We start from the raw sequence: 288,358 nt of genomic DNA, 5'->3' as shown, positions 1-288,358 counted from the left end.
CCTTCAGTTCAGAGCAATGCCTTTTGGCCTGGCAACGGCACCCAGAGTATTTACAAAGCTGTTAGTGGTTCCCGTGGTCAAACTCAGAGAGAGGGGATTCCAATTACATCCCTACTTGGACGATATCTTAATAAGATCCACCTCCCTGGAAACGTCAAGCAGGGAAACAGCAGAAGTCATTCGAACCTTGGAGAATCATGGCTTCCTTATCAATCGAGCCAAATGTTCCCTTCAGCCGACACAATGTCTGGAACACCTGGGTCTCATTATAGACACCAAGGAAGGTTGTATGTTTCTTCCGAGAGAGAAGAGAACAAAACTCATTCGAATGGCATCCAATATAATCAGACAACCATCATCATTACTAATGGACCTGTCCAAATTCATGGGTCTATTAGTGGCACACTTGGAAGCAATTTACTGGGGCAGATTCCATCTACGACCCCTGCAGGTTTTCCTACGTCCGTTCCAGTCTCAGATCACCCGCAAAACGATCCTCAAAGTGCAAGTTCCACTCCCGATCAAGGAAAGCCTGTGCTGGTGGACTGTCGAAATGAACTTGCTGCAGGGCAAGAGCTTCCTCACCCATCGTCTTATTCAAATATTCACCGATGCCAGCTTGAAAGGCTGGGGCGCAACACTAAAGGGCTTCCCGACGCAGGGAGAATGGTCAGCGAGAGAAAGGAGACTCCCGATCAATGTATTGGAGATGCGGGCAATCTTCCTAGCTCTGAAATTCTTCAGCAGCCAAATGACTCTCGATCACGTACTGATACGAACAGACAATGTTGCAGCAAAGTCCTATTTGAACAAACAAGGGGGAACAAGATCGTCCCGTCTACAACAAGAAGCCAACAAGATCGTCAGTTGGGCAGAACACAACCTCAAATCACTACAAGCAGAACACATCCGAGGAGTGCTCAATATCTAAGCAGATTGGCTGAGCAGAGAGTCCCTGCACCCGGGAGAGTGGACCTTGAAGAGAGAGATCTTCCAGATGCTGGTGAGACACTTCGGGAGCCCAGAGGTAGATCTGTTCGCATCTCACAGGAACAACCAACTCCTGAGATTCCTATCCAGGTATTTCCATCCACGAGCAGAGGGGACGGACGCCCTGCATGCGCAATGGCCAAAGGGCCTTCTGTACGCCTTTCCTCCTCTACCAACGATTCCCAAGCTGCTGAGAAAAATAAAAGAGCAGCGAGCGACAGTGATCCTGGTTGCTCCTTGGTGGCCAAGAAGGCCATGGTTTGCAACTCTGCACCGGATGTCAATAGCCTCTCCTCTCAGACTGCCAAGCCATCCAGAACTATTACAGCAGGGACCCATTTGGCATCCCCACCCAGAGTGGGGGGGTTTAACAGGCTGGAAATTGAGCGGGACCATCTCCGGCTAGAGGGTTACCCTCCAGACATAATAGCCACCCTGCTGGCCTCAAGAAAGGCGTCAACAGTCAGGATATACAACGCGGCCTGGAAAGCCTTTCATCGCTGGTGTAGACGCAAGCAAGTCGATCCTACTCAACCCACCAAAGCTTTGATACTGACTTTCTTGCAGGAGGGGCTAGACAGAGGTTTACACCCAGCAACGCTGAGGAAACAGGTGGCAGCCATTAGCACTGTTCTGCCAACATTAGATGGAGTGCCTCTTGCCTCACATCATCATGTACGAAGGTTCCTGAGGGGCGCTACCTTGTTGAAACCTCCAACGGTGCACAGGTTTCCTACTTGGTGTTTAAGCATCGTTCTCTCAGCATTAACAAAACCTCCATTCGAGCCCATTAAGGATGTGCAACTGAAATGGCTGAAGTTGAAGACAATCTTTCTTGTGACCATTACCTCGGCTCGACGTATTTCCGAGTTGAGCGCCCTTTCTGTCTGTCCAGACCTGTGCATTTTTCACAAGGACAAGGTTGTTCTTAGGACAGACCCTTCCTTCATGCCCAAGGCGTATTCCACCTTCCATAGGTCACAGGAAATCAATTTACCTTCATTCTGTCCAAGGCCGTCTCATCCGAAAGAAAAAGAGTGGCACAACCTTGACGTAAGGAGAGCCCTTAAGGCATATATGATAAGGACTGAATCGATCCGTCAATCGGATTCTCTTTTCATCAACACTTCACATCCCAGATTGGGGCAACGCATGTCATCTACTGCCATTGCGTACGGCATTAAGTCATGCATACAAGAGGCTTATAAAACTATGAAGCTGGAAGTTCCAGCAGGAATCACAGCACACTCGGCAAGGAGCGCGGCTACAAATGCAGCTCTCAGAAGGAATGCCTCTATAGAAGACATATGTAAAGCAGCTACCTGGTCATCATCATCCACTTTCATTAGGCACTACCATATCCACACTTATGCTTCAGCAGATGCAGCATTTGGACGCAGAGTTCTTCAACATATGATAGAGGACGAAGACTCCGTCCCACCCAGGACTTAGTAAACTGCTTTGGGAGCACCCAAGATGTCCTCCGCCTCAGAGGGAGAACGGCCCCTTGGATACTCACCGTGAAGGGTCCTTCTCCTCTGAGGACAGGAGGACATCTTGCCCTCCCTGGAGCTTCGTCCATCTTTCATTGTATTTTCCGTACATCACATTGTTTCCTCATGTCATTATACATGTTCCGGCTGTAAATCTCGTTATTGATGCCGGGTTTGTTCTGTGTTCGTTGTTGATGGCGTTGCACGTTGTTTTTTCTTCTTCTATTCTCAGATTACAGTTTTACGATAGTCATATAGATTTAGTAAGCACGAGACACTGCTGAGGGGAGTCACCTGAACTGAGGAAAGAGAGGGTGGTCCCATGTACCAAGGAAGAGGAAGAAAGATTCTACTTCCTGCCTCCCCAATTGGTTGGTGGGAAACACCCAAGATGTCCTCCTGTCCTCAGAGGAGAAGGACCCTTCACGGTGAGTATCCAAGGGGCCGTTTCCTGACCTTTTTGGTATTTTTCAAGTAGGTAGCCATAGTGGCTTGCAGTAGAACAGCAGGATTTGCTGTTAACAGAACAACAGTATGAGCACAAATCAATAAAATACTGTCATACTAAGAATTGTAATCCAAGAGCTAGTTTTTATCTGTAATTCTCCATTATGTTTTCTTAATGTGCCATATTTGTGATTGATGGTATCCTTCATATTTACTTCTTGTATAATTACCTTCTCTACCTAGGAAGAATATGTGACAACTGGTTTTCCTGTGTCTTTATGAAGCTTCTTCTACATCACTTTTTTTTGGCCTGAATTTGTCACTGTAATGGCTATAGCTACTTTCCAAATTTTCCATGAGACAGCCTTCCATTGAGTTCGCCAGTCCATAGAAGGGGCATAGGAAGGGAGTAGAAATAGCAGTTTGAAGACTGATCCTCTTTGTACAGCATCCTACTGTGATGAATAGGTCTGATTTCAGCTCCGCCTCTCACAGAGAACAGCCAGAGAGATCTGTGGAATGCTGGGGCTAGTGAGAGTTGGAATCCATTAAGGGAATTAGAGGGGGAGGGGGAAGATTTGCAGCAGCTGAAGAGAAGCAGCAGAAAAATAGCTGGCTGTTGACACCGGTTCGAGTACATTATAATCACTCCATGTTTAACTGCAATATATCTGTATTTTAAAATTATTCATTCCAGTGTTCTGTCTTGTAAATAAAAGTTATTCTTGTTTCTGGTTTAACCCTTGATGGCCTGAGGAGTTGCTGGCTGAGGGGAAGTAAAACACACACAAAACCCAAACATTCTAGTCATGACCAGTTTTTCTAATTTAATTAAATGGCAGTGTATATGGGAAGTTCCCTTTCCCCAATAGCTCTGGGCAGTAGCTGGGTGAGGGGAAGTGAATATAGGGAGCTGGCTGCCTGTCTGGTAGAGCCTGTAGGAAAAGGAGAGAGAGAGAGAGGACACTGTGGATTTGGGTCAGGGCTCTCTACCTGCTAAAGTAGAGCCTAGACAGGTGGCATGTTGTGAACTCTCTTAACTTCCTGTGAACCCCCCCCCCCCAAACCTGTGAAGGGACGTTTACAGTGGGTGGCAGGTTCACCATAGAAGTTCTGACAATTCATAGAAGGGGAACAGGAAGGGAGTAGGAATAGCAGCTTGAAGACTGAGCATCTCTGGGCAACATCCAAGTTTGTTTGTTCTGCTGCACACAACGTCTTTATCAGTATTAGTTTTCTTATGTTTCAGAAAACCTTTTTTCTGTTATTGTAGGCTTCATGTTAGTATATCCTCTCTATGATTACACTTTTAACAAAACGTATTTTTAATATATGATCTTTAATGTAGCTTTGACATACACAACTGTATGCCCAGTGGAATAAAAACTTTGGTCTCTGTTTATTTATGTCATTTATAGTCCACCTTTCTCCCTGAGACTCAAGGCGCATTACATAAAGTGATACTAGCACAGTCAATATCAAGGACATTTCGGTAAATAATACCATAGGATAAATAAATAAATGCAAGTTTACAAAGACGTAACATAGCAAAAATCCAATACAAAGTTGAAGAAATGCTGCAACAGAGCATACACAGTTCTAAGATTGACATTAGACAACATAGAACTATCAAGCAGGGTCATACTTAAAGCTACAGGTTGTACGTTGGAGTACATACTTAAAGCAATAGATAATACATACGGCAACATGGTGAAGTTTGTGGTGGTCTGCTAGCAGTCTGAAACTGCAGCTCCTCAAAGACTTCTTAATGTGACAATCTTTTACTCTTTATGCTATCCTAGTTTCATACTGCACCATCTTACACTGTTGTTTTTTGCACTGAGTAACTCCATGGTAAAAATAACTGCAACTGAGGGTATGCTTGTGGATATGAAGAGAATACATTGTGGAAGATACTCCAAATGCATGACAACTGCTTAGAAAATGATCCATGTGGTTTCATATGTGAATGAGGACATTGCTGAACATCAAATTCTTCTCCAACATGGTATTATAAATTATCTTTTCTTTTAAAACAATTTTAAACACAGCTTGAAAAGGTTCCAGTCCTAATGATAGGGTCCTGGAATTTATGGATACTAAACAGCATGCTACCTCTCAATTCCATGCTGTTTAGTATCCATAGTCATCCAGGAATAGTTATCATTCTTGAATATATCCACTTAGAATCCAAATCTTTGCTTGTTTTTTATTTAAAAAATTTTACATTGCTAAGAAAGACTTGAGATGCACCCCAGAATCTGGACAACAGGTACTTGTCTAGGTTCTAAGTTATCAGGTAGAGATAGCCCTGACCAGAATCCACAGTGTCCTCTCTCTCCTCTTCCTAGAGGCTCTACCAGACAGGCAGTGATTAAATTTTAAAGTTTCCCCATTTTCTCTCAAATGCTTTTTGTATTTAAACAGTGGGTTGCAAGTGAAATTTGATCTTGATTATGAAACTCACATTCTAGCATTTCCATTCCTAATAGCACCAGGGTGCACAACATATGGTTCATGAGGGGGTATGACCTGCAACCCATGCCTCTGGCACCCATCATCTGTCCCCTTCTCTGAGGCTCTTGGCTGGAACACCATGGGGACAGGGGTGATCAGTGCCTTGGCTCTGTTGAGAGGCACCGATTTTCTTTGAAATAGGTGTTTGTCAATGAAGCCAAGGTGTCTTTGTGAGATATTTCTCCTCTGCAGAGGTGGGGGGGGAGCAGTCAGAACACTCCCTCACAGCTAATAGAAAGGTAATATTCTGAAACACCCTACCTAGGAAACTTCTGTTGCATCTGTGGCAATTTAATGCATTATGCAGAGGCCAGCCCAATTTAGCTGTCAAACCTGCTTGAACCACCTTTCTCAATTCACCCTAGTCTTCTTTTCTTTTCTGGCTGGCCTCTCTATCTAGCTGTGAAAGAGTTGTGATGCACTCTTGGGTTCTGACCCACAATTTGAGAACCATTGTCTTGGACCTTAATCAGTTACTGATTATAAGGGCGTAGTTGTGGTTTGAGCTTTCTTAGCTGTTCTGCTCCCAGTGCTTAGATAATACATATTTATAATGCATTTGACAGTAAAATATTCTCAGAGAAAAATTGTTCTTTGTAGATTGCAAGTCTAATCTAACAGTCCAATCAGTTGCATCTGATTTATGGTGGGTGTAAAGAATAGAATTTGTAGTGGAATTTGTTGTCATACCCTTTGAACTCTACAGTCTTCAAAGTCTCCTGTTCTGACTGTAATTTAATGTACAATATTTAAAGTTGGCTTTTTATTATATATGTTAAGCGCCTGAAATTTATGTTGCTTTTCCAGAAGATGATGAATTTTTTCTCTTCCTCTGTTTCTATTTTAAAATGTTTAATGCAGTGACATCATGAGATGATAGGTATTCAGTACTGTGCTATCAAAGGGTAACCACTCAGGGTAGGAACAGTCTGAGGAAAAAAAATAAAGATTTTGTATTAGGGACACAGAATAATAAGAAGATAGCTTTAACTGGACCATACTGTTCATGATAGCCCAATGACAGATTTTGTTCTCCTTATATACAAAAGTTATGTCGCTGCATAATTTTGGGAATGGAGGCTCCAAGACTATTAGAGAGGGAAATCTGGTAGAAATGAAGGAAATATATAGACTTTAAGAGCAGGATAAATAATAACGAATCAAAGGAAGATTGCCAAGTGGTGAAGATTTGTGTCAACTTAAGACATTACCTGTTGGTCCAGGAGTTACCTTTCTAAAATAATGAAGTACCATCAAAGACAGTTACCATCCTGTTGCAGTATAACTGGTGTTGTCTGTTAGTAAAAGTAGCATTAACATAATCATCATTTCAGTCCCTTTTTTCATCTTGTCAGATGGCTTTGCAGATATGTCCAGATGTAACTCACTTTTCCTGTTGTAACCATACTCTTACAAAATGTACTTTTGAAGTGGTAGGGCAGCATTAAGCCTTGATTGTTTTCACTTAATGACAGAAAGACCTTTGATCAGTTCAGTTTTCCTGTGTCTTGTGTTTCAAACAAATCACTTTACTGGATAATAGCAAATGACTAGGATTGTGTGATACTATGGCTTTAGAAAGCAGTGGTAACTTGAACTCCATATCTAACATTTTGCATACTGAAATGAAAAATTGTGTGTATCCACTTAAAACTTCGCTTTTTATCACAGGAGTTTTGTTAGGCAGACACTAAGATCAGTTTTGAAGACAAATTTAGAGTCTTTTGCAGTCTTCAATTTCAAAGTACTCATCTATGGGGTAAACTACAATAGCCCTCCTAGACATCCAAATTATCTACACAAATAACTCTCTAAAGCATTCTAGATATTGAAAAGAGAGAATTCACTCTCAACAATCAAAACAGGGTTGTACTTATTTCAAACTGAAACAGTGTATTTCATTTTCATGCTGTAAAGATTAACTTGAACCATATTTTGATTGAATCCACTCTATTGGGGACTTTCCACACTAGTTGTACTTTTCCTGAGCATGACTCACGGGACTCCCAGGATTTTCCTTTTTAAGGTGTAGCAAAGAAAAAAGAATTTTCTTTGCTCAAACTTTAAAACAGGATAGCATGCCAGCTGCAGGTAAAGTCTTGGTGTGAAAACTGCCTGCAGTGATCCTTACAGGGAGCCTGTGCTTCCTGCTGTCTTCAGAATGATGGTGCTAAGCTCTGGCATTTTCCCCTCCCCTTTTTTGCTGTTTAACAGGGTGGATTTTTTAAAACAGTTCAGCTGTTAGAGAAAGGAGGGATTGCTGGAACATGGAGGTGCCTGGCAAGAGTCTCATCAGGCTAGCACTTCTGGGGAGGGGCAACACTCGCAGCAAACAGTGCAAGGATGGTGCATGTGGATGCTGACCCGGCACCCCTCTGTTCCACTTTACTGCTTCTGCAGGAGTGGTGGCCTTTCCAACCCTGTGACATATGAGCTGTCCAGATAACCCCAGTAGAAAAGAGCAAGAGTCCAGTAGCACCTATAAGACTAACAAAATGTGTGGTAGGGTATGAGCTTTCGTGAGTCACAGCTCACTTTCTTATAGGTGCTACCAGACTCTTGCTCTTCTCTACTGCTTCAGACAAACTAACATGGCTACCCATCTTGACCTGTCAACCCCAGGTTTGCACTCACTTCTTAATGCAGAATTTCAGCTATGTAAGTAGAGCTGTGCACATTGGATGTTTTGCTGCCACATAGATGCTTGCTAATGTTAGAGATGAGGCCAGTGCCCTAAGTATGTATGGTACACTCCCTACATACATAGATACCATCCAGACAATCCCGCAGTTGCTCCAAAATATAACCATAATTTCAGAGATGCAATTTCTGAAGGGCACATGTTCAGAGACAGCATCAAAAAGATCTTTCTCATGTATTGTAGTGTATTCTGTGGTAAGCTCAATGTTTTAACATGAATGGGAATCCTTGGTACAAATATGAAGCTCTCTATATGTAAATATAATCATGTGCTTTCTGTGTTATACAGAAAATGAATACAGTCCCCCACGCAGCTATAGTCATAGTAACTAGGTCATGTGCAACAAGTGATGATGACCCAAATAGGAATGTATATCACAGGATTTATTCTTCATTGTCTCTGAACAAAGGCACAAGAGCTTGTTTGGAGACTTCTACAGCTAGCTTTTAAAATGTGAAAAAAACTAACCCTCGGAGGTGGAGTCTTGACTGTGCATGGCTGATATGAGAGGAGTTGCATCTTCCCAGTTGATTGTCCTTTGTCCATCACAGCTGTGTTTGGGAACACTCTGAAGTATGATCTTCACCGTTGTCATGAATACGGGGGGCATGAACAAGCATCACTTCAGAGATTGAAATCCATAGCTAGCTGTAGATGTTTCCAAATTGAAGCTCTGCACAGGAAGAAATGCCTGTTATTGTTAATACAGAGATGATTATTTGAAGAACATTAATTAATAGGTAAGCAGCCTCTTTTTCTGGCAGTGCAAAAGTCCCTAATAAGCAGTGTGATTGAGATGAAGTTTTACAACCAGATAGTTATTGTGGTTCCCCTTTGCATGGCCTGATCCACCAAGGCACAGAAGCAGCCTTCAGGTCTGCATGCCAAGCTCTGCCCTTTGTGGCCCTTTCCCCACCTTTAGAGCTAAATGGGTAGCAACTAGAGACAGGGCCTTTTAAGTGGTGGTATCTCACCTGTGGAATGCTCTTCTATTTGAGGCTTATCTGGCACCTACTATAGTGTCTTTTAGGTATCAGGTCAAAATATTTCTTTTTATCCAGACTTTTAACTCTTTAAAAAAATTATTTTTAGCTGTTTTATGATCTGCTTGTGGTCTGGGGTCTGCATTAGGGTACTAAAAATACGGGGGCATATTTTTAGGGTGCTCAGTGGCTTTTGCCCAGTTTATGTTGCTGGCTTGCTTTGTAATGGCTTGTGTTGCTTTTATATTGGAAATTTTTGATGTAAGAAGTGCTTCCAGCAAATCCATACTTTCGAGATCTGATTTTTTTTCCACGTCTAGGAATTCCCTAAATGCCTGTCCAATGTTTATCTAGCAACAATGAGAGTCTGAAGGGATTCAGTAGGTTGTACATGTTGCTTATTTTGTTATTGTCAGTTTTTGTATTGAGCCGTTAGTAATGTTGACTCCATGCTGTACAATTATTATTAATAAATTAATAAATATTTTTTAAAAATCTCTTCATCTAAAAAATTAAAGAAGCAATTTATTCTTTTAAAAAGGGAAATTTTTGATGTAAGTAAATATAAACTTTTATAGTTTATGGTAGAAGTGGGAAGTCGAACCTGAGTCTCTAGCACTCTGTCCATTATGCCATGCCAGCTCTCATTGTGGTGGAGTGGTTAGATGGGGCTAGGCCCAGGAGACCTGGGTTCAAATCCCCACTCTGTCATGAAGCCCACAAGATGATCACAGGGTTGTTGTGAAGAAAAAATTGGTTGGGCTGGGAAGAGAAACCAGGTATGCCACCCTGAGTACCTTGAAGAAAAGATGGCTGAGAATATAATAAATATTTTCTTGGAAGCTTGTGGGCCTAAAGATTGTAAATTACGCTACATAACAATACATTCATGAGAATGACAAAAAGCTGCATTTTGTCTAACATGGCACCTTTGGGAAACTCAAAAAGATCAGTATGCCACAGAGTAACAGTGGGTTACTCATGAAAGAATAAAACTAGAATGACAGTGTGCAGCATCTTAATATAAAAAGAAGAAGAAGCAGTCCAAATACGTAGAATTAATCCTGCCCAAGTCTGTTGATTTCAGTGTACTATATTGTTAAGGGTATTCCAGTTTACTAACGATGAACATATGTCTGTGGCATGACAAAAATGAAGCTAGAAAAACATTACTGTTGAAATCTTGTGTTGTGAAATAACATAACACATCTTAAATCTCCAGAAAAAAACTAATTGCTTTTGATGAGTTCAAAAATAAAAGCAAGGATTTTCTTTGACCCACTTGGCTTGTGACTTTTTGCAAGATACCCTTCTCTAGCTTTAGTGCTTTTGACCAATTATCCTATGGAATTTGTTAATATATCAACCATGATAAGTGGAATAATTAAATTAGTTAAGTATCTCCTAAGTTTTCCAAGCTTTTATTTTATGTGCTACTTCATATTTAAGTATTACAGCTTTAGGATGAATTCACATGGTTGTCTGATCAGGTACATTCTGTGTACAAATTTGATTAATGCATCTAACTTTGGGGATGTGTTCTTGTGAAATTTGTTTAAAAATTTTTTATTCTGCATTTTTCAGTATCTTCCTGAGGCAGTTACCTATATCCAAATACAAGGAACAAGAAATATGTTAACTTAAAAGTTGTTAACATGGGAGATGTTTTATATAAAAAATAGCTATAAATTGCTAAATGTATAAAATATAAAATTTTTAAAAATTCATTTTTTGGATGGCAACTGCCAGACTGTACCACTCAGTTGAGGGTTCATGGACATTCAATTCCGTGAGCCCCCAAGACTCGCCACAGCAAAAACAACTGTTTGTGCTTCACAGTTCTATCATTCACTCCTACAACAATGGATAGGTGATTTTCCATAAAAAATGCATAAGTGAGTAAAAAGAGCTCTTCATGAGTTCTCCATGCTCCCTTGTTTGAAACACTTTTCTTTACATACTAACTTACATCATGTGCTGGCCATATTAGGACTCCTGAACTTGGAAAATGGGTAGGTGAGGTGTGAGAAGGCTCACATTCCTTATTTTTGTGCACTTGGTTGTAAAGATGTAGGCCTTCTCCTCTATTTGGTGGACATGTATCAATGTTCACTGATAAATGGATATGAATGGTGGACATATAAATGCAGACTGTAAATAAAGTAAGTAAATAAAGAAATTTGGATTGTCCTGTCATGTCCACTTTGGTCCATAATCTGGGCAAGGTGTGAGATGAACAGAAGGTAATCATATGTCTATAATTCTCCCTCTGAGGCGGAGGGCATCTTGATGGGTGATTCCCACCCTCTAGTCAGGGAGGCAGGAACAAGTTTTCTACTTCCTGTCTTCCTAGAGGGAGTCACCCTTTCTTTCAGTTTCATTCTTGCCTCAACAGGGAGAGCAGCTTCATCCGAGCGCTGCCTTGCCTTTCAACTGTTTTTCTTCCTTTCCTTCGCTTCTACTTTCCAGAACCTGATTCTTGCCTTGTTTACTCCTTTCTCCTTCCTTCCTTTGGCTGTGGTGGCCATTCTCCCTCTGAGGCGGAGGACATCTTGGGTGTTTCCCACCATCCAATCGGGGAGGCAGGAAGTAGAATCTTTCTTCCTCTTCCTTTGGTGTGTGGGACCACCCTCTCTCTCCTCAGTTCTTTTCCTGCCTCAGGGGAGAGCAGTGCTCAATAGGTTAGCTAGGCTACCCTTCTTGACTTGAATACCTTTTTTCAGTCTTTTCTCAGTCTAATTTTCTACTTGTTTTTTGTTGTCTATACTTTCCTTGTCTGCCCCATTCTCTCTCCAACCCCATCGTTACCTGATTGGTATCCTTTCTCCTTCTTCTAAACTTTTCTTTAAAAAAAAAAGGGGGGGGGAGAGAGAGAAATGGAGCAACAGAGGAGAGCGGAGGAGTCATCAGACTCAGACGAGTCCTTTTTGGAGAGGGCTGAGGGCTGTTCCCCGGGAACCGTCCTTCCGACGGTGGGGACAGACCCGGCCGGGTCCGACTCGCCTAGGAGGCTTGATCGGCCCCCCGGCAGAAGAGCGCACGCCGGCGCGGAGCAGCCCAACAAGAAACGGCCCCGTCTGTTGCAGACGGAGCCGGGGACAGCCGCATGCAGCCAACGGGCCGCAGAAGAGAGCGCGGCTGCGAGAGGCCCCTTTTCGGCGGGAAAAGACGCTGCGGCCGATTTCCCGCCAAGACGCATCGCCGAGGTTGCCAACCTCCCGGCGGGGGAGTCGAGGCAAATTCCTACAGATCCGGCGCAGGGCTCTCTCCACGGCATTCCGGATCATAATGTAAGTGATTCCAGCGTATCCCCCGAAATGCTTGCAGCCATTAGAAGGTCTCTTAGGGAAGAGCTAAGAGCCCTTTGCCAAACAGAAGGCTTAGGGAGCAGTTCCTCTTTCTCAGCTGAGCTTCCAGGAACATCCCAAACTCAGAGTGGTGTGCCCGCATCCTGGCCAACTAAAGCAGCTAGAAAGCAGCAAGGAAAGACCCCAAGATGGGATGAGGAGGACCATTCTCTTAGTGAGGTTTCTGATGAGGGGGAGTTCCTCTCAGAGGAGGAACAGGAAGCGATCTTGGTCACTCCAGAACAGTCAAACAGGCTGTTTCAGATGGAAGACTATACATATTTATTGGCCAAAACCCTTTCAGCCTTGGAGCTAAAGGAGTCTGAAAAGGGGGAGGAGGAGGAGATCCCCTCCCAGGGTTCAAAGGGGAGACCCAAAGGGAATAAGGAGTTCTTCCCTAGATCAGAGAGCAACCCCAGAGTATTTCCTTTTCCAGAGTACTTTGAGCGACAACTCAAGGCAGAATGGTCCAATCCAGCTGCCAATAAGCAGATTCCCAATGTGATGAAAAAGCTGTATGTGTTGCCTAACTATACTGCTCAGTTCCTGCAGGTTCCTGTGATTGACGCGCCAGTGGCCGCTCTCCAGTCCCAGGGACTTCTGTCTGAAGATGGGCAAGGGATGATAAAAGATGGCCTAGACAAAAAAGGCGAAGCGGTGCTAAAGAGGGCTCACGAGGCACTAGCTACGTCCATCAAGGCGTCTTCTATAGCCTCCATGGTGTCCAGGGCCGCAGTAGTGTGGACCAGGAGGTTAATTCAGCTTCTTCCGGAAAACAACAGGAGATTGCTGGAAGGAGCCAACAGGATACTGAAAGCATGCACCTTCACCGCGGATGCCACCTTAGATGCAATGACTATGGCATCCAGAGCGCTGGCATCCTCCTCATCAGCCAGATGACTCTTATGGCTTCGCGCCTGGCAAGAGGACCTACAGGCCAAGCTCATCTTGATGGCGTACCCTTTCCAGGGTGACAAGCTCTTTGGTGATCAACTAGAGAAGATTCTAGTGGAAACCAAGGATAAGAAAAAAGCACTTCCAAGATCCTTGAGAAAACAGGAGAGACGATCTTTCGGTTTTCAACCATTCAGATCGCACCATACCTTACCTAGACATCGCCAGGACCACAAACGCAATTGGACCGGGAACAGACCACAGTCTCGGAGAGGAACATTTCAGGCCAAATTCAACAGACAACAAGGTTTTCGCGGCAACAGGCACGACTCGGAGGATAAAAGCCAGAAGCCCTGACTCCCAAGATGCTTCGGTGGGGGGAAGACTGCTCATGTTCCATCACACATGGGCGGAGTCCAAGGCGGATGCCTGGGCATTGGAGATTGTATCAAAAGGTTATCTGATAGAATTTCATTCCTTTCCACCGGAGCGTTTCATAATCTCACCCCTCAAGAAAGACCCACACAAGCGTCACATCACCATTCAAGCAATGCAACATCTCCTACGGATAGGAGCAGTCGAATACGTCCCTGCAGACGAAAAGGGGCAGGGGGTGTACTCGATATTCTTCACAGTCCCCAAAAGGAACGGGGACTGGAGATCCATCCTGGACCTAAAGTATGTAAACAAATTCATCAAGCTGAAGCGGTTCAGGATGGAAACTCTTCGATCCATAGCAGAGGCCCTGCAACACGGCGAGTTCTTGACATCAATAGATCTTACCGAAGCGTACCTCCACGTACCCATCGCTCCAGCTCACCGGAAGTTTCTGAGATTCTGCGTACAAGACACACACCTACAATTCAGAGCAATGCCCTTCGGACTGGCAATGGCACCCAGGGTATTTACAAAGCTGCTAGTGATACCAGTGGTCAGACTCAGGGAGAGGGGATTCCAATTACATCCATACTTGGACGATGTCTTGATAAGATCTGCCTCCCGGGAAACGTCCATCAGGGAAACAATGGAGGTCATTCGGGTCCTGGAGGACCATGGCTTCCTCATCAACAGATCCAAATGTTCTCTTCAGCCGACTCAACGCCTGGAACACCTGGGCCTTACCATAGACACCAGGGAGGGCTACATGTTCTTTCCCAGAGAAAAGAGGATAAAACTCATTCGCTTGACTTCAGAGGTCATCAAACAATCCTCATCCTTACTAATGGAACTGTCAAAATTATTGGGCCTGATGGTGGCACACTCAGAGGCAATTTATTGGGGAAGATTCCATCTCCGACCCCTGCAGGGCTTGTTACATCCGTTCCAGCTTCAGATAGCCCGCAAAGCGACCCTCAAAGTGCAAGTTCCACTCTTGGTCAAGGAAAGCCTGCGTTGGTGGACAGTCGAGTCCAACCAACTCCAGGGCAAGAGCTTCCTCACTCCTCACTTCACTCAGATATTCACCGATGCCAGCTTAAAAGGTTGGGGAGCAACTCTAGAGGGCTCGCTTACACAGGGAGAATGGTCCCCGAAAGAACGCGAACTTCCAATCAACGTTTTGGAAATGAGGGCGATTCTGCTAGCCTTGAAGTTCTTCGGCAGTCAGGGGACACTCGAACACGTGCTGATCAGGACGGACAACATCGCAGCCAAAGCTTATCTAAACAAACAAGGGGGAACCAAGTCGTCCCGCCTGCAGCGAGAAGCCAACAAGATCATCAGCTGGGCAGAACGCAACCTCAAGTCTACAGGCAGAGCACATCCGAGGAGTACTCAATATCCAGGCAGATTGGCTGAGCAGAGAATCTCTGCATCCCGGAGAGTGGGCTCTGAAGAGAGAGATCTTCCAGATGCTGTCGGAACACTTCGGGAATCCGGAGGTAGATCTGTTCGCATCTCACCAGAACAATCAACTTCCAAGATTCCTGTCGCGGTATTTCCATCCACAAGCAGAGGGGACAGACGCACTTCATGCACAGTGGCCTCGGGGCCTTCTGTACGCATTCCCTCCTCTGCCGACTATTCCCAGACTCCTGAGAAAAATACAGGAGCAACATGCGACAGTGATCCTGGTTGCACCTTGGTGGCCAAGAAGACCATGGTTTGCTACACTGCATCGGATGTCGGTAGCTCCACCTCTCAGGCTCCCGAACCAACCGGACCTACTGCAGCAGGGTCCAATATGGCACCCCCGTCCAGAGTGGTGGGCTCTGACCGGCTGGAAATTGAGCGGGACCATCTCCGATTAGAGGGTTTCCCTCCAAATATTATAGCTACTCTTCTAGCGTCAAGAAAGGAGTCCACAGTCAGGATCTACAACGCAGCCTGGAAGGCATTCCACCGCTGGTGTAGACGAAAACAAATTGATCCTACAAAGCCCACTAAGTCTTCTATACTGTCATTCCTACAAGAGGGATTGGATAGAGGTTTACGTCCAGCTACGTTGAGAAAACAGGTAGCTGCTATTGGCACAGTACTACCAACGATAGAGGGAGTTCCTCTAGCTTCCCATTACCACGTAAAAAGGTTCCTGAGGGGGGCTACCCTACTAAAACCTCCGACGGTGCATAGGTTTCCAACTTGGCGCTTAAGCGTGGTTCTCTCGGCACTCACACGACCTCCGTTTGAACCAATCAAGGAGATACAACTGAAATGGCTGAAGCTAAAAACCATATTCCTCGTGGCTATTACTTCGGCTCGTCGTATTTCAGAGTTGAGTGCCTTGTCCGTTCGGCCAGACCTATGTATATTTCATAGAGACAAGGTTGTCCTTCGGACTGATCCGTCCTTCATGCCTAAGGCATGTTCCGTGTTTCATAGATCACAGGAAATATGTCTTCCTTCGTTCTGTCCAAGGCTGAGCCACCCGAAGGAACGGGAATGGCATAACCTCGACGTGAGGAGAGCTCTTAGGGCGTACTTGATAAGAACTGAATCGATATGCCTTTCGGATTCACTTTTTGTCAATGTTTCTCGTCCAAAACTGGGACAGCGAATGTCATCCACCGCCATAGCTTACAGCATCAAGTCGTGTATACAAGAAGCTTATAAAACGATGAAGATGGAGGTTCCATCAGGAATCACAGCACATTCGGCAAGGAGCGCAGCTACAAACGCTGCTCTCAGAAGGAATGCCTCCATAGAAGACATTTGTAAAGCGGCTACCTGGTCTTCATCATCTACATTTATTAGACACTATCATATGCACACTTATGCTTCTGCAGACGCTGCCTTCGGACGCAGAGTTCTTCAACACGTGGTTGAGGACGAAGGCTCCATCCCACCCAGGGCTTAGTACACTGCTTTGGGAGCACCCAAGATGTCCTCCGCCTCAGAGGGAGAACGGCCCCTTGGATACTCACCGAGAAGGGTCCTTCTCCTCTGAGGACAGGAGGACATCTTGCCCTCCCGTGAGCTTCGTCTGTGTTTTTTCCTTTTGTCTGAGTCCTGGATTGTTCTTTATATGTTCCGGCTATGCGATAGCCTTTACTGCCGGACTTTGTTACGTGCATGTGTTGAACAGTGTTGCACTTTGTTCTGTGTTCATGTGTTCTTTCTATAGATTACAGTTTAAGATAGTTCTATAAAAAAATAGAGAGTACAAGATACTGCTGAGGGGAGTCACCCGAACTGAGGAGAGAGAGGGTGGTCCCACACACCAAAGGAAGAGGAAGAAAGATTCTACTTCCTGCCTCCCCGATTGGATGGTGGGAAACACCCAAGATGTCCTCCTGTCCTCAGAGGAGAAGGACCCTTCTCGGTGAGTATCCAAGGGGCCGTTTCATGGCAAGACAGAGTCATGGACCAGCAGAACATGCTCTTCCATCACAATAGGATTCCTGTCTGAAGGAGTGTTGGAAGCCCCCCTCACCGCTGCTTCCTGGCAACAACCCCAGAGACAGTGGGGCAAACTGCGAGGAAGCCGCAGCTGCGGCCACTCATATCGTGAAGAGACCGGAAGCACAAAAGGCGCTATTCCTCCCTGGGCAAAGGAAACATGGCAGCCATTTCTGGCTTTGCAAATGAGCACAACATTGCCAACCAGCTGGGAGGTGGCTATGGAGTGGATTTCTCCACATCCTTAAGCCAGTCTAATGGCGTAAGACCCAGTGCAACGCAGCCAAGCCGGTCTGAGATTCAACAATCATTTGTGCCTCCAGAGCCCATGGTGAACGAAGGAGGGCTACTCATGAGTAATGTGATGGGATCGGGAGTCTTGGGACCCATTGTAGTACCTCAGGAATTCCTAAATGTCATTAGACAGATTTTTTTTTAAAAAAAGCTAGCTTATCTTACCTCAGAAAGCCATGGCAGACATTTCTGGCCTTGCCAGTGCTGGCAACCTTGCCAACAGACCAGGAGGTGGCTGTGGAGTGGTTTCCCACATCCAAAGCAATCAATAGGCGCAGGACCCAGCGAGAGCACCGAATAGCAATGGCCCCAGGGTCCAGTGCTGCTGATGACTTGTGAGTAAAGCAATTGGGTCAGGCACTGCAATGCTATTCCCAGATTTCCTAAACCTGATTACATAAATGGAGACTGCCAATTTTTGTCAGAGTGATGAGGGAAGAGACAGGCCTCCCTCTGGTCCTTCCTCTAGGCCTTCCACTCCCCAAACAGGGAACTGTGGAAGAGACCATTTCTTACAAAGGGAATCCTAGCAGGCTCTCTAAGGCAGCTAGAAAGGAAACCTATACCAGAAAAAGAAAGGGAAACTGAAACTTAAAAAGATAGTGAAGTTTTTTCTCCCTGTTGTTTCCATATATGCCTACATACCCTTTTTTCCTCCTGGGAATGGGGCCTGCTCTCCCAGGGTTCTCAATCTCTTTTAATCAGCACAGAGTAACTTTATTCTGGAGAAACAAAGAAAAGAGCACAAGGCCTAACAGGCCTTCAGAGGCCTAGCAGGCCTGCAGCCAGCACATGTAGACATGAGTAAACCCTGGACTGGAGTGGAACTGCTCCAGTTTTTAGTATCCTGGGACCAACATGAAACAGACTCCACAGCATTGCAATTGCCTGTGCTGAGAGAGTTCTTGCTGCAATTGTGTTCATCCTATCTCTGGAATCTTTCCTGTATGACACCATTTTTAACAAGAGACAGTTTGGTGTTATGGCTGGAGTGTTGGGCTGGGATCTAGGAGATCCAGATTCTCATGCCATTCTCCTTGGGAGATCTGCCTGTGGCCTTGGGCCTGTTGCATTCTCTAGGCCTGGCTTACCTTTGGGTTTGTTGTGTGGCTAGAATGGAAAGATATGAAATGTTGTATGCCCCTTGGAGCCCCCACTGGGGCTGAAAGCAGGGGTTTAGATAAACACAACCATCTTTATACTCAGAAAGGTGCCCCAAGGTAAGAAGTCCTTGATGAGCAAACTTTCATTGAATTGGCTACTGGCAGGGCCTCTGCTAGGGTTGCCAGCCTCCAGCTAGTGGCTGGAGATCTCCCGGAATTACAAATGGTCTCCAGGCCACAGAGATCAGTTCACCAGGATAAAATGGCTACTTTGGGGGGTAGACTCTGTGGAATTATGCCATGCCAAGGTCCTTTCCCTCCCCAAACCCCACTTTCTCCAGGTTTCACCCTCAAGATCTCCAGGAATTTCCCAACATGGAGCTGGCAACCCTAGCCTCTGCTATTACCCTTGCAAAATATATTCTTAGTTCCAGTGGTCATTATTGTTGTTGTTGAGAATCTACAGATTAAATCGCACCTCATCTCTATTTCACTCTCTGTAGAGAGCAAATGCTATAAATGATTAGTCTGTGTGAGAACAAGAATTCTCTGTTGCAATTTTTCCTTTAAGCTACTGATGAACTGGTCATTATGATCTCTCTGCCATCCCCTTGAAGGAAGTATGAAACGTGTTTAACCCTATCCTAGGGCATAAAGGGTATGGGCCAAAATGCTTTGAATTGGGGCCATTGATAATTTCTAATAGCAGATTGTATCCTTGTAGGAAAAGATAAAAGCCCGGTGGCTCCCTAAGAACTAACATTTATTTGCTATGTATTTTTGTGAGTTCAGTTTACCTTTTCAGATATCTGTGTTTCATAGTGACTGTTGCTGTGACTTTACAGAGACTCTGAATTCTTCGGTCCAAATAGACAGCACTCTTGTTACAGGTAAGTGCATCCCTCCTTTCTCATACCTCCACTCCCCCAGGACAAGAGGAAAAGGAGTGTACACCATATTCTTCACAGTGCCAAAAAGAATGGAGTTTGGAGGGTGATACTAGACTTAAAATATTCAGCAAGTTCATAAAACTTAAGCATCTCAGTTTGGAGACAGTGAAATCCATCACAGAATCCCTACTAATGGAGGGCCCATAGCACAGTGGCAGATCACCTGCCTTGCATACAGAAGGACCTAGGTTCTGACCCTGGTGTCATGGATCTCAGGGCCGACCTACACCAAAGGAGTACCTTACTGTACTAGATCTAATGGAAGCATATCTCCACATTCTGATCTTGTCCAGGCACCGAAGATTCCTCCATTTCTGTGTGACAGGGCTCCATCTATAGTTCAGAGTACTTCCATTTGGCCTCTCTAGGGCACCGAGGGCCTTCACAAAGAATTTGATCAACCCAATGTAAAGCTAAAGGAGGAAAATCATTAATCTACACACTTACCTGGATGACTTGCTGATCAGGTTAAGCTCTGTGTGCCTACAAGCTTACAGTTCATGAACAACTTACAGAGCAGTTCTTTATAATCCAAACAGTGACATTTGCAAAACTGATGGGTCTACTGATTCCGAGTATCGCTGCCATCCAGTGAGGTCAACTACATACAAGACCCTTACAGACTTCTGAGACCCTTCCAACTACAAATTATGAACAAGAAAAGTCTTTCCATTCTCTTCCCCCTCACAGTAAAAATAAAATAATAATATTTTTTTAAAAAGCCTCATATGGTGGACAACTATGACCAGCCTTCTGCAAGGAAAGCAACACTGCATTCCAGTAATGGAACAGGTTCCACAGACACCAGCCTGTCCGGATGGGGAGCTGCACTAGAAGATCCACCAGTGCAAGGTCGATAGTCCAGCAGTGAGATGAGACCCTCTGTCAACTTACTGGAGCTTTGGGCAATTTATCTAGCCCTACTATACTTCAGACCACAAATACTAGAAGAACACGTTCTAATCAGAACAGACAGCATGTCGACCAATTTCACCAGGTGCTTCCATCCCGAGGCCAAAGTAACCAATGCGTTGACATCAGTGGCCAAGCATTCTGCTGTTTGCCTTCCAACCACTCCAATTCTCCTGAAGCCAATCAGGAAGATAAGAGAGCAAACACAAACAAACAAACAAAGTAGAAATCATATTGGTAGCACCCTAGTGCCTTCAGCTCCCACAGCTCTCTGCTCTTCAACAGCTGTCAACACTTCCATCACTGACTTTTTCCAATATCTGGCAGGGCTCATTTCAAGGGGGAATATGCAGGAACGGAGTTCCGGTAGTTCCCCAAAGAGGTCACATGACAGGTGGCCCCGCCCATCTGTCAGCCATTTTGGGCCTGTTTCGGTCTGGATTGGGGCCGAAATGGCCCAGATCGGGCCTCTGATGGGTGGTGGATCACTCTCCCGCTCAGCAGTGGCCTGATCCAGACCATTTTGGGCCCCTTTTTGGCCATTTTCAGCCCCTTTTTGCCATTTTGGGCCCAATTTCAGCCCTGAATGGGCAGGATTGGGTCCAAAACAGCCAGGATAGGTGATGTCAGGGGGTGTGGCATATGCAAATCAGTTATGCTAATGACACTTCCGGGATGGCAAGGGGCCTGGCATATGCTAATGAGTTATGCTAATGAGTTCCTGCAGCTCTTTTTCTACGAAATGACCCCTGATCTCTGGATATGCTCCAGCGATGCCAAGTTCCACATCCGCACCTGCAATAGCTACATTTAACTGCATAGAGAGTGAGCAAGACTCTCTCGGCTAGGTTATTCTCAAGAAGTAACCAACATGCGACTGGCCTCTAGGAGACAGTCCACTAACATCATAAAAAGCCTTCACTGTAGATGCAAAAGAAAAAGGGGTTAATGTCATGAAACCCAAAACCAGATCCATTCTATACTTCCTAAAGGTTGGTCTTGCAAACGGTCTCAATCTTAAGATGTTAAGTCACTAACAACAGTACTGCCACAGTACTAGAGTCTGAGTCTATCCAGACACCTCACATATGTAGCTCCCTCTAGTGTGATACTCTGAAGGATCTGCCACAGGTTCACCTATTTCTGACTTGGAAAATGCATACAGTTCTGTATGCTGATACTGGACACCCCTTCGAGAGCCTGTCAAGGAAATTCCTCTTATGTGCTTGAGGACTTTGTTCCTCTCCGCAATTACATCTGCAAGAATCAGAATCGGGTACCCTGTTAATTAGCTTGAGCTACGTATCTTACACAAGGACAAAGTGGTCCTGAGAACAGATCCTACCTTCATACCAAAAGTGATCACTCCCACAGATCACTGGAATTATGTCTACTATCAGTTGACAAAATACTTTTCATCCCGAAGAAGAAATGTGGCATACTCTGGAAAAGACTTATTTTAAAAGCATTTCTTTATAGAACAGAGCACATCTGGAAAACAGTTTCCTTATTTATCTCTATATCCTCACCGAATAAAGAAAGGAGGATGTCTAAATCTGCCATTAGCAGTAACTTCAAGGCATGCATTATCGAAGCACACAAGATTCAAAAACTAGACATACCAGCTAGGATTACTACTCACTCAATGTGAAGTGCTGCACCAGCGCAGCATTTGCCAGACATGCTACAGTTAAGAGATTTGCAAGGCAGCTACTTGGTCGTCTGTATCTACCTTTATTAAACACTATAAGCTGAACACTTACGACTCAGCTAATGCAACATTTGGCAGAAGAGTACTACAACATATTTTATGACCAGATGACAATGACTCACCCAGAAAATAGGGACACTGCTCTGGGAGGTCCCATCAAGATGTCCTCCGCCTCAGAGGGAGAATGGACCATTGGATACTCACCTTGAAGGGTCCTTCTCCTCTGAGGAAAGGAGGACATCCTGCCCCTCCCGAAGTCATTGTCTTTTTCACTCCCTTCTGCCTGACAAATTTACTTCCTATCCTGATGTTTCCCCTTAACGTTTGTTCTCACCTTTCTCCTTGTTATTCAATTCTAGAGGGTGGGAATCACCCATCAAGATGTCCTCCGTTCCTCAGAGGAGAAGGACCCTTCACAGTGAGTATCCAATGGTCCGTTTTCATCTATTAACTTTAAAAAAATTATTCCATGCAGCACATATATTAGGACATCTTTTTAAAGTCTTATGAAAATGTTTGAATTCATAAGCAGGAGAGGAGGTTGTGGAGACTGGATTAAAGACTGTTTTATCCACAGATTAAAAATTTAGTTTGTGGCGGGTGGTGAAACCCTTGAGGTATGTAACTCCTGACAAAATAAATGAATTAATGTGATTTCATCTCAAATGTGTAGTTCATTCATGTCAGGCAAAGAGAAGAAATGCAGGGTTTTAAGTGTGCTAGTTTAAAACTTGCTATATCTGGACTACATGGACTTTTACTCAGTGAGCTTAGAAGTGTATTGCTGTGTTGATCAAGTACTGTTACTATACTCAGACAATACGTCACATTGTTATCTCTGGTTATCATGTTTATACTTTATCATGTTGCCTAACATTCCAGATCTTGAAAAAAAAAGTTGATGAATAGAGCTATAAACGGAGCTATTTGAGAGATGCAGATATTCTGTGCCCCGACCCAGCTGCTTGCTGAAACAAAGAGAAGCATTCTAAGTGGTACAATGAATATGCATTCTCTGTGTGTGATTCTGTTGTAGGCCAGACACAGGCCTGTACAGTAATGAATTTGGAAGACTGGGGTATGGCCCTGGGGATTTTTTAAAGTACATTTGTTTTATCTGTGGGTTACCTTGCCAATGGGATGATGTCAGTCTGGTTACCAAAGAATGTGGTCAGACAGAGAGAGACAAATGCACTGTGTGAAATAGTATTTTGTTTTGGTAGTCTGAGCTGTGGTTTTTCTTTCCCTTTATGAAACTCACCAACAGCAAAGAGTGAAAGACTTGAAAATTTGTGTGTGTGAGAGAACAGCTCTGTGAATTTGCTGGTGGTATTAATCACCCTTTTCTGCCTCTGGACACTGCCTATTCTTTCCGTTCTTCCATTCTCTCTCTCCAGGTTTTTAAGGGTATTGGCCGTTCAAAGTCTGCATTAATGAAGAAAGAAAGATACCTGAAGTCTGTGTGCTTTTGTAACTTGGGCATCTCATCACAGGAAGATTAGCAAGTTCCCACTTCACACATTGCACAGGAAGTCTGAACGGACACTCAAGTCATTCTGTCTAGTGTCATTTTTTTGTAATGCGTGTGAAGTTACCCTTAGTCTCTTTGCCTTGGGAGGAGTTTTCAGATATTTTCTCAAAATATCTATTCAAATGTGCTGTCACTTCCATGTTCAACTAGTAATGCTGGAAATGTTTATGGGGGCATTTGAGTAGACTATATCTGTATCTGCAACCTGTGCAAACTTACCTTTGAATGTTACTTAGAAATTCTGCTAGACAAATGCAGAAGTGGCCATATATTCAGCTAGCGGTTGTTTAGTAGAAAAATCCAAAGCAGCTTTGAGCTTTTTAGTGTTTAGCTCTTTGAATACAAATTCATACATTATTTTTTGGGATACATGTAGTAGATGTTAATAGGATTGATATACTGTGTGCATAACAGTTCAGCACAGCATAATATTTGACTGTCAAAGTGTGTGGCAAGAGGTTCTGTTCAATGGCACTAGACACTATTTAATTCCTGTTGAATAAAATGAAGCGGGGGGGGGGGGGTCTAAGTAGGATAAAAGGCATTCCTATTAGATTTTGTTTTTATTTAAGTATCAGAAGGCTTCAAAGGTGACCTTGAGCATAGTAGGATGAAAGTAATGTAGGAAGTATCAAACGGCTTCAAGTGACCAAGACTTCATCTTTTGAAGTTGGTGCCAGTTTGTCTCTCAAAGTATATAAAAAAGATTATAAAATTGAGGTAACAACCTCTTACCGTTTGGGAATAACAGATTGTGTCATATCTACCAAACTAAAAGCAATGTTCTTGTAATTTTATATTATGTTTGGAGGATGAGACATACATAATTTAAAAACCCTCTTTATTAAGCCCTCTTAATGTTTTGGGTAGGGTTATGTGAGATTTTGAATTGCTGAGAATTTCTCAGAACTTTACGAATGGTTTTGTGACTCTTACATTTGTATTTTCTGTACAACTCGATTTTCATATTTCTGTATTAATCTCAGGGAATAACTTCAACTGGAAAGCATTAAAGTCAGAAAAGAAAAAACAGCAGTGAATTCTATAGATTTGTAAACTTAAGCTTTATAAATATCCTTTCTTTACGCCTAAAGAAAGGGAGGAAGGTGAAGAAGTAGTTGAACATAATCTGAGTTAACCATAATTTGTAGGTTAACACAGCAGGATGTCTGAATGTTTGTCTTCAGAGTGCCTGGGTGATTTTGGAGCATACACTTTTTGCTTTTAGTGTTCAGATGGAAAGTTACAGTTTAGCTTTACTGCCAGGGTCCTCCTGAATAGAAGTCATGGCTTGTGGTGTGTTTATAGGCCACAGTATGTTTGCTAGTTTATATCTTGCCTACTAAATTAACAAATGTTTATTTTTTACTTGTAAACATAGTGGTGATGAGTCCCTGGTGGTTCCTTTCCCAACAAAATAGCATTTATTGCTTATAGTAAACAGATCTACTTTTTATGTAATATGTCAGCTAGCATATGAAAATTCACAGCAGTAGATTGCTTTCTTAGGTGTGATATGCTACTGATACACTGTTCTTGTGCATTTTCTCAGTTTCAAGTAATTAAAGGGGGGAGGGGGTAAACGAAACTCTCAAAATTTAAACCTCTGAAGAAAGATGTATGTTCTTCATGAAGCTTGGGTAAGGAAGGGTCTGGTTGATTACAGTTAGGTAAAAAGCATAGTTGCATAAGCAGCTTTGTACCCTTGCGAGTTTTATAGCCTAACTACATAAGAAGAACCCTGCTGGATCAGACCAGTAGTCCGTCTGGTTCAGAATCCTTTTCACACAGTGGCCAACTAATTGACCTGAAAGGTCAGCAAAGAGACCAAAGCCTTCCCCTGATGCTGACTCCTAGCACTGGGTTTCACAGGTTTTCTGCCTTTGTATATGACGTTTCCTTTTATTCACCATGGCCAGTAGCCATTGATGGACCTATTCTGCATGGTCTTAACTCCATTCTAAAGCCATCTACATTTGTGGCCATTACTACTTCCACTGGCAGGGAATTTCACAGTTTAATCGTTTGTTGAGCAATAAAGTATTTTCTTTTATCCATCCTGAATCTGTTGCCCATCAACTTAATTGGCTGTCCCTATGTTCTAGCATTTTGGGAGAGGGAAAGCTTCTTCCTGTGAATTTAGTTTGTGAGAGTTTTTGGAGACTTTCAGGTCTACATGTCTAAATCTGAAAGGAGTTAAGAGCAGTTCTTGCTTACTGGATTGGACAAAAGTAGTTTCTCCTGCTCTGGTGTAATTGTTTTGGAAAAGCTAATTAGGTGATCCAGTTTGGTTCTTAAGAATGGAATTTAGGGACTGGTGCTGGCTTGAAGTGTCCTATTACCTTACGTCAGAGTATTTTTACGAAGCCTGTCTAAAATTCTTGGTGTTGTTGCCACATACTATTTTATGTGCTCTGTTGAGCAGCATTGCATTTTACAGTTGAAGGAAACAGTGGTCTGGAGCAGGCTATTCTCTCTCACCAGAGCCTATCTCATGATGGTTGTGGAGAGGCTAAACTATTGCTTTGAAGTTCTTGAGAAACTGGGAATAATTTCAGGAAATAGTCATTTATGAGTAAATGCTATAATATGAGCTGATTACTGTTTGTGTGGTGGTGGAGAGTGCCATCAAGTCATAGTTAACTTATGGTGACCCTGGTGAGGTTTTCAAGGCAAGAGACTAACAGGTAGTTTGCTATTGCCTGCCTCTGCAACTCTGGTCTTTGTTGCAGGTCCCTGCTTATCTTCTGACATCTGATAAGATTGGATTTACCTGGGCTATCCAGGGCAGGGCTATTACTGTTTTAACTGATTTAAAGTTAACTCAAGAATGTAGTTTAATCATTCTTGTGTTTTATTTTTTGGTCATATAAGCTAAAAGTGAAGTTAGTAACACAAGTACATTTGTGGTCTGTCTGCATGCAGTATATTATGTAAGTTCTGGTTGGGCCCATATTTGAAAAGATAAAACAGAATTAGCAAAGATACAGAAAATTTTATTTGCTTCATTTATACCGTGCTTTCTCCCTTTTGGAGATAAAATTTAGCCTACATCCTGCTTCTCTCTCCCATGTTATTTTCACAACAATCTTGTGAGGTAGGTTAGACTGTGTCTGGCCCAAAGTTACCCAGCAAGCTTCCATGGCAGAGTGGGTATTCAAACGTAGGTCTCCTAGATCCTAGCTGGATAGTAACATATTGCATCAGGCACACATTAAAATTTAAGACTATCAAAGGAATTATCAACTTTTCCAGTTGGGCAAAGGATAGTTTTGGGACTTGTCTTAGATAGGGGTCTGTAAAATTAGAAGTACAGAGAAAATGTTCACATGATGATAAAATTGGTAGACAGTATGTCCAGTGAGATGGGAGAATGTATTTTTTCATATTCACTGCATAATTGGGAAATGGTGATAGCTTTAAATGACTCATTTTATGGAAGATAATTCTGTAAGAACTTTTAGACATGTTGCTAAATAGAATGTCCATGTTCAGAGCACAGTGCTTCTTGATAGCTGATGCTTGGAGCTTGAACTGGAAAACGTAGAATTTGAGTCTGGGACCTAGCTTAATAAACTATTGTGGACTCTGTGTATGAATATGAATATATAGGTCTCAGCGGCCTCTTTGTTGAGATGGAAATAGGGATGTAAACAACAGCTGTTATAACTTCCTAGTGATATGGAACCTTTGGATCCCAGAACTGGTACAAATTTGCAGAGCATGGCTTGCTTGCAGCTCAAGCCACTGTCTGTAGGGACTCTGAGGTAGAGGATACGCTTTTCCAGCTCTGGATACAAATATACCCACCCACGTGTAATCCTTGCCTGGCCCTGACAAGGCTGTGCAGATGACTTTGGCATCATCTCCAGCAGTAGTCAGCCTGGACTACATAAATATTTTACATTTTTCACATGGGGACATGCTTCTGTAGTTGACCATTGCTGCTGCAGCTGTAGATACAACAGTGGCAGCAGGGCTTCCACAAGGCAGTGCCCCTGCTAGAGTTTCTTTGCCCTCAGGCTTGGCAATGTTGAGCCCACCCATGGGACATTTTTTAGTTTTTTTTTACTTTGTCCTTTGACTATCATGATAACAATTTGTGCATACGGTTCTGAATTTCCAGCTTATTTTTAAAAGTAAATTTCTAGGCCCTTTTATTGAAGAGATACACCCTTTCCCCTTATAGCTTGTCAACAAAATGGAATACTTATTTTTTTAAAAATCAAAACTGAAAATTCAGAGAACCAGACAGTCAGATTGCTCTCTCTGTCTAGTACTGCTCATATGGCTATTGCTTTGAGCAGAAATTAAAATGGGAAGAATCTTACTTGGTATGTTTAAATATTGCTCCTATATATTTTGCCACAGAAAGAGTAATGGAATCATTTGTATCCAATAGTAGCAACTAGGGGTGTGTACCCGAAAAATATTCGGATTTCCTGCTTCAGGTTTACCCGAAGTGGGAAAAAGCTTCGGAAAACCCCCTGAAATCCGAAGCAGCATGCCGCTTCAGATTCGGGTTTCTAAGTTGCTTCAGTATGCTCCGTAAAGATTTGGAGCATAGTGAAGTGACGGGGGAGGGGGAAGGCCATCCCCACCCTTTAATCCCATCCCCCCACCCCACTTACCTGGTCAGGCTCGAGCCACAAATGCCGCGCTGGCCAGCAGAGGCCTTCCCTGCTGCCGCCACAGCCGGTGCAGCTGGCTGGCAGACAGGGCCTAAATATGGGACACTGTAATCATATGTTCAGTGGTTTCAATGTTATCATATGGACATCTGTATATTCTATTAGCACATGGTACTTTCTTATATCTACCCTCCAAAACTGCTGAGGGAAGGGCATTCAATCTTGTCAGTGTAAAAGCTCTTTTGAGCTTTGCTACTCTCAGATGATAAAAATACTTCAGCAGTTGCATCGGGAAGGCAATACCTAAGTAAAGAGTCGAACATACCCTCGGTGCCCAAACAGACATACTAGTAATGTCCAACTTCCTGACACACATTTTTATTTGCCTAATTATATCTTTGGTCTCTCTAGTCTTGACCATAATTGTTGGTTATTCCTAGGCATTTCATTTTTTTCCCCAATAGTTGATCCCATTGACTATTATATTTATCTGCCTGGATGAGTCTGAGTAGAGTGGGCCCTCCCTCAGATTTTAAAATCTTTACCTTAAAAATAAATGCTTTTATCCATGCTTTAGCTTCCATCGATATTTTGCCCAATTCAGCTCTCAGAGCTATTCCTGAATTAATTTAGTGAGTGCTCTATATTTTATAAGTTTTATAAATTTTAAGACTATTACCCTACTAGCAATTATTTTACGTATTGGGAATTAAATAGTTCGTGCTGATTTTTAATTGATTTCAGCTATCTAGTAAAATTAATCAAGCTGTAATAGATTGTGCTATATACAAGAATGGGAAGGAAAAGGGTCTGTGCCCCTGATGAAAGCTTACCCCCTTCTAAGCAGAACAAGATGGGAAAGTTTTTTACTATAAAAACCCACAGTAGGTCTTCTCCTTTTAGGAATAGGGTCATGACCCCCCCCCCCCAAGTCTCTTAGACATCTCTGATCCTCCTATTGGCTCTCCATCCCACTCAATTTTTGAAGTATTATAATAATATTCTGTTGCCAGTTTAAAAAGCAAGAAAGTGGCTGCCATCTGGGCAAAATTGAGAAAATCCAAATTTTCTCATCCACATAGCAGCTATTCAGGGTTTGCTGTAGTCATTTCCAAAACTTTGCAGAACAGCAAGTTTAGGAAAGGCCGTGGAAAACCCAGCAGGTGCCCAACTGCTCCAAAATGCTATGGGGAAGCAGGGAAAACCGTGCTTCCCAACAGCATTTGAACCATGGGTATATAACCTGGCATGGAAAAGGCTTTTGTCTGATAATGCAGATTTTTTCTTATATTGTGAAGGTGTTCATTTGCCACCTCTTGCAGTTTTGATTACTTTTTTTCAGAATTTACATTCCGTGTCAAAAACTGATCTGTCAATAAAATGTCCACTAGGACCAGTTCACATTATTGGCAGACACCTCTTATATAACTGTCTTGTATCACAATGCATAGAGGGGATGATTTGTCAGAATCTTTCTTTGTATGGAACACATGGAATACCACCACAGATTGTGCTTATACTGTTAAGTTTCTGGAAGTAAATGCGGAATGACCAAGATTGTTTTAACGTAGAGGGCGAAAAATGAGAATTGCATTTTTTAAACTTTTTTTTAATGTTTTCTTTCACATGCATTATTTGCTTGAGTTGAGAGAAAATGAACAAAAGCAGTTAGAAACCAGAACACATTAATTTGATCACTAAGTTACAGTTTGAAGCTGATGAAAAATGGAACGTTGCGAATAAAAATGCTTTTAAGATTATATGTTAGTTTAGTCCTTAAGGGCACCTGAGGTGAGTCAACTGTTCTTCCCCATCCCTTTCACTAGACTGCTGTTGTATTCCAACATTTGTATTTTAACAAGCATTTGGAGTTCTTATTTTAAGAAAATGAATGTTCTACTTCTAACCATATCTTGAAATGACTCAGGTAGGCACAACAAGACATCCTGTTGCTATTTTGGACCATTGTTTTAAGGATATATACTTCAAAGGATATATTTATATATTTTTGTTTCTATCCCAATTTAAAATGCATTTTACCTCTCCTACACCCTTTAGGTGAAGCTGCTCTAAGAGGGGAACCCAGGATGCAATCGCTTCCAGTATCCAGTGCTGTAACCAACCATAGGACAGGGCCACCCCCTATCAGTCCCTGCAAAAGGAAGTTCAGCATGGATCAAGGAGATGATGACCTAGACTGTGAAAATGAACATGTCTCAAAAATGAGTCGAATGTTCAGTCCCCATCTGTAAGTCATTTGTGTTCCTTTCAATGTTTTTGACTTTTGTGTCAGCTAATTGTTTGTATTTTAACAGTGTTTAATATATTTAATTTTATTCTTAAAGTTTTATTGAGATTTTAAATAAATAATCATTCACCATGTGTTGCAGATTTGTCATGTACTACAGGGTACTCTGCACATTATAGAAGACCTGAGAAAACCTACCAAAAACCTACCTTGTTGAATTCTCCCGCTTTAATATGTAGTTATGCTTATGCATTCTCTGTGTCCTTCTCTTGCCTTAACTTTCAGTGACATGGCAAGAATAAAATGTTCAGTGACATAATGGTGCATTACACTTGAATGCTACCCCAGATTAGTTGGGAGGAGGGTAACTCGACACATGGATTCTATTTTGAGTGGCAGCCCTGTGACTTCTGTAATGTCTGGTTGCATCATGTGACATATCAGGATATGTTTCCCATGAAAGTGAAACATATGAAAGTGGTTGTGTTACAACCACTTTTAGTTCACATTTTTATATGCTGAGTTGAAAATACGCATTCTTAAATCGTTCTACTTGGGATAGCCTCTGCTTCTTCCATTCTTCACAAAGGAAAGCTGTGTACCAAAAAAGAACATGATACTCATGTTTTCCTCTGCAGCCGGGCTTCTGTTGACAGGAAATACTTAGGTATATTTAAAAATATCATTCCTGTTCCCTTTAACTTTTCCCCCACAGTAATATCCTATGCTTTAAGTCTCTCTGCCCTGGGAGGAAAAAGTGCCTCACATTTTTTTTGAGGCCAGGAAATTTAGAAACAGCTGCTTAGCAAACTATATACTGGCAGCTGGTCAGGCTACAGACTCTAAACACTAGTTATGTGCTTTCATTTTCACTTGCCAACAGAATATTTTTGCTCTTCAGGTAAAATATGGGTTGCTGGAAAGGAGGAAAATGGTTTCCATCCATTTTGTGTTATCATTCTTAGGAATGCTGCTTTGGTTGGCATGAACAGAGAGAATTCCTTTCATTCCTTACTAGAGGAAGTGATTGCAGTGTTTCAGTCAGAGCCAGCTTGATAACTCTGTGCTGTTCCTTGCTGCCTCAGCTCAAGAAGCACTCCACATTCCACACATTCCACTCAGCTTTGGATTGTTCTGTTCAGTCATAAGACATGGACTGAGGCATTTTACCCTAAAATCTCAGCAGTGTTAGTCAGAAGCTTGCAGGCTGCAGTTCTGGAATTGATTACAAATAAGGGTTCTAGTAAAAGCAAAACGTGCCTTGAAGTTGCAAGCCACTAATGAGCAACCCCATGAAGGCTTATGAGCTTTTCAAGGCAAAGGATGAGCAGAGGTGGCTTACCATTGCCTTCTCCTGCATAGCATCCCCAGTCTTCCTTGGTGGTCTCCCATCTGAATACTGACCATGGTCAACCTTGCTGAGCTTCCAGGCTCTGATGAGATCAGGCTAGTCTGGTCAATTAGGGCTGGTCCTGGGGGTCCTAATACCAAAGCAGTAAACTCTCTCAAAACAGGGAAAGGTTGAATTGTGCATGTGGTTGTTTAGTTTTACGTACAGTGTTTACATTGAGTTAACCATTTCTAATCGCTCCATATACTGATAATTGTGATACTCGTGAGGAAAAAGACAAAGTACCAAGCAGCTACAGGACAAGCTGTCATAGGACAAGTATGAATTATTTTGGGGAGCAAAGAAAAATCATTACTTCACAATCCACAGAAATAATGCAAATATAATGAATTTTTAGCTAAAATTCAATTTTATGCAACATAGGCTCTAAAACTTTTGAAGTTTAAATTGTCAGAGTAGGATGAAAGTTTAAATTCCCTTTTCTGGAAACCATAATAGTTTCCATGATGATTCTCAAAAATGATATTTCAGCTTTGAGTTGTAGAAGTTTAAACAGATACGTGAAGTAGAAAAATATGTACAAAGACAGTGATACGTATTTTATCATGAATGGAATATGGAAAGATCCAAATGGAGGCAAAGGCTTGGTTTTTTGGTTTTTCTGGGATGTTTTGTACTGTTCTCTTTCCAAGTAATGTAGAGCTCTGGCAGACCATTGGTAAAAGCAAGTTTCTGTTAGTTAACAAAAATGTAAAAGCACAGTAAATGTGAGAAATAAAGTATTGTGCATAGAATTGTTTGGGCAGTGTCATGTTTGGATGCAGTTTAGCTGTATGCAGGGCTTTTTTCTGGAAAAAGGTGGTGGAACTCAGAACCACACAATGATGTCACTTTGGGTCAGCTGGAAAAAGGGAGGAGTTTTTTAAAAGTTTAAATTGCCCTTGGTGGAAATGGTCACATGGCCGGTGGCCCTGCCTCCTGATCTCCAGACAGAGGGGAATTTAGATTGCCCTCCGCGCCAGGCGCAATCTAAATTCCCCTCTGTCAGGAGATTAGGGGGTGGGGCCACCGGCCATGCGATCATTTTCAAGAGGTGCCAGAACTCCGTTCCACTGCGTTCCGGCTGAAAAAAAGCCCTGGCTGTATGTAATATTTATTTTTATGTTTCTTGGGTGATGTAGAAAAGTTGTAGGCTTTAATGACATTGCTGATAAAGTGGATGATTTTAAAGGATAAAAATAGTAATTCGTGTGTTTTTAAATTATAGTACTTAGCATAGGGACAGTCCATTATCAGAGATTTCCCACTAAGCAATTTAGTACAGTCCTTGCAGGGTCTGTGGAATATTAGTGGCTAACTCACTATATAAGGTAACTGTTCTTTTTTAATGGTTTATTTTAACTATTCTCTTTGCTGTGCTATTTCCATCACAGTTGGGAAAGGTTTGCTTTTTATTTTTTCCTTTTAAAACTGGATATTGTGTCTACTGGTTCGCTGCATGTAGTAGTATAGCACATCTATCTATTGGTTTGCTGGGAGTTTTGGCTTCATTTTGTATTATCATCTGATCACCGTTCTTTTGTTTATAGGAATTTTGCTAATTAAGCGTAACATTCACATTCCTGATGAAGTGGACTCTGGCTTGCAAAATCAATGATATATTTGTTAGTCTTTAAGATAATTTGTTGATTAGCTATCTAAAACATAAATCAGCTTTTTGAGTCTGCATACATAAGTTTTGTTAGTGTATTTGAAATTTGCGTTTTGTGGTAATTTTTCCACTTCAGGTGAAATACTTGTTCAGTTGAAGCTACCACCCTTTTCACTTACGTTAATATTTCAAACAATACAGAACTTTTGAAGACTCATTATTATTAGAACTCCTTGCTCCTGTGTACCTCTGTGTTTAATTCCGAGTTCAGGGGTGCATTGCAGACAGAGTGGTATTGTGTTAACCCTCTCTTACGCATATAAACATTGTTGAATAACCTGAATTCATGAACAAGATGAGTTGGATAAAAGTGTATTGGGATTCCATAATTCTTGCTTGAGGTGGTGAGAAAACAAATGTCCCAAACACAGTTTCTTCCAATATGGGACATGTTCATTAATCAGTATGAGACTCTGGTAATACCATTCCATTATCCGTTTGTGTCATTGTTTATGGAATTTGGTTTCAGTATCATATGAAGATGAAGATAGTTTGTTGAGCATTGCGGAGGACCTGTACAGCCACTGTTATCTTAATTGTGGGGATGGTTTTGTACACTTTAAAAGTTACAGTGGAGTAGCTTCTTTTTAAGGTTGAAAATGTCTGGATGTTACAGTGCAAATGTAACGCTAATGAAGAGTTGTCCCTTTAAACAGAGGTCTCAGGCCTGACCTATGTTGTATGGGCTTCTTGTTTGTCAGGCTGGAGGTATTTTCTCATTTTCACAGTTCAGCTGAAAACAAAGGCCTCCTTATCCTTGCAGGGAGCTCTTAAGAGCTGACATCAGCCTTTTCCCAGCAGGCATCATTTCTGCCTTAAGAGTCCTTGCACAGAGCTGAAAAGCTTGGTAATTTCTCCTTAGGTCGTTTTCTTTGCCAAGTAACAAATAAAAGGAGCAAGCTCAGAGTACCAAAGAGTTAAGAAAGTATGAAAAAAAGTACTAGCTTTCTTTTTGTTTTTTGAAGGCAGAGATATGGCTGGCTTTAATGCAGTGTTTTGTAAATTTTTAGAAGATCAGCGCTCAGAGTGTTTTGTATGTTCAGGAACTTTATGACTAAGTCAGTATGTTTGTGACAAGATTGGAGTATATACATGTTTGGAATTCTCCCTAATGGCTCTGATCTGTGGATACTTAAATCCAGAGATTGGAGCCATGAACGGAAAAGACAGAAAAATGCCCCAGGTTTGCAGAAAAATGTGAAATCTAAAAAAAAACAAAACGTGGTTAAAAAGCCCAAAATGATAAAAGGAGCACATGTAGCTTTAATTAGATGCTGTTGCTAGGCAACTATAACAGTTCAGCCATATTCCAGTCTTGCTTTCTTTCTGTAAAAGACAGAGGGAGGGGGCAGGACCCTATCCAGTGCTGTTTTGTCCTTTGAGGGAGGACACATTGGGGTCACGCCCAATAGCAACCACTGGGCAACTTGATACTACATGACTTGCATGACTCACCAAGGCCGGGCTACTTGCCACTGTTAGCATCTCTCCCCTCATAACATAAGCCAGTGCAGTATACTGGTTAAAGTTTCAGAGTAGGATGTGGGAGACCCAGGTTTGAATTGCCACTCTGCTGTGGAAGCTCACTGAGTGACTTTGATTCAGTCCACACTCTCTCAGCTTAACCTTCCTCTCAGGGTTGTTGTGAGGATAATATAGAGGCAAAGGGAATGATGTAAGCTGCTTTGGATCTCCATTGTGGAGAAAGGCAATATATAAATGAAATAAATGAAGAAATATATATGAAGATGTGGGACAAATAAAAGGTGTTTAGTGGGTTTGAAGGAGAGAAGGAAGTAGGTCAGCATATGGAGGTTCCCAGGAGAAGGGAAAGAGGAAACAGAGTGGGAAAAGAGATAGAGGGGAAAATGAAATACCCTCTGCAAGTCCTTGCAGGTTCCCCAGCATGTAACTGGGCCATAGCAGAGAGGCTGCCTGAGAAGGAAGGGGGAAAGGTGAAGACAGGGGCAGAACAACAGCATTCAATTTATATACCGCCCTTCAGGACGACTTAACACCCACTCAGAGAAGTTTACAAAGTATACTATTATTATCCCCACAACAACAAACACCCTGTGAGGTGGGTGGGGCTGAGAGAGCTCCAGAGAGCTGTGACTAGCCCAAGGTCACCCAGCTGGCTTCATGTGGTGGAGTGGGGAATCAAACCCAGCTCTCCAGATTAGAGTCCCGTGCTTTTAACCATTACCCCAAACTGGCTTGGCAGGTTGGCAGGAAGAAGAGAAGGAAGCAGGAAAAGGGGGAGAAGCTATAGGGGTCAGGGAAGGGAAAGAAGATATGGTAGGGAGGGGAAAATGAGATGCTCCCTGCAAGTCCTGGCAGGTACAGAACTTTTCAGAGCGACATTAGTGATTCATCAGGCAGAAGGTTCTGGAGTGGTCCAACCTTGACGGCATTCTGCAATGCATATTATTTTTTAATCAAAATTGTGAATAGAATGTAATGCCAGACCTTCAGATACTTTGTTTATGTGCTTGATGATTGTTTTAATAAGATGCCAGTGTTGCACTTATGTTAACAAGAATTAGTTTATGTAGGGGTATGCTGGAAATGAAATGAGCAAGGTTTGAGTCCAGTAGCAGCTTAAAGATCTTCAAGAGTCAACCTTGTTGGCCTTTAAGATGCTACTGGACTCACACCTTGTTCATCTACCACAGACCAACATGGCTACCCACTTGAAACTGTCTTCATGGAAATTAAATTAGAGGTTGTCCGGTAAAAATGTCAAGTTCCTCACCATATACTTAAGTCTGTCATTGTACAGGAAGGCAGCAAACCTAGGTTAACCGGCTTGTTTTTAAATTATTTCCTTGAATTAAGAGTCAAATTTTGAGTTGCTTTTGACAGTTCACATGAATTCATGCAGAACCTGTGTATTTTTGTCCCCAGGTACTTCCTTAAAGTAAAATGTTTATTGAATTTCTGGTTCGGGGCAGAGAAGACATTTTTTATCACAATGAAGAAAGCAAATGCAAAGTTAATGTCTGCTTCCGACTCTCATTTCTCTGTGCCTTGGGAACTGAAGAGTTCCAGATCCCTAGTGAAGCCTTAGTTGCTTCATCTGAATCGGACAAAAGTCACAATCCTGGTTTGCCTACAACCAGGATTAAACTCTCAACCTGTCTACAGCATCTGTGATGAAAAAATAGCATACTTGTACCAAGTGGAATGCCACCACTGTACTTGATTGTTGGTATACAGCCAGCAATAACTGAAGTCGGTGTCAATATATAAACCCATTTTATTAGCAGGGGTCCTTTACAGTCATATTCATACAGGATTTGAGGAAAAGTTATTTCTGTTTTATAGAACAGTTAAGATGGAGGAAGAGAATAAATGATTTGCTGAAGCTGACGAAGACTGGCTTAGTTGGAATAAAATCAAGTTTGCACCAGTTGACCAGCTTCCCATATAGTACAGTGGAGAACTTTCCTTCCTTCTTAAAAGTTCTGTAATGATGATACAACCAGGGCTATATGACATTCTGTAATTATTCTTTGTACCATACTGTGTCATTCTGTTGTGGAGTAAAGATTTTCTTCCTGTATGTGTGTCCTTGTGATGCTGCAATGTTTTGCCATGATTTCCTAGTTATTTATTTAGTGAAGCAGAAGGTTTATCGGGTGAAAAAGACAACCTGCTACAAGGTGACCCAAATGAAACAGTAGAACATCTCTGGTGGTCACATACAGCTTCAAGCCCAAACCACTTCAGTGCATCATTGACATGCAAGCTATGCTGTATGATGATATTCCTTGCTCACAAGCACTGGGAGGTAGATCTTTTCTCACCTGCAGATAGCCTCTTAATCTTAAACAGCATCTCATTACAATAAAGCATGCCTAACATGGACACACACTTTGGGAACAGGACATGTAGTAAACCAAGATGCCAACTTTGTCCCCATGTGCATTCTAAGAAAAGAGCAAGAGTCTAGTAGCACCTATAAGATTAACAAAATTTTTGGTCGGGTATGAGCTTTCATGAGTCAAAGCTAACTTCTTCAGATATCTTGATCTATCTAGCAACACGATCACTGGACCTATCACAAGTGGTCACACTATCTCAGGTTGATTCACTTGTTTATCTCCCAGTGTTATATATGCCATCAGTTCTAACAAATACCAGTCCCTAAGCAAAAGAATAAATGGATATAAATCTGAAATTAAAAACAACTTAATCTTTCAGGATATTCCATTACTGACCTAAGAGTGGCAGTTTTTGTTCAGAGAAGCTTCAAAAGAAGATTACATCACAGAATTGCTGTACTAGTATTCATTAACAAGTTCAGGACAATGAACCGCCCTTCCTAGGCTGAACACAGGATTCTTTTCTCATTAAAGATGCTAATTTTCTGCATTTCCCAACTCTGTATATGGTTCCTTTCCCTAATCAAGCTGATTATATTTTGTGTTATGTCTCTGCATTCTGACTTCAACTAACCGTTCTTTTAATACCCTTCCCATCTCCCAACCAGGGCATAAAGATTGATGGATTTTCATTCTCATATGTATTTAGCTGTAAACCAGGTTGTCCTTTTGAGCAGAAGGGCCAGACAAATTTACTAAATATTTATAGTATACAAATAATACAGCATCTTCATGGTACGTCACATGCACTTTCATGTATCTTGTTATGTGAATGTTTCACTGTATGCCTCACATGCTGGCTGTGATTGCAAGCAGCCAAGATACAAATGTTCTTCATGATTACATACAGGTTTCCTTCCATCAATGTAGGTAAATATTGTTGAAAGCATACTAGAGATCCAGCCAAGCAAGGGTGATTTCAGCTTATAAAGGATCAGTCTGTGCCTATCCATGCAGTATTTTAGTGACGCCTCTGTACATGTTAACTGCACAGGCCCACAGTCAAGGAAAATTCCGATCTCTGTAACATAGTATTCTCGATTGTACTGTGTAAGCCAATGGAGAAAGCTTTAAACTTGCTATTTTTTGTTCAACCATTTTCCCAGATGTTTCCTGCAGCTTGACAGATGTACCATTTACTAGAAAGTTGAACTCTTGAGAGTTAGAATGTTATGGACACGGTTGCTATAGACAATGGCTATAAAGTCAGGATTTGGAATAAAACCTTATGTTTACCTCTGGTTGAATAAGAATATTTTTCCCTAGACTCAAAATGATGGCCTTGACAATATCCTTTCATTTTCCCTTATACTGTAATCTGCTACCAGGAAAAGAAACAATTTTCCAAACTGGCATTAACTCTGTCTAAAACTGCCAAATGTTAACACTCACTCAGGAGGGGAATTCTGTAGTGCTAAAAGGTTGCACAAGATGTTTTGGCACTTTACTTGATTCTTCAAGCCAATTAAGATACTTGCATTCAATATTTGACAATTATTAATCTTTTTATCATTGCAACCACCTCTTTATTGCCCAGTCTGAAACTAGATCTGAAGAGGCTATAGGGAGGCAGATATACTGAAATATGAAAAGAAGATTGAGGTGGAAAGGGTCAGTTGGTAGGGTATTGTTAAAGTCCTTTGGTCTATCAGTGGGAAAAAATACCTTTTTAATCAAGTAGAAAAAGAGGGACTATGATTTTACTAAGCCTGTGTATTCAAAGTGTTTCCATGTGCACATGGTAGGAATTGCTAACTTTCTCTGCTGGTAGAAAAGATTGTCATGTGTAATTAATGTTGCTTCAGAGGTTTTCTGACTTTTGAGACCAGCTTTTTGAGGGGCATAAGGGGTTATGGCAGGACAGGCTGGCTGCATATGCTCTTATGTATGTGCAAAAGACTTTTATGTGGCCTTTAGAGTCCAAATAACATTTATGCAATATTGTTTAATACTGAAAGAAGATGACAGGTTTTTTTTTCACAACACTGTTAAATAATTTTATTTAGGAAACAATCTTTATGGCAGTATATGATTCATTCATCAAGAGAGAGGTCATTTTTTCCCTCAAATTCCTTCAGCGTTAAGCATTGTTTCACAAGGGTCAGAATGATTGCAGATCTAGACATTTGTACTCTGGTTTATTAATGGATTTGCTAGTAAGACAGATTAGTTTCAGCTGTTTTATTTGAGTTTTGTATTTTGGAACACATGTATTTAACTTGTAAAAGAAGGGATTATAGCATGATCCTTTTATTTTTATTTAGAAGCCCAAAGAAACCTTTGCAGTATACAATTATTAATACATTTCCTAATTGAAGTTTCTCTATAACTTTTAAAAAGTGACAATAATAATACTTGGGGGAAAGCACTATATGAATATTAAGGTCCAGTGTCACCTTAAAGACCAACAGAATTTTTCCATGGCATCTGAAGAAATCAACTTTGGCTCATAAAAGCTTTATACCCTAGAAAATATTGTTGGCCTTTAAGCTGCTACTGGACTTGAATTTTGTTCTTATAACACAGCTGCTGATCTGAAACTATATAATACTTGTTTTGATTGATTGATTCAGATCTATATCTCATCCACCTCTGTGGGTTCCAAAGAAGCATGTCAAATTCTGGGCAGGTATTACATGAAGGTACATGGAACTGAGCCTAAAAACTAATTGGTAGCCAGTGGTGTGATAAAGCATTGGCAAAACATGTTGAAACTGGCAGTCACTTTAAGGCAGATGTGTATATTGTGTTTGCCAACAAAAAGTTCTTTTCTTTGCCAGAGGTCCATCTGCTAGGAAGTAATTCTATAACAAAAATATGCTACTTGTCACTAAAATCCACTTTCCTTCCAGAGAATTGTAAGGTAGTAAATGCAATACCAATTTTTTAAAAATCCAGAAGAGATCCAGGAACTATAGCCCAGCTAGTTTAACATCTGTTCTAGAGAAATTGATGGAAACAAGTATTAAAGAGAGTTTTAATAAGCAGAGGACTGAGCCCTGCTAAGGAAGAATCCCATGGTTTCTGTCTTTGACAAGGTTAATAAACATAAGGAGAATGGTGATCTGGTAGACAGTATATACTTGAACTTCTAACAGTTTCTTCCCTCAAAGACTAATTGACTTGTGGGAATTAACTGTCCCAAGTTAGCAGTGATAGGATTTAAAGGATTTTGAACAAATGCATAGAGGAGAAGTCCATCAATGGCTATTGGCCATTGTGATTTAATGGAACCTTCATATTGAGAGGCAGCTAACTCTTTGAATACTAGTATTGATGGCCAACAATAAAGGCCTCTGTACCTTGCTTGTAGACCTTCCAAGGACCTCTGGTAGGCCACCACATGAAACAGAATGCTGAACAAAGGTTAACCATTTGTCTGATACAGCACTGTTGCTTTTATGCTATTAAATGTCTACTGCATGTATTTATTAAAGCATTTATGTTTGTGTATCAGTAACAGCTCCATCTAGAACTATGTTAATTATTTATAAAATTGTTACACTTTTTAAAAAATCCAACACGGTATGATGTGCAGGTATAACAGTGCTGCACATACTTAGACTGTTAATGCACAGGGAAGACTCTTCTTAAAATTTTAGTCTCCGTTATGTTGTAGGGAAGAGTTTTTCAGCAATAGCCATGCAAATTACCTCTCAAGTATTCTGTTCAACAACTTTGTAAGTCAGAATTATTTCCATGTTACAGCCTGGAGGACTAGGATAAGACAGAAGTTGAACCAGGGCGTTTCCAGCTTTATATCTTGCTTACTACTTAATCACTGTGCTATACAATTCTAGTTAATTAACACATATAACTGGAGATTCTGTGTAGTGGTTGTGCTGAACTAGAGTCTGGGAAACTTGGGTTGAAATGCTTACTTTGTCATGAAGCTTACTGGAGTGGTCTTGAGCCTCACCTATCTGGACGGACAGTTGTTAGGACAGAATGGAGAATTAGGGAAATATATATATTTCTCTCTCTCTCTCTCTCTCTCTCTCTCTCTCTCTCTCTCTCTCTCTCTCTCTCTCTCTCTCTCTCTCTCTCTCTCACACACACACACACACACACACACACACACACACACACACACACACACACACACACACACACACAGAGAGAGAGAGAGAGAGAGAGAGAGAGAGCTAGGATTGGAATCTTCAGGTCCAAGAAGCCGGCGGTTGCCTTGCATGTAAACTTGTAAAGCTGAATAATGTAGGGGCACTGGCTTATTCCTAGTGCAAAGATTGCCAAGATTTTTACTTCAAATTTTCCCGAGAGTGACCCCCAAGTTTTCCTTCTGAAGGTTCAGTCTTTTAGCAAGCATTGCAGCATTTTCTTATAGAGTTACTAACAGGAATAAAACCAGTGGTCTGGTTTGATTTTAGCTAGTAGAGATGCTTCTTTAAAAGCACTGGCTGAAGAACCCCAAAATGGTCAGGTGGCTGCCATAGGCAGTGTGCAGCAAATTGCAGTGTAAAGATCTTGCAGTTGTTACACGATTAGCAGTGCAACAGTTCAGTGAGCCAGGCACATGAGTCTCATTGGTTTATTACTTCCTTGTATGTGTTTCTGTCTCTGGGGCTTTTACGCAAGCTTTGGAATTTTTGCTTGCCTTTCTCCATTTCTTTTGAACTCTGAGCCACCACCTAATCTTCTCTGTCACCTTGAAAAGACTCAAACACATTTCTCTCTTTCTGGTGCTTTAAGAGAGATTCATTATGATCTTGAAAACCTTTCGCACTGGAGTGTATTTAACAGAAATGGTGTGTAATCAATGTAGAAGAAATCCTGGTTGCTTTTGAATACAGCTTTCCTAAGAGGAAGGACTCTTAATGTGACACAGCTTCTGCCTGCTGAGCTTTTTGAGCTGGAGAGTGCTTGCCAAGTTTGTGAGGCCCAAGGCTTTCTTGTGGGAGGACGCAGGGCTGTCTTCATGCTCTTTGGCAATGATTAAAGTGAGGTTAGTACAAAAAAAAAGGTGGGGGGAAGAGAAGAGCTTTCATTTGATTTCCTTATCCTTGCTTTTTCAAACCAGATGGCAAGCCTATATTCTCAGCTGTAATTAATTTAAACTTTGTAAGTGCAGAACAGAGAAAAGTATGAGTTGATCAGTAGCTGTGCTCTAGAGAGTTAGTAGTGATTTTCTTCCCAAGCATACATCAGTTTCATAGTACTAACACCTTAGTTCCCCCGCATCTCCACCCCACCCAAACACAGGAAAGAAAAGTCCAGGACAGTCTGTAACTGTTGCTCAACAGCCCACTCCATACTGTAGAAGTTAATCAAAGGTACTTTCCCCCCTAATTGTAAATGGATAGTGTTGGGTAGAAAAGAAATGCTGTTCTTGTGAGGTGACAGTCTACAAAATGTAATAGGTACTTTTAAAAGTTAGGATGAGGAGTTGTGTTTGAATTTCTATTAAACCATTCACATATGACTATTCCCTACATAGAGACCATCTCTGAAATTTAAGATTGGTGCCACTGCCCCCCTCCTTCATATGGATGCAGTACTTGGACTTCAAATGCAAGCAGCTGACCAATGCAAAATCTGCCTGAAACCTCCCCACAAACACACACACACCACCATACTGTACACACTACTGTGCATATGTGTTTTTCCTATATAGAGATTATCGTTGTGCAGTAAATATTGAATGTGTGAAGCAGCTCTTACTGGATAGCTTTGCTTCCCAAGAATGGGAGATGGAAAAGGCTGGTATAATTTTGCTTAATGTTTATCCTTAAATTGAAAGAGAATTTTTTAAAAGGACTTGCTACAGCTGAAGTTTCTGGTTTCATTTATTAGACCACTTCCTTTAGGGGGAATTTTGCTGGACTTTCAACTCTTTTGTAGTTTGTGCAGTACATAATATGTAGGAAAAATTGAGCTGTCACTTTAGATTTTCTGCTTTGTTGCCACACTTTGTGACCTCTGAACTGCATCCAATTTTTTTTTAAAAAAATCATGTATAAGCTGATTTATAAAAATGATTAAAATTAGCATATGTTCAAAAACTTCTTTATGACATACAGTATATATTTAAAAAACTTTTACATGGCTACAGTTGTTATGCTTGACTGGCTTTGTGCCAGATTATGCATGTACAGAAACTGATCTCGCATCTACTTTTTTCATCATGCAGCTGACTTGCCTGCTGTGGATACAGAGAGTTATATGTGATTAATTATAACCCCAGGAGGAAAGCAAGATGTGACCTCTGTTCTGAGTTTAACTTTTGCATCGTTTCTGAACTCTTGCTAGATATTCTCAGGGTTACAGATTAAAGAAAACAAAATTATAATACCCGAATATATGCAAATTTAGTTCCAGAGTCTACTAAACAGTGGTGGATTGTGTGTGTGCGTTCATGTGGGGGGGGGGCTGTGTGTCTTTCTGAGAAGAAAATAGGAATCTTCCCATCCCTTCCTGGTTCCAAAGCATCCTCCCAGGAACTGAATCAAATTGCAAGGTCCAGACAGTCTGGGGAAAAATGTAATGCCGTGTTTCCATGCTCAAGCTGGAGGTCCAGGCAGCGTTAGGGAATGACAGCACAATGATTCACTTTTACTTAACAGTGTTTTGTAGAAAGCGGTGGGGATGAGGGTCCTCTTCCTTCCTGCTTCTACAAGCCATTCTAGATTCAAAAGACTCAGGGCTGGAAAGTGATATTTTTCAGTACTGATATGAGCTTGGTAGGCTCTCCTGCTTATCTCCAGCCAAATACCTGCCTGAATAAACGCCTCTTGCATTGTAACAGTGATTCCATACAGTGATGTTTTGTTTCCCTACTTATTGGGCAGAAGGGGGAGGGACTGGTATAACAGGAGCGTCACTCATGCTTTACATTGCTTGTGTAATAGGGCTTTAAACATTGCCTTGCTTTTTCTGCTTTTTATTGATTATTTATTAAATTGCTTTAATAGTTGATAAGGGGATGTCTTTTGGGAGGTGCTTCATAAAGCTAGAGTGCTATTGCATGGTGATATGCAGTTAGTGGAGAAGAGCTTGCATGACAAGTATTGGGAGGGGAGGGGTGGTCCGCATTAAATGTATTTGTTACCTGCAGCACAGTAACTCCAAAAAGCTAACAATAAGCTTGCTAAGTTTAATCTTTCTGAGACAACATCACTTTGTCTAAATGTAATAGCTATGTGGGTCAAATTTCATATGAAGTTAACTCATTTAAAATAGGTTGGATCCAGCCAGCTTTTCAACTGGTGAAAAGGGAATGACCACAAAATGCTTAGCCGGGTTTATCAGACCGGCCTGGACAACAGGGATTGGGCAGGATTGAATGAAAAAGCTGGCAGGATCCTACCCTTTGATAGATACAAATTAGCGATTCCATGTAAGTTGTGTCCAGTGTTGCTTTGAGGGAACCCCTAAAAACATGGCAAGGATGTACAGAAATGGGAGGATATCCATCACTTCCTGAATGTAAATTTCATATTGCAACAATTCTAGCTGTTTCCATCCTGCTGAAAAAGTTGTGCTCTTCAAAGATGCGTTGCTTCTCATAGTGCATCTACTGTAAATGCTTAAATATCAATCTACTGTTAACATATTCTTCAAAATATCCTAAGTGTGTTTGTATCTAATCTTGACATAAAAAGGATACAATCAGTCACAGAGTTGGGATAAGTTCCTAAGTCAACAGCTGATACTCAGCAATTGCAAAAAATTATTGAAGTAAATTTAATTACATGCAAGTGTCTTTGGGAGAAGTTTATTAGTAAAGCTATCATTACTGAAGGTCACGTTAAATGTAAATTTGACAGTTTGCATAGAAGTCTGTCTGATGAAACAATCCGTGATATTTATCCATTCATGATGGGTTGCTGCTTTGATTGTAAGTTGTCTGATACTTTGGGAGCTGACTTGTGTCCATCAGCTATTTTTGCCCATTGAGCATTTTGGGAAAAGATGATCCTTGCTATCTGGATCTTGGAGAGAGCTATTTTTGTTAATATTGGAATGAAATTTTTGCTTTAAGCACACATGAAATAGCTGGAGAAAAGAATGCCTCTCCAGTTTAACTGCCAATCTTCTCCTTTCAGTTGTTTTGCTGGTTGCAGCTAACCAGGAAGTGACTGCAGTGTGTGTATGTCAATGTATATATGTATATGTGTACAGACACACACTCACTCATGTTTATTATTTATTTATTTGGAATATTTCTGTGCTGCCTCTCCAGAGAAACTGTCTGAGGTGACTTAAAAAATAAAATATGATAACATAAAACATCATAAATTATTAAAACATACAACTCAAACACAGCAGAACATAAAACATTAAACAATTTAAAATGCATCTTAAACATTCTTAGGCTAAAAATAGACTATAAAATGATAACACCCACTCCTTAGTTAAAAGCCTGGTTAAACCAAAATGTTTTGGCCTGGTGCCTAAAAGAAAGTAGTGTAGAGGCCAGGTGGACCTCAAGGAGAACAGCATTTCACAGGCCAGGTGCTTCCCCTGTAATAGCCGCCTGCCTCATATCTAAAGTCAGGGATACAATGAGAAGGGGTTGCGAAGAAGATCTTAACTGGCAGACTGGGCGAAATTGGAGGGATGATCCTTCAGGTATCCTGGCCTAAGCCAATTTAGGGCTTTAAAGGTAAGAACCAGCAGTTTGAATTGTGCTCAGAAACAAAGGGGCTGCCAGTGCATATCTTCCAGCACTGGGATGATATGATTCCTGTACTACTGATATTTTTATAAGCAGTACAAATATGGCCTCCTGCCCTGCTACTGGTGTTCTGTTGTCATTTCCAGAACCACCAAATCAGGAAGCCTGAAACTGATGCATGATTATGGCAAGACATCTTGAATATACCGTGGCATGTGTTCTTTTCTGGCACCCGTGAGGCATAGCAAGTACAATTTGAGCTGATACATCCTATAGGAGGTTCATTTCTGCTGGCCATCTACCACTTCACAGCCATGTTGTAAGTGGATTCAGCAAGCAGTTAAGCTTCTTCTTCTGTGCTAGTTGTGAAAGTATACTGATCTCATTCAACCCAATATAGCATTAAGATCCAGACTAAAGTTTCTACTAACAGAAGGGGAGGGGTGATTTCCAGCCATTCCCTACTGCAGCCCCTTGATTTACTTTGATGCTGTTCTTTAGGCTCCTCTGTTCCACTGGAGCTTGGTTTCACTGACAGATGTGCCTCTTACGAGCAGAAAATTGAGTCTTGATCCAACCCAATATTCCATTCAGATGAAGCAGGTTTGTTGTATAGTCTGATCTCTTTTCACATTTCAGTATATCTATGGAAATACTGAATAGGTTTGCCAGGAAAAGGAGCTCATAGGGGTTGCAAGACCTGTTCTCCCTCTGAGTCGGAGGACATCCTGGGTGTTTCCCACCGTCCAATCGGGGAGGCAGGAAAGTTGATCTTTCTTCCTCTTCCTGTGGATGTATGTGGGAACACCCCCTTTGCCTTCAGTTCCTTTCCTGCCTCAGGGGAGAGCAGTTCACCTTAGGCTAGCTCTTCACTGCCTTCCTAATTAAATCTATCTGCTATAATCTTCCCTTCCTATTTCTTCCTATTTCTTCCTCTTTCTTTCTTTCACCTTAATTTCCTATCTTCCACTGCTTTCTTCTCCTATACCTTCCTGTTTGGAACGTGTCAAGGAGAAGATTGAAGACTGAGAATGGCCTCGGCGGCCTCATCGGATTCCGAAGAGAGTTTTTTGGAGAGGGCGAGCCATCCCCCAGGAGCTGTCTTACCGATGGCGGGGATGTGCTCAGCCGGCGCCGGCTCTCCTTGCGAGGCTGAGCGGCTCCCCGGCGAGAAGATTCCTTTGGGAGAAGATCAGCCCTCTAAGAAAAGGCCTCGTCTCCAGCAGAGGGAGCCCCAGAGCTCGAGAAGTCTGAATCAAGAGGCCTTTAGCTGCAGCAACGGAGGGAGCTTTGTTTTGGCGGCAAACAACAGCGCGGCTAGCGTTTTCCCGCCAAGGCCAAATGACGCGCTTCCCAACCTCCCGGCGGGAGAAATGGGACTTAATCAGGATCCAAACGTTCAGGAGAATCAAGTAAGTGCCGCTTACCTTACTATGCCCCCAGAAGTGATGGGTTTTCTGCGACAGACCATGAGGGAGGAGATCCTGGCTCTTCATAAGGCTAAGCAGCTTCAACCCTCTCAACCTTCCTGCCCTAAGGGACATCGGGATGCCCAGGAGAGTTCTGCCATGCCTTGGCCCACCAAGGCAGCAAGAAAATCCAATGCTTACCCCAGGGGGGTTGGTAGAGACTGGCCTGCAGAGGCTCCCTCCCCCAGTGAAGATTCGGATGGTGGGGACTTCCTCTCTGAGGAAGATCAGGAGGAAGAATCCTCTAGCCATGAACACTCTAACAGACTGTTCCAGGCTGATGATTATCAATATCTCTTAGCTAAAACCCTTTCCGCTCTTGAGCTTCAGGAAACATCGAAGGGGGAGGAAGAGTCATCTACTGGGGACCCTAAGTCCAGACCTAAGGGGAATAAAGAGTTTTTCCCTAGATCAGAAGAGAAATCTAAGGTTTTTCCCTTTCCTGAATACTATGAAAAACAATTGATGGCTGAGTGGGCCACTCCAGCCTCTTGCAAGCATTTCTCTAATAATGTTAAAAAGTTATATTCTCTTCCCAAATTTGCCACTGAGCTCTTGCAGGTTCCCGCCGTGGATGCGCCAGTGATAGCCCTGCAATCCCATGGGCTTCTGTCTGAGGACGGCCAAGGGGCTATTAAGGACAGTCTGGACAAAAAGGGAGACATAGCCCTGAAGAGAACGCATGAAGCCCTCGCTATGGCAATTAAAGCTTCAGCCATCGCATCGACAGTCTCCCGTGCCTCGGTGGTCTGGGCCAGACGTCTTATAGAGTTATTGCCCGACAACAACAAACGTCTCTTGGAAGGGGCAAATAGGATGCTAAAAGCAAGTACCTTCACGGCCGATGCCACACTAGACGCGATGTCCTTCTGTGCCAGGGCCATGTCATCTACTACGGTCACCAGACGCATGTTGTGGCTTAGAGCCTGGCAAGCAGACATTCAATCTAAAGTCATATTGTCATCTTACCCGTTCCAAGGTAGAAAGCTGTTTGGTGAACAACTGGACAAGATACTAGTGGAGACGAAAGACAAGAAGAAAGCTCTACCTCGGTCGCTTAGAGGGAACGAAAGACGCACATTTCGCTTCCAGCCCTTCAGGACAAACCACACCTTGCCCAGACAGCGACAGGAGAACAAGAGAAACTGGTCTTTCCCGAGATCACAGTCACGAAGAGGTAACTTCTCGTCCAGACCTCACAAGTCCATGGGAGCCCGTGGCTTCAGGCCTGACGCAGAGGACAAGGGTCAGAAGCCCTGACTCGAGGGAAGCCCCGGTAGGAGGGAGACTACTTCTGTTTCGTCAGAGCTGGGCGGATTCCCAGGCGGACGCCTGGGCCATGGAAGTAGTATCGTTTGGCTACTCAATAGAATTCTTCTCTCTCCCACCGGAGCGTTTTCTATCATCCCCACTCAAGAAAGACCCAACCAGAAGTGCTATTACAATCAAGGCCGTGCGTCATCTGTTGGATATCAGAGCCGTGGAACCGGTTCCTCAGCACGAGAAGGGCACAGGAGTGTACTCCATCTTCTTCACCGTGCCCAAAAGGAACGGGGACTGGAGATCCATCCTGGATCTGAAGTTTGTCAACCGCTTCATAAAACTGAGACACTTCAGGATGGAGACCCTGCGCTCCATCGCGGAGGCCCTGCGCCAGGGAGAGTACTTGACATCAGTGGACCTGACGGAAGCCTATCTCCACGTGCCAGTGGCCCCTCCTCATCGACGTTTTCTAAGATTCTGTGTCAACGGCAAGCACTTCCAGTTTCGTGCCATGCCTTTCGGCCTTGCCACTGCTCCAAGGGTATTCACGAAACTGTTGGTCGTCCCGGTTGTCAAACTACGGGAGATGGGTCTGCACCTACATCCATACCTCGACGACATTTTGATACGGTCAAGTTCTCAGGAAGCATCGATCGAGGATACAGACTTAGTAATACGGGTGCTGGAGCAGCATGGCTTCCTGATCAACAGAACCAAATGCTCATTGCAACCATCGCAAGTCCTGGAACACCTGGGACTGTTAGTCAACACGCGATTATGTTCCTTCTTCCTTCCAGAAGAAAAGATCAAGAAGACCAAACAGAGGACAGCCGTCATCATCAAACAACGCAAGTCCTGTATCATGGAACTGACAAAATTGCTGGGCCTCCTCGTAGCCAATTCAGAAGCTATTTTCTGGGGACGTTTTCACACTCGATCTCTTCAAGCTCTTCTACGACCTTATCAGCACCACATTGCTCGAAAGAGATCTATCAGAATACAAGTTCCTCTATCAGTCAAAAGCAGCCTTCGTTGGTGGACCATCGACTCCAACCTCCGACAAGGCAAGGGATTCCTGACTCCACAGCCCATCCAGGTGTTCACGGATGCGAGCCTCTCGGGTTGGGGAGCATCGATGGACGGACGAATCGGACAGGGTCGATGGTCTCCAATCGAACAAAAGTTACCGATCAATGTGCTGGAACTGAGAGCGATCTATCTAGCTCTCATTCAGTTCCAGGATCAACTAGACTCACAGCACGTTCTCATCCGCACGGACAATGTAGCGGCGAAAGCCTATATCAACAGGCAAGGAGGGTCCAGGTCATCACGTCTTCAGAAGGAGGCACACAAGATCATCAGCTGGGCGGAGGACAACCTTCTTTCGCTACAGGCAGAACACATCAAGGGAGTACTCAATGTGGAAGCAGACTGGCTGAGCCGGGAGTCTCTTCACCCAGGGGAATGGTCTCTCAACAGGGAGACCTTCAACCTCCTCACAGAACACTTCGGCACTCCAACGGTGGATCTGTTCGCCTCTCCACGGAATCACCAAGTGCGGAGGTTCTTCACCAGATACTTCCACCCAGCAGCAGAGGGCACGGACGCCATGACATCGCTGTGGCCCAGAGGCCTGCTGTACGCCTTCCCTCCGCTTCCAGTGTTGCCCAGACTACTGAGACGAATCCAGGACCAGGCAGCAACACTGATTCTCGTAGCCCCATACTGGCCCAGAAGGCCTTGGTTCTCGACTCTGCTATCGCTGTCGACCCATCCCCCATTCCGCCTGCCAATACGCCCGGATCTACTGCTTCAGGGACCGTTCTGGCATCCTCACCCGGAGTGGTGGTCTTTGACCGGCTGGAGATTGAGCGGAGATCGCTACTTCAAGTAGGTTATCCGACAAAGGTCGTGGACACCATGCTAGCTTCAAGGAAAAGATCTACGAATAGGATCTACAATTCAACGTGGAAAGCCTTTGTTCGCTGGAGCAAACGTAAGAAAATAGACCCAATGTCCCCAACAATTCGAGACATCCTGGGTTTCCTACAAGAGGGGTTGGACAGAGGCCTGAAACCTCCTACCTTGAAGAAGCAAATGGCGGCTATCGGCTCAATAATTCCTAGAATAGGAACATCTTCATTGTCTACACATCCTCATATTAAAAGGTTTCTGCGGGGAGCCTCCCTATTGAAACCCTCGGTAGTGCATCGCTTCCCGACCTGGAGGCTACATATTGTGCTCAAGGCTCTCACTAAATCTCCTTTTGAGCCCTTGCGTGACATCTCTCTCAGATGGCTAAAATTAAAGACAATATTCTTAGTCGCGATTACATCAGCACGTCGGATATCTGAGCTGAGTGCACTGTCCATCAGGTCAGATCTATGCATTTTTCACAAAGAGAAGGTGGTACTCCGGATGGATCCTTCCTTCCTCCCCAAAGCCTATTCGACTTTTCATCGAGCACAGGAGATTGTCCTTCCATCGTTCTGTCCGGACCCTAAGCATCCCAGAGAACGAGACTGGCACACCCTTGACGTGCGCAGGGCGCTCAAGGCATATATTATCAGGACGGAAGCATTTCGCCAAACACAGTCGCTGTTCGTCAATATTTCCACTCCTAAGTTAGGACAGAGGATGTCTTCTTCTTCCATTGCCTATAGTATCAAGACCTGCATCAGCGAGGCATACAAGGCTCTCAGGTTGGAAGTTCCAGCTGGCATCACGGCGCATTCTACTAGGAGCGCAGCTACGAACGCGGCCTTCAGGAGGAATGCCTCCATAGAAGAGGTCTGCAAAGCGGCTACGTGGTCCTCAGTGTCAACATTCGTCAAACATTACCAATTACATACGTACTCGTCGGCGGACGCAGCATTTGGTAGAAGAGTTCTGCAACACGTCGTAGAGGACGAAGAACATCTCCCACCCGAATCATGAAGGGACTGCTCTGGGAGCACCCAGGATGTCCTCCGACTCAGAGGGAGAACGGCCCCTTGGATACTCACCGTGAAGGGTCCTTCTCCTCTGAGGTAAGGAGGACATCCTGCCCTCCCGAGCTCTTCGTCCTCTGTCTGAGTGTTTACTAATATGAACATTCTCTTCTACCTCTGCACTAATTAATTAACGGCTACAGTTTGTCTGTTTCTCTACCTTGTCTAGTAATGTAAAGTGATGACAGGGTTCATAGTTAGTAACAGTTGACACTGTTCTTTACTTACAAGTTCTTATCGTTTCAGTATTAAAGTTAGTAGAGTTATTTGCTGTATGGACTGCTGTGGGGAGACCTCCGGAACTGAAGGCAAAGGGGGTGTTCCCACATACATCCACAGGAAGAGGAAGAAAGATCAACTTTCCTGCCTCCCCGATTGGACGGTGGGAAACACCCAGGATGTCCTCCTTACCTCAGAGGAGAAGGACCCTTCACGGTGAGTATCCAAGGGGCCGTTTTTAGAAGATCAATTTGAAATCAATAGATTCCTGGCTTTCTTACAGATATAAAATTTTCAGAAATTTTGAAGGTAAGGAAAAAAAGTTTTTTCTACCCCATGAAAAAATATAAATTTTGGGGAAAATTGAAATATATGCAGTACTTACCTATCATTCCCCACTACTATGTATTGATGTGAAAGTTGGACAGTGAAGAAGGCTGACAGGAAGAAAATTAATTCATTTGAAATGTGGTGCTGGAGGAGAGTTTTGCGGATACCATGGACAGCCAAAAAGACAAATAAGTGGGTACAAGATCAAATCAAGCCTGAATTCTCCCTAGAAGTTAAAATGACGAAACTGAGGCTATCGTACTTTGGTCACATCATGAGAAGATAAGATTCTCTGGAAAACTCAGTAATACTAGGAAAAGTGGAAGGCAGTAGGAAAAGAGGAAGACCTGAAATGAGATGGCTTGCAGATCCAATTTGCAGGATCTGAGCAAGTCTGATAGGACATTTTGGAGGTCTTTCATTCATAGGATCACCTTAGGTCGGAGGCAACTTGACTACACATAATGCTCACACACACCTATCAAATGTAAAATATTTTTAACATTTAACATACCATGCAACATATATAACTTAGTATGTATATGTATAAGTATATGTGTGTGTGTGTGCATATATATATATATATATATATATATATATATATATATATATATATATATATATATATATATATATATATATATATATATTCATTTTCTTAAAAATCGCAAGTATACTTGAGAAAGAGTTGCAATCTGCTGCATCCTTGCTGTCATAGCATATCTGTTCCTGTCTGAGAGGTAGGAAAAAATAAGCATTGAAGGTAGAAGTCAAATTCTGTAGTAAACAAAACAAATTGTATTATTTGGACAAACTCTTGGAGTCATAATTGGTAGGACTACCAGCATGTCTGGATATTGGGACTAAACTTTGAGTCTCTCTGTACGAGACGCATCAGTGCGGATTCGTTAAATGTAGGGAGACGCTATGTTAGCCAGGAAGCATAGTTTAAAAAGACCGAGCCGGCGGAGATCACTCCTCGGAGGGTTTGTTAATTTCATTTTTGCATCCTCAAAGGCTCTGTCAATTTCACCTCTCCCATCTAAAACTGTGTGGGATCGCAACCAGAATGCAGCAAGGAATGGAAATGGGTTGAAGCTGCCTTCCAGAGCCGGGCTTGGACCTGGAGAGGGTCTGATGGGCTGAAGTTTCCCTTCTGGCATTTCACAGCCCCTTCACATAGCTCCAGTATATAACAAAGCCTTTGCTGTGCCACCAGCTCTGTCTTTTTAAACTACTCTTCCCAGCTAACGGTGCATCTCCGGATAGGTGTTCTTCATGTGTCGTGTAGAGAAACTCTTTATAACGTTAAAAACACTGAACTCTTTAGTAACATATTGCCATTAAATACAAGATGATTCCAACATTATTTATGTTTAAACAAAATCTTGAAAATGTTACATATATCTACAGTTTAAGAATCCCACCCCCAACAGTGCTTTCTCAAGTTTCCAATTCTCCCATTAAAAACATTGAGGCAGTCCTCAAATTTTTTCGTGCTGTTTGAGTGAAATGCTTTGCAAGACAAGGTTTTTCTCACTTACAAAGAAAAAAAAAACCCTATTTTTATCTTTGATTCTGTGGTGGGAGTTTGTTTACATGCAGTCTCAATTTTGCCTTAAATATACTTTGTGTTCTCAAATAAAAGCTTTTTAATATTTATATAAAAATACAGCATAAATAATATAGAATACAAAAGCAAAAGGAAGAAAAAAAGAAAATGCCAACCAGACAAATTGTACAAATTGTAACCTAACTTCTACTGCCAAAACTAAAAAAGGGGGTTTCCAGTCTATCATAAATAGCAGGTTTTTTCTGTCTCCTTAAGACTCACCATCTCTCTTCTCGGAGAGGTTAGTGATTTGCCATATTTTAGTTATCCTTCTTTTCATATTCAAATGTTCAGCAGATTCCCAATTATTGATCTCTTGTCACATAAATGTACCAGGTCTCATTGGTCCTAGATCAGTATGTTTTTGCATCATGGGGTGAAAATAATGAATCTCTCTGATCTGAGTAACATCAGCCCATTGGCTGCTATGTTCTGGTGGGCTCTCACACCCAGGATTCTACAGCCCAGATTGGCCCAGCACCTCTGAAAAGGAGCTGTTTGTTCTTTTCCCACCCGCTGACACACAGCCAGTGAGCTTCCTCCATACAGACACCTGTTTGCTCCAGTCCAGCAAGAGACATTGATACTGGAATAAAGTTTTATGGTGGTTAAGGAATTAAAAAGACTTCATTAGTTTCTACTTATGAACCTTGCCTTGTCTATGTGACCAGAAAGCCCAGTTTGATGTTCCTTCTGGCATCAAACCAGTGAAAGGCAGGTGACTCAGCAGCTACTCGAGAAGAACACACACACACACACCCTTAAGCTCTCTTGAGATGGGGAGCCATGAGAGATTCCCACAGGGAAAGTTGTGTTTCTCTGGGACAAAACAAATCTCCCCTAGCCTCTGGGCAAGGTTGCATTTACTTTATCTGCTCAATGGCTAGCGCTGAGAGGAGAGAATTCTGGGAGGGGATGGGGCAGAAAGTTACAATAGATAACCAGAGTTAGTTTTTAACCACAATTCTCAGTAATATAAGAAGGGAAAAGGGAGGAACAAGGGAAGCGAGCTGCAACAAGCCAAGTTTGTGCATATTTCCCCTTAACTGTGGTTAAATGTGACTGGTGAATGCAGAGATCTTGTGAAGTTTTCAGGTTTCTAAGTTTCAGTTAATATTCAGCATTTCTTAAACACAAACTGGAAGGTTCCATATTTAATCATAATAACAATAACAACATTAATGCCCACTCAGAGCGGTTTACAAAGTGTATTGTTATTATCTTCACAACAATAACCCTGTGAGGTTGGTGGGGCTGAGAGAGCTCAGAGAGAGAGAGCGGTTCACCCAGGTGGCTTCAAGTGGAGGAATGGGGAATCAAACTCAGTTCTCCGGATTGGTGTGTATAATTTGTGTATAATATAACTACCTATTTACAGAGAAAAGCTGCATGATGTAATGACATAAGGAAAGCTTATCAAGCAGGTGAGGAGGACCCTGAAGTTGCCTCATATAAGCCATTCAGGCTTACTATCCTGCCTGATCATACATACTTCAGCTTTTTGTGGGATATAAATGGAAGGAGAATGGAATCATCTGTTTTCCAGTTTACAAAAGTATCTTTCTTTTGTCTTGTGGAAGGAATTCTTTCTTGCATCAGCATATCAGGAGAGAGTGGCTGTCTACAAACTTGAGCTTAGAGACAGTTTGGTTGAAGTTTTGCATGATGCATCATGGCAGTACACCTGCTGTCTGGATGGAGACCTTTAGGGTTTGGTCTTTCTACTGTGCTGCATATTTCTTCTACAATAGCAAGGCTCCTCATGTATCCAACATATAACAACTATATAGCAATGTATAACAAACATAATCAAGGTATAATTTTTAAAAATACTTTTTAACCCTTTTACTTAAAAATACTTTCCCCAGGCTTTTTGGTCAGCTACACTTTAAATCTTGTACTTTTGGCTTCTGCTATAATGTGAAAAAACACTTCCATGTTTTTTTATTGGATGGGTCAATACAATCAGATTAAAACACATGTACAGTTCATTTTATTTCCCACATATATTTCCCCTCCCCCTCCCCCCTTTCCATATTGACTTCCAACAGCACTCCAACCCCCCATTATTATTATCACATTATTTCTATACTATAGTTGTTCTTATCTCGTTATTGGTAAAGATCTTTACTAAATCTTATCTTACTTAATATCTTTAAAACCCTTCGAAAGACCATAAATGTCCCTTAACATCCCATCTCTTTTCCATATATTTTTTAAATTTTTTCCAATCTTCCAAAAACATATTCAGATCTTGATCTTCCAAATTTCTTGTTAACTTGTCCATTTCAGCCATGTACAACAATTTCCTTGTCCATTCTTCAAATTCAGGTATTCTTTCTTCCACTATTGAGCATATAACATTCTTGCTGCTGTTATCATATAATATAACAATGTCTTATCATTTCTATTAACATCTTCTAAATGCAAAGATAATAACAACATTTCTGGATTTTTAACAACATTATACTGAAGTATCAAAGACATCTCAACACAAATTTTAGACCAAAAGTCTCTAGCCTTACGGCAAGTCCACCACATATGAAATAGAGAGCCTTCATGCTCCTTACATTTCCAACACTTATTAGATAGCTGTTTATTGACTATGGCTAATTTTTTCGGTGTTAAATACCATATATATAGCATTTTATAGCCATTCTCTCTTATACTGGTACATGTTGATATTTTTAACGTATTTTTCCAAAATTGTTCCCATGTTTCCATTGTTATTTCATTATTACAATTTATTGCCCACTTTACCATCTGTACCTTGACTGTTTCATCTTCTGTGAACCACTTCAATAACAATTTATACATTTTTGAAATCGCTTTAGTATTATCTCCCAACAAGAGTTCTTCAAATTCTGAGTTTTTAATTCTAAAACCTGTTTTCCTTTGGTCTGAGTCAAATAAATCTTTTATCTGTCTGTATTGTAACCAACCATACTTAAAAGACAACTCCTCATTTGGTTTGAGCTTCAGCTCTTTATCTGCTACTTCTGTTAAGTCCTTGAGGGTAAGCCATTCTTTTCCCTTATACTCTAAATTTGGGTTGATCACCTCAGCTGGTATAATCCACAGTGGTTTCTTGTCAATATATTTTTTGTACTTTAGCCAAGTCAACAATAGATTCCTTCTCAAATAGTGGTGCTGGAACATTGCATCCATTTTATACTTATCGTACCACATATATGCATGCCATCCAAAAAGCTTATTGTAGCCTTCCAAGGTTAACAAATTATGATTGGTTAAAGACACCCATTCTTTTAACCAGACTAGGCATATCACTTCGTGGTAAAGACAAAGATCAGGTAACTGCATTCCACCTCTTTCCTTCGCATCACAAAGTACTTTCATCTTTACTCTGGGTTTCTTTCCTGCTCACACAAACTCCGATATTTTCTTCTGCCATTTTTCCAATTGCTTTTTGTCTTTAATGATTGGTATTGTTTGCATTAGGAACATAATTCTGGGCAGCACATTCATTTTAACTGTGGTGATCCGACCAAGCCACGATAAGTTTAATTTATTCCATTTTATCATGTCTCTTTCAATTTGTGACCAGAGCTTTTCATAATTATTCTTAAATAAATCAATATTTTTAGCTTTCAGCTCTATTCCCAAATATTTAGTCTTGTGTACCACTTCACAGTTTGTAAGTTCCCACAATTCCTGTTGCTTCTTCTTGGTCATGTTCTTAGTTATTATTTTTGATTTCTTTTTATTTATAAAAAATCCTGCTAAGTCTCCAAATTCTTTAATTTTATCCAGTAATCTTGGGAAGGTTTGTATTGGGTCTTCTACTATAAACATCACATTATCTGCAAAAGCTCTTAACTTATAAGAAGATCCCTTTATTTTTATCCCTTTTATGTTGTCATCTTCTCTAATCTGCCTTAATAATATTTCTAAGATCATAACAAAAAGCAGTGGTGATAGTGGACATCCTTGTCTTGTACCTTTCCTTATTTCAATCTTTTCTGTCAGGTCGTCATTGACACCGATTGTCGCTCTTTGTTCTTTATATATTGTTCTCACTGCTTCTATAAATTCTTTACCTAAATCCATCTTTTCCATTGATGCGAACATAAAGTCCCAGTTCAAATTGTCAAAGGCCTTCTCTGCATCTGCAAAGAAAAAGCCAACTTCTTTATCTGGTCGTTTGTCAAAATATTCAATGGCATTTATAACCACTCTCAAGTCGTCGTTCAATTGTCTGTTTGGTAGGAATCCAGCCTGATCCTCTCCTATAAAATCCATTAGCCATATCTTTAGCCTGTCTGCTAATATTCTTGCCATTATTTTATAGTCATTGTTTATTAGTGAAATTGGTCTGTAGTTTTTCACATCTGACAAGTCTTGTGATTCTTTCGGGATCAAAGCAATGCTTTCTTCATTCCATGTGTTTGGAAGTCCTTTTCCTTGAAGTATATCATTCATTATATTTTTTAATATCGGTACAAGGTCCTCCTTCATTACTTTATAAAATTTAGCTGTGATCCCGTCCGGTCCTGGTGCTTTTCCAATCTTTGTTGCTTCTATTGCTTGTATAATTTCTTCCTCTGTTATTGGAGCATTTAGTCTCTGCTTCATGTTTTCTGATACCTTTAGTAAATCTGTTTTTTTGCATGTATTGATCTATTTCTTGCAAGTCTACTGCCTTCCTTTGGAATAGTTTCGCATAATATTTGTAAAAGGCACGTTTGATTGTTTGTTGATCTTTCAATTCTTTTCCTTCTTCTATTATTTTAGTAATAATTTTCTTCTCCTTTCTCTTCTTCAGTTGCCAGGCTAGGTACTTTCCTGGTTTGTTTGCTCCTTCAAATGACTTCTGCTTTAATACCTTTAATTTCCATTCTAATTCCTTGTTACTGATGGCTCTTAATTGTTCCTGCAGTATTTTTTTTAAATATTTTTTATTTTTATTTTATCTAACATAAAAAACTACAAAAGACTACAAAAATATAAAGGGGAGAGAGGGGAAAAAAAGGGAAGGGGGGACTGGGAAAAGGGGGAGAGCAACACATAAACAACAAACGCTACACTACATGTCTTGTAGTCCCTTCATGCTGTAATTTTTCTTAAAAGTTAACTTTCTAATATGCTATCAGATTGGTAGATCTTATACAACACAGACTATATTCAGGATCAGGGTTTCTCCCCCCCCCCCCCCCCGCGTCTTGGTCTCAGTTCTCTCTGCGCGGCTGGAGCAGCTGCGCCCGCTCTCTCCTCCCCCCCACTTTCCCCTTCAGATTTTGAACTTTCTTCCTGCTGAAACTCCTGATGGTTGAGCAAAAAGTCTGTCAGCTGCGCTTCTGATATAATCTTGTAAGTTTGATCCTTATATCTAAACCAGACGCCTTCTGGAAACAACCATTTATATTTTACATCACATTTCCTCAAGAAAGCCGCAAGTCCTTTATACTTGAATCTTCTTTTACGAGCCAAAAATGGAACATCCTTCAATATTTTAACCTTGTTGCCCAAATAATCCAATTCCACATTATACGAATTATATAAAATGGTGTCCCGAGTCTTCTTAGATGAAAAGTCAATAATGATCTCGCGAGGCAGCTGACGCTTCATTACATACTTTGAAGATGTCCGCCGGACTTCCAAAATATCGCTTTTTAACTCTTCTTTAGTTGCCTTTGCGAATGGCGCCAAAAGTCCAGACACCAGATCTTTCAAATTTTCACTTTGCTCCTCTTTTACATTCTGAAGACGCAATACCGTTTGGGCACGGTCCACTTGCAATCCTATTATTTGATTCTCCAAAAGCGTCACTTCCTTACTTGTTGCTTTCATGAGTACTGCGTTCTCGTGTGCAGACTACTCTGCTCCGGTCGCTGTTTCTTTAATGGTTTTCACTTCGCTTTCCACTGAATCAACCTTTTGCCCCATTTCAGTTAGTTTCGCTACAAAGGGCTGCACAGCATCAAAGACTGCTCGCCTCACCATCTCTTCCAAGGTTTCCCCCTTCCCCTGTAACGTCGCCATCACCGATTTACTTATTGCTGGGCTCTGCTTTCTCGTCGCCATCTTAGGGGGGGGGGGCGCCAACTAAGTTCCGAAACTCCGTGAAGGGGAAGAAATCCGCGCCTTCTTAGCTTCAACTCCCACCAATCCTTCGCATATGCTTAAAAGTCAGAAGGGATTCGCTTACTTACAGGTTTTCACCTTAAATCTGCTTATTGCCGTTCTCCATGGCCCGGCAGCACGCGAGGTGCTGCGCTAGTCTGCCGGCCTCCGTTGGAGCAAACGGGCAATTTACTCCCTGCATTGCTTTCAGGGGGTTCTTCCCGCCGCGCTCCGGACCCCGTCTCCCTCACTGGGAGTCCTGGGGGTTAACCCTCGCGGGTCAACCGCCCGGTCAGGCTGCTCGGACGTTTCCTCCCGGACCTGCGGAGAGGAGCGTCCGACATGGCCAGGAAAACGAAACCGAATCGCAATTGTTCCTGCAGTATTTTGATCTCTTGTCTTACTGATTTTTTCCCGGGTTTTTTCTTTAGTTCCTGTTCTTTTTTATACAATTTCTGCTGTATTTCATGCCATTTCTCTTGCTTTCTTTTCTTGTCTTTGTTATTTAATGAAATTAAATTTCCTCTTATTACTGCCTTATATGTATCCCATACCATCTGGATTGAAACTTCATTGTTATTATTTATTCAAAAAAATTGCTTTTCCTCTCTCAAATACTTCAAATTTTCTTGATTTTGTAATAGATCTTCGTTTATTCTCCATCTTACTTTTCTCCGGTCCATTATCGCTTTCCATAGTATTGGATTATGGTCTGAACTCACCCTTGGCAAAATTTCCACTTTTTTTGTCCATAGAGCTAGTTCTTTTGATGTCCAAATCATGTCTATTCTTGAAAATGATGAATGCCTCGCGGAGTAGTATGTAAAATCTTTGCCTTTAGGATTTTCTTTTCTCCACACATCCTCAAGTTGTTCTTGCTGGACTAATTCAAAAAATATTTTTGGTAACTTTCCAGATTTCTTGTTACCTCCCTTTATGTTTCTATCTATTTGTAAATCCACAACACCATTGAAGTCTCCAGCCATTATCATCTGGTCATATGAGTCTTTTGCACCATTGGGTGCATAAAGACCTATTATCAATGTTTTTTTGAGCATTTACATTAATTTCCACAACCACATACCTTCCATTTTGATCTTGAAAAATTAATTTAGTCTATAGCCTCTTTAATATAGATCACTACTCCTTTTTTCTTTTGGTTGGACGATGTTATATATTCTTTTCCTAATTGTTTATATTTGTTTTTTTAGCCAATGAAAAATTGTTTTGCTCTTTTGGGGTGAGTTTAGTCCATTTACATTCCACGATAGTAGTTTGTATTCCATTATGTTACATTCTTAATGGTCTGGGAAAGTCCTCCACATTTTCCTCAAAAAACTTTTCCATCTGCTCTCTTGTCTTGATAGTGACTCTTAAAGCTTTATAGTAGAAACTTAGTCCTTCTGGTATCTCCCATCTGTATCTAATGTCCTTTTCTCTTAGTTTCTGGGTCAACTATATTTTTTCCTTTCTTGGAGAATCCTTTTTGGCATCTCTTTCATTATCTTGATTCTGTTTCCCTCCACTGTTAAGGGATCTTCAAAGTGCCTTTTAATAATTTCCTCTTTCATTCTTTTTGTTACTAACGGCACAATAATATCTCTTGATATCTTCTTTTGTTGTGCATAAGCTGAATTAATTCTGTATACCAGATCCATATTTGCTGTTATTTCCTCTGTTTCTTTATCTAGGAATTCTGCCAAAATTTCTGTCATTTGTTCCTGTACAGTTTGTGTATCTGATTCCTGCATGCCCCGAAATCTTAGTTGCCTCTCCGTCGCCTTACATTCCATCAATGCCATTCTTTCTTGCATCACTTGATTTTCCTGATTTATATTCACTACTATATCCTTAGTCTTTTGCTCTACCTCTTCAACTTTGTTGTTAGTTGCTTGCAATTTCTTTTTTATTCCGTCAATATTTTTTGCCAGTCCCGCTACTTCCACCTTAATAGTATCTTTCATATCTTTTAGATCTTTTGCAAGCATTTCCTGCATTTTTTGCAGCAGCTCTTTGTGGTTCTCCGTGACTTTTTTTCCTAATCCTTCAATCGCTGCATCTACTGAGGCTTGCCATTCTTTATCTGCTTTTTTTCCAGCCATCGTGGGACTCGGCTTCGTGCCTCCCCATGTATCTGTTCTTTTCCTTAAATCTGTTTTGACTTCTTTTGTTTTTATCTTCTTTCAATATATTTAAATGTCTCTTATTTGGCAATTAAAAATAGTTTCTCTTAATTCCAAAATGTCGGGCATTTTTTCTCTATGGTTTCTCTACCACTTCTCTATGGTTACTGGCTTCGCTTCATACCTCACTTAAAATGGCGTGTTTCCTGTTCCTGTAATCCTTGTAGCCTCTCCAGTGTTTCCTTTGTTTTGCTTCCGGGTCCTCCTCCTTCCAGTCGGTCTTCTTGCTTCCTGCCCTCTGCTGTCCTCTCTAGGCATCAAGTTGTCTCCTCACCTGTTTACTTCCCGTCCCGCGATGTTTCCCCTAGTCCACACCTCCTCTCACGCTGGCTATCTCTCTTCTAACCGCAAGTATGTATAAACAATATTTCTTTTCGGTTTTTTAGTCCTTAAAACTTCACCAGCGCCCGAAATTTTTACTCAACAATTGTTCCTTGTCGTTTACTCTATTAAATTCTGTCCTTTTGAAATTTTTATCTTGGTCTTTTCACTGCCGTTTTAATTTGCAAAGTTCGATAATGATCTTTACCTTGCGACGATTCTGCGGGTTGTTTGTGCTGTTTCCTTCGCTTATAGTTGGTTAAAGCTGTTACTGAAGCTTGGTTTCTGACGATCTTAAGCCAATTGAATGACTCCTGAGGTACTGCAGAGATAGTAGCTCGCCCTTCTCCGAGGGGACCTACCCACCCCTCACCAAGATCGCACTCTCTCGGGGTTGCGTAGCGTTCAAGCCCAACTTCTCCCTGAAGTTGGGTCGGCAGCAGGCGTTTGAGCGACTCGCTTTCCAAAAAAACAGTGCCTCGGATAGCCCAGATTTCTAGGCTCCTTCAGATCGCCATTAATCCCAAACCGGAAGTCCCAAAAAAACACTTCCATGTTGTATGTGAAATTGGGCAATCTTGCAGACCTTTTGTTCTAAGAGCAAGAGTCCAGTAGCACCTATAAGACTAACAAAATTAGTGGTAGGGTATGAGCTTTCGTGAGCTTGTTCATATATCTGAAGAAGCGTGCTGTGTCTCACGAAAGCACATACCCTACTACTAATTTTGTTAGTTAGTTACGCATTTTGATCTATCTTTTGCTCTAAGTCTTTCAAGATATACTTGGGAATTCATTCATCAAAATGAAGAAAGAATGGCATGGATCTCAATCTCTGCAGTTATTCCCAAATAAATTTTGGTTTCAGACTACTACTTGGTTTTTAAGTGGGTAGCATCTTTCAGTACAATTAAGTTTGTGTATAAATTAATCAGCTACATCAATTTATTTCCTTATTTCTTGGCTTGTGTTACATTCTGAGAATACAAGGAGTACGCTACTCTTCGTTATTGCTGTTAAAACATTTATGAGCTAATATATAATATATATTATAATAAAATGCTGTATGATTGCAGTTTTAAATAAAACTTTAGGCTATGGTGCTATGTCAGCATAGTGGTGGTTGTGGCCCTCTCTGAGGTTTAGATCCTGTACCTTGTTTCCTCTTGTCCTCCCCCTCATGCACTGCAAGCACAGTCCTGTGCTAAGAAGGATGTTCTTTTCATGCTAGGCACTTCCTTGGAAGAAATTGGTCTTCCTTGAGTGGAAGATTCTAGCACCAGTGGAATGTACATTCCATAGCAGAAGACCTCAATAGACAAAAGAAGTATAAGTAGAAACAAGGTATAGGATCCAATCCTGAGTATTTTTTGCTGATTGAAGTTTTAGTCTTTCTTTAACCATTTAACAGTAAAATATAATCCTAGTAGCACTTATTTGGCAGCATCCATTGGCAGCATCCATAGAGATGTGACTCAATAACAGTCTTTTTTACACATTGCCACTTGTTCATAAGTAAACACAAGTGAGGGACTTGCAAGGATTTGCAGGAGACATCTTGTTTCCCCCTCCCCCACTGTTCTCTCTTTCCCTTCTCTAAAAGTCCCCAATAGCTTCTCCCCTTTTCCTGCTTCCTTCTTTCGTTCCCACCCACTAGCCAAACTGCTTTTATCTGTCACCCTGGTTGCAGCTTTCCCTCCTTCCCTAACAGCTTTTTCCCAGGAAAACTTTTGCCAAGTTCCATAGTGCCAGCTGAGCCCAGGCCAGTTGCATGTTGAGGAACCTGCAAGGACATGCAGGGGTACTTCACTTTGTCATGTATCCCTTCACTACTCTATTTCTTCTTCCTCACCACACTTTCCTCTTTTCCTTCTGGCAACCCCCATATCCTCACCTTTCCTTGATCCCTTCTCACTCACCAACCAACCTACCTTTTATCTGCCCCCTGCACCATCTTAAGCTGTCTTATATTTACTAATAACCAAGCGGCCCTGATCTGAGGATGCTTACATCCAGAGACTGAAGCCATGAACAGACAAGACGAATCTTCCTGTGCACCTGAAAAATGTTCCAGGTTTGCAGAAAAATCTTAAATCTAAAAAAAAATACATTTAAAAAAAACCCCACAAAATGATAAAAAGAGCATCTGTTGCTTTAACTAGATGCCCTCAGTGGCTGTTGATAGCAAACCATAGCAGTTTAGCCAGTATTCCAGGCCTGGTTTCTGTCAGTACAAGGTGGGGGATGGGAGGGCCCTTTCAAGGGCTACTTTGTCCTTTGAAGGGGAGGACTCATTGAGGCGAGGCCCAGAAGCAACCACTGGGCAACTTGATACCACATGACTTGCATGACTCACCCAGACCTGGTTCTTTGCAACAGTTAACAGCAGCACCCCCCTCCCCCCAAGAAAAACTCCAGTGTAGTGTAGTGGTTGGAGTTTCAGGGTAAGATGTGGGAGACCTGGGTTCAAATCACCATTCTGCGGTGGAAGCTCACTGGGTGACTTAGATCTAGTCATACACTCTTAGCTTAACCTTCCTCACAGGGTAGTTGAGATGATAATATAGAGGCAAAGAGAATGATAAAAGCTGCTTTGGATCCCCATTGTGGAGGAACATAGTATATAAATGAAGTAAACTAAGAAATATAGATGAAGATGGGGAGCAGGTAAAAGGTAAGTTGTTTAGTGGGTTTGAAGGAAAGAAGGGTGTGGGGAAGGGTGAGCTTGTGGAGGCTACCAGGAGGAGGGAAAGGGGAAATAATGTGGGAAAGGGGGTACAGAGAAAAGTGAAAGTACCCCCTGCAAGTCCTTTCAGGTTCCCCAGCATGCGACTGGGCCTAGCTCAGCCGGCCCTATGCAAATAGGGGAGAGGCTGCCTGGGGGGTAGGAGGAAATGTAAAGACAGAGAAGGAAACAGGAAATATCCATTTTCTCTGAGGACCCAAAGCAGCTTACATCATTCTCTTTTCTCAATTTTATCTTCTTTGCGACCCTGTGAGATATGGTAGGCTGTGTGTGGGTGACAGTACCAAAATCAGCCAGTGAACTTCCCCAGCAGAGTAGGGATTTGAAACTTGGTCTCCCTGATCCTAGTCTGAAGCTCTAACTAGGGATGTGTGATTTGGGTTTCCGATTCGGAAAAAATACCCAAATCTGACCCGATTCGCAAAGATTCGGGATTTCCGAAATGGCCCCAGCATGTTAGGTCCGTTTTGGAAATCCCGAATCAAAGATTCCCGAAGCTGTACAAATGGCTTTGGGAAGCTTTGGGTCAAGAAGTTTAAATGCCCGTTTCCCTGCCTCTCGCACAGGTGCAGCAGCCCGGCGGCACCTTCTCGATGTGAGAGGGCCCTGCCGCCTGCCAGCTGATAGTTTAAAGTGATCTTTAAAGGGCCAGGTAAGTGGGTTGGACGGGAGGGGGACTAAGTGGGAGGAGTTGGGAGTGGGGGGTGGGGTTGCTGGGAGATAACCCAGCCCCCTGAATCACTTTGGAATGCTCTGAATCTTTACAGAGCATTCTGAAGTGATTAAAACACCCGAATCGCTGCTTCGGATTTTGGTTATTTCCGAATGTTTTTCCTGATTTGGGTAAACCTGAAGCAGGAAACCCGAATATTTTCAGGGTGCACACCCCTAGCTCTAACCACTACACTGGCCTTTGTGAGGTGACTGATGTTGAACAGCAGCAAGCAGTGAGGCCTCTGTAAGTCATGAAAGTTGTTTGTTATCAAATTGTCCAAATTGTCCATGTCAAAGTATTGCCTTCAACAATACTTCAACAATAAATTGTCCATGGTTGCTACCAGGCCTGGTTCCTGTGAGTTCCTGGTTCCTCAAACACCAAAATGCCCCTGCCTTTCCTAAGAGGAATGTAGGCTTCAATACTGCTGTGGTTGCCTAGCAGTGGCCACTCAGAGCATCTGTTTCTTAAAGCTACAGACTCTCTTTTTATTATTGGCAACTTTTTCCTAGGAAAGGCAGTTGTATATGTTTGTGTATGAGTTCAGTTTTTCCCTCCTGCAAACCTGGTGTTTTTCTCAGGTTTGTAGAAATATCTGGCTTGCTGTTTCTGCAGCAGGGCCTTTGGTAGCTTGCCATAAATTTGTCTGACGTCAGAGTGGCTCACTGCCTCTGTAGCAGGATCTGAGGCAGTTTGCCAGCACCACACCCGGCCTCAGAGCAGCTTGCCACCCCTTCAACTGGCCCTTAGGCAACTCATTGCCACTGTGATGAGGCTTGGGTTTGTTTGTCAATGTCACATTTCTGCTGTGGATGGGGTGCATGCTCAGATCTCAAATAAGTGTTTGGGGGGGTTAAATCCCCCATTTTTTTAAATCTTTGGTTTCAGATTTTTCTGCATCCCTGAGGAATTCTCTAAGGCTGCTTAAGCATCAGCTTCGTTGCCAAGTGTCCCCAATCCCTAGGTTTAAGTATCCGCGAGGGGGCGGGGGCTTGGCTATTAGTGTATAGGATTAGGTACCAAGTGCAACAGTTTACAGTTTTCTGTCTGTAAACAGAAAAGCACCTGGAACAGTAAACAACCCTTAGAAAATAACTGATTTTGATGTTTTTTTAATCCAAATATGTTACATTGTTTGGCACAAAAAAGTCCCATTTTCCAAAGATTAACTGATCCTTGGGAAAAACAGAAGTGAAGTATTATATTTGTCTCCAGGTTAGCCCCCAAATGAGCTTTATTGGAGAGCATTTATGTCACCAATGATAGATGTGTGGTTTTAGCAGAAAAATTGTTTCACAAATACCAAAAATGCTAGTGATTCAGTAATGATCAGTGTTTGAAACAGGCTATGTGTATTGTGAAACACAGTGACTTATGCCACCACAAACACTTTGTTGTTGACATCTTACTTGCCAAGTTGCATTAGAATTTGGCTTAGGGTGAATAAACCCCAAATAAAATGTGTGTAGTTTATCCATGCTTCTCTTAAAGGGTTTTAATTACAAACATGTCATCTGAGGAGTATGGTAGATAAGATTTAAATTATTTTAGAGCAGTCTAGCAGGATGTAGTTAATATATCCTTTTATATGCAGGTTTTTTTTTTGAATACTGTGTGGATTTTGGTTTATGCTTAGGCAACTTTCAGTAGCTCTTTAAATAAATTTAACTTATGGAATTTAAATCCTGTTTGTTACAAAAACATTTCCTTGCATAAATGGGATACCCATCCAGAGATGATTCTAAATATTGGATGAGAAAGTATTGCTCATTGGCCTTACGTAGGCTTTGTATTATTTGGTGTCAAATTACTTTGAGAATGCATTAACTGGTAAAGGGATTATTCATTTCCTTCTTCAGAAATCCTCTATGTTAGAAATGAACAGTCTAATAAATGACTGCTTTTCCAAGCTTTTGAAGTCTCTGGATAAAGTCAGAAAAGAGGATTTCTATTTGATTTTAAACAAAAAAAAATATCTTGTCTCCAGAAGTTTCCTTTCCTGTATTCCATATTCAGATTCTGTTTGGCTTCATTCTTGTCTCTTATTAAGAATTTTGGACATTAAAGCTGTGCCATCTCCACATTTGAAACACATTTAGGGAAACATATTTGTCAGACAGGCTAACATCTTCAACACTTGAGTCTAAAAAAGTGTTGTTTAATTGACCATTGAATAAACTACTGGCTTGAAAACTTCAGGTGCCTTTATTAACCAGTGTTTTCAGTCTAAGGCTAAATATGAAAACACCTTGTATCTGCTTGTATCTTTATTAATGTGATTGGGTAAAAAACGAGATATTTTTGCCAGCCATAGTATGAAGTTACTGTTTGCCACAAGTTTGGTGGCAGTCCAGATGTATGTAGCATAGTGGTTAAGTGGTTGGGTTGTGAATCAGCATTCAAATCCCACTACTGCCAAGTGCTCAGTAGGTGGCCTTGGGCAAGCCACTCCTCTTAGCTCCTCAGCTGTATTGAGGGGATAATAACATCACTGACTTTGTTCACGTCTCTGAGTGGGGCATGAATCTGTCTAGAAGTGCAGTATCTAAGCACAGTTGCTATTATTGTGTGGTTTCGATAATAAAGAAGTAGAACCTGTTTGTTTGACAGCAAGAAAGGAGGAGGGGGTCATGCTTTTTTTGGGGGGGGGGATTGGGTGCCTTGTCAGAACAATTCTAACTTTAATTTCCTTACTACCTCCAGAACGCTTAATGATGGCTGCTAAAATTTATTTGTTCCCAGAACAATAAATTCTGTATGGAAGATATATTAACTGTGCATCTTACGCAGCGGTCACTGACAAAACAATTGGCTTGCTACAGACTTTTGAGAATAATTATTGAAATAAGTTTTATAGTAAAGTTGGGAATTGGGGGGAGAGTTTTGGCGGTATATGGAAGTAGTTACCACATCTCAAAAGAATGGTGTAGGGATGGGAAAGGTGCAGAAATGGACAACTAATATGATCAAGGTATTGGAGCACCTTCCATGTAATGATTTTAGGTGTTAGCCATGTTGGTCTTCTGTAGAACAGCAGGATTTAAGTCCAGTGGCACCTTAGAGACCAACAAGATTTTCAGAGTGTGATCTTGCCTGAAGAAGGGAGCTCTGACTCTCAAAAGCTCACACTCTGAAAATATTCTTGGTCTCGGAGGTGCCACTGGACTTAGATCCTGCTGTTCCATGTGATGAAAGGTTAAAGAGTTTGGGGCTTTGGGGGAAAAAAAATAAAGGGTCAGTGTAAATACAGAATTAATTATAAAACTTGCGTTCTCTAGGAGCACTGGGTAGCAGTACACATGCTCAGAGACGATAAAACCACATTTCCCACTCAGTTCATTTTTTACCACTGCAGCAGAAACACCATGAAGAACTTCACTCATAAGCTAGGCCTTTTCAAGAACCCTTTTTTGTAATAGAGGTTTATAAAATTATGCATCGTGTGAACAAAGTGGATAGAGAAGGTTTTCTCTCTATCGCTGTATTCTATACCATCTTGGGCCACCTTTAATGAAGTTGATGGGAGGTAGAATCAGGACGAAGAAAAGAATGTTTTTAATGCAATGCATAATTAAATAGTGGAATTCATGCTGTAAAATGTAATGAGAGCCACTTGCTTAAAGGGTCTTAGAAGGGGATTTAAAAGAGGATAGGGCTATTGGTGACTACTAGTCTTGGTGGCTAAATGGGACTGTTGCGTTGGATCTAACAAGCTTGTTCAGAAGGAAGGAAGTTTCCCATTTTGGCCACCATAAGGAGCCATGCTGGGGAATGTGACCACAGTGACTAAGTCATATGGGGGAGGAGGGTTCTGTAAGGGTCCGAGGGAGACAGAATGAAAAAGTTGGCAGGATCAAATTCTGTGTTTCAAAGCAGTAAACTTCTGGATGTTGGTTGTTTGGGGGGTGGTGAGGGGTTCCTGCTACCCATTTTCTGAGACATATGCTTGGCCATTGTGGGGAATGGTGTGTCACACTAAATGGACTCATTGGCCCAATCCAGCCAGGCTGCTTATTTGAAAATGGGCTACTGGAGTTGCCATAATTTTAAATTAAGAGTAATAGTTTCATCTGCTTAGTTAAAGTATAACTCAAATAAGTTTAAGATACACCTGGTAGTAAAGAGATGGGTAGAATCTGAGATGGTAGAATGGATGGCACAATTTCAGACAGCACTGCTTCAAAATTGCCTTTCTTGTGGTGTTGAACTAAATGAAGTATAGAGACCAGTTGAAATGTACATTGGGTCAACATTTATTAGCATAATTTATGCATGGTTGAACTTTGGTAGTCGTATTTAAGGTTTATTTTCATTTTCCTTGTACATTAACATTAATTATTGCTGCCTTCTTTGACTTTACATTTTATTTGGTTGCCTGTGTAATTATTTTAATCAAATAAAGTATATATCATATGCAAAGCTACAACGAACTTCATTTGGATTGAGGTAATCTGGTATAGTTTGTTTTTAGCAAGCTCTGCATGTTAGAGAAATATTAATATTATTACAAACTTGGAATCAGTCACCCAATCATGTTTGGTGAGTGAGAATAGTCTCCTGGCAACCAAGCTGTCAGTTTCTTCAAAGTCAGTCTTTCAAGTTCACTAATTGACCTAGTTCTGAAATTGTTAGAAGTGAAATGTTTCTTTAATAGCAGTTGTGTTTGTGTACTTTAATCTGACCAATCTTTATTGACACTTTATGCTAAAAAAGACTATTAGATGTTAGCTTTTTTCTCAGCAATACTTTTGGCTGCTGCTCTGTAAAGAGCTGCACATTGGAAATGATCATAAGGGAAAAGTCCCCTTTTCTGGGCCTCTCTCTCCTTTTCCTCTTTCCCCTTTTTCCTTAAACAGTTGGCGAAGTTTTCCTGTTTCCCTAAGATGGGTGTGAATTGCCCATTGCTCTGTTCCAGTAAACACAACAGCAGCATTAACAATGCAAGAACCACTTAAGGACAATGTGTCGTAATCACTACTTGAACCTTTTAATGTTCAGGCTCGGACTTTGCTTTCAGTTAAAAAAGATGAAAATCTGCTGCAGTTTAGTTCTAAAAGTCAGGATGTGTTGTGTGGTTTTGGTATGTCATCCATCTAAGCACATGATGCTTGGAGAAGCAGTGGAGCCTGTTATGATTCACTGGGGAGAATCATGGAAAACAATGTCTGTTTTAAGTGCAGGGAAAATAAAAGGTTTGAGCAATACAAGAGTGTGTGAACTTCAGCTGTTTTGTGCATAATAGTTCGTATGGGAACCTAGCACTTAAATTTCATCATTTAAAACAGGAAACTTATGCTTATAGCTATAATTGGTTTAGAATTACAAAAATCTGGTAATAAATTGATAATTTCTAACACATTTAGTAAATCAGTCAGTAATGTGGAACTTTTGGGGGAGACAAGTTGGAATAATAAATCCAAGTACTGAGAAACAACAGAAGAGATTTCAGTAAAGGTTTATTAGGACCTACCGATCTGTGAACTTTTAAGTTCATTGTCCTGTCTTCTATGCAATCCCACATGGGAACTATACATGAGCAGGCCAGCCGTGGATGTTCTAAAACTCCTAAAAGCATGTGCTAGCCTAGCCTTTTCAAGTGAATTTTTAAATCAGGAGCTTTCCTATGTATACCATGGTCTAGCAGAAGGACTGTCCCTTGTTGTTGGAGGCAAGTGTTATCAAGTTTATTAGTTTATTATTATGATCTAGGATCAGAATTTGAGTCAGAGGCAAATATATAAATGTTTACTAACTCGAAATAGACATATACAGGAATAATGATGAATGTAATGACCAAAACACATACAACAACACCCATACAACATCAACAAGACTAATTTACAGCACAGTTTACAGCACAGCCTAATTTACAGCACAGCCTAGCCTTTTCAAGTGCTTTCCCCTCAAGTGCAGCTATAAAAGGTGGGATGAGCGGCTCCCTCCCTCAGTTCTTCTTTAGCTGCCACTGAAGAAGGACATGTTTTTTGCTTTACTCTTCAATTCCAACAATAGATGCAAGTTTGAGCCTTTGGCTGCATGGCACTGAAGGCTCTCTTCAAGAAGTGTTGACATTGTGGAACCAAAATGGCCCAGTTGGATGAGCACGACAAATACCTGCTTTATCTGAGCAAGGGCCATGACATCTTGGGGTGTGCGGTCTGCAAATAATTTACTCCCAAAACGTGCTATGAAAGGGTGTTGAGGTTTAAAGCGGCTCTGTGGAAGTCAGCCTTGAAAGGCTCTACTGACTCAAATCAAAACGCCGCAGATATTGGGACACTGCGCCCAGAACGGTTCTCCTCGGTTCCTCCAGCATGTTCAATGCCTATTACCGCTCAGAACCGGTCGGTTCCAGCTGCGCCTTCGATAGTTCTGCCTCGGTGGCAATCAGAGTCTCCTACGAAAAAGGCTAAGCTTAAGTTGAAGCATGCTGATAATGCATCAGTTTCTAAGTTATAAAAGAGGGAAAAATCCTTATCTTCATTCTGATCACTTTGGTGGCATCAAGCCCAGCCAGGGTTCCGAGGATGCCAACTCCAGCCCTGAGATGACAATCCGCTTCCATTCCATCCCTTTCTGAGGGTGAGATTCCTGAGGTCATGGAACCATCTACAGCCATTTCTCCATTGCTGCCATCATCAATATGGCATGTGGAAGGACAAACTGGCTTCTTCTACCCATCTGAAAGTGATAATCGTTTGGAACTGGCTCCTCACGTTAAACACCATCAGTTCCATTATTATCCTTATGGCTCCCCGTATCATAATTATGCTTACAGGTTTCAAGCTTCACCGGGCATGTATCTGCCTCATTACTTCCTCCATGAGGAAGACCCTTATGTTGTGGCTTGTGCGGAACCTAGATATAAAACTAAACCTACATTGGTTCCAGCCATGGTTCCTGAAGACAATGCTGTCCCAGAACTGGAATTAAACCACAGTACACAGTCCAATGATGACTCCAATTTCAGTTCCGATCTTGTGTCAGAACCATCAGATCCGGTCTTCAGGGTCCTGAACTAATTCAGATTTGCATAGTTTGTTGAAAGTCAAGATAGTGGGAGCTTTTCTGACCTCCTCAGGCAGGCCATTCCATAAGGTGGGGGGCCAGCACAGAAAATGCAGGTATAAGGGCAGCTGTTGCAGTGGTGATCATTGCACTTGCTGGATGACATCAAAAAAACCAGAAACAGGGATAGCAGATTTCATATTCTTATGTGTTCAGGATTAGACATGAGCACGATTGGAATTACGGACTGAAAATTGCCTCGATTTTGGCGTTTGCACCATCGGGACCGGGCTGATCGGTTCCGTCCACGGCTCCCGGTTCAGCGCTCGGGTGGGGCGCTCTATCGAGTCTTGATCGGATTGATCGGTTTACGTTTGGGATTGCAGTCTGCAGACAGTCTGGCGCCAGCCATCTGTTCCCGAGGGAACGGAGCCCCGTGGAAACGGAGCCAGGGGAATGCCGGAGCTGTTTGCCCTCCTTCTGTCACCCTGGAAACGCGAATGGAAGCCCAGCTTTCCTTGATCAGCAGGGCTTCCTTCCAACCACGGAGCAGCCAGAAAAGCGCGCGCTCGTCTCGTCCATTTGGGAGAAGAGAGGGGAGGGTGGGGGAAGGGGGTGTTCTTCTGTAGCCATGGGCACTCGAATCTCATCCCTGCAAAGCCTGAGAGGCAGCTCTTACAGCCAAACACAGCCCTCCAGCGTAGCAGACCCAGGCTTTATAAATAGCCATGTGCTGCGCAACAAAGTTTCACTTTCCGTTCGCGGGTGGAGTGGAACAGAGGCGAGCTCTCGCTTGCCGCTTTTGGAGAGACAAAGCGCAAAAGAGAAAGAGAGAGAGGGGGGAGCTTTAGCTTTGGGCTTCAGTGGATAGGGAATTAGGGAGCTATCTCCTCTGGTTCCCCCCCCCCCCGTGACAGTACCGGCACACTCCCGTGGGGACAGACCCCACCCGCCCCCTGAGGGGAGGCGGCTCGCCGCCGCCTCCACGGGCCTGCCGGGCCCAGCGGCCACCATCCTCCTCACCCACCATTCCTTTAGCGCTGAAAACCGCGGGGCGCCCTCCCACGTCAGCCTTCCCGATTCCTGATTCTGTATTGGAAACGGGACTTGATCGGTGAGGTTCGGGTACCTGGGTTCGGTGCCGCCGCGGAATGACGATCGGGATCATTTTTTGGATCGTGCCCATGTCTATTCAGGATTTTAAGACATTGACTTTCAAACAGTTCTAGGCAAACCTGTTTGTTGGAAGCTTATTTTGAGTTTCTCAAAGAGAAGCCAGCTTACTTTGTGACTTATCAGTCTTGCAGTATAACACAGCCACAAAGGAGGATTAGTTATACACTAGAGTGTGCTTTCAGTTCACACTCAGCAAACCTAGCCAGTGGTTCATGTGAATAGAGTGTATTTCTTAGAATATGTCCCAGAATCCTCTGTAATGTGCAAGGATCCTGGACCAGATATGCAGGGTCTTTTTGGCAGACAGATTTGATGAGGAAAAGTAAGAAATTTTGAAACCAATATTTTTAGGGTACCATCTCTTCCAGACTAAACTTATGGGTAGACAGCAGTTTAAAATGTTGTTCCAATGGATTCCTGCTACTGTTATTTAACTGTTTCTTTTGTATTGCACATTCTTTGAATGATATCTCCATATTATACTGTAATCACTGATCATATGATAGATGAATTTCCGTTTCTGTTTCTTGAAGGAGTCATAGCCTGATTTGATGATGTGGGGGAATATGTGTTTAAGTTTTATTTTTAAGGAAAACTATTACTTAGATATAGAGTTCTGACAGTTGTTGCCAGCAGACTACAACAATTCATGCTTATCTGAAGCAAACATTTATTTGAAGGAATAGTCTGTTTACAGCTATGTTCCAAATGTGCAGCTAATTTCCTAACAACTTTTAATTTAAGTGCAATTACAACACATAATTAGTATTTCAGTGAAAAACTATGTTTTACAGAGGTTGGGCTAAGCTGCAGTAAACGTAACTGCCAAATGACTGTATAATACTGGAGAAATAAGCCTGTCATGTCATCCTAAAGAAATAATGGATTGGCCAGTATCAGGATTCTGTAAGTGGATACTCTTTACTATTGAATCCTCTGCTCACTATTATACTGGCATACTGGCTTTCTGTGGGTCACTAATCTTTTCTCCTATTATGTTTTCCCTGTTAGAATTGACTCTTCATACTGCTGTTTGTGCAATGGTGGGGAAAATGCAGGCCTGATACGAATAGTTGTCCCCTTGATTTGTTGGAGGGTTCTAATAAAATTAGAAGCATTCGTCATGTGTGCATATTTTTTATCTTATAATGATCTGTTAATGGATCTCCTATGATAAAATATAGTTTGGTAAATGTGGCAAACAGGTGATCTGGAAACATATACAACATCCAGGTGTGCTGCCAGAGAGTTAGGACAGCAGTTCATGTTGAATATACATTCCATTGCAAACTGGCCCAGTATGTGGGCTTACTACTACACAAGCATCCCACTTAGCACAGTATATCCCCATGTTTCAAGTTCTGTGACCCATTAACCTTGCTCTTGCCTGGATGGCCCAGGCTGGCCCAATCACTTCAGATCTCAGAAGATAAGTAGGGCTGGCCTTGATCAGTATGTGGATGGAAGACTAGGATTGCTATGTGGAGGCAGGTAATGGCAAACCACCTCTGTTAGTCTCCTAACATGAAAACCCCAGCAGCAGTTACCATAAGTCATCTGCGACTTGAGTTAGAGTCTGATAAATCCATGGTGATTAGAAATTTCATTTTGGCATCTAGCATTTTCATCAGTCTTTTATTGAAAGTACTTCTTGGTGATTTTCACCAAGCTCTACGAAGCTGATGATGGATAGCTTTTGTTCTGATGACAACAAGGTCTACTCCATGTTGATTTATACTACAGTGCTTTTGTTATAGCTTAAAAAAATGACCAGCAATGTTGAGGCATCTAGGATTAACTTGTGTGATAGCAATTGTTAGAAAGTGTAGTTCTAAGTATGGCTCCTAGAGTAAAAAAAAAAAAAGTGTCAAGCCCCACATTAATTCCTGTTCTTGTTTTGACAGTGTCTGATGCTAGCATAGAGTCACCTAGGAAAGAATCTAGAATCCTTCAGTGCTCGTTATACCTGGTCATTATGTAATCATATGTATGTTATCTAACAGTACCCGAGTGCTTGTTTTCCTCTTCCATTTCTGTATCTTCTCCCTTTTGTCGGCAATTATTTTGAACTCTTGGGGAAGGCAATGGCAAACCACCCCATAACAAAAAGTCTGCCAAGAAAATGTCATGATGTGGCAGCCCCCCATGGGTCAGTAATGACTCAGTGCTTGTGCAGGGGACTACCTTTTACCTTTATTTTGAACCTGCCTTGAATACTGGCAGAAAAGGAGGTATTAAAATAGAGGAAATAAGCCATTCTTTCTTTAGATCTTTCTGCTGGTTAGATGGCTAATGTTGCCACAAAGTAGTAGTAGGGAGGGTTATGGCAGCTGTCTGTTGTAGTACTTTGCCTTTCCTCCCTTCTAGTACACAGTTGTAATAAAACAAGTGTTTAAATCTCCCTCCTCCTTCATCCACTAGCACACATGATGGAACAGGCGGCTGGCCTTATCACACTCAGTGCAAGTGCCACAATTAAATGGAGGGGGGTATTACGCTGTTCTCAGAGGGAGACTTTCTGTTCTTAAAAATCATGTTAAGTTAATCAAGCATAGTTATAACGTTTCATGTTCTTTGATTGCATCAGTCTAGTTAAATGAGATTATGTCAGTAGATAGCATGGGGCATGTACTATTTCTTCAGAGCATTGTCACAGGGCGAGGTGTTGGATGTACATGATACGGACAGCTTATTATTTTTTCTTTGTGTGTTTTCCAAACAGTTAATAAAGGATAACAAATATCTTTAGTACTTTTTTTTTTTTAGGATTGCTGCTACAGTCTCAGTTCAGATGGTGAGTGTGAGTGTGTGTGTACACATGCATTCACCTGATTGATTTTAGCAACATCTGAACAAAAGCTATGCAACAACAACAATAACAATAACATTTATATTCCGCCCTTCAGGACAACTTAACACCCACTCAGAGCGGTTTACAAAGTATGCCATTATTATCCCCACAACAAAACACCCTGTGAGGTGGGTGGGGCTGAGAGAGCTCCTAGAAGCCGTGACTGACCCAAGGTCACCCAGCTGGCTTCACGTGGAGGACTGGGGAATCAAACGCAGTTCTCCAGATTAGAGTCCCGTGCTCCTAACCACTACACCAAACTGGCTCTCTTCTAACTCTTGTAGACTGGACTGCCTGAAAAAAGGCATATAGCTAACATAAAGACCTGTCTGTTTTCCCTTAGAATGAAGACTGCCAATGGGGATTACCGGAAAGAGCACAGAGAAAGGAGTCGCAGTCCAATTGACCGGGCTGCTGCACCCACAGTGAGCATTCATGCTAATCACATGTATGCTTCAATCCCAAGCTTAACCATGGATCAACCTCTAGCACTGACCAAAAACAGCATGGATGCTACCCGGTCTATCAGCATCACTCCAACAATGACGTCGGTGGAACGGCAGCAGGTACTTAATACCTCGATAGTTATGCATTCTGCTGAGGGTCTGTTATTTTTATATATTTAATATATATATATTTCTGCAAGTGATCTGTGCATAGTTGTGCAGGCTATTTTGTCTTTTGGAACATAATGATATTTCTTATTTTCTCCCTGTTTGTAACTTTACACACGCATTAATGTAGTTTATAGTTTCTACAAAGGTTTAAATTAGTCGCAAATTATATCTGTCAGAAATTCAGTTCAAGCTTTCCTAATGAGCAGCACAGCCTGATAGTGTCTAGGAAACGTCTCATGGGAGTCTTTTCTTGGTTGCCCATCCTCGATGAATGAAGGCCTCTTTTCCACAGAAATTCGGTTCAGTCTTCCGAGGCAGAAGAAGCCTCCTGTTGCTTCCTCTCTGTTATGAGAGAGGGGAAAGCAGTCAGAGCTGCCGCTGCTGCATATCTGCCCTCTCAGCAGCTATAGCTATCTTGTGAAAGCATCAATTCCTTGTATAAGTTATGAACTTTTGAGAGTCAAAGTTGGTCTTTAAGGTGTTGCTGGACTTGGCTCTTTGACTGCAGACCAATGCAGCTACCCACCTGAAACTTAATTTCTTATACGGGAGCAGATTTCCCTGACCAGGAAAACAAGGTACTGCTGTTTTCAAAAAACAGCCCTGGTTTTACTCAAAGTTAGATAAGGTGGATCCTGGACTTTACAGCTTCAGATTGCAAATGGGAGAACAATATGATTAAAAAGGTTTCCTATCTTTAAAAAATAAAATCCTTCCTATATACATAGGAGAATGTATATTAGTACAAAGCAGGAGAGCAGCAAGTCATTCTTTCCCCTCTCAGACAGTAAGCAGAAGTAAATCAGTTTCTAGGGACTTTCTTGATCCAAGAGATTGGTGCTAAGGTAGCTCCTCCCTTCCTCAGAGTTGCAGATACCTATCTAAGGACCCAAATACATATCTGAGGGAAAGTTTGAACTTGGAGATTGTCTGTGAGTGTGTGGAAGAAACTTGTATTATTATTGACTTTTCTTATGACAGTAAGATTTTTCTGAATACAGTCAGAAGTTCTGAGAAAATGTCTAAGGCTTGGAAAACCTCCATCATTGTTGAGAAGTAATAGAGACTGGGCTTTTCCGCACATTCAACTTATTCCTGATTTTCTTAGCAGTCGATCCACAAGCATTGAAATCAGTTTGGGAACTGTTCTTCTGCATATCTACCCTTTCTTTGCATTTTTACAGTTGTGGAGACAGTTTATTTTCTTCCTTGTGTACCTTAAATAATGATGATTTTCAAGCAAGGGAGCTGTTGCCATCAGTGACATCTCAGCATTCCTCTTTTATTTTGTGCGTGCTTATATTGCTATATCGATATATGGGCTAATTTTTTTTCTAAAGGTAGAAAATGAACACATTGCCAGTCTTTGCATGAGGAAGCCTTCAAGGGGAACAGCTCCACCACCAATAACCGAAACTCCCTTGCCAAACTGAAGAGTCCTCGCCAGGATGACCCAGAGCTATGAGGTGGAGGCTGGCACTGGCAGGGCAAACTGACCTCTGTTGGGGCAAAGCCCAGAGCAGCAGTAGCTGTGGTTTTTTTTCAAACCAAGCTACTTTTTCTGGTGTCAGTGGCCACCGCTTCCTGGGCCACCAAGTCTTTTGCCATTTTTTAAAAAAATGTCAATTTAATATTGATATATTGACCTACCATTGTAATTATAGGTGCTGTAGGTTCTCTGAATTCCCAGCATTCATTTTAAAACAGTCTCTAGCTCCTTCCCTTATTTATTTATTTGATTTCCTTTCCTTTTCCTGGTATAGCTCTTTTGGGCATAGCCTCAAGCCTGATCCCGCATTAATAACAAAAAAATACTAGTACTCTATTACCAATAATAGTGATAAAAGAATCTCACTCCAATTACAAACATTTTCTAATTTTAGACTGGATTACTAGGATGCCAGGACCTGGTAATGTATGGATCATTGTCTTGTAAAAGAAAAGAAAGGCTCTGGTTAATATTTGTGAGCTCATTCTTCTGAAGTATCGAAGTAATCCATCTTTGTCTCTCCTCACTGAAATTTGGGCATTCAATAACTTGATGAGCCAAGGCACCTATCTTACCTGTATAACAGAAACACATTCTGAAAAGGTAATTCTCAAAAAGTGAGCTTTCATTTCTGGAGTTAATACAGTGTTCAATCTAGCAGTCAAGAAAATATCTCTGTATCGAGGTATCTGGAGGTTCAAGTTCATTGTAGGAAAGGGGAAAAGATCCTTCTTGCTCACTGATTTGTGCTTCTGAAATCTAGCAGCAATAACTGCTTTTTGACCCTTTGGAATGGGGTTTTCTCACTTCCTTCAGAAAGAAGTAAAATTGGAGTAAAGCTTAATTGTTCCAGTCTCTGATTGACCAGTCTCTTCCATTTACTCTGAAAGGGATCTTCTCTTAATCTAAAAAGGAGTTTAGATCTGTAGTTAAAAAAGATCTTGATTCAAAGTCTAAATGCATCCAGCCAAGCTAGTGATTCTGTTGAAGAGATTGCAAATTCTTGGCAAATAGCTATACAGGATACACACTTCGGTAACCTGATTAATTTTTTCAGGAATTTTAATAAAAAGGAATCAGTAGTCTTTTATTTGATTTATACCCCACCCTCCCCACAAGTGAGCTCAGGGCAGATTATTGCAAAGTTATAAGAAAAAGGTCACTACAGAGATATGGCTTTCTCCTTATATCTTCCTTACATATATTTTAGTGAAAGCTGGAAATTCAAAGAAGCTGCTGCTCTAGTATTATAAAACTGGGTCAATATATTAATATGAAATTGACAATTTAAAAAAAAGATTGAAAACAAAATGAGGTTGGGGGAAATGCATTGACAATGATGACTGTCTAGTCATTGAAAAGTGAGTAGGAGGTGGGTGGGAATGAGCAGAATAAACAAAACCAAAACAGATGTTATGCAGGAGGAAAAATTGACTCAAAATTGGCTTCCAGAAAAAGATCAGGGTAAAAGTGGTTTCAATGGAACCAGGAAAAAAAAATGAGGAAACTAAAAAAAACCCTAAGCAAAAACTAAAGGCAAAAAAAGTATGCAGAAATCAGGGAATAAATCAAAGTAGCATGGGGCCAGAATTGATGGAAAAAACTGTGTGGAAATCCTGTATGAGAGGATATGATAAGGGAAAAGTTTGAACTTGTTTTTGGGCCAACTTGTTTTTGGACATGACTTGCTGCTCTTATGCCTGGGAAGGTACAGATACAGATCACTGAAATCCTGTTTGCCATGTGTAACTTTTACATAGAGCCAGTGCCACAATTTTTATCTACCTTGTGCTGATGACTGGTAAAGAACCATCTTTCCTAATTCCTAATTTGGGAGGTTCTTTTAATTCGCTCCCTGTGTTATAGCAGCAAGTAAGCCATGTAGCAGGTACAGCTTTCCCCTATAGGCTCCAATTGATTAGTCAGGCTTATATTTATGGAGAGTAGACATGGGTACGAATCAAAACACAAATCAAATTTCATAATGAATTGGGCCGATTTCTGTATCGTGAAAACACATTTTGTGGGGCTGCGTTTTTCACGAAATCCACGACTTTTGGGCCGATTCGTTTGATTCAAGAATGCTTTGTGATGCCAGACAGGCTGGTGCTGATCCATTGATTCTCTAGACAACATAGGCCTGGAATGACTGCAAACCTTTTGTTGCCGTGGAAACTCCAGTCTTAGCCCACATAAACTTGATAGGCAGCTCTCCCTGTCAACCTGAGAACTTCCATTCTGTTCTATGAGAGCAATGAGCAGGGGGAGATGAGCCTTCTGTAGCCATGGGAACACCAGTCTCATCCCTCCAAACCTGTTAGGCAGGTCTGTCTGCCAACCAGAGAGCTCCTGTTCTGCTCTATGTGAGCGTTTCTTATAAAAGGCACAGCTCTGTACCTCCTGCTTTCAGTTCCAGTACACATAGGGAGAAGGAGGAGCTGTTGCTGGGATTTGAAGTGAGAGTGGATTTGGGAGCTTTGGGCTGGATTTGCTGCTGGTTCAGAAGAGACGTATTGCAGTCTTCACCAAACTTGGAGGGTGGCTGGAGGAGAGCCTGCTGAAGTCGCCCTGCAAGTTTGGCAACTCTGGGTATGAAGGTGGCCATTGTAGGGCCCCGAGAGCTGATGATCATGAACCTAACGAATCGTTTCGTGAAACAGGACAATTTTGTGAAAGTTCGTGGTTTGTGGAACGTGATGAACCATGAAACCCAGGGTTTGTTTTTCCCCGTTTCATGCCCATCTCTTATGGAGAGTCTTTTTTTTGCTTCGTTTGGGGAAAATTTCTACAGATGTTGATAAAAGATGCTTTTCTTATCCACTACTCATGTTTTTTTCTCCTTGTTAGACTACTCTTTTCCCGGAACTGTTACTTCTATTCTGCTCTTCCTCCACTGTTTTATTCTCAGCTGGGTGGGTAGGGAAGACTTAATTGCAAATAGCAATATACAACCATACTTGAAGAACATTTACCACTTCATCACTTAGCATTGATAGTGTTTCTGACTTTTGTTTTTGGAGCTTGAGGGGTATCTCATGCATTCTCTGCACCTCTGATACACATGCTTGAGACATGATTGAAACTTTTCTTAAACTCTAGCACTGTCAGCTGACATGCCACTATTTTGTGTGATCCAGTGTACAAACCCAAGCGCTGCTCTTCTGCATACACTGCCTCTTTTTCTGCTTCTCTGTAGTCAGCTCATTGATGACAGATGAGGAAGGGAGAAGCTTCCATTGACGACATTAGGCCTCTTTCATAAGTCTTGCTATTGTTTCTCAGCTTGGCAGCCAGCTCTGGCACTCTTAAGAGCATCTCAGAAGCTGTTTTTAATGGACTGAACCTGGGTGATTATGGCCAGATTCCTGAATGACGGTGGAGCATAGCTGAACAGTCTCTCAAATGAGATGCTGCAGTGAAACATGCTATTCATGTTTAAAACTGAACTGTTCGTACAGTTCATAATTGTACAGCCCCTGTTCATTTCAGTGGGGCTGCTAAAAGCTTGATTTGTATATGTTCAAAACGTAGGAGCAGCTTGCATGTGTTCTGGTTGCAAGTAGATACAGAAACCATTTGAGTTGGGTGCTTCCCACATCTAGGAGTGCCGCTATTGGTATTGAAAATGGCCATGTTCTCCCATCCCCAGGCCTGTGGCAACTGGTGGTATATGGCAGCAACCCCTTCAGATATATGGCCATATCCTCTCCTTAAATTTCCAGCTTTCATTAAAAAAATAGTACAGTTCTAGTGTGGTGAGGACATAAAGGAAAATATGCTAGCAGATTTTATCTGGATTGCCTTGGGAAGAATGAGGGAGGAGAAGCTGCAAGGTGGCTGCAGCAGAGTCAGTTAATCTGCTCTGGGCTGTCTGCTTCTTCTGGTTTGTTCCTCTTTTTTAATGTATGTAGTGACAAGTGAAAACATTGAGCAGAAAATCAGAGTGAGATTTATATTATTTGGGAGTTGCTTTCTTCGTTTGCTGTGAGAAATTTGCCTCAGGAGCAGATGGGGTGGAGGAGGCAGGAACAGGGGGAAAAATGCCCAGTTTCGCAGAGTCTGGTATCTGTGTTTAATCATTAATTGCCAACCACCTTGCTGTAACCTGCCTGTAAGAGTGAATTCCTCTGAGCATGTGTAGAATGCCTGTTACTCACCAGTGAATAACCACTGTCGGTTTCCTGCCCTCATTTCCCCGGAATCTTGGATTAGGGCTAAAGGACTGAAGAAGTGTAATGCTCAGGTAGGTTTAAACTATAGAAGATGTATGTTCTGAGCTGAGGAGGCATAGGCTTGGATCTCCATGATAGGCACTTCCAGTTGCAGAAAAGGAGATCAGTGATTTTTGCCAAACCCCACCCTTACTGCAGCCCCTCCATTTCAACCTCAGTGATGTTCTTGAGATCCACTGACCCATGACGACACTACAGTAGAAGGCGTAGATGACTGCAGTGTGTGTGTTGGGGGCTACCATTTATGTTGCTCAGCTCTGCTCATGTTGTGTAGGAGTCAAGTGATAGAATCCAGGCAGGCTTAAGCCCCACCATCTCTTAAACAAGGAAAATAAGGTCTTTGGTAGGACCTAATCAAATTAAAGCCCTTTGAATGCAAGATTGCTAATACTCTGCACATGTTCAGAGTATTTTTCCTTCACTACACAGAATCACACAGATCTATGATCCTCGACTTTCCTGGTGAATTAAATCTACTGGATGCAGGAAATAGGCTGACTGGTTCCAGGAGGTGGCTAATGCCTCCTTGAGAGAGGAGGTAGTCACCCCACCCTTGAAACAGGCTGTGGTATGTCCTCTTCTGAAGAAGCCTACCCTGGATCCAGGAAATCTTAATACCTATTGACCAGTCTTAAATGTTACATTCTTGATTGAAAGGGTAGTGGCTGGACAAATTCAAACTTTCCTGGATCAAGCAGATCATTTAGATTCTTTCCAGTCTGGTTTTAGGACTGGTTATGGAACCAAAACAGCCTCAGTTGTTCCTGGAGATGTACAGAAGGAGTGTGACTCTGTTGACTTTGCTGGACTTTCCAGTGGTTTCGATACCACTGATCATGGTATCTATTCCAGGCTGGGATTGGGAGGCACCATTTGCAGTGGTTCCAGTTCTGTCTGGACGGTAGGTTTTAGAAGGTGGTGTTGAAGAACTCCTTCAACCCTTGGAAGTTGGTGTGTGGGGTTCCATGAGGTCCCATCTTGACCCTTATGCTTTTTAACATCTATGTGAAACTGAAGGGTGAAGTCATGTGGAGATTTGGGCTGGGTTGTCACCAATATGCAGATGACACTCATCTCTATATTGCACTCTTAGCTGAGTCCAGGAGGGCTGTAGAAACCCTGAAATGGTGCCTGCAGGCAGTTTTAGAGTGGATGCAGGCTAATAAACTGAAGGTTAATTGCAACCAGATGGAGGTGCTACTGGTGAACAGAAGGTCTGATCCACCATTTAAAGTGTCACCAATTCTGGGTGGAATTGTACTCCTATTGAACAAACAGGTCCATAGTCTGGAAGTGCTTTTGGATCCAGGTCTACTGCTGGATAAGCAGGTAGCAGCTGTGGCTAGGGGTATCTTTTTACCAGCTTTGACTGGTTAGCCAGCTGCAGCCACTACATACCCTGGTTACATGTAGATTAGATTACTGCAATGTGCTCTGGTGGGACTGCCTTTGAAAACTGTTTGGAAACTTCAGTTGGTAAAGAATGCTGCAGCCTGGATGCTGACTAGAATGGGTCATAGGGAGCATATCACTTCAGCATTAGCTCATCTACACTGGCTTCCTTTTGTTTCCGGGCACAATTCAAGATGCCAGTGTTGACCTTTAAAACCCTGTATGGTTTGGAACCAACTTACCTGAAGGACTGCCTACTGCCTTATGAACACACCCAACCACTTCAGTTATCTTTGGAGACCCTGCTTCAGGTGCTCCTGCCTTTTGAAACTAGGCATGTGGCAGTTGGAGAGAGGGCCTTCTCAATATTGGCACCAAAACTCTGGAACTCTCTCCCCAGAGAAATTCGTCCTCTTTTGTTGCCACCTTCTGCCAGTGAGTAAAGAATTCTTTGTTTCACTTGGTATTCCCTCAGTGATCTCCTTCCCCAAAGTTTTAACCGTTGGTTTTTATTTTTTGTATTTGTTTTAAGCTCTGGTTTTAAATTGTTTTGATGTTGTATACAGATTTTAATGGTTTTCAAGACGAGATTTTCATTTGTTTTATTTTCTTAGCTGCCTTGGTGGTCCCATAAGGGCAAAAGGTGGGGTAGAAATCTTGGAAATAAATAAATCTGCCTATAAGGTAGTAGGAGATAATTTCTAGGTTATATGGAATGATTTGCATGGCATTCTGCCATTTTAGTAATTAAAGCACTGGTTAATTGCTATCTCCTCTTCCCTAAGCTTTCTGAACCATTTTGAATGTTACCTCCTGGTAGTATTTCTTCAGAGAAGACTATAGACACACTACTTCAATCAATGAATCACGTACAATTATAAGGAAATCAGTTTTATTTGGCTAACTGAAGATATGCTATGTAACAAATATTGGGCTCCTTTTTTAAGACTTCAGTGGATGCCTGCTTGGGGTCACTACTATAGATACAAATTGGAGATGGAAAGTGATAATCAGAACCAACATCTTGAAATTAAATCAAAAGAATTTTCAGCTAAACATTAGGAAGAACCTCCTGACAGTTAGAGCGGTCCCTCAGTGGAACAGGCTTCCTTGGGAGGTGGTGGGCTCTCCTTCTTTGGAGGTTTTTAAGCAGAGGCTAGATGGCCATCTGACAGCAATGCTGATTCTGTGAACTTGGGGAGATCATGAGGGGGAGGGCAGAATGGGTTACATCAGTGCTTAGTTCCTGCGGCTCTTCTTACATGCCCAGGGTAATGCTAATCACCACCTTGGGTTCAGGTAGCAATTTTTACAGGCCAGTTTGGCTATGGATCCTGGGTGTGTTTTGCCACCTTTTGGGTATGGAACTAGGGTCACTGGGGCAGTCGGGGGGACCGAGTAGTTGTGAATTTCCTGCATTTTACAGGAGTTTGAAATAAATGACCCTAGAGGTCCCTTCCAACCAATGATTCTGATTCTATGGTAAGGCACTAACTGCTTGATTACATGTTACATTTGGCACATAGTTAATTTTCATCTTTGTTTTAATCTGCTAGTTGTCCCATCTCTTCAAAGCTATGCAATGGTCACTTAGTGACGTGTGGATGTACTGCTATTACTGGAGCTGTCAGTGTGGTATCATCAGGCCCCAACCAGTGAGTCTCAGCATTTCAGCACTTGGAATATTGGAAACTTAGAAATCCTACCCAGTATACTCATGCTCCCACACAGTAACGTTTCTAGTTTACAGGCTGCCCTTCCCACTTATCTCATGATTACATATATGGGACCAGGCATTATGGATATACACTTCACCTATGTAGCGATGGGCATGAACTGAAATACGAACCAAACTTTGTGATGAACCAGGCTGGTTCGTGGTTCGTGAATCAGCAGTTCATCAGAGCCCATTTCTGATAAACCACCATGAACTTTAGGCTGGTTCGTTTGGTTCATCACTGCAGACAGCCTGGTGCTGATCAATCAGTTTCCTAGGCAACAGGGGATGGACTTCCTGCAGACCTTCTGCTGACCGGGAAGTGGCCTTCTGCTGACCCAGAAGTGACGATTTGCTGACCTGGATGTGACGTTTTCACGAACCAAACAAATTGGTTTGCGAACTGGGGCAGGTTTGTGAAAGTTCATGGTTTGTGAAATGCAACAAACCATGAACCGCACAGTTCGTTTTTTTCCCCAGTTCGTGCCCATCTCTACTCCTATGACTCAACTTGTATGCATTGGCCCATATATAGTATAACACTGAATTCAGTCTTGCCTTGAAAGAATTCAAAGGAACAAATTGAATGGGTCTTTAACTAACTGTTCCTGCCTCTCCTTTGTATATATGCCATTTAACATTCTTGTTTGCTATTGGTTCAGGAAGATGCAAATAGTATTGTTCCCGCTAGAAGCAGGACAAAGCAGCAAGGAGATGCTTTTTAGACTGCTTTAATTTGACTATAGCAGCTTTGATCTGGCTGAAAATATAATCTCTTTTCAGGCTGCTTTGACTGGGCTTGTATTAAACTGCATAGTCTCCTCTTTGCTGCTTTGTTATGATGATGAAACTCTGGCTATTTGTACTGCTTTGAATTCTGAACAGGCAGGCTCTTATGAGGCAGAACAGTCTTGACTCTGAAGTCCTACCCCCATGGTTTTATTGCATAGCCTTAGAAAAGGCACTCTCTCATAAATGGGTACACTGGTGTTTATTTCACTTTTCAGAAGAGGAGTAAGATAAAGAATAACATGAAGTGCTCTGAAAATGAATAATAATTCCACTTTTATTAGGGATACTTGATACATTAAGCTCTACTACTGTAAATATGCTTCTTTGGCTCTTATTTATATTGTGGAAATTGTATTATCAACATACAGCGGCTAATCAGAGGAGATTTGCTGGTGACTACTGCTTGTCTGAGCGGCAGTGGCCAGAAAAACATGGCCTACATTGCATGTGAATTAGATTCACCCATTATGGTGCAGCCCAAGTGCTAGATCTTCATCCCCTAAATCAGTTGGTGTAGAATAGGAGTTGCCAACCTTTTCTTTAATATGTGCTGTTCCTAAGAAATGAAGTGTCCTGACATAGTCCTCCCACACTGCCACATTACCAAGTCTTAATCTGTCCTTAAAACAGAACATAGACTAGGAGGAGCATCAGAATGAACCTATCAGCTAAGCAGCACAGAGAAAAATCCTATGAAATAACAGCTTTTTGTAAAAATAAAGGAATAAATGAAAAGCTTAGAGCAGATACTTCAATGTTTTTTTTAGAGGATACATAAAATACTCTGCAGCAGCCAGTTAGCTATAAGTAGCTTTCAAGCTACCTGTTGGAGACCACTCATCTAGAATTTTGACAGATGTTCTTACAGGAGCCATTTGACATAATTCCCCAAACATTTTTGTGCTGATCTTGCAATAAGGGTATAACTGCACTTTATAGAAACTGTGGGGAAACTCCCTCTCCCTGTAATCTAATTCTGCTCATTCCCTGTCTGTCTTTTTTTTATTTTGTAATTTAAGGATGGCTTTTAAGTTGCAGGAGTGGTTTCCTGGTATCTGTCCTACCTGGTGTCTGTCCTAGGCTATTATGGTAATCTGGATTAGGCATTCATATCTGTGTGGTTAAAACAGCAGAAGAGGAAGTAGGTGAACAGCTGTTTCAAGTCCGAACTCCATTTCCAGGGAGGAAATGCAAATAGTCCCAAACCACCTCAGGGCATACAGAGTTGCAGTATGAGCATGGATATTTTTTGTAATCATTTCATAGAATCATAGGGTTGGAAAGGTCCTCTAGCGACATCTAGTCCAACCTCCTGCACAATGCAGGAAATTCACAACTATCCCCTCCCCCCAGACTGCCCCAGTGACCCCTGCTCCATGTCCAGAAGATGGCAAAACATCTTCAGGATCCCTAGCCAAACTGGCCTGTGGAAAATTGCTACCTGACACTAAGGTGGTAATCGGCATTATGCTGGGCATGTAAGAAGGGCCACGAGAACTAAGCGCTGATGTAACCCATTCTGCCCTCCCCCTCATGATCTGCCCAGGTTCACAGAATCAGCATTGCTGTCAGATGGCCATCTAGCCTCTGCTGAAAAACATCCAAAGGAGAGCTCACCACTACCCCTCCGAGGAAGCCTGTTCCTCAGGAGCTCTGGTATTCATTTAATGGTGTTATTTCAGCAGCAACTGAAAGTATGATCTGTGATCACCTGGTTCACACATTTTTGTAAATGTGATTGTATGTCACAGAAAGCTTATGTTGAGATAAATGTTGTTAGTCTTTAAGGTGCCACTGGACTTTTATTGTATATATCCACAAATAGTCAGAACTACATGGATGAAGTGTGTATAGTATGAACCAGTCTTTGGAAACCAGTTAGGACAATGTGATGTTGGAGACAGAAGAAGTTTCTAAAACAAACATTTTGAACATGCAAATAAACATGGAAGATATTTAGTATATTCGTTAAGGAAAGAAATAGGAAAAAGAAGATAACAGAAGTGAAAAGGTGAGATAAAATTACACACTCAGAAACAGAGATACAGGAACAATTCTAATAATCATCTCTCTGAATTATATAAGGGTATACCCATGGAAGAAGAAGAAATTAAAGTACATTTGAAAGGTGCAAAGATGGAGCAATTTACCCAAGAGCATAGAGAAATTTTGAACAAAACAAGTAAAATTCAGGAAATCCTACAAGCTATAAAAAATGAAAAATGACAAAGCACCAGACCTAGATGGTCTAACATCAGTGTATTATAAATGCTTCAAACAAGAGTTGATGATACCACTACAGAAAATAATGAATGACATAGTCAAAGAAAAAGTAATCCCTCCAACATGGCAAGAGTTTTACATAACATTAATAATTAAAGAAAGTAATGATCCAGCCTTACCACAGTCTTATAGACCACTCTCATTAGGCTTTCGTATTTTGGTCACATCATGAGAAGACAAGATTCTCTGGAAAAGTCAATAATGCTAGGAAAAGTGGAAGGCAGCAGGAAAAGAGGAGACCTAAAACGAGATGGCTTGACTCAATAAAAGAAGCCACATCCTTCAGTTTACAGGATCTGAGCAAGTCTGTTAATGGCTGATTCCACACACGTTGGATAATGCACTTTCAATGCACTTTATCAGTCGTTTGAGGTGGATTTTTTGTTCCGCACACAAAAAAATCCATTCCAAATGATCTATAAAGAGGATTGGAAGTGCATTATCCAACATGTGCGGAATCACTCAGTGATAGGATGTTTTGGAGAACGTTCATTTGTACGGTCACCATAGGTTGGAGGTGACTTGTTGGCACATTACAGATTACAAAATTTTTACAGTGATAATGGCGGAGAGACTAATGAAGTGCATATCTTTAATTCACCCTGATCAAACAGGTTTTAACATACACTTTGTTATGAATGTAATTGTAGCAGTAAAAAGAGAGATAAGAAGGAGACACTCAAGTTTTAGGATGCAGAATAAGTTTCTTTATTATTATTATTACAGCACTTGGCCAGTACGTTAACCATAAAATTTAAGTGCACATTTTACAACCATTTGAATGCAGAATAAATATTTGATAATCTGATGTGGTTCTTTCTGTTGAACTGGATTAAAAGTATATACACAAAACAATATGCAAAGATTTTAGTAAATGAAATGTTATCTGAAGGAATTCAAATTGAAAAAGGCACCCATCAGGAATGCCTGATATTGCTATTATTATTTATTCTCACACTGGAGGCATTGGCAGTGAGAATTAGACCAGATCCAAGAATTTAAGGTTTAAAAGTGGATGGAGAAGAATTTTAGATAAAGAGCTATGTAGATGATGTAGTAATAATAAATATCAGTCCACAGATATCAATGCAGTATGTTATGGAACATACAGAAGAATTTGGATGCCTTTCAGGATATAAGATCAATAAGAAGAGAACGAAAATATTATTAAATTTTTAGCACAGCAAGAAAAAGAAGTTAATTACAGGATGTACAATAACTTCAAATCCAATAAAATATTTGAAAATAAATCTGACTGGCCAATATGACACACTATTTAGAGACAATTATTATAGAACATGGAGAACCATACACGAGGATTTACAGAAGTGGACAATGTTGAAAATTTCATAGTTGGGCAGAATCACAGCAATAAAGATGAATGTATTACCAACATCTATTATTTTATTTTAGATGTTCCCAATTCATGTACAAGAAAAAACTTTGAATGAATGGCCCACACAAATTTATTTGGAATGGCAAAAACCAAAAATAAGGTTTAAAGTACCTCAAGATGATAAAAAAGGGGGAGATTATCAGTACCAAATATTATCAAGCAGCCAGATTGGTTTGGATTGCAGACTGGATTACAGTGCCAAACCAAAGAACAATCAAACTTGAAGTGGCAGATTTGGATGAAGGAATACATTATTATTTATGGATTTAAAAACCCTCTGAAATTAACTCAATTAAAAAACAAATACTATCCGTTCAGAGGATGATTTAAAATCTGAGTAAAATGTTGAAGAACGAGCCCTTCAGTTTCTCCATTAATGTCCTTATTGGAGGCATATCATGATAAAAATGTAAGAAAGAGTAACAACTCAATAACTTACGAAAAAAAATTAATTCACAAGAAAGAATAAAAACATGGTCAAACCAAAAAGATGAAGGCAAAAATATAGAGTGGCTATTACATTCACAATTGACTTCAAGGCTGAGAAACAAAATAAAAACAAGTGGAACGATCAGGGACCTAACAGATTTTGAAAAATTGATCACACAGCACAAAGAACATCTGTTGGGATGAATTTATAAAATTTATTGCAATTTGATACAGAAAAAGAACAAAACCACATATGATCAAGTGGATGCAGAATTTGGTGGATGGGGGGGTAAACTACTGTGCAACAGGGGAAACTGGACAAAAACATTAAATTTACAGAGTCACATGTTAAAAGAAAATTGGTATGTTTTTTTCACTGCTATGTTACACTGAAAGATACAGAGAAAATGGATAAAAATTATAAGGAAAAATGTTGGAAATGTAAGGAACGGGACAGTATCTTTTACTATGTGTGTTGGACCTGTAAAATAACTAAAAAATATTGGGAAGAAATACATGACATAATGCAAGATATTTTGAAAATAAACTTTGCTGTGGATTCAAAGTTTGTATTGTTGGGTATTCTGCCCAAAAAAATTAGAAGTTTTTAATTGCATGATAACGGCATCCAGAGAGTTATTTGAAAACAAATGGAAAGCTGATTGTTGTCCTAGACGAGGAGAATGGTAAGATAAACTAGTGGATTATGCTACGATGGCCAAAATAACAAACTATATTAATAAATGACTCATATCAGAATTTCAAAAAAGATGGGGAACGTGTTATGCATATTATATTAATTAAGTTAAGCTGCGGAAGAAGTTTAGAAGAATGCAGCGGAAGTTGTATAACTTAACGTAAATGGAGCAATAATGAGACTTTAATTGAAATTTTTTGTTATATTGGTTGAATTTTGAGAGCTATAGAATTAGGTGTGTGAAATAATCTCTTTAGTTTCTTTTTTCTTGTTCTTTTAGCTGTATCTCTCTCTTTTATGTGTTTATATATTTTTAATTTGCAGGATATGCTTTTTGTTATATTTTGCATCATGTAATAATAAAATTATCCTACAGAAAAACTGTTACGATGTTTTCTTACTAAATTAAAGTGCTGATGGAATTCCTGGATGATATAATGTTGATGGCTTGACATAGTGCGCTATCCATTTTGTTGAAATCATTATATAGCAATTCCCATGGCTTTTTTTCAGCTGGAACGTGGTGGAACGGAGTTCCGGAACCTCTTGAAAATGGTCACTTGGCTGGTGGCCCCGCCCCCTGATCTCCAGATAGAGAGGGGAATTTAGATTGCCGTCCGCGTCGCTCAGCGGTGCGGAGGGCAATCTAAACTCCCCTCTGTCTGGAGATCTGGGGGCGGGGCCACCAGTCATGTGACCATTTTCTCCGAGGGAGTTCTGCTACTTCTTTTCCCAGAAAAAAAGCCCTGGCAATTCCCTTCCATGGATATAAAGAATTTGCACAAAGAAATTCTTCGACTTCTAAGTGCTATAAAAAGTGTTTGCCTGAACACCACCTACTAGAAAGTAGCTCTTCTGCCCAGATAGTTTGGATTTCTCCTTCTATTGTGAATGCTGATGAACCAGGCCATTAGTTGTGGTGCATTTTATTACATAGTGAGCTAAACAACTGTTTGTTTTACTTGAGGTAGGAACTGTGCAGAGTGACTGTTCTTTTCTCTCCTTCCCCAGAATCGTCCATCTGTAATCACATGTGCCTCTGCAAGCAATCGTAACTGTAATCTCTCTCATTGTCCGATTGCGCACAGTGGATGTGGCACTGCTGTGCCAGCAAGTTACCGGAGATCATCTAGCAGTAAGTAATGGTTCATTGTCACTGTTTTTCTTCCTAATTGTTGAAAGCTAATACATATGGCCATCATATAAATCTAAAATAAGTAATGAATTAAGCAGCAGAATGGGATCTGGGGCGGAAGAGAGGTATGTTAGGGTCAAATGTGTAATCATGTACAGGAATAGAACTTGTTATTAGGATCATCCTTCTTCCATGTTGTTGACAGTTGAAACCTTGATTCATGCCAGAATTTCTGAGCAAAATCTGTAGGTGGAAAAAAGTGTGTTCCCCAATAAAATGCTTTACTCTTATTCTTTGTACTTGGAGCACCTAAACCCAGACTGCGTCAGTCCTGTTTTGCATATTTTCTTGTAGCAGATCATTATCTGTCCTTTGCAGTCTTCTATAATATTACAGATGTATAATGTGGCCTGCAGCAGAATTGCTCAACTGGGTTCAAATAAAATCATTAGAAGAATACAATCTGGTGTAAAACAGATTTTCTTAAGGTGGAGGCAGGGAGAATATCCAATGCCATTTGAGTCTAAAACTATTTAGCAGCATCAGTCATATGCAGGAGAAATACAAATTATGGATTGTCATGGGGGAGCCTGTGGAAATAAAAACTTTCATTTTTCTGATTTTTCTAAAGATTTAAAATGTCAATTTTGATTTTTCTTAATGTTCATTGTAGCAAATAATTTATTTCCCTAATTCATTTTGTTTTTAGAGAGTAAACAGAACAGAAACAAGCCAGATTGTTGCAAAGGAAACTGGAAAAACTAAGTCTTTCCCTCTATTTCTAGTCTTAAAATTGCAAATTACCACTTTTCCTGCTGCTGTTTCAAATCAGAATATTTATATTAATGCAATTTTAGCAAGATTTACATTTTTCTTTGAATTGTTAATAAAATTGTAGTATTTGGCCATTATAGAGGAAGCTTCAAAGAAAGCTATGAACATTTTTGTTCAAACCAGTAAATGATATTTTGGTTGTTCTTACTGGACCCTCTCATTTCTTTCTCCCATGAAGCTACCACTGCCTGTGATCCAGTGGTGGAAGAGCACTTCCGTAGGAGCCTTGGCAAGAATTACAAGGAGCCAGAGCCAGTGACAAACTCTGTATCCATAACGGGATCAGTTGATGACCACTTTGCCAAAGCACTTGGAGATACATGGCTTCAGATTAAAGCTGCAAAGGATGGAGTGTCCAGCAGTCCCGAGTCTGCCTCCAGGAGGGGCCAGTCATCTTCTCCTTCTTCTCATATGGTCAACCATAATCATTCACCTTCTGTAGTCTCATGAAGAGAGGACCACAATTTCTTCATCCAAACGTGAATTTGCATGGTTTGACTGGGCTTGGAACAGCACTCAAACAATAATAGTGTTTGGGAGGGAGGAAAGGAGGCGAGATTAGTTGTCAACACACATTTTAATGTATTTGCTTGGTTTTATACAAGTGTGCCCTTAAAAGATCATAACAAGAACTATTTGATTAAAAATAAATTCTGTGATGTAGCACTCTTTCCCCCCTGCCTCAATTACCAAAGAAACCTCTCATGCATATCTGCTGCCCCTTTTTATAAAACATGCAGAAGCAAGTTAATGGGCAAAAAAGCCATTCTGTACAGTTGGTTGACCCAAATACTGTGTGCTTTGATTAGCTTCTTGAGACTAGAAATTTGTCTGGGTTTTTTTGCTTCCATTGCTTTCTTCTCTCTTTGTGAAGTAACTTTGTATGTATATACTTGAAAAGAACTGTCATGTATGATTTGCACTATTGGAGGAAGTCTAGAGTTGCATAGCAACTTCACGCACGATGCTTATATTCTGAGGGCAAACTGCTTGGTAAAAAGTCTAAGGGTGACATTTCCGTCTCTTTAAAGCAAGAAAGCAAAATTGGTTAGGAAGGGGAAGTCTAATACAGGTTATAGGTCTTTCTCTCTTTAGCTGTCAGGTGCTTAGTGCTTGCAACTGGACTGCATAATTGACCGATCATGGGCATTTTCATTTTTCTTAACATTGCAGTTTGTTAGAATAGAGTTGAGGTCAGAGGGTTCAATAGTGCTTAAAGATGCATGTTTATGAAAAAAATAGCTGGTATCTATTAATGTATAGACAGTAAGAAACATAATACTTATTAGCCTTTGAGAACTAGTTTTATTTTTTTTCAGTAACAGTCCTAGGTAGACTTACTGCTGGTACAGTTGTACTCTGATATTTGTATCTGATATTCACCTTTAGTAGCAGCCAGCAAACATGGACAGCCTCACATCGGGCCATAGAAGAAGCAATTTATACAGTAGAGAGTGCTGTGAAGTACAGGATGCTTTCGCTGCATTCACTACTCCATTTGCAGCATCAGCTATTTAATAAGAATTTGATTACTAAAAGGTTTACGGCGTGTAAGCTATTTAGTTGCAAAAAGTGATCTGTCTTAAAATATTGAGACTAATCAATAGATTGTAAAATAGCAATCTTTAGTTATTGAGGCTGCTTATAAATCTAGGCCAATGCACCATACATTCCTCCATTAAAAAAACTTTTTAAAAGATGTTACTTGCATTTATTTCATTTGCTATATTAATAGCCACTAACTAGATAAATAGAGGCAGGCATAAAGAACAGACTTATGGTAGTATCAATGAGCTTCTCAGCTTTGTTAAATGCAGCAACTTGCCCCTTCTTTTTCCCCTCCCACACATTCCACTGTCCCCCAGTACAATTATAGCTAGTGGGTTTCTTTAATATACTGGGTTACCTGAAAAGACTGGCTCCATTTGAGAGAGAAAGAGAGAGGTTAGTATTGCTTGTAAATCAGAACTACATATGATGTGTTCTGGACAATGTTACACTATTGGGTCCATACTGGCTTTTACATTTTTTCAATGTTAAAGCTATTTAATGAGAAAGGCATAGGGTAAGAGACCAGAACATGACCTGATCTATTAATTTTTGTTTTCTTTGACTGTGGCTGCCTAATTTTAGAAGCGGAAAAGGCCAACAGAAGCTCCTCCCTGCTCATCCATTTCACTGTCATCATCCTGGGTAGTCAATGCACAGTCTACTTGGGCATTCACTGCCCGACTCCCTGTAAGAAAATTGCAGAAAAAAAACCAACACTTTTTTATGTAGGTAACTTTAAGACCATCATTACGCTGTGCGTAAAGAATGTACAGAGAAATTTGTAGGTATTTTTTGAGGAACAATTAATTTGTTAATGATATGTAGCTATTTAATTTTTCCTTTTCCTTTATTGTAATCATTCTCTTTCTCTTTTTTTTTTTGTCTGTTTGGAGAAAAAAAGTTGATCTTTTTTTTTTTGTAGATGTGTCTGTAATACAGTAAAAGTGCAGGAACACAGTTATTCTATGAGAACACTGCATTAGCAATTAATAGCCACTAGTGTGTTATTGCTACAGGCTACTGAGCGGTCTAACAGGAAAGTACTAATGACTGTAGATGGGCTCTGTGAGAATTTGTAACTCCTCTGACATCTCTTTGAAGCACAATATAAAAATGTCAGGTTTACTTATCTGTGATAGGTAAATGCAGTTGTGGTGGGCAGAGATCGACATCTATCCACAAAACACTTGGAAATTATTTGTACTGATTTTGATGGAACCTATATCAAAGTAATGGTGCTTAGGATTGTAGGTTTGATGTAAGGTGTCCCATGCTTAATCTTTTTTTTTTGTGGGAAATTACCATGGGAAATAATAATTTTGTGAAAGCCAAAGGGGATTCGGGGTGGGGAGATGAGGGATATTAGCCTCACTGTTACATGAAGTTTATCACAGAGCCACATATCTACAGTTCAGCTTGAACAATGCTCTCCATGTTTGTAAATCTGTAATATATCATTCTTTTATGGCCTCCATTTACCTAGAGATTTTTTTAAAAAAGGTTTGGCAGGCCATCTTTTTTGTACTTAAAGTAGCCTTAATGAACAATAAAGTGCTCTTAAAATTTCAGATGTGAATATGCGTGTCTTAATTTTAAAAAAATGTGTCCACAAACCCCACTCATCTACCACTGCAGCACTGGTTCCAATGTTGTTTCTACAAAACCCTAATAAATGTCAGGGTGTCCTGCTCAGTAGAAATATTATTTCTTCCATCGGCAGTTTTCAGAGTAAACTATACTCTCAGTATCATGCTTTGTGCTTACAAGAGAGTTTATAGTTGCTATCCTTTTCTTAGCAGAGAGAACAGTTTCATTGTGCATTTGTTTAGTGTAAGTAAAAAAACCCCATTGTATCTTTATACTCATGTAACTCAGCAACTTCTCTGCAGTGCCACCAAAAGAAGCCCAATTACTGCTGGTGGGCACAGTAATCAGTCTTATCTGTAAACTCTGGCTATGTAGCTCACATTTCCACTGGAGGCAAGGGGGTTGAGAGAAGTAAAGAAAACCTTGCCCTGTTCACTGCCAGTCTGATATTACTGGAGAGTTAATACCACTGAGCAGCTGAGCCAACACTGAAGTCTTTTTCCAACTATACCAAGGACCTATTCATGTAAGTGCACCCCATTTTATGTAGTATCACTTATTTGTCCCTTGGGAACTCTCTAGAACTGCCATAACAATCACAGTGGATTTGTATATGTGGAACATTGGATCACATAACACCTTTCAACACGCTCTCTCTAACCAAGTAGCAGTGCTTAGAGTCCAAACCCAAGAAAAAAAAGTAACCTCACATGTGCTTCCCCCGCCAACTATGTATATTTGACCCATGAGAGAAACTGTTTCTGATAAAATGAACCATCTAAAAACACTGTAAGACTTGACACCGGACAGCACTTTATAGCAACCTCACCACTACCCCAAATGTTTATTTTGCTGACTATTTCGAGAAAGCAAGGACATCAGTTATTTGATATTACATGTATTTCAAAAACATCAACTGAATGTGCTTCTTGGAAAATGAGAGCATCTCACTCCTTGAAACTAGTTATTTTAGGTTTTTTACAATAAAGCTTGCACCAAAGTAATCTCATTCTAAGTCTCTCCCTAACCTCCAATCCCTTTATCCCAATAAGGGTTAACTGCTACTCCTTAACATTCTCAGGCCAATAAGCTTGTCATAGCTCTCAATTTCTCCTCCTTTTGGTATTGTACATTGTTTCATAAGCAGAAGTAGTGATATATTTTATACTTCCTTCAGTATGACACTATATGCATATATTTCTTTTAAGAGAGCAATAGTAAGTCCTTGTTCCCATGCTGTTGCTATAAAACCCTAATAAAATTTCAAGTTGCCCCAATTAGTAGAGATATTTCAATTTCTTCCACAGGCAAAGTTTTCAGAGTAAAGCAGAGTCTAGGCACTCCTAGGACCATCCCAGTATCACGTGTTGTGCTTATAACTGAGATTACTACAAGACTTCCATGCCAATGCCAGTCTTGAGGAAATGCCAGCATTCCTACTCTTGGTTGCCAGTATGCTCATACTCTACTACACATTTTGTCAGGCTTATGGGTGCTACTGGGCTCTTGCTCTTTTCTACTGCTACTGCCAGACTAACATGGCTACCCATCTTGATCTATTTGTGTGAGTGTGTGCCAAGGTGGCTTATATTGAACCAAGGCTCACTTCTGTAGCACAAATCTTAGTTAATTATATCTCAGTGCAGTCTGTTGATTTAGAACAAGCCATTATGAGAGCCCCTCCAAGGGGAAAGATTCTTGCTGTAAAAGTAAGCTTAGCTTGGGATCACGTCTCCTGGGAAACCATACACTCAGGCTAGCTAGGTATCCATCCATCCTCTATAGGCTTAGTTCTCTTAAACAGCATCTGATGCCATAAAATTGTTTCAAGATTGCACTACCCAGAGAGGACAGTCATGGTGAGGGTTCACATTACTGAGTAGTGTCCATACAAGGAAGTTCCCAGAAAAATAAAAAGTAACCCATTCACCCATCATACAATCCCAACTCAATATATATAAATCATCTTGATTTAAACCACTACCACTATCCCTGCTTTTCCTCACAAACTTTTCTGCCTCTTCCCCACTTATATTAGCCCATTAGTACATTTGATTGCTTACCTAAGGATATAGGATCTTTACTTACTTAAATCCTTTCTTAAATGAGGCCTGCCTTTGCTTTTGAGTAGCTAATTGTCTAACCCCAAAATAGGCTACATGCAAATATATAAATATTTAGGATGACGTGTAACAGCAGCTCTACCACTGCATGTCTCAAAGACAGATATTCAGTGTAATTTAATTTTGTGTAACTGATTCACCAGAGCTGGGAAGGATTAGTTGCTTCGGGAGTTTTTGAACCTTTTTATGATAAAAGGACAATTCATAACACAATGCACTAACAGTATTTCATAATTTGCTAACTGCTACATCATTTCACCCGGGTATTTATATCCAGCTGACAGACTCCTTCTCTGTTTGGTACAAGTGGCGTGGGAGGCATCAAAATTGACATGCTGGTGTTCATGTACAATAGAGGTGGAAAAATACCATTTCTGCTACAATAGGTTACTTCTAATTTATGACAAAGCTATTAGTCAGTTCCAGCAAGAGTACACTCGATTCCATTGACACAAAACCATTTCAGCTTCTCTCATGATGAATGACTAGCCTTACTGTCCATTGTTGGCCTGTCACTTCTGATGTCACATTGATTTTGTTAGAAAGTAGCTGTAACAAGACACATCATCTCATCTTTTCCCACATTTTCTCTTGAAATTATTTTCTTGTACTTATCCTTATATATATTCTGCCCTAGTTTCACAGAAGCCTTCTCTGCTGAATGTTCCTGGCTGAATGTGTCATGGTAACAACCATCCAGCATAGAAATTGAGCCATCTAGAACAGCCATTATCAAACTAGCAAACTAAGCACATTCCCCTATTCTGATTTACCATTTTTCACAGATTCCCCTAAAACCTTACTTTCTCATTGGGCCCTACCACAGACTAAGACAGCCCCCTTTAAAGGGCATGTAGCAAACTGCATATATGGTTTCAAACCTCTTTGTCCTCAAAAAAAGTGGTGAGAACCATATCAGCACCACCAGTTTTACTCATTCTGTTGCTAACAGAACCACATGACTACTGTATGCCCTATGTGCCATCCTAATAACAACAACAACAGTGTGCTTATATACTGCTCTTCTAGACAGATTAGTTCCCCACTCAGAACAGTGAACGAAGTCAGTGTTGTTGTTATCCCCACAATACAGCCCGGGCCTGGGACTGAGAGGAATGGCTTACTCACCTAAAGAGTTCATGGCAGTAATGGGAGAGCTGACTCAACCCAACCATTATGCTGCAGCAATTCTCAAACATACACATCCAACCAAATATACACATACGAATGATGTAACTATTAATATTAAAAATATTATAACCTTTTTAATTAACAGGGGATCCCTGTTCATGTAAGTGACTCTCCCCACTACAGTTGAACCTTAGCCAGCCCTTGTGTATCTGGAGCGAAAGAAAGGGCTTCCCTCCAGATCTGCCTTTCCACTTTCTCATCAGCAAGAGGCACAGCAGCTTAGGTAAGATAGTCAGATTGCCAAGGAGCCTGAATGTGGATAAAGAGGAGTAAAACTAGCTCTTTTTTCTTTCTTTTCCTGGTAACCACCTGTGTACTGGGATGACAGCACAGAAGCTGTAGAGAATGGGTAGAGAGTTATTGGAGAGGATGGGCCCTTTACTTCCAGCCACGGCATAAGGCCCAGTTTACTCATCATCCAATCCCTCCAGAAACTGTTGTTTCAAGATGGGAGCCACCTGCCAACCACAAGCCCTACCAGATAATGGCCTTTCCCATGTTCTTGGAACATGGGGAAGGTGCCACATTGGGTTACAGTGCTCAGAAGAGCCACATGTGGGCCCTGAGCCACTGAGTATCACTGCACTACACTTTAAAAGCAAGTTTAAATAAAATGTTTGTAATCTCTATACATGACCTACTCCAGGGGTCCCCGAACTTGGTGGTCATGGGTGTGATGGTGCCCACTGACATCTTTCCTTGTATCCTGTGTTTTTAGAAAGTGGGTGTGGCCAGGTGGGGCAATTGCCAAGCAGGCTTGTGACTGGCCATGAGGCATGCAATTGGCTGGACAGATTAAAATAACATTGTTTGAGTGGCAGCTGCCACTGGTGTTAGTTTTATTCTTTAGCTCCTCTTTCCCAGTGTATTTTTAAAAATTATCCGTCTTGTCCCCTGCACTTATACTTCCTCTCTGTATGTAGTTGCGCCTCCTGTGGCAGTCATTTTGTGATTGTACCCACTACCCTGTGGTGATACTTGGAAAATGAGGCCAGAGAGGCTGAATCAGAATTGTGTTAAAGGTAGGGTTGCCAGCCCCATACTGAGATTTTGGGGGCAGTGCCTGGGGAGGGTGGAGTTTCAGGATATGTGATGTCATATGTTCCCTGATGCTCTAGGAATTTCTCCAGTCTTGATGGTCTTTACTGCAGGGGGAATTCTTAGAGCACTTGATGCTATTCTCCCCCCCACACACACACACACTCTCTAATAATTGAAGGTGGGCTTCTGCCGGCCATCACCAGGCAAATGACAAGCATAGCTAACGATTTGGGGATAACAGAATTAAGTTGCTTGGTAGATGTTCCAAGCACAAGAGGCAACATGGGAAAAAGCACATGAGATAACAGTGAGAAAAAGTAGACTCAATTCTCAATAGTAATGATTGGCAAGGGCAGAAAGCATGCTTAGCCCCAATCTGCTGGTGTCTTGGGGCACCTTTACTTTCTCCCATTAAATAGAGTGGTGGTCAAAGCACCCCATTAGTAGACACCAGTGCACAGCACTGAAAATTGTCTTCTGGCTTTGTCATTGGGTGGTCCAGACTCCCTTAACAAGGGACTCATGAGGATGCACACACAGAGTTGCAGGCATTTTGCTAATTCAACATGTTGATGGCTTTGGGGTATTCCAATCACAGTGACATTTTAAGCATCTAGTTATTTAGGGCTATTTTCAATCAAAGTAATAAGATAAACCAACTGCTATCATTCCATGAAGCAACTACATTCTGCAATGGCTCTTGGCACCAGTGCTGGCACTTCAGCAACAAGTCACAGAGACAGACTGCCTTTGTACACAGTATTCTATCACATGATGATGTTTGTTCCACTCCTTTCCCCTCCCCCTCATGAGCCAGTGGTGAGGTCTTTTGAGCACAATCAGAAAAGGAGCTCATTGTTCTCCCGGTAAGGAAAAAAATCAGTGAAGTCTGAAGTTTTCAGTGGATTCTTTCTCTCCAGCCATGCCGTGCCACACCATTTATTTTGTTTTAAGTTTTTAAATCAACCTGTTTGCTTACAAAATGTTGATACTGTTAAATGGATACGTCCCAGACCTAAAGCTGATCCCTTCTAAAATGCTAGCAGTACTTGCCTTAGATGTGTGTTCTTGAGTGTATTTAATGTCCTGTTCTACCCAAATGAAAAATGCACTCTGGCCTCCATGTGCCACTCTGGTCAAGAGCTGATAACATTTGAAGAGCTGCAGACACTTCACCGAATGACTTGAATATAAAAATGAAGTGCTAAGACAGAAAGAGCATTCTTTCTATAAGGACACATGAATTTCTTTTATTCTTCAAGGCCTTTCATTTCATTTTTAATGGATTTTAAAAAAATCCATGCTGTTTTGGATAACCTCTACAACTGATTCAATTACAAAAATACAAGTGACTTGATAAGAGAGAAAGTGGCAGCTATTTCTCTTGTAAAACTAACTTTTCTCTTAATTCTTTTGACTACTATGGCATGCAACTTTCTGCATGCTACTCAGTCATTTTTAGATCTTTTAAAAACCCTGTACACATCTTTGTTTAGACCTTTTAAAAACCCTGTTGGGTTGCATGGCACCTTCAGTTTAGCAAACAAGCAGCAATTCTTGTAACTGTATCACATTGCCTTTCACATCCTTATTTCTTCTTCTGTTTTTGAAGTCAGTGCCTGATGGTTTTGTCAGATGATGGATATGTGCAGTTGTTACTTGTATCCCACTGAAGATTGTGTTCACCAAGCATGGATGTACCCCAGGGCTATAGCCCCAAGCACCAAAGGTCAGCTTTGCCAGCTCTAGAAACCCAGGTCTGTTTTGTTGGCCAGCAAAAGACTATTGGTGAAGAAGTTGCTCTACACTAATCCATGTCAGTCATTCTTCTTTGCAACTATGTCTGCTCATAGTCTGGAAGCTTGTGTTTCATTTAACCATTCTTCTAATGCTAAGAAAACCTATCTGAAAATCAAAATACCTTTCTATCAATGAACATATTTTTACATCTCCACCTAGCTTGTTTAAAAACACACATAACCATGCATGTGCACATGTACACACACACACACACACACAAAACCACATACACAATTCCTAAACATACTCCCCCCTGTACTCATTGAAATAATGACACCTGAAAAATAGCTGCTTTAATTTGGGCCTGAAAATACAAGCTGTTCAACAGTGAGCCAAAGATTAATTTTCAAAAAGGGTGAGTCGGCTTTGGAACTACTATTGCCATATATTAGGCATGTTTCCACTAGTTGGTCTTAATTTGCTTCTCCACACCCACAGCTAGACTGTACTGGTTTGATTTGGAAACTAGAGCAATTCTAGTAGTGAAAAGCCTCCCTGGACTCAGATAGCATCAACCTGCATCTTAGGGTAATAATCCAATAGTGTCAGCAAAGCATAAACTCACATTCATTATGACAATTAAGATATGATGGAGGAAATGGGCAAAGAAGAAAAGAAAGTTTTTTGCTCCATATGTGATGGACTGCACTTAATAGCAGGTTTCTGAAGTGCAGCAAAATCAGAGAGCTGAGAGAGGAAGGGTTAACTATTCCCTAGAATGGAGAGCTTGCATAATTGGTTGGTTAGAACCAGTCTGATTGGTCAGTTAGAACCAGTCAAAAGGCAGACAGGATTTGGAGCAGAGAGTCTGACAAGAAAAGTCAGACAGGTTTACTTTTAGAGTGAAAGAAGAAGACTCCTTTGTCTTAACTGTAGTATTACTGTCCTGAGGAAGAATTCTATTTGAGAATTCAAAGTCTAAGTGTCAGCATAAGCAGAAGTACACTTTACACAAACACCAGAGAACTGGGAGTGTGTTTTGGCAAGAGTGATTGGGTAGTGGGTTGAGAATGTCTTTCAAGCCAAACAGAAAAGGGGTTATATCTTCTCAGAAGAAGATTAATTCCAGCCCAGTTTCTGAGGGAATTTGGCTCTGAAGACCCCGGGGTCTGTTGTGAAGGGAAAATGGTTTTAGACTACTTAGGAGATAGAAATATCCTCTAGTTTCAAGAAAGGTGCAAGTTAGGTGCACAAAGGAAGTGACTAACTTTAGAAAACCTGAACTGTCATAGGAAACTTCCTGACGAAACATTGTTGCTGCACCTAAATTACTATGTAAAACACCTCTCACTGTTAAGCACCAAGAATATATGAAAATAAGCTTCAAGGATACTATTTTGCCTGTTATATGAAGTGTATTCTGTAATACCAACAAAATTTTACCTCTGCATTTTCATCCCCTGACTACACTTATTCAACCCCTGCCTGTTAAATGAAGTTGTTATTTCTTTTTGAATGTTATACAGTCTCCAGTGCCATTTCTGACAAATGCTTTTCTCCATCAAGTTCCTGGGCTGGGCTAAAAAGCCAATTTTATATCTGCATGTCAGGATGGTACAAACAGATTTTCAAAACCACAAATATTAACATGCTACTTGGGGCTGCTCAGTCAAAAGCAGGGAAACAATTTTCAAAGGAAAATCTGCCTCACAGTGGGGAGAGTGAAGGAGGGCAGGGTCCATCATACCATACAATAAAGGGTCATGTTTATGATATAATTAAAAATAAGTTTTTAATTGGTGAAGTTGCCATAGCTTCTACCTATGTAATTCTGGGCATTGTACTTCTGTAAAAGAACAGGGGGATCTCTAACATTCACAGTTCAAACATGTTAAATTGATGACATTTTTATAAAAAATATGACAAATGAACACAAAAATTTGTTCCTAATAAGAAAGCCTTATTAAAACATCTTAAAATAATCTATATATTACTACAGATTTTAAAGCTAAAGTAAATGAAACATGACATGAAGATGAACCGATGAAAGTGGATTAGCATTTTAATCTAGTTTATTTTTAAGGGCATATAGATAGTACTAAGACCAAGCTAGATTCAAGCTGGTGGTCTGTTGATAAAGCTAAACTGGCCAAGCATCACCCATGTGGCACCATATTTCAGGCTTCAAACTCTTAACTCAAATTGTTTTACGATAAAATGTAACTCATTCTTTCTCCAAGGTACTCATAGCAGCTTGCATAAGATCCCCAGGCTGTTTCCCATTTGGGCAGTTTATAAATCAGAATATCTTAACTTTAGCTGTACAATGGCCTTTATGTTTTGGATTTTATTGTAAGTCCTGAATTTTATAGGGTCAATATTTATGGCAACAGGTTTGGATTGCAACTGATCTGCCCACATCTCTTTCCAGAGTAGACTTGAGCTCATATCCACAAATATACTTGAGGTTTGGATCAGCTGTGTTCACAAACATGCAAGACAGTACTTTTACCACATTTCACTTTTTAACTGCCAGCTAAAACATCCTCACTCCCACTGCTTCAAATAGAAAGAATAAATGTATGGAGTGAAGAGCAAACTTCACTCCAAATCCATTCTACTGGAAAGCTATAGAGGGAGTCCACAGCTTCTTCATTCCTTACAGAGCCCCCAAATTCAGGGACGGGGGGGGGGGAGGAGAGCATGTACTTGAATTGAGTGATATCTTGGTGGTATGCTTGGGGTGTGTGCTTTCTATTTCACTAGTCATTTTAAGTCTCAGCAGCTAATTTAAGAATAGAGTTATAAGAGGGAAAAAATCATTTTAGCTTTGTAAAAAGTGCTGTCACTACAAACGAAGAGTCTTGTCAAAAAAAAAATGAAGTAAATATCAGGCAAGATAACAGTGTGTGAATGCAGTTGTGTATTGAATGCCTGTCAGAAAATCCAATTTATTTGTTCTCTGAGGGCCTAAAGATGTTCATTTCTGCAGCAGTAATGTCCACCTGCTATGCACCCATGCACTTGGTATGCATAAAGTTAATTCATATTAAGTACTGAATGTGTCAGAACTGATTCATCTGTTATAGTCTGAATCCATTGCCATAAGGCTAACACTCCTAATGAGCAAGGAAAGGAACAGTCTTTCAAGAAGTTCTTATGGTTTTGGGAAAGTCAATTAATGTAAATGACTACAGAAGCGTGAGAAAGCTGCTTCAGCAAATTAAATTAATTTTTCCCTTTAGGAATGCTTAAGGTGATCACTAGTTCCATGATCTGCTCCCAAAAGTTAAAAGTCTGAGATAGAATTGAAAAGCAAAATTTAAAAAAAATATGCTTTTTGCATCAGGCAAATCCAATTTTAAGGTTGTCTTTCTCATGCTTTCCTGAACGGCAGTAGAGGCAATCACAATGGCCCCAGCTTCTCCTACTTGTCTATCCTCAGATACACTGGATGTTGGTCCACTACATCATCATCATGGTCACTGTGCAGTCCCACATGGGAGAACAGTAAGCTTACCATGGTAAGAAAGAAGGAGGGTGTAAGCTCTTGAGAAATAAAAGTACGTAGTGCCACTTTTCCAACTTATGCTGTTTTTGCAAAATTTATAACCATGGAATAGTGCTTGGCAAAAGTAGAAGAAGAAGACCAGGCAACTTGCTCTGCAAACTGCATCGATGGACAATTCACAATGAAAGGCTGTGAAGCTCAAGTCAGCATCCTTAGACTGTGGAAGAAACACTAGGAGCGAAATAGCCTGATTAACATGGATGGAAGAGATGAACTTTGGTAGAAAATGGAGGAAAGGGCAAAGGGCCACTCTGGTGTAATGGCAGGTCACGTCTCAGTGCCTGCAATCTGCTACCACAAATTATGCAGTCATTTACCGCATTTGGGGAAATTGCAGGGATCAGCACACCCACAGTGCCATGGATAAGCCTCACCCTGGGAAAACCTCCTTTGTGATCAAGGTGTTGCCTCTGTGGATGTAATGGCCACCAGTAAAATGGTTTTCATTGCAAGTAGCTGGAGGGAGAATGTAGCGGAAAGCTCAAATGGTTTGTGCATAATATTAAAAAAAAGGGGGGGGGGAGATTCCATTGTGGTACTGGGAAAGACACGGGGAAATTTGTTAGGCACCCCTTATTAGGAAAAGAGTAAACTCCCTTTGCACAAATACTGATTTGCCATAGAAAAATAAATGAAAATATGCTGTGTGTCTGTTAGGTGAACTCTAGAGACAACCACAAGATCTCCTTTGGCCAGAGATAGGAGATACTCAAATGTATCACCTTATATCACCTCAAATAGAAGGTTTCTGAGGAGGCCATTCTGATGCTTGGGTACTCCTTTTCCCATAATATTTAGAGGCAGGATATTAGGTAAGGAGAGGGCGGGTCCGTCCTTTCTTCAGTCCAGAGACTTCTAGAGCTTTCCACTGAAAAACACATGTCCAGTTGCTTATTGTCCTCAAACAGAATTTAATCTGAAGATTAACAGGTAAAAGACAAGACAAAAAAAAGAGAGGCCAATCTCTTTTCAATATAAAACAAAATTTAATAATAAACTGTGACAGCAGGGAAAAATGGTTAAGACATGTAAGACAAGAGGGCTCATAATGGTGGGTCCAGGATGTGCTCCTCTACCTCAAACAGAAGGAATCTTCATGGTAAGCCCAAAGTTCCTTTCTCATTTGAGGAGGAGGACATTCTGATGCTTGGCATGTTACAAAGCTTCCCCCAAGATGGGCAGGCAGCCTTATGTCTTACATCACCTGTTTAAGGACTTGTGGCCCAAAGGCCACATGCATAAAAGACCATTTTGTAATGGCGTACAAAGGTAGATGTAGTTGCCCAAGTGGCTGCTCTACAGATACCCAGAATTGGCACATTGGAGTGAAAGGCAGTAGTGATGGCTGCATTCCTGGTTGAGTGGTTGTTAATCATTCTGGAGGTTTAAGTCCTTGAGAAGTGTAAGTCAAGATGATGCACTCTTTCAGCCACCTGCTGAGAGACATTTTCGACACCTTCCTACCCTTGGTTATATGATAGCATACCACAAACAGAACATCTGGTCTCTGAATTGAAGCCGTATGCTGAATGTATGTGCAAAGGGCCCTTTGCACATATAAGGTATGTCCGTTGTCCTCCTTGGGATGTGACAGATTGAAGTAGAAAGATGGAAGGTACTTCTCCTGGAACCAGTGGTACACCAAATTCATCTTTGGAATGAATGGACTAGTTGGAGAACCACCACATCCTTTTGGAAGGCTATAGATTTTAGCTATAGACAGAGCTCACAACTCTGATATGCATCTGGATGATGTGATGGCCATAAGGAATAGCATCTTCAGTGTGAGGATCCTTTTGTAGTGGCTCAAATGGAGGTTTTGTAAGAGCTTGGAACCACATGAAGTCTCCAGAAAGGAAAACAGTAAATCACTGGCGGGTTGGAAAAACCCTGCTCCTATGAGGAAATGCTTGATAGCTGGGTGGTGTGCAAAAAGGACCCCCTTCTACTGGAGGCAGAACAGAGGCCAGGGCCACTACCTGCCTACAGCATATGTTAGCTCTAAGTCCCTGCTCAAGTCCATCTTGTAAGAAGGAAAGGATGGTGGGGACATCTGCCTCCACCGGAGTCTTGCATTTCCTTCTGTACCATCTGATGAATGCCTTCCAGGTGCAGCAATATATCCTTTCTAGTGATGGTTACCTGCATGCCACTGTAGCCTTCACAATATATACAGAGAACACTAGATCTAAAAAGCCTTGTTGCTCAGTCTCCAAGCAGTTAAGTGCAGCCAAACTGGGTCTGGGAAACATAAGTCCCTATGACCAAGAGTCTGACAGGGCTGAAAGGATCCTGGGAGGCTGGACTGACAGTGCAATCAGATCTGGTCTCCTCAGCCAATGTGGCTCTAGGAAGATGCCTTCCACCCTCCCTCACTTGAGTTTGTGCACCACTATGGAGATCAGCAGGACTGAAGGAAAGGCATAAATCAGTCCAAGCAGCCACTTGCGTAGGAGTACATCCACCATCCCTTTGTAGGACAATTGTGACAGAAGAAGAAGCATTTTGTCTTTGCAGTGAGGGAGGAGGCAAAAGGTCTGCACAGGGCTGACTGAACTGATGAGCCATTTGTTTGAACACATTCTGGAATAGGGACCACTTCCCTTAATCCAGTCAAATCCAACTGAACCAATCGGCCTGCTTATTGGATGCACCCTTGATGTACTTCACTTGGAGTGATGCTAGGAGCCTTTCTGACCATTTCATGATCAAGGCTACTTCCTATATGAACCTTGGTCACTGTGTTGTCTGTTTTGATGCAAAAAAGGAGACACTGAGATGTTTTCAGGAAGAATTTTAGTGCCAGGAAAAAAACTCTGAGTTGCAGGAAATTGATGTGCATGGTCTGTTCTGAAAATGAGCATGTTCCTTGGGTCTGGCTCATCATTGTGTCTTCTGTGCAGTCCCACATGGGAACTGCGCATGTGCAGGCCCATTGTGAATGTATCAAAGCTCCAAAAGGTGCAAGATGCTCACCCAGCCACTTCACGCACTTTTTGAGTAGGCACGGTGAGTGGATGGCTCCCTCAGTTCTTCTTTAGCTGCTGCTGAAGGATGTGCTTCGAGCTCCTCCTCGATTCCAAGTAAGAAGGAAACAAAGCGAGAAGAAGATGACAACTTTGAAGGCACTCTTCAAGAAGTGCCTCAAGTGTGGATCCAAGATGACCCAATCCAATGGGCATGAGAAATGCCTTTGTACCTAGGAGAGGCACACGATACAGTGCACTGTGGTGTGCGCAAACAGTTCATGCCTAAAGCCCAGCATGAAAGGGCTTCGTGCCTAAAAACGGCACTATGGGAGTCAGCCCTCCAAGGTGTATCTGACTCCGAAGTTTCAAAGGCTGCTAATAAAGGGCCACAGCACCCAGAATGGACCTCCTCAGTACTTTCAATTTCGGCTCCAAGCACCGACAATACAAACCAGTCAGTTCCTAAAGATTCCGGCCCATCTCTGTCTTCATCCAAGCCACCATCGAAGAAAGCCAAGCTGAAGTCGAGGCATATTGAAAAGCGCCCGACTCCTAAACTGCAAAAGAAAAAGCGGTCCTCAGCTTCAGCTCCATCTGCCTCAGTGGTGTCCAGCGCACCTGCGGTTCCGAGAACTCCCTCGCCGACTCCTAGATGCCGATCAGCTTTGGTTCCTGCCATTTTAGAGGGCAAGATTCCAGACCTCTTAGATGTAGGATCAGCTTTATCTCCACTACTACCATCTCCAGTGTGACCTGCACAGAAGGAAGTGGTTTCCTCCTCCAGTTCCAATGGGGTTTATTCCCACTATTTCATGGTGGACAAAAAGTCAGGGGGCTCTTGCCCCATCTTAGATCTCCGTTTTGTATACAAGTTTATTGTTCCAAAAAAGTTCAGAATGTTATCATTAAAAGATGTTTTACCCCTCTTAGAAAATCCCTGTTGGTTCATTACTGTAGATTCGAAGGATGCTTACTTTCATGTCCCAATAAATGTTTGTTACAGAAAATATCTCTGTTTCCAGTGCAGTTCTGAAAGCTACCAATACAAGGTCCTTTCTTTTGGCTGTTCCTCTGCCCCTTGGGTGTTCACCAAGGTTATGGCAGTAATGGTCGGCCACCTCAGGGAGAAGGGTTGCACTGTATTTCCTTATCTAGATGACTGGGCCAGTTCAGAATGTCTCTCATCACACCTCGTTAGTACTGTCAACCCTCCAGCAATTGGGTCTGAGGGTCAATTTGGAGAAGTATTCCTTGATTCCACAACAGAGGGTTACATTCATGGGAGCAGTGTTGGATTCCAAAATAGCTTGGGTTTTTCCCACCAAAGAAAGAATAACTCAGTTTCGAGTCACTCTGAACAAGATGTGCTTTTTCAGACACCAAAGTGCAAGAGAAATCCAAAAACTGTTATGTTTTATGGCCTCTCTGACACTAATAGTACCGTTTGCTAGACTTTGGCTCTGGCTGTTGCAAAATTTGTTTGTCAGGGTATTTCATCTGCACTACCAAAACCCATACAAGAGGATTATTCACAGATCCCTGTCATGATGGAACAACGAACAGAACCTAACGGTGGGGACCCCATTTGGTTCCAGTCCCATCCACCTCTCCAAATTACAGACGCCTACTGGAGGGCTTACTCCGGAGACAATCAGGTGAGGGGCCTCTGGTCTCAACACGAGTCCAAGTTACACATCAATCTTCTGGAGCTAAGGGCTATATGGTTTGCTCTGAAAGCCTTCCTCTACCTTGTCAGAAGCAAGAATGTTCAGATAACACTACTGCCATGCATTATCTGAACAAACAGGGGGGCACGGTCTCTGTCCCTCTCCCAAGAGTCCTCCCTAATTTGGGAATGGGCAATCCAGCATCAGGTTTTCCTCACAGCCATCCATACTGCTGGGAAAGACAACACTCTGGCAGATGCCTTGAGTTAGTCCAGAGACCTCAATTACATATGATCCATTCACATGGATTTTTCAACCCTTGTTCCTTTAGTGGGTGTTTCCCAACATAGACCTCTTTGCTACTTCACTCAACAAAAGGCACCCTCAATACTGCCCTCAAGCAGCCAAGGAAAACTCATCCCTGGGAGACTCCTTTCAGATATCCTCGTCAGGCAACCTACTCTATGCCTTCCCTCCTCTCCCTCTCGACTTTAACACTCAGCAAAATGATAAGGGAGAGGGCGTCAGCATTTGCAATTGTCCCTTATTGGCTGAGACAGGCTTGGTTCTGCACCCTGTCTAAAATGTCACACGGAAGGATGTACCGGTTTCCATTGTCACCAACCTTTCTTCAGGACAACATGGTTCTTTACCATGACTTAGACACACTGAAGCTGACGGCTTGTGTCCCCCCTGGAGTAGAATTTTCTTCCCCAATTAGGAACATACAGGCTCGAAAACCTTCCACCCAGAAGTCATACTCTGGCAAGTGGAAACATTTCTCCCTTTGGGTTTTTGAACAGGGCTTAGCCCCTTCTTCAACACCCTTGCCATCTGTTTTATACTATCTGGTTCTGTTAAAGAACCAAAGACTCTCTAACTCCTCTGTGAAGGTGGCCATTTCGGTCTATCATAAGTGTTTGAAAGGTAGGTCCCTCTTTTCTCAATCGGAATGCAAGTCATTCCTTAAGGGGTTAGCTAATGTTTACCCTCCAGTGTCTAAACCCACTCTCCAGTAGAGCTTGTCTTTGGTTTTAGCAACTCTCACTCATAAGCCTTTCGAGCCTCTTGCTACCAGTCCTCTCAAATTTCTCACAGCCAAGACGGCATTCTTAGAGGATATAACATCAGCTAGGAGGATGAGTGAACTGCAAGCCCTGAGGTACAATCCACCTTTCCTCAGAATGTTTGCAGATGAAGTGGTTCTCCACTTCCTACACAAAGTAATCTCTGCCTTCCACCTCAACCAAGACATTACTCTGACAGTGTTTTTTCCTTTGCCTTCTACAGAGGCTGACAAACTCCTGCATACATTGGACATCAAACGTGCACTCTGTTTTTACCTAGACAGGACTATTGCCTTCAGAAAGGACCCTAATCTATTTTTCTCGTTCGAGGATCCAAAAAAGGACAGAAAGTCACTCCTCAGTGACTCCAACTGGCTGGTGTGGCTCATTAAAGAGTGGTATAAGCAATCCAAACAATCTTGCCCTTTGAACATCAAGGCACATTCTACAAGGGCCCAATTTATCTTGTCAGCATTTAGCTTGGACGTTCCACTTGTGGACTGATGCAAGGCGGCCACCTGGTCAACACCATCCACCTTTATTAAGCACTATGCAATTGATGTAGGCTCTAGAAAGGATGCTGCAGTCAGCAAAGCAATTCTGAAGAGACTTTTTCAAAGAAGAACAACATGCCCACCTCCTAGGTAAGTTAGCTCGCTAATCTCCCATGTAGGACTGCACAGAAGACATGATGATGAAAACAGGGTTGCACATACCTGTAACTTGTTCATCAAGTGTTCTTCTGTGCAGGCATACATCTCTCCTCCTTTTCCTGTCGTGTGCTCTTTAAATATGCTAATTTTTCCTTCTTCACTGATGGCTTAGTGAACTGAAGGAGGGATCCGCTCGCCCCGCCTTTTATAGCTGTGCCCACTCAAAAAGTGCGTGAAAAGGCTGGGCGAGCGTCTTGTGCTTTTTGGAGCTTTGATACATCTGTGGTTGGCCTGCTCATGTGCAGTTCCATGTGTTCCTGCACAGAACAACACTCGATGAACAACAGTTACAGGTAGGTGCAATCCTGTTATTCTCAGCCTAAGAGGCTTATATCTGTGGTGATCAGTAAGTCTGTCTCTGGATAGATCTCTCTGCCTTTGATCCAGTACAAAGAGATGGTCCACCAACAAAGAGAATTCTATAGCTGCAGATTAGCTCTTAGTCTCAAGTGGCATTTGAGGGCAATTGACTGCTGGTGAGTAAGTAAGAACCATGTAAGTCCCTAGAGTGTGTTCACGCCCATGGAACTGTGGCAATGGCTGCAATCATGGATCCCAGAAGTTGGCTAGGAACATTAGGTCCCCTGAACTCATAGCAATGACCACATTTGCCCTTTCTTTAGCTCTGCTAATTTTCCTGGTAGGAGGAAGAGTCTCATGTGGACTGAATCCACAATTACTCCTAGGTGAGTCACCACCTCCGAAGGATTGAAATGGCTATTTTTGAGGTTGATGAGAAAGCCAGGCAACAGCAGATACTGGATAGTGGACTGTATATCCTGATAAGCCTTCTCTACTGAAGGAGATCTGATGAATAGTTCATCCAGGTAGGGGTGTACATGGATATCCTGGGACTGAGGCCTGCTATAAATAAGGGAAACCATCACCTTTGTGAACACCCTTGAGGCTGATGCCAGTTCAAATCCCTTCCCCAAGCAAAGTGTAGGCACTTCATGGGAGGGCGGGGCGGGATTGGAACATGCAAGTAGGCCTTCTTGATGTCTCTGGGTGCCATGAAGTCCTTTGCTACAATCACCTTTGCAATTTGTTTTAATGTCTCCATCTTGAATTTTTATATGCAAAAAATTGGTTGAGGGGTTTTAGGTCCAAAATGGCTCTTCAGCCCCATTTTATTTGGGAACAGCAAAAAAGATGCCTGAATGCTTTTGATGCAAAGAATCAGACTTTATGGCAGCAATTTTTAGGAGGTGACGGATGGCCTCTTGAGTACCATTTAGTTTTGCTGGATCCCTGGAACAAGGGGATTGTGTGGGAGGTAGATAAACTCAGTGGTGTTACCCTGTCTGATAATGTGTCATACTCAGTCATCCAACATGGATACTGACCAGTTCTGCCAGAAGAGTTGAAATCTGTCCCTGACTGGTTGAGACTTGGTATCAGGGATGCAGTGAGTAAGGTTTGTTGCCCCAGATGTCTGAGTTTTGACCCTGCAACGCCTGAGAGTTGGACTCAAAGGAAGATTTTGGCTTGGATCAGGTTGATCCTTCTATAGTGTGAACAAAATCTGGGGAGAGTCCTATAGCCATGAAAGGACTGGAGGCTGAACCCTTTCTGCTGCCTATCCTCGTTCTTGGAAGAAAAAGGCATGGCCTTTTTTTGCCCTTGGTATCTATGAGTATATCAACCAAGTTATTGCCTAACAGCTTAGGTCCTAAGAAAGGCCACATGGCTACATTAACCTTGGATGTGCCATCCACTGTCCAGTTTTTTTAGCTTTCTTGTCACAGCAGTAGAGGCAATAGCCTTTGAGGCAAAACTTCAGAGTCAAAGCTGGTATCAGCAATGGAACTGTGGCTCTCTCTGGCCTGGAGAGGTAGCCAGTAAGTTTCCCTTAGTAGTTTATGAAAACACATGATGAGTGAGGAGGCTGCAAAAACTCTAAAGGAGTGGGCCATTGCTTCATGAGCTCTACATAGGACTGCTTTGCTTTTTCTATTTGTGGAATCCTTTAAGAAACTTCCCCCCTTTTAGGTAAGGCTACACCTGAGGCCAGACTGGCCACCAGAGCATCCACAACATGAATTTTGAGGAGGCAAGAGACTTTGGGAGGGAAGGAGTTTCTTGGCATGCCCAATGAGGAACTGCTGGCCAGTTGGTTCAGCCCATTCCTCCTTGGCCTCTTTGATGAAAAGGTGAGGAAAGGGAAGGTAAAGCCCAAGGTTTGGGATGCACTGAACACTATCTCCATCATTCTCATCCACATCTAGCTCTGGATCCCTTTTTGGGATGGAGAGTTGCAGAATGTTTAGAGCCCTATAGAGTACGGGTGGCAACTCATTGTGAGAAAACAGCCTATGAGACTGAGGCGCCTCCTGAGGTGGCTGTTCCTCTGAAAGTTCCCCTTCCCCCCCCTCTCTCTCTCTGAGTCGGATTCAGAGTGCTCAGAATCGGGGTTGCAGACCTCCTCCCCCAGCTGGGAAATTCTTGGAGAAACATCCTAGGGGTCTGGGGTGGATAGCCTTTTTTGCTCTGCTTTAGTAGGCCAAGGGGTTTTCCTGGTAACTTGAAATTGGCCTGCAAGAATGCCCTGGGCCCCCTGCATAGTCAATTTCTTAGGAGGAATCCAGGAGAAGGGGCATCTGAAGAGCTGTGCTTCTCTCTGCCCTGAGATTACTCTGTTCTGATCATCTCCTCATGAAAGAAATTGGTCAGGCACTCCTGAAAATATGGTGGGGCAGCAAATGCATCTGCCCCGCCCCCATCCCAAGGGGCCCAGGGAAACAAGATTAACCTATTCACTCACCACCTCCTGATCTGCCGGTGTGAGAGCCGCAGGGGCAGCAAAAGCTGATGCAGACTGCTTGCAGTGGCTGCAGCAGAGAGCTACAATTTTCCTGCTAAAACTGCAGCCAGCCTGAGTACTTTCAGCCTGTTATTCCATAGTTTTGCTTTCAGCAGTTAATTTGCTCCTCCGCTTTCGTTCAGGCTGGTCTTTTGGCATAAGGGCTCCAGGAAGCATGGTGGCTGTCTCCATTTCAGTTGATTGAAATGTAGATGGCATCGCTGCAGGAATTCGGGCAGCAAGTCACTATAATAGAGGTGGAGCAGAGCAGGCAAAGACCAAGAGATTCCCCCCACCCCCAATGTAGACATAGAAAGGGGGGGGAAACACATGTTGAAGCACACTAGGAAAGAAAAAACAACCCAAGGAGTGCTGGAAAGAAAAAAAGATCAAAAGGCAGTCAGAGCTCCAGCAGAGTCCGGCACTTGTAAGAAGGCAGGAAAAGAGTTGAAGAAAGGAGGGCGCCTCGCTCTCCTCAGAGGCGGGAAAGGAATGACCTAATATTCTGCCTCCGGGGATCATAGGAGAAGGAGTACCCAAGCATCAAGATGTCCTTTCCTCAAATGAGAAAGATGTTTTGGTAAAGGGATAGGGACTTTAGACTATACCACTTTGTACTGTCTGTTGTATGAATGCTCCTGCTAGTAATTTTGCATTATTTAACATATTATAGTTAATTGCTTATACTTTGTTGTTTAGTCCTGTATCAGATTCCTGCTTGCTTATGATTTGTTTCAGCATTGTTTTAAGCTCTGTATCAGATGTCTGTTTTCAAATGTTCTGCTATCAAATCGTTTATTGAATGTCCCAGCAGTAGATCATATTGACTTGCACTATGTAATCCACCTTGAACCTCAGTAAGAAAGGCAGAGTATAAATAATGTAAATAAAAAAATAAAAAATAAGTAAAATATGACATCTAGAGATGTTGTGTTTTTCCCTGGCATAAGACAAAGGGAACTTGTACCCTGGAAATCTTGTTGGTCTTTAAAGTACTACTGGACTCAAATCTTGTTCTTCCCCAAGACAAAGTAAACAGAGAGTATGGTCATCTGTCTGTGAGACTTAAGCTGCAGCCTGCACATTGATTGAAGAATGCTTTACAGCTATTTAAACTCGTTTTGAGCTTTTAGACTTATTTTGAGGAAGAGAGCATGGGCAGAAAACCCTCCAAACTTCTGAAGAACACAGAGTCAAATTCACAGAGGCTGGTGAAAAAATGCCTTACCTCCAAGAGTACAGAGATTTTGGAGCCATTTTTTTTTAATTGGCAAAAACAGACCTATCAGAAAACCCTTCTTTGTAGCAGCAGAGAGAAAACTGAGGGAGAGGCGCTGCTCTTCCCCCATTTCATGTTTAAAAAAGGAGGGGCACAAAACTGGCATGGAAGATGGGTGTATTTCATGTTTAGGACTTTTGTACTCTCCACAGCAGGCTAGTACATACACACACCCACACATGCTGACAAGGACACACACACACACACAGGGACCCATGTGGGATTGCACAGTGACCATAATGACAAACATGAGTCTTGCATGTGGAAGGTTCCAGATTCAATGCCTATCCTCTCCTCTATAAAAAGGCATTTCAGCAGGGATGGGAACACATCTTTGAGAGTCACTCCTAGTCACAACAGGTAGTATTGGGCTGGATAAACCAGCAGGCAGTATAAGGTGGCTTCATCTGAAAAAAGAATCAAGGTTACCTTGTACTCCAAGATGAGCAGAATTAAATGTTTGGAGCTAATACCACCAGCAGTATATTTAGTCCAAATACAGATGGCATCCAAGCAGTAAAGCTGTCCTGTGAAACAGGATTGCACTACTTTTAAAATTATCACATTCTCAAACTATTCAAGTAGCCCCAGATGAAGCTAGACATACCACTCTTTTACTTTCCACAGAGAAGTATCCTAAGTATAATGATTATGGCTGGTTTTCTAAGAGTTTTGTCCTCGCTTTAATTGAGAGCCAGTTTGGTGTAGCGGTTAAGAGCGTGGGACTCTAATCTGGAGAGCTGGGTTTGATTCCCCACTCCTTCACTTGAAGCCAGCTGGGTGACCCTGGGCTAGTCACAGTTCTCCGGAGCTCTCTCAGCCCCACCCACATCACAGGGTGTTTTGTTTTGGGGATAATGGCATACTTTGTAAACCAGTCTGAGTGGGCATTAATTTGTCCTGAAGGTGGGTATATAAATTGAATGTTGTTATTATTATTAATCTTGAGAAGTTGTGTTAGCAAAGACACACAAATTCAACCCACACTCATTCCATCCCCAAAGTTCAAAATTCAACTTCCTCCATTATACAGCTACAACAGCAGATGGGAGGATGACGTTAGAAGCCTGCTGTCCGCATATAGAAGGCAGTGCGCAATAGTGCTTGTAAGTTCTTTTAATATATATTTCATTCATTTGAATAAAAGGTTGCATTATGTCTCTTTCATTACGTACTTAAAACATTTTACAAAAAAATATTTTAAAAGCAAGCAAGCAAGAGTGCATAATGGTTTGTCAGAGGAAAGGGAAAAAACAAAATTTAAACAACAGAAAGTTTTTCAAATCACATTGGAGCCATTTCTCCACAACACAGACATCTGTGAAGCATATGTACAGGAAGCAAGTTCAGTCTTATACAACTCTAGGTTACTGGAATTACTAAGCAAGGAAACATCATGTTACCTTGTGCTTCAAATGTCATATATGGCTAAAGCTCAATGACAAAAACGTAATGGACAAATTCAGTCTTGGTAATTCAAGTGTCAAGGTAGACATTCATTGGAGAGTATTCCTGGGAGGTATCAAGATATTTGTGGCACTCAGCTATTCAAAGCTAGAGAATTTCAAAACAGAGTTTCCTGCTTCACTATCTACAAATGACGTCTATGATGGTGACTCAGAGTAAGCTGTAGAGTACTAATTTTTCCCAGTGTGACTTCCAGTCTGTCATCAGAGGAACTGAATTTCCTCAGCAAAGCATGTCTTAAAGTTATTATTCAATTAATTTCATTAGTTTAAATTAAAAGATTTCTTTTACATACAAATGAAAATTCGACTTCCCGTTTCAGTTTTTGTGTTCACTAAATGCAAGTCTATTCCTCAAATATATATACAAAGAGTTGCTGCAGCATAGTGGTTAAGTGGTTGGGATGCGAGTCAACACTCTGTTGGTTTGAATCCTACTACTGCCATGAGCTTAGTAGGTTGCCTTGAGTAAGCCACTCTTTTCAGCCCCAGCTCCCCAGCTGTACTGTGGCAATGATAATAACATTAATGTTGTTCACCACTCTGAGTGTGGCACTAATCTGTCTAGAAGAGTGGTATATAAGCACATTTTGTTGTTGTTATTATTTGTTTAACAACAGAAAATTTAGCCAATTCACCTATCGAAATTTTCTTGGAACAGGTTGGAACAGGTTGTGTCTTTTACAGTTACTTGGTAGGAAACATAAGATTAAATAAACTTTTCAATAGTAGTAAGAAGCAAACAAAACAAGGACATAGTTCAGCAAGCAATATGCATCACTAAAATAAATTATTAAACATAAAAGTGATATGCCATGGACTAGACTGGCTAATCTGAGCTCCTCTTCAGGTTTTTTTTTAAAAACAGTTTATATGTGACTTAAGAAAGTGTTTTTTCTAGATGGAAGGGTCTGAACATTTTGCTCAGCTTCTTATTGTCTAGATGATGGAGAGGCTGTGGAAATAGTGCTATTAAAACAGTAAATAAACAGAAAAAGGAGCATATTTCCTTACAACATGCACAAGTATCATATTTAAGATTTTAAAAGGGTGCATCACCCTTTTAGTAATCCATAAAATTATTTAAGAAAACAGAATCTAGGCATTGTTTGGCTGGTATCCAAAGCCCTATATTAAGTACACTCAGGGCTTGGTTGAGCCCTTCCCCCCAAAACCTTTTTATCTCTGAATGTCAAAAACCCACTGCTATATTTCAAACTGCTTTTCAAACTAAGTTTAAAAGAAAATAAATTCCCACATGACATTAGGTGGCAGGGGTGTGTTTCTGGTTGAGATACATATCCAAAGTTCCTTGGGGCACATGTAACAAGCTGTGCTGTTCTTTCAATTCAGATCAATGAAAATAGTTTGTCAAATGATCAATTATTGACCATTGTGTTATGTTTCTCATAGTTAAATGGCAAAATATATACAAAGCCTATGTTACTTTCCTTCAAACACAGACATGCTTACAATTGTTTAGATTCTGTTACCCATAAGTCTTAGAGTTGGGAAACCTTCAGATGAGAACCAATTTACAAATATTATGGGACTGGAGGCTGATTGCTGCCAGCTAACTGATAAAGTGTCTCATCATCTTCCTATTACATGCACAATATGAAACATATGAGATATGTATCTTATATCTCAAATTAGATACATGTTTTATCAACATGATCCCAGACTGCATCACTTTCAGCTGAGATACAATTCTACCTCCAGTCTTACAGGTCTCAGAATCTGCATATCTCTGCACAGATGACTACACAATACAAAATCAAAGTGGATTACAAAATAGCTAGACCATTTTGTCATATGTTTGATGCCCTAAATATCCAGGCCTCTTAAATTTCTCCCCCCTCCCCATAATGTGGCTAAATTCTGATTGTCCAACTCAGTAACAACCACACAGTTGTCCTAAGATCACAGGTATTTAAGAATGTATTCTTAAGGAAAATTCAAACTGGAGAAAAAAAGAAAAATTTTTACATTAAGAGACATTTTAAATATAAGATGTATTTAGAAACTGAAAAAATACAAAGAAGAATTTTAATTGTCATAGGTAAGCTGTATAAACACACAATAAAAAATAAGAGTTACAATCACAGTAGAAGTGCTTACGGAAATTGAGATACTGTCCCTCCTGATGAGACATATGGATTAATATATTTCTTTATATCTGCAACAATAAGAGTAAGCAAGCAATCATTAACTCATCAAATTACTGATAAAAAGACACCAATACAACCTAAAGGCGGCTGCCATTCACTTCATTAATTGGACCTTCAGAGTGTTTCGTCATCACTCATGTCCCAGATCTGTAATGAAAAAGAAAGGGAAAATGCCACTCATTATCTCAGACATACTTTGGTAGCTTTTACACAGCTGATGATTTAATGATAAATACAGAAGATATAAAGGTAGTAATTTTGAAGGAGAGAGACATTTTTTCCTGTGTAAAACATCCCATTCATTGATACAGAAGCAGAGGAGTTAGCCGTGTTAATCTGTAGTAGCAAAATCAAAAAGAGTCCAGTAGCACCTTTAAGACTAACCAACTTTATTGTAGCATAAGCTTTCGAGAATCACAGTTCTCTTCGTCAGATGCATGGAGGGCAAGAAGAAACTGGTCAGATATATAGGTGGAGAGGGGAGGAGTAGATGCAAACAGTAGCTTCTGATATGGAGATCAGTTCACTTCTGTTAAGGAAGTCAGTTACTTCTGATAATGAGATAACCATTCATAGTCTCTGTTCAATCCAAGCCTGACTGAGTCAAATTTACATATGAATTCCAATTCAGCAGCTTCCCGTTGGATTCTGTTCTTGAAAGGTTTCTGCTGAACTACAGTGACCTTTAAGTCCTTGATGGAATGTCCTGGTAGATTCCTAAAGGAACTAACAACAGAACACCACTGGTTGTCACCTATAGTTCCCAGCTCAAACCCATCCAACGTATCATCAGTGATCTACAACCCATCCTAGAAAATGATGCCTCTCTCTCAGAAGCCCTGGGTGGAAGACCTCTCCTTGCCTACAGACAGCCCCCCAACCTGAAATGACTTCTCACTTACAATCATGAATCAGCTAGCAGAGTCACCAGCACATGTACCAGGCCCTGCAACAGACCCAGATGCCAGCTCTGTCCTTATATCTACCCAGGAAATACAATTACAGGACCCAATGGCATCAACTACACTGTCTCTGGCTCTTACAACTGCTCATCCTCCAATGTGATATATGCCCTCATGTGCCAACAATGTCCATCTGCTCTGTACATTGGACAAACCAGCCAACCTCTGCGCAAAAGAATAAATGGACACAAATCTGACATTAAAAATGGCAACATCCAGAAACCAGTGGGAGAACACTTCAATCTACCATCAAGGACTTAAAGGTCACTGTAGTTCAACAGAAACCTTTCAAAAACAAAATCCAACGGGAAGCTGCTGAACTGGAATTCATATGTAAATTTGACTCAGGCTGGGATTGAACAGAGACTATGAATGGTTATCATTATCAGAAGTAACTGACTTCCTTAACAGAAGCAAACTGATCTCCATATCAGAAGCTACTGTTTGCATCTACTCCGCCCTCCCCTCTCCACCTATATATCTGACCAGTTTCTTCTTGCCCTCCATGCATCTGATGAAGAGAACTGTGATTCTCGAAAGCTTATGCTACAATAAAGTTGGTTAGTCTTAAAGATGCTACTGGACACTTTTTGATATTGATACAGAACTAACCAAACAGTTTAAACAAACAAAAATATCATCAGTACCAACACACATTATATTATGAATATACCCAAAGCTCTGGAGAATAATGCTCCTTAATCTTAGACAAAAGACTTTTCTAAATTTAAAAGCAAATGGTGATGAAAAGTCTGAAGGAAGTTTGTTGGAAAAGAAAATAATTGCAAAGATGCAAGGCTAGCCACCAGTGCCAATACAAGCGGCCAAATCAGGATCAAGGATGTGGAAATAAATGTAAAGACATTATCTGTAAATAGAAATTGAGGAAAGAGGCCTCTTTTTGGCTAAGTTTATTTTACTACGAACTCTTTTTACAGAGATCAAATTTGAAACTTTTCCTCTGTTCTCCTTGGTATGGAAAATACAACATAAAGGAGTATGGACTTGCCATGTTATTTCAAGCAAGCACTTTGAATAAAGATGCTAAACTCAGCAGCACTCTATAAATTAGGTATTTCTTATCTATAGCACAGACATGTCAGGTAGAAACAGATTCCCTGTAGGGTTTAAACAGCATGAATTCATTTTTCTGCTGAGGGGGCTGAAAAGCTGACACATTTCATGCATCTTTGGTTTGGGCAGTGATTTAACAATTGTTTCTGCTGGACTGGATTTTTTTGGGGGGGGAATAAAAAATGGAATTTTGTCAACAGAGAGAACTACAAGCATGATTCATCTGATCTTCCAGGCACATGCTTGGGTGAAAGCTCCAAATTGCCATCCTATTCTTAGATGGAACTGGATGAAGAATGATCTCATGATAGACTTCATTCTACCTCACCTCACAGAACACACAGAGAGCTGGAAAAACTGTGAAATGCAGAAGGGAATGGGAAGGGAAGATAATGCATTTTTCATGCTTTATACGTTTCTGCTAAGCTTTTGTAAGCTGTAGACAGGTACATCAATCATGTCAGTCTGTATACAAAATTATGTTCTGGGCAGTAATATAAATACAGAAATTTTATAACAGAATCTTATCTTAAACACTTTAAATAGGTGTAAGAGGCAGACACACTTTTGACAGTAATTTTGATGTATCTATATTTTTGTATAACATTTTCATACTACTTCCATACAAAATAATTTGCTTCACTCCAATAGAGTAGAGCTAGGGGTATTACACTTTGGCCATCTGGAACATATTCACTACTTTAACCACTTAATTCTTACATTTCCTACAAGAGTAAAGGGGTGATTGGACTTCAGCATTATTGATACTTATAATTTACCTGGCTGATCTTGCAACCTAATCAGAACTGCAACATCAGCCAGGTAAATTTCTTCCACATGTCTATGAAATTCCATTGTAACTTTAGCCTAATTGGTTCCCTAATAATGTAATGAAGCAAAACTGAAGCTTGAAAAGCTGATTTAGTAAAAAGAGCAAGAAGATATAGTTCTTCAGTTTAATTTTATATTTATATGGATATTTATTGATCTTCTTAACATTTTTGATAAGGTTAGGTATTTTAAGTGATGGATGAAAATGCATTTTTCAGAACCTTCTTGCCGCCAATGCTGTATTTGTAATTCTGGCAAGAGTCACCATTAACTTCTCTTGGCATGATTTTAATAGCCAGGATGGGCAAAGATCTAGCTTGCAGGTGATGATCTTCAAAACTTAAATAAATACATCAAAGAATATGTTCATATCAGTCAGAGAAATCAATCTGAAACTATCCATGTATTTATGATGTGGATGTTTCTGAAACGTTTGAAAGTTAACAGTTAACAGGACCATGACCCAAACTCTCAGGATTTACGTCACGATATAATCTACCTTGATGATTTAATCCAAAACCCCAGTAATGCCACCAGCCACCACTCAGTAAAGCCACCTGACCTTTGGTAATCAGGCCTGTCACTTAAGTAATTCAGTCATCCCACCTAGATCTTCCCCCCTGTTGCCTCACCTGGTCACATCATCATCATCTTCATCCTTATAATAATTTTTGGACATTTCAACTACCTTTACAAAAAAACCAAATTCACTAATAGGAAGCTGGATCTTGCACTTTTGGTTCAATGACACTGCAGATCCTAGTTTTGCACTGAAATTGTCTAATCAGAGATCCTCCACTGGACCCTAGGTAAACTTAAGTGGATTAGAAGGACATCTCAGTGAAGTCAAATGTAGACAGTTCCCCTAAGAACTTTCTTCTAGCACCATAAGCACAAAATCACAGAACTCTTCTTCAAGACAGGAAGAGTACGTTTTCCTCTTCCCCCATGCTACTCCACACTCCAAATGTAACCTTCCATGTCTTTCTACTTGCTTCCTGGTCCCTAGTTCCTCCATCTCCCATTTGTGGTCTGCTATACTGCCAGCCAGTCCTTATTACTTATATCTTATTGTATACTTTCCCCCTTCTGTAATAATATATTTATGACAATAAGAATTAGGGTTGTCAATCTTGGGATGGGAAATTCCTGGAGGCAAAGCCTAGAAAGGGATGTGAAGCTATCCCTTCTGGGAGAACTCTGGGCCTAAGAGCAATTGTTATAATAACAACAATTGAAATGACAATAGTAACAATACAAAATGAAACTTTGTGAGGCCTTTCAGATGTTGGCTCCAGAGTCAGTGATTCTCTCCACATCTTTCTTTTATAGAAGTGAGTGAACGAATAAGAATTCATTTGTGCTAAATTTCAATAAGATTATTATTGATTGCATTACCAGTCAATACATACACACAACAAATTAACTGAACATCTAGTCATGACTTGCTCTTACACTTTATGTAGGAAATACTGCATTTGCAGCTCTCTTCTTGGTACTCATTTAACTCTATTAATGTACATTATTTACATGTTCATCTGCTAGGATGTTTGTAAATCAAAGGCTTACTTATACAGAAAGCATCCAAGCTCAAAGAAAGAATGCTGAACTTCTTTTTCCTTCATAGCTTTTTGTTTTCAAAAAAGAAAAAAAAGAAGCTTGGAAGGAGGAAGAAGATATTGGTTTATTCCTACTTCTTGTGAAAGGCTGTGTGGCTGATGACGTAAACTCTCATGGGACAACTATTCAAACAAAAAAAAAAACAACCGTAAATTTTTACTAAGTGCTGTACAAAACTTTGTAGGAAAAACAAGTTCCTGAAACAGCAGCTTATAGTCTAAAAGGCAAGACACAAATGAAGCAGGTAATGGCCACAATGAATATAAAACATGTCACAATAAGTGACAGTTATATACCAAGTAAATGAATGAAAAACAACAGCTAGAAGGAATTTTTGTTTACTGTAATTCTTTTATAGAAGCATATAAGTTGTCTTAGGTACCAATACTGGTAGAGAGACAGGGTATAGATCAGGAGTGGGCAATCTTTACACAGATACTGAACAACGGCCACCAGACTATTTTGCTCAGTTCGGAAGCAAGGGACTAAAGTAAGCTTCTAAGTAGAGATGGGCATGAACTGAAATACGAACCAAAGTTCATGACAAACCGGGCCAGTTCGTGGTTCATGAACCAGCGGTTCGTCAGAGCCCATTTCTGACTAACTGTCACAAACTTTAGGCTGGTTCATTTTTGGGTTCGTCACTGCAGACAGCCTGGTGTCAATCAATCAGTTTCTTAGGCAACAGGGGTTGGACTTCCTGCAGACCATCTACTGACCCGGAAGTGGCCTTCTGCTGGCCTAGAAGTGACCTTTTGCTGACCTGGAAGTGACGATTTGCTGACCTGGATGTGACGTTTTCACGAACCAAACAAACCAGTTGACACACTGGGGCAGGTTCGTGAAAGTTTGTGGTTTGTGAAATGCAACGAACCACAAACTGCAAAGTTCGTTTTTTTCTGGTTCATGCCCATCTCTACTTCTGAGGAACTGCTGCAGCTCAGCTTGCTCCAGTTCTCTCTGGCAAAGCATAACCTAATCTTTTCCTTCTCCCCTTTGTGTGCCATCACACTGGCATCTCTACCTTCACAAGTAGACAACTGTGGAAAGATAATTGCTCTGTACCCCTGCTAAGTATGTATTGTTCATATGATTAGTAGAGAGTACCTTACAGTTACAAATACACTTTGGTAATTTTACTCTGTGTAATTATCTTTATTATTCCACGGTGTTACATTAACTCAAATTACATATTCTGGATATGGTTTATTATTATTCCACCGTTCATACAAGGTCTTGGCTTTTTCTCTGCTGAGCTGTCTTTTGAGGACCTTTTCCTTCTTTTTGCCTTTTCATCAATACAGGTTTAACATAACTATGGCTGAAGTCCTCCTACACACACTTACTTGTATGGTGACACTGAATTCCACAAAACCTACAAAGATTTGGGTTGTAAATCTGTGAGTGCATTATTTCTTTGCAGCCTGCTTCACAGATACAAGGGAATGAAGCGACTGGAAAAAGTACAGAGAAGGGCAACTAAAATGATTAAAGGGTTGGAACACTTTCCCTATGAGGAAAGATTGAGGCGCTTGGGGCTCTTTAGCCTGGAGAAAAGACGACTGAGGGGAGACATGATAGAGGTTTACAAGATAATGCACGGGTTAGAGAAGGTAGAGAAAGATGTGTTTTTCTCCCTTTCTCACAATACAAGAACTCGTGGGCACTCTATGAAATTATTGAGCAGTCGGGTTAGAACAGATAGAAGAAAATACTACTTTACACAAAGGGTGATAAACACATGGAATTCGTTGCCACAGGAGGTGGTGGCAGCTACAAGCATTGCCAGCTTCAAGAGGGGACTGGACAAATATATGGAGCAGAGGTCCATCAGTGGCTATTAGCCACAGGAGATAGATGGTATTCTCTTTGTGGGGAGGTGGTGCTCTGTTGTCTTGGTGCTGGAAGGAAGGCAGTGGGAGGGCTTCTGGTGTCCTGGCCTCACTGACAGTCCTTTAGATGGCACTGGATTTCTAGCCACTGTGTGTGACAGAATGTTGGACTGGATGGGCCACTGGCCTGATCCAACATGGCTTTGCTTATGCTTATGTTCTTAAGCGACAATTAAATGTCAGCGGCCCAAGGAAACAGAATCAACTGCAGTGAGTCAATGTGAAAGCTTGGAGGATTATACTGTTAAAAACCTCCTGTTAACAGAAAACCAGGACAGCAAGCAAAGAAAAGGGGCATGTTAGTTTCCTGTACCACTACTGTATTTGTTTTCTATTTCCTGGGTGTTTTTATGCAAAGGAACATTCAGAGCTGGAATCCCTCCAACTGCAGTCTCAACTGGCCCATTCCACTATACCACCTAATGGTTCGCTCACTCCTTCTCTTGCATGTGTGAACCAAGCCTGAAGCTGAAATTCTGTTGATAATTAATGTGAAGCAAACCCCTCTTGAAGTCAGAGAGAATGATTTCTAAACAAACTACAGAAATGATCTGAGTGCAAGACTATTAACAAAGTCTGTCAGTAGTTTCAGGCTACAAAAATCAGTCTGAGACATTTTATTTTAAAGAAGAATATGTCATGGCTTGTTGCTGCCGCCACTGGGCGGGGCCCCAGCTGGGCCAGCCCTGACATCAGAGGGGCGCCAGGGATACTGCAGGACCCTGCTCTGTGGAAGGAGGGGCGGTATACATCACCCAGACTCCCTCTCAGTCCACTCGCTGGCCTGCTCAACCTGGCCTGCTTACCCTCTGCGTCCTCCATCATCTCCTCCTCCTAGAACTCTCCTCCAAGCCTCCACTCTCACACTGCTCTGCTCTCACTCCACACCATCACTCCTTACTCACACCCACCACCTCAGAGCTCTTCCTAGCCACCTTATATAGGGTTTCCTTTCCCCGCCCCTCCCTCCTTCTAGGCTTGTTCCCTCTCCTGACTTGGCCCAGCTGTGCCTTCCCTCAGGTGTTTCCCTCCTACCACTAATCCCTTGTTGGCTTCCTTGCCTTGCTGGCAGGGTGGGGCTGAATGCGAGCCATCCCCAGCTGAGGTCTCCTTGGCCTTGCTCACGAGGAGCTGCCCCAGCCAGCTTCCGTGCTGCTGAGCATGCCTGGCCTTGCTCGCGAGGAGCTGCCCTGGCCAGCTTCTGGGCTGCCTGCTCATTGATGCTGGGCGGGGCTACCCATCTCCTCCCCCAGAATGCCTGTGGCAGCTCCACCTGGAGGGGCTTGGCTCCTAGCACCTCCTGAGCCATGCTGCTGTCCTCTAGCCAGGGTGTGGCTCTGGGCTGTCGTGGCTGTTTCTCCTCCTTGGCAGGTCAGGGCTCTGTCTGGGCTGTTGCTGGGTCCCTGTTCCCCTTGCCTTGGCCCTGTGCCTCTGTCCTGCTTAGCCCCCTCTCTTCCCCCTGGAGGGTGGAACTGGCTGGTCTCCCCCTGCTCCCCCCAGCCCTCTGAGGCTTGGGCCTTTCGCCTCTTCCCCCTGGAGTGGGCAGGTTCTGGACCTGGTTGCTGGCTGGGGTGGTAGGGCCACTGCCTCCCAGTTGCCTCCCACTGCTCCCTCCTGGCAAGTCTGGGGGCTGGGACCCAGACCCCGGACAGAATATAAACACAAGACAACGCAAAAGATTGATAACCAATGTGGTATAAGAGTTCGATTTAATATAGAACTGATAAGACTTGACTGAAAAGAACTCAACAAATATAGTGATGCACCTGAATGTAATTTTACATTTTCTTACCGATAGTCACGGAAGCAAAGTAATCCACAAGATTTCTTTAGCACCATAGTTTTACAAACATTACAATATTTTATTTTATGTATTTTATTTGTATCATATTTGTATTCTGCCCTCTCCGCAAGCGGACTCAGGGTGAATAACAACCTTAAAATCATTTTAAAACGTTCCATATTAAAATATCATATAAAAATAGCAGCACTCTTTTGCCTGGTGGCAACAATACAGCTAATAACCAACAATACAGCAATACAACTGGATATAGCAGCACAGCAACAGCAGCTGAAAAACAAACAGTGGTGGGCAACCTTCACAGGGAGAGGGGTAGATGTTGCATCCTCCAGCCAGTAGAAGCCCAACCTCAGCCATGAGCCTGGTGGAAAAACTGTCTTACAGGCCCAGCGGAAATAGTAAATCCTGCCTTCGGTTTCGTTTTCTCGGCCATGTCGGACGCTCCTCTCCGCAGGTCTGGGAGGAAGCGGCCGAGCAGCTTGACCGGGCGGCTGATCTGCGAAGATTAGCCCCCAAAACTCCCAGTGAGGGAGGCAGGGTCCGGAACGCAGCGGGAAGAGCCCCCTGAAATCGATGCAGGGGGTAAATTGCCCATTTGTTCCTACGGAGGCCGGCAGACGTGTGCGTCACCTCAAGTGCTGCCGGGCCATGGAAAACAGCAAAGAGCAGAACTAGGCAGAAGGCTGTAAGTAAGTGAATCCCTTCTGTTATTACAAGCGCACGCGAAGGAGTGGTGGGATCTGAAGCTAAGAAGGCTCGTTCTTCCCCCTCGCTGAATTTCAGAATTTGGTCGGCGGTCCCCCCCCCAAAAAAATGGCAGCGAAAAAGCAGAGTCCCGCTTTGGGCAAGTCAATCTCAGCTGCCCTGCAGGGGAAAGGAGAGTCGCTCGAGGACTTGGTGAAGAGGTCGGTTATCGAAGCCATAAAGCCCTTTGTTGACAAGCTGAATGAAACAGATCAAAGGGTGGGCTTAATTGAGAGCGAAGTGAAAACCATTAAGGAAGCAGCGGGGGGGGGCAGAGAAGTCTGCTCGGGAAAATGAGTCACTCGTGAGGGCAACGAATAAAGAGTTAAAGCTGGTGGAGAACCAGCAGATCGGGCTACAAGTGGAACGAACACAGACAATTTTGCGCATCCAGAATGTGAAAGAGGAGGAAAATGAGGATTTATGGGATCTGGCCTCGGAACTATTGGCAACACCCGCGAGGGCAACTAAAGAAGAGGTAAAAAGCGCCATTTTGGAAGTCCGTCGGGCTTCTTCAAAATATGCAACGAAGCGTCAGCTGCCTCGCGAGATCATCATCGATTTTTCATCTAAGAGGATCCGAGACACTATCCTATACAACTCATACAATGCAGATCTGGACTTTCTAGGTAATAAAGTTAAGATACTGAAGGACGTTCCATTTTTAGTTCGGAAAAGAAGATTTAAGTATAAAAAGTTTGCAGCTCTTCTGAGGAAACGTGGAATAAAGTATAAATGGCTATTTCCGGAAGGTATCTGGTTTAGTTACAAAGATCAAGCTTACAAGATAACATCAGAAGATCAACTAAGGGATTTTGAGGACAAAAATCAAGAATTTCAGCAAGACACCAAGCAAGAAGAAAAGGATTTGAAGTCTGAAGGGGGGGGGGGGAGGGAACGAGCACTGCGGTTGCAGTTGCTCAGAGAGAACTGCGTCCGAGGCCCGGGGGGGGGGGGGGAGGAAGACTTAATTTGGATTGTAATCTGTATTTTGCAAGGTCAACCACTCCATCAATATCTTACAAAGTTTTAATTTTTTAATAATGGCAGTATGAAGGGAAAGCATTATTTGTAGTGTAGTGTTGTTATATTTTGCTGTTTTTTTTCTTTCCTTCCCCTGCCCCCTTCTTTCCCTCTGTATTGTTAGTTAATGTAGGTAATAAAAATTAAAAAAAATTCAAAAAAAAAAAAAAGAAATAGTAAATCCTGCCGGGCCCTGGTCTCAGTAAACAGAGCGTTCCACCAGGTAGGAGCCCGGACTAAGAAAGCCCTGGCTCTAGTCGAGGCGAGGCCTCCTTGGGGCCATGGACCAATAACAGTTGTTTTTCTCCTGATTGGAGGGTCCTCTGGGGAATATACGGGGAGAGACGGTCCCTCAAGTACGCTGGCCCCAGTCCGCACAAGGCCTTATAGGTCAATACCAGAACCTTGAACCTGATCCGGTACTCCTCTGGCAACCAATGCAGCTTGCACAGTATTGGTGTAACATGCGCCCTATTTGGTGCTTTCATAATGAAGCGCGCTGCTGCATTTTGCACCAGCTGCAATCTCCGGGTCAGGCTCAAGGGTAGAGCAAGTTACAGTAGTCTAACCTAGAGATGACCATTGCCTGGATCACTGTAGTTAAGTCACAGGTAGACAGGTAGGGGACAAGTTGCTTGGTCTGCCGCAGGTGGAAAAAAGAAGACCTGACAACTGCTCTGACCTATGCCTCCATTTTCAGGGAGGCATCCAGGATCACCCCCAGACTCCTGACCCTCGGAACTGGCACAAGCTGTGCCCCATTGAGGGGTGGGAGCCGGAGTCCCAAACCCAGTCCCCTGTGGCTCAACTACAGGACCTCTGTCTTTGTTGTGTTCAGTTTCAGTCGACTCTGTTTCAACCAATCAGTCACGGCTGCAAACACATGTTCCAGGACATCTGGGGCTGAGTCGGGCTGGCCATCCATCATCAGATACAGCTGGGTGTCATCTGCATATTGATGACACCCAAGCCCGAAACTTCACACCAACTGGGCAAGGGGGCGCATATAGATATTAAACAATAAAGGGGAGAGTACTGCCCCCTGCGGGACCCTGCACACCAATGGGTGACGGGGTAACAATTTCTCCCCAAGCGCCACCCTCTGTCCCTGACCGTGGAGAAAAGAGACAAGCCACTGTAAGGCAGTCCCTCGTATCCCCATATCGGCGAGGTGGCGAGTCAGAAGATCGTAATTGACTGTGTCAACATTGCTGACAAATCCAATAGTATCAGCAGCGCCAAACCGCCTTGATCCAGATGTCTGCAAAGGTCGTCCATGAGGGCGACCAGCAGCATCTCCATCCCATGTCCTGGCCGGAACCCAGACTGAAAGGGACTTAGGGCCAAGACATCCTTCAGGAAACCCTGTATCTGTTCCACCGCCACCTGCTCAATCACCTTTCCCAGAAATGGCAGGTTCAAAACTGGGCGATAATTGACCAGGTTGGTAGGGTCCAGTGATAGTTTCTTCAAGAGAGGTATCACCATGGCTTCCTTTAATGGCCAGGGAAAAACCGCGGTGCCCAAGGATGTGTTAACAATGGTCTCCAATTAGGACCATAGGCCATCAGCACTGGCCTTTACCAGCCATGATGGGCATGGGTCCAGGGGGCACATGGTGGGCCTAACTGATCGCAGGGTCCTGTCAATCTCCTCCCCAGAGAGTGGACTGAACTGATCAAATATTGACCCTAAAGACAGCCAAGGGGTCTCTAGTTCCTTTACTGTATCAACTGTAGCTGGCAAGTCACGGCCTCACAGCTAATGTCCGAATTCTGAATTTGACAGCCTCCCCCTGGGAGGGAAACCAGTGACTGAACCACATTGAACAATTTTGCTGGGCGTGAGCTAGCTGATGTGATGGAGGCTGTATAGAGCTCTTTCTTCACAGCCTTCACCGCCATCTCATAGGCTTTCATAAATGTCCTATAAGATGATCTTGCCTCTTCATCGTGAGATCGCCGCCACACTCGCTCAAGCCATCTTAGCTTCTGCTTCTTCTCTCAAAGCTCCTCTGTATACCAGGGAGCCCAACTTACATGGGGGCAAAGAGAGAGACAGGGAGCAATTTCGTTGATGGCTTCAGAGAGCCAGCATTGTCAGTCCTCCACCAGCTCATCTAACGAACTGCCGTGGAGCATAGGATCCCGCATAGCATTCTGGAATCCAATTGGATCCATAAGTCTCTGCAGGAGAATATAAGAACATATTATATAGTCAGCATAATGCAGCGTATGCTACAGATATGAGTCAGTACCGCAAAGGCTTCCAGTTGCTTATAAGCCAAACAGCTTGTTTTGGCTCTCAACAGGCTCTCCCCATATGGGACTTGCTTTGATATTTTTAAGCTATTATACAAATGCAATTACATTCATTTTATGGGATCAACAGGGACTAGAGAAAGAGCATACTAATCCCATTGTGAATGATGGTGTGAGAAGCTACTTTTTGTAATTGAAATATAGGGCTGCAAATATCTTTAGTGTGTTCCTGACATGTGTCTGTGCTGCAAAGCTGCAAAATGAATTTTCGCTATAAAACATTTCAATACAGCCAGCAGATAAGTAGCACAAGTAAGATTCCTGGCTCATGGAATGGTTTCTTAGTTTACCCTGAACTGCTACAGAAAGAAGGAACCCAGTGTTCTGAACAATCATGCATTACTTTATGACTGTTTAGCATAATAACTTTACCTGAAAAACAGCTATAAGAGTTGAGTTGTTTAGTTTACTCATCTGACTATTAAAGCAAGAAAACAGAGGCTAATTCAGCCCATACGGTTTGTTATAGTTAAACATATCTTGCACAATACAAAGATAACTGATTTATGTATGGAGCCATTCTTTGGAAAACTGTAAACATCTCATAATATCGAAAACTGGACAGTTTACATAGCTAAACTTTTGAAGTCACATTCCATAACTTTGTAAATATTATTACTATTTACTATTGAAGAAAACAACTCAATGTTGCATCACTTTGGAGCTCCTATGCATAGGCTTGGGCTGACCTTAGGAAACAGCCAAAATCTGTGCATGCCCTGTCACTGCCCTGGTGCAGTGGATCTAATCTCTGCTGTCATGATGGTCTTTGAAGGCAAATGCCTCAGAAGCACAGTGCAAAGTCAGGGATGTCCCCTGTCCAAGGAAAAGGAGAGGGGACCACTTATGTTATGCTGCCTATGTTAGGCAATGCGCCACACAGAGATTACAACAAACCAGTCATTTGTGCAACAAACTGTGGTTGGTCTATCAAACTAAGTTATACATCCTGGTTTGTCTGTTTCTTGCCTCTCTCTCACTTACCAGCAGGGACAACACCCTCTCTATAGTACTATCTGTGGTTTGTAATTTGCAACATGACAACAAACTGCTCAGTATAAGACATGATTAATATAGGATCATAGTTAATGTCTGAAATTGTAGGTAGTTTCCACTGCTTTGTTCTTTTTATACATTACATTGCTGTACTGTTTCTTTAACTGTTCTGGAAGGCTTTTTTAGTAAGGGAATAGGGTCATAGTAATGGGTTATAGCCAGTCAGCTTTTCCAAAGAATTTCACTCAATTCCTCTTCCTACTTCAGTCCCCTTTTCTCATGTTTTTATTACATATAGGATCCATGATCTATAGAGTAGCCTTTTTGGGGTTTCAAAGGAGACTTTGTCATGACGCCCTTGAAACAGCCTTCTGACCAGCTCAGTGACTCTGATTCAGAGGGCTCAGAGGACGAGACTGAGGAGCCAAGGCCAGGGAACCAGGAAGACCAGTGGGATCAGGGAGGGCCTGATGCTGCAGTGGCACCTGCCAACCATGCCAGCAGCACCAGTGGCCACCAATCTCAAAGATAACTACTAGGCCTCCGACAGCCAGAATGTAAATACAGCCTGGGATTGTAGCCTCTCAGGACCCATTCCTATTCTGCAAGAGTGGCATAGGCAGAAGACCAGGGTTGAGACAGAACAAAGTGCCAGACTAGCAGCATGCAATCCCAGTAGGGTTTCCCAGGTCCCTATACCTTTCTGACGGGAGATAAGGGGACCCAGTACTTAGCGGGAATGCATGCATGCTAAGTATGTTCCTGGAGTGCCTGCCAGTAGCTGGTGATCTCCGGGCAGTTGGAAACCTCCTGTTGGTTGCCAGTGACTGGCAGGCAAGAAGGTAAACTGGCAGGCACCTGGGATCCCTAAATCTCAGCATGGACTGAGAACAGGGCTCTGAGAGTTGTGCTGCTTTACAGGCTCTGGGTCAGGGCACAGCTCAACACCTGCCAGCAGATGCAGCTCAGCCTGATTATCTCTCAACCTGTTTAGGCTGAGGCTTGGGAAGGCTGCATTGCTGGATCAACTGGTCCACTAGGTGCACGCCATGTGTACCAACTCCAAGTTCTAGTCTATGCACCTAAGGTTGGTCAGCCAAGCCAGTGGTCTTACTCCAGAAGAGCCCGGTCCTGAACAGCCTCCAGAGCACAAGACAGACATCTCCCTTTTTCACCAGCAGAAAAACTGGCTGGATCCAACCCAATGTCTGCGAATGTTTAGATAGTTTTCATTGCTTTGTTCTCTATATACACTGTTTTGTTTCATTGTTTGATTGCATTATTCTATTTTACTATATATAGTATACCGTTTAGCATGCTACCATGTGCTAATGTGTCCCATTTTATTTATTTATTTATTTATTTATTTATTTATTTATTTATTTATTTATTTATTTATTTATTTATTTATTTATTTATGGTTCGCCTTTCTTGCTCAGACTTTCACAACATAGGTCCATATAATCAATGCCTGGGACATTCAATAAAAAATACAATAGGGTAATGGTTGCAGACATTTGAAAACAAGCAGAAATCTCATACAGAGCTTAAAACAATGCTGAACACAAAAATAAGCTGACATATCACATGATACAGAACTATCCAATAGGAACACACTTACAGCAACAGGTAATACACAGTACTATAGTCTACAGTCCCTATCCCAATTCCAGCATATCTATCCAAACCATTTCCTTACACCACAGTGTTATTACCTATGCTAGCGTATACCCTTTACCGAAGAATGGTACACTCCTTCTATCTGGGATGGTCGTCTTCTTCCACCAAATGCACAGCTTCGGGAGGGACGCACATGGAGCGGTGAGGGAGGAAAGGGACACCCACCTAGCCAGCCAGATCAGCTGAATCAAACCTGGCGATCAATGGGGTGACAGATGTCGCAGCCAGATCACCCTCACAGCCTATTACCTATGCAAAAAAGCCCTCCTGTCCTGGATAGTTCAGTTTTGCATAGTTTGTGAAAGGAAAGCCAGTACAGTGGGAGCTTTCCTGACTTCTTCAGGCAGGTTATTCCATAAGCTGGGGGCCATCTCAGAGAACGCACATGTACAAGCAGCTATCAATTTTGCCCATCAGCAGGATAAAACCTGCAGAAGGCCCTGTTCAGATGAACAAAGTTGATGTGATGGAGCATAGGTTGAGAGGTCTTGTAGACATGAGGGACAAAGTTGGCTGTTGTGGGTTTTCCGGGCTGTATTGCCGTGGTCTTGGCATTGTAGTTCCTGACGTTTCGCCAGCAGCTGTGGCTGGCATCTTCAGAGGTGTAGCACCAAAAGACAGAGATCTCTCAGTTTCACAGTGTGGAAAAGATGTAGGTCATTTGTATCTACTCAGGAGGGGTGGGGTTGAGCTGAGTCATCCTGTAAGAGTTTCCCAGGGTGTGGAATGCTAATGGCGGGAGGCTTCACTGTATCCTGAGGAGGTTCTTTTGCATATGGATTGGTACTTGATGTGCTAATCTTCTCTGCAGGGCTATTGTCGGGGATAGAATGTTTTGTTAGCCTGGTGTTTTTCAGAACTGGAAACCATGCTCTGTTCATTCTTAAGGTTTCTTCTTTCCTGTTGAAGTTTTGCTTATGCTTGTGAATTTCAATGGCTTCCCTGTGCAGTCTGACAAAGTAGTTGGAAGTGTTGTCCAGTATTTTGGTGTCCTGGAATAAGATACTGTGCCCTGTTTGAGTTAGGCTATGTTCAGCCACTGCTGATTTTTCCGGTTGTCCAAGTCTGCAGTGTCTTTCATGTTCTTTTATTCTTGTCTGGATGCTACACTTTGTGGTCCCGATATAAAATTGTCTACAGCTGCAGGGTATACGGTATACTCCTGCAGAGGTGAGGGGGTCTCTACTGTCTTTTGCTGATCGTAGCATCTGTTGTATTTTTCGGGTGGGTCTGAATACTGCTTGAAGGTTATGCTTTTTCATAAGCTTTCCCATCTGATCAGTAATTCCTTTGATATATGGCAAAAACACTTTTCCTGTAGGAGACTGTTTTTCCTTGGTTGTTTGATTCATCCTGGGTTTGATTGCTCTTCGGATTTCATTTCTGGAGTAGCCATTTGCCTGAAGTGCGTGGTTTAGATGATTAATTTCCTCATTGAGAAAGTGCGGCTCACATATCCGTCTTGCACGATCCACTAATGTTTTCACTATGCCTCTTTTCTGTCGGGGGTGGTGATTGGAGTTTTTGTGTAAGTACCGATCAGTGTGAGTTGGTTTCCAGGACACCAAAATACTGGACAACACTTCCAACTACTTTGTCAGACTGCACAGGGAAGCCATTGAAATTCACAGGCATAAGCAAAACTTCAACAGGAAAGAAGAAACCTTAAGAATGAACAGAGCATGGTTTCCAGTTCTGAAAAACACCAGGCTAACAAAACATTCTATCCCCGACAATAGCCCTGCAGAGAAGATTAGCACATCAAGTACCAATCCATATGCAAAAGAACCTCCTCAGGATACAGTGAAGCCTCCCGCCATTAGCATTCCACACCCTGGGAAACTCTTACAGGATGACTCAGCTCAACCCCACCCCTCCTGAGTAGATACAAATGACCTACATCTTTTCCACACTGTGACACTGAGAGATCTCTGTCTTTTGGTGCTACACCTCTGAAGATGCCAGCCACAGCTGCTGGCGAAACGTCAGGAACTACAATGCCAAGACCACGGCAATACAGCCCGGAAAACCCACAACAGCCATCGTTCTCCGGCCATGAAAGCCTTTGACAATACATGAGGAACAAACATTACAAATAGTTTTAGTATATGATAGCCCAAACCTTGAATTAAACCCAGCAACTGACGACTGTATGTATACCGCTCTGATTGTGTTGTTTTTAATCACTTCAAGTAGTAAGAAAGGCTGACAAAAATTAAGTCTATAAAAAGAAATTTTCATGATGTTTGAATGTGCCTACAATCTTATGTCATCAATCTCAGCTTGGAAGCGGTCTCCAATGCTGTTTCTTCCTTACACCCACCGACCTTTACAGTAGATGTTGCTGTAGCCACCACCATTTCCTTCTCTCCAGTTCCCAGTACCAGAGAATGCTTTTTCAACAGTTGGTGCTGGGAAGGGAGGTATACTCAGAAACACTGGTGCTGCAAAGGAGAGGGGAATGTGTGGTTCACTCTCACTAGAAGCGAGTAAGGATGCTTGCTGTGATAAGCAAATTTATGAATTACTAACTAAATAATCTAAGGTTCTAATCAATTGCAACAGAATTATTTTCATGAGGTTTTAGCAGTTATAGAATCATAGAATCATAGAGTTGGAAGGGGCCATACAGACCATCTAGTCCAACCCCCTGCCCAGTGCCCAAGCACTTCTATCTTGCCTCATATTTTAATTGCTGCCATTGCAAATGTACAGTGTCTTCAGCTATTAGTATGTAGGTTCAATGAACATCACTCAAAATTCATGTAAAATGTATTTCTGAACAGGTTGTCTACCATTTTTAAAATAAAAAGCAATATTACTTGTAGCCAAGATAAAGGATTTCAGTATCTCTCACTGAATACCAAACAATCTATGAACATATATTACTAAGGAAAACTTAAGTAACTGATATATACTAGTTTACTTGTATATACTAGTCTGTAGTAATTTTAAAGCTTTTATAAATAAAGTAACATGAACATTATTATTAAACATATCTCTTTGGAAGGTTTATCTTACATTACTTTCGGAAGATCCATCAAGTAAATTTAGGAAGGAAGAGTATTCAAGAACAATAGGATAACCTTCAGTAGCTCTAGTTCTATGGATTATTATCTGTTTGGTGCATAAATATAAAAATCATCTAGAGGGTGGTCTTGTCTGTGTGCTGAGCACTGTTCAGCTCAGTTTCTTAAAATTCAGCAGCAACTGGGGAGATTCCCACAATGTCAAGAAAGATTCATTTCCATGAATTCCTTCTATCAGAAGCAGTTTCAAGTGTGTAGCAGGATTGGTCTGCAGTAGAAAAGCAAGGTTCGAGTCCAGTAGCACCTTGAAGACCAACAAGATTTCTAGGGTATAAGCTTTTGAGAGTCAAGCTTCCTTTATCTGATAAGATGTACACTAATAGCAGTTTGGATTGTTTTTAATGGTTAGAGATCAGTATGTGTGTATAGTAAGGGGTGTTTTGTGTTTTAGTGAATTACATTTGTATTGGATGTGATATTGATTGTTTTATATGTTCCTAGACAACCTGATAACTCTTTCAGAGTTATGGGATAGGGTTGAATAAAAAAATAAAATGTGAAGTCTCTGTCTCCGATAGGGTAATATGCGATGTATCTTGTTTACCAGACTCAAAAGAAGTAACAACATCAGAGCAGTGCTCCACCTAGTCCAGCAAAAAGCAGTCTTGAAGAAGCAACTATGAATGTATTGGATTTAAAGGCAGGGAGGCACAACACTGTACTGCATAGTTATAATGCAAGGCCTTGGGCTGGCAAAAGCTTCAGTCCAAAATAAACAGACTACAAGAACAGCACTGATCATCTCTCTCTTTACTTTGGCGACATTTAACTCAGGCCCCTAAATATAGATTTTGTTTTGTGTAAATTGGCTAGTTTTTGCTACAGTGTCCATTAAAAAATTATATTCTGATGTTCAACTGCATATATGCTCATCTGATTCTTAACCCTTCCCAGCTAAGCAGAAATTGTTTAGGTAAGGGAAGGAATCATTTTTATCTTTATCAAAGTTTTAAAATGTTTCAGAATGGAAACCAATGTTTAAAATAGATTTTTAAACTTTAAAAAAAACGAGAAAAATACAGAAAATATGTAAACGCAATACTGTTATTACATTAAGTTACATATGTTATAGGCTGGATCCCATAAATTGCAAACAAACTAATCAGAATCTGAGGCATAATGACCCTCCTCCTTGGAACGAGAAAACAAAGCAGAGGTGTTGTTGACATATGGGGAGTTGGTTCCAGCACAGACAGATGAGCTATTCGAGCACTTGGGGTCTCTGGACTGGTTTAATTGGAATCACTATGGGCATTGTTACAGCAGGCACAGACACAGGGGGAGTAGCATGTATTGCCATTAGGGCTAAAGTATACATTGGTCCTGAAAGAGAATAGAAGGCAGCAGGCAAGAGGATGTGGCCATCAGGACTGACAGATGGTGTTAACGATCACACATTGGAATCCAAGGGAAATGCTGCTATCAAAAACTCATGGGGACAAGTGGTGAATGGTGCCTGTAAGTGGCTGTCAAGTACTCATCCCCATCTCTGTGATAACACTCTTTTTGCTCTCGAAAGTAAGGAGAACAAAGGAGGTTTAGTCCTATCTTGTAGTTCAGTTCAATCCTGTAATTATATATCATATAATACTGAGACTGTCAGTGCTGACTAAGAGTCTTTTGATGAATGTTTGAAAAAGCCAGGGATGGCGATCTTTCCCTAGATAGTATCACTGGTGGTGGATCAAGGCAAAGTAGTCGGTAAATATATCCTGCTGGGAAGTTCTAGAGCTGACCTTCAAAAAAGAATCTTTAGATTTTAAAACCTTGTGTTCTCAAGATTAGAATAATAACCTGGATCACTTACACATCAATTTTGGTGATGGTGAGACTGGAACAAAAAACATGAAAGGAAACACCTACTACAGGGACCAGAAATGTGAATGATGGGAGTGGACCTTCATTCATCTATCTTAGATTGATGTTTCTCCTGTGTTTAGTCTTCTTTGATTCTAAGAACAACTGGGCTTAATTCTTTTGCCTCAGCAATTTGGTCTACTGCAGGCTCACTGCAAAGGAACTTGGTCTTGATGGTGTTTAGCATGAAAAGATAAATAAGTGGCACTAATAACAGATAGATGGATTTCTGTAGTCAGTGCCAATTCATCAGCCATTGCCTCAGACATTAACAACTTTCTCCTGAAGTGAGCTTATAAGTCCAAATAAGTCAAGTTACACCTTGCCTGTTTTATGAATTTCGGGCAGCAGAAGCAGGTCTCTACTGTGTGAACAGGAGACACTGACTGTAGCCATCTGTCAATGGAACTTCACAGTGCACTGCTGACATCTTTTTATACAGTTGTCTTTTGCAGCATAGGCAGCCTACAGAATGTTGATACTGAGAGCTGACCAAAAAAAGACAGGAAAGCTGGGGCAGAAGAGAAAGGAAAGAGCTGGTGACAGATTTTTATTTTCCTGCAGGCACAAAGATTTCTGCCTGCAGAGTATGGATTTCTCACCTCTCTCCCTGCTACAGGATTTCGTGAGGTATTTTGGGCTGCCGTGGGAGGGAGGAAAGTGAAAAAAGTAATCTCTTTAGGTAGGAATCCTTGTGCCCATGGAAAAATTCCAATGGACTGAAGCCTAAATGCATTATCTTTAGGAGAAACTAGCATACAGAAAAGCAAATTACATGGACCACCCATCATCCTCTTTTTTGCAAGAATCCTGATTCAGCTCTCATTAGGAAAGCAAATTTTGTTGATTAAAAGGAAAGCTGTTATAGAAAACAATGAGAATAAATCCCAAGCTTTCTTTGCATAGTGCTAAAGAGCTTAACCTTGATAAATATTACCTCAATATAGTCTAGTCTACACGAGAATGTAGGTGTCTAAGTAGAAGTTGGTTTCTTCTGATATTAACAAAGTGAATAAACATCTAATTTCCGTTTTAAAATACAGCAGTTTGTTTTGGTGCTTGGAGCAAATTATTATTATTGTTGTTGTTATTTCTAATCCGCTCTCCCTGCGAACTGGCTCAGAGTGGAATACAACATATATAAAATACATAAACATGTTAATTTAATTTAAAATCAGATAAAAACGTCAATAGCCAATAAACTCAATTGAAAACCAGTTTAGAGGAAAACTTTCCTTAAGAAAAGATGGACTTTGTGATCATGGGCTAATTTTCCTCAAATATAGGGAAAAGAGAAGTTTAGAACATGTGTTGACTTGCACAAGGTCTACTCACATAATGAAGCAGGTTTCTCAACCATCTTAATTGCTCAGGGCAGACAAAATGTGTTGAGTCATTTCTGTCACGGTGGGATGGATGTTGCAAGACATCTGTATATTGCCTTTCCACACATTGCATGGGAGGGATTTTAAATAGCTACCCTCCAGCCTAAACACATCATACATTTATTCAGGTATCCTTTACTCACATAATCTAAGCATTTCTAAGAATTTAGAAACATTTACCCGTCCAGCAAAGATATTGATTCTATGTATTAAATACAAACAGTGTTGCACTTACCTGTAACTGTTGTTCGTCAAGTATCTTCTTTGCAGACACACATTGGGACTGCACACACACACAGGCCAGCCACGGATTCTTCTAGCTTAAAATCTGTTAAGGGGGGTGCTTGCCCCTACTGTGCATGTGCAGTAGCGTTCCTGCCAAAATGCAGTTGGCTAGGGTGAGTGCCCCCAGATTCCCTCAGTTCTCCTGAGCCGCTGGAGAAGCAATATAGTTAAACAACACTCACAGCAGGGCAGGAGGGAGGGAATGTGTGTCTGCACAGAAGACACTCGATGAACAACAGTTATAAGTAAATGCAACACTGTTTTTCATCATCATCCTTCTGTGCAATCCCATATTGGGAGTATAGTGAGCTATTCACCAATGGACGAAGGTGTGTGTGATCAGCCAAACAGCAACTGCAGTACAGCCAGGCTAAACTGAGTAGTCTTTGCATCCTGTCAGTAAGCAAGAAAGCTTTGCCTTGTAGAGAGTTAAGCTGGACCCTGATAAATCTGATGGATATAGATGGGGTTAGGATAGATTTGTCACAGTTAGCTAGCAAACCCAGGTGAAAGACTGGTAACAGTAAGGTTTATGTGTTCACGATGGGATTCGGCTGTGGTTCCTACTAGAAGCCAGTCATCTAGGTATGGGAATACTGCACAACCTTTAGAGCAAAGGAAGGCTACTATGACAGCCATACACTTCGAGCTATTTACCAATGGAGGAAGGTGTGTGTGATCAGCCAAACAGCAACTGGAGTACAGCCAGGCTAAACTAAGTAGTCTTTCCATCCTGTCAGTAGGCAAGAAAGCTCTGCTTTGTAGAGAGTTAAGCTGGACCCCGATACATCTGATAGATATGGATGGGGTTAGGATAGATTTGTCCCAGTTAACTAGCAAACCCAGGTGAGAGACTGTGGTAACAGTAAGGTTTATGTGTTCACAAAGGGATTCGGCTGTGGTTCCTACTAGAAGCCAGTCATCTAGGTATGGGAATATTGCACAACCTTTAGAGCAAAGGAAAGCTACTATGACAGCCATACACTTCGTGAACACAAGAAGGGCTGAGCCCAAACCAAAAGGGTAGCACTGTGTACTCAAAGGCCTCACCCCCACACATGAAGCGGAGATACCTCCTATGATCTGAGTGGATTGAGATATGGAAATATGCATCCTTTAAATCAATGAAGGCAAACCATACATTTGCTTCTAAAAGCTGAATGACCTTGGTCAGAGTAAGCATCCTGAACTTTTGTACTTTTATAAACTTGTTGAGACCTCTCAAGTCTAGAATTGGACTAGAACCGCCATCCTTTTTATCAACCAGAAAATATCTGGAATAAAAACCATAAGGAGACATCTGTAAGTCAACTCTGCGTATAGCACCTTTTCTTAACAACTCAGAAACATTAACTTGATGAGTAAGAGAACATTGTGAAGATGAAACAGGAGGTAAGGTAACGGAGGTTGTCAATAAGCAACTTGTAACCATTAGTAACAATGGACAGAACCCAAGAGTCATTAGTATTAGACTCCCAAGCAACAGAGCATGGGTGCTGTCTGTCCAAGAAGGGAACAGATTCAGAGGCCCTGTGCAAGTCTAGTCAAAACAATGACCTCTGTCCTTGAGATGATGGCTTGTGTGACTGTGGCTGACTCTGCTTCCCCCTCAGCCTAAAAGACCTCTTAGAGGAGTGTCATTGAGAGGAGGAAAAAGGATGTTGGCCATGCAAGTGATGGTAAATGTACATTCTCTGCCTTTGTTGGTAAGATTGCTGATAGGCGTGTTGGTATGGCTGCTCTCTGGGAACGACTTCTAGGGTTGAAGGACTGCTGCAGAGCAATGACTCTCAGAGACTTAGCTGTCTGATTATTCTTTTTCATTTGAGACTGAATCATCGGTCTTCTCAGAAAATAGAAGAGACCCCTTGAATTGAAAGTCTTTGATTTTAGCACTACTATCTAGAGGAAGTGCAATAGACCGAAGCCATGCGTGACGCCTCAAAACGATCACAGATGCCATGGAGTGAGCAGAACAGTTAGTAGCATCCTTTCCGCCTGGACTTCTTCTGCTACCAGAGAAGATGGGCGAGGATGGTTAAAGAGGTAAGTGGCTGGTGCTGATGATGGTGACTGCCAAATTTCCTGAGCCATATCCGGCAAGTCCTCCACCAGGGGAAAAGCTACTGATGCAGGGGATCCGGAATACCACACCTGCAGAACTTTGTTCTTGGGTTTTGACGTCAAGGTGGAAATGTTAAACTCCAAGGCTGTTGCCATCCACACAATTTGCTCTGAAAACATGTGGTAATCATCATTTGGCAATGTCGAGCCAGTGTCTCCAACTGATTCATCAGGAGAAGGCTCAGAAGCTAAGTCAGAGGTTACATCCGACTGCGAAGTGATGTCCTCCTCATCTTTGGAACCAGAAAACTCCGTTGAGGGCTGATGGGTTTGATGATGCGGAACCATTCTAGGAACTGCAAAATTCAGATCTGAAGACGTTGTTGGAACTGAAGGAAAGGGTGGAGGTATGCAGGAAGGTGTTGATAGAACGAGGCAGAAGGTTGGCGTGAAAGAAAGCTAGGTGCTGACTGGAGCCAGGCAACGAAGTCCTGCCAATTAGTAATGTTACTCACTCCTGGGACTGAATGCCAGGGTAGGAGGGATGGAGGGAGACTCATTGTAGAGTGCTGGGGCCATTGTGATGGTACAGAACGGTGTTGAGAAGAGTCTAAGGTAATTTGGTGAGACCACTGCGCTGACATGGAACACTGCTGAGTCGGATCTGGGATAGGTTGCTGTTTCAACCACTGTGCAGGCACAGAACGCTGTTGAATTGGTTCCAAAATAGGTTGCTGATGAGGCCATTGTACTGGTGCGGGGTGCTGCTGGATCGGTTCTGAGAAGTGTGGCAGGAACGGATCCAAAGTCGAAACTTGGTCGAATGACAGGACTGGTTCCGTCAAAGATTGCACAGACATTGCTCTTCATCCCCTTCATGAAGTGAAGGGGTTCAAGGAGGTGACGGATTGTGGAGCAACTCTATAACATCCTCCTCCAGAATCATAGGAGGTGGAGAGGATCTGCCCCATTTGCTCCGAGAAGTCAAAACAGAACGTTTCTTGTGTTTGATCCTGGCTTTAGCCTTTTTGGGAGGGAGCTCTGAAGTAGCCTGATCCATATCCCTCAGATCTGGAGAATGCCATTTCCTGGTGTCTGGGGTCTTTCCACTTACCGGATTGCTGGTCATGGAATGGACATCCAACGGGGATTTGCTTGGAACCAAGGGCTGTTTTTTCAGATCCAAGCACTTCAGAATGGCTGATTCTGATAGCAGCCAAGGCAACTGCCGTTTTGTGGTGGGTTTTTGCTTCAGCGGTTTGTCCAGGCTCAACAGGGATTTCTCCCATAGAGCAGCCTTTAAATGGGAGATCCTATCACTTTTGTCCTTGAGGGTGAAACCCTGACAGAATTTACAAGTAGAAACATTATGTCCTTCCCGCAGACTTAAAAAAACAGAGATTGTGACCGTCAGTCTGAGTTATCTTTGTCCCACACTGCTGACATTTTTTGAATAAGGAAGATTGAGACATATTGGATGAAGAACAACTGAGCAACACTAGAAACTAACCTCTCATGATGGCAGCAAAAGAAGAACTGAGGGAATCTGGGGGCGCTCACCCTAGCAACCGCGTTTTGGTAGGAACGCTATTGCGCATGCACAATAACAGATTTTAAGCTAGAAAATTCTCTCCGTGGCTGGCCTGTGCATGCGCAGTCCCAATGTGGAGCTGCACAGAAGGATGACGACGTATTGCTTTAATCAGTTGAAAATGAGCTTATGTACAACATAAAGCATTCCAAAAAGGCACAAAACAAAACCCAGATAATCTGTTTGCTGAAGTATTTGGAAACAGAACTCCCACAATTTTTGTCTAATTTGAGCCAATAAACAAAACAATATTATCATATCTTCTGTATTCATTTTTGCAAGAATATTATGAAGTAGATATCTCTGTTGGTGATGCCTGAGTTACTAAAAGTCAATAGACAGCAGACTGAAATGACACTGTTAATTCAAATATCAGCATAAAAACCTCCTCAATCAAGAGCCGTTAACTTTTATAAAAATTATGAAAGCTCAATTATCAAAGCTGAAGCTCTCTCAAAAATCTATACTAGATCCTCACCATTGGTGCTGGCATGATTTGTGATTTCACTTATTCATGGTCCGATCAAGTGATCTGGTCTCCAGCCTGTTTTACTTCTACTACACCATCATCATAATCATTGCATCATTAAACTCTGCAAGAAATTTTAAGGTTTTTGCTACTAGGAGGCAGAAGGCAGCCTTCTTGCCTTTGTGGATTTTGCCATTCATAGGATTCCTGGGAATGGATTCCATGCAAATGGCAAGGATTGGAAGATTTGAATTCACTTACCGTGAAGCTTCCTTTCTTGGTGGTCCGGGAGTGGGGCAGGCCATAATGTTTGGGAAGTAGCTCCTCCTCTTGCGCAGGGTCGGTTGATCTAACGATCCCATGTAGGAGGGGCTCTTCTCTGGCGCGCCAGTTCTTGTCCAAGCCCCATGCATCGTCCAACACTTCATGTTTTCTTAGCTCCTATCAAACAGAGCTTAACTACAAATAGAGTAGCTATATACATATAAACAACATCCACTGGTTTTTTTATTATTTTGGGTGGGTTTGGCCTGCCCCACCGAGAAAGGAAGCTTCACGGTAAGCGAAGATAAATCTTCCATTCTCCTGTGGTCCTGGAGTGGGGCAGGCCGTAACATTTGGGATATGTCCATAGCAGTATACCTCAGGGCAGGTTAACTAGTTTGTTACCCTTACAGGGCATGTTGTAACACCTTTCTACCGAAGGCTGCCTCAGCCGAGGCAATTTGATCTACCTTGTAATGTCTAGTAAATGTGTGCACTGACTTTTACGTCGCTGCCTTACAAACTTTTTCTAACGATAGAAATGACCTATACGTCGCTGATGTTGCTGCCCCTCTGAGAGAATGTGCTGTAATGCACTCAGGTGGATCTATAGGTTTGATTTTGAAAGCCAAAACCATGCAATACCTAAGCCATCTACTCAGGGAAGATGTTGACACTTTATGTCCTAGTGACCCTTTTTTGAATGAAATAAACGTATTTTCTACCTTCCTTAAACGTTTGGTTCTCTCTATGTAATAACTAAGGGCCCTTTTGACATCTAGTTTGTGCCATTCTTTCTCATTTTCATGTTTTGGGTTTGTGCAGAAGGAAGGAAGAACTATTTCCTCACTTCTATGAAAAGCCGAATTCACCTTAGGCGCGAAGGTGGGGTCCAGTCTCAAAACGACTTTATCATTATGAAAAACGCATAGTTCTTCATTTACTGATAATGCCCTGATTTCTGACAATCTTCTAGCTGATGTCACCTCAACCAAAAAATGGTCTTTAATGTTAGTTCTTTCAGTGGACATGTCGCCATTGGCTCGAATGGTTTTTTTGTGAGCACTGCTAGGACTATATTTAAGTTCCATGTCGGGAATCTATGTATCGCTGTATTGTCGAAGGCTTTCACGGCCGGAGAACGATGGTTATTGTGGGTTTTCCAGGCTGTATTGCCGTGGTCTTGGCATTGTAGTTCCTGACGTTTCACCAGCAGCTGTGGCTGGCATCTTCAGAGGTGTAGCACCAAAAGACAGAGATCTCTCAGTGTCACAGTGTGGAAAGGATGTTGGCAGGTCATTTATATCTACTCAGGAGGGGTGGGATTGAGCTGAGTCATCCTGTAAGAGTTTCCCAGGGTGTGAAATGCTAATGGCGGGAGGCTTCACTGTATCCTGAGGAGGTTCTTTTGCATATGGATTGGTGCTTGATGTCCTAATCTTCTCTGCAGGGCTACTGTCGGGTATAGAGTGTTTTGTTTGCCTGGTGTTTTTCAGAACTGGAAACCATGCTCTGTTCATACTTAAGGTTTCTTCTCTCCTGTTGAAGTTTTGCTTATGCTTGTGAATTTCAGTCTGACAAAGTAGTTGGAAGTGTTGTCCAGTATTTTGGTGTCCTGGAATACGATACTGTGCCCTGTTTGAGTTAGGCTATGTTCAGCCACTGCTGATTTTTCAGGTTGTCTAAGTATGCAGTGTCTTTCATGTTCTTTTATTCTTGTCTGGATGCTACACTTTGTGGTCCCGATGTAAACTTGTCCACAGCTGCAGGGTATACGGTATACTCCTGCAGAGGTGAGGGGGTCTCTACTGTCTTTTGCTGATCGTAGCATCTGTTGTATTTTTCGGGTGGGTCTGAATACTGCTTGAAGGTTATGCTTTTTCATAAGCTTTCCCATCTGATCAGTAATTCCTTTGATATATGGCAAAAACACTTTTCCTGTAGGAGACTGTTTTTCCTTGATTTTTTTATTCATCCTGGGTTTGATTGCTCTTCGGATTTCATTTCTGGAGTAGCCATTTGCCTGAAGTGCGTGGTTTAGATGATTAATTTCCTCATTGAGAAAGTGTGGCTCACATATCTGAGATTCACATACAACAAAGAGCATTTCCAGTACAAAGCCCTACCATTTGGGTTAAAGTCATCTCCGAGAGTCTTTACCAAAGTGCTGGTGACGTTAATTGCGTTACTGAGGCTGAAAGGAATAGGTCCACGTCCAGTGTCCTGAATCTCTGACAGATTTGTGAAAAGACCTGAATGTTCAGCTTCCCTGGGCACATGTATCACTTTTATCGAGCCTAGATACTTTTCTACCCATTGAAATATTTCCATCGCCTCCCTGTTCAAAGTACTTGACTTTGTGCAGCCCTGTTTGTTTATATAAGCTTTGGTTGTTGTGTTGTCTGTCTGTGTTAAGACATGGAGACCTAACAGGGTGTCCTGAAACTCCAACAGTCCCAACGTGATTGCTCTCAATTCTAGGAACTTTATGCTGTGTTCTCTTTCCTTTCCTTCCCATGTGCTCTGTGTCATTTTTCTTTTGTGTGGGCTCCCCATCCTTTCAGACTTCCATCCGTCGTTATTAATATTCTGTTTGGTTCTCTGAGAGGCACCCCCTCCTTGAACCGGTCTGGTTTCATCCACCGATCGAGAGCTTCCACCAAGCTCTTTGTCAACTTTACTTTCTTGGACAGTTTGTGAGTTATGATCCTCTGGTAAGGCCTTAGAAACTTCTGTAGCAGGGGTGTGTGGAAACGTGACCACTGAAGTATGTCCAGACACGATACCATCAAGCCTTTTAATTTCACCAATTGCATCACGTCCACCATTTTTTGTTTCTTCAGCGATCCTACCAGATCCACCAGTTTCTGTTGCCTTTCGTTTGACAGGAACACTCTGTCCCTCTTCATATCTATCATCACTCCCAAGTGAAGTAATCTTTGCGATGGTAGGAGGCTGCTCTTCTGCCTATTCACCACAAAGCGGTGTAGTTCCAGACATTGAATCGTTTGTTGGACTGCTTCCACAGCCAGATCCTGAGATGGGGCCTTGATCAGGATATCGTCCAGATACAGGGACAGCCCAATTCCTTTCAGCCTAAGTAACGCAATTAACGTCACCAGCACTTTGGTAAAGACTCTCGGAGATGACTTTAACCCAAATGGTAGGGCTTTGTACTGGAAATGCTCTTTGTTGTATGTGAATCTCAGATATTTCCTGTGCGTCTCCCTGATTGGTATATGGAAATAGGCCTCTGATAGATCAATGGAGGCCATGAAATCCCCTTCCTGGATCACTTCTGCTGTGGATTTCAGGGTCTCCACCTTGAATTTTCGTGACTTTATGTATTGGTTCAGCCATTGAAGGTCCAAGATGGCTCTGACATCCCCATTCATTTTTGGCACCACAAAGAAAACCGAATATACTCCCGTGTTCCTGAATTGGGAGGGTACTGGTTCTATGGCTTTTATTTGCAGCAGATGTTGAATGGCCTCTCTTATTTTGATATGTTTTTGTGGTAGGGGGTTCCTTGGTATCTTTATGAGGGGACTGGGTGGTCTTGTTTTGAATTCCAAGGAGTAGCCCTTGGATTCAGTGTCCAACACCAATTTGTCTGTTACTGAGAACATCCATTGACTTGCAAGCTCCTGTAGCCTGCCCCCTTTTGAATGATCACTGAATATCTCAGATAGTCATGCTTGACCTCCCTTCTTGGGTCCTTTTGCTTGTTGACCTGTCATGCGAAAGGTGAAGGTTCTAGTGTCACTTTATGGTCTTGGTTGCCAGCAGCTTTTGTACATTCTGTCACTTCCTTATCTTGAAAAACATCTAGAGTAATGAAAGGAATGTTTCCCCTTGTTTCTAACGTCCTTCTTCTTTGATGACAGGGTATTTTACTTCTCGGAGTCCTCCACCAAGTACTTTTCCAGTGCTTCTCCGAAGAGATTAGTGCCCGTGAAAGGCATTGCTGCCACTTTGTTCCATGCCAGTGGGTCTGCATCCCAATTTCTTATCCACGTGTTGCGTCTAGTGGTAACGTTAAAACCCGTGGCTCTGGCAGACATTTGAAAGGAATCCAGCATAGCATCGGCCACAAAAGCTTCAGCCAGAGCTATCTTCTTGATCTCATTCTTAATTTCTTTGGGGACTTCACTACCTGCTGCTGCCAGGTTTGATGCCCACGTGAATGCAGCCCTAGCAAATAGAGAGCCCACTGCTGAAGCCCACATGGAAGCTGCTGAAGCCTCAAAGTTTCTACATAAAGCCTGTTCAATCTTTTTGTCAGACGGATCCTTCAGCACACCCTCTGCATCCATTGGTAGGACAGAGGTAGTAGCCAAGCTTGTAACTGGATCATCAACAGTTGGGAGTTTAATCTTCTTTGCATCATCAGGTACCAAAGAGTAGAATTTGTGGAATACCTGTTGGCACAACTTGGGCTTAGCAGGATTATCCCATTCCGCCTTTAGAATGCCATGGAAAAACACAGGGAGAGGCACCCCTTTTTGTGTGGGTCCCAATTTGGGAAGTGCCTTCTCCAATCCCTGCTGATATTTTTGCTCTGGAACCTCTGAGCCTGGAGACACCTGGGATAACTCAATAGCCCTTAGCAACTTAGGAAGAAGTCTTTAATACATTTCCTGGGGGGAAAGCCTGGCTTGTATGGGACCCAGGTCTGCCTCCTCCTCCTCTGACAGTTCCCCTTCTTCACTGTCTGAAGGAACTTCAGATAGGTCCGAGTTAGCCTGGTGACCTTCCAAGAGGCTGGACTCCTCGTCCCCCCAGCTTTCTGTCTTCCTCCTTTTTTTAACCATGGTGGGTGTCAGGGCTTTAGATGGCCTTTTACCCTTACTAGAGCCATGTTTGTAGCTGTCCTTCTTTGGGGTTGCCTCTTGCCCCTTGATTTCTCTCACTACCTCCCTTAGCTCTTTTCTCATCTCTTCCCTCAGCCGAGTCAGGATATTTACCTTGGTGTTATGACCTGATAGATCCAGTTCATTATCTTGGCTCTCTGTACTGGGGCCTGGTAAAGACTGAGTTGAAGCCGGAGAATTTGGTAATTCCAGGCTGCTTAGGGCACCCTCTGTCAGGTTGTTCCCAGTGAGGCTTGCTTTGCTTGCCATTTCCACCCAATTAGATCCTTCCCACCTAAAATGGTGGGTAGTGTGGGGGGGGTGTAAATGAGATATATGAGAAAAAGAGGGAGGGGAAAGAGAGGGGGGAAGGAGAAGCCAATTAGTTACGTTGATTCCAAAATTGGCTCAATATTCCCTGAGGCCTCCGGGATGAATAATCACCCCGATTCTGCCCTTCTTCTCCCCCTTAGCACTCTCTCACTCAGCCCCCAAATCGGGTAGCTTACCGCGGTTCTGAGTGCTTCTTTGCAGCGGATGCCACCTCAGCCCATGCCCTGGATCCTCCGTCCGGTGCTTGGGGCCAGTGTGATCTTGTTCGCCCTCAGCTTTCGCTCGCTCACTGCTTCACGCACATCTGCCTCTTCTGCTGTTGCCGTTTTTGTAGGAGCATCGGCGAGGGACACCTCTTAAGTACTGAGATATTAGTTCTGTACAATCATCTATTGTACTGTAATATGAGTCAACCTCCTTGTGAAACTTAATGACACACAAAAAAATTCTGATTCATTGTTAAGTGTTATATCCGTATATATATTTTTCTGCAATAAAGAAAAAGCCATACTTTAAAGGCAACCATGCTGCTCATCCAACAATCCTACTGGAACCTGGGAAATTACAGTTCTAATGCAAAGCACATTTATGAAGCAAACACAACCCATTTAAAAAGACAGTGACTTATTTAAAAATACAGCAACCAGGTGCTGAATACTGAACATTATAATGAATTGTGTTGGTACAAGGACATGCTCAAACTATATGGAAAAAACTAACTTCTCATAAAGGATCTAAGCATTCTGGGTGAGAAGGATGCCACCTTTATGTATATTTTCTTTTAAAAGATTAAAAGCTTTTTTTCTTTTTGCTGATATGTTTGATACAACAGCCCTAAATTTAGATAAAAAATACATAATTGCAGTCGTTGTAGGATTTTGAGAGGTTGGCAGCACTTGCTAGCCATGACTGAGCACACAAACTGGTCTTCCGAAATTCCACAGAGGTAATATTTTACTTTCAGCCAAAGATCTAACAGGCATTTAATTTGGTCCTTGGCATCATCACTAGTTGAGTGGTGTTTTTAGGGCACACTCCGTCAAGCACTGAAGCCATACAGCTGCCATTCATTTCAACATGGATTCTGTATTCAGCCCACAACAGTGAGTGGATCTTGCAAGCAAGCCAGTATTAACATATACAAATGCACCCCACCATGGAGATCATTAGGAAGAAGACTCAAGCTTTTGAGGGGGCTTGAATGGCAGTCGTCTTTTAAGGGAGGGAAAGATGGAGGGATTTGGAGGTTGTTACTTTATTTTGGTTTTAACGATAATTGAAAGTTGCTTTGAACCACAAGGAAAGGCAGGGTAAAAATGTTTGAATAAACAATAAATAATAAATAATGATAACATAACTGAAGAAGAACACTACCACTACACACTGTCCTCAAGCAAATATGAAAATTCTTGTGTGGTCTTGATTTCTAACAGTTTGGAGTGACCTCAAAAACTCAGAATAATTTTGAGAATTATGTGAAGGAGGATAAAAGAATCACTTGGGAAATAATTGCTATATTTCACTACATTATTTGGCTACATTTTCTATGTCTGCAGCTGTTGTTCTTCAATCAGGAGATCAAGATACAGGTAAAAGGTTTAACAACTTTTTAAACAGTTAAAAGCTTGAGACTCTGCCCCCTATATATTTCTCAAGCAATTTGCAGTTACTTCGAAACCGTTGCAGATGCAAGTACAGCATGATGTCATTTTGGGGGGGAAGTTATCTATAATATCTAATACTGTGTTAAGTATTCCAAATATTGCTGAAGTTAATAACTGAACTTAAAAAACAACAACACATACACACTGGAAGAAAGGTTGGACAGATGGCTAATTAGGTGACAAGCAGTGGGAGCTGAACTGAACAATTACAGGAAGAGCAACGGTTGTCATTATGATAGAGTTGCTTCAGAGTTCGTTATTGAAGTCATATTCCCAAAGGCTGTGTAGTGGGAATTCCAATCTACTTCTGAACTTAGCCCATTAATATTTCTGTCTGTTTTGGCCTTAGGCTGTGTATTAGAAATGATAAAAAGAAGTTCTTTCATACACAGTTTTAAAATCAGAGCAGTTGCATTGCCAGTATCAACATGACAAAATGCTTTTGTGGAGAGAGAGAGAGAGAGAGAGAGAGAGAGAGAGAGGGAGGGAGGGTGGGGGGAGAGGGAGAGGGAGAGAGAGAGAGTGCTTTCTGTGGTAAGCAAGTACCAGGCAAGTGTGAACAGAAACTTCCCTAGCCAATCAAAGCACAGCCTTATCTCACTGTATAATGTTTTTCACATTTTTTATATTTCAGCTGGTTTTAGTAACTGTTGCTTTGGCAGCAATTACAGAACAAGTTCAGCACAATTAGCTGTGCATTAAAAGGTGAAATTTTGTTTTCAAGCCCCTCCCCCCGTCTATGCCTCGCCAGTGTAACCAAGGCACTTCCTGTGCAGTATGTGAAAGGAAGTTACGCAGCAAGGGAACACCACTGATAACGTTTCCTTAGGATGGGAAAACGGAACAGTTTTGTTTTATTGTAAGTAAAAAGCATGGCTCTCTATTCTCCCGTTGAAATAATCTGAATTTACTATCAAAAGCTGAGGATTAATATAAACCTTCTTGCTCTATTAAAAGGCAGGCAGTGAAATAATTCTACATAATAATGCAACAATAATGCATCAGAATGCATTTTCTCAAGATAAAGAGGTTGGATTAGATCAGGGCGAGCAACTTGCTCAGCAGTAAAAGTCACAACACACATGCACTGGGAGAGTATTTTAGTTGCCATTAACAGAATCTACAGGGCACTTTTATGAACACAGAAGGCAAACTGATAGATGTTATACAACAACTGATGTTGCTCAAGCAAAGACTGGATGCAGACTGTGGCCTTAGAATTCCCGCAAGATGCTGAGGATGCATGCCGTGCCTTTTTGAAGCAGACTCTTGGTCCTTAAAGGTACCATGGCTGGTAATGTTTGTGAGTGATCCCATGAGGCTGGAATGTTTCTTGGCCTTATGGGGTTTGAATGGTATAGCAGCAGCTGGTTCTGTGGTTCAGAGCCCAGGTCTGAGGATGGAAGGAGGGTTGTTCCCTGGGACACTTCGGGGACATCAAAAGGCTCATTGTTTCTGAGACGCTCATGGTTTCTGAGGGCTCACTGGGGACAGGCCTGGCACCAACCACTGGATACTCACTATTCACAGTACCTGGCTTGATTCCACCCCAGTGGCCACATCACTGCATAACTCAGCCAGACTTTTACCACAGAGAGGCTGCTGGGGGAGGGAAGGAGGGCCAGCTGAAGACAGGGGAGACCATAAAGTTAGGTTGGCTGGTGGGTGGGAAGGAGAGATAGAAGCACAAAAAGGAAAAAGGCCATAGGGCTTTCAGGAAATGGAGAGGAAATAGTAGTAGAGGAGGATATGGGGGAAATGAGATGCCTCCTGCAAGTTCTTGTGGGTTTCTCTTCTTGCATTATTCTATTGGCTAATAACATGAACAAGAATTTAAAGGACTCAAAGATCTTTACATTCAATGATAATTCATCTCCTGGAATCATTTTGAATGAGCATTTAAGTCTGAAATGAATTGGGTAACAACTGCTTAACATTCAAATTTAGTCTTTTACACATGTTATATATACTAGCAACATTTATGTCACAAGATGCAAAGAAGCAAGCTGTGAACATCTGATTACTTTTTAAGTACCTAGTACACTACTCTTCATTTAAATTAATTTTTCTCTGGCTCTAGGGTAATACTTTGAAAAGTTTTCCTAAGCCAATTTTGACAACTTCCCCGGCTACTTTCCTCCCCACTCAACCCTGCCTTTCTGTTTCCCTGCAGAGGTTAGGGGGTCTATCATTGTCTGACAACCAGTTACTTCCAATGGGATAACGAATTCTATGAACAGATGGATGGGGTGGCCATGGGGAGCCCACTCAGCCCAGTTATAGCAAACTTCTACATGGAACATTTTGAAAAAACAGCTCTAGAATCAGCACCCCACAAACCTAGTGTATGGTTCCGGTTTGTGTATGATACATTTATCATTTGGAGCCATGGGGAGGAAGAATTGATGGGGTTTTTGAATCATCTCAACAACATCCACCTGAACATACAATTCACAATGGAGAAAGAAATCGAGGGAAAACTCCCATTTCTGGATACCTTGGTCATCCGCAAAGCAAACTTTCAGTTAGGTCACAAGGTCTACAGGAAACCAACTCACACTGATCAGTACTTACACAAAAACTCCAATCACCACCCTCGACAGAAAAGAGGCATAATGAAAACATTAGTGGATCGTGCAAGACGGATATGTGAGCCGCACTTTCTCAATGAGGAAATTAATCATCTAAACCATGCACTTCAGGCAAATGGCTACTCCAGAAATGAAATCCGAAGAGCAATCAAACCCAGGATGAATCAAACAACCAAGGAAAAACAGTCTCCTACAGGAAAAGTGTTTTTGCCATATATCAAAGGAATTACTGATCAGATGGGAAAGCTTATGAAAAAGCATAACCTTCAAGCAGTATTCAGACCCACCCGAAAAATACAACAGATGCTACGATCAGCAAAAGACAGTAGAGACCCCCTCACCTCTGCAGGAGTATACCGTATACCCTGCAGCTGTGGACAAGTTTACATCGGGACCACAAAGCGTAGCATCCAGACAAGAATAAAAGAACATGAAAGACACTGCAGACTTGGACAGCCTGAAAAATCAGCAGTGGCTGAACATAGCCTAACTCAAACAGGGCACAGTATCTTATTCCAGGACACCAAAATACTGGACAACACTTCCAACTACTTTGTCAGACTGCACAGGGAAGCCATTGAAATTCACAAGCATAAGCAAAACTTCAACAGGAAAGAAGAAACCTTAAGAATGAACAGAGCATGGTTTCCAGTTCTGAAAAACACCAGGCTAACAATACCCGACAATAGCCCTGCAGAGAAGATTAGCACATCAAGTACCAATCCATATGCAAAACAACCTCCTCAGGATACAGTGAAGCCTCCCGCCATTAGCATTCCACACCCTGGGAAAACTCTTACAGGATGACTCAGCTCAACCCCACCCCTCCTGAGTAGATACAAATGACCTGCCAACATCTTTTCCACACTGTGACACTGAGAGATCTCTGTCTTTTGGTGCTACACCTCTAAGATGCCAGCCACAGCTGCTGGCGAAACGTCAGGAACTACAATGCCAAGACCACGGCAATACAGCCCGGAAAACCCACAACAACCATCGTTCTCCGGCCGTGACAGCCTTCGACAATACATCAATTAATATATACTCCCCCTTTTTCACTGAGACCCAAGGCAGATACACAACACAAGTCAATAAGAACAACCACTAGAACAGTCAATGAACAAATACAATAGGGTATGGGTTGCAGAAATTTGAAATGGGCATAAATCAGAAATACAGAGATAAAGCATTGCTGAAACAAAGTGTAATTAAATATGACATCTTTAACATCATGGAAACTAGCCAGTAGGAGCATATCTACATCAGCAGACAGTACCCAGTAGAACAGTCTACAGAATCTGTTCAAGGCATCTCTCTGAGCAATTTTTACAGCACAGCCTTATTATCCAAGTAAAAAAGTCATCCTGAGTAATTCAATTTTGCATAATTTGTGGAAAGTCAGGAGAGTGGGAGCTTTCCTGACCTCTTCAGGCAGGCCATGCCATAAGGTAGGAGCTATCACAGGGAAAGCATTTGTATGGGTAGCTTTTGATTTCACCAAACTGCAGGGTGGTATCTACAGAAAGCCCAGTTCAGATTAGTGAAGCTAATCTGAGCACATGAGCACATGAGGAGAGGTGCTCCTGCAGATATGAGGGGGCTAAGGCCAACGAAAGGCTTTGTATAAGATATAGCCAAAACCTTGAATTGAGCTCGGTAACTGGTAGGTATGACTGCAGAATGGGAGTAGCATGCATGCTCTGCCTAGCTCCTGAAAGTAAATGAGCTGTAGTTAGTGTTTTGTACCAGCTGAAGTCCTGAGTTGACTTTAAGAGAAGACCAGCCCATATAGTGCATTACAGTAGCCTAGTTTGGTGTTACTGTGACATGGATCCAGATGGCTAGATTGGCTGTGTCAAGGTAGGGGGCCATCTTCCAGGCTAGACTGAGTTGAGAAATGGCCTTTTTTGCAACTGCTGTTACTGCTTCTCTAGCAACACTTCTGGATCCAGTATAATCCCTACTCTTGAGTCAGCCAGGAACAACTGAACCCCACCCAAAGGTGGAAAGCTCAGTGTCCATCTTCCCAACCAGCACCACTTCTGTCTTGTCTCAGTTCAATGTCACTTTTTTTTGCTTTCAGCCATTTGATGACAGCTGTCAAGCAGTGATTCAGGACCTCTACTGCATCACCAAGGAATTTGGATAGCAAGATATAGAGTTAGGTATCATTGCATATTGATGGCATCAATATCCATCACTGTAACTGGGTCAAAATGGTTCAGAAGCAAAGTATGTTAAGCATTTCTTCTTCCTCGCCTATATTACAGCTGGCATCCAGATCACAGCTGGATGCCAGTATATTTGTGCAATATCAGCAAAAGTTAGTCAGCAAAATATCAGCAAAAGTCACAGCTAGTTTTCTGTTTCTGAGCAAGCAAAGTTTCAAATTTCGGATTCAAAAGATGTTGAGATACCTTAAAGTACTGGGATGGATATGAAGCAGTGAATGCAATGGTTGCAGAGAAGTAAAGTTTCTTTGCTGCTATCACCGCTGCTTCATAGGTCTTCTGTAGCACCCTCTATCAGATTCAGAACAAGTGTTTCACCAGCATCCTTCTAGATAGGTACACATGCTCAGGAAAACTTTCTTGTGCCAAGACTAAGCTCCAGCAAAACTGAAACCCCATGCACAACCTCAGGTTCTTCAGCTGCAGCTCCTCACCCGAAGCTGTTACTAAATAGCATCATACAAATCTCTGGGCTGTGCAATACCTCAGCTCCCAGGGGTGCTTGAAATTTCTCCAAGGGTAAGGGATGGAATGAAAGTGTGCATCAGTGAAAAGCAAGACAAAAATCTGGATTATGACTTTCAATTAAATCTTGTTTCACTGCTTCTTCTATTTAAGACATCTACTTTTCAGGCAGAAAGTAAGCTTCTTTGACAGCTGAAATACCATTCTGTAAGGTAACCTAAAAATGTTCTCTTTTTAAAGAAAGGTAAGTCAGACTACTTTAAAAATTGTTTCTTTGAGTTTTTCCTCAGTTGTTATGAAGAGACTAGTATTTTGAAAAGAAATGTCTGTTACCAGAACAGTACTGATTTTAGAACAGAATCAGATTTAAAAAAAAAAAACTTTCCAAGATTACAGAATCTCATTGCTTCCAATAGTTTAACTGGTACATTTTGCAATGATAAATGTTATTGTGAGTGCAGTTTCTAAACACAAAAATTTGTTTTAAAAAATATTAAATGTATTATATTTTTTAACATTCTTCATTTACCAGCAATCAGTTTATGTCTTCAACATAAACGCAGATAGCATAAAAGTGGCTCATGAAGCCGTGGTCTAGCTTTAGCTTTAGCTTTCATGTATTCATGGCAGATGTTTTGGTGGGCGTGGGTCAGTTTGCAGTGTTTAAAGTTCTTAAAAGTCTTGTTGGAACATGTTTGTAGGGAATTAAAGTTATAATCTCTCTCTCTCAGATCTCAATGACTGAATGATTTATGTAGTTTAATTTGCCAAGCTTTTGATTTCCATCATCTTAGATGAGATCACACTATTCAAAGCACAGCACACTATTCAAAGCACAGCACTTCTTAGCTCTCCCTAAAAAAAAAAAAACTGTCAATCTGTATTCCAGTAGTTACACTGACAATAAATGCTACCTTTGAAAGAGAAGTTTCAATCTATATACTATTTTGCTTTGTGCAACATTCACTGCTACTTTTAATAAGGATGATGTTTCAAACAAGTTCCTGAAGGACAAAATTAATAAGTTGACTTGTGGAGATAGCAAATTTTACCAAAACAAGAACAAAATATTTTAAACAAAGTAAATAAAATGAAAATGACATGAACATGTATGGTCTTCATCCAAGAAACGCCTCCCTTCTGAATTGAACCTATTCTGAATACCAGTGAATGTAATGGATTCCAAATCCTTCTGTGAAATTCCGGGGTAAGTATTAAAAATGGTGGATTGGGCTCTCTGCTTTAGTAAAACTTCAAATTTTCAAAAGCGATTCACATGCATGATTTTGGTAATGCTTAAAATAGCCCTGTAAGGTTGGCTGGTATCATTATCTCCACACTGCAGACTGGGAAGGGCGGTGAGAGAAAACTAAGCTTGCATAAGTTTATCCAGTGAGTTTAAGGTGGTAAAGAGATTTGACACTAGAATTTCCAGATTCATAGACCATACTCATAGCTCCCTTGGTTTTCAAATCTACTTTTAAGTTTTTAAATTATTCAAAACATTCATATCTGTGACAGACAAGTATAGGTGCACTTGACAACAGGAAGTAGTACCTCCCCCTTTCTATGTTAGATTAACTCTGGTTTAGAGTTGTGGTTAAGGAGGAAGAAAAAACACTGCAACTGCAATTAATCCATGCAATGACTATAACTGCTAACCAATTAGTTACTAAGTATGATTGTGCATGAGAAGAGAGGAGAAAGGTAATAATTTGGGCTCATGCGCATCATAGCTGAATACCAGCTTGTTGCCACAACTGAGTGCAGCTCAAAAAAAGGGGGGGGGGGGACAAAAATGCAAAAGGGAAGTTTTCACAGAACCAAGAGAACTATGAAAAATGCTTTGTTCTGCACCCAGAAGTAACCTGAAACGTATTTATTTATTTCATTTATATCCTACTTTTCTCCACAGTGGTGACCCAAAGTAACTTACAACATTTCCCTCTTCTCCATTTTATCATCATCACAATCCTGTAAGGTAGGTTAGGCTGAATGTGTGTGACTGGCCCAAGCTCACCCAGCAAGCTTCCATGGGAAGTGTGGGTTTGCACCCCAGATGAAGCAAATACCCCCAAACATTCTTGCCCAGGCCCTAACACACCCAGCTCCGTATCTCTTTATTCAAATCACCTGGTGATTCTATAGAGATCCTGAACTAGTGCCTTACTGCTGTAATCAATGGACTGATGGAGAACAAGATAAAACTGAATCCTGACAAGATGGCGGCAATGCTGGTCAGGAAGGCTTGAAGGGCAGTGTTTCCCACTTTCAGTGGGGTTCAATTGACACTCTCTGATTCAGTTAAGAGACTAGATATTATACTGGGTCCAGCATTATTATCAGAGAAGAAAGCAAGCTATCTGCATCACCTAACCTGACAGCTGCACTCCTACCTTAATTTCACCAATCTGGCTATGTGGATCCCTGCCATGGTTACCTTGAGACTAGACTGCTGCAATGTATTCTGCATTGGTCTTCCCTTGAAGCTAACTCAGAAACGCCAGTTGGTGCAGAAGACAGTCGCTTGATTAATAGTGGATGTCAAGCAGAACATGCATGTCATACCCATCCTGCAGTCGCTCCATCAGGTACTGATCAATTACCAGGCTCAGTTCAAGGAACTGGTTATCACTTACATAGCCCTTCATGGCCTAGATTCCACATACCTGTAGTACCACTCCCTCCTACTATGCTCCACTGCAGCAGCATTGATTGTCTGAACAGAGTATTTTGAAGGTTCCTCCATACAAACTAGTAAAATCGGCAACCCACCCACTTATGCACATTCTCTGCAATGGCTTGTACCTTGTGGAACAGCCTACCCGATGAGGTCTGGAAGGCTGCCATGGAACTATCCACAAAATATGCAAAACAGAAATGCCAGGAGGGCATTCTTGTAATAGATTTGATCTGTAGTGACTGAGACAGAATGGGCTAGAATAGCACCTTTATATAGAAATGGAGAGTGGCTACTGAATTGCCTTGTCCCTTTGTAATCCTACATTCTACAATACACTGACCTGGGCAGTTTGCATTCACATTGTCATTTAATCTTGTATTCCAAGACTTACTGTGTTGGTATTGGAATGTGATTTTGTACTCCTAGTCCTACTGCATTGTTCATTTGATGTCTTGTACTATATGATTACTATTATTTTCTTCTCTTTCTGTATTCTGTAATCTACCTCAAGTGTCAATGAGAAAGGCAGAAGATAAATAAGCAAAATGAATAAATAAATGATGGTGATGATGATATGCTTTGGGCTGAACTTGGTAGCAAGTGCAGTTCACACAGAACAGGTACATTACCGCTTGGCTATGACAAGTAACAATTGAGCTACAGCATTTTGTATTAGTTTTGTATTATAGTAATAATCTTTGTGGTTACAAATGCATGGATAACTAATGCAAGGTCACTATCACCTTCAGCCAGGATATCAAACATAACTGACAAAATGGAAATTACTATCACTGCCACTTGCTTATCTACCAAATGCAATGAGCTCACAAATATGCATAAATACTGCCTATTGTGACATTTCCTGCACATTATTAATACAGCTAAATTTCTTTCCCCCAGATCTCAGAACCACCAACTAATATCACTTACACCTTGTCGAGATAAAATTTTAGTTTGACAGCAAACATCCCTCTGTACACAACCCCCAGGCACTGATTTAAATTAAAATTTTCTCAAGTACATGCTTTCTGAATCTACAAAACACTTAACTATGTCCTTTCAATAGGAGGAAATTAATCTTCGTTATATCATAATGTTTCCAACTAAATTAGTTAATCTGTGCAAGGGCTTAGAAACAACAATGGGCAGTATTTTCGGGAACAAGTTGTTGTTTGACACACTAGGATCACCAAGACTGTACAGACTCCTCCCCATGGTAATATTAAATTAAACATAACAATATTCAGAGAATAATCATCAGTAAAACAATAACTATATTCTTCTGAGAACCAGGCCATCAAGAATGGAAAGTTCATTTTGAAGTAGGGTTCCCATCACTTCTGGGAAGTGATGATATTACTTCCTGGAAGTGATGACATTACTTCCCAGAAGTGATGTTGTCATGGAGGTCCAGGAGCATGTGTGTGTGTGTGTGTGCCGAGCCCACCTACCCACTGGGAGGGTAAGGGGACCTGCCAAACCTATTTTGAAGTAATAATTTAGAGAAATAAGCCAATGTTTCAAACCAAGAATTCAAAATTATACTGTACATTAATGTATTTAAAACATGATGCATCACAGCTTATGTTGCCTGTGGAAGTCTAAGCTTTTGGAACTGGCATAAGCACCAGATCTTGCTCTTCCATAGATTAAAGAGGCAGCTGATTCAGGAATGCCACACAGCTACTTAAAAGTTTGGGATTTAACAACAAATCAGGTATGTGATTAATTCCCTGAACAGTGATGTGAATAAACTGTATATTTGTAAATTGCTGAAATTCTCCAGGTACAGATTTCCAACTGAAAGCTACAACAAATAGCATTCAAATACCTTAAGAGCTGTAATTGATGTTTAATATTTTCTCATGTGAGCTAAGCTTAATTTGCCATCCATTGAAATCTATGATTTATAAACAATGGAAAACCACAAGAGAACAGTGCATTCCATGGTTCTATGATGGGAAAAAGGAGGATATAAATGCAGTGCATACATTTGCTGCCTTGGCCTATACACTACAGATAAGAAGTCTCTGTTATGGAGAAAAGTGGCCCTTCTCTCTCCCAAGACATCCACCTCTCCCTGAGCAGCCTGAAAGCAGTCTGGCCTTTCCTCCATGGCCCAGGCTAATAAAGGATTGTCTGGGGGTGGGCTGACCCTGCACTCCCTTCTTTTGCCCTCTCTTCAGGGCTGTTTTGCCTCTATTGCCTACATCCTGGAGTAGTCCCACACCCCTCCCACTGCTTGAGGCTGCTGAGGTAGCATCTATAAGTCTAAAGTTAGCCTAGCTTCAATGTGATTATATTCTTTTCCTTAGCTCTGCAATGTACTTTGTGTTATGATATTATTTTCTCAGTATTTCTGTGTTTGTATCATACCTAGGTGTAGCATAATAAAGATTTTCCTATAATGTAGATAGCTTTCGAAGTTCTCCCCTCATGCCTTGATGTTCATTTGGGTCCATGGGAAGAAACCTATCTGGGTTAGGAGCAAAATAGGAGGAGGGAGTGGGGAAACTGAGAGCAACCCATACCCTTGTATGAGGAGGGGGAGCATGGGGTTTCACCACCTTAGATACATGAATGCACACACACATATCTCCCCTCCCCAGGCTGTAACAGTACCTCTTTAAAAATGTTTAAAATCAATTAAAAAGAAGTAAGAGCTAATGTACCATAGTAGTTAGAGTGCTAGAGTAGGATTTTGAATATCCAGGTTCAAATCCCCATTCATCCAAGAATCTCTCTGGATGACTTTCGGTACAATCCTATACAGTTACTTCAGTCTATTTCATTGATTATAATAAACTTAGGCTGGATTGACTCTGCATAGGATCATACTTCCCAGCCATCATGGTCTCTCAGCCTAACCTATTTCATAAGGTTGTTGTGATGGTAAAATGTAAGAAAGGACAACCATGTATGCTGCCCTGAACTTGTTGGAGGAAGAGTGGGATAAAAATATGACAGTTAAAGTAGCTCTTTGAATCTCAGCTGTATTTTTATAAAAGCTGAATTCTCAAGGAAGACCCTTGAGAGAAGGATTAGGGACATAATTGCACCACTTAATTTTTAACATGATTTTTGTCTCAGTTTATAATCTCACTTCAAAGCAGGAAAGTATTAATATAAAGGCTAGTCATAACTAGCATCATGTTACACACAAGAGATATGATCTTGTATACATTGCCTAGAAATGAGCAACTTTTTGTTATTGGCCTGCAACTGACAGCCCATAAATTGCAGACGTGAATGAAGTCACAATTTAGAACCATAGTAGATGCTTTGCAATGTAGATTTCAGCGGGAACACAAATTAGACATGGCCCAGTGTCGCCATTATAAACATGCAGCAGGGGATTTATTAGACTTTCCAAATAGTATTCCCTTACCTGGAGCATGCTTCCCTTAAATGCATGTACACTGCTGCTTTGAACAGCCACCAATGTCTGAAAACCACAACATAGTAACTACCCAGTGGGATCATACTTAATAGCAACAGACAGTACATAGTAGTACAGACTGCAGTCCATATCTCTTTACCATATCTTTGAATCTCTTTGAAACTGCTTTCCTGCAGTGCAGCTCTACTATCTATGTAAAAAAGCCCACCTTAATAATTAAGTTTTGCATAGTTTGCAGAAAGCCAGCAGAGTTGGAGCCCTCCTAACCTCATCAGGCAGGCAATTCCACTACGTAATCCACCTGGAGTCTCTGTGAGAAAGAGGCACAATGCATACATACATACATACATACATACATACATACATACATAATATGGTGAGGGCCACAGCAGAACATGTATGTATATGGGCAGTTGTTGATTGTGTCCATATGCAGGGTGGCACCTGAAGAAGGCTCTGTTCAGATGAGTGAAGCTGTCATGGAAGAGCATTGGGAGAGAGGCAGTCCTATAGATATGAAGAGACAAGGCCTTGAAGCTCTTTGTATGTGATAGCCAAAATCTTGAACTGAGCCCAGTAACTAATGGGTAGCCAATGACATGACTGCAGAATGGCAGTAATATGCATGCTCCACCTAGCATCTGATAATAATCATTCTATATCACCTAGAACACCTGTGGCATTCGATATCACCTAAAATCTCCAAGTTGAATTCAACAGACCTAGAGTGCTCCACAGTAGTCTAGTCTTGATGTTATTATGGTATGAATCCAGGTGACCAGATTGGTCATGTCAAGGTACGGAGGGAATCATATTCTGGGCTAGACTGAATTGGGAGAAGTACCCTCCCCCCTTTGCAGCTGCTTTAACTTGCTTTTCTAGCAGTAGCACTGGATCCAGTCTAAACCCTAGGCTCTTAATCGAGTCTGCAAGGGTCAACTGAACTCCACTGAAAGTGGGGAGAACAATGTCCTTCAAGATCTCCAAGTTCCCAATCAGAACCCTTCCATCTCATCTGGGTTCAGTTTCGATTTGGTTGCTTTCAGGCATTTGATGACAGCTGTCTGACTGTGACTCAAGACCTCTACTGCATCGCCAGGGGATTTGGATAGCAGTATATAGTTCTGGGTATCATATGCATATTGATGACATCCAATTGCATAGCTGCAAATCATTTCTCCCAAAGGCTTTCCATAGAGGTTGAATAACATGGGGGGGAAGATTGTGCCCTGTGGAACTCTGTAGAATAGCTCCCACGCTGAAGATAGCTGGTCTTCAACAGCAATCATCTGTGTCAAACTTAGCCAATAAACTCAGCTAATATATATGCACTCACAACTTAAAACAGTTTTGTGTGTATCATTTGACAGTATATTCTAGTCAGTGAAATGATATTAATAACAAACATTAATTTACCAGGTCCATTTTGACTTGATCAGAATGAGGGCCAAGCTACAAGTGATGAATGACACTTGAACGGCAAGTGAACAGACTCACATGTATTCCTCCACAGGCCAGCTGAAGTTTAAAGGGTCTTCCATGCCTGCTGGGGGGGGGGGTAGTTTAAAGGGCAAAACGCTCCCCGTGCCATTTGCAAATAGCACAGGGAGTGTTTTACCCTTTAAACTGTCCCTCCTCCCTCCAGCCAGCTTGAAACGGGGAGAGTTTGAAGGGAAGAACAGTCCCCGTGCCATTTACAAGCAGCACCGGGAGCGTTTTACCCTTTAAACTCTCCCCTTTCCCTCCAGCCAGCTGGAGAGGGCATTTCTGTGCTTCATCTGGGTCGCGGGTCCTTTGCAAGCAGTGGCAAAGGAGCCCTTCTGCGCTTCACCTGGGTTGCGGGGGGTTCCCCTGTGACCCAGATGGAGTTTAAAGGGCCTGCAACAAACCCCGCCAAGCAGCTGATCTGCTCCAGTGGGGTTTAAACTCCTCCCCATTGCTGCTTATTTCTCCCAATGGGGGGAGGAGGGGGTTCCCTTCTCCCGCTCCCATCGGGTGAAATAAGCAGCGGGGGGGGGGATAGTTTGTCGGTGTGCTCTGAATCTTTATGGAGCACACTGAAGCAGGTCAAACAAGGGATTCTCGAAGCGGCTTGCCACTTCGGGAATCCCTTATTTATGACTTTTTTCTTTTTTGGGTTTCCCGAAGCAGGAAACCCGAATTATTTTTTTTGCACACCCCTAGTCATAGCTTCTGGGAGCTCTCTCAGCCCCACCCACATCACCGGGTGATTGTTGTTGTGGGGATAATAATGGCATACTTTGTCAACCACTCTGAGTGGGTGTTAAGTCATCCTGAAGGGCGGTATATAATTTGAATGTTATTATTATAATGTTATTATTCCATAATGTGATGCACATGAATATGCTACTGTTCAATACTAAGGCTGATTCTACATGGTCTAAATACCGTGGATTAGAGTTCAAACTGGTTCAAATTGTAAAATTAGTTCTGCACAGGGAAAGGTTGAGTCCGGCACAGAAACAATCTTTCCTTGGCTTTACTCCACCTTTTCTCCCTGTGCATCCCAATGTTTCCTTTACAGCAGAGTTGTGGCAGTGTTTTAACAATGCAGAATGTTTACATTCGTGGAAGCCCAGGAATAGCCTTTCTCCCCCCTCTTCTTCCTCCTGTCTCCTCATTGGTTGAGCTGCAACATTTTGGCATGCCTTTTCCATCCCCTCTCTCTTCTCTCTCTGATCTAGATCATTTGCCCTCCATTTGTCATTGCAGTTTGCATGTAACTGCCTTGCACAGTACCAATATGCCAATGTCATCTGTCCATGTGACCAGAAGAAATCAAAGCATGCTTCTCTTTTTTTCCCCACCCAAAATTATTATATGGCGGGGTAAAGGAAACAGGAAAAGGGCCATTGCAACATTAATATGTTGCAACGGTACAACACATACACAATTTTTTTTTTTAGAAAAAAAGACTTTCACTGACGCTACTTCTGGTGCACAAACAAATTCCTCTGTTTACTCCAAAACAGTACAGGGGTTTCAACAGTGCACAAAGCAAAACCTGACACATATTTGAACAGAATGACATGTGCAGAACACTGGAAAGCCAAGCGGAATTGCATTCTCTCTGAATACAGAAAAACATCGCAGTATGTTGACTGTGCAGAATTGGCCTAACTGGAGTTTCGGAGTTCGTCTTTAAAGGTGATAAGGGAGATGACAGTGAGCCTTGTGGAACTTCACAAGGCAGTTCCCTATATCAAAGACAACTGGTCTCCAACAGAAGCCCTCTACCCCAAGAAACAATTTAAAGCAATCTAAAGCACATCCTTTAATCCCTACTTCTACCTCCAAACAGCTCAACTGGACAGCACGGTCCACCTTATCAAAGGTTGCTAATAAGTCTACTCAGAGCAGCCAAGAGACATAGCCCTTGTCTCCCTTTACATGGAGATAATTAACTAAGACTATCAGTGCCCTGTAGCCTGGCCTGAAACCATACTGAAAGGGTCTAGGGCAGATGAGTTATCTAGCAAGGCCCGAAGTTGCTCTGCAACCACTTTTCCTATGATCTTACTCAAGGAAAGCAGGCTACAGATCAGTAACCTGATCAATGTGATCCATACCGGGACCAGACAGTGCATTGGGAGTTTTTAGTGTCTCAGCTGTATTATCTCCAACATCCAGATAAGAATATATTCAAGGTGATTTCTCAACAAAAAAAAACTTTGTGAAAGGATCACAACTAATTACCGGGTCTTGGGGATTTAAAGGCTTACACTTTGAAGTCAACAAGTGGCAAGTTACTTTAAACAGCTGAACTGCATGAAACGGGATGCCATGAGTCTGAATGATAGTGAGGACTCCTCAGGGGAAGAGGAGCTCCATGCAGCCAGCCTTCAACTGCCAGAAGCTAAAGACTCCCCAAGAGAAGAGGAGCTAACAGAAGCTGACCAGCAGAGGATGCCTGCTGATCAGCCGGCACAACCAACAGCTGGGGCAGAGCCAACACCCTCTAGCTCTGATCCAACAGGAGAAACCCAGTTAGCCAGCCCCAGCCCTCCACCTCCACTTCCACCCTTAGAGCATCGTAGATGGACGCTGAGAACTGAACTTCAGGCAAGAAGGCAAAGTGCATACCTCCTGGGCTGGCACCAGCTGCTCGTTGATGATGAGAAGGAGTAGTTGCAGGATCCTTTCCCAAGCAATAGGCTGCACATGTGGCTCTTAGCCCTGGGAATATAAAACCAGCCAAGACAGGTTGCTGGGTATGGATGCAATGTGTACAATTGCTGTGAGGTCGCTCCGTTTGCCTTGCCTGCTTCCTGAAAGCTTGACCTGGGATTGCCTGACCCTGCCTAGCCTGACTGCCAGAACCCTGACCTTAGACTGCCTGACTTTGCCTAGCCTGATTGCTGGAACCCTGACCTTGGACTGAACGACCATGCCTTGCCTAGCTTCTGGAGTCCCAGCCTTGGACTGTACGTTGGAGCCCAGCCTGCCTTCTGACCCCAGCACTGGAAACCTACAGGCCAGTACACTAGATGCTACAATGGTAGCAGCAATTTCTTTACCACCACCACCACTGTCGCCTCATAGGTCTTGCAATGCCACACTCTGTCAGATTCTGTGTGTATTTTCTGCCAACAACATTTGAGATGCCGTTTGAGAATTAAAGAGTTTGCCTAGAAGTTACATTTTTCTGACCTTGATTCTAATTAGAAGTTGTATTGCACTACAACTGCCCCAAGATTCGATCAATCTGTAAATCGAACAAGAAGGGAGACACTGTAACACAGAAGAAAATAATGCACAGGTATAATAACCAGTGTCTGTTTGCAAGGAAAATTAAATCACAGTCACAGCCTAGAAGGCTGTTTAATTTAATTACAATGAAGGCCATATAGTATAAATATAAAGTTGTAAATTTAATAGTAAAAAGTTTTCCTTTAAGCAGGGGAAATGAAAATGGTTTAAAAGCCAAGAGAAATGTGAATTTCTGGTCCAAATATCAATGATATCCAACACATTTAATTAGGAAATGCTGCAAAAAAGGAAGCTTCCAAGTAAGAAAAGCTCTCCAGATTCTTAGCTTTCCTTCTATTTAAGACAACTTAAAAAGTCCAAGAAATACTGCTATTGTGCGCTCTGCCCAAAACCTGGGGGGGAAAAGGTTAGCTGAGAACTTGTATTTAATTCTCCTGTAATAAAACATCATTACCACATTTTCTGCTGATGCAAGGAGCTTGAATGAAAGAAACCTAAGAAATCTTATATGATTTAAGAAAATTCTATCATCTATTTTTCTTACAATGTAGACATGGGGTCAGTGTGTCTGTCTAAAGGTAACATTTACTTGCACATTTGTGTGGGGTGAATTTTCTCACACATTTCTATGTGACCATATATTATTTACATGTTTATTATTATTTATGTTTATATTCCTATGACAACTTGGCCTTTCTTCTCATTCTTTTTCGCTTTATAGATTCCATTTAATAATTGCCTTGTCCTACTCCCTTCTTTTTTATACAAATGCCCACACAGTTCCAATATTTCCCTCATTATTTGATTTCAAATTTGTCATTTTGTTCCTGATACGAAGCATTTTTTTTTAATTAAGGGAAAACGTAATAGTAAACATTAAGACACAGTTCTGCCCTAGGGTTTTTAACATGCCAAAAAGATGGAACCTGAGGCACAGTTTATTTAGTTATCTCTTTACTTCGTTACTTCAAATGAGTACCCAGTTTCCTGGTGGTAAAGTGCAGATGACTGGGGAAAGCAATGGCAAACCACCCCGTAAAAAGTCTGCCAAGAAATGTCGTGATGTGATGTCCCCCCATGGGTCAGTAATGACTCAGTGCTTGCACAGGGGACTACCTTTACCTTTACTTCATTATACTCGTTCCTTTCTCCTCAATGGAAACATAAAGTGGCTTACATCATTCTCCTCTCCATTTTATCTTTACAATAACCCTGTGAGTTAGGTTATGCTAAGAGCACATGACTGGCCCAAGGTCACCCAGAATACTTCCATGGCAGAGTACAGATTCAATCCAGGGTCTCCCATATCTTATTCCAACATTTTAAAAAAAATATTTAAGAAATAGAAAAGAACAATTGATAGTGCATAGAACCTTATACAGAAAGCTATTAAATAAATTTAACAGAATATATATGCTGGGAAATACACTGAATCATAATAATACATTGCAGTACACCCCTTCCTCAATTCCAAGCAGATAGTCCACAGCAATACAGATTATACTTCCACCTATTATTGAGGATCCTGCATAAATGAAACCTTAAAGATCTATATGCTATTTATCCACATTAAATTCTATCAGAAATTATTAAATATTAAATATATGCTTGACTTATAGAGCAATAATGCAAGTATTTCACTTCAAAACAAAGCAAAAAGAAGAAAAATAGAAAAACTTAATTACTCTAGGCAAGTATAATCAAATATATAGACTACTGAAAAAATAATAATACTAAAAATTTCCCCCTGTCAGCAATGAGTCAATTCATTTTATTTGGTTATTTATCTAGAGTTAGTAAACTAGTTTAATCTTCAATAAAAGAACCAGCTATTATTTATTTAATATATTAATCCCTTAGCACCCAAAGTAATGAGAAATTACTAAGAAACATAGTATTTCACAAAAAGAGAAATGATGTTCAAACAGGGAGAAGAAAAAAAATTCTTTTAAAGTTTACATTTATCTAAAGGGAAGATTCTCCATATTTAATTCCAGCATTTGCTCATTCTAGAAAGCTTTTAATATAATATGTTGCTATTTTAATATTATTTTAATTATACATGTGAGGCAATTGATGACAATTTTGCACACAACAATAATAAAAATTACTAAGAAAAATGGTATTTCATAAAGAAAAACGTAATATTTCAGAAGGAAAAGAAAAATAAGAATTAAAAAAAGGAGGGGAAATTGACAATTACTTTAAGAAGATATGTAAAGAGATGTAAATGGACTAGCAACTAAGAATTTCCTATTCCATCAAAAATAAGGTGGATCTTAGTAAATTACCCAAGAGTGACCTTTGGATATATGCTCTATCTGAGGGGGGGAATTCCAGATATTTTGGTTCCAACATTTCCTCATTCTAGGAAGCTATTAGCCTCATAAATTGTTATTTTAATTAATTTGTTTGCCTCTTAACCTAATTTTTATTATTGTTATAAATACCAAATCTTCTAAAACTTTACTTCGTAACATATTTTGCTTATTATGTATCAAGTAAATTGATGGCAATTATGCAAGATAGTCAACCCTAATTGCGTATAAGAGAATGTATGCCTTCAGTATCTCCTTTACATCTGTAATCCTTGGAATCTCGGTGGTGGTGGGGAACCTTCTGGGTCAAAGTCACCATTGATCTTCACAGAGTCTTCATGGAAGCCTAGATTTTTTTCTGAATTCCAAATCTGCTTGTAATGGATACCGAAATTCAGTTCCCTTTCCCACATCAGCAGTTTTCTCCCACTTTCTTAAGTACTTGGATGGCTTGATTGGTTCTTTGAGATGCTTGATTTGTTTTGAACAGTCCAGAAGATAGTTCAAATCCATAATCATAATCTTCAGGAACTCCTTCCATGGCCTGATCAGCTTGTTGAGATAACAGTGCTAGTTCATTGTCTTATTAATTTAATTTTGGCGGATCTTTCTCCCCTTGACACATCTTAGCCAAAATATTTCCATAATCTTGCTTTACTTTGCTTAGCAAACTTTCCAGTTTCCTTGTGAGGGTGGGAGAGATCCTTTGTAGAATTTCTTATCGAAGCTGATTCATGACTGCAACCATTTTTTAGTCCAGCAGGTGTTAATAGATGGTGAAACTATGAAGTTGAAAAATCCACCATATTCCCCCCCTCTTTTTTATTTATGTCCACAAATTTATTAAGTCTCTGATATAAAGAGTTTTAAATCCTTCCTTTTAGGTGATTTACAGTACAAGTTAGCCCAGTAATGTAATGTGCTAAAATCAATTGATTGTTTACAAAAACACTTGTTGTAGTCCTTCTTTAAAAAGAAGTTTAGTAAAGTAAGCCAAAAGTGAAAGGAGAAAGGAAGAAAAAGATCTGGAAAAATTCCCAACAATTAGAAGAGCACTGTAAAATACTGTCTGAGTTCCCAAACTCAGTTCTTATTTATCAGTAACTTGCTGATCAGAGAGGGAATCCCAATTATTTTATATCTCATTCAGTGAATTTGTCAATGCTGAGCTGATTAGCAGACATCTTTGTAGTTTTCTGCCATTGAAACAGCTTTTGTCCTGAGCACAGATACAGGATACAAAATAAAACTTCACAGTGTCTTGGAGGGGGAAGGAGGAACAAATCACTTAAAAGAAAAAAGAAGTAAAGTCCTAGCAAGTCCAAGATCCGGAAAAGAAAGATAAAAGAGATAGTTGCAAGGCAGACATACTTGGCATTCACCGGCATGAAACTGTTTCTCGCTTGATGTTGTTGCTTTGGAGGAAACAGAAGATCGTTAAGCCCCTAATTAAAAGGGCTCAAAAATCCTCTGATAATCCTCTAGCACTCATAGTTGGTACATCTCCTATCATTAAGAGACGTGCTTGGGGTTTACTTTTATAAACCTGCCTTCACAGAAACAGCCAGAGTGGGAGCACACAAGCCTGTGTGCTACCGGACCATTGCCATATTTGCTTCATCCTATTCCAACTACAGCACACTGGTTCTGTTTCTTCTAAGCAATTGTAACAGGAAAGCAAATGTATATACTTCTTAACTTATTACAATATATCATCAAGCTTAATTTATTAAAGTAACTTGCCATTTACCCAGTTTACAAGATGGGTCTGAGTCTGCTGGCACCAAGCATGATACACTTTTAGAGAGTCCCCAAGATAAGTGAGCTTGCAAATGATTCAGTAATACACTGAGACCACCACTGAAGCTAATTGTTAGTGCAACTGCTTCTTGTTTAGTGCAACCTTCTTGTTTATCCTCAGCGGCCTATATCCTTCAGGAGATGGGCTAAAATATAGCAGTTCAAGGCAGAAAGTATTATAGAAATGTATCTTCAAGCTTATGAAGCACTGGTGATTATGGCACCTATAATACCTTCTAACAGTGAACTGGCCATTGTGGATAACGAAAGCATCATAACAGGGTGAGCTGCAACCATAATAGACATTTCTTGGTACATGGCACTCAAAAAAATAAGTAATTTCAAAGGAAAGCCTTTATTTATATTTTTTCTGATGCAAGCAGCTCAAGTTAAGAAACATTTATGAAACAACAAAATAAGCATACATCTATTATTGCTAAAAGTTTATTCCATTTCCAGTTATGTCCCATTGATTTGATAGGAAAGACTCATGATAAATGCATAACAGTAGGAATTGAGGAATCAGAAGCAATTATAGAAATCAAGCCAAATTGAAATGAAAACAACAACAGAAGATTAAATAAACAATAATCCAGAAACATGAATAGACGTAGATGATGACTCAGTACAGTTAACTACACAGTAACATTTGCAGTAGTATCAATTATTCCATCCTCAGCATATGGAAAACATCCAATTATATATTTCCATTTCCTCTGACCTGATAGTACAGCTGAAAAACTCATCAGTAGTCAACAACGACAGGGGCTTGGATGGAAATATATCTAAATTAGTCTTAATCCAGAATAGAGGTTTGCAATAAAACTTCTAGATTGGAAATAAGAACATGAATATGTAATGGTTATTTTGGATCATTTCCATGCACGAACAACCTGCTATACTGACAGGCTTGAGATTTATTGATCTTTTTAGTTCTCCTATGCAGAATCTATCATATTTATCTAGTACATTTTTATTACACTTTCTCCAAGAAGTGCAATCTGGCACAGATGGTTCTCCTCTCTATTTTACCTTCAGAAAGACTCTGAATGAGAGAGAATGTTGCCCCAAGGGCACCCAGAAAGTTTCATGGTGAACAGTGATTAGAACCTCAGTCTTGCTGACCCTAGTCCAATACTTGAACCACTACACTATAAGGGCCCTATAGCCAAAAATGCTCACCTCCCTCTTCATCAATGGCTGATTAAATAAATCCTCTTTTAAGCAAAGCTTTCACTTAATTCTTCATGCTTGTGTAGATTCTTCCAATGAAAGCAGTTTGCACATGAAACCATATCTAGACATGGTGACTCAAATTCTATGTATCCAGGGTAGAACAGTGTTTCCATCTTGCTTCTGCATCTATTCATGTTGTCACATTGTTATAGTTATCATATGAACGTAAACATTCAAAGCAGTATTTACTCAAGTGTCATTCTACGGCACTCTCAAAGTTTATGCATCACATGATTGATCCATATATGTTTTCATGTGCTAAGGCAATGTCTGCATGCAAAATATGAATCCCCCTTATTTTTCGTAACAGTAGCAAAATAATAAAACAATCGCATTTAACATACATATAACATACACAGATTATTTATCCACAAACCAATAAAACATAATTTTTGCCATAGCTTGTAACAAAAGCTTGTGCTAGGTACTGGAGAAAACAACAGCACAACTTGCTATCCATGATCCAAGAAACTAGCCTTGCGAACATGACCCATCTGTGTGTTGACTTGCTGCGCAGGGAGGGAGAAGGGCAGAAATGCCCTGACCCTGCCCAGTCCCCACCTCCACGTGATCACTGAGTCGTTTCTACGATGAGAATGCATGCAGGAAATGCCCACGCACTCTTCCCCTTCCAGTGATCAGCAACATTTGGAAAGCAAGGCTGCTGATCATGGGAAGGGGATGCAGACAACTTGGCAATCAGGCAGGTCCCATGCTCCCTCCCTTCGTGGGGAGTCAACTGCAGATGTGTCATCTGCACAGGGATGGTATAGCAGAGTCATATAGAAAAACATTCTCAGTGGGTGCTCCTTCAGCTGTAATTCTGTTGGTTACTACTGTTTCATTTCGAGAACTGTCATACGTTCTTTATATTTGAGAATCTTTTAGTGGCCTGGACTATGCTTATTTGCATTGTATGTCACCGAATTTTATTTATTAAAAGAACTCTGCCCCTTCCTTTGCGATTCAAGATGGCTTATAATTCCAAAAAACACATACAATAAAATCTCAAGTAAACCCCTTCTGCACAAAATGCCTGAAAACTATAACCCAATGAAAAGCCCAAGAGAATAAAACTGCCTTGCAGCACCTCCTAAAAATATCGAAAGACAGTGTAATTCCATTCAGGGAGCCATTCCATAAAGTGGGAACTGCTACAGAAAATTTCATGACTATCTTTAAATTGCATCCACCCTGAGCGGCTGACAGGCTAACTTTACTGCATAGGGGATTGCCTGTTACCAATTAACTATAAGGTAGTATTTTATTGGGCATACAGAGTCTAATTAATATAACTGATAATATGTCATTAGCTGTCATTTGACTGACTGATAGAGTGGAACAAAATATAGAGTGTACTGAAGTAATAGTCAGTGCAGCTACAATAATTCTTTGGGTTGGCCGTGAAAAGAGTTCATGGAAGTTGTAAGGGAAGTTTTTAAAAAAATGTTATTTCCTTTTGTGTTCGGGGAAAAAAGTTTAACCAGAACATGCTACAGCGCATATTACTATAAACTGTCATGGGGCTGAAGATCTCATTGTAATTTGCTTCCCTCATATTTACTTGATTTAGTTCTACATTTTGTAAAAATTATGTTAGTATATGATTTTTTAAAATTACACACAGTAAGCCAATTGTGTATTATTGAGCAGAGCACTATCACAGAAGTCATTCTGTAGGGTGACCTACTGTGAAGGGGCACTTGAGGAGTTCCACTAGATGAACTTTGAATAAGAATTTTTCTGTTCTTTTGCAGGAGGAGGGACTGATAAACACCTCGTCTTTGGAAAGGACTCTGTGGTTCTTGGATTTTCCTCCCTACTTTCTACTTTCATGGGTGTGCATATACACATGCATTATCACATGAATGCTTTACTTTTCCAAGAATAACCTAATAAAATAAAAAACTTTATAACTATGAACTCTCATATCACAGAAGTCACAGTTATCTGGCAACCTTTAATAAGATCTTTTAAAATCTTAATTGTTTACTGAAGGCAAAAGATTTAATAAACTTCTTTCTTTAAATTGCCAAAACTTTTGCAAAACTAGTTTTAAAACCTACGATTTTCTTTTTATTTAGCACAGGCCAAATTCATTTTATATATGTGAGAAGAAAGTTGGCACTGATCACATGTGAAATAAACTCTTGGCAGGGAAAATATAATCACATGCCATTTCAAAGATAGGATTTGGTAGAAATGCCTTTTATTTTTCTCAAAATCCAGAACAAACCTCCCCCAAAAAAGAGAGAGGATTTTTTTTCAGGTAATGCTCCGTTGCAAAGTTACATAAATCACCCTGAAAGCCTCATGCACTTAACTACACTCTAAACATCAAGTTGCAAAAGATATTGTGCCAACTTAAATACTAAGATGGGAAATCAGAGAGCATTGCTCTCACTTATATGATGTTTGCAGATTGAAGGCTGCCTTGTCAGTAAAAACAATGATTCATAATAAGCCATCACCCCTTCCAATCATAAGATGCACTGTAAAAGTTTCTGAACATGCTTTTTGCAGGACAATGCCATGACTACATGTGTGTGGAAACCACTGGCTTTTGAACAGCAGAGACCCAAGCTAGAGCCACTGCCTTAAGGAAGGTTTTCTGGCAATGAAATTCTACAGACACTTTTTGGGCACACTGGTCCCACTGAATAGACTTAATTCAGATTCTGAGTAGATCTGCTGAGTATGGCATCATGAGTAGCTTTTATGTGGCATTTTTATTATGATATCCCTTTGAATTGCAATGCCCCAAAGGATCTGCAGTTCATTGCCCAGTTACATGAAAGAAGCCAAAAACTGATTTTAGTTTTTATGGAGAAAAATTGAAAATGTAGGCATTTTTTTCTTTTACACTGAATCTGTTTTAGAGATCTGTTCAAGAAAGTGCAGCATATGTAGCTCATTTCTTATACTTTATAGAACATGAAAAATTAATTCTATGTTTTCACTGATCACAAGGAAATCATAATACACAACACAGCACAGGATTCTTACTAAGTGTTGATGTTTAGCCAAATCTAGCTAAAAGTAATAGTAAAATATTACCTCTGACAGTAGATTGGTAGACAAATGGTACACAATACATACAGGTAAGTACTTTAGCAGTTAGTTTTATCATGGTAACCAAAGCATAATGCATGCAGACTTGTTTATCCAACTTTTTCTTTGTTTGCTCATTGTTTTCATTAACTGTTAAGGTTTCTGGCATAACATCAGGCAGATGTTTCCATTTTGCACTGCTATTTCGGCACCAGTCCTGCAACCCAGAACAGTTAAACATTTTTGTCTGTGATTTTTTTGTATATCTTTAAAAAGGGAAATCACCTAAAGACCAGTAAAAGCAGGGCTAGTTTTACCCTAAATATGAATTTAATAAATGTTTGTTCTTACATTTAAAGGGGGGGGGTTGGTATTTGCTCTATGGCCACAGGGTTCTTCACTGAAAACAAAGCACGTTTGCTAAAATGTAAAAGAAGTGAAGCCTCAAAGGACCACCTACCATCAAAGTATTCAAGTGGTAAAGAGCTGGAAGAAGCCATGGATCTTATTTTCTTTTCATTTCACACAATTCCTTCTGACCATCCTCAGATACTTACATCAAGAAATGTAATGTGTGAACAAGTAATGGCCTATAATAGTACAGATACTCCTGAAAGTTCAATGTCTTGAAATCTTCAGGTAGGAAAAGAATTTAGCTAAACACTGGGCTAAAGTGATCCTGTAAAACTGGGAAAAAATAGTATGTGCCAATGAAGTTCTCCAGGGTTATTCCATCAGGGGAAAATGGTCTACGCCTTCATATGGAATGCAAGAGAAGAGGAAACTGAAGTTGAGGTGGGGACTAGAGAATTATGAATCAATAGGGGTCAGTTCAAATGAACTCCCACTAAGTTAAGAATAGACACCCCATCTTTCCCTAGTTTACATTCATGGATTCTATAATCTATTGAGCTTTAAAGAATAGAATGTGTATTGCATTAAAGTAGGAATTTATTGAATGCAGATATTGTTTTTTCCCTTGTAAACCTGACACCAAAATTTGCCAATGCTTGGCTATAGTTTTTGATGTGATGTGGATGTGAACTTTGGTATTATGATAAGCAGGAAAAGGGAAGAAGATATGGACAGGGAGATAGGGTTGGCCCACCCAACATCTGTCCAGGGAACATGGGGCTTGTCTTTTTATATTCTGTGCCAAGAATACAACTTCCATATTCCTACTTCTCCCACTAATAGCTGAAGCTGTGTTGCATCAAGTTTCCTTGGAGGCCCTAAAGGACTCTAACAATTGTATCTCTTAACAAGAATAAACTTCTAATTCACTCCCTCCTGTTTCATAATACGAACTGTTATGTTATGAAACAAAAATTTCTATTTTATTTCTGAAACAATAAATAGACTATGCCATAGTAACTGAACTGCCACTTGGGACACTTTCTATGGGCCTGGTAAAGTGTACCCCACCATGCTTCGGGCCTGTCCTTAACTTTATTTGAGTACATTAAAGAAGAAAGGTCCTTTCCATGTCTTGCAAAGTAAAAGGAAAGAACTCACTCACAGATGAGTTGCTATGATCCTTCACTGGAACAGACATTCAAAACTCTCCTGCATCTCTATTTTAAAAACTGAAATCATTGTTATATGAACTGAAGCATAGCTTTATTTCATATATTTATACAGTGGCATGCCTTAAAGTTGCACTCTTTAAATTAGAAAGATAAACATCATCCTGGAGACTCCCTTATGAACTGAGATACAGCCCAATTTCAGAGGCATTTTGCAAAATATTTTTATGTAGAGTTTTGCCATATATTCAAGATATAATAATACTAATAATATTTGATTTATACTCTGCAAGTATGTCATTATTATTTCCACCTGTGAGGTAGGTGGGGCTGAGAGACCCCTGGAAGAGCTGGCTTCAAGTGGAGGAGTGGGGAATCAAACCCGGTTCTCCAGTTTAGAGTCCCACCCCTCTTGACCACTACACCAAACTGACTCTCTTATGGAAAAGATTACATTTGAAATAGGCCTGTCTTTTAAAAAAAACAAAAAACCCACAAAGTCATGAGTAAAAAAGAAATTCTCCATGTGGAATGCCTGATTTTCATTTAGAGTTAGAAACTGTCAAAATAATTAATATACTGGAGTAAGATTTCATATGTAGTATAAAATAAGCTAATGTTCTAAAATTCCAGTTTTTCCCCTCAAAGAAGTTTAGGACCATATTTACACTGTTCCATTTTGTTCACCAGCATTCTATGTCATAAACCTGTGACCTTTCTCTAGAAACACCAAATAAATTGAACCATAAACAGTAATTGAGAAGATTCGGACGATCACAGCTCGAAGTAAGAGTAGTTGAGAAACACCACATAAAAAGAACAGCTCAACTGGCAGCTACTGTTATTATTCAGCCAAGAAAATCAGGCCAGCCAAGTTTAGTCTCTGAATCTTCTAGAACCCTGAATATTTTTCTGTGAACACAGAAAATTCTTGCTATATTTATATGTTAATACTTGATTCAATTTCCAGATTAAATAAACGTTGAAAAGATGTTATATTGACCCCAAGACTACTTCTTTCCTGATGGTATATATAGTTTACCATGATTAGAGCAACCAGTTTAAAACTGAACAAATTAAATGAGATATTAGTCAACAAACTTAGAAAAGGGGAATAACTGGGACACATTTCCCCGAGCTATGCTGAAGATAAATAAAGTTAGTATTGTTACACATCAGACAAATAAGTGCGAGGGTAAAACCCTCGAGCTGCTTTAGGGACATCCCCGCCTCCCACTCCCACGCCAAATCCTTGGGCTCAGCAAGAGGATTTTCTAAGTGAACAGACTTTTCTTTCACAGAATGTGAACTGCCAATATTATTTCACTAAGCTGTTGGAATTTCCATAAATATAACATTCAAAGCAACTCAGACAACTAGGGAAGGGTGGAATGGCATCAATGAAACTCACCCCATTGTTATTATTAGCATCTTTTTAAATAAAGGGTATTAGCATTGTATGAAATACTTGTGGTCATTTGGCTTAATTTGGAAATACATTAAATTACAACTGCATTACTTCTTACTCCGTGAAAATGTGAATGCCATTTTAATGTTTTTCAGCCAACAAAATGAGAACGACACTGAGAGCTTATATGCAGGCAACAGCATGTTCTGGTCAGTGAACATGCTTAACTTTCAAGCAAACCATTATTGATTTTAATAAGAGCACTTATTTTTGCACGCTGGAACTTGCTGCGGGCTTTTATGTTCAGGGGGGAAAGCCTCCTATATGCGAAAGGGTGCATGCTGTCAAACACTAGAGGCTTTCCCCCCTTAATGTAATAGTTTGCAGCAAGCTCAGGCATGCAAAGGTAACAGTGACTTCAAGAAAGTTACTTCTACTTCTAATAGATTTTAAAGGAAAGAACCTGCCCCTCTCTTCTTTCCAAGATACTCTAGAAAGTTTATATTCTGTAAATCTTGTTGGTCTTTAAGGTGCTACTGCACTCCAATCTTGCTCTCTGCTGCTACCCTCTTCTTTCTAGCTTCTCCCAATCAGAAAGAGCACTATGGGACTTTCATCTCTTTAAACCTAGGAAATGGAAGATTTGTATTCACTTACTGTGAAGCTTCCTTTCCTAGTGGTCCAGGAGTGGGGCAGTCTGTATTCATGGGAACACAGCTCCTCCTCTCGTAGGCAGGGCTGGTTAAATCAATCGATCCCAGAGGGGAGGGGCTCATCCCTAGCTCATCAGTTTGTTTTCATGCCCAAATTCTCTTTTTTTTTTTTTTGAAAAATTTTTATTGGGTTAGAATCCATTATTTCCACATTTACATTCAATTTTCCCCAATTTTTTCATCTCTAACCCCCTCCCTTTCCCCCCCCTTTTTGTTGACTTCCAACAGCTTTCCAACCCTTTGTCCCCTTTCCCTTACTTTTATTAGCTTCCTCTATCTAAAACAAATATATATTCTCCATTATTCTAAGCAGTACATCCTTAACTATTTTTAACATTATATGCCCAAACTGTAAGTCTTTGTTTCCATCTTAGATAAACAATTTATCCCAATTTTTCAATTTCAGATATTTCTATATATCATAAACCATATAGATCATACATTCGTTTATATCAAACAATTTGACTTATTCTCTATATATATTACTCATTCTACCTTTTTATAATAGTTCTATATATCTCTCCTCACGTAGTCAATCAATTTGACCCATCTATATCTTCAGACATTCAGTTTGGTACAAAACTTATCAGAAAAAAAGAAAATATTGTTAGTTAATCGCTCCTTATATTTAGTCCTTATAATTAATTATTTTCTCTATGTTCTGTTTGTTAACCTATATATATCTATATATATGTCAATCTATTAATCTGACTGCTTATTAATTCACATTTATCTCTTCTCCCCCCGGTAAAGTCTCCCCCCTCTACTTCAATACTTCAGTAGTTCTCAAACTGCCACAGTTTTCCTCCCACCTCCCATTTCTTCTCCAGGTATTGTTTCAGCTTCTCCCAGTCTGTGTTGAACTGCCCTGAGTCCAGATCTCTCAGTTTTCTTGTCATCTTGTCCATTTCAGCCATATACAGCAATTTGTAAGTCCAATCTTCAATAGTTGGCACTTCTTGTACTTTCCATTTTTGCGCATACAAAAGTCTAGCTGCTGCTGTCATATAAAATATCAACGTCCTGTGTTGGGCTGGAATTCCCTCCATTCCCAAGTTCAGTAGCAGGAGTTCTGGGTTCTTATTAATTTGAAATTGTAAAATTTCACTCATTTCTCTTATTATTTCCCCCCAGTACTGCCTGGCTACCTCACACGACCACCACATATGATAGAGGGAACCCTCATGCTTCTTACATTTCCAGCATTTATTAGAAGTATTCAAATTCCCTAGGGCAATCTTCTTTGGTGTCATGTACCAACGATAGATCATTTTGTAAATGTTCTCTTTGATATTAATACATGTCGTTGTCTTCATTGTAGTTTTCCACAAGTATTCCCATGCCTCCATTGTTATTTCTTTATTAAAGTTTATAGCCCATTTCACCATTTGTGTTTTAACTATCTCATCCTCGGTATACCACTTCAACAGTACTTGGTATACCTTGGATATTCTTTTCTTATCTTCTTTAAGAAGGGTCTGCTCTAGTTCCGAATTCTCTATTCGTATACCTCCCTTTACAGAGTCCGAATTATATAAGTCTCTGATCTGTCTATACTGGAACCAATCGTAGTTAGGTGATAGTTCCTCTTGTGTCTTTATTCTAAGTTTGGATGCTTCAGTTTTAGTTATTTCTTTATACGTTAAACATTGTTGTTCATTATCAACAGCTCTCGGGTCTATCACCTCATATGGAACCACCCACAAAGGGGTTCCTTCTTGTAGATAAATTCTGTACTTCTTCCAGATTATGTATAGACTTCTTCGAACAAAGTGATGCAGGAACATCGAGTTGACCTTTACTTTGTCATGCCATAAATATGCGTGCCATCCAAATATTTTTTTATATCCCTCTAGGGCTAATAGTTTCTTGTTCTTTAATGTCATCCATTCTTTCAACCAAACTAGGCAGATTGCATCATGATAAAGTCTCAGATTGGGCAGTTGCATTCCGCCTCTTTCCTTTGCATCTTGTAAAATGTTTTCATGCCCAAATTCTCCACGTGACTCTCCTTTACGAGACTTTTTCATTCGCCTTCTCGCTTTTCCTCTATTAAGCTTAACAAGAACATTTAACATGTTAACTACGTACATATAAACATTTCTTCTTTAACCTTTTCTGCTTTGTCCATTTGATGACCTACATGCTTCTATTATACCCTCTCCTCATGGAAACCTGGGAGGGTTGGACTGCCCCACTTCCGGACCACTGAGAAAGGAAGCTTAACAGTGAATACAAATCATCCATTTTCCTGGGAGTGGGGCAGTCCATACTCATGGACTGCCCCACTCACACACACACATACAGGGCTTTTTTCCTGCCGGAACAGCATCCAAGCACCTCTGTTTGTGGTGGCCCTGCCCCCAGATTTCCAGATGGAGATCAGTTCTCTAGAGCAAATGGCTGAAGATGAGCCTGCTCCTGAGGTGGAGGAGCACATGCAGCAGGAAGGTGGGGGAATGGCCTGGAATGGGCCACTGCCAAGTGGGGGAGCACTCCCCTACCCAGCAGCAGCCTGATCCAGGCCAAATTGGGCCTGAAACGACCAGGATTGGGCCCAAAACAGCCAGGATTTGGCTGCTGCAGGGAGGAGGAGTGCTCTCTCATGTGGCAGCAGCCCATACCAGGCCAATTTGGGCTCGATCCTGGTTGTTTCGGGCCCATTTTGGGCCCGAAACAGCCAGGATTGGGCCACTGCCAGGCAGGGGAGTGCTCTCCCGTACAACAGCAGCCCATTCCAGGCCATTTCAGGCTAAATCCTGGCCATTTCAAGCCCATTTCAGCCCAATTTGGGCCCTAAACAGCCAGGACTGGGCTGCTGCCAGGTGGGGGAATGCTCTCCCATGTGGTAGCAGCCCATTCCAGGTCCATTTGGGACCAATCCAGGCCAAATCGGGGGGCCTGTGGAGCACTCCCGAGGTGGCCATGGCCTGTGTGATGACATCACTTCCCGGAAGTGATGTCATCACGCAGACCCAGGAGCATGTGCGCTGCACACACGCACATGTAGTAACAGCGGCGCCACCTCCCGGGAGGTTCCTGATGGTCCTTAGTTCTAGTAGTTTTATGCTGTTTGTCTTTTCTTCTTCTAGCCACAGACCTTGGGCAATCCTGTCCTTTGTGTGTGCTCTTCAGCCCTTCAAGCTCACATCCGTCATCATTACAACTCTTTTTGGTTGCCTGAGGGTTGTTCCTTTCAGGTATCTGTCCTGTTCTATCCACCAATTCAATTCTTGACTTAATGTTGCTGGTATGTGCCCTTTTCCCTGACGTTTGTGTGATATTATTGTCTGTAACAGTAGCAAGAATCTCTGTAATGGGCATGTATGAAACACTGCCCATTATAGAATGTCTTGGCAAGATACCATCATTCCTTGGAGTCTGGCGAGTTGCATCATCTCCACTTTCTTTCCTGTACTACTTTCATCATGGAAGTGATGCTCTGTTGTCTCTCCTTTGAAACAAAAACCTTGTCTTTCATTGTGTCTATTGTAACTCCCAGGCACAGAATCCTTTGTACTGGTTTCAGGCTGCTCTTTCATCTGTTCATCACAAAGCCATGATTTTCCAGGCAGTCTATTGTTTGTTTCACTGCTTCCAGGAATGAAGTTAGGAATGAAGCTTTGATTAAAATATCATTCAGGTATAGGAATAAGGATATACCTTGGATTCTAAGGAATGATATTAGTGTCACCAGTACCTTAATGAATACTCTTGGGGATTATTTGAATCCGAATGGCAGAACCCTGTACTGATTAGTGATCTCCGTCGTACGCAAACTGAAGGTATTTTCTGTGCGTTTTCTTTATGAGTATATGCAGATAAGCCTCTGACAGATCTATGGAGGCCAGATAGTCTCCTTTCTGGATGGCCCCTACAATGAATCTCCTCATTTCCATATTGGACTTGTGTGACTTGATGTACTGGTTTAGCCATTTCAGGTCCAGGATGGTTCTGACATCCCCATTTTTATTTGGTATGATGAAGAACATTGAGTAGATTCCTTGGTTCTTCTATTGTGTCGGTACTAGTTCTATGGCCTTCCTTATCCAGAGATGCTTTTGTTTCAGTGGATTTCTTGGAAGTTGAGTAAGGTGTTTTGGCGGTATTGAGTCGAACTCTAGGGAGTACCCCATGGAAAATATGTCCAGTACCCATTTGTCTGTGATTGTTTGCTGCCACATTCTAGAAAATTCCTATATGTGTCCCCCCCCCCGCCCCAATTTGTATGGCTTTTACATGTTGGTAGTAAGTCATTCTGAGTGTCCTTTCTTTTGTCCTTTTGGTTGCTGTTCAGATTTTTGAAAGGTGAAAGGTTTATTCTCACTTCTGGATCTTGGTTTGCCAGCAGCCTTTGAAAGGTCTAGTGCTTCCCAACTGTAGGGGGCATCTGGGATCTTGAAATGATTGTGGTCTATTTTTGATCTTTGGTTCTCTCTTTTTTGATCGTAGAACTTTTTCTTCTTGGTATCCTCCACTAGATACTTGTCCAGGGCCTCTTTGAAAAGTTTGGCCCCTGTAAAGGGTATTGCTGCTACCTTGGTGACTGCAGATGGGTCTACGTCCCAATTTCTCAGCCACGTGTTATGCCTTGCAGTGACATTTAATCCCATAGCCCTGGAAGACATTTGAAAGGCATCCAGCATAGTATCTGCTTCTAATGCTGTAGCCGGGGCTATCTTCTTGACTTAGTTTTTTACCTTTTGGGGAATCTTGTTACCCACTGCTGCTCTAGCAAATAACGAACCTGTCACTGAGGCTCTTACTGATGACACCAAGGCTTCAAAATCTCTGTGTAGGGCTTGTTCTATCTTCTTGTCAGATGGAGCTTTAGGCAGACCTTCAGCATCCATTAGTAGTACTGAATTGATGGCTAGGCTGGTAACTGGGTCATCCACTGTTGGCAGGTTTAATCTTCTTTGCTGCTTCTGGTACTAGTGAGTAAAACTTATTGAAGATAGATTGACAAGTTTTTGGTTTGGCTAGGTTTTCCCATTCTGCCTTCATTAGGTTATGGAACATTGCCGTTTGTGTGTTTCCCATTTTTGGCAGTGCTCTCTCTGAGAGGGAAGGCTGGGTCTGCTTCCTCTTTTCCTGTGGCTGTTTGGGGAATCTCTAGTACTCTTAGTAGCTTTGGGATACACCTCCCGAGGAAATAGCCTTGTTTGTATGAGACCTCTTGGTTCCTCCTCTTCCTCTGATAGTTCCCCTTCCTCACTCTCTGAGGGGGCCTCTGAGATTTCAGATTCAGATTGGGGATCCTCTGAAAGGCTAGAGTTCCCATGCGAACGGGTCTCCTCTATCCTCCTCCTTTTGGATTTTGGAAAGGAACGGGGATTTTCAGTTGTTTTGCTTTTAATGGGAACTGATTTTTTGCCACCCTTTCTAGATACTGTGTCCTTCCCTTTGATCTCCTTGTTAGCCTCTTTGAATTCCCCTTTTTTATTTCTGCTTTGAGCCATGCCAGTAAGTTGGATTTTGCATCTTGGCCTGAGAGGGCTATCTCACTGGTTTCCTGACCCTCCCTGCAAGGGAACTGTAGTGACTAAGTAGAGGCAGAGGAACTTGGTAAATCTTGGTTGCAGAGGGCTCCCTCTGTCATTTTAGTTGAGTCCAGGCCTGCCTTGGCTGCCATTCTCGCCAAAAAGGTTTTCCCACCTAAAAGAAAGCAAAGGAGGGGAGAGGGATGGAGAAAGGTAAAGTGGCCAAAAAGGAGGGGGGATTCAAAGGTGGTTATACTGACTTCAGGGAAATGGCCTCCCAGAAGTTACTGTTCTGTTTGCTTCTGGGTATGTTACTACTAACAAGTAGTCCCTTTAAGGTACTAGTGCCCTGGATGAGGTCACTTATTGGGGTTTAGGAGGCAAAAGCGTTGTTGTTCTCCGTTGTTGCAGCCGCCTGGTCAGGCTGAGCTCCCGGTGTCTGTTAGGCATCACTTGTGCCTGGAATCGAATACTCTCCTGCTTCTCCACACGGATGGAATCAAAAGCCCTCTCACAAGGTCAGAGGAGGCACGGCAGGAGTTCTTGCAGATGCCGGGTCGTGTGTGTGTGTGTAACCCCTCCTTTCCCCCAGCAAGCTCATTATGTTTTTCCTTTCCTCTTTCCTTTTCCATGTTGTCTCGGATTGTTGCTCTGAGGAGCAAGTAATTCGATGTCCTGCTCTGAGCAGGGCCAGAAAAACTGGCGAGCCAAGGACAAGCCCCTCCCCTCTGGGACTGACTGAATCGACCAGCCCTGCCTAAGAGAGGAGGAGCTGCATTCCCACGAGTAAGGACTGCCTCACTCCCAGAACCACAGGAGAAGATGACTGTGATACAAAAACATTATGTTTCTAACCTAGAGAAGTGAAAACAGGGAGACAACTCAGAAATAGCGCTTGGAAGCTAGCAGACCTTTCTGATCTAGTCCCTAAAGGGACTAGCTTTATTTAAGAAGAGAGCAGGGTTTTTATTAATCTTGATTTCCTTCAGTATTGAATGACAATAATGAAATTTAAAACTGAGACTGCAGACTTGCCATGTATGAAAAGCTCTATTTGCTTTTATGCTCGCAAAAACTATTTATCTACATAATCTGGATACAACAGAATAAGAAAATGCACCTGTAGCTATGGCAGTAATGCATAAAAATTAGCATTACGTTAAGAAATTGTTGCATCATTTACAACTGTCAAAATAAGAATTCAGGCTTTAAATTCAACTTTCTCATTATTACAAAAAAAAAAAGTGCCATGAGAAAAACAAGCTAGTAGACAGTATTGCCACCTCCTGTTGTAATTCTAAAGCTATCAGGGAAAGAAAACACCCATAACAGGAAATTCTGGAAGATGTGGACTATGGGCTTTTCTCACACAGGGGTGAGAAAAGCAGCCTCTGCTGTAAAAACAGCAGCAAATGGGCTGCCCCGCAGCACTCACCACTGTCCCCATTCCCACTCGGTCGTATCAGCAAACAAACACTAACAAGAACCTTGCCAGCCCCCCTCCCTTCACAGCTGAGTGAGGTTCACAGTTGCAAACTAAAAATGTCCACTAAGGGCTGAAGTGGGGGATGGGAGAAAAACAGAGATTAGCTCTGCTACCCTCTCCAGATTGGCTGAGGACAGAGTTTCCACATAAAGCCACCGTGCTACTTCCCCATTGTCACAGCAAAACAAGGTTTTCCTTTGCATCTGCTTAAAGGGGAAAACCCTGAGAGTCTCATGCATTGTACTTGGAAACATCATGTAGAAGCTCTCCCCAAAAGCAAGGGCATGGTGTGTTCTACATGTGTGTTCTACATATGCAAGGAGCCATAGTTTCTATGGCACTTAAGACAACATCTTGCTAATGTCTGCCATACATCTACGTTCAAGATCACTGGTTCCTTACAGATCTGTAACATTGCAAGTTTTATATTGATTGGTTCTAAATCATAGGGCTGGAACCAACATTTCTTTTCCACTAATGATGGGGAGTAGTGTTCTCCTAGTGCACGTTACACTGCTGCAAGGTCCTTGCATTGTGTGATGGCTAGAAGAAAAAAGAGCAGAGTCAACCCTTAGCTGAGTTTTCTCCCTGTACACCCAGCTGTGGTGGCAGCATTATAGAGAAGCTACACCCATAACTGCCATAGCTATCCAAACTTGTTGCCATGGAGACAGCTGACTCCCCATTATCCTCAGATTTAGAAGTTGTATTAATATTGCCTTGTTTCAATTTCTTTGGTAACAAAATCAGAGGATGGAAAATGTAAACATACGTCCTGGCTGCCATCCAATGAGATAGTGTACAAATGTGAAAGCTTAACTACAGTAGCCACTGGGGAAAGGGTGGAAGGGGAGAGAACAACAATATGAATAGAACAAGTGATACAGTGAGTTCTTACAAATGCTAAATGCCAGCTGGGAATAACTCTCCAAGGGAACGCCATTTAATGAAGTTATCGCACTTGTCCAATTCAGATTCTCTTCTTCTTGTCTTTTAAAAATATGTTGTGCTTACATACGACCAGCAGAATGGTACTAATTTCATTTCTCATGTGATTTGTGCGTTCTGCATTGCTGCCTGGCTATGCTCCACTTGGCCTCCAAACTAAACACTGTCTACCACATTTCTAAGATGGATTTCGATCTGCCTTTTTAGTTCCCAAAAGAGGTTTCTATGGTCTCATTTTCTTACAATAATTTTCCAAAAGGGAATGCTCAACTAAACTTTGCTAGTACCTCCCACCCCATAAAGGGCTATCCTGAAGAGTCAGCACAGACTAACTCAGTACAGGCCACATTCTCCCTCATCATCATAGGCGTAAGAATACTAGGCAATTCCTCTTTGCAATCCATCCACCTATTGAAAGTTGTTCAGTTTGCACTTGGGACCAGATTTTTTTTCTGATTAAATTGAAGTGCAATGTATTTATTCTACTTTCAGAGGTCATTCTAATCAATCCAGCCAAAAACATCACATTATGAGAAACATTTGGTCACCACCAACTTTTCCCTGTTCCACTTCACGGGCTACTGCTTGTAGAGGAAAGGAAAAACAGGGTTGCACTCACCTGTAACTGTTGTTCATCAAGTGGTCTTTTGTGCAGGCACACATGGTATCTGCACATACACAGGCCAGCCATGGATGTCCCAAAGCTCCTACAGGCATGAGGCTCTCACCTAGCCTTTTCATGTGCTTTCCCCCCAGGCGTGGCTATAGAAGGTGGGGTGAGCAGCTCCCTCCTTCAGTTCTCTAAGCTGCTGGTGCAGAAGAAAGGTAAGAAAAAAGAGCTCACGGTGGGGAAGGAGGGAGGGATATGTGCCTGTACATAGGACAACTTGATGAACAAGTAAGTGAAACCCTGTTTTCATTGTTATGACTTCTATGCAGTCCCACATGGAAGATTAGCAAGTTAACACCCATAACTGAGGTGAGAACTAAGGAGAGACCCCACTGGGGAACAGGTCTGAACACTGGAGGATACAGGCTTGCTAGACATCTAAGGATGGACTTGCATTCTGGCTGAGCAAAAAAGAAATTTTCCATTTATGTTATTATACTAGGAGGAAATGGTCACCGAATGGACTTTAATAGAGGAATTAGCCAAACTGGACCAAATAGTTTAGAACAGAAGGCAGTGAGGCAGAGATGGGATTGAGATAATTGTCTTTGGCTTAAAGAGAAAATTGTCTGTATTTTGCTAGATATGATTTTCCGGTGGACAGCTTCCTAGCCTCCAACAGGACCTTTTGAACTGGGGAGGAAAAACTAATTTAGGGGAGAGATGAACCAGGCTGTGAGTTTTAGAGTACCCAGGTTGTTGAGGAGAACCATGTTGTCCTATAGCAGGTCTGGAGTTAGAAGAAAATGGTAGATCCTGACTTGTGCCATTTAAAACACAGTGGCAAACTAGGTCTGTCTCAGCAAAAAAGGTGTTATTATAAATTCCAAACAACCTTCCCCCATCAACTTACAGAGTGTTTGCTTCATAAGAGGCAGAGGGGGAAATGCATACAGGAAGGTGCCTAATCAAGAAATCTGAAAGGCGTCTCATAGAGAGGCCTTCCCTTCCTCTGCTCTGTCTTGAGCAATACGATACACACTTTTTGTTAAGGTATGTTGCAAACAGGTCTATGGTCAGATGCTCCCACTTTGCAAAGCGAAGGCAGGGGAACTTCATGTGTATAGACCACTCATAATCCTGAATTTTAGACTGACTGAGGGCATCTGCCCAAACATTGTCTTTGCCCGCTATGTGTATAGCAAAAAGACTGATTTTATGTTTGATAGCCCACTTCCATATTACTTTTAAAGTATTCTGTTATGAAGTATTACAACAAATACTGTTTTCAACAGTAGATCTAGACTCATGACCAATGTGTTTTTTCAAGCTTTATTACAGGAAAGATAGTATGCCATTCTGAGACAATAAAATACACAAGCTACTTAAGCAGATGCAGTCTTACCAAGTACAAAGCTAAACTCAAAATTTCTTAAATTGGATTACACAGATCTAAAAACTAGTTTACATAAATGACAGTTGAAAATTTTGTATATGAAGAATGAGCCATCAGAATTTCCCCCCATCTCAATTGCAAACCAGGTAATGTATAACACAGAGCATACTTATAGATGGAAAGAAGCATAGCGTTTTCAGCAGGTAATTGTGTGAATTAGCCCTAAAGGGTAGTTCACCACTTCTAAAAATGGAACTGCCGTCACGTAGTTCACTCTAACATGAACTCTCAAAGGAATTGTTGTAGAATAAATGCACACACTGTGGTACTAAATAAGAAAACATATACGATAACAATTAAAATACTCTTAACATGTTGTCTATAAGGATTTATATGTAGAAAAAATCCTAAAATGTTCAAGTATTTTAAACACTAGGAGGTGGTATTCATGCAGAATACAGTAATTTCATTTGCATCCAAACATTCAACAGTTTACTAGATGCAGACTTGCCTCAAGAAATTCACAGCACCTTTGGGTAAAGCAACAACACTATGTGTTTATTGAAATCTACATCTGGAAGTAATTTGTACAACCACAACCAAGTTTTTCTCTATCAAAATCCAAAGACCTACAGGGGGGCTATATACCAGGCAAGTATTCATTTGTATGCAGACATACCATGTTATAATTTATGTTCTTAATTACAGCATAAAGTTTAACATGTTGCAATGTTTTATTCTTCCTATGAGAACAATAGAAAGTGTCTTAAATAACAGAATAGATAGAAGAATACAGTGAAATAGTTGTATTGAAAAGCTCAAACTTTTCACCAAGCAAAACATTTTAAGCAAACAATCTTTTCCAATGAACTCTAAGTGTTATTATTTTTTAAAAAAACTTGTTATATGCACATAAAACCTTTTCAGGATTTAAAGACAGGCTAAAATGTTCTCATCTCACTTTCCAAAGCAATAGCTGTGGCCTTTTCTAAAAGACAAAAAAGTAGAGATTTTGTGAAATGCTCTTTATTGATTTGCCTGCAGGCAAATAAAAATGTTTTCCTACACATATTAGTTACCCCAAAGCACTTCAAACAATTAACCATTTATGAGGCTGAACCTGATTTACGCATAATTGAACTACGCCCCAAAAAAGCAAGAAAAAGTGATAATCTAATTTGCTCAGGTTTTCATTGGATAGCTTTACATACAGCTAATTAGAGAACCAAGTTCTTCTGCATTTCATATCAGTATACCTAATCCTTAATACGGCCCTAGATGTGTGTGTTATGTGCCGTCAAGTCGCCTACGACCTATGGTGACCCTACAAATGAAATACCTCCAAATATCTATTCATTAACAGACTTGCTCAGATCTTGCAAACTGAGGGATGATACATCTTTTATTGAGTCCAGACACCTCACTTTGGGGGTTTCTCTTTTCCTACTGCCTTCAATTTTTCCAAGCATTATTGACTTTTCCAGAGAGTCTTGTCTAATCATGATGTGACCAAAGTACAATGGCCTCTGTTTTGTCATTTTAGCTTCTAGGTAGAATTCAGGCTTGATGTAATCTAGAACCCACATTTGTCTTTTTGGCCATCCATGGTATCTGCAAAACTTTCCTCCAGCACCACATTTCAAAAGAATCAATTTTCTTCCTGTCAGCTTTCAATTTTCACATCCATACACAGTAATAGGGAATACCATAGTTTGAATTATCTTGATCTTGGATCCCCAAAGAGACATCCTTATCTTTAAGGATCTTTTCTAGTTCCCTTATGGGAACTCTTAAACTTCCAAATTTAATAGAACACTATTCTACCAAAAAAAATAATCAATTTCAGTTACAATTATGATCGCAATCTTATTGCTTCATGCTTCCTGTGGCATCATGTCACTATAATATTGCAATTTAGTTCTCCAGTGATAAACCATAGTTACATTAGCTCAAACATTATGGTTAAAGCTTATGTTTCATTCTGCTTACAAGATTATTGTTCTTGCCCCCTCGTGATTAGTTAGCTGTTTTATATCTCAGACTTGTGGTTATATGTCTGGTATACAAGTGACCAGGGAGGAAGGCAGACAGGAAATACAATTAACAGCATTGAATGGTGGTCTGAGACTGTACAAAGGAGTTTCAGATTCTCCATGTCTATTGTTTGTTTATTCCACAAGGGCCAATTTCCTGAGGAATGAACCCACAACATACACCATTTCTATGGAAGGTTTTTAAAAGTATTAAAATATATTTTATTACTTCTCAACTACAGTACATATGAAGTTACTATAACTTAAGTTTCAGTATTTATACACTTGAAGACAATCCTGCAAAAATATACTTTCCAGAGTACAGTTTTTATACCATCAATCATTGTGATAGGGAAAATAAGCAGTTTTTATAATTTGGTGGTAAGAAATAGCTCAGAACGTTTTCTAAATCAAACATGAAAGTATACACATATACTGTAGCTTAGTTGTGTTTAAGCAGTTGGGCTGCAAATCAGCACTCTCCTGGTTTGACTGCCATGAACTCTGCAAGTGGCCTTGGGTAAGGCATTCCTCTCAGCCCCAGCCCCCTAGCTATATTGTGGGGATAACAATAACACTGACTTTGTACACCACCCTGAGTATGGTACTAATATGTTCAGAAGGGCAGTATATAAGCACACTGTTAGCAACAACAACAATACATGTGTCCTGAAAGGAAAGTACTAATAGTATAGATAGTAACAGATAGTACTAATAGCAAGAAGGTAAAAATCATGAGCCACGTAGTACTTTTAGATCTATTAGGTGAGTGGTTTAGGAGAATGAGATTAGAGGCAAGTCCCCTCCTCCACACTAGAAAATTAGGCTTGCTGTTCACGGCATTCATCTCATATTTGCCTTTGGTAAACAGATAATGTATTCAAAATCTGCAAAACCTGTTTGGTGAAAAACAACACTGGCACAAGAGAAATGTGGACACCATGAGAAGTGAGGCCTACTTTCAATTCTTGTAAAACAGGGACACAATAATATAAACTCTGGGGGCTCAAGTAGGGTTGCTGGCCCCCAGTGGGGGCCCATATTGGCCTGGAGAGAAGCACAGGAGCACTGCCAGGGCCTGTGAATGATGTCACTCCCAGAAATGATATCATCACGCCGGAAGCACACACAGGCTTTGTGCACATGAGAACATCCCACAGGTAAGTGCCAGGGGACCTGACAACCCTAGGCTCAAGATGGAAAGCTACTTAGAATTGAACTGAGAAAATGAGAGGTGTCACAGCATTGCTGTTAGAGAGAAAAGTGGCAGTTGGAATTATGCAGAGGGCTCTGAGTAGGAAGGGTAGCTGGTACTGAGTGCTGCGTATTTTTTGTCTCCTTTAAATGAGAATCTATGGTTTTCAAGACATTTGAACAGGCCCTGGCATATAGGTTAACCACTCTTTTGTAAGTAAGATTGTAAGTCCCTTCCCTAGAGGCCAAAACACTGGCAGAGGTTAAAATTACATTATTGTAAAACACTTCATAACAAAGAACAAAATTGCAAGGAATTTTTTACAGATCTTAAATGTAACATTTATTACTGCATCACTTTTTATATGCAAGGCTGGAGGGAGTATACCTCAACTGGCAAACATATTCAACACACCTCAGCTTATATGAAGAGTATGTGTGTGGTGCCCTCAAGTTATAGGTGACTTATGGCAACCTCTGGCCAGGTTTTCATGGTAAAAAACTAACAGAGGTGGTTTGCCATTGCCTGCCTCTGCCACCCTGGTCTTCGTTGTAGGTCTCCCATCCAATTATTAACCAAGGCTGACCCTGCTTAGCTTCTGAGATCTGGCTCACCTGGGCTATCCAGATCAGAGCTTATATGAAGCATCCAATATAACATCTGTATGCTATATAACAGATGTAATTTGTGTATGCTGTGAATGCTGTACAAGAACTCAGCTAGTATAAACAGCCTAGATACTGCATGTGTATTGTTTTTATGCAGCTTTTTGCAGCTCTGTTTAAGACAATTGCTCTGTCCCATGTTTGGAGATTTTTTGCAAAAAACAAAACAAAAGGCTGGACAGAAGTAGTAACATTGATATAAGGTTGCCAGGTCCCCTGGGGTCCAAACTGTGGGACAGGAGGACCAGGGGGTGTCGTGGGAGGCATGTGCTGGGGCAACATACCTTGCAAGCATGATCTGTACAAGCATTTTCCGGAGCCTTCATTGATGCACGACAACAAAGGCTCTGGAGCACGAGGGAGCATGCTCCAGATCCCTCAGGCCCATTAACCACACCTTTCCCCCTACGTCAGCCAGGTAAAAGGTAGGGAGGGCAGAGGCTGAGAGTGAGGGATCCCTTGCCCCCACCAGGAGATTAGGAACCCTATATTGTAGGGGAAACCCTATACAATTGAAAAGAACTTCATATTTACACTTTTCCTGAATGTTCAAAGCTCTTCATATATGTATTTTATTTCATATTTTAATTGGGAGGTAAGCAGCATTGTATTTTACATTAAGAGGAACAGTGAATTACACTTGCTTTAAAGGTTACATTGATTATCATAAATTCTTATTGAATCATCTATAGAACTGCACAGGGCATGAATTTGTTTTATACAAAAAGGGCTTGGGTTTGTTTTATATTTTTTCATTTTAAAAAGGTACCCTTTAGGGATTTTCTTTCATACTCAAACCTGATTACCATTTGTGATTAAGAACTAATTTCATTAGAGATAATCTTCACTAGTGACACCTGACATTAATCTAAAAACAGCTACTTTTTAACAAGGAAGAAACCAAACACCAGAAAACAGTATATCCACATTTGAGTTCATCAGGTGTGGTATTTTTTTTAAAAAAGGGAGAAGGGAGGTTTCAGATTCCTTTCCTAACTCTTCCTTGGCTCCATTCCCTGACTAATCTGAAAGATAACATGTGGCTAGTATATATTTTATTTATTTACGTATAGCCTGCCTTTCTCAATGATTATACAGTGCAAGTGTATAAAATATGATCAACAGCCAGGACATTCACTAAGCAAAATACAATATGATCCTCAGTTAGGACATTCAATGAACAGATAACCTAAGGAACGGAAGAAGAAAATTTGAAAATAAGCATAAAGTCAAAACACAGAGATGAAACCTTCCTGAAACAAAGTGTAACTAATTAACATGGCATTTTTTAGCAATGTGGAAACTACCCAGCAGGAGCACATCTACATCAGTAGACACTACCCAATAGCACAGTCTATAGAAGGCATGTGCGGTTTGGGAATCCGATTTGGAAAAAATGCCCGAATCGGTCCCGATCCGTAAAGATTTGGGATTTCCAGCATGTTGGCCCCGATTTGGAAATCAAAGTTTCCAAATCAAAGTTTTTCGAAACATTTGTACTGCTTCGGAAAGCTTCGGGACTGAGTTTAAAGGGCCCCGCCGCTGCTTGCAAGCAGTGGAAGGGCCCTTTAAACATCACCCCAGCCCCCTATCCCAACGTTTGCAGCCAGCATCGGCGGCAGCACTGGCTTCGGCCCTCCCTGCTACCCGTGGGGCCGCAGAGCAGAGGAGGAGGTGAAGAAAGCCCTTCCTGCCCCTCATTTGGACTGGAAGAGGCAGCTCCAGCCTTTCCCACCGCCCTACAGGCTCAGGAAGCGGTGTGTCACGGTAAGGGCTGGGGTTCCCACTTGGGAGGGCGCTGGGCTGAGTGGGAGGTGGAAAGCGAGAGTCCAAAACGCACCGGGGTCAAGAGCCAAGGAGTATGTCCGTCAGGGGAGCGAGCAGAGGAGAGTCAGAATGCTGAGCAGAGGTTTGAAAGCTGTGTCGTCAGTTGCACGCAGAGACAGGCAAGAGGTGGTCAAGGGCGAAGCCAAGGTCAGGACACAGGAGGTCTATCCGAGCGAGGGCAGGGTACAAGGCAGGGGTGAAGCTTCCAGGAGCCGAGCTGCTGAGCGCAAGGAGTGGTGAACGATGTTGCTCCCTTATAAGTTCAGTGCGGCATAAGGGAACGAGGCTCAGATGCTTCTCCTTCACTTGATTGCCCCACCTCGTCCTCGTGTCCAGCTCCACCCGTCGCTGCGCTTGCCGGCGCGCACTCTTCCGTTGCTCCCAAACTGCCTCTTTTGCCTAAGCCTTCCACCTCCAAGGCGCCGGTTGCTCCTTCTTCCTGAGCACCCCCTCCTCTTGCACTAAGGGACCGGGTTGCGCTGAGGGGCCGGGTTGCCCTGCGGGGCCAGGTTGCTGGTCGCTGGACAGCTCTTCAGGGGCTGCAGGCGGGTCTTCCATGGGCTCTTCCAGCTCCTTGGAGGAGGAGGAAGGATTATCAGTGAGTAATGCGGCCAGCTGATGCGGGTCTCCGACACCATCCCCCCCCCCAAGGCCCTTCCCCTGCGAACGACCTGGAGGGCCTGGCTTGTCAGGGTAAGTTCGATGGAACCGCCGGAGGAGACAAGGGGCATGGAGGTTACTTACAGGTTGCCTGGTCCTGTCTGGTCCATATCCCTTCCACTCCACCAGATACTGGAGCTGGCCCCGGTGCCGACGCCAATCCAGGATCTGGTCCACCTCGTACTCTTCCTGGCCGTCCACCAGTACCAGCAGTGGCGGTGGTGGCCGATTGCGGAGTGGGTGTGGGGGCACCGTCGGAGTGAGGAGGGACCGGTGGAAGACCGGGTGGATCCAAAGGGTCGGGGGTAACTTGAGGCTGAACGCCACTGCATTGACCTGCTCCACTATCCGGTAGGGCCCAATGAACCGATGGTCCAGTTTTCGGGAAGGGCGTTGGGACCGGATGTGCTTGGTCGATAGCCATACCATGTCACCTACTGCGAGGACCTTTCCCTCCCAGCGGTGTCAGTCCGCAGAGACCTTATAGGCCTGTTTGACTTGGTACAGTTGCTCTCGTAGTACCTGGTGTTGCGCTTGGAGTTCCTGTATGAAGGCATCCGCCGCCAGGACTGCAGACTCTCGAGCGGTTTGAGAGAAATGCTGGGGGTGGTGTCCATAGTAGGCCAGGAAAGGAGTCTGCCAGGTCGAGGAGTGGACGGAGTTGTTGTATGCAAACTCTGCCAAGGGTAGGAAGCCGGCCCAGTTGTCCTGCTGGTAGTTGTTATAGCAACGCAGGTACTGTTCCAACGTGGCAATTGTTCGCTCCGTTTGCCCATCAGTCTGTGGATGGTGTGAGGAGGACAGGTGGACACGGGTGCCCAGGAGGGTCTGGAGAGCTTGCCAGAAATGGGAGGTGAACTGTACCCCTCAATCTGAGATCAGGTGCTGCGGGATTCCGTGTAAGTGGAAGACATGGTACAGGTACAGGTGGGTGACTTCCGTGGCTGTTGGCAGAGCGGGACAAGGGACGAAATGTGCCATCTTGGTGAGGAGATCCACTATGACCGTGATGCAGGTATGCCCCTGTGACAGGGGAAGGTCGGTGACGAAGTCTAAGGAAATCAACTCCGAGGGTCTTGTTGGGGTTGGCAGGGGCTGCAACAGACTGGCTGGTTTCCCAAACACATCCTCGGCGCAGCGGCATACCTCGCAGGAATGAACATACCGGGCTACATCACCCTGTACCCGAAGCCACCAGAATTCCCGGGAGAGGAGGTGTAGGGTCTTGTAGCACCCAAAGTGTCCTGCGGCAGGAGTGTCGTGGACCAGCTGCAGCACCTCCTGACATAGGGGCCCGGGGGGGCACATAAATCAGGTCGTTGTGGGTGAGGAGGTCTTGCTGGAGTCGGTATTCGGGTGGGTCTGTCTGGGTCGGGTCGCGCAGACGCTGGCCGATGCGTTGGCCCAAGGGTCCTCCACAAACTGGTCCCGTAGCGCTGCCTCATTCCACGAGAGGTCCTGGGCCAGAAGTTGGAATTCGGCCGCGTAGCTGGCCACTGACTCCCGCCCCTGGCAGAGGCGTCGGATGCGCCAATTGGCGCTCTCAGCTTTGATGGGGTTCACAAAGGCTTGCTGAAGCCGCTCCACAAACCCGGTATAGTCTTGTAGCAGCGACGACAGTTCAAGGAGCAGGGGGTGGACCACTTGGCAGCCTGGCCTTTCAGTAGACTCAGGATGAAGCCCACCTTGGTCCTATCATTGGGAAAGTCTCGTGGGCACAAGCTGATGTACAGCTGACACTGGTCTAGGAAGATGGAAAATTCCTCCACATTACCAGCAAACTTCTCGGGCGGGCTTACTGGGCACTTAGGCATGGCGGGCGGAGGTGGCGGTGTTGCCTGAGCTTGTTGCTGCAGCTGTTGTTGAAGCTGGGTCACAGCATTGCTCAGTTGGTTTACCGTCTGTTGCAGCGTTTGGTTTTGCGCTACTAGCGCAGCAGCGGTTGCTGCATCCATACCACCTGTTGCTGAGCGGGTGGGAGCAACGTGTCACAGTCAGGGCTGGGGTTCCCGCTTGGGAGAGCGCTGGGCTGAGCGGGAGGCGGAAAGCGAGAGTCCAAAATGCACCGGGGTCAAGAGCCAAGGGGTCCGTCCATCAGGGGAGCAAGCAGAGGAGAGTCAGAAAGCTGAGCCGAGGTCTGAAAGTCGAGTCATGAGTCGTCAGTTGCACAGAGACAGGCAAGAGGAGGTCGAGGGCGAAGCCAAGGTCAGGACACAGGAGGTCTATCCGAGCGAGGGCAGGGTACAAGGCAGGGGTGAAGCTTCCAGGAGCCGAGCTGCTGGGTGCAAGGAGAGGTGAACTACATTGCTCCCACGCTGGGCTCTGCCCAGCATCTCCCTTATAAGCTCAGTGCAGCATGAGGGAACGAGGCTCAGGTGCTTTTCCTTCACTTGATTGCCCCACTTTGTCCTCGGCGTCCAGCTCCGCCCGTCGCTGCGCTTGCAGACGCGCACTCTTCCGTCGCTCCCAAACCGCCTCTTTTGCCCGAGCCTTCCACCTCACCACCGGCTCACAAGGCTTGGTTCTCCGAGATGCCGGTTGCTCCTCCTCCCTGCGCGCCCCCTCCTCTTACGCTGAGGTACCAGGTTGCGCTGAGGGGCCAGGTTGCTGGTTGCCGGATGGCTCTTCAGGGGCTGAGGGCGGGTCTCACAAGGGTTCTTCCAGCTTCTCCTTGGAGGAGGAAGGATCGTCAGTGGGTAATGCGCCCAGCCGACGTGGGTCTCCGACATGGTGAGGCGGCAGAGGAGCCAGCTGGCTCCAGGCTGTCGCAGCCTTGTGCTGCCGGGTGGCTGCCGCTGCGCTGATGCGGTGGTGACCTGCTGCCCATCTGATTACCCTCCCCCTCTCCCTCCGGCCAGGTAAGTGGGGGTGGAGGGGTTGCCCTGGGGGGTGAGGGAGTTGATCCTCACTTCAGTATGCTCCAAATATTTACGGAGCATACTGAAGTGAGTAAAATAAAGGGAAGAAGGATGACCCGGGAAACTACAGGCCAGTCAGTCTGACTTCTGTTGCTGGGAAGATAATTTGTGCTTGCCCTCTGTCCAGGTTTACAATACAAACCATTCTTTGATCCTGGAAGCACACAAAACCTTGTTTATGTAGTACCAAACCATGGTTGAGTGTTGCATCTGAGCTAAGCACATATCTGAAAAGCCTTTAATAAAATGCTAGGTAACTGCTATAGGAACAGCAATACTCATATCAGAATGTTAAGTAAATAAGTATACATGTAATTTTAATTTATTAAACTACAATCTTCCAATGAGATCTCAGCAGGTCATAGGAATATATGAAGGGTCCAATTGGATTAGATAAAAGGTTCATCAAGTCTAGCATCCTGCTTATAACTGTGGTTACAGGATGCACCCAAGAAACTCACAAGCAGGTTGTGAAGACAACTTTTCCCAGCAACTGATCTTAAGAAGTCCGGTTGTATCCCATCTTAATCCAGCAGAAAGGCAGAATACAGATGTTTTAAATACGTAAATAAATATCCATAATTGTATTACTAACACAGTCTAACATTGTCATATTTGTCCCAAATGCTTTGGTATTTCTTTCAAGGAACATGTTCTAACCCCATGACAAATCTATTTATTCATCTCCATACCTTTCCCTGAGCTAGATTATCCTTTTTAGGGTGACCAGAACAGGGTCCACAGTATTCCAAGTGAGGCTGCAGTTCAGATTTTTATATAAGGCACTAGACTACCACCCCCAGTCCCTTTTCTAATATTTCCTAACACAAATACACACACACACCTGCTATGAATCACTAAGCAGGCGTACAGTGCGTTGTCCACTCTAACCCCAAGGCAATCAAAACCAATCCGTACCCTATCAATTATGATTTAAGATTTTGCCCATTTACCCAGTTTGGAGTTATCAGTTCAAAACAGAAGGTTCTATCCTATCTTTAGCTACTCAGAAACAAGAACAAACTCACTTGAGCTGCAATCTGGTTTTTAGACTCATTGACCCGCCCTAATACAGAAAGTTATATTTAGAGTACCTGTGATCTCTAACTACATGGGAATGATCAGCGCATGCACTGTGGGCTTTGTCTTAAAATATTTTCTGGCAGCAGCTCCCAGCTCTTTTGTTCATGAAGGAAAAGATTGGAGCCAAAGAACTGCAAGCTGAGTGAGCTTTGCCAATTCTCCTTCCCACTGCAGCTCCCAGAAAAAACACTCCTGAGAATTAGGGGTGAGGACCATTGGAATGAAGAGGGATGAAAAGGAACAGAGATTCAGCACTGCCCATCACACTTGTGAGAGCTTTCGCACAAGAGTGGAGAAGGGTGACTGCAACACTGGGAAAGCTGGGGCTGGGGCCCACAGGTTTAGCTGTCCTCAGCCTTCTCTTATCTGCCTCCTTATTTATTTATTTAAAACACTTTAAAGACACCTTTCAACTCTTACAGTGTACTTAAAGATATACTGCATAGTGCTCCACCACTGCTATGCTGCAGCCACACAACACTTCAGCAATGCCATGGACCTCCACCAGTACACTGCTGGTGCAACCTTCTACACTGGCAGGGAAGATGCAAGCCCAGAAGTTTTCCAGTTTACCCATTAGAATATCACAGGGAACCTTATCAAAAGCTTTACTGAAATCCAGATAAATCATGTCAACAGAGTTCCCACGATCCAGTAAGCTGGTCACTCGATCAAAGAAGGAAACCAGGTTGGTCTGGCAAGATCTGTTGCGGACAAAACCATGTTGACGTCCCTGGATCACTAAGTGGTCCTTCAGATGCTTACAGATCAATCCCTTTAAAATCTGCTCTAATATCTTCCCAGCAACAGAAGTCAGACTGACAGGCCTGTAGTTTCCCGGGTCATCCTTCTTCCCTTTATTAAAGATTGGGATAACATTTGCTCTTCTCCAATCTTGTGGCCCCTTCTTTCCATGGCTTCTCTGAGATGCTTGCAAAGACATAGGGGCCATAGTGGATAACTATTACTATTTCCTTGCTGCTGTTCAATAAAGTCTGGCGTGATCTTCAGTTCTGTCCCTATTTGTTGTTGAGCAGATGAGACCTGCTCTCTCCCACCATGTCACTCTCTGACCCTTTTCCAGGATTTCCCCATAGTGCTTCCTGGAATGATCTCCCCTTCATACATATGAGGGAGTGAATTCTGACTTGGGGTTGCCCATGTAGGCATCAGTTTTGTCAGTTTTCATGGTGCCACTGGGCCTCTATTTTATTTAGCTGCAAATGTAATACTTAAGACTAATGAAACAGTTCACTATGTGCTTTTATGTGTTGCAGCTCACCTCTTCAACAGATTGACATCCCCCCATCCCCCACCCCTTCCTCTTCTCACTCTCTGCTAGCTGCTATGAGCAACTCTTTAAGGGAGCAGGCTGGAGGGGGTCTAGGAGGAGACATTTCTCTCTAGTAAGGGGGAGGGACCTAAGAGAGTGTCACGGAAAAAAGCTGTAGAAACCAATGAACTGTGAAAACTAACTAAGCTTAATTAGTTTTCATGGGTTCATTGGTTTCTGCTAGCAAGGGGGAGAGCAGGTCTGTCTCACACTCCCCCACAGCACTGCTGACATCTGATGAGTCATGCAGGCTGACAGGTGGATGGGACACAAGGCTGCAGCAAGGAGAGATTGTAAAGGAGTGTCTTAGCCAAAATGATGGATGTCTAGCTATCAGGTAGGCTGTCCTGTTCTCCCTTTTGTGATTTGTAGGAGCAAAAGGTTAGCTCCAAAACTGTTGCCTGCCTTTGTTCTCTCCCCAGGTGAAGGTAAAACCAGAAGCCTTGGCCATGATATCTCAGTGCCTTTCCACCAAGCCATGAATGCCTTTGCAGTTTCTGACTGGCCTGATATGGCTGGCGGTGACGTCAGGCTTGTAACAGAGTGTGTGATAGCATGCCTCCTTTGCATCTGTCTTCTTGGCCCAGTAGTTAGGTGTGGTGTGATGGCTGGCCTCTGTCTCTCTCATTCCCCCCCCCTCTTTTTCAGGAGAAGGTAATGTGTGGGGATGGGCAGCACATCTGGTGTGAGCCAGACCCTTGCTGGGGGAGAAGTGGAAATGCTGTCCACTGCATGGGCACCTTTCCCTTGTGGTTATGAGGGGGGGGGGGTGGCACTCAGGCCATGTGCCTCTGTTGGGGTTCGCTGTCGCTGTATCTTTTCTCTGTCCTCTGGCGCTCTGGCGGGGGGGAGTGGTGTTGAAGGGCAGTGGTGAAATCAACAGGCAGTGGCTGGTTGAGCCTTTGTGTGCTACTCCAAAGAACATCACCAGACACTGCTTCCAGTTAGTGGGTGTTGCTGGGATTGCTACAGATGCCAGTGTGCTTACTATGCAATCTGCCCTTTACAGAGAGGCATACGTTGTTTATTCCTCCTGTGGAATATCCACAGGAATCTGACCAGCAGCATTGATATTATGTCAGTAGTTCACTGCCGCCGCCACAGCAGTCCTCCAGATTCAGGTTTCTGGCTGTTCTAGGCAGTGAACAAAAATATTAAAGATTAAACACATATAAATGTATTAAAGATGGAGATGCTGTGGCTGGAATGGGGGGGAGTTCAGGTTTGGGGTTCTGACTCCCTCCCCTTGAGGTCTGCCTTTAACACTGGCACAGATTGTCAAGAGTTTCAGTGATGGCTGAAACTCCAGGAGTTTCTGGATGGCTTCTTATTTATGGAGGACCAGATCACAAATGTTGCCAAGCTGGCATTCTTCCAGTTACATCAGGTGAGGCAACTGGCCCCAGTCCTGTCCTGCAACAACTTAGCCACCATAATCCATGCAATGGTCATCTCTAGATTGGACTACTGTAACTTGCTCTATGCTGGCCTACCCTTAATATAGGTTTGGAAATTCCAATTGGTCCAGAGTATAGCAGAGTCCTGACCAGAACACCGCAAGCAGCACACATTCACTTTGTGCTACGTCAGCTGCAATGGCTTCCAGTGGAGTACTGAATCAGGTTCAAGGTCTTACTAGAGAACTTGCAAGTGTTTTGGAGGAAATACTTAAGATCAAATCCAAATATGCTGTAAAATGAGGTTTTATGCTAATTTTATGTTTTTAAATGTTTTTTATATATTATATGATCTTAACCTCTTACTGATTGTAAACACCATTCTATGTTTCTATTATGCCAATAAAAGGTATGATGATGATGATGATGATGATGATGATGATGATGATGATGATGATGATGATGATGATGATGATGATGATGATGATGGTTAGGGAACCATATATCTTTGGGACTGTCTCTTCTGGTATGTTCTCCAAAGAGCATTATGCTCTGCAGAGAGCAATCTTCCCAACAGCCCAAAAGCAGTCCAGCTGTCCTTGACGAGAGCCAGGGCTTTTTCTGCCTTGATCCTACCTGGTGGAACTCTCTGCTGAATAACATCCATGCCCTGTGTGACTTAATGCAGTCCTGCAGGGCTTGTAAGGCAGAGATGTTTCACAAGACTTTTGGCTGAAAACAATGACAAATGCCATCTTACTGACACTCCCTCCTCCTCTCCCCTGCTCTTCTGCTTTTCCTGCCCTCTTTCAACTTTCATGGGAGCCAGTGATAAGTTTAGAATTTGAAGTATTAACACCATCTAAGAATGTTTTATTCATGGATTATTTAAATTGCTTACTATTTATAAATGTTTTTATTATTGGTGGGTGGTGGGTGGATGGTATCGTTCTCCGGCCGTGAAAGCCTTCGACAATACATCGTTTTTATTATTGTTATTCACCGCTCAGAGCTGTGTTCAGGGGCAGGGCAGTTTATAAATCAAAATTATAAATAAATAAATATAAAAACAATGAAAACAGAACACACACTACTAGCCCAAGGAGTGGCAGTCTGTCAGCAACCTGCTTAGCCAGTCACAGTCTTGCCTTTGGAGTGAGAGGCATGCCTGCAGAGTTCCTCAAACACTCAAGGCTCCCCTCCATCCCACCTATAAAGGGCAGGTGCAGGAGGTAAGGGAAGGTTCCCTACTTGGGCAGAGATAATCTTTGTCCATGAAGAAACACTGGAGGTTCTGATTTTTTAAATATTAAAGTTATGCGCTTAGAAAATTTCTTGACTCCCTTAGAAATGCTAGGCTTTTTTAAAAAGTAAAAATATTCAGTAGACAGAGTGAGCATGTGTGTTTATTCTTTTAGCAAACCTCTAGGATGGGACTGGCAGCAAAAAATACAACTGTACACTTATAACTACATCTTCCCCAGTAACTTCAATAATGATTATTAGATGTTACATGACTTTGTGACAGCTACATCCGCTATCATTATTTCTATGAAAGCATTATAATTCCTTCTAAGTTCTAAACGAAACTTGTGAACGACTTCAAGCTGAAAAAACAGCTATGCTGTTTATACTAGTTACAACAAGGACCTACGCTTTCTCAGAAGTAATAACAAAACAGCCATTCATTGTTCTATATGATGAAATACATTTAAGGTGTACTTTATTTGAAAAAGAAAAAGGAATTACTTCAAAGTTGTCCTTTCAGACATAAATGTATTCAAAGTTTGGAATCTCTGGTTCCAGGAAAAGCACAAACCATGATTTAGTCAGTTCACATAAAACAACAAACTATGGTTTGCCACAAAACAAAACTAAAATTTGAGAAGACGAGGTGGGAGATTGTGAAGCTGCATTGTAAGAACATGTGATAGTCTGCAAAGAACAGTGAGATATAACAGTCTTCATATAACAATGCTTAAGAAACACTGCCTCAGAAAAACATATTTGACCACTGAATGATCCAACTTAGTTAGAAATGGAATGTAACTAAATACCTTGGACTGCCTCATTCATGCAGATTGAGGATGCTATACACATAGGTTGAGACCTTACAAGTCCTGAAAGCATAAAGAAGCCCTCAGCACACAAGAGAACAGAAGTGCCACATAGGTCTCACACTTAGTGAATATTACTAAGCTGATGTTAAATTAGATGGCTGCCTTTCCGTCCACTGTCACTTGAAAAGGTAACAAGGAAGGAACCTATCTTATCACTTATTCTCTGGGACCAGAATGGAAGTATGTCCTATGCATTGATGCCTCAGGATTTTTTTAAAAGTGCTGCAGTAATACTATAAAGTGTAATCCAATACATATGATGTTACCATTGTATTACTCAACAATCTTTTCCAAGTAGCTAGCTCAGTAAGATAGAGTAATAAAAATGTTCTCTAAAGCTAATGAAGCATATTCCTTTACTCCATTCATTTCATAAAATAAAAACATTCTTGTCAAACAATTCTCCAAATCCTAATACAAATAAAATCCTAATACAAAAAATGGCTTGCCATTCAATGAACAACCTGCGTAAATTTTAAATACAAAGGACTCATAAAAATGTATGTTGCTCATAATAAAGACAGCAGTTCTACTAGTGAATTGGTTGTTTATTCAATTCTTCTGAATGTCCAATTAAATTACAACAAAAAAACACTAGAAAATGCCATACTAGGTGGACTACTGATCTGAACTGGCAGGACTACTATTCCCACTACTGGCAGTAAGATTCCCCAAAAGACCCACAAGCAAAAAGCACAAAGCCAAACCTTTCCCTTAGTTTTACTTCCCAGTATCTGGAATTCTGTTGCATACTATACGGTCCATCAGAATGCTTAATTACTGTTTAAAGCCACCTATTCTATGACCCTACAACATGCACTTGTGAGTTCCAAAAGTTAATTATGTGTTACGTAAAGAAGTGCTTTTTCAGACAATCCAGTTTTGCACAATCATTGCCATGTTTCTCCCCCACCCAAAAAATCTGGTCTGGTTTTTAGCTTTAAAAGTAATTATCATTTCTGTACATCTTGTTTTTTCAATGACCTGATGATACTAAGGATGAATGACTTGATGATACTGAGCCTTACATTAATGCATATATTTTGATTCAGGCAAATTATTTTTAAAAACCTTTTATTGTTGCTGTTAAGTATCAGTCAAAGAGTAATATACGTTTATCTTTCACTGACATTTATTTAGCATTTAGTGGTTAAAGAACATTACCTCAGCTGCTTGGGTTTCCTGATGCAACAATGTCAAACCTGTGAGATCTTCCAAGAAAGAATGCGATGAATTAAAAACCTTTGCTAGAAAAGTAAATCCTTCTCGTTCATACTGGTCAAGGACCTACATATAAAAAAGAAAGAACAGTGTCATCCCTTCTTTGTTGTTCTACAATCAAATCTAGGTAATAAAATTGTTCATATTATAAGATGGTGAAGCTATTTAAAAAATCCTACAATGTAACAAATACATAAATTATACTCTCCTAATTTAAATTTATGGGAGATATGGATATTTGCTTAGACTGAAAGGGAATCATGAAAGTAATTTTATGCACAGATTCTCAAGATATATACTTCCACAATGCAGCCTTTCACAGGAAAGCACTTAGTATGTGGATTGTTAACTGACTTAACCACAGCCACCTGTGAAACCCAATGCCATTTATTCTCCCAGGTAACAGCTGTTCATCATCTCATTCAGCCTTTGCATGAATCCATCCCAGTGAGTCTCTGATTGCAGTATTCATTTTAAACAATATATAAATATCCAATGTTCTTGTCATGTAGGCAATTAAAAAGAAACTTCAACAGTTTAAATGAATCAATATACAGGGTTTGGATAAAGACTGAATCTGAGTATCAGTAAGCACTGTGACCAAAATGAATGAAACATCAAAGATTAATGACTAGAAGTCCTATCTCTAAACTTCTATAAACAGCCAGGAAGAAAAAAATTCAGACAGACAGACAGACATCCAAGACGAGATTCCATTTGGATCAGGACTGTGGGGCTGGATTACGGAAGGAAGTTGTTCTCTATGCCCTTTTCATGATGGAAAAATGGGCCTTTCCGGTGCCATTTGCACTTATTTTCTCCTGCAGGTACAAATTATACATCCAAAGGTCTGATCAGACAAAGAATATGGGAGGAAAAAGTTAATCTTGTTCTTCACCCAGTGCCTCAGCCGCCATTCCAGTGATTTACACAGATTATGTATTAGATGGGAGGTATCTCCAACGTCTCCTGAAGTTTGGTATAAACTATCACACCTTTGCTTACTCAGTCGTCTTTGAGCACTAGCAGCTTAGTTAGGCTTATGTCACTACAACCACTATCACTTAGTTAGGCTTACGTCACTATAACCAGGTATTTCCCAACTACACCTGTATATTTGCAAATCTGCAGGAAACATCTTCCACATACATTCCCATAAACTTTAGGTACATTGGCTAAGGAATGTTTATCAGTTTTAGCTGAAAGTACTAAATAGCTGATTACTCAAGTATTGGATCTTGAGTCAAACCTAATGCCAGATGTCAATTTTGCAACATTACTAACTACTGCACATTCAACTTCCAAGTAAACATTCATTTGAAATAGAAGGACAAACAGGAAAAGATATGAGAATTCAAAGACTGAAGTAGCCCTGAATAGAACGCGTTTTTGAGCAGCACAAAACGTGAGTTTTGAGCTGCACTACCACAAAACACTTTTAAGATTCTGAAAAAGAAAAAATATTGCTATTGATATAAAAAATGTTTATCATCAGTTCTACTGCTGAAGTTAAGCAGACCTGGTCTTGCAAGTTGACTAGATGTAACACTATTCTGAATCTTCTTGGTGCAGGAAGGCATTTGTGCAATTAAAAAAATACCCTATATAAACTGATCAGAAAGAGGAAAAAACTTTTAAATAGTTAATTAATACTGCTGCCATTTATTTATTCAAAATATTTGTCCTTCATTTCAGCAATGTCTAAGGCAGCTTGCAGAATATAAACATACACAGTTAAAACATGTCGTTACCACCTAATATTTGTACAGTGCCAAGAGGTAAAATTCCAAGCAAAATTGATACTTTCCTTGCACAGGCAAGAGAGATGGAGAAATTAGAAAATTGGGGGTAGATGCAGGAGGGAGGTCAAGAAAGAACAGTGTAACTGAGACTTAGGAAAAATTTCATTAAATAAGATAGTCTTAAGGGGGGACTGAAAAGAAGAAACATAAGGGCTTCACACATACCAAGACCCAGCTTCAAATGTGGGGAAAAGAATGGAAGAAAATTTGAACTGACCATGGCAAATACTACTATTAATGCATTATTAAAATACAGACAAGTAAAATACTATGTTCAAGAACTGGGAAACTAGTGGCGCTAAAGAACGCTCTGCCTTCCTGGATTTGTTACAGGAAGTTCATGTAAAAAAGTTTCCTTGCTACTTCCTTATTTTATTTATTTATTTATGTCATTTATAGTCCACCTTTCTCACTGAGACTCAAGGCGGATTACACAATATGAGATTAGTATAATCAATATCAAGTACATTTCCATACAGTATCAAGGACATTTCATAAACAATACCATAGGGTAAATAGATACAAGTTTAAAAGATATAGTATTAGCAAGAATCCAATACAGAGCAGAAAAAATACTGAAGCAGAACATAATTATTTCTAGGACTAACATTAGACAACATGGAGCACTGGTGGTACATAAGGAGTACATATTTAAAGCAACAGATAATATGTAAGGCAATATAGTGATGAAGTCTATGGTCTTGGTCTCTAACTCATTAGCGAAGCATCTGAAACCTACAATACAGCCCTCCCATCTGAGTAAAAAGCCTTTTTGAATAGTTTGGTTTTGCATCGTTTACGAAAAGCCAAGAGAGTGGGGGCTCTCTTATATAAATTTTTATTTTTAATTACTAACATCTAAAACTACAAAAAAAGCGAAAAAGGGAACAGGGGGAAAGGGAAGGGACAACATATAAAAAATACGCACTACATCTACAAGTATTGCATTCCCTTCATAATACAATTATTTAAAGTTAAACTTTCTAATATGCCATTAGATTGGTAGATCTTATAAAATACAAACTACAGTCAGGATCAGGTCTTCTCCCCCCCCCCGCCCCCCGCGTCTCGGTCGCAGCTCTCTCTGAACAGCTACAGTAGCTGCGCTCACTCCCTCCTCCCCATTCCCCCCTTCAGATTCTAAATCTTCTCCTTGCTGGAACTCTTGATGATTAAACACAAAGTCCCTCAGCTGTGCTTCCGATGTTATCTTGTAGGCTTGGTCTTCATAACTGAACCAGATACCTTCCGGAAATAACCATTTGTATTTTATTTCACGCTTCCTCAGAAGAGCTGCAAACCTTTTATATTTGAATCTTCTTTTCCGAGCTAAAAATGGAACGTCCTTCAATATCTTAACCTTGTTGCCCAGAAAGTCCAAGTCCACATTGTACGAATTATATAAGATGGTGTCCCGAGTCTTCTTAGATGAAAAATCAATAATAATCTCGCAAGGCAGCTGACGCTTCGTTGCATATTTTGAAGATGTCCGATGGACTTCCAGAATATCGCTTTTTAACTCTTCTTTAGTTGCCTTTGCGGATGACGCCAAAAGTTCTGACACCAAGTCCTTTAAGTTTTCACTTTCCTCCTCCTTCACATTCTGAAGACGCAATACCGTCTGAGCACGATCCGCTTGTAACCCTATCAATTGATTCTCCAAAAGCTTTACTTCTTTGTTTGTTGCTTTCATGAGTGCTGCATTTTCCCGAGCAGACTGCTCTGCCCCAGACGCTACGTCTTTAATGGTTTTCACTTCGTTCTCAACTGAGCCAACCCTTTGACCGATTTCATTTAGCTTATCAACAAAGGGCTTCATAGCTTCAACGACCGACCGTTTAACCACCTCTTCAAGAGTTTCTCCCTTCCCCTGTAGCATCGCCGAAACCGATTTGCTCACTGCAGGGCTCTGCTTTTTCGTCACCATCTTAGGGCGGGGGGGGGACCGCCAACTAGATTCCGAAACTCAGTGGAGGGGAAGATATCCGGACCTTCTTACCTTCAACTCCCACCAATCCTTCGCATACGCTTGAAATGACAGAAGGGATTCGCTTACTTACAGGTTTTCACCTTAAATCTGCTTGTTGCCATTCTCCATGGCTCGGCAGCACGCGATGTGCTGTGCAAGTCTGCCAGCCTCCGTAGGAGCAAACGGGCTACTTACCCCCTGCATGAATTTCAGGGAGCTCTTCCCGCAGCGCTCCAAACCCTGACCCCCTCACTGGGAGTCCTGGGGGTTAACCCTCGCAGGTCAACCACCCGGTCAGGCTGCTCGGGTGCTTCCTCCCGGACCTGCGGAGAGGAGCGTCCGACATGGCCGGGAAAACGAAACCGAGTGGGGGCTCTCTTGACTTCCTCAGGCAGGTCATTCCACAGGATAGGGGCCACCACAGAGAAAGCCCATGTACGGGCTGCTGCTGACTTCACCTGTGTGCAGCCTGGCACCTGAAGGAGACCCTTTTCAGAGAGTGAAGCTGCCATGGAGGAACATAGGGAGGGAGGTGGTCCCATAGGTATGCCGGACCAAACCCGTGAAGAACTTTGTATGTGATAACCAATACCTTGAACTGAGCCGGGGAAAGCTGCCCTGAGTTAGTGATTGATTTACAACAGACCTCAGTGGTTTACTTATGTGGTCTTTACTTGATGTTCACAGCCAGGATGGGCAAGGATCGAGCACACAAGTAGTGGTTTTCATAGATACCACGCTCCTTTTAAGATCTGTCATTGCGATTGGTTCAAAGCAATCCAAATGTAAATGAATAAATAAAATAATAAATGTAAAAAAGCTTTCTTGCTACTTCCTTGTCATACTAAAAGAACTCTTAATTGGATAGGCAAGCGAAAGGATCACAGGTGCAACCACACCAAACAAAATTCGTGGTCAAGTATGATTTGTTCTTAAATGTATAAACACTGGCAATTTTAGACATGTATTTGATTTGAGTTTCTCAACATTATTTCGGTATACACTGCAAAACAAATTAATTCTGCTCTTGGAGCGTTAAGATGATTTTAACATTCTTACTGTATTCCAAGAAATTATTTAACAACCAAACCAGATGTGCAGCAATATCTTGCAGCTTTCTCTTTATGACACACTGTATATGGAAGTCAATTTATAAATTTGGACTATGTTCAGTAATGGACTATATCCATCTTTTCCAGTTATCATTCTCAATGGTGTTGCTATTAATTTAAATTGGAAGCACTATGTAGAGGATATAATTTAAACTAGATTCTAGCAAGAATTATAAAGAACCTGGTATTTCATAAATACCTGCATTACCTGGGAGGGGTGGGGGAGAACAGTATGCCATTTGGAATGGAAGGGTGCAATTTGGCATGGGGTGGGGAGTATGAATTGGTATATGTAAGAAAACTGCTTATAGAGGGGATCTTGGGATTCAGGCCATTGCTTCACACCCTTTATTAATGTGCAAAAGATGTTTCAGATACTGTGGCAAAAAAGAAGGAACAGAAGAGTGTCAAATACTGATTTAACTATTTTTTTCTTATGTTGAAATAGAAATCCCTTAAAATCTTAAATGGTTATGTTCCATAGATCTCTGGTACTACCATTGCCCCATTATGCTTCTGGGTTTATCCCTAGAGAAATTAATCTCGATTCCTCAGGTTATGTTCCCTTTTAAAACCAAAGAACATTGGCATCTAGCCATACATCTAGCCCCTTAGTTTTCAACAAATGCAATGATCTGAACCTTTCCAGCTCTCTCTTTCCCAGTGGGCCCCATATTCTGCGTTCAGTGGCTACAACTGTACACATAAACTGTCCTGCTTTATTTCACATGTATACCTCTACGCCCCTCTCTACATAACACCTAGTTGTGCCTGACTGGGTATATTGAAATGGTGCAGTCTCTTGGAGATATATATTCATCTGGGACAACCCAACATAACACAGAATGTTTGTTTTATGTAATTCAAATTGCTTCTTCCTCTCTTAGTGTTTGCATCTTTTACTATATGAAATACTGCTCACAGTCAGAGAAGGAGCTCCTGCTTCTCTTGGGAGTCTAACCTTAAAATTTAATGGTTTGTCAAGTCAGAATCACAGACAATCATTACAAACAGAATCTAACTGTTGCTCAATAAACCTGAAAACATTTTATGAATACTTTAAGTATCTGACTAATGCTGCAACTAAGTGCAGTTTAATGATAATCTCAGTTTTTTGTGCTGTGCATGAGCCCATTTCCCTCTAGTAATGTCTCATCCACTCCCTTTCACAATCAGGCTTCATACTACAGCTGGAAAAAACAATGACTGCCATCAATCTATTAAGAACAATTCAGAATAAGGGTATTTTTTTTGACCTGTGGCCAGTCACTCCCCCTCAGACTAAACTACCTAACAGCATTGCTGTCATAAAGATAAAATGGAAGAGGCGAGAATGATGTTGTGAGCTGCTTTGAGTCCTCATTGGAGAGAAAAGTGAGGTATAAATATCTTAATAAGTAAGTAGTGAGTTTATAAAAATACATAGCTTGGTTCCTGGGTGAACTTTACCAGCCCCCAAAGCTACTGGATAAGACTACTAAGAAGCATATCTACTGAGGGACACAGCTTAACAAATAGGGAGCAGCCTGGCATTGAGAAGAAGGGGCATGGCGACTGAAAGTAAAGAAAGGATGCTAAGACAGAAAGATTCCATTTCTGAGCCTTCAGATACTGGAAAATAGATACAGCTTTCATGGGTGAATGTTGCCCGCCACCTATTTATCAGGAGACAATAACAGTCACAGGAGAGCAACTAACTTCTCCCTTCAGCTAGGAATTAAATACAGTTTTTGCTTAGACAAGAAAACCCTAAAATGTTGCATAAACACTGGCATTTACCAAAGTCCAAATATATTGTTTGGCAAAACCTTCCTGTTTCAGTTTGCCTTTGGCACTGAAGGCTGTTTGAAAAGGCTAGGAAAATTTCACTGAAACAGATGAAAATCAGGGGAAGTAGGTTTGCTTTGGGTACCTTCTCTGAGGGATGGAAACACTACAAAACTAGACTGAACTATTAAATAGCTGTAATTAAACAAAATGCAGCACCACTAAGATCTCCTGAAATGAAACTCGTTTACAAGCTCTGGAAAGAACCACTATAGATGTCTTTTTTTTAAAAAAAACGCTCAAATCTGGCAGAAGCTGAGGGGTGCATCATCACAAAGCTACCCAGCAATTTCTGCTCCCTCATTTTATGCCTATGTTTCAAAGTGTTTTGGAATCAGTTAATTTTTTTGTTAGTAAAAAGTGAGGCTTTAAAAGTTTCTAAATTATTTGGAAAATGCTCTGTTGAGAAATGACAAAGTATGAAGCTAGACTTACAGCAATCTAAACAATACTTACAGACATGCTGTGTACCAAATTGACAGATATTAAGAGTTATGTGGTGATATTATATGGTGTTAGAATGTAAGGTAAGACCATACATGCTTCAACACAATATTGAGAGGAGGCACAGATTTCAGACAAAAATATATTCCATTCTACAATTAAGTATATTATTCTATGTTTTTTTAAAAGAACACTTTACACAGATAGTGAATATGAAGCTTTCATTACCTGAAGTGCTCTATATAAATTCTAAGTATTATTAGTATTACTAAGGTATTATTTTTATTTCCTATATTTTCAGGAAATTTCAACATGGTGACAATTTTTAATAGCTTGAGTATAGCCTAAGTTCTCCTCTTCCCCAGGATCATTTGACTGAAAAATAATGGATTTTATAAAACCTGTAATTCGGCACAGATTCTCATTTTAAAGAAATTTAAATACTAACCCTTTTTAATTTTGTTAAATCTAACATCCTATAGTTAGCAGAGTGGCATATATTGGTTCAGAGCCATCACAGAAGGATCTGGTAGTAGCACAGCCTCTTTCCCATATCTGATTCATAACTTGTAATAAAAATAGATTTAGTGGATCTCTCTGGAAGCCTGAAATGAATCTTCTGATGAGTTTGAAGTTCAAGGACGCATGTTCACACTGGAAGGATGCTGCTAATGAACTATTTAATGTAATTACCTCACATATCTCACAACAGCAAGCATAATATATCTCAGCTGTCCCTCTGATAACCAAAAACTCCACCATTTAGGTCCACCTCCAGGCTTACACAGGGAAGAGTCTTCCAGGTACAAGTCAGGTGAAGAAAGCACTTTCAGGTCCAAGACAAAGTAGGTGTCCTCTTGCAAAAATGCAAATTCTTGTCTGTAGTCACTCCAGCCCCTTGGAGACGTAGATGGCAGTCAGGCTTGCTCTTGGATATCACATTTGGACATTCCCTGACCCTTCATCCACTCCCTCCCCCATTTCCTGGTTGCCTGCTGCTGTTACCTCATCTAACCCACCCATTCTCTCGCTATGGTGTGCCACTCAAATCGAGTCATCACCACCTGGCATCCACAGGAGCTTTGCCATCTCCTGACAAATCCAGTTTCAAAATGTATTGATTTTGAAAGTTAATGGAAAGACACAGAGGTCTGAAAAAACTTGGAACTTACTATAGCCCACTTAGAACAGATAAGTTGCACCCTATATCCTCTCCTATACTCAAAATCATCAAAGGGAACAGAAAAAGCAATGCATTTTTCACACTGGAAAAGGAGGTTATGTAGGGTAGATACCTAAGTCATATTGTATCGTATTCTAGATAGGAATGTTCAAACACATGCAAGTTTAGCTCACAATCTGTCCACTGGTAACAAATAGAGAGTTGATTTTTGGATGAGCAGCTTGACTGCTCATCAACTCATTTGTGCCTTTTGGGCAGGTTCCTTCACATTATTCCTTCACAACCATGCAGTCCAGTGCAACTGGCTTTTCACACATATGTGCTCTCACACAGCCCAGTTGAATTCTACTTCCCCCTCATACTCTCAAAAGCACATACACTGGAAATCTAGTTGGTCTTTAAGGTGTTACTGGACACAAATCTTGCTCTTCTATTGGCAGACTGTTGCTGCTGAGTAATCTGTCTATGAAAACTACCAGCCTGACTTAAGTGACATTATTTATTTTAGATGGAGGTCAAGGACCAGAGAGCTAGATAGGAACTGAAGACAAAGAGGCTGGAAGGGCTTCTCTCAAGAGATGGTTAACATCGTTATGGAAAAACCAGAGTGTCATTGCTAAGAGATACTAATATTCTTTGTGGCTACTATATATGTGTGGCACCACTTGGTGAACCATTCAGGACAGGGCCAGATCTAGGGTTGCCAACGCCCAGAGCAACCCAAGTCCGGCCCTCGCGCGCGCACACAGCACGTGCACGCTCCCAGCACTGCGTGATGACATCACTTCCGTGACGTCATCATGCAGGGCGGAGCATGCCACCCGCATGGCAAGCCAGCTGCCCCAGCACACCGCGAGTTGGCGGAAGTAGCACGGGGTTGGGCTCAGAAGCCGCCCGCGCCATTTGCCTGCCCCGCAGATCCTGCGGGGCAGGTGAAAGGCAGCACAGGGGGCTGGGAGGCCGCTCGCACGCTCCCAGCAACTGGCAGCTGCGCCCGGCGCCCCCTCCTTGGCAGCGCCTCAATCCGGCCCAGATTCAGGAGCCACTGGTTGATTTATGAAAGCATGTTCTATAATTTTTGAATGTTCATCTTCATATTGGCTTGGATCCAACAAAGAAGGAAGTAAAATATTGGAATATTTTCTGCATTTCAATTTAAAAAATGGGAATGAGGAGAGATGTGTTCGGAAAGCATTTCCTCCTTGTTGTCATTTTAAGAGAGTCCTGCTTTACATAAACATGTTTGATGATTTAATCAAATTTGACTTGGGTTTTAACGGCTGTGTTATTCCCATAGAGATCTTGTTTCATGTGGAGAGAATATTAAATTACTTTTGTATTGAAAAGGTTCCTTTATGGATCTTACACTGGAAACCTAAAATTTACATGCCCAATTCCATTTTAGTGTTAGAATATGTTGCCTCAGCATATTTAGAAATATAATCCAAATGGCAAATCCAATTACAAGTTTACCTTGAGTATGTATGAGTTTATTCTTTAGTACTTTAAGAGGTAATAACTTTTTTTCCTAATCTAAAAATGCCTGTGAACATTTGTTTAAATCTTCTAATTAATTTTTCACCTTGCTTCCATTTTTAAAGATAGCTATACAATTAAGATGGTGCTGAAGAACATGCATATTCATCTAAATATTTTAGACATCAATCAGATACTTCTCCAGCAGCATAAAATCATTTAACGTTTTTGATTTCCATGTGTGTTAGAGAGAATTTCTATGACTTTTAATCAGAAAGAGATCCAAACTTTCCAGTTTCAAACCAACCTTCAGGCTGACCTATTCCAAACCAGCTGCACATCATTCAGATTTATAATTTGAGAGAGCTATAGAGAAATATTGAGACAGCCACTGTAAGTAACCAACTTTTAACATTTAACATTTAACGGCCTCTGTAAGTAACCAATATTTAACATACCTCCCACAATCTTCATCTTTAGCTTGCAAATGTTCTGACTGGAAGGGTAAGTAACTGCCTTCTAGATTAGTGATTTGGCCCAAACTGTTTGGCAATTGTTTTTACAACAGAGGAGTAAGTATACAGAAGTGTCATAAGCATGATTATAAGATAGGAGAACTCCAGATTTTCTGGCTGTGTTTAATCAAGAAAAACTGCAGCCCTGCTCTTAAGCTACTGTTCACCGATTGTCTCTGTAGGCTAACTAAACCTACTTCAATCTATTTTTTTAAAATACCCTGATTAGACTAGAGTTACTCCAGTCAAGCCCACTGAAATCAATGATGGCCCTCATAGGGCCACCAAGGCAGCAAACACAGATTAAAATTGCATCTTAAAAACATTAAAACCAGCACACAAATACATCAGTAAAACAATTTAAAACCAGGGCTTAAAATAAATGCAACAGATAAAAACAACAGTTAAAATATTGGGGAGGGAGGAAGTGATAACATGAATGCATGGAGGGTACTAAAGTAATAAATCAGCAGAAACTGGAAACCTGTATGTCATGGCACATTTAAAGTAGTTCACATTCTGCACTACAGGTTAGAATCATTAAAAGATATCAAAGAGGAAGCTAAAGTTTCACTTAAGGGTTCCTAGTAAATTCATGAAATGAGATTTAAGTAGGGTGGGGAGGACTATTCCTTGGGTCAGTGACTATACTCTTAGCTATTACAGTACAAAGGAGTCAAACAAACGTCAAGTTGCCACCCCACCCAACTCCAAACCCCAATGTTTTTAAGAACGAACACCCAAGAAAATAGAAAAGTCCTAAGGGAGGTTAATGGAGAAAAAAAAACTTTAAGTGTGTACAAATTTTGCTTTGTTATTTGAACTTTACAAGTCTTAAGTAAAGATAGTTTAACTTCCCAACATGGCTCACTTTGTAACATGCCTTGTACATTCTAGAGTAAAATGTGAAGATTCTTGCAGTCCTAACGAAACATACCAATTATGTTAACAAAACTGACCAGCACTCCATTATAACAGGCAAGTTTCTAGAAGAAAAATGTTCTCATAAGAATACCTTATTCTTTCCCTTGCCCCCACTTGATATAATCTTGGAGGTCCTGTAATATATATTTACAGTGCAAATCTATGACAAATTACTCCAGTCTAAACCCATTAAGTTTAATGGACATAGACTGGAGTAATTTTTCACAGGACTGCATTGTTAGTGTATGAAAGTTATATATTGCACAGAAAGTGAGAGAAAATATGCCTGCAATGAATCCCTGACATCATTGAAGTAATAGGACTTACATGCAAGCCAAATTATGAGTCAGACCTACTTGGCATTCACTGCAAGATCTCTGTCAAGATGACTGCTTGAATGGACTGATACACCTGAGGAAAGACTGAAGAAGAGCCTAAGAACTCAGAAAGTTTTGTGAAATGGTGTGTGTATATAGGGAAATGAACTCTGAGCCACTAAATGCTGTGTTTGCCTGTAAGTTTTTCAGGTAACAAAAATCCCAGCACTGTAACCTAAGTTACCCATGGAAAATCTTTTATTAGACAGAGCAGGAGGAAAAAAAGGCTATGATTTGTCCTAAACATTAACATTCTAGTGAGAATGCAAATAATTTCCTGAGAATAGCTGTACATATATTCAGGCTAAAATAGCTGCATTGGGGGGGGGGGAGTGTTAGTTATTTTCAGTACTAAGATACTAATTTTTTTCCTCAAGGTTTGACAATGGCCGAAACAAGGAAGAGGAGAAAGAATAGGCTTGTGCAGATGAGAGAGAGAGTGGTAGGCCAAAGGAAAGAAGAATGGGAGCCATAAGGAAGGGCTAGAAAAAACATAAAAACCATTCCCCAACAAATGTTTATGGGCTTCCTTATTTTGAAAAAGTTAAATGTGTGGTGCCCGCTGCCCAGTACACAGGTACAGCGACTAAGCTGGATGTCAGTTTTGCTGATTAATTGGTACAACAGAGTCATAAAAGACAGACAGCTGTAATAGGAAGGGGGGGGGAAGGAGAAGTTAAAACAGCAAAAAGGAAGGCGCTTGAGATGGATTAGTACAAGGAGCCAGGAAGAATGGAAGGCAAAGCCAAGGCTGAGGGATACCAGTTGTCTCAGACTGATAAGCCAGACAGGAAAAGACCAGGAAAAACTAGAAGACAGCTTCTCTCCAAATCCCATTTAAATTTAGACTGCTTCTCCTCCAGTCTATTCAAAACTTCAGCCCTGATTTCCCAAGACCTTACCTGAATGGCAAGATTTAAGTCCAGTGACACCTTAGAGACCATCAAGATTTTCAGAGTGTAAGCTTTCGAGAGAGCTCCCTTCTTCAGACTCTCGAAAACTTACACTCTGAAAATCTGGTTGGTCTCTAAGGTGCCACTGGACTCAAATCCTGCTGTTCTAGTGCAGCAGATCAAAACAGAAGTTTCAATGTCTGTCAGAGTGAAAGCCCAATGAATTTTAAAAAATATATTTGACCTACCCTTATATAACACAAAATGAAGACAAATCAGCTAGAAGATATTCTTACCCTTAGTTTGGACCTAAGCAAGTCCATGACTGGCACACAAGTAGTAAATTCCAGATCCCTTCTATTCCAATACTGCCTTAGAGGCATGACAGCTATGGCAATACATGGATTCCTTCTGCTTCTCCAACATTATCAGAAACTCAAGCTCATGTGGGAGGAGCCCTCAGTATAGCTCAGGATAGGGTAAGGCAATGGAGGTCAGTCACCTGTTGCCACTGAGCAACTGATTATACTTCTAAAAGGAGATCTGCACCATATTTTGGAAACCTTGGTTAACAAATGTACCTAATAATCTTAAAAATATTAAGCACTGAAGACTCAAAAGAGAAAGTTATCTCAATTCAACTCAAATATACAAAGGAGGATCTTATACTACTGAACACAGTGTACTGTACGTAACTGTTTTGCATTTTTTAGCTTGCTAGTTGAATCTCTCTCAAAAAAAGCAATCTTAGACAACTTATGTAGCCAATATGAAAAGACAGAAAATTATTTATTTATTATATAAGCCAAAGAGTTTATTCTGTAATACTCCATAGTGAGTATGCACATCAATTCTTGCAATAAACCAAGCTTCAGACTTGAATGTAATTCAGAATACGGGAGAATTCTTATTCTGCCTAGCCAAAGGAGCTACCATAAATCTCACTTACTTTGGAGGAACAGGCAGTACACTTGTCAAAAGCCAGACTGACAGGAAGAACATTATCAAACCTGGATAAAAAACCTCGAATCTGAAAAGAAAAGAGATGAACACCACCATCACATGAGTAATAATAGTGTTACCGAAGTTATACAAGCATCATTTTTCTAAAGAAAGCCCAGCCAACATGTATGATTCCGGACAGCAAAAATTCATCAATGCTAGTATGTCTTTCTAGGGGATCTGATTGGGCTTGTGACATGTTCAGGTTACACAGGCAGTATTATCAACATGCAGCATTATTTCACTCAAGACAGAACCACTGCCCCACCTAGAGTTTAAACTCCCTAACTGCAACAAGTGACAACTCAGTTAAGAAAGGGGGTGGGGGGCATAAGCATAACAAGCAAAACACCAGGGGAAAACACAAATATATTGCCTGGGTTCTTGTTGTACACCAATTGTCAAGATAAAAGTGTGCATACTGCTTCTGTTCTGGCTGTTTGAAGCTAAATTTCTGCATATCATATTACAGAAGCGTTTCTGATACTAGAGTATTTCTAGTCCATCAGCACTTTGGGAGATACAAAACAGGTAATGTGATACTATGGGCCGGTAAAAGGGATCAACTTTCTTAGTTTGTCTTTCATTCCCAGTGTTCAAAATAGTAATACCATTCAAGCAAGTGCTTTGCAGCTAACATATGTGCATTTTTAAATCTAATGCTCTTTCTTTTACAAAATAAGTTTGTACAAAACCATTAGTCCACTATGCAATGTATTACAAGGCCTCACATAATGGCTGTTTTTATTTGTATTAGTTCCTCACCTACTAATTCAAATGTGAACACAATGTGCACATATCTTATCTTTGTGGCTTTATTCCAGCACTAATAGCTAAAGTATCAAAACAAATCAATATATTTCCATGTAACCATACCACATCATTATTTTCCAAACTGTTCAATACCATTTACTATATGCTAGTTTCTACATGTCCAATATTATTGCTAATTGATATCCCAGGTAGTCTTTCATTTCAGAATTTCTGAAATTGAGACAATAGCTTGAATCCAATGGAGAATTTCCATGGGAGGGAAAAGGAGGCAATTTGTGCTGATGTACAGTTCACCTTTCTTGCTGAGACTTGGCGGAATGCAATCAATAGAATGAGAATTTGATAGCCAATATCAGACAAGGTTGCTTCCTGCCTGCCCAACTTCCATAGAAACCCTAGAGCTGATGTTCTTCCTCCACCTTCTCTCTAATGCCATTCAATGCCAGATAAGCAAGACTCAAATCTGTCTGCCTGATCGCATTGTTGCAGGAGGGAATGGACCAGACTTGCATAACCAAGACATAGTGGGAAGAAAATGACATGGCTTCCTTGTCCCAGCTAACTCTACCTGGTTATGCAGTTCTCCTCCAACCCTGCACAGCTGGTGAAGGAAAAGGTGTTTCTATTGTACTCCATGAATCTTTCAGCTTCCACAGACTCCCAATACAAAACAAATTATAGAAGGCTCCTTACATTGGGAACAAAGGATAGATTGGGCATTCTGCTAGTCTACTGGCAACCTAGCTCCTCAGTAAGCACCCTCTCTGAGCTGGCAGATGTGCTCTTGGACACCTAGACTGATAGTTCTGGGTGCATTCAACATCCATGCTGAATGACAGGCCCCACACATGAAAATGGCCACACTGTGGACTTAATGTTTTACTCTGAGCCTTTGAAGGAAGGTCTTTTTTTGGATTTGGTGATTCACCTGAACCATGGGCCTACCATTACCTGGTGAAGTCAAGGGTGAATATGGCCCTGATATCACACAAAATGGGGGGCCCCACTAAAATGGTCCATCCACAAAGACTCATGGATTCTTCTGGATTCCTAAATGCTCTGGAGGATTTTAAAATTCCAAATGAGGCAGTGATGGAAGCATGGAATCTAAAGCTCCTTGAAGCTATTGACAAGATTGCTCCTCGCTGACACCTCCCTCCCTTGCAACCAGCCCCAGAGCTGGGTGACTGAAAGAGAACTGGAAGACATCTGGAAAGATGCTGACAGAAAACTCATGCTGAAGCTCATACTGCATGCTACAGAGCCCAATGGATGACTTATGAAGTAGCAGTGACAGCTGCAAAGAAATGTTACTTTTCTGCAATCACTGTAACAGCTAAATCATGCCCATCCCAACTGTTTAAGGCATCTCGACATCTTTTAACCCCTAAATCTGAATATTTACTGGTTCAAGATCAAACAATTAGCTGTGACACCTATCTGGGGGCTATCTGGGAGGCTGAAGGGTTATTTTTCAAGCAAATTTCACCAAATTTGCAGGGAACCCACTACTGACCGTCCTCTAAAGACCTCCCAAGTTTCAGGAAGATTGGACCCCAACGTCCAATTCTATGGGCCCCTGAAGAACGTGTTTCCCAGCCACTCTCCACTGTTTCCTATGAGGGAAACATTTTCCAAACAGGTTATCACGGCAGCTTCTAAAAATTTCTGTAATAAAAATTAAATAATTGAACATACCAATCACTTCATAACCCAAGATTTAAAGTTACCTATGAAATAAGACACTGCTTATTGTTTTATCCATGAAAGGGGAACTTCATTTTAACTCTTTTTCCTCTATCAATGAGTATAAATAATGCAAGAGTGTATTAGTAAGAACGTTGGATTTACTTTGGAATAAATCAGTATACACCTGGCACTGCTAGACAGTACAATCTAGACTGCAATGGGTGATGCTAAAGAAGTATGTAGGAGTATGACACTTCCTCAAGCTCTTTGGCAGCTGAACATTGGCAATAATTTATATTAGTTTTCCATATTCCTCCCCCCGCCCCTAAAAATAGTCATGGAATAGCTAAGTTACACTTGAAGCTAAACTTATATGATGAAATGTAGAGTGGATTGGTTCATAACATTTTTTTCCAGGTTGTGGATAATTCATTTGGAGAAGTCTCAAGACTAATCCTACATTATGAAACAAGGATTTGCTGTGCTAGGGGGGAAAAGCCTGTCAAATATCTCTACATAAAATTAAAATTCAAGGTAGTGGATTCTATAAATTTCCTGGGAAAACTGGCTAACTAGGAGATGAATTAACAGCCAATCCTGAGAATATCTGGAGCAATTTACATGCAAGAGGTAACTGAAGGAAAGTATCTTGCCAATCCATTTTAAGAACACAAGAACAGTTCCATTTTAAGTTTCAGCATCACAGGAAATAAGTATGACCATATCTGAACATTATAGCAAATCTGTTTGTTTATAAAATGGTTTACCATACATAATCTCCCTCCCACCTCTCCTCCTTTTTCACAGACTACCTGGTTTGGAAAAAACGGAATCTAGGCAAACTAAGCTTTGTTTCCTCAACACAAACTAGGATTCTCAACTTGGATTAAACTGTGTTTCAGAATTCCAGTTTGAGCAAACTCAAACTCCAATTTGCTCAAGAGCCTGCATTCACACATCACATCAAATTAGATGTTGACTAAAGGCTTCCTAAACTAGGAACTGGGAAGACTCAGGCAGCTTGAAGGTACAGCAAAAAAGCGTTATTTCTGCCCATCAAGACCCACCAAGGGTTTGTCATGACAACTATCTGCAACCTAAGACTTATGAGCAAGCCTTAGGTTCAAGCATGTCCTCCTCCCCACCGTTTTGTCCAAACCTCCTGTCATGATCTGGCTGTGCCAGGAAGGCCTAGCAAGTTCTCAGAAGCCTGTTAGCAGTAGGAGTAGGCCTGCCTACAATTCCCAGGAGCCCCTGGGCTGTTTTGGCGCCCTTTTTGGCCAATTAGAACACAGGGGGCTAGTGCTATATAAGTCTGGGAGGAAAAAAGCCTGTGTTCTTTCTACCAGGGAGCAGGATAGAGGAGGTTTCTGCTAGGGAGAGAGGTCCTCATCCAGGTAGGGTGAGAAGACAGGCCTGGCAGACAGAGGGACAGTGAGTTCAGATGCGCTAGGGCCTTTTGTTTATTTTGCTTTCACTCATCTATTGTTGCTTGTTAATGCACCTTGCTTGATTGCTTGCTTGATAGTAACTGACCTCCTTGTAAATAAACTCTTTTGTTTGTTGTTACTCTGCTGGGTCCTCACGCCTGTTTATTGGCCAAGCTACAGAGGTCAGAAGGGTTGGGAGGGTAACTCTGGGCCTTCCCAAGGGACCCTAAATCCCAGAGTGGTGGCAGCGTACAGTGGCTCACCCTACCTGAGGCATGACATCTCCTCAAAACCATTTGCAAACCTATCATGCTACCTATATCTCAACATACCATAGTTTGCCATTTTGCCCAAATCAGCAAACCAAAGCTTGCAGTTCTACTCCATCAAACCATGATCTGATCATATTTTGCAATTCTGGTTCTCAGGAAAACTGCAAACTATGGTTTGCCAGTCTGGGTAAAGTGGTAAACCGTGGTTTGCTGACAACTAAGAAGTGAAGGAGGAAACTAATCTGATTCTGTCTCTGACATCTGAGCCATCCCTATGTGACATCAAGGTCTCCTGTCACATGAGTCAAGTTAGCATAATTCAAGTACAACTATAATAGAAGGAAACTTAGTACTAACTTTCTACATGATGCCTAAACTCATTGCCTCTTTGTATAGGAGCAGAGGGCTGTCCCTGCCAGGATTCCTCAAAAGAACAGCCCTGATTCCCAGTAGTTATTAAGGGTGTGCAGTTCAGTTCAGAATGTGGATTAAAATAACAAATTTTGGCTGATTTGGTAAAATCTGGGAATTCTGAATCAAAAATCTGGTATCCTGAATTTTTACCTAATTTTCAAAAAAAAAGGGGGGGGGGAATTTGGTCGTTTTCTATGGGGAAATCACTCTGGGAACTATCCGGTGGGCTGGAGGGGTCATTTTTCAAACTTTACCAAATTTGGTGGGAACCTACTCCTGACTGTTCTCTAAAGACTCCCCAGGTTTCATGAAGATTGGATCCCAGGGGAAATTTTATGGGCCCCCCGAAAAAAGTGCCTCCACCCACTCTCCATTATTCCCTATGGGGAAAAAATGTCTGGGGGCTGGGAGTGGCATTTTTCATAAAAACCCCGGCAAATTTCCAAGGTACCTACCTCCTGACTGTTCTCTAAAGAACCCCCAAGTTTTAGGAATGTTGGACCCTGGGAGCCAATTCTATGAGCCCCTGAACAAGGTGTCCCAAGCCACTCCATTGTTCCCTATAGGGAAAAAAGTCAAAGCTGACTCCCATTGCAGAAACACACCGGAGCAAGGCTGCCATGGCCAAGGCACACTCCCAAATGCAAGCTGAACTCATCCCAGAGAAAGCCCAATAAAACCAAACTGAAGCACACGAATGGAATTCCCCTCAGAACCAAAGTGAAGGAAGGGGACCAGCACCACATCAGAAAATCTCTTCCATTCCACCCAAACCAAACTGAAGCAAGCGACACTGGTGCAGCTTAGCCCAAGAGAACCAATGTCATTCACAGCAGCCAGACGCTGGGTTCAGCTGGTGGGGAAACACCACAGAACAATACCAAGCAGTACCCAACCACAAGTACAAGGCACTTCCTTGCTTCAGTTTGCTTCTGTTGGGCTAAGTTGCAACAGAGAGCCAAGCTACAAGTGACGCCTTACACAGGTTGGACACTTGTCAGCTTACCTCAAGTTTTGATGGGAAATGTAGGCGTCCTGGCCTTACAGCTTGGCTCTCCATTACAGCTGCAAGACCAGGATGCCTACATTTCCCATCAAAACTTGAGGGAAGCTGACAAGTGTCCAACCTGTGTCAGGCGTCACTTGTAGCTTGGCTCAGAGTCCTTTGTTTCAATTTGGTTTGGATGTGTAAGGAATACATTCAGTCAAGCCCTGTGCTCCTGTCAAAATTCACTGAACTTTGGTTCAGGCTGAAAGTTGTTGCAGTCCTGGTTCCAGCCTAGTTAGAAAAAAATGTGCTGGCTTGTTCATTCTGAACACCTGCAGGCCACTGCCAGTTCCCTGTAGGTTTGACCTTGGGATACTGGCTCTCACAGCTCCTCTCTTCACTCCTCAATTTCACATGGTTAGTAACACCAATTAAGCAAACTAGCCCTGACTGGTTCTTCGTTGATAGGGTAATGTTAGCAGGTCTGAAAAGATGGCTGCCTAGCACACACTTGATTCTTCTCTAACATCATTCCTTTACCACGTGAAAGATAAGACTGTTTCATGCCTCCAATCATCAATATGCCTCATGCTGTATGGCGTGAAAATAGACTCCTTTACTAAACCTAATAGTGAGAACCTACCAGCTAAGAAGCTACAGGTAGCAAGCTTTAAGTGTTTTTAGACAGATCGCTTTTAGCTAGCAATAGAAAGATTTATTTGTTTTCCTATCTATTGCCTGAATTAGAGTGTTTTATGCTCAGCAACACTCTCTGTAACTTTGTATTCAATAAACTAAAAGATATTTTATTTAAGCCAGTGTCTGGCGTCACTAGGTGCACATGGGTACAACCTTAGGGAACCCGAAGAGTGGGAAGCCTCACAAATTAAATGAGCAGGCACCTTTCTGCTGCCTTAGGGGCCTGTGGTGGCTGCATTCAGTGCCCAGGAATAGGAGTTTGGGGGTGCATGGTTCCTACTGGGTGGAATGGGTGTGATTCTCTGATGTGATGTTGGTCCCCTTGCTTATCTTTGGTTCTGGGGGGATTTATTCCTGTGCTTCAGTTTGCTTCAGCTGAACTAAGTTGCAACAGTTGCGAGGTCATTAGAGGATTGTCAGGAGTAGGTCCTCTGAAAATTTGGTTGTGTTTGCAGCAAAAATGCTACCCCCAGTCCCCCGGACAGATCTCAGATATTTTTTCCCATATGGAACAATGGAGGCACCTTCTTTGGAGGCCCATAAAATTGGCTCCCAGTCCAATTTTCATGAAACTTGGGGGGTCTTTAGGACAGTCATGAGTAGATTCCCTCCAAATCTGGTGAAGTTTGGTTGCAAAATGATCCCTCCAGCCCACCAGATATCTCCCAGAGTGATTTTCCAATAGAAAACAGTGGCTGAATGTTTCAGAAATATCTGAGCCAAATTAGAGAATCAAATTGGAACTTGATGAATTCCAATTTTTTTCTCAGATTCAGTAAAAGAATTCAGATTTACTGATTTTGGGGGGGAGCGGTCCACCCCCCTAGTAGTGACAAGCACAAAATTGCAAAGCTGTAAAGTGAGCCCCCACTTTCTACAGTAGCCTCTCTGATTATCCCACAGCTAGAGATCAAGAGGCAAGCCTCCAGGCCTCAGGGCACTAAACAAACTGAAGTCAACTCTGTGATGTAGGCACTCAGCAGGTTGAGTCCAGAAACAAATAGCATATGGCAAACAGGCCAAGGAACTGAATTCAGATTGAAGCAGCACTCAAATGACTCCACACAGTTAATAGATTTTATTTTAAAAAGTGCAAAAAGCCCAATTGTCAAAGTGTTTAAAAGAGTGCAGCAGGAGAAGCAAATTAACAAAGACTATTTAGTTAAGCTAGCATACATAAGAATTCCCTAAACTTTTTCCAGATATTATCTTCAAGTAAATAGCAGAATTCAGCAAAACTTCAAGATGACAAGTCCAAAGGGCAAAACCAAAGGGAGACCAGCTATGGGAACTCCCACCCCTGCACTGCACAGTGCGGTCTTTCAGATAGAAGCTGTTTCTTCAAACAAAAGTAGTCCAAGGCAAAAGGGTCAAAAGGGATCCCAAAGGGAAGGAACCCAAAGAGGAATGGAGACTAGAGTAGAAAGACACCTTTTAAAGGCACACTGCCCACAATAAGCCAAGACAAATTAGCTGATCAGAGGAGTGGATCTGTGAGGACAGTACTACAGTTAACAGGGCTCACAAATGCAAAGAACTCATTTCTCTGCTACCAGGAGACTTTCTGCTAATTAACTGGAATGCCACAGCTGGACTCCCCAAGGTTCAGACCCTGACAACTTCACACCTCCAGAGACAAGCTGTGTTTTATCAGTCTGAGAGCCAAAACACACGTTAAGAAATACCTAGGTTCAGCACGTGTTCTCTTACCTCAAGGTTTGCCGGGATCTGTAGGCGTCCTGGAAGCTTAAAGTTTAGCATTTACAGAGCAGCAGAAAGGGGAAGGGAAATACAGGCGCCTGTATTTTAAGCTTTAAGCTTCCAGGACGCCTTTAAGCTTCCAGGACGCCTACAGATCCTTTAAGCTTCCAGGACTTTAAGCTTCCAGGACGCCTACAGATCCTTTACGCTTCCAGGACTTTAAGCTTCCAGGACGCCTACAGATCTTTAAGCTTCCAGGACGCCTACAGATCCCGGCAAACCTTGAGGTAAGAGAACACGTGCTGAACCTAGGTATTTCTTAACGTGTGTTTTGGCTCTGAGAGCCAACTGTAATATCCAGCCTCAGTCTTCAAAAAAAACCCTGTCTCTCTCTAGTATCAAAGAGAGGGCCTTAAAAAGTAAAAGCCATAAACTTAAGCGTATCTAGCCAAGCCAAATGGCCTAATTAAAAAATGATTTATCTGAACAAGAAACAAAGTGAGTTTCTTGACACACGTGCCACGGGATTTTGATTCACTGTACCCTAACTTGGGGGGGGGGCACAGAAGAACTAGCTAAAATGTATATAAAAAATTAAATAGTTCTGCATAAGGATTTTTAAGAACACTGAAATACAATCAACTTATTTACATCCACTTTGGTTCTTACACAACAGTGCAGCAACACTTCATTCTTGTTCTACTAACCTGGTGAGGCACAAGCCCAAGAGAGGTAGGAGGTTCATTCATTCTGTCATCACTACTGCTAGCAACAGCATAGCCCCTTTAAAAAAAGGATAAAGATAACTACCCTGAAGAATTTGAAGTTAATTCCTGGGTTGTTGTTTTTTTTAAAGTCAGAATGACCCTCTCCCTCAAGGGAAACTTATTACAGGCCTGCCTCCATCTCTTTGCAGAAGAACTGAAATAAAATTGTGTTGATACTCCTCTAAAGGAAAAGAAACAATTCCTTGCCTTACATTTAATAGCACTATCCTGAAAGAGTACGGCAGTTAAGCCCTAAGCCAGCAGCAACTGGCAACCCGCTCATAGGCATGCAGTGATTAGGACTGTTTCATCTATGACTCTGTAGTCCATTGGTGAAGCTTGCAGAGGGACAGGAGACTTGCTGGGACAAGAGAACTGACAACTCCATTCATCTGACTTATTTTCACTGGTCCTGATGCTACTGAGTAAATTTGCAGAGTACTATAAAGATGTATCTGTCTGATTAGGATTTGGCGGATTAGGCCTTGTTCCTGCTCCCTAATCATTCCCAATTTCAGCTTTCTTCAGCATGCACTGAGAGGATGAATGCACTGGTATGCCCTTGTGAGGGGAAGGATCCCCAAGTTCTACATCAATGCACCAGGGGGTTAGTCAACTGCAGTCTACTAGACAAAATTATGGGTGTGTGGGGCTGTCCAAAGAATCTCATCCCATGTGATTCTGTTGTCAGAACACAATCTCAAGTGTTACCGGAGATCTGTATCAGCTCTGCACAGCACTCGTTTCATCTGGGATTTGAACTTGTCTGGGGCTTTGGTGGCTATCCCTATGCTTTCTACTGTACCATGCCTTTCTCTGTGGTCTTCCCAGTTCTGATCTGCATGGCTGGTAATGATGGCAAAATGTTTGGGGGATGCTGAATGCTCAAGGCTGTAATGTGCTCCAGCGCACCCACATTGTGTGAGTGGTTGGAGAAACGCTCCTGAGAAAGAGGTATGGGGTTGAGCCCAGTTGCTCCCTACTGTTTTGCTGCTTATCATCTGTTGCAGGACAGAAAGTGTCCTGTATTCCCTTTAGTGGGAACCATGCCTGTCCCTCCTGTCTGCCACACAGATGCCTTTCCCTAATGAGCTATTGGGGGATGACAACTGCTTTTTGGTAAAAGTGCTGCCTTAGAGCCTGCATTTGCCTTGCCCAACCAAAGGCTGATGCTCCCTTGCCCAGGACCCAAACCCCTACATATTAGAGATCATAAGTGTTTTATTAGAGTTTTCTCTGCTGAATGAGTTATGGAAGCATGACACTGCGGGAGCTGGAGTAGTATGTTTCCTTCCTTGAGGTGCCTTTGGCAAAAGGGAACTTCACAGCAGGCAAGGACTCAGTCCTATCTCTGCAGAGTTCGCTCCAAGGATCCTGCCAGTCACACCACAGTGCCCCTTCCAAGAAAGGCAGCTGTCTTTCTTTTGCTCACTTCCTTCAATGTATTCCACACACGGGCAGTGGATGCCTGACATATGAGGGCCCTTGACTAAATTGGCCTACATTGGTCGGCTGTCTCCTCCTGCCTAGCTGTTCCATAATTAGTGGGTTGCCATGGACTCTGTTACAATCATTACACTTTACGTGCCTTGGCAAGGGGTATTTTTTTCACTTATATCTTCCCTGCAAAGGAAACAAGCAGTCTTGCACATAGGTGGCACATATAACAACAACAGCACTTCTATACTGCTCTTCTAGACAGATTAGTGTCTCATCCAGAGCGGTGAACAAGTTAGTGTTATTATTATCCCCACAATAAAGCTGGAGATCTGGGGCTACAAGGAGTAGCTTAACCAAGGCTACCTACTAAGCTCAAGGCAGTACTGGGATTCGAACCAGCAGAGTGCTGATTTGCAGCAAAACCACTTAACCACTGTGCTATAGCAGCAAGTACAGTAGCACGCACAGGTACACTGTGCTGCATAAAACAGGTAGTCTCAATTTTGTCATGTTAAAAATGATTACTAGCACAAAAATACTTTAAATTTTAATAATATTAAGTGCACTTACATACCACCCTTATAGACAGATAAGTGCCCCACTCAGAGCAGTGAACAAGTCAGTGCTGTTATTATCTCCACAAAACAGCTGGGGCTGAGAGGAGCGGCATATCCAAGTCCATTTGTTAAGCTCATGGTGGTTATAGGAGTTGAACCAGCAGAGTACTGATTCAGAACCCAACCACTTAAAGCACCATACTGCAGCAGCAACTTAATTCTGGAGCCCTTTCTTTTATCTTAACAGTACTGCTTAGCATTTATATAATGCTTTCATATTCAAAGCATTTTACACTCATTAAATCCAGAACACTCCTGTACAGTCTGTCAGTATGATTAGCCTCACGTTACAGATGGCAAACAGACCAAAAGAGTGACTTCCTTAAGAATGTGACAGCAGTAATCTCCTGGATCTCTGCTGAGCTAATATGTTAAAGCAGCTCCTTATATCAATATTGTGGTTATTGCCTCAACATTTAAGTAGGAAAAAGCAATTTCTCCATCCAAAGATACTCAGCCAGAATACACTTATATGGTACACTTAATATTATAATATGTGAAACCAAGGATTTCCAGAATTGCTCTCATGTAATGCTGCATTTTTCAGACTAACAGTGAAATCCTATACAGAGTTACTCCAGTCTAAGCCTATTGAAATCAATGGGCTTAGACAGGAATAGCTCTGCTTAGGATTTCATTGTAAATGATACCATATTATTTGTCTTACCGAAGTCAAAATCAAATAATAAATATTGTTCTGTAACACCAGAATTGCTAGATTTCTGTTCAGTCAAATATACATGCAGTTATATGTGGTGGTTATATACAAATAGTTAAGTCAATACTTCTTCATTTAAATAGTCTTCTTCCCCTTTAGCATCTTGTTTAGCAAAGTTGAGTGGGGAGAGTGACGTCATAAAAAATCCAGAAAAGTTATTCCCTTTCCCACCACAATGACTTACCCTTCTGGATGTTGTAAAATTGATACCATTAACTCTACTGCAAGGGCTCCTGCAATCATGGCTAATCCTGGTCGACTGACTGTGCATTGCTGATCTAATGTCCGATCTCTGGTGGACTATAAAGAAATGTAGTTTTCATAGTATTATACTTCCATTCTGCACCACTGCACAAATTGTTTAAAAGTCTTTTAAAAAAATAAATCAGAGTAGATTAAATTGAGATGCTTCACAAGAAAACTGTGTTAAAAATAAAGACCCTTAAAAACAACCCAAAGAAAAACAGTTTATATGAAGTTTACTTACATCTCCTGGTGCTACAACATCATTGCAAAAATAGCAGCCAAGTTTATAGCCAGGAATATTTGAAAACAGTGATGATCCTAAAAGATCGGCTGATCCAGCAGGGTTATTGCAGGGAGAATCGCCCACCTCTTGATGCTTCGGTCTCTTTAGCCCATGCCTCATCACCACAAAGGTGTCAAATCCCAGTGCAGCATTGATGACCAACTTTATAAAAATATTTGAAAGAAAATAAAGTGAGATTCAAGTCACGTTCAGAAAAAGTAAAACTATTTATAAACACTAGATTGGGTCCAAAGATGCCATTGTGCCTGAAGAATGAGATTTCTGTTGGCAGAAGGGGCATTTTTGCCAATTCCCTCCTCACTGCAAACTGCCAGTGTTTTCCTTGACCTCCTCCATGACACTAAAATGTCAGGGGCAGGCTGTGACACAAGGTGGGAAGGAGGAAGGTACTATTCCCATTGACTCCACTTGCAGTGATTTGGTGCCAATCCAATTTTTTTCAAATGTTAACTTTTGGCTCAAACTTTCATTAACAGAGTTGCTAATGCCTCAGCTTAAATATTAGTTTGTGAACAGAGCTTAGATATCCATCACATACACATGTTGAGCAATCTTTCCTGAATCTTCTGGTATCAATAATCCTTCAGACAAAAAAAGTTGCCCATAATTCTTCCATTCTTAGTGAATTAAATAGCTTATTCAAGAGATTGTCTATAGTCCCTCCGCAAAAGTGCATGCACCAATGCAACCGTTCCAACAATCAGTCTTTTTTCCATTGCCATTTAAAAGGCAGTCTGGGGACTGCTGCCACATAAAAACAAGCAAGTAGGAGGCACAGCAGGTATATTTCTGGATACCATACGAAGTTGCCAGTATCCTTACGCTTAACAGGCTGCACACACACACACCCCCGGACCACATACATTTAACATAATCTAATTTATTTCATATATCGCCAGGCAAGAGCACAGAGGTATGTTCCTGGAGATCTGGCTCAGATGTGGCATCCTCCCAGTGTCCTTCCTCCCCTCAGGCACAGAAATCCAATTTGTCACTTCTTCTTTAGTGCTAGCCATAGCCTGTCAATTCATCCAAACAGGCAAGCTATGGCTTGTACCAGCCCTGCAAATCAGATTACAAACTATGGTTCATTGGTTTCCAGTCAAAATTCTGATCTGCAAGGCAAACACAAACTATAGTCTGCTGAATCTAACTATAAACTATGTTTTTGGCACAAAGCATGATCTAACTAATCAGATCGTGGCAATGAAGGAGAAATAGAGGACGGATCATGTAAGCAAGTCCAGAGCTCCTTTGAGGTTCATTCATACAGCACCAAACACAAGCTCAGTATTACACCTGATGGAAGCTTCTGTTCATGAAAAGTCAAGCCAGAAATGCTTTTCAAAATAGTTTCTAAACATCAATGAGGCTGAACTGACAGCTGCTTCTTTCAGATATTGCTAACATAATTGCATAATGTAAGTTTTATATTTATCAAAATTTTAATAGCTATTTCCATCAACAGGCAGCTAAAAATATGTGCAAATATGTGTCTGACTCATGGTTTAATCAGCCATTGTAAATATCTATCAAATGCTTTCAAGCAGCTTTAGCAAACTGTGGTGTGTTGCTTATGGTATGCCTCTGGAGAACTAATGAAATCCATGCACAGTACCTTCCTCTTGCTAGCTGCAATTACAGCTGGAAGCCATCTGCTTTCACGAGTATCCATTAGCAAAAATATGATATCATGCATTTCAATGAGATTTTCCAGTTGTGCCACATCCTTGCGAGCCTGCTCCATGGTGACTTCAGAAAAATTCACAGGGTGACCTGGCATTGGGATACTCATGTTGAAACCTTCAGCATTCTAAAATGGAAGACAACAGAAAAGAGGCTCTAAAACAAAGTAATATATTTTTATTTTTATATGTAATTCTGAAGTGGGCCTGATACCTGCTGATACTTAAATACAGTAACTGGGACCACTTCAGAACAAATCAGATGTTTCTACAAACTTGGGGGATACTCACTTCCATCCTCCATCATCATTGGCAGAAGTGGAACCAGGGAGGGCTCAAAGAAGGCTGTTATGGTGGATGGGCCTCCCCCTATTCCACAAACCCCAATTTTAAAAAATCAGTAACCATCACTTTCACTGCTTGGTCAGTTCCTGCAGGGGGCAGGAAGTTGCAACAGGCAACATGGTACTGAGAACTTGGTACTGTAAGGAGGCTGGTGGGACCTGGTTCAGCTGGGGTAGTGGCAGCAAACTTCCAGTCAGCTGGACGGGCATGCTCAGAAGTGCCAACAAGGATGAGGGGGCCAGCCTGGGGGGAACAAGCGAATGCCCACAGCCATAGACAGCTGTCCATGCTGCCTTGGCTGCAGCCCCAAAGATGCAGTCAGGCAAGGGATAGAGAGAGCAGAAGCAGCAGCAAAAAGCCAGGCAGCCTAAACTAGCTGCTGTGGAGATCCTACAGAGGACTTGCGGGGGGGGGGGGGGGGGCGTGTAAATATGAAATACTTCAACTGTAGTTGAAGAACATTGTATTACCCACTTTCAATGGAGTTCATCTGACCCTTGCAGACACAGTTAAGAGTCTAGGAGTTATACTGGATCCAGCGTTATAACTAGAAAAACAAGTTAAGGCAATGGCAAAAAATGCTTACTACAACCTCACTCTAGCCTGGAAGATGGCTTCTTATCTTGACACGGCTGACCTGGCTACGTGGGTCCATTCTATGATAACATCAAGGCTTGATTATTGTAATGCTCTATACATGGGTCTCCCATCTAAACTAACTAGGAAGCTCCAATTAGTGCAAAACGCTGCAGTTAGACTTATCAGGAGCAAGCAGGAGCATGAACATCACTCCCATCCTACAGTCGCTCCATTGGCTACCCATCAGTTACCATGCTCAGTTCAAGGTATTGGTTACAAAGTTCTTCACTTTGGCCCAGCATACCTACGGGACCGCCTTCCTCCTTATGTTCCTCCACGGCAGCTTTGCTCATCTGAACAGAGTCTCCTGAAGGTGCCAGGCTGCACACAGGTGAACAGCAGCCCATACACGGGTGTTCTCTGTGATGGCCCCTATCCTGTGAAATGACCTGCCTGAGAAGGTCAGGACAGCCCCGACTCTCCTGGCTTTTTGTAAAAGAGTCAAAAACGAACTATTCAAAGGCTTTTTACTCAAATGGGAGGCCTGTATTGTAGGGATGGGGTCTCAGAGGCTTCACTAATGAATTAGGGACCGTAGACTTCATCACTATATTGCTTTACATATTATCTGTTGCTTTAAATATTACTCCTATGTACCACCTGTGCTCCATGTTGTCTAATGTTAGTTCTAGAATTGATTATATTTCGTTTCAGTATTTTTCTAATCTGTATTGGATTCTTGCTAATACTATGCCTCTTAAACTTGTATCTATTGTTTATGGAAATGTCCTTGATACTGTATTGAAATATACTTGATACTGATTGTACTAATCTCATACTAGGTAACCCACCTTGAGTCTTAGTGAGAAAGGCAGACTATAAATGACATAAATAAATCTTTATAAGGTGATTATTAAATAGTACTCAAAGAATGGTATAACAAATGAATCAAGTAAGCAGACAACATGACAAACAGAACAGGTGAGCCCACTGGAAGAACAAACAGGCAATTAATATATAAAGGAACACAAAAATAAAGTACAAAGGAGATCATTTAATAAATATCCTTGTTATTGGGCAGCTGCATTAGAAAACAACTACATGCATAGGTAATAGAGCCCTCATGCAGCAAAAATGTATATACTATTGAGAAACACTAAGAGCCTTCCCCAGATGCTATGTTTTTTCTTGACAGATGGGGCAGCTGTCACTAATCTGCCTAGATGACAGTGACCCACTAATCACTACTGTTTTAAGGGTATCATTGTTTCCTAGCAGTCAATACACTAACCACAGCTGCTGGGAAACCAAGATTCTTGTACAAACAAGCATAAATGTTGAGCATGCTGGACTGTGTGAGATGGAAATTCTGCTTTTTAAAATAATATGTATTTAGCATTATTTTAAAGCCTTCCTTTCTTCCAACACAGTTGGGACCCAAGGCAGGCAACTATATAAAATATAAACTGTAATAGAATAAAGCAGTAATGAAAGCAGTGCACGTCACGGAATTAAAAAACACAGCCAGATAATTTCTGCAGAAAAAAACCTGACATGCCCATGGTCCACATATCATCCTTAACAAATCCTGAATGCCCTCCAGTTTCACAGGCTGTCCTGGATGTCAGCAAGGTGTGACAACTTTTATCTTCAGAAAGCTGTTCCAAAGAAGGGAAGCAGTGACCGAAAGCACCCACAAACAGAGAATATACTCTGGTCAGGGAGTAGGAAAGACATTAATAGTACAAGAAGAATACTAGGGGTATATACAAGGAGAGGTGGCCCTTCAGTTATGTTGGTGACAGGTCATAAAAAGTTTTAAAAGTAAGCACCAGCACCTTCAATTGGCCCAGAGGGGAAAAGGAAGATAGTGAACAGATCTCAAAATGGGATTATGCTCCTAGCAGCCCACTCCAGATAACAAATGGACTGCTGAATGTTGCACCTGTTGAAGTTTCCAGACAATCCTCAGGGGCAGCCTGATGTAGAGAATGTTGCAATAATTAAGCCTTGAGGTTATTGAAGCACAGATTTACAGATCAGCTATTGACAAAAAAAGCGGGGGGGCGGGGTTGATTTCTAAGTCACATGCAGCCAAGAGAAAGCATTCTTTGCTGCCATACTGGCCTGCTTCTCCCACAGGAGCAATGGATCCAGAAGGACTCTTATGGTCTTCACCGAGTCCTTCTAAGAAAGATACTCCATCAGAAGTATGAAGAACAACCCAATCTAAAGCAGCATACCTTCTGATCAATACAACTTCCATCTTGTGGGGATTCAATTTACATGTATCCCTCCTTATTTATCCTCCCTTAGTCACCTGACTATAGCATGCAGTCAAGGGATCATGGCAAGACAGCAGCACCTGGATCTGATGTACACAGTGAATATCAGTAATATAATGATAACACACTCAAACTCCATAATTATAGATGATATACTTAAAGGGTCTCCTACAGATATTATACATGGGTAAAAACAGTGCCTATCATTTAGCTGGAGTTCCAGAAAACCACCAGATTTTTTTTTTACTTAAGGAAAGGAACTAGTTTGAGAACTCCAGTATACTATGGTTTTCCATTTAAAAATGACTGAATTTTTTAAAACCTGCATATAATCTTCAATGTTTGTATGGACAGGCTGGTATTGAAAAACCACAAAACACAGCGTAAGGGTTAGAGCACTAGACCACAATCTGGAAAACCCAGGTTTGAATCCCTACTCTGCCATGGAGGCTCACTTGGTAACCTTAGGACAGCCACACACTGTCAGCCAAACCCACCTCAAGGTTTCTTTTGAGAGGATTAGAGGGAGGTAGAGGAAACAATGTAAGCTGTTTTAGGTCCCCATTGTTGCGGTATAAATGAATAATAAAGTAAAAGCACAGTTTTAAAATACAGCTTTTAAAGTCTTAATTTATAGTGAAGTTTAATATATTGGCCAGCAGTTGGCCCAAAATATTTCCCATTTCAAATTCAGTCTGTGTGCTATTATGGAATTATCCAAAATAAACATGCATCTTACAATTGCAAGCGAACGCATTTGACATTTAAAATGATACACTTTTGATTCTGAGTGAAGGTTAATATGCCTCTTCTTTTACATTTGCGAAAGAGACTTATTTTTAGTGTGGCACAGCAATGCCAAATCTAAACATCAGTCACCTTAGATATATAATGAAACTCTTGCATATGGCCCAACCTCATACATTCACAATCAATGCTACCATAAGAACAACTAAATTGCTTGTGATTCAACATATATTTTGATAAATATGTCTGGCTGCCTCCCATCTTTCCACCAATCCTGCCTGCTTCACAGACTATTTCCTCATGCCATTCCTGGAACAGCTAATGAAGACAACATCTCATCCTCCTATGTGGCATCAAGTATCACTTTCAGATTTTGTTACAGAAAAGCAAATGTACCATTAAAGAGGTTCATATCATTAATTTGGTTCACAGTCCTTATATTGTCTGTCCAGATCATTATAAGGAATATTGCTCTCTTCCCATCTGAAATAGTAAGCCCAATATAATAAATAATGTATAATATAATAATAAAATAATAGATAATGAATATCTGAGACCCACATTCTCAATCCTTAGATTCTAGAGGAAACTAAAAAGTATTTAACCTCATAACAATCAAAAGTTTAGAGTATTAACTCACAGCAACAAAAAGAAAAAAGATCAACCAAATATAAATTTAACTCATTTGCAGTATAAGTTAATAGAAAAATAATGAATACAAAATGTAAAAAGTCTAAAATTGACATAAGGTTTTTGCAAAAGTAATTTCTTAGCATCATACAAATAAAAGACCAATAGGTAAAAGGTAAGGCTGAGTCAACCTTGAGCCGGCTACCTGAGCCCAGCTTCCACCAAGGTTCAAAAGAGGAGTCCCGTGGAGCAGAGTGGTAAGCTGCAGTACTGCAGCCCAAGCTCTGCTCACGACCTGAGTTCAAACCTGGCAGAAGCTGGGTTCAAATAGCCGGCTCAAGGTTGACTTAGCCTTCCATCCATCCAAGGTTGGTAAAATGAGTACCCAGTTTCCTGGGAGTAAAGTGTAGATGACTGCGGAAGATAATGGCAAACCACCTCATAACAAAAGTCTGCCAAGAAAACGTCATGGTGCAACATCTCCCCATGGGTCAGTAATGACTCAGGGCTTGCACAGGGGACTACCTTTACCTAAAAGACCAATAAAGCAGAAATAAAAGCTTAACAGAGCAAAGCCACAATAAGGAGCAGTGGTAGAATAGGTACTACGTCAATCCACACAAGATGTCCACTTCGCCACTGCACACTAACTGATTTCCAATGGGACATTTATTAGCACAGACAAACCTGTATAACACTTTCTGCTAAGTGCCACTTATATGCTTAAACCTTCCCTCACTTACTCAAAATGTCTCTTGAATAAGAGCGCAACACCTTTAAAATTTGTGGAGTTTAGTGTTTCTGTAATAAATCCATGTCCGCAGTTCATTTATTCTTATTTTTAAAATTTGATTGCTTCAGTAGGTTTAATTTCAGCTTCCTCCATAAACAAAACACTTCTCAAAGCTTTATCATGTTTATTTCCCTATGCTCAGTTCTCTTTTGAAGAATAAGCATAAAAGTACTATAGGCTGTAATTTAAACCATTAAATATTTTGAAGATTAAATCAGATTTAAATAATTTACTTACCACTCCTGGGAATATTTTCTGAAGCCTATCTGCTGCAGCAAGTGCCTTGGACTTTCCACCCCCAAGACAGTCTTCAAACTCATAGAGTGGCTGCCGTACAGGGTTTGAATAAGAGATTTTGGCATTATCCACAAATGTGATCTTTCTGACTCCCCATCCCTGAGCAGGGGGAGAAAACAAAAACAAAGCAGCATATGAGCTCAGGTACAAATAATGAAAAAGAGAAGCAACTTTTTAACCCATAAAGGTTTAGCAAACACTTTGCCAATTTGGTATAGTGGTTAAGAGCAGCAGGGCTCTAATCTAGAGAATAGGGTTTGATTCCTCACTCCTCCACTTGAAGCCAGCTGGGTGACCTTGGGTCAGTCAAAGCTCTTCTAGAGCTCTCAGCCCCACCCACCTCACAGATGATTGTTGTGGGGATAATAACAACACACTTTGTAAACTGCTCTGAATGGGCATTAAGTTGTCCTGAAGGGTGGTATATTATTATATCATAATTAAAAAGAACATAAAATGCATTCTTCCTGTCCTTAATACAAACATTCTGAAACAGAGACCAGAGCAGGGAATCACAGGAAAGATATGTTGATATGCTGACCCTTCATCCCATAAAATGTTCAGGTCAGTGTAATTCTACACTTTCATGGCTGGACTTCAAGCTGCTCTAGTAACATCTAAAGGAAGGAGTCACGTGAGTATGTCGAGTCAGACAGGTTCACTGATTTGGATTGTTGACGTGAATACATATGACCCTGGTAACCTCATGTAATTCCATCTTTCAGATGTCACAAGTGCACTATGGGATCTGATCACGGCAAAGAAACAACCATACCACTGGGCCAGAGAAGTACACTAAAAGATCAGGAATATCCATTATAATCAGGGATGTCCATTTCATGCTATAAGTAGTAGTATACTAAATACTTCCCACTGACAAGTAAAATGAAAATGTAGGCAGAAATGCTAGATAATTTTCTTGTTACTTCAGTACAGTATTCAAAACACAGGTTTTCATTGTCAAGCCAATCTTCTATTTTACAATCAATGCATCACAAATCTTCAGCATTGTAGAAACACTTTTCCCTCCAAAAGATTAGTAATCTTAATTTGGAATAATTTGTAATCTTAATTATTACTTTATAATGTGTAATTGTTTACATTACTCAATTTCCTCCCTACATGTATGCAAGATGCATACGAGCACAAACAGAAGGAAGAGGGCCCAACAGGAAAGCTGTACAACACAGATAGAAGGACGACGACGACGAAACAGTAAGAGAGACAATTGTCCACTCTATGTGAACATCATTAACATTCGCTAATCAATTTAGCTTTATTGATTCTCTAGCCCAAAATAATGGAGCATTAGAATTTGGAGGGAGTAGCATCAGTACTTGCCATCAATGTTCTGGCTACACTACAACCCAGCGTACCAGCTCCTAGAAGAAGACATTTTGCAGACACAACTTTCTCCAGGTCAAGTGTAGGCACCAGCCGCCAGCACATCAGTTTAAGATTAAGATCCACTGAAGATTCTGCTAACCTAGATAATACATAAGAAATATCAAACATATTTATTTTATTCCTCAACAAAAACAGAGCACGTAAAATTCTTTTAATCATTGTTTTATGAATAAGTCCTCTCTACATTTAACTTTTTTAAAAAATAAAACCTGTATGTTATTCACTTTTCATTTTTACTCCCCCAGCCCTTTTTACATTAGTATTTCAGACAATGAACATCATCTGAGGTAAAGCAAGTTTCAAATCACAAAGTTCAGGTGTCAGCCAAGAGACCATACAGAAGGAAAACCACAGATTATGAGATGTATAGGTTACTGTAGAAGATTTAGAAGGCCAAAAATGAAATTTAAAATCTAAGTCCAACAATGAGTTAAAGCACATGGTTAAGGTAAAAATGGTTAAAATAAATAAAATAGAAGTCCTATATAATCTTGAAGGATAAGGTTTACTCAATCCTGAGCTTGTGTATGTCAGAGCTCATTTCACTATGAAGACAAAATCATGGAAATGTACAAGGAAATGTATTTAAGGGAAAGGGAGGAGTTGGGGGAGACAAACTTGTTAATCCTGTCATAAATCTTTCAGGTATTGTCTACATAAGAGACTAGAAGGGATTGCTGCCCATAATAGATGATGAGAAGGGTCTGAAGTTCCAGCCTCTCTCTCTTGGGATGTAGATAAACAAAAGTATTAAATTGGATTAACAAATCCAGCAAAAAGCTATCTGAAGCATAAGGAAATTATCTGGCATCAGCAAAGGGTTATAGTATGTTGCAACATGAACAGCAAATTAGTTTCTGAAAAGTAGGTCTTGTTGAACTATTAGAAATTACAGTAAGGAAAGCCAATCTGTTTAAGACAGGTTGACTGAAGGTGTTTGATTTCTTGATGAATTCAGCACTTTCTCATTGTTTATTTCCTTAGAAGGTCTTTTTTGTTTTTTGTAAAGCAATGACTTTTAGATCTGCAATGGTAAATCCAGGAAAATTAAAATGGTGCCCCACTGGTTTCTGAATTATGTCAGATTTGTGTTCTTTGACCCTCTTATGTAGGGATTGGGAACAACACATTTTCCAGTGTCATAGTAGCTTACTGTAAACGGCCAAAGGGATTTACCGCCTTAGGTAAAACCAAGAACACATAAAGTGCAAATGTTGACAGGAAATGAAAACAAAGGCAGATAAAAAAACAGATAAAATTTCTCAGCCCCGCAAAACACAGGAATAACAACACGTTGACAGTAGAAGGGCACTGTTGGCTCATAATGGCATATATTAAACTGGAATTGTCAGTGGATGAGCCCAAGATGGTATATTTGATATTAAGTAGTTCTGTAACAGTATCACTAAAGCATATATGGGGACAAAGTTACAGGGTTTGATTCCCAACTCCTGCATTTCTACCCCTCAGTTTCTGTAATTTTCCTTGTAAAAATTGCAGAAAATTATTCTTCGTAGTACCTGAAGAACTAAGAAGTGAGCTCTGACTCAAAAGCTCATGCTGGAACAAATATTGTTAGCCAAGTCTGGTGGCATCTTCCAGTAGACTATAACAGTTCATTTGTATACTGCTTTTCTGGACAGGTTAGTGCCCACTCAGAGGGGTGAACAAAGTCAGTGTCATCCCCGCAATACAGCTGGGGAGCTTTGGCAGGAGTCGCCTACACAAGGCCCCCTGGTAAGTTCATGGCAGTAGAGAGATTCAAACCACTGAAATGCTGCACTGCAGCTCAGTTACTTAGCCACTATGCTACATTACCTCTCTGGAATGGTTAAAGTAAGCCACCATTTTAAAAATTTCTGTACACAGGAGGACAATAGCAGAGACAGTACAGAAGCAGAATCTTTGCAACTTCATCTCAGAAGATTATGCACCAGTTTTTCACCTCTGATGTGTTCACCATCACATAAAACTGAAAAAAAATCTCCTATGCTGCTGTATATTTGATCTGCTAACTACAGGAAAAGAATTTAGTGTTCGAAACAAATAATGAAAGACTCCAAAAACAAGCAAGAAGATCTCAAAACATGATTAAAATTTAAATAAATACTCGGCAAAAACTGTTTCTGTATAACACATTATTACTGAAAGGACCCTGTCAGATTTTAAATTACTATCCAATTAGTACTTTTATCATTTCCCATTATTAGTGTTTTTCAAACATAAATATTAAATTAAATTAAATTAAATATGTAAGCAAAATGAACATCCTCTGAGCCAGTACATGAAGTATCTTTTTCATAATCTTCATTTAAAGCATGGACGCTCTCCCCATTAAAAAATTAAAGTAGAAAAGATAAAAAGCTGTGGTTTTATCGAGACAATCTAAAATATAACCCTCTTGTAACACTATCCGACAATTGCTGAATGGAAGAAATTACTAAACATACGGAGATTTATGAGTGGTTATTTGAAACACTGGTTCAAAAGAAGTACTGGCCAGATGGCTTGTGCTTTGTACCTGACTACAAAACATATGATGCCATATATCAGCAACTCTCTTATAGGCTAAGATGCCACCCTTTGTTTTCATACTTTTACTTAAAAGACAAAATGAAGTTTTGTTTTAAGTTTGGAAACAGAATCTGGTACTGTAAGTATTATGGAATAAGTGAAGGAAAAGTCAAATCGGTCCCCTAGTTTCAACCTTCTCTAAAGGATTAACCCTCATCTTACATACTAGTTACTACATTTAAGCCTTTCGTGAAGTGTGAGTAGAATTGACACTCATGGCCTAGAGGGAAACTGATATTGTCAGTTTACTCAAAAGCAGGGATGGGCACCATGCAATTCCTCTGGTACTGTCCTGTTCTGTAAAGGAACATTATATTTAATTATCCATTAAAATAAAATTGTTTTCTATCTCCACTAATTTGGATTCTGCAGAAAAGGCTGCAAGAGGAGCCGGCCAAGTGGATCTTTAGCTGCCTTTCTTTAGCAGCCTTACAACAACCCTGTATATATACACATATACATACACATACTTCTAGTGTCCATTGGGATTAGATCATGAAGACTTCTAACAACGCATACCTTTTGGGATCCATACACTCGCTTAGATTCACCATTCTTGGACCCATACTTCCTTTTTGATTTTTCTCCCATCCAACAGCTTTTGGGCAATCTGCATTACCAGGCCAGAAACAAGCAAAAACATCAGAGCACTACATTAAAGAATATGAATGTAAATTGCAAACAAGAAAAAACCTCAGGAGGGATGGATTTTAAAGTTAGTAACAAATACTACAAAATTATTGCTATTATCCAAGTTTACAATAGAATTTTCAAAGAAAACTTCTTTTTAATCTAGCCAGTTAATGACAGCCAGCCCCAAACTCAAGTATTCCATATAGAACATATTGGATTGGATCCAGTACAGCATTTCAAGGCGGTACAAAGCTTTCTGTCCGCAGCATTTCAAGGCGGTGCAAAGATTTCTGTCCACAGATCACAACTTTCAGAGCAATCCAGAATGTTTCCTGAAATCCTACTCCTGAGAACAGGAGGGGTTATTTGGGCTGTTACTGGAGGGGGGGAACCATGAAAACTGCTCTGTGGGAAAGAAGTCCACACTCTCATAGAAATACTGTGCTGGATCCAACTAGGATCTAACTAGGAGTCACTGTAGCAAAAAAGACTGAGAAAGGGAGGTTTTCCACTACAGATTGTGATTATATTGTGTATATATATAGCCTATTAATATGAAATGTGGTGCTCAAGGAGAGTTTTGCAGGTACCATAGATGGCCAAAAAGAAAAATAAGTGGGTACTAGATCAAATCAAGCCTGAATTCTCACATAACACACACACTTAGTCTATACAAATTATAGCATGTTGTCAGTTCATGTATTCACAGACATGCAGGTTATGCTCTGCTAAATATTTTATTATGTAGTAACTGTCATTATTGCTAGTAACACTGGAGCTTCAAACATTGCATTAAGTTTGATGTATTGTCAAAGGCTTTCACGGCCGGAGAACGATGGTTGTTGTGGGTTTTCCGGGCTGTATTGCCGTGGTCTTGGCCAAGACCACGGCAATACAGCCCGGAAAACCCACAACAACCATTGCATTAAGTTCTCAGTCAGCTAATGTAGCCCATGTAGCCCATGTAGTATGAGTCAATGTATGTGTTCAATTTGAATCAGTGCTCTGTTGCTAAACTGCTTCAGTAGGCCAAAATAATGCTATCATTAGAGAATGAAATAGCGATGATGATGATTCAGTTATGTCTTAGAAACAAGTAATAATAAGGGTCCCAAAGAATCACAAACAGGCTAAAGTAGTTGGGGCTTAATGGGAAATTACTTTTTGGAGAATGCAGCATAACAATGGGGTTTAACTGCTATATCAAATATTCCATTCTATAATGAACTGAAAATTCTAGCAGCTGCTTCCCACCAATATTATCTGGCATAAATTCTATAGTAACACTACTAAGAAAAGCTGCATTAGTAATAGACAATACACCATCATAGAAATGACAGAAGATGCTCTTTTTTGTGCTTGCCATCAGTCTATCAAAACTGATACACATTTTTAAGGTTGTTTTGCAGAATATTCCTTAACTGCTAAGCAGCTTTTAACATACATGAGAACAGGAGTGAACTTCTTTCACAGCTTTGTGGAAAGATAAAACCCTCTAATGCAAGAGAAGTATTAACTTCAGTACTCAGAACATGCAGCCCCACCTTTCAAAAAATGAGTTACCTAAACTCAGCATCACTTGTGGAAACTTTATTTCAAATATTATGCTGTGTGAAATGTCTCTTGCTCCTTGCATGGTCCTGTCCCTGAAGCAGATCACTTCAACTATATGGAGACGATTGCCCCTGTCAGTAACAAGAACCCTAAGTTAATGGCAGCAGTGCAAAAAAAAATGAGATGGGGCTTCAGTAGACATTTCAGTTTAACAATTAAATCTTTGTAAAAGATGTGAGCCTAATATATCAAAGCCAATTGCCAGACATGAAGATTATTAATATACTTAGATCTCAATATGGGGTCTTCTGTGGATATTTAAATCCCAAGACAAATCTTCCTACAAACTTGAAAACAGCCCCAAGTTTGCAGAAAAATCTGAAACCTAAAAGCACAGACACATTGAAGTGTTAAACCCTGAAATATAATAGAAGCAGCACTTGTACCTTTAAGAAAGGAGATCTCAGTGGCCATTGTGAGGGCTGCTAGGCAACCACAACAACATAACCAGCCTTCAAATCATGATTTCTGTCAGTAAAAGGTGGAGGGAGGGCCACCCAGTGCACCAATGCTCCTTTCTCTCCTTCCCTGGAGGGTCAGGCCCTGCAGCAACCATTAGACAACTTTCTACCATGTAATTTCCACAATTCATCAAGTTGTGGCAGTGGCTACAACTTGATGCCGCACAGCATATATGAGTCCAGCAGCAGCCTCCACACAACTTGCATGACTTGGCTGGGCCTGGCAGTGGCTACCATACAACTCACCTGCTAACTTTTAATCCATGGCCACACTTTTCCCAGGGAAAGGCTGCTGGAGGACAGAAGTAGGGAAAACTGAGCACCGACGTAGTTAGACTGCCAGACTAGGATCTGAGAGACCAAGGTACAAATCCCCACTCTGCCATGGAAGCTCACTGGGTGATTTTGGGCCAGTCACTTTCTCAGCCTAATATACCTTACAGGGTTGTTGTGAGGATAAAATGGAGGAGAGATTGGTGCAAGTTGCTTTGGGTCCCCAAATGAGAGGAAAGTTGGGAAATAAATGAAGTAAATAAATAATTTAAATCTGGGAGGGATAGCACATGATATAGGGTAGCATATAAAATATAAAACTGTGTCTGGGGCATTGAGTGGGGGGTGAACATGGAGCTTCAGTCAGTCTTAGAGGAGATAAGATTATCTAGGCCCATTTCAATATGGATTGAGGCTTGGGTTTGGGACAGAAATGGCCTTGGTCATCCTAATGGATGATCTTTGCTGAGGGAGAGAGGGGATTACATCTCTGTAGATTCTCCTGGACCTCTCTGCAGCACTGGGTGTTTTGTGCTTCAGTTAATCTGCTCTTATTTCACTGGCCAATTCCAGAAGTTGGTGCTGAGGGACTGCTGCTTGGAACCCACGGCATTTATGCTATGGAGCCTCGCAGGGTTCCAAGTTGTCCCCCATGGAGATAGATCAAGATTTGTTTGTCTGTCTGTAGCAGCACAAAAGAGCAAGAGTCCAATAGCTGAAGCATTGAGCTGTGACTCACAAAAGCTCATACACAAAAGCTCAAATTCTGTTAGTCTTAAAGGTGTTATTGGACTCTTGCTCTCTGATTAGCATCTACATGAAATCACTAGGAGAAATCATCAAGAGATCTGGAGTAAGGTTCAGATTATACCCACCTCTACTTTGCCTTAAAAGTTGAATCAGGTGGGTCTGTGGAAGTCCTGAACAGATGCCATCTGGTAATGGGATGGATGAGGGTCAATACATTGAAGCTCAATCCAGACAAGACTGAGGTGCTGCTGGACAATGACAAAGCTGCTCTATGGCTGAGGAGTCAGCCTGACCTGAAAGGGGTTGCATTCCCCTGATGGAACAAGTTCATAGCTTTGGAGTACTGCTGGATCCTGACCTAAAGGCCCAGATCTCCTCTCCGGCCTTTAGTAATTTTTATCAGCTTTGGCTGATAGGCCAGATATGGCCATTCCTCAAAAAGCATGATCAGAGCACAGTGATCCATGCTCTGATTACAACCAAGTATACAGCTGCCGGGCTATTGTCAGGGACAGGACAGAGGAATCATATCATCCCCCCCCCCCCCCCCGCCCCTGATGCCAAAAGATCTGCACTGGCTGCCCATTTGTTTCCAGGCTCAATTCAAAGTGCTAGTTCTTACCTTTAATGATGAATTTTAATTAATGAATTTTAATATTTTGCTTTTATTATTTTTATTTTGTACGTCACCTTGGGCAGGTTTCCTGGAGAGGTGACATAAAAGTTTCCTAAGGAAATAAAAGTTGGTTGTTGACTGGGAAGGAAAGAAGGAAGCGGAGAAATGGGAAAGTTTATGGGAGCTGCAGAGAAGAAAGAAAGGAAAAATAGTACTGATAAGAGGATACAGGGAAAACTGAAGCCCACTCCACCCTGAGTCTGCTTGTAATACAAGTAATGAGGAACAGCCACACAAAAGTAGTAGAAATCATTATTAACTGTAGTGTGTTCTAGGAATCTCATGTTTGAAGTCCAACACAAGTTTTTCCATTTGGAACAATTCGCTACTGAAGAAGTGCTTCCCAACTGGACAACACATTTTAGAGGCCTTCTTTAAGGGTTTCCAAATAGTTAAACTGCAGTGAGATCCAAGCTACTGAAAAGTCCCAAGAATCAGCCTAAAAACTCTCCTGTCTCCCTATTAACACTGCTCTTCGTCCATCATGCAGCTTCACATTTATATAAAAAAATAGGCTAGATTGAATGGTATCCTATTTATATTCTGCAGGCATTGTGCTAGTTTTAGTCACTGGACAAAAGCTTTATAGTCAACAATATAAATATCCAACGAATGACGCTACAAGTTAAAGTTTAATTAAATCAACATTGTAAATTCAGTTAAGGCTTAATTAAATCAACATTGTAAATTCAGTAAAAATTAAACGGCAACACAAATCAATTATGGCTCAACTATTTATTTATCCAACCATTAATGAAGCACAGGTCACACTGACTCCTAGAGCTACAGAACTGTAAGACAGAAACCCTATCTTCTGTTTCCATTTTTTAAAAATTCAGTCACACTCATACCTCTGCATCACTGGCACTTCTTAACTACAGTGGAAGCAAGCTTCCCTTTGCATTCAGTTAAAATGTTCTGGTAGACAGTAGTTGTGCGGTATGTGTTCAAAACGTGGTTAGAGCATTCATCATGCTGGGTTAAATCAGCGGTCCACCTAACGTAGCATTCTATTTCGTACAGTAGCCAAGAAGATGCCCCTTAAAAACTTACAAGCAAAGCATGGAGGCCAAATCTCTTAATCTTTCAAACTGTGTAATCTCTCCCATTTTTGTTGATGGCATGCTCTACAACAAATCAAACCAGGTTAATATAAAATAACCTTATATAAAATTCTTTATAATTTATTTCATAAATGGTAACTTGATCTTTTACTACCTCAGCAAAACAATAAGATGCTCTCTTCTCATTTTCTGTTGTATTTATTAAAATAATTGATTTTGTAAAAATTAACCTACATAAGAATGTAAAAGTAGTCTTACAGTGATCCGTCTAGTCCAATACTCTGGTTCACACACTGGCTGAGTAAATGTTTCTAGAAGGCATACAAGCAGGGCACAGAGGTCAAAGGCGTCCCCATTATGCCCCCCACGCACTGGTAAGGCACTGGGTTACAGCCTCTGAAAATTAAGGTTCTATTTAGTCATCACGGCTAATAGGCATTGATGCACCTTTTCTGCATAAATCTGTCTAACCCAATGATACTCACTCAGTGGCTCGAAAGCCATATGCAGCTCTTTTACATCCCAACTGCGGCTCTTCTGGCATGAGATTATTGTCCATGTTCCAGGTGGGCAAGGCCATTGCCTTGTAGGGTTTGTAGGATTCAGGTTGTTCACATCTTGAAACTGCCACAGTCAGAGAGACTGGACAACAGGTAAGCTGCAAACCTCATGCTGGGATGGAAGGTGCATCCTCTCCAACAACCTCCAACCCTTCAGCCTTTGCTCTTTCATCCCAACACCTAGGCAGCTGAGGGGAGGAGAGCGATCTGGCCACAGTGACATGGTGTCCGTTTTAATGTCTTTTTTCCATAGCCAGAAGAGGTGTGCCTTGGCAGTCTCATGCTCTCATCCAATCTGCTGTGCCTCATAATGAGGAGAGAGCAGGAAGGCAGACAGAAGCCCTCCCCTTACTCCAAATACCCAAGGTTCAACAGTGGCGGGAAGAGACAATTCTGTGTGTGCAGACATACTTTGGTAATTTAAAGGGTTATAGTTATATCATTTACTATGTGTCTGTGTTTGGTGGGCAGCAGTTAGGTGGCTCTTTTGGTTGATGGTAATTGAGAATGTGGCTCATCGAGAGCTCCAGAGTACTACAGGTCTAGCCCCTTTTTAAAGCTGACTGGAGGCCATAACTATAATCCAGGTATTTAAAAATAATATAAGATCTAAAGAATAGCTTCAGGTATTCAATGCTAAAGGAACTTTGTGTCTTAAAGTAACCTGTTTTTAAAAGTTCAAACCTAATTGTGTGATTCTCTGCATCCTGGCCAATGGCCAAGTGGGGATTTGAATCCAGGTCTCTCCGAGCCTAGCCAGACACAATACAATACTACATTGGTTTCAAAAAGCCTTATAGCGCTTATTTTTTAATTAACGCATTAACAACAGCTAACTGTGCCATTCAAGAAAGAAGTTTGCATGACAAAAAAACCTTAAACCTCAATTCTACATGTTTACTTAGAAGCAAGTTCCACCAAGTTCAATGAACCTTACTTCCTAGTAAATGTACTTACAGGTAAGGCATTTAAGAAAGTTACAATGAAGGCAGCATTTAATAATAAATACCATTGCTGTGTTGCCAGGACCAGTAAGTTTCTCAGTGGCCATCCTGGATACTGTGCAAAGTTACAAGGGTCATAAACAGCAAGTGTTACCTGAAAAGAAATTGCTCACATTAACACAATGCAAGAAATAAGAAGATTAGCATTTACTGAGGGCTACCCATATTTATTGTAAATACTCCACGCCATCATCTACATTGCATAAACAGGCAGAAGAGACATACTTAAAAGTATATAATTGCAATGTTATAGCAGCACATTGTCAAATTACTTCACGTTTCCCTGGAACTTACCGTTCAATGCAGTTACCAGTTTGTAAGCAAGCAACATTTACTTAAGGAAGAAAATTCCAAAGAACAGTATAGTTAGTTCTACAATTTTTTCTTGAACTGAAGGACCATTTTATAGAAAAAGACTAACATCTTCTGTGCAATGCAACAAGATGGAGCTCTTCCCCAAGCTGTGGAAAAGTATGATGTAGACATAAATAACATGCAGCCTTGGGACCAGGAACTACAGATTTAAATCTGAGTTCCAAATATGCCCTAATCACTTTTGAAAGGTCCCTTTTCAGACAGCCAACAAGCCTATGAGTTTTTGCTCTTTTTCTCACCATCAACAACAAAAAGAATCAGCCTGAATCTTGTAATTTCTTTTCCAAAGACTACATATAACATAAGCCAGCACAAATAAATGGAATCAAATGCATGAATTATTATTCTGAAAATTTTCATTCATAGAATCTCATGTTAGCACCACTACTTACTTTCTGCTTTGGATCAGGGAAGAAATCATCCCAGTTCTTAAGCAAGGATACAAGGACTGAATCATCATGGCACTTGATTAAAAAATAAGGCAAGGCTGTAAGCCCTTCTTTCTGGCAAAGTTCATCATATGCACTTTGAAGTGATTGAATCTGAAAGAAAAAAAGATCAGGTCACAGTACTTTAACACTGATGTATATATTTGCTAAATAGTCTAGCCGATCAGGAAACTTACAGTGAAATCCTAAGAAGAATTACTCCAGTCTAAGCCCATGGAAATCAATGGGCTTAGACTGGAGTAACTCTGCTTAGGATTTCTCTGTTAGTAACTGTTTAAGTGTTTTAGTGAAAACTGTGGAGAGCTAAAACACAAATGTTGCAATTTTCTACATACTAAACTTTATAAGCATCGTAATCATCATAAGCCAGTATATAATTGTATATAATGGGTTTGCTTTTATCACTAGCTTAAACTACTACTGAGGTTTCAATTCAACTTTTTCTGTCCCACTGATTCAGAGATTTTGAAATATAGAATAGTCTCTTATTTTGGTCTGAGTAGCAGGCTGATATGCATACAAATCAGAAATCTAGTTACCTGAATACAGCTCCCTCAGCACCAGTTATTCATAGCACCTAAACACATAACACTTAAATGCAAGAAAGTTCCTTGACCTTGGGCACATTTAGCAGAAATAAATCCCACTGATTTCAACAGGATTTATTTCTAACTAACTAAGCTCAGAACAACACTTTTAAAAAGAAGCTCAAAAATATGGTGCTGTGTTGGAGGATGGAAACAAAGTTTAGAATACAAGAAAGCTCTCTGTATGTGATTTACAGGGTTAGTATCAGTATCAACAAAGACTCCAAATATAATGAACTAGATGGTGCCCAGCAAAGACAGACTTAAGAATTAAAACAGAATTAGTTTTAGGAAATTCTTCAGCATTTTACTGCTTTCTGTAGCAGAATATAGCAAATGGGGAATGTAAATCTGGTATTTCTGACTCCATATTCAAAGTGTTGTAAATTGTTTGTTGCATTGTTGCAACTGTCTTCAAATCACAAGAAAACCTCTTTAAATTTTTAATAAATGGTCTCTAATTTAAACATTTCAACCAATGCTGTTCCCAAATAGTATGATTAACTTCCCAGTATTATTTCTGGGACTCCTAGCCTGCAGTGACTCATCTAGACTTCACAATTAACTGCACACTTCAAAGATGCACACATCCACACACACAAAAGGCAACATCTGTGGATGCAATTTAAAGGGCCAACTGTCTTTTACTCTAGGCAATGATGGACACATCTTGAGATTCAATTTGTGCAAGTTTCATAGACACAATGGGAGGATCAAGGTGAGGAAGACATTGAACTTCAGCACTTGAGGAATTGCCGTATACCAGAGATACTAGATAAAACTAGGGGTGTGCATGCTGAAAATATTCGGAATTAGTAAACCCAAAGCAGGAAAAACATTTGGAAATACCCAAACCCGAAGCAGCAAGCCACTTTGGATTCAGGTATTTGAATTGCCTCGGAATACTCCGTAAAGATTCGGAGCGTTCCAAAGTGATTCAGGGGGCTGGGTTTTTGAGCACCGCCACCCCCCCACTGCCAACCCCCCCCCCCACTTAATCCCTTCCCTATCAGCTGGCAGGCGGCAGGGGGGATTCCCCACTGCCACCTGCCATCTGACAGTTTAAAGGGCCCTGTCCTGCCCCAGGGCCCTTTAAAAACCCCACAACACCCAGCTCCCCCACTTACCTTTCCTAGGCTGTGGAGCACCCGGCGGGGAGGTGCAGGCTTATGCCTGCATCCTCGCTGCCTCCTCCTCCACACCCTGGTGTCGGGGCCAAGGAGCTCCTCAACACCGACATTGGCGGGTGACCAGAGCGCCTGGCAGGGGGAGGTGCAGGCTTAAACCTGCAGCCTCCCTGCCACCTCCTTCGCCCCCTGGTGTCGGGGCCGAGTAGCTCTTCAGCCCCAACATCAGTGGGCGCATGGAGCACCCAGCGGGGAGGGGCAGGCTTAAGCCTGCAGCCTCCCGCCGCCTCCTTCGCTCGCCCACCGGTGTCGGGGCCAAGGAGCTCTTGACCCAGACATCGGCTGGTGACTGGAGCGCCCAGTAGGGGGGTGCAGGCTTAAGCCTGCAGCCTCCCCGCCACCTCGTTCGCTTGCCCACCGGTGTCGGGCAAATGAAGCGCCCGGCGCAGGGGGGGGGGGTTGCAGGCTTAAGCCTGCAGCATCCCCGCCACCTCCTTTGCCCCCTGGTGTCGGGGCCGAATAGCTCCTTGGCCCTGACATCGGTAGGCGAACAGAGCGCCCAGCTGCTCGTTGGGGAAGCCCCCGACGAGCAGCTGATTAATCAGGACTTTAAATGCTTCTTTCCCTGCTGCTGGCAGTGGCAGGGAAACGGGCATTTAAACCCGAAGCTTCCCGAATTCCAGATCAGGGCCAGCATGCTGCCCCCGATTCGGAAATCCCGAAGCTTTCCAGATCGGGTCCAATTCGGGTATTTTACTCGAATCGGATTCCCGAAGCGCACAACCCTAGATGAAACAGAAAGCCTTCATCTTAGCTATACTACTTCAGACATAGTAAGCTAGTATGCTAGCTTCACCTTTCATGGAGAAACATGGAGGCCTGGGAAGGAGGGGCACTTCAAGTGCCTGCACTTAAAAGAGGTTGCTATGACTTAACCATTAGGTGACTGTCCAGCGACGCCAGCCTTTTGTCCACCCCCACCACCAGCCCTGCAGCAGCAGACACCCCCTTTAGGCTCTGCAGCACAGCCTCTGGCAGTACCTCAGTTGCAGGAGCCCCTACAGGCCTCCAGGCCTCTCCCACCCTTAGGCCAGTTGCAGCCGACACCCAGACACAACTCTGGGGAACAGCCTGCAGCCACTCAGCAGACACACTTGTCTCCTGCAGTTGCCCAGATGGCTCCACTTCACCCAGGCTCACAGGAGATTGCCGTCAGCACAAGCCAGGCAGGCACAGGCCCCAAGATGCCAAGGGAGCCACTGGGGAGGGTTCAGAAGCAGCAGGGGTGAGCCAGGCAGAGAGCAGACCAAATGCCCCACCCTAGGTGGGGATGGAGTGGGTGGGGCTAGGAGACTGCAGAGTCTACCCAGCCCTCCTATCAGATAGGCTGGGAGCAGGGCCAGTCAGGGAGACTGGGTGGCGATTGGGGGCAGAGCCAGGGAGGTGGGGCAAGGGGAGGCCTTTAAATTCAGGTTCCCATGAAGGCCGAGGAGGATTTTGCAGGGAGAGACAGCTAGAGTGTGCTATTACTCCCAGGGCAGGAGAAGGAACAAGGTGGTGCAACCCCCTTCCCTGCCCATCTGAGGCTGGAGGACACCTGCCTGGAGAGCTGGTAGGATGGAAGGACATCAGGAGAGGGTGCCAGTGATGGAGGAGCCTCACAGTGACAGACATGGTTAAATAGAATCTTCAAATTATCAAACATATTTGGCATACTTGGAGTTTCAAAAGGATGCAGAGGACAAACTTGCTCTAGAAATCAAACAGCACTAAATGCTTATGGAAGCTCCACTGTCAAAACCCATACAATGTAATTCTGAACCATTCAACTTTTATCTAAAATGTATCTAACTTTGTCTGAATATAATGCACAAAGCTTTCCCATCATTATAGGTTGTAGCCAACATACCTCAGCTTATGCTACTTTGTTAATAACCAATAGCTCTTCTTTACCACTTACATTATCCAAGACCTTGAGTTGTCAACTGAAATTGGGGCGTCTTTCTTGTGTTAATGCACACTAGCATACAGTAAGAGACAGCAAAGCCCTGCAGAATCATGCCTTTTAGAAACACATTACACAAAACACTTGAAGAACAGGTCACCATTTGACAAGGTCATCTTTATTTTGATTCATTAGCACGGTGATCATTCTATTTTCCATAGACAGAAAATACCTAGAAAACTTTTAATATGTTTAGTATCCACTGAAAACGAACTGCAAATCTATTCCAAAAAAGTCATTACTCTTGTGATTTTATAACACTGAATCACACAATTGCTATGTAACACGAGGCAAACATTTGTCAAGGTCAAAATAAAATATTTACAAATAGAAAGAGGAACAAACTTAGTTTTAAAAAGCATTCTGATTCAATTATACACATGACACCCATGAGTGCCAGACTCCTTTCATTAGAGGCCAGGAACAACTACCCTACATAGAATGCATACATACAGATGTACATCATGGAGGGGAAAGTGAGAGGAGATAGCAGTTCTTGTGAATTTGGAAATTTTCTGCATGCACAAGCACTCCAAAACGGAAATAAGCTTGTTGGATTGGAGCATTTCTAAATATCAAGAACAAACTGAATTCAGATTGTCTGCTCCCTGGAGGAAGGAAACAGGGTTTCCATGTTTGCTTTTGTGTGTGTGTGTGTGTGCGCGCGCGCGCGCACATGCGCTTATAATCTTGCCACATACATTAAAAATAATAAATTCTTGCATTTTATAGCTAATGACAATGAAAAGCACTAACAAAAAATATACCTTAGTATTTGTTTATGTACCTGAATTAGAGAGAACCTTGTGGCAAGGCACACAGGCTGCTGAACCAAAGGGATGCCTTCTGGGAGACAAAGTGCAGGGTAACAAAACCAGTAATAGAAACGATATCTCTTTAAATCCTAAAGGAAGAAATTGTGGATGTATGTTAGAAAAATTATTTTACAATGCAAGAAGAAAATGTACAAATTGTAAAATTAGATGCACTATGCTCCAGACACAACTGGACTCTGCCATATGCAAACTACTATTGAGATATTTATGTCTATGGATCGAGATGGAAGGGGCAGTGGCTGGGAAGTACACCAAGAAGAACATGCAACAACCATAAGGCTACCAGGTAACCAATTAGGAACAAGCTGCTATGAACAATCCAGTATATATTCCGCTGGATTTTTGCTACTTCCCCCTCCCAAATTAGTAGACCACTTGCTATATCATCAGCTGTTTACTGAAATTTCCCTACATTATAAATAAGGCTTGCCATGCAGTATGGAGGCCTAGGCCCCCTTGTGTGCACAGAATTAGACAGTTCTTCAGATCCTGGCCATGCCATTTTTTTCTCCCCTGAAACAAGACTGAAATGCATCTGTAGAATTACAAACGCTGAAGAACCAAACAGTTTCTAGGTGTGAAAGGCAGATAGGAAGTACAGTGCATTAGAGGTGTGCATGATGGACCCATCTCTTGCACTACTATAAACCTGCATATAAATAAGACAACAAATCCCTTAGAAGTTTTAACTCCATTATCTTTTCCTCTGATGCATACAGACACACCCAAACACACAACTGTCAAAGAGGCATTTGTACACATCAGAATATTTCTGAAAAGTACTCTTCTTGGTACAGGAGGATCCTACATGTGTACACTGGCATTATTTTCTGTGTAAAAAGCTTCTGTGCAGAATTTCAAAGTTGCTTTTAGAATTTTTGAGCTCTAAATACCAGTTTAGGACAACCTCCTAGGCTTGATTAAAAAAAAATTAGGGTACAATTACACTTCACTGGATTGTAGTCCCTAATTGTATCCAAAGAACATTTCTTTTGTTATTAGTTTTTGCCCTCTAATCGCCTAGAGCTCTAGGTAAGTTATAATTGATATAACATGTTTGAAAGTTACTTGTCTTATACAAAAATGGTATTAAAACTAGTCTGCAAAACAGTCACTTAAAGGATGATGTCAAGGGAAATTACTTGCTATGCAGTAAGATAGTAACAAAGCCTTCATGAGCTTCAAGCCTAACCCTGTAAGATTCATGAACTATCAGCTGGACTAACATGACTATCGCAGCATAAATTTTATATACAAATACAAACCATTTAGAATTATTTGTTTTAAAATACTATATACTCACTGCAAATGTCAGTAGCAGAAATCTGTTCAGCAAGACAGGATTTTCAATGGCGTCACCTGATTTTATTAAATCCCATATCTAACAATGAGAAACAAAATCAATGTCAGGTCCTCACCTCTGGATCCCAAAAATATTAAAATAAATATTTCTATTTTATTTTTGGATCTCCAAAGTATTAAAATAAATACAGATCCCTGTATCATTCAGTATCTTCTTGTATTACTCAAATCATGAAGCTCACCCTCCTAGAATGGTTTCAATAAAATGAGTGGCCATACTAAAAGATAAGCTGTAATTGAACACCCCATGTTTGCATGCATAAGATGCCATGTTAAATCATCATCGTCTCTTATAAACTCATCGATCTACCAAGGTCAATAGCCTGACTGACAATAGCTGTTGTCAATAGCCTGACTGACAACAGCTCTCTGGGGTCTCTAGAAGGGGTCTTTCACATCATACTACTAACATCCTTTAAAAAAAACCTCTGGAGATGCTGGGGATTTCAGATGCTGCTGAAAAGCAGATGGTCTACCACTATCCTATAGCTCCTCCCATGAGTGCTCTATTAAAAGATCTCAAAACGTATAACTGGAACAGTCTCTTGATAGACATTGTAGAGCTGCTGACACTCACAAGTAGACAGTAGATGGACCTATAGTCTGTCTTTATATAAAACAGTCTTATATATTATGCTTTTCATAAGCAGTACTATCACCTAAGCCCACCAAATTCAGACTCAGAAGGGTGCAACTCTGCCTAGTACTGCACTGTTAGTCTTTCTTGAGAGGTAGTTTTTGAACGTCATGGAGCAATTCAACCATATAGCTAGAAGTAGCCAGTTGGTCACAGCATTTCATAAAGTGAGGTAAGGTGCTTGTGTTGATCATGGTTACATGTTATGCCAAACATAGAGTGGAATTCAAATAAGAGAAAGGGGAAGAGCAAATGAAAGCTTACACAATCCTCTGTGTTTGTGAATCTAAACTGACCTTTGTTTCAAAAATGTAGGAAGTTCTGAGTCTGGGCTATATCAGACAATTATTTTTTAAAAAAAAACTATACAGCTCCTGAGCCTGGTATACCTACGAACCCTGTATTGTGTCTTAGAAATATAAACAGGATATGCTATATGTCTGTCACATGAAGATAGCACAAAATCATTATATATATATATATACCTTATTATTAGTTTGGAACATGTTTGGCCTTAGGCAATAGACTTAAGAGAGAAAGAAAGCAATTTTTTTAAAAACTCAAAACAACTAGTTTTGAGGTTTCTCATCTCATTCTACTAATTTCATTTACACTATATTTGTACTTTAGAAATGGTCTATCCTATCATACGGTATAAAAAATATGTGGTAACAGTATATTTAAAGTCAGACACTCTAAATCTCATCTCCTGAAGCAAGCCTGAAAAACTACTCTGCTTTCTAAAACAGAACCTCAAGCTCGGATTCTGCATATCAAGGACATTCCTTCCATCGCCATGCTCTCCAATTATTTTTTCAAAACTGTCTGAAATGCTTGATTTCAGGAAGTTTGTGAGTGTGACATTGGTAGCTCACCTCATTTGCAGCTTGCTCAAGAAGAAACTTCTTATCACACGATTTGAAGGATTCCAAGGTGTTGGTATTATACAGTGTTCCAACGGCAGGGCAGCAATGTGCTGGAGTTGGGGCATTCCTGAGGAACAGAAAGTACTCTTGGAACTACAGGACAATATTTGTCACCATGTTACCAATAGACTGGTGCTTTTGGTACTCTGCACACATACATACAATACAGGATTCTGAATATAAGTTATGAAATGCTATAAATGTGGCTCAGTTTTGAAAAAACGGTGTATTTTACTTTGCATAATTCATTTTAAACTAACTTGGTTTCCACTCCTCTGGAATTCCTGTCACAAGCCTGGGTTGTAGAAGACAAAAGGCTGGCTGTAGAGTTATGACTGGTGGGGAACGGACAAGAAGCAGAATAAGGCCACATCCCAAACAGAAACAGAGCCAACTCAGCATCAACTATTGTTCTTTACTTGTCAAAATACGGCGCACAGAGGAATACACCCACAGCTCCTCTTTCAACCCCAGCAATATGCCCAATGTGGATCAAGTCTTGAAAACATACCAACAAAGCAAAAAACAGAGTGGTCAGTCACCATTATCTGCTATAAGTCAGAAACCCATGAATTGCAGTATTACTATAACCATATTTTCACTAATTATGATGCCTGTCACTATACTTTACCTGTTGACTATACAGGACTCTTTCTGTGGTTTTCCTTTCTTATTAGCCCTCCTTAGCTCTTTGTATCAGGTGTTCTCCACATCTCTGCTTCCAAAGAGCACAGTCCTGTATCTACTTTGTCACTTTCCCTGTGTCATGCCTTCAAACTTGCAGGTGACCTTATGCCAGTTACACACTCGCAGTCTAATCAACCTCACAGGGATAAAATGAAGGAGAGGAGAACAATGTAAGCCATTTTGGATCCCCGCTAGAGAGAAAAGGAGGATATAAATGAAATAAATAAACAAATAAAAGCTCCTTGTCCAAAGCTTTCTCCTGGGACCTCTCCCTTTTGAAATCCAGGCCTCTCTTTCTAGCTCTTAAAGTTCTTTGGTCTCTCTGTAAGGATTTCACTAGATGAAGTGATTTTTTTTCCATATAGATTTTTATTTTTTAATTACTAAACTCAAAAAACTACAAAGGGGAAAAAGGGAGAACAAGGGGAAAGGAAAGGAACAACATATAAAAAACACACACTACAACTACAACTACAAGTCTTGCATTCCCTTCATAATACAGTTATTTAAAATTAAACTTTCTAATATGCCATTAGATTGGTAGACCTTATAAAATACAAATTACAGTCAGGATCAGGTCTTCTTCCCCCCCTGCGTCTCGGTCACAGCTCTCTCTGAACGGCTATAGTAGCTGCGCTCACTGCCTCCTCCTCCCCCCTCCCCCCTTCAGATTCTGAATCTTCTCCTTGCTGAAACTCTTGATGATTAAATACAAAGTCCCTCAGTTGTGCGTCTGATGTTATCTTGTAGGCTTGATCTTTATAACTGAACCAGATGCCTTCCGGAAATAACCATTTGTATTTTATTTCACGCTTCCTCAGAAGAGCTGCAAACCTTTTATATTTGAATCTTCTTTTCCGAGCTAGAAATGGAACGTCCTTCAATATCTTAACCTTGTTACCCAGAAAGTCCAAGTCCACATTATACGAATTATATAAGATGGTGTCCCGAGTCTTCTTAGATGAAAAGTCAATAATAATCTCACGAGGCAGCTGACGCTTCGTTGCATGTTTTGAAGATGTCCGTCGGACTTCCAAAATATCGCTTTTTAACTCTTCTTTAGTTGCCTTTGCGGATGACGCCAAAAGTTCCGACACCAAATCTTTTAAATTTTAATTTTCCTCCTCCTTTACATTCTGAAGACGCAATACCGTCTGAGCGCGCTCCACTTGTAGCCCTATCAGTTGATTCTCCAAAAGCTTTACTTCTTTGTTTGTAGTTTTCATGAGTGCTGCGTTTTCCCAAGCAGACTGCTCTGTCCCAGACACTATGGCTTTAATGGTTTTCACTTCATTCTCAATTATGTCAACCCTTTGACCAATTTCATTTAGCTTATCAACAAAGGGCTCCATAGCTTCAATGACCGACCGTTTAACCACCTCTTCAAGAGACTCTCCTTTCCCCTGCAATGCAGCCAAGACAGATTTGCCCACAGCCGGGCTCTGCTTTTTCGTCGCCATCTTGGGGGAGGGGGGGAGTCCGCCAACTAAGTTTCAAAACTCAATGAAGGGGAAGATATCCGAGCCTTCTTAGCTTCAACTCCCACCAATCCTTCGCATACGCTTGAATTAACAGAAGAGATTCGCTTACTTACAGGTTTTCACCTTAAATCTGCTTGTTGCCGTTCTCCATGGCCCGGCAGCACGCGATGTGCTGCGCAAGTCTGCCGGCCTCCATTGGAGCAAAAGGGCAATTTACCCCCTGCATTGACTTCAGGGGGTTTTTCCCGCAGCGCTCCGGACCCTGGCCCCCTCCCTGGGAGTCCTGGGGGTTAACCCTCGCAGGTCAACCACCCGGTCAGGCTGCTCGAGCGCTTCCTCCCGGACCTGCGGAGAGGAGCGTCCGACATGGCCGGGAAAACGAAACCGAATCTAGATGAAGTGATTTTTAAATTCCCTCACAAGCACTTGTAAGCCTCAGTTCCTGAACAAGAAGACAACACAAAGATAAATCATGTAGATTTTTCTTGCATCACGAGACGCAAAGACAATCATTACAAACTTTTAATTTTAAGTAGATGCCACATAAAGGCTTTCATTCTGCCCCTACAATCTTTGAAAAATAAGGAATTTTACAAACCATGTAACTTACACTTAGGCCTGGTGTACATTTGCAGAAGAATTAGGCAGTTGAGTTCAGAGATGGTAAACCTGACAGTACCGTAAGACTGCAGCAGATGGGGAATTCACACTGCATAGGTCTTTTCTAGCGTTCCCTCTAGTGTGCACTGTGCGCAACTGCGCACAAAATATTACCTCTTGGCGCACATGATTGCTTCAGGAGCGCAGAGATGATTCCTCTCTGATGGTCTCGACTTCCTGCTCAGCTGGTGCCCTCTGAACGGTAAGGATGCGGCAGGATGGCACTGGAGCAGGCTTGACCCACACCTCTGAGGGCCCAGGGTGAAGGATGGCACCAGGGCAGGCTTGGCCTACACCACTGAGGGCCCAGGATGAAGGATGGAGCAGGATGGCACTGGGGCAGAATTGGCCTGCAATGCTGAGGGCCCGAGGATGAAGGATGGTTCTGGGGTAGGCTTGGCCTGTGACACTGAGGGCCCGGAGTGAAGGATGGCGCGGGGCAGGCTTGGCCTGCAACAATGAGGGCCCGGAGTGAAGGATGGCGCTGGGGCAGGCCTGGCCTGCAACAATGAGGGCCTGGGGGTGAAGGATTGTGTAGGATGGCTCTGGATCAGGCCTCACCTACGATGTTGAGGGCCCGGGAATGAAGGATGGCTCAGGATGGTGGCAGGGCATGCCTGGCCTGTGACAATGAGGGCCTGTGGATGAAGGATGGAGCAGGATGGTGCTGGGGCAGGCTTAGCCTGTGACAATGCGGTCCTAGGAATGAAGGATGGTACTGGATGGCACTGGGACAGGCCTCATCCATGACGTTGAGGGCCCGGGGATGAAGGATGGCACAGGATAGCACTAGGGCAGGCCTAGCCTGCGACAATGAGGGCCCAGGAATGAAGGATGGCACAAGATAGCAGTGGGGTAGGCTTGTCCTGTGACATTGAGGGCTTCTTGGTAAAGGATGTGAAATTCCTAGAGATTTAGGTCATGGAACCTGGAGAAGGCAGAGTTTGGGGGGGGGAGGTACCTTGGCAGGGTATAGTACAATAGAGATCACCCCCAAAGCAACTATTTTCTCCGGGGGAAGTGATCTCTGTTGCCTGTAGATCAGTTGTAATTCAGGGAGATCTCCAGCCACCACCAGGAGAATGGCAAGCCTACTCCCCTTCTGCACATGTAGAAGAAATTCTTCCTCTGCCACCTTTGAGTTTGAGCATCAGGGCATTTCTCTGAGCAATCTCTGTCCCCTTTTTTGCCTGCATAAAGCTGACACCTTTTGTCTAAATGTAAGTAAAATCCACCTTCAGTGGCTTGTTGCAAGCACAAAACTAGCTCTCCGTCTCTTTCTCATTCTCCCTCCTTTCCTTTCTCTTTGACTTGCCCATATCCCCTCTTCCTTGACTCTGCTGCCAGGGAAGACATTTGTCCTTTATTTTATAATCTGGTCCTTTCACCCCCTTCTTTTTCAATCCTGTTTGGCTTGGTACATTTTTCACGTGAGTAGCTTTCCTCCCAGACTCCCCTCTGCTCCATAGTAAAGTGTCCAGTAGCACCTTTAAGACTAACCAACTTCATTGTAGCATAAGCTTTCGAGAGCCACAGCTCTCTTCATCAGATGCATCTGATGAAGAAAGCTGTGGCTCTCAAAAGCTTATGCTACAATAAAGTTGGTTAGTCTTAAAGGTGCTACTGGACTGTACTATTTTTCTACTACAGACTAACACAGCTAACTCCTCTGCATCTATGACCATGTTAAATTGAAAGTCTCTGTAATGAAATGTGACTTATGTTTACAGGTATAATGTATAAAACATTCTTTAAAAACATGCTTAAAATACAGTTTAAAAATTAATTCTCAGATATTTATAAGGTTGTGGTTATAAGCTTCTACAAACTGATTTATGTGGTAGCCAAATGTTTGTATGTTTGTAGATTGCAATTTTTTTTCTAAAAAGGCACTCTCAAAAATTTTATGCAAGTCAGCTCACAAAACAAATTTTTATGCACGTTTCAGCTCACAAAATACATTTTTGGCTCACAGCAATGCACATCTTAGAGGGAACATTGGTTCTGCTTGGGACTTTTTCGTTGGTTCTAGCCCCGTACTGCATCGATTTCTCTCCAGACTTCTGCATGCAGTCAAAATACCCTGATTCAGTCTCCAAACATCTTCCCAGACCTTTTTGAGTTCCGCACAGAGAAAGGCTGCATCTGTCACAGAATTGATCTTTCCCCACCTTTTCTGCAGTTTTTCTCCCTGCACATATACCCCGATTTTTTCCCCAATCAAAGTCAAAGCAGGGCTTTTTGGAAGTGCAGAATGCTTTCTTCAGTGTGAGGCCTGGCCCTGCCTTTCACCTTCTCTTTTATTCCCCTGCATCCTAACTGGTTAAACTGCAGCCAATCAAGTTTTTTTCCTTATTTTTTTTCAATGAATAGCAACTTTGCAAGGTTGGTGCCTTAAAGAAAGGAAACCCTTGCAATTGGAGGTGGGGAGCTGGGAATGCTGCAATATAGCTAACACAAAAACTCTGCAGACAGCCCTGAATCCCACTCAATATTTTAAAGTTTTTACCTGTTCTTCCTGTACTGTTCAGTACATTGGGGTTTTAATTTTTTTTTTTAAAAAACAGCAACATTGGTAGGTTGGTGCCACCAAAAAATGCAAAAAAATCCCTTGTAAGTTGCCTCAGCAATCAACTGAGGAAACTGAACTGTCCTCAAAGCCAGCAGCAGAAATGAGGCTGAAATAACAGACACAACTTCGGTTCAACTCCTTCAAAGTGCAGAATTAAAGAATTGAAGCAGTATGGGGCCAGAACCAATTAATAAAGCGGATCCAATCCTCATGGGTTGAATACACAGAAAGTGCAATGTAAAGTTCACCATGAGGAAGAGGCCATAATCTCTTCCTACATAGGCAAAGAGAGGCCTTCCCGATAGCCAGAAAACTAACAGCAGGTAGTGTTGGTTGTTGTGGGTTTTCCGGGCTGTATTGCCGTGGTCTTGGCATTGTAGTTCCTGACGTTTCGCCAGCAGCTGTGGCTAGCATCTTCAGAGGTGTAGCACCAAAAGACAGAGATCTCTCAGTGTCACAGTGTGGAAAAGATGTAGGTCATTTGTATCTACTCAGGAGGGGTGGGGTTGAGCTGAGTCATCCTGTAAGAGTTTCCCAGGGTGTGGAATGCTAATGGCGGGAGGCTTCACTGTATCCTGAGGAGGTTCTTTTGCATATGGATTGGTACTTGATGTGCTAATCTTCTCTGCAGGGCTATTGTCGGGGATAGAATGTTTTGTTAGCCTGGTGTTTTTCAGAACTGGAAACCATGCTCTGTTCATTCTTAAGGGTTCTTCTTTCCTGTTGAAGTTTTGCTTATGCTTGTGAGTTTTGCTTATGCTTCTTTTGCATCCATATGCAAAAGAACCTCCTCAGGATACAGTGAAGCCTCCCGCCATTAGCATTCCACACCCTGGGAAACTCTTACAGGATGACTCAGCTCAACCCCACCCCTCCTGAGTAGATACAAATGACCTACATCTTTTCCACACTGTGACACTGAGAGATCTCTGTCTTTTGGTGCTACACCTCTGAAGATGCCAGCCACAGCTGCTGGCAAAACGTCAGGAACTACAATGCCAAGACCACGGCAATACAGCCCGGAAAACCCACAACAACCATCGTTCTCCGGCCGTGAAAGCCTTCGACAATACAGCAGGTAGTGTGTTTGACTATAACTTCTTTTTTTGACATTCTTCTTTATTTTTACTAGAAGTAAAGGGTTTAAGATAGGCCTCCGCCCTCAAGAGAGTCTGAAGTGTTTCTTCCACTATACTAGCTCAGAACTCTATTACTTAATGCTGTTGAACATGTATTCCAAACCTCAGCTAATTTACTGAACCTCATAAGATATAAGGTACAATACATTGGGTAAGGCCTTGAATCCGTGAGGTAATTATGAAGAAAAGCCCTTTCCCCCAAAGCAGGTAGCTGGCTCCTTTTAATCTTGGTATTATTCTACACTCCCCCCCTTCCTTTGTGTGCTCTTTACTTTAAATAAAGAAATATAAACAAGGGAAATATACATATCAAGTCTATACAGTGTATTTTTCCTTCCCAGTAAACAAGTTCAGTCTATTCCCACACAAATAGCATTAAAGGACAGAGCTTCTTTCCAAGTTAGAATGCTGAGCTCTTATATACAATGAAGTAATAGCATCTTTACTATGAATTACACCCTGATTGTGCCTTTATAGATACTACTCTAAGAATCTAGTCAGCAGTTTAGTTTTAGATTTACAGCCTACCAATTTAAAATATTTAATTATAATCTTCCTTTCCCATGAGAGGTTCAAGATGCTGTACAAAAATGTCCAAGATGACTTTAAAAAACAGCCAATAGGCATCAATAGCAATTAAAACAATGTTAAACAAGAAACATTGTCCTAAATCAACCCCCAAACACAACTGTTCTCTTCGTAATGAACAGTGATCCATGTAATCACTGAAATGTCCTCTGAAACAGGCAGCCTTACATCCCTAAATATGCATACAAAGATGGCCCCGATCGGGACCTTTTCAGGCAGGCCATTAGGAATATAGGGGCCACAGCTGAAAAGGCCCTTTCCCACACACAGAAGAATCCAACACTTCTATGAGCAAGCAGGAGCAGATAGGAGGTGTATAGCTGGCACACCGGTGTAGTGATAAGCAGTCCTTCTGATAAACCACTTGGGACACATGTAAGGTTTTAAAGGTGAGAACCACCAAACTGAGCCTGGAAACAGAAAACCAATCTTGTTTTAAAGCAGAGATCATATGGTGGTATTCCTGTACCACAGGAGAAAACTTTATGCTAATGTTTCGTACTTGACCAATTTCATCACTGAAACATAACAGTCACAATCTCATAGTGAGAGTCAGTTTGGTGTAGTGGTTAAGAGTGTGGGACTCTAATCTGGAGAGCTGGGTTTGATTTCCCACTCCTCCACTTGAAGCCAGCTGGGTGACCTTGAGCTAGTAGTCAGAGCTCACAGGGTGTTTTGTTGTGGGGATAATAATAACATACTTTGTAAACCACTCTGAGTGGGCATTAAGTTGTCCTGAAGGGCAGTATAAAAATCGAATGTTATTATTATTATAGCACTAATCTTTTCTCACCACAATTAAAGGTGTAGCCAGTGACGATCATTCAAACTATAACTTTAATATCCATTTCATTGATTTTCTCAAACTCCTATAAAATCATTGATTTTCTCAAACTCCTATAAGACAGCCAGTTTGATGTAGTGGTTAGGAGCGCGGGACTCTAATCTGGAGAGCCAGGTTTGATTCCCCACTCCTCCACTTGAAGCCAGCTGGGTGACCTTGGGCTAGTCACAACTCTCTGGAGCTCTCTCAGCCCCACCCACCTCACAGGGTGTTTTGTTGTGGGGATAATAATGACATACTTTGTAAACCGCTCTGAGTGGCCATTAAGTTGTTCTAAAGGGCAGTATATAAATCAAATGTTGTTGCTGTTGTAAGCAGCCTTGCAATCAGCATCTTACTCATATGTCTGGAACAAACTCTCAGCAAACTCAATAAACCTGCCTACATTGTGGTGGTATCTGCATACACAATAACACTTGTGCTATGCTGAGCAGAGGGCTGGTGCCTTAATGTTCTATCTTCTAGAGTTAAAGTGCCAGTACCCCTTTAATGCTATACAGAACTCCACATACCATTTTTATATTACAGCACCAAGACATAATGAATATATGTATGACAAGTCTGATTCTTTTATTAGTTGAACAAGAACTAAAAAGTTACTTACATATCAAAAGCACTAAATTCCAGTGTTAAACGAGCTGGCATACCAGCAGGGTCTCCTGGACAAAAACAAAAGGATCTTTAGAACAGTGGTTGCTATATGACTAAGAGAATCTTTTCCCTATTGAAAAGCATCACTGTCCCTCAAACTAACATAACATGATGGCTTCATAAATGGATCCTTTTTCTTTACGTTCAGTACTTTATATATGAAAGTGTGCTAAAAAAAACCCCTAAGTTTCCCTATTTGCATGACAAGGAACATTTCTCTTTGTCCTTCCCATTCTACTTAAGAAATGGAAAAAGGATTACAAAATAACACCTTCAATTTCATCAACCAACAAGGCAGAGAAGCACAAAGAATGAGTACACCTAACCCCTACCTTCTCCTCTAGTCTATAATAATCCAAGTTCTTTAGTTTTGTATACAAAAAAACAATTGGACAACAATTGACTGAAAGACTTCCAAAGAACTGATGTGGGGTTTTTAACTGGTATGGATAAAACACAGATTTCTGAGCTATACAATTCTTTTTTTAAAGTAGTTTAAATTACACAAGCACCCTACTATCAGTTTTGTGTATTTTCTTTAATCTCCAACTATACAGAACTGATTCTAGGATGAAACATAGGTTAAACAAACCCAGAGTTTTCCACCCAAAGAGACAAGTACAAGGTTTCCCAGTGTTGTTTGTTTTTTCTCTTCTACTGTAGCCTGTAGCTGCTGGAATAGAGTAAAACAGCACAGGGCACCTGACAAACGGATGAATGCCTACCAAGAAGTAAGCCCACCCACTGCAGAAGCTGGGAAGTCAGTGCGATTTACTATCGATTCAGGCTACACATCATGCACACCCTGCAATCAGGCTCAATTTACATAATTATGTAAACCAGCCCTTGACCCTACAGGGACTCATATCTGTACTCTATGCATGCATATCCTAGAATTTCTAAGACATCAAAATCCCGGAAAGCGAAATCCTTCGCCTATACCTACCATTATAGTAGTACCCCTTGATCATTTTTGGAGACTCATCCAACTTGTACTCGTTGAGTTTCTTCTGGGTCAGCTCGTGCCAAAAGCCTGCATCTAAGGCACTACTGAAAGGAACAAACTGCAGTTTGGGAAGCTCAGCCGCCGGCGGGCTCTGTCTTCCCGCAGCCTGAGCCATTATTTACTTAAGTCTCTTGAAGTCGGCGTGCGATGAAGAAGCGTCAACCGCTCTCGAATATGTCTTTAGCTTCGAGTGTTCATGAACCGTACAAAAGGAATTACTCACAACCCACGATACCCCAAATACAACTTCCCTCTTTGCTTCATTTCCCAACTGGATGGTAATACCGGAAACAACCCCCGAGAGCCGCCATCTTTCTTGTGCTTATGCGCATGATCTGTCATGCGCACACGTCTCCCAGAGCCTCTAAACGGAGGTGTCCGAAATATAAATGACTTGCAGTTCTCGCTTGCGGTTTCTATTTCAATATCACAATAGGGAGAAGAGCATCATAATGCAGAAAAAGGAAAGCCCTTACTGTCCCCGCTTCCTCATGTTTGTGTTATATGCCCATTGCATTTTATGGGTTGCTCGGCAGCTAACTAGAAGTCGGAAGTATCACTATTGTTTATGTAGTAACGTTTCGCTGGAATAAATTGTGTTAATTCTAAAGCGCCGCTGGACTTCTGCTATAACTTATTACTAGCTATCAAGGCTACCATTCTGGAATTACAGCGTTATTGGGTTTGCTTTTTTGTGCCGCCGAGCCAGAAAAAAGACGGGCTGACGTGTGTTTGTCGCTTTCTTTACAAGTTCAGACATACACCAGTGCAAGGCGGTAGAATGGGTTATGTTGGTTCAAATTGCAGGTAGACAATATCCTCTTTGAATACATCCTTAACGAAAAGCGCCATCAGCACGGTCCTTTCTCCCCCCACGGAGTTTGGCGAGAGAAGCCTTCGGCAAAACTGTCCCCTGCTCGCTAGCTGAACTAGCGCGGTCCTGTCGCCCACCTGCGTTCTCCCCCCGAAGCTCCTCTCAGCCGCGACGGAGCGGGCGACACGCCCTAACGGCGGCGGCATTTTTGAAAGGGGGAGGCGAGGCTGCGTCGACTTGTTCTATTGCTGCTTCGTGTCGGGCACTTGCTTTCTTTTCAGCCCGCTACCGAGGCTTCCTTTCTCCTTCCAAAGTTTTGTTGTTCGTGATTTGCCAGGTATCGGGCGAAAGTAGCAAGCCCAGCAGAAGCAACCCAGCAGCGGGACAGGGTAAAAGCCGGAACGAGACGGAACAGGCCGGAACGGGCACTAAAGAAATGCCAGTGCCACAAAAAAGAGGGGGATGTGTTAGAGACACTCTGGAACAATATTTTAGAAATGTGGACAGTGTTATTTGTTCTAGATAGAAGTACCTCTAAACTGTGAATTATATTTAAAGAAGAACTGATGTTCACCCGGACTCCTAAAAACTAAGGTTTCAGCCTCAGTATTGTTTTGTAAATATTTACAGTTTTTAAAATTTTCAAATTCCATTATTTGGAACAAAACTGGAGAAAAAAAGAATATGTTGGTACTAATATTGTTTCTGATGTCAAAATGAATACTTCTACATTCAATTCAGTGCTTAATTTAGCTACAAGACCTTGTCCAGTTGTATATTCATGTGTACTGCATGAATGAAATTTACATTTAAGTAATATGTCACAATCAGGTTCCATGAGTGCAATCTAGAGAGAGAGATGGAAGCTTACTTATCTAAAAGGGTAGAAACCAGAATCCTCTCCAAGTCCTAAGAGTGGACAATTCAGAGAATGATGCTCTATTTCTATGGCTTGTACCCCTCCTCTTCATTTAAAAATTCAGTTGTAATCAGAGGAGAGTTGAAACATTCATATCCAGAAAATGTTCTGTTTAATGTAGCTAATATATGATGCTAGTATGCTGGAAAATATACCTATTTATTACATTCCCGCTGATATTTTAAGGGCCAGTTTACACAACTCTGTGTATTGCTTGAAACTGTAACATTTGAAGCAGCTACATAATTTGTTTCAATTTGCTTACATTGAAATTCTATATACGTTTTTACAGATGATACAGGTACATGAAACAGATAACTTTAATGATACATCTTGACCCATGCATTGATTTCAGTATCACTCATTTGCTATGAGAAGGAAATAGAGATTGCTTCTCAAAATTTCAGTATATCAATGTATTTATTTTCTATATTTTAAATGGTACTGCAGGAGTTCTATAAGCTATTTCTAGACAGACTACAATTAATATATTTAATATACTAATTTAATATCTTCTTTCTTACGATGCAAACAACCTAGTAATCCCATCTTTGAATTAAGCTGTGTAACATATCAAGCTATATCAGTTATACTTGTTATTGTTCTAAAACTTTCCTCTAGAATTTTTTTAATTCTTTGACAAGAAACCAACTGTGACTAATCTGTGCTACGTAACCCCTCATTACCATTAACAGTGAACATGATTTATTTTACAAGGTGCTAAATGCCATCTATGTATCAATTTATAAAGCTTTTGTGTCATATTTAGATATTTTCTTGATATCCTGATTCTCTTCCCATTTTTTTGTGGCCAGAATATCAATGAACCACAAGTTAGTTCGATATATTACCAGGTGATTTTGGTTGGTGCTTTTCAGCAGCAGTTCTCCATGCCACACAAAGAACTACTTTTAAAATTCAGGTACTTTTGAAAAGTGATTTGTGATTTGTTGGAGTTTGTGGTAAGAATTTGCTGTTGAAAGAAAAAAAATCCCTTCCCCAAGCCACTGGGAACCTCTAGATCAGGTTTTTGTATTGGAACCTTAAGTGATTTCCAGACCTGAATTGTTATAATTTTCCAGTAAGCTATTTGCAATGCCATCCTAATCAGAGTTACTCTCTTATATTGAAGTCAATGGTCTTAGAATGGTGTCAGCAGGGCTTTTTTTGAGGGGGAATGCCCCGGAATGGTGTTCCAGCAGCTCTGGAATCTGCCCACGTGATTCTTTCCTCCTCCGGCCCCACAGGCTCTGAAGAGGAGGCTAAGCTGCTTTGAGTTCATTCTGCTTTCTTTTCATTCCTCTCTGTGTGTGAGTGAGTGAGAAGCGAGCGAGCGAGCAAGCAGACGCTGCTCAGGCCTGGCCCAGGCTCTGCAGAGGAGGGTAAGCTGCTTTGAGTTCATTCTGCTTTCTTTTCATTCCTCTGTGTGAGTGTGTGTGTGTGTGTGTGAGAGAGAGAGAGAGAGAGAGAGCAGAACTGCTGGGGCCGGCTCTCCAAAGGAGCCTAAGCTGCTTTGAGTTCATCCTGCTGTCATTTCATTCAGGGGTTTGTGTGTATGTGTGTGCCGCTTTGTGGTTCATTGTTTATTTTCATTTGTGGGGCTGTGCATGTCCGTGTTGCTTTCATTCTTTTGCTGACTGTAGTTGACATTGTTATGGTTCCCACAGCTTTTGGATGCAGATTGGTTCTGTGTTAGTTAAATATATCAGTTATGGTTATTTGTATTAGTTAAAATATCAGTTATGGTTATTCCATTTTCATGCTAGGAATGGATAGCTGTGTCCAAGTCACAGAAGGCATTCGTCAATATATTCATCAGTGTATAGGTGTTCTTATGTCTTAACAGCTGTAACTCAAATGGTTCTCCCCACCCTCAGCTGATTAACATCACTGAAACTGCAATGGACATACGGGTGTTAAGGAAGTCTTTATGAATATTGTTTGTCTGGGACATTGGAATATTTATGAGCATTTCACAATGTCACAACAGCTTAGCCATTGGTAAGGTAGACTTGGCAGGCAACAAAAAAGCCATTTTAAACTAAGTATAAATCTAATGCAGCTAAAGTTGAATATCTTCTTTTAATTGTTCCAGTAAAGCAAACCCCTCCCTGAAAATTTGAAAATTCAATATTCATTAGAATAGGAATTTCAGATTCTGTGGAATTTTGAGAAAGAATTTTTGATTTTTTTTCCTACGCTGGTAGAGGAAATCTGTTACAATTTAGATTTGTGAGATGAGTTCTGGATTTTTAGAGGCCCCCTCCTTCTTGCATATTTTAAAATATGATTCCAAAGAAATGAAATGTTTGGGAAAGGGAATGGAAGATTTCACTGTTTGTAAAGGATACAGAAAGAAAAAATGCCCTTTCTCACAATAGTCTAATTTTCCAAGCTTACTAACATGTGTTTTGTCATAATGCATTGTGCTGGGTTCTTAAAAACGGTGTTCCTTCCGGGAAGCGGCATCACTTCCAGGAGTGATGTCACTTTTCCGGGAGCATGCACATGCTTTGCGCACGCACATGTGGTGATAGAGAGTTCCACCACCTCTTTTCCCAGAAAAAAAGCCCTGGGTGTCAGTCTGCTTAGAATGGATCTGTTAGGCACTTTTTCATATTTATTTCTGTTACTTACAAAAAACTTTCACAGTTCTAAATTTAAACCATTTTAGTAAGCTTGCTGTCATTTATTGTTTTTTATAAACAGTTTCCAGCTGTAAGAGGCCTTACTGTTATATTTCTTCATATTAGACACAAGTGGTGCTTTCTTTGCAAATATTGGAACAAGAGCAGATTTTGCCCCGTTTCTGTATATAAATCATGGTAATATATGGCTTTTTTTAAAAAAGTCACAACCTGGAACAATCCATGACTTGTCCTTTATGTGAAATTACCAAGCTCCCATCACTATTAAAATTAAAATGAAAGACTGAGAGCAGAACCACAAGTGACAAAACGCACAGATTGGACACTTGTCTGCTTCCCTCAAGTTTTGATGGGAAATGTAGGCAGCTTGGCGGAATGTTGGACAAGTGACAGTTGAAAAGTCCATTGGACAGCAGTCAGAGAGCGAAGCTGCGAGACCAGGATGCCTACATTTCCCATCAAAACTTGAGGGAAGCAGACAAGTGTCCAATCTGTGCCTTTTGTCACTTGTGGTTCTGCTCTGAGGTGAATGGAAATATCTTGGGGCTTACTAAAAGTCAGTGATTTTTCTATAAGGAAATCCCTTTTATTTTTAAAGATACTTCCAACAGTGGCCTTCAGTATTTCCAAAACATGCCTTTGTTAATGATTTATATTTCAATACAGTATTAGCTGTTCCTGTTGTACCTTTCTCCCTTTCTGGCCTCTTCTCTGCAAAATGTTCTATGAAACTCTTGCTTTTGTTGGAAGGAAAAATACAGTTTCTTTTACTGCATATATTTGTATCGCAAAGACTAAAAAGGCAAATAGCCACATCAAATGATGGAGTCTGGTACAATATGGGCCTCATAATGTGTGCATCAATTTATAATGTAACACAAAAAAGTTCGAAGATTTCCTGTCATTATTTGTTTTCAATCTTTGATACTGTGTTTGTTTTTGTGAAAAGGAAATGTATATTTCAGTGTTGTTTGCTTTGCTCTTCATTTTGGTGCCGCTCAAATGAAGGATGAGCAGTAGAATAGTTTTTTAAAAATAACTCACAGCTGTTAAACATGCTTGCCCCAATAATGGAAATTTCAACAACTGTGAGAAATTTTAAAAGTAATCATATAAGTGTTGGGAATGAGATGGCACTTTACAATATCATGTATCTAATCTGGAAGTGGACGAACCAGGGCAACTGTCAAACACAACAGATATTTCTGGGGGCAAACTGGGGGCAACAGCCAGTCTTTCAGAAAATTCTAAGAAGTCGCAAAAGTACACTATTTTCTTTAAAAAGTAAAAAAAAATGAAAACAGTAAACAGAAGTGTGTTTTTTGTACGTGTAGAAAAAACACCCTTGGCACCATCAGCTACTGCCAGCACAGCCACAAAGAGAGCATTGTGGGGGTGTTGCAGCCCAGCCTCAGGGAGTACTCTGTTGTTGCAAGTCAGTCCAACCCTGAGGAATGCCATGTCACCACAGGTCAGTCTGGCCCCTGGGAGTGCCAGCAAAGGTCAGGAATGGTGGGAGGAAAGGGCAATGCTTTTTAGAAGGGAGAGCAAGAAAGAAGGATGTTTGGGAGGGACAAGGGAAAGTATCTTTGCAGGGGGGGTCAAAAGGGGGAGAGTGTTTGACATAGATGGGGGGCAAAGGGGAAGAGTGTTTGGGAGGGATGAGAAGAGGGAGAAAGGGCAAAGGAGACAGTATTTGGGACAGGCCACAGACAAACAGCAAATGTCTTTGCAAGGGAGAAGACCATAGTGAAATGCTGCTTCCAAGTGTGCATGGGGAATGGCAACATTTGTGAAGGAGGGTGGAAATCCAGCCTGGACCATCCCCCCATCTCTAGCAATTTTCATGGGACTCCCCACTTGTCATATATCTAATTCCAAACTAGGCCACAGAGTAAGAGCTACTAGGTCAGCAAAATGGAACTAGGGTCATATGAGGGATTTCTCAACAAACGTGAAGGAAGTCCTAGGTTTTCAGAAAAATCTGAAATCTAAAAAAAAAAAATTCATAAGGGGATTCAAATTCCCTCAAATAATAGAAACAACTCCTGTAGCTTTAAGAAAAAGAATTTCCACAGAGTTCTCGGCCACCATTTTGGAGATTGCTAGGCAAACAAAAGAACAGAGATATCCATCCTTTTTGAGCTTGCAGACACCTTTGGCATCCTGACACAGTCTGGTGAGTACAACCACAAAATGGCCACTGTAGGAGGCACAGCCAGCCATAGAATGTCATGGAGTGAAGTTATGCATAACTCTAATAGTAAGTCTTCAACATTTCAGGGGAAATGTTAACAGGATGCTGTTTAAAATAAACATTGTTTCAAAAAAGTCTCTTACATATACACACAGCTTACTTTCTGTCACTCAGTGAAAATCTTTGTGCTGCTGCCAAAGCAACATTTTAAAAAAAATCTGTTCAGCCAATCAGATCTTGAGGCCAGTCAGATACCCCCATAAGCAAGAGTGCCATCTGGTCCCATCCACTTTCTAAAAACACTTGGCAGGTGCCATGGTGCCCATGGGGACCCCTGCACAAGAATATTGCTGAGCTTTCAAGCCTTTGTTTCTGTATATAAAAACATATGGAAGGGAGGGTGGACTTGGAGACCCAAACAGCCTTGGAATGTGTCCCATATCCCTCCCCATCATGCCTCTTGATGGAGGAGGACTTACCAGGAACAGGCCTGTTGGTCACTACCCACACCATCTGGCTCTGGTGGCTATCTTGCAACTAGATGTGGACCTCACCCCCCCCCCCCCCAACTGAGCTAGCTATACTTTTTCAAGGGAGAGACTACCAGTGGAGGGAAGGAGGAAAAGCTGAAGACAGGTGGTCAGATAAAAATAGGTTGGCTGGTGGCTGGGATGAGAGAAGGAAGCAGAAAAAGGGGAGAGACTGTGGGGGCTGCTAGAATTCTAGCAACTTCACTGGTTACCAATTTGTTTCCATTCACAATGCAATTCACAATGCAACGTCCTGATTTTGACCTTTAAAGCTCTAAACAGCCAATTTAGAGGGACATTCTAAAATACGTACTTTTTTATCTCTACACTTAAATCATGTTCATAGTTTCATCACAAGAAGTTGTAATCTACCAGAAATCGATGATTTTCTAGTCACTCCAGTTTGGTGGAACTCCCTACATCTGGAGGCCTGGCAGGAGAGAAAAATGCCACCTCTTTTCCAAAGGGCCTTTAGGAAGAGAATAGTGATGCATAGTAGGATGCAGAAAAGAAAAGAATAAATACCTGAGAAATAGCAGGTGCAGAGAACTTTGAGGTGGTAATTGGAAGAGTATAACAGATGTGATATGAACAAGGTGCATGAGAGTCTTTTATGGAGGCTGGAGCTGACAGGGACAAAGATATTCTTGATAATGCACAGTGAGGAACTTGAGTCTCAGCGAGAAAGGCAATCTAGAAATGAAGTAAATAAGCACATACATGCCAAAAGGTACAGAAAGGAACAGCAAATTGAAAAATAATTAACGGGGGGGGGGGGGACTCAAGATTGCTTGCAGCTCATAGTCGTCCCAATGCTGCCCTCTTGTGTTTGTCAAAACGCAAACATGTTTCTCTGAGCGAAAACAAAATCCATGTAATACTTTTTATTTGCAGTGGTGGAAGGTGCCTTCAAGTCATAGCTGACTTACGCGACCTCTGCTGGGTTTTTCACGGCAAGAGACTAACAGAGATAGTTTGCCACAGTGCCCCTGATCTTCCTTGGAGCGCTTCCATGCAATTACTTTGAGACCTGCTGAGATTGGCTTGCCCATGCTATCCAGGTTAGGGCCATCTTTTATCAGGGCCATCGAAATCAACGTGCACACTTTCAAGCTCACCAAAACTTTTCAGTAGACAAATGCTACAAAATTTGAGAGTTGGGAAGCAAATTTTCCAGGCAATGATGTTAGGACCTGACCTTGCAAACATCCTTAGAGAAAGTAGACTGACACATCTCTACGTTAGAATAGTGGAGAAGTCACATTATGAGCAGTTGTGTTACATAGACACTTGACCCTTAAAGAGTGTACCACATTGTCCTGAATTCATACTCTCAGGCCAGGGCTTGATTAGCTTGGCAGATTTCAGACACCAAGACTGTGTGGCTGACTAGCTGCCAGCGAGCGTCTGACTCTTCAAAGTGGGAGTCCCGGCGTCAGCTGCAGCAGCTCCCAGCCACCTCGCTCTCCCCACACAGATGGTCTTGGGCCTGTCCCCTTCCTCACGAGCTCACTGAAAGCCTCGGATAACCCGCCTGCGAAGTTATGTGCTGCTGCTGAGGGGACAGGGTAAAAGCCGGAACGAGACGGAAAAGGCCGGAACGGGCACTAAAGAAAGGCCAGTGCCACAAAAAAGAGGGAGATGTGTTAGAGACACTCCAGAACAATATTTTAGAAATGAAAACTCTGGACTGGCACCCTTTAATTAACCCATTCCATGCCAAAAAGCTCCCGGAACAGCACAAAACAGCCCGGAACGGGCACTAAAGAAACGCCAGTGCTACAAAAAACAGTGGGATGTGTAGAAATGAAAATTCTGGACTGGCACCCTTCAATTAACCCTTTCTATGCCAATATGCTCACGGAACAGCACAAAACAGACTGCAGTTTTCTGCAGACTCGGGACTGAAAGCACACCCAGACCATGTTTTTCGCTTCCCTCCACCCCAACAATTATCTGTTGGTAGCCTGGGACTTAGCCTCAGGCGAAGAGGAGTTACCTGGCTGGATGCTCCAAGTAACAATAAAAAAATATGTCCTATTTTTTCAGTTATTTATTTGTTTATTTATTTGAAAAAAAATTAAGAGATGTCCGATTAATATATACAATATACCAAAAAAAGGAATCCACTTTAAGGATTGCTTCCCATAGACCAATTCAGTTAGAGGGTCAAAATGAAGGTGAGTGCAAAAATGATGCGAAGGGTGTGTGTGTTTGTACAGTGAACAGTGGATTAATGTGAACAATATCAGTGATGCAAAAATTCGTGACAGCTTGGTTGGAAAGCTGCATGAAGTATTGGTATCTGAAGAGGGTTTTGACTAAAGTGTCAGCAGGTGCTTGGAGAGACGGTTCAAGCATACAGGAGGGAACAGCAGAGCTGATTTGAAGAGAAGGAGACTGGGTAAGGTTGCAACCTCCAGATAGAGCCTGGAGTTCTCCTGGAATTACAGCTGATCTCCAGATAAGAGAGATCAACTCCCCTGGAATAGCTGCTTTGGAGGGAGGACTCTATGACATTATATGCCACCGAGGTTCCTTTCCTTCCTAAACCACACCATCCTCTGATATTACCCTTAAATCTGCTGGCACAAGCAGGAGTCAGCAACTGTAAGACTGGGGAGGCTGAGGATGGTGAAGCAGCAAATATCATACTCTAGAATGTAACAGATACAGGGCTTCTAAGCAAGATCAGGTTTGCCATTATGGCCTCTAGGAGAAAATTTCCTATGGGATGGTGGTCTGGGGTACCACTTGTCTGCACACAACACACACACACGTCAGTGCCCAGGCAGCCAGGAGGGCCAATAAGACTGGCTAGGCAAGAATCAGCCAGTGGTCTAGTGGTGCAGAAAAGCCTGGTGCTGCAGCTGCTGCCTATCCTCCTCACTTGGCTTGCCTTTGCCTCAGTTGCCCCATCAGTGATCCCTCTTGATCAGAGACACCAGCCACAGATGACCAATGATGAGGCAAGTGAGGCAAAGACGAGCCGAGGGAGACAGGCAGCAATAGTCCTTGGCTTCACTGTGGTGCTGCCTCCTGCTGCTGGCTTGTACTTGCATATTAGCCCATTATCTGTTGGATCTCCTCCAGATGAGGCAGTGTTGATGGAAGAGGGATGGGACCAATGGTGAAGAACCATTTTCCATGGCTTCTTTGGCAACCCTGTCCACCCCCGTTGCCACGTCATAAAGATGATCCATTTCAGTCTGATTGTTGCCCTCATCATGGCAGACTAAGATCATTTGTTGCCCTGATGAATGCCCTACGCTGATCCTCTTATTTGGAAACTGCATCCTTGTTTGTTTTCCTGTACTTCTTAGTGCCTTTTGATATCGTTGACAATGCCATCCTGTGACAGCACAGCATTCATATTTGCTAACGCTGTGACCTGGAACCAGGTATTTGGGACACAGGGACATTTATATCCCAAATATCTGTTTGCCATGCCGGAGGCGGGGCGGGGGGCGTCGGGGGGAGCGGCGCAGCCGCGACCCCCGGGGGCCCCTGGCTGTCTTTGTCTTTGTCTGGGGATGGGGATGGGGATGGGGATGGGGATAGGGATGGGGATGGGGATGGGGATGGGGAATTTTATTTTTGGCAACGTCTTCTACATGCAAAACTTTTTTGGTACAAAGTTGTAATGTTATAAAATGGTAAAAATTTCATAAAATTGTAATTTTACTAACAATCCAACTCAAATAAGTTAATAGATAATTCAAACAGTATTGCTTCTATAATCATATTAGGCATAAATATTAAAAATAACTTTTAAACATTAAGTAAAAAGTATTAAATACTCGGTAGAGATGGGTTGAAGGTTTTATCTTAAATCCCGAGCAGCTTGAAACCTTCAAGTGAGAACTGAAAACACGTTTCTCTGTTTTAGAGAAACTGCTGTTCAGTACAAAATAAACGGGATGTATGTTTTCGTTGCACTCTCCCAACCAGGAGACAGACTCCTCCTAAGAGTTTAATGGCTTCTTTCATTAACAAACGCTAGTCGTTTTCATTACGTGAGGTATCAAAATATAAATGTTTATTTAAATAAAACATAGAAAAATAGAACAGATGAACACAACAAGAATTAAGTTTCCTAACATTTCTTAATGAAATCTAACTCAGTCAGATTAACGATGAAATGCATTCAAGTTACCGTAGCACATATTACAGGGGTAAGTTTCCTGCCTAGATCTTCATGAGATTTCTTTTGGCCAAAACCCTGATCTGCTATTTGGATTACCATTTTTATATATTATCTTATGCAGAAATCTAAGATCTTTTCATATGATAACAAAGATAAATATCAAACCAATCATAATTTAATTCTTTTTTTCTATTTCCAATGATGTGACATTCTACCTAGCCAAAAGTACCACTATGCCCAGCTGCAAGATAAGAGATATGGATAGTAAAAATGACCAGAAAAGTTACATGACCAGATCATTCTTGGTCTCTGCTAACAATTACAGAACATGTATCTGATACTGGTCACTATTTTTAATTGGCTGTCAAAGATGAAGCACCAGTTATACACCATACTAGAAAAAGAACTACAGTGATGTTCATACAGCGTTATTTAGAATGCATATGTTTCACGAAGTATGTGTTCTAAACCATAATCAGCAGTCTACTGGTTTGAATCCCACTACTGACATGAGCTCAGTAGGTGGCCTTGGGTCAGCCACTCCTCTCAGCCCCAGCTCCATTGTGGGGATAAGAATAACACTAACTTGTTCACTGCTCTGGGTGAGGCACTAATATGTGTAGAAGAGCGGTATATAAGCACAGTTATTATTATTATTTATATTTCCATGACACCATCCCTTGACCTGTGAAATTAAGTATTTTGATAAATATGAAAGTGATACAAAATATAAATGCATTGCATAATGTGTGAGTGTACATATACAGACTTTAAAAATTGTATTGGATAATACCGCAAAGCATGATTACTGAGAAAGCTGCTTTCACTGCTTTCAGTATGGAGAGCTGCTTGTAGATCAAAACAACCTGACGAGCTGTCTTCATGCAGAGTACACTTGATTCTCTTGGCTTTCAATTCTGCTTTCGTTCAGCATGGGTAAATCAATGTGTCAGCAGTAAACATTTGTATCACTCCTCTCTGAATGACCTTTTAAATTTTACTGCCTATCATGTCAAAGCAATTAAAATTAACAATACAGTTACTAAGCTGCTAAGATCAATTAATGGCTCTTAGGCTTTATCTATTGATCTAGTGACATCTTCAAAACCCACTGGTAACAGACTATACATACTTCTCTTCTATCCACAATATATACACAAGGATTGATTACATATTCTTATCTTCTAAATTACATATTTAAATGACATATTCTTATCTCCTAAATTAATTAGTCAAACTCTTACATCAAGGATTGGTGACAAGTTGTGGACAGACTATGCTTGGACAGAATGTACACTGAGAATAAATGACATCAAACAAATTGGAAACTAAATAAATCACTTTTATTTAACAAATAAATTTCTTCTGAAGTCTCTTTAGAAATTAAACAATAGAAACAAACTATGTGGCATTCCTCGAATCCACGTGTAGGATGCTATGGAAGTCGTACTTAGAGGGAAATTAATCTCCGTTGCCTCCTGTCATGAAGAGTAAAAAGAAAACATTAGAAATGAAATGATATCTAGAATAAGAAAACTAGAAGATGAACACAAAAAAGGCCACCTAATCTATAAACTTGCTTGCATGAAAATTAGAGGAAAAAACCTCCTCACATTCTATACAAGCTATTAAAGGCACCCAGGAAAAACTCAAACTAATTCTGTAAAATTAGCCGATGTATTTGCTGAATACTACCAAACCATTTGTACATCAGACAATCCTGACACTAATCATATTTTAAATTATTTATCATCACAGGAAATTTGGAAAAAAACCTCACAAGAACATAAACAATATCTGGACCAACCAGTCACAACAGAAGATGTTACAGTCACTATCAAATCCTTGAAAAAAATAACAAAGCTTCAGACAGGGATGGATTCCCTGCCAAATTTTTACAAAAAAATACATTCACCTACTTTCAACTCCACTAACTGCCACATGCAACTCTGTTATGTTAGGAGGTAGCATCCCTCTATCTTGGTCAGAGGCTGAAATAGTAGTTACTCCAAAAAAGGACAACCATATTACAAATACTAAATCTTCTCAACCAATACCCTTACTGAATCAAGACCAAAAGATCTTTACAAGCATATTTGCCAAAACATTGTCTAAATTTAAATAACCAACTACATTCACCTTGACCAGACAATACACGTAACACTTTAACTATAATTAACTTCTGTGAAGCATACAAAACCCCTGCATTACTTCTGGCCTTTGATATAGAGAAGGCATTTGATTAAGTGGAAATACCATATCTAAAACTTTTACTTCAAAAAATGGGTTTTGGCGACCAATTCTAAAATGCCATTAATGCTCTTTATCTTTCTCCAAAAGCTACAGTTAGGACTAACAATGTACATTCAATAGATATCCATATAGCGAGGGGAACTAGACAAGGCTGTCCCCTTTCCCCATTTCTGTTTGCCATAACTATAGACAGGGCCAATGCTACCATTAGACCAACTAGGCAGCCGCCTTGGGCACAGACCTCAAGAGGGGCATAGTTTTAAACAGATTACTTTCTTGAAAAAAATGCAACTGAGAAAACCTATTGAGCACCCCCTAAATGGTCCTGTCCACAGACATCAAGCAGCTCAACAGCTCACCATAACTTTTTTATTTATTTATTTATTTATTTATTTATTTATTTATTTATTTATTTATTTATTTGATGTATACCCTGCCCTCCTCACAGATGGGCTAAGGGTGGCTAACAACATTAAAAAATACATTAAAATCACAGAAACATAAAATCAATAATATTTTTTTAAAAATAATTAAAATAGTCCAGGAGCAGGCTATTTAAACAAATATTGGGAGTCGGTATACAGGCATGGCAGATGGCTGAGGGCAGCTCCGGAAGAAATGGTGGTCTTAGATGGAAGAAGAAGGACACTCGCTGGCACTCAGCCAAAGGCCCAGCAGAACATCTCCGTTTTACAAGCCCTGCAAAACTGTAACAGGGCCCACAGGGCCCAGATCTCCAGTGGGAGAGCATTCCACCAGGCCAGGGCCAGGGCAGAAAAAGCCCTCACCCTGGTTGAGGCCAGATGGATGTCCTTTGGGCCAGGGACCACCAGGAGTTGCTTGTCTGCAGAGCGCAACACCCTGCAGGGGACGTAATGGAAGAGGCGGTCCCGCAGGTATGGAGGTCCCAGTCCATGAAGGGCTTTAAATACCAAGGTTAACACCTTGAACCAGACCTGGAACTCCACTGGAAGCCAGTGCAGCTGGCACAGCACATGATGAATGTGCGCTTGGATGGGCGTTCCGGTAAGGATGCGTGCCGCTGCATTCTGGATCAGCTGTAACTTCCGGGTCAGACCCAAGGGCAGTCCAGGATAGAGTGAGTTGCAGTAGTCTAGCCTGGAGGTGACCGTTGCATGGATTACTGTGGCCAGGTCCTGTGGTGAAAGATAGGGCGCCAGTTGCCCTGTCGAAGATGAAAAAAGGCAGACCTGGCAACAGTCATGACCTGGGCCTCCATTGAAAGTGTAGCATCCAAGGTCACACCCAGACTCCTCACCATCAGGGAAGGTTTCAATTGTACCCCATCAACAGCTGGGAGCCGGTTCCCAGCTCGATTGCCCCATGATCTTTAAATGCTTGATGAGATAGGTGAAGAGTGGGGGGTGAAGGAGATGGATGAGTGAGTGATATGTGTCAGGCTATGGCATTCCAGACTTGATAGTCTGTTTCACTCCCTTCTGCAAGAAGACGAGGTCTTTTGATTTCAAAAGGTTTATTGTGAAAGACAGCATTCAAGCCCAGATGTGCATATCCCAGGATTAGAGATCCTGGCCGAGCAAAGCGTTGCTAGGAATGAATCATAGAGCAAAGGTTGTTACATTTCACACTCCCGGAGCCCAGCCTCCCCCCCCCCCGAGTTCATACAGCAAAACTTCTCAGAGGTGCGCTGAGCTGGCCAAGGTCGAAACAGCAGATAAGACAGGATCCTTTCCCATGGAATCGGCTCCTTGCAGATGTTGCCTGGAAGGAAAGAAGTCTAAACACTACACGATTAAATATGGCGTTACTTAGGTTAAAAGAGTTTCTGACAATATGATTGGTTGAGGACTGAGAGGGTGGGTGGAGTGAATGCAGTTTGAGACAGAGTAGAGAGAAAATTTTTAGTCAGAAGAAAGCAGGCTAGCTGTGTGCTGCCTGAATATGTTGAAGTGTTTATGAGAGAAATATAACCTGTGTGGAACCTGAACTGAGCATGTTTGTGAAAGGACACTCGTTCAGGGAAAGAGAGGCCAGCTGTGTGAATGAGAGTAAATGAAGTAACTTTAAGAACCGAGAACTACGTTTATGAAACCGATACGCTTCTCGAATAAATAAAAGCTTATTTTTGTTTTGCTATATCCCAGTGTAGCTGTCATTGCTATACCCCATTCCTATCTTCAGGGCTACATAGAACCACGAAGGAGCCTGATGCTTAGGAACGTTACCAAAGGGAAAATTTAAATAAAATATCTTGGAATAAAATATTCCGGGAGGCAGCAGACTACCCAGAGGGTAAAGGGATAGATTAAAAGAAAAATCTACCCTAAAGAAAGTAAAGGTCATAACACCACCCATCAGCAGATAGAGCTGAGTGTCATCCGCATACCAGTGACAACCTAGCCCAAAGCTGTGGTCTAACGGGGCAAGGGGGCACATATAGATGTTAAATAGCATCGGGGAAAGAATCGCCCCCTGAGGGATGCCACATACCAAAGAATGGTAAGCAGACATCTGTTCCCTGTGTGCCACCCTCTGTCCTAGATTGTGAAGGAAGGAGTTCAGCCATTGCAGGGCTGTTCCACGAATCCCCACATCGGCAAGGCAATGGGTCAGAAGATTATGATTGACCATGTCAAATGCTGCTGTAAGATCTTAAAGTATCAGCAGTGCCGACACACTCCGGTCCAGGTGTCGCCGCAGATCATCTGTGAGGGCAACCAGAGCCGTCTCTGTACCATGGCCAGGCCTGAAGCTGGACTGGAATGGATCCAGGATAGAGGCATCACCCAGGTATACCTGCAGCTGTTCTGCTACCGCCCTCTCAATTACTCAAAGTTATCTCGGAAGTCTCAGTCAACTTGAGAGGAACAATCCTTAGTGAAACTACTCCTTTTTAGCTCTCCAGAGAGCCAGCTAAAAAGAAGAAAGCAAACAAATTAAGTAACTGCAGACAAAAGTATCTCCTTTTCAAGTACAACACAATTCTCTCTCTCATTGTCTCACAGCAAACATGAGAAGGGGGTGGGAGTAGAAGACACTGTTGTGCCAGCCAGGAAAAAGGTGGGGAAAGAGCTTCCAATGCTAGAAAAAGAAACTTTTCAGCAACTTGAGGAAGCCAAGCAAGAAGTGAGAAGGAAAACAAAAGGGAAAAGATGGGAAACTGCCTCCAGAGCTAAGAAAAAAACCCACTTCTTAGAGCAAACTGTATCCCAGCAACACCAAGAGAAGAGGCAGAGTGGAAAACACTAAAATCTTCACAGCTATTCTGCTGTGTCTGGAAAGAAATGGGCAGAAAGTCAGCTTCATGGCTGCAATAAAAGGGAGGAAAGTAGGGAAATTCTGCTGTAGCAATGCGCATAGCATACTTGCTGCAGAGGAACAAGTGCAGGGAAAAATACCTCTGCACTAGAACCTACAACTATATAGCCAAGCTTTTAAGGTTTCCTCAAAATCTGAAAATCCTTTAAAGAGTTATGATGACCTCGTCCAATCCTTAAGGCCACTTTTGGTAGGTGCTCGAGAGGGAAAACTGGTCAAGACCAATTTGTCATCTAAACCTTGGTTTGATCAAAGCTGTATTTGTGCTAAAAATGCTTTAATCTATGCCTATAAACTAGCACTGAGAGCTGATGAAAAGACCAGACAAGATGCATATCGTTCTCTCATTTTTAAAAAAGAAGTATAAATCACTGGTTGCCCGCTGTAAGAAAGAACATACCAGAAAACTGTGGGCCAATATAACTGAAGCAGCTACGAGCAAAAACTCAGTGGTGTTCTGGAAACTAGTGTCAAACCACGCCTCCACAGCCGCCTCCCCCTTGGCTTCCGCTATCCCCCCAGATAAATGGACTTCTTTTTTCCAAAAAATGTATGATGATCCTATTCAACCCCCTCCTGCCCTAACAATAGAAAATCTGGCCAAATGCCCCCCAGTTCATGCCGAAGAGGTAAAAACTTATATTAGCTGGTTAAAGAATGCAAAAAGCCCCTGGGCTTGATGGAATATCTCCAGAATTACTAAAAACAAATAAGGACTGGTGGGAAACTTTCCTAGCCTCCCTATTTACTTATATTGATGAAACCGGCTACATCCCCAATGATTGGGGAATGGCTATAGTAGTCCCCTTCCATAAGAAGGGAAAGAAGGAGGATCCATCCTATTATAGACCAATCAGCTTACTAAGCATTGTAACCAACAAAAAAGGTGGAGCCACCCCCGTTGTTGCTAACAATATAAAGGTAAACCCACGGGGGTTGTAAAGACTACTATTCACAAAATGCAAAAGCTTACTTTATACAGTAATCATTTACTTGTAACTCAACATGCAAAATTCATAACATAAAAATTAATTTGTACATATTCAATAAGAGTTTACATAGAATGAACCTGCAAAGTAAATATAAGTTAACCAGTGTCCAACTCGTTTCTTCTTAAGTGTCACAAACTGCACCAACATAAATGATGTCTTCTCTAAACGCGAAGCAGCAAGGGATTAAAATGTCCATGTATGTTCCACTTCACTGCAAGTCGCTCACTCAGGAGCAAGAGACACGCCCAATCTGG

General features: G+C 41.6%; 2 protein-coding genes and 1 non-coding gene across 7 annotated transcripts in view; 1 reads left to right on the top strand and 2 right to left on the bottom strand.

Moving 5' to 3' along the window:
- Positions 1 to 97,266, top strand: part of VGLL4 (vestigial like family member 4) — a 161,933-nt gene extending 64,667 nt beyond the window's left edge. For both annotated transcript variants that reach the window (XM_054976996.1, XM_054976995.1), the window contains 4 exons: positions 30,400 to 30,589; positions 77,478 to 77,700; positions 93,190 to 93,313; positions 94,326 to 97,266. In XM_054976996.1, coding sequence (XP_054832971.1) covers positions 30,400 to 30,589; positions 77,478 to 77,700; positions 93,190 to 93,313; positions 94,326 to 94,597 — 809 coding nt within the window. In that variant the 3' untranslated portion in view covers positions 94,598 to 97,266. The remainder of the gene's footprint in view (positions 1 to 30,399; positions 30,590 to 77,477; positions 77,701 to 93,189; positions 93,314 to 94,325) is intronic.
- A 9,947-nt stretch (positions 97,267 to 107,213) lies between these two features.
- Positions 107,214 to 107,373, bottom strand: LOC129329449 (U1 spliceosomal RNA). Its single transcript, XR_008596952.1, has one exon. It is a non-coding gene; the product is annotated as a U1 spliceosomal RNA (small nuclear RNA).
- A 13,577-nt stretch (positions 107,374 to 120,950) lies between these two features.
- On the bottom strand, positions 120,951 to 270,606 carry ATG7 (autophagy related 7). 4 transcript variants are annotated; one of them, XM_054978494.1, is made up of 18 exons: positions 270,245 to 270,606; positions 269,252 to 269,306; positions 260,626 to 260,743; positions 259,055 to 259,132; positions 257,703 to 257,819; positions 253,140 to 253,289; positions 252,378 to 252,466; positions 247,534 to 247,655; positions 245,857 to 245,947; positions 242,698 to 242,842; positions 241,297 to 241,455; positions 235,614 to 235,808; positions 233,933 to 234,136; positions 233,630 to 233,745; positions 230,611 to 230,686; positions 221,884 to 221,964; positions 208,356 to 208,478; positions 120,951 to 121,233 (listed from the first exon to the last, which is right to left on the bottom strand). In XM_054978494.1, exons 1-18 carry the CDS (start codon positions 270,417 to 270,419, stop codon positions 121,201 to 121,203), a joined length of 2,127 nt encoding a protein of 708 aa, XP_054834469.1. In that variant the 5' UTR covers positions 270,420 to 270,606; the 3' UTR covers positions 120,951 to 121,200. The 4 variants fall into 4 exon arrangements, with proteins under 4 accessions (XP_054834469.1, XP_054834471.1, XP_054834472.1 ...); XM_054978495.1 differs by lacking the exons at positions 120,951 to 121,233; positions 230,611 to 230,686 and having other exon boundaries at positions 208,362 to 208,478; XM_054978496.1 differs by lacking the exons at positions 252,378 to 252,466; positions 253,140 to 253,289; positions 257,703 to 257,819; ... (2 more) ...; positions 269,252 to 269,306; positions 270,245 to 270,606 and adding an exon at positions 250,798 to 250,848.
- Between the last annotated feature and the right edge of the window lie 17,752 nt (positions 270,607 to 288,358).

This window comes from Eublepharis macularius, chromosome 4, assembly GCF_028583425.1.
Source record: "Eublepharis macularius isolate TG4126 chromosome 4, MPM_Emac_v1.0, whole genome shotgun sequence".
NCBI lineage: Eukaryota > Metazoa > Chordata > Lepidosauria > Squamata > Eublepharidae > Eublepharis > Eublepharis macularius.
This window is presented reverse-complemented; position numbering and strand designations above follow the sequence as displayed.

Bases quoted from the DNA above. Each gene is read 5' to 3' on its own strand.
- ATG7 (XM_054978494.1), bottom strand. From the start codon at position 270,419: ATGGCTCAGGCTGCGGGAAGACAGAGCCCGCCGGCGGCTGAGCTTCCC. The intron at 257,820-259,054 runs GTGAGTATATAG...TTCTTCCTTTAG, and splicing joins TTCTGCTACTGACATTTGCA to GATTTAAAGAGATATCGTTT. The intron at 252,467-253,139 runs GTAAGTAGTGGT...ATTTCTTTTCAG, and splicing joins TCCCTGATCCAAAGCAGAAA to GTAACACTTGCTGTTTATGA.